This window comes from Mustelus asterias, chromosome 18 (assembly GCF_964213995.1).
Source record: "Mustelus asterias chromosome 18, sMusAst1.hap1.1, whole genome shotgun sequence".
NCBI classification, from domain to species: Eukaryota; Metazoa; Chordata; class Chondrichthyes; order Carcharhiniformes; family Triakidae; genus Mustelus; species Mustelus asterias.
The window spans coordinates 66,611,453-66,899,810 of record NC_135818.1 but is presented as its reverse complement, the minus strand read 5'-3'; the positions used below and the strand labels follow the sequence as shown (position 1 = coordinate 66,899,810).

The 288,358-nt window shown below is 45.4% G+C and overlaps 1 protein-coding gene and 1 pseudogene across 1 annotated transcript; one reads left to right on the top strand and one right to left on the bottom strand.

The window, feature by feature from the left end:
• Positions 1–63,493: 63,493 nt before the first annotated feature.
• Positions 63,494–275,804, bottom strand: prkcha (protein kinase C, eta, a). Its single transcript, XM_078234226.1, has 15 exons — positions 275,326–275,804; positions 274,728–275,142; positions 200,047–200,110; positions 156,356–156,530; positions 154,977–155,011; positions 152,878–152,960; positions 150,025–150,154; positions 148,498–148,637; positions 146,417–146,557; positions 143,190–143,363; positions 104,846–105,000; positions 91,707–91,845; positions 86,892–87,080; positions 68,168–68,314; positions 63,494–64,546 (listed from the first exon to the last, which is right to left on the bottom strand). The coding sequence occupies exons 2-15, from the start codon at positions 275,070–275,072 to the stop codon at positions 64,400–64,402; spliced, it is 2,064 nt and encodes a 687-aa protein (XP_078090352.1). The 5' UTR covers positions 275,073–275,142; positions 275,326–275,804; the 3' UTR covers positions 63,494–64,399.
• LOC144507406 (5S ribosomal RNA) lies at positions 137,493–137,611 on the top strand (annotated as a pseudogene).
• Positions 275,805–288,358: the final 12,554 nt, after the last annotated feature.

Here is a 288,358-nt window from a genome sequence, read left to right as displayed (position 1 = left end):
CATGTAGATTTTGTTTTGGACTGGGCAGCATCCTATTGCTCTATTTCAGAGCAAGGACATGGGCGGTGACATCCATTTGGAGAAATATATCTTTTCTACTGCAGCATCTTGACAAGACTTAAAACTGTGACATATTGAATAAAGAACTCAAAAGATTTATGGGTTGCAGCAAATTGCTCAGTCAGAGATGCCACCAGTTTGTTACGTGCCTGCTTTTGTCCCAGCAGCATTGAGGGTTCGTACATCTCGAATAAGTTCTTCGGGACAAGATGACAGTCGGAAACAACATGGCCTAAACATTCAACTGTGCCTGAACTCAGCAGCCAGGAGACTCTCACTGTTAATGACCATTCACATGGTTTCAGGGGTCACATAAAAGGACCACATCAGCTATGATCTTAGTAAATGATGGAGCATGGGAGAGCCAAGAGGCCTACGCCCGCTCCTTACTGGTATGTTCAGCCAGCATGGCTCAATGTTCACTGGCTGCCTGGCTGTTTGAGGATGTGGCAAATCTCACAATATTTACAGGGGGAGCTAAACCATTTGGCCTGTCCTATAATCTCTTTAACCAGAATAACCCCACACTCCCCCACTGCTGCTTCATATTGTTTCATCAATGATTCCAGGACTTTCCCTGCAACTCCTTGGCCCAGAATTTTATTCGAAGAGTTTCTTCTGATAAATTAGAAGAATTATTTCTCTAAACCTGTCTGCTTTTCCTTCTCTCTGTTCTTCTCTATTATCTTCTCCAAAACACATCTTTAATAAGATCTCAGTCACTCCTCCTACTAACTGATGAATTAGAATTTCTTCATGTTGAACAGTGCTCGGGAGAAGCACTGTATGTAGCAAGGGCACAGGTTGCACTTTGGCAGGGAGTCTTTAATGTCCATGACCTTCCTAGGACCACTACTGACTGGGCCAACCTGGGACTTATCTGCCTGACACGGCCTGCATGGGGTATGAGGTGAGGGAGCCATCACGAGGGAAAAACCTTATTGACCTTGCCCTCACTTATCTACCCATTACAGAGGCAAGTGTCCATGAGCATTGGTAGGAGTGACCACAGCACAGCACTTGTGGAATCAAAGGCCCTTTGTCACACAGAGGACACCCTCCATCGTGTTGAGTGGTACTATCACTCTGCTAAAAGGGATAAATTCAGGACAGATCCAACAGCCTAAAACAGGTCATCTGTGAGTTACTGTGGCCTGTCAGCAGCAGCATTACAAAATCTGTTAACTCACAGCCAGTATCATGCCCAATATGGACATGAACATTTTAAAGTATGTTTTAAAAGACTGAACACAAAAGTTGTTAAGATGGCTGCAGCATACCATATGATTATTGGTATTTTGACTGTAGATAGTAGTGTCTGCCTCCAATACCGGATTAAATATGGACCAAAGCATACAGACAATGGGATTTTCAGACAACCCATCTCAGGTTTTACCAGGGACATCAAACCCAATGAGTGTGAGACGAATGTGAAATGATCCCATCGATATTTCACTATATTGTGATGGCCCCTCATCCAAACTCACAGACCTTGGCTGTCTCAAACTCTCAAAGTGTGAAAAGCCACAATTGAGGGTCTTTATCGGTCTAATGCACCACATTATTTGGAAAGGGACTTTGGACTTGAAGCAGGTCACATGGGGGTGAGACAGCCATGTTTTTAACCAACAACAATCAGTTCTACAGTAACAGAGGGACCATTTAATCAGCTGAAGTCAACTAAGCAGCCAAGGTAATAAACAGCTATACCTTCAAAGAAGGTGAAGGGCATTCTCTTCAATCTGTTCTGACTTCACATTCACCTGTAAACCAGCTTCCTGGGAATTCAACTACAGGAAGCATCATAGCCGGGTGAAAATCCTCTGCTTACAAGAACTTCACTTCAACTAAAAGCATAAACTCATCTAAGAAACAACAGATCTGCCACAAAAAACAGACTGAGACAATTATACATTGTTTTTTTTTTCTTCATCTGCTTCTAATCTTTGTTTGAAGAATAGTTTGTGTGAGACACTGTTTTTAAAACTCTGGGGCAAGTGTGGGATAATAAACTTTATTTATTTATTTTATAAACAACCTTTCTTACATTAAAAATCACAAAAGCTTGCTGCTGGAATTATTTGAATTCAGATAACCACTCTGAGGGTGCGAAAACACACGCACCTCACGCATGACCACTTTGATCAGGTTAATAGTAAAACACATAAATTCTATCCACGATACCCAGCATATCCCTCACTTGACCATTATCATCGATTCAGGAGAGTATGCCAGGAGCAGCACCTGGCGCACCTAAAAATGAGGTGCCAACCTGGTGCAGCTATAACACAAGTCTACATGCATGCTAAGCGGTGGAAGCACCATGCAATAGACAGAGTTAAGCAGTTCCATGGCCAGCACATCAGTTCAAAGCTCTGCAATCCACATCCAGTTGTGAATGGTTGTGGACAAATAAACAAATAATTGGAGGAGGATGCCCACAAACATCCGGGCATTTCAGTGTAAAAGACAAGTCTAAAGCATTTGCAACCTGTTTCAGCCACAAATACCAAGTGGATGATTCACCTCAGACTTCTCCTGAAGTTCCCAACAGATACCATTCTTTATCCAAATCAATGCACACCATGTGATGGTCTTGGATACTGAAAAGGCTATGGACTCTGACAACACTCGTGCTCTAGTGTTGAAGACCCGTGCTTCAGAATGATCTGCCCCCTTAGCCAAGCTGCTCCAGTAAAGCTACAACACAGGCATCTACCTGACAAGTCAGGAATGTGATGAAACACTTTCCACTTGCTGGGTAACTGCAGTTCCAACTTCACTCACTATACTCAACATATTCCTGGACTAAACAACCCATCCAGCACCTCAAACATTCACTCCCTCCACCACTAGTGCAGAATGGCAGCAGAGTGTATCACCTACTACAGCAACTTACTAAAGTTCCTCTGACAACATATTCCAAAGCTGTGACCTCTACCATATCGAAGGACAAGGGCAGCAGATCAATGTGAACATCATCATCTGCAAGTTCCCTCTGAGCCACTCACCATCTTTAATTTGGGCGATATCACCGTTCTTTCAATGTTGCTGGGTCAAAATCTGGAATGCTCTTTCTAACAGCACTGTGGGTGTCCAAAAAGGCAGCTCATCACCACCTTGTCTAATATACTTGTCTGAAGCACTAATGGACATTTCTCTGTATTAAAGGGAATCTATCTCATGTTAAGAGGTCAGTTTCTACAAAGGTGGGTAAGAGGCAGGCTGATCTGGGAGATAATAAATATCTGCTTGTTTTTACAGCTAGAAACTGAACAGAAGAAAATTAGAGCAAATGTGAGCATTTAGCACTTAATCTGGGGTAGCATGGTGCGATTTTATTCTTTACAGTGTCATTTTAGAAGATGGTCAAAATAGCCCCACTTGTTCCTCCCGCTCTCTCGCAACTAGATAATGAACAGTGTGGCTGAGTTCCAAAATGGAAGGAACATGGAAGAATTCAGCATCATTAAACTCAAGAAGAGTAAGACTCGCAGGCCAGATGTGTGTAACAATAATGTAACAGTGACAGTAATTGAGCGTCTGTACATGTGCATGTACTCAGGATCACTGTGCCACTGAGTTAGCTGGTCACAGGACAAAAACTGAACTCATGATGCCAGCAAGTGATATCAAAGGACTTAGTACTGACAAAGAGAGATAAAGAGAATGAGGAAGAGAGAATAGGTATCAGAGGAAGAGGTGAACGAGGAAGTGAGTGACAGTGTGAGAGTGGGAGCAATAAGGCAAGTGGAACATCGAGGTGGCACTTCCTCAACTTTGTAATTTTTGGCGAGCTGGCAGTATGTTTTATATCTGCAACATAGGTGGGTTGGGAGGAATGGGGAATGGGTGGATGTGGGCACAAGCACATTCTGAAAGAAAGGCGTTCGGCTGTTTTGCTAATGTGTTTCCCACCTTTCCCATTGGCAGCTTGGGTCCAATGCTGGTAACCTGTAGGTCTGCAGTGGGATGCCAATTAACGTTGTTCAGTGATTGGCAACTTTCACCCCACACAGCAGTTTTGCCAAGTTATGAGGGTCCACAACTGTATCAGCCCAACAGCTAAGCAAAGGCAATCTCACAGTGGGAGGTCAGAGCTGTATGAACAATGAGTTTTCACAGTTACCGACAGAAAATGGCAAGGCTGTTATCTCCCCATGTCCCAGCCTCGCCTTTGAGTGAGGGTTTGTGGAGTCGTATTTCTCTGACTGTCACAAGGGCTAATGCAGTGGCAGCCACTGCCCTGATGTTGTTGGCACCTCAGTGACTTTCCTGCTGTTTGACCCTCAGCAATGGTCTCACTGGCGACACGATGATAACTGAGGGCCTCCTGTCCAGTGGGCTTTGTTGTATTTAACTCCTGCCTCCAAACGCCACCTCCCATCCCTAACTGGATGCCTCCTGTTAAGGCAGCTGGCACCCTGGGCCACTGAGAGGGATCGGGACCCTGAAACTTTCCTGCTTCCTGAATATTTTCAACATCAGGAAATTTATCAAAATTGGTAAGGAATGGCAAATTGCGAGCTATCCAGTTGCTAATTTTGAGCTTATTTAACGCTGAGTGAAACAATAGCTGCTTCTCATGGCCTCTCATTTGTTCCAGTTCATTGATGTGTATCCTATTGAATATTCTGAACTGTTTGTTGACTGAAGAAAGACATGTGCTTGACACAGTTTGCAAGCTGCAAATATAGAGCAAGATCTTTGTTGATAATCTTTGATAACAATTATTGTTATCTTGCCTTTGTTCTATTTGTTCATGGGATGTGGGCATCGCTTGCTGGGCCAGCATTTATCTCCCATCCCTGAGGGCATTTAAGAGTCAAGAACAAAGAACAAAGAGTAGTACAGTGCAGGAACTGGCCCTTTGGCGCACCAAGCCTGCACCGATCACATTGTCCTACCTAGACCAACCACTTGTATCCCTCTATACCCCACCTGTTCATGTGCCTATCCAGATAAGTCTTAAATGTCGCTAATGTATCTGCCTCCACCACCTCACTTGGCAGTGCATTCCAGGCCCCCATCACCCTTGTTTCCTCTTTCAATCATATTGCTGTGGATCTGGAGTCACATATAGGCCAGACCAAATAAAGACAGCAGAGTTCCTTCCCTAAAGGACATTAGTGAACCAGGTAGATTTTTATGACAATCAACAATGGTTTCTGAGTCATCATTAGACCATTAATTTCAGATTTTTGTTGAATTCAAATTTCACCATCTGCAATGGTGGGATTCGAACAGAGGTCTCCAGAGCATTACCCTGCGTCTCTGGACTACTAGTCCAGTGATAATACCCCTGCACCACTGCCTCCCCTTGATATCAATATTTCAATCGTTTAATGGGCAAATCCAGCACATTCGTAGCATCTGAGAAAGATGAACATTTGCCACTTTTAGAAACACAGTTGGTTTTAGCATCTCTGAGTTACACAGCCATACCTTAGGATGGAAGGTTACTACTGCAGGAAGCAATATTCACATCAGAGGAAAATGCTAGAGGGGCAACAATTTCTATTTAAGAAACAGAGCAACTCACAACATATTTTTTTTCAATCTCCCTGTGAAATCCAAGTGCAATGTTGGCACTCTCCATTCACTGGTATACAGTGAAGAAGTGAGAATTTTAACAACACCAGGTTAAAGTCCAACAGGTTTATTTGGTAGCAAATGCCATTAGCTTTCGGAGCGCTGCTCCTTTGTCAGATGGAGTGGATATCTGCTCTCAAACAGGGCATACAGAGACACAAAATCAAGTTACAGAATACTGATTAGAATGCAAATCTCTACTTGATTTTGTGTCTCTGTATGCCCTGTTTGAGAGCAGACATCCACTCCATCTGACGAAGGAGCAGTGCTCCGAAAGCTAATGGCATTTGCTACCAAATAAACCTGTTGGACTTTAACCTGGTGTTGTTAAAACTCTCACTGTATTTACCCCAGTCCAACACCGGCATCTCCACATCATACAGTGAAGAAGACATGGGGTGGGATATTCCAACTGTGCTTGCCCAAAACCGGAAAATCATGCTTGAGATCAGCGGGCCTTTGCATGGATTCCCCCCCCCCACCACCCCCCACCCCCCCAACCCCCCTCCCCCCCCCCCATCCCCCACCACCTCTCGGCCCCCCCCCCCCCTCCACACCGCCCATTATGATTCCCGTGGCAGGCAGGACGGGAAAGTTCCGGTCATGGCATCCAACTGTATGCCACTGGAGATCGACCAGTGCTTTTTTTTTTAAGAAACCCACTGCAATTGAGGAAAAAAACAAGAGAACATCATACCATTTATATAAGGAATTACCCAAACTTCCAAAGCCTCAGAATCATAGAATCTTTTAGTGCAGAAGGAGGCCATTCAACCTATCGAGTCTGCAGCAACCACAATCCCACCCAGGTCCTATCACCATAACCCCATGCATTTTCCCTAGCTAGTCCCCCTGACACTAAGGGGCAATTTAGCATGGCCAATCCACTTAACCCGCATATCTTTGGACTGTGGGAGGAAACCGGAGCACCCGGAGGAAACCCGCACAGGCACGGGGAGAATGTGCAAACTCCACACAGACAGTGACCCGAGGCCGGAATTGAACCTGAGTCCCCAACGCTGTGAGGCAGCAATGCTAACCACTGTGCCACCGTGCCACCCAACCAAGATGGAGAGCGAGATAACAGAAGTGGAAAAGTAAAAATAAGAATAAAAAGTGAAAGAAATGGATGAATGAGATGAAAAGATGAGATGAAATAAAATGAATGGAAATGGGGTGAAGGGTGGAGGGGAGAATTCGTGCACTGAATTTGTTGAACTCAGTGTTCAGTCTGGGAGGCTGTAAAGTGCCCAGGTGGAAGATGAGGTGTCATTCCTCCAGTTTGCGTTGGGGTTCACTGGAACATTGGAAAAGACAGTAACAGTTTTAACAACACCAGGTTAAAGTCCAACAGGTTTATTTGGTAGCAAATACCGTTAGCTTTCGGAGTGCTGCTCCTTCGTCAGATGGAGTGGAAATCTGCTCTCAAATAGTTTGAGAGCAGATTTCCACTCCATCTGACGAAGGAGTAGCGCTCCGAAGGCTAATGGCATTTGCTACCAAATAAACCTGTTGGACTTTAACCTGGTGTTGTTAAAACTCTTACTGTGTTTACCCCAGTCCAACGCCGGCATCTCCACACATTGGAAAAGGCCAGGGATGGTCATGTGGATAGGAGAGCAGGGCAGTGTGTTGAAATGGCAAATACAATCAAGATTCATCATGCCCCATACCATACAGCTTCTGTGATATCATACACAGTGAGATGGAGGTCAACCATTTACACATAGGAATGAAGGATTGTACGGCAATTATTGGCTTTTGTTGTGAAACCGGTCACTGACAGAGGTTTGGGAGAAAACTGCTTGATATTTTTGTGAGCAGGGGATATAATAATGTTTGCAAAGGACATGGCCTGGATAACAACAACCACTATAGACACTATGGGGGAAATCTTCCTGTCCCACCTGCCACGGGAATCGACCATGCAAAGGTCTGTTGACCTCGGGAGAGATTTTCCGATTTTGGGATGAGCACGGCCGGAAAATCCTGCCCTATATCTGCCAAAGCACAAAGAAGGATATGTGTCAGCTTTGGAATATTAAAAACTGGTGGCAATATCTAAAGAGGGATTTCATATTCCACATTAAAAGTTAAAGTAAAATTTATTTATTAGTCACAAGTAAGGCTTACATTAACACTGCAAAGAAGTTACTGTGAAATTTCCCTAGTCACCACACTCCAGCTCCTGTTCAGGTCAATGCACCAAACCAGCACATCTTTCACACTGTGGGAGGAAACCGGAGCACCCGGAGGAAACCCACGCAGACACGGGGAGAACGTGCAAACTCCACACAGACAGTGACCCGAGCCAGGAATGGGACTTGGGTCCCTGGCGCTGTGAAGCAGCAGTGCTAACCACTGTGCCACCGTGCCACCCATAACACATGGGGCACGATCTTACCACCCATGCCACGTTCCCACTGCAGCAAGGTCGGAGAATTTTGTGCCCAGCCAAATCTCCGTTCCCTGCAGCAGGAAGGGAAAATCCCGCTGGCGTGAATGGTGGGAAAGTTCCGGCACGCGTCTTTTGTATTCGAGTTGATGTCAGAAATCTCAGACATCCGCTGCTTTCATAAATACAAAATAGGTCACTTAATGTAACGTTCAGCCGAAAGAAATGTTATTGGTATTCTGTGCACATTCTTCACTCTTAATTGTGGAATCCCATGAAGAACTATTGTTCTACCAACAATTTACACCGACATCTGCCAGAAATGTTGTTTGATATTTGTTTGGATGGGCTTCCTATCAGGGAATGAGTTAATCTGGTGTTTGGCAACTATCAACATTTCCCAGACTATGGTCATTTCCTTCCACCACTTGGAAGATACACAAGCCTTACAGGCATCCCTATGTCGAAATGCCAAGTCCAGTCCCGTCAACAGCCAGGATGCTGCGGATGGCCGATGCAGACAATGCTGTGAATGTTTGAACAAAACAGCGCAGTGCTTGGGTGGGTTCCTGTAAAGTCAGAAGTTTCTTGGATGTTTGCCCTGGAAAAGATGGTTAATTTTCATGTCTGAGAGAATGAAATTTAGGATGGGAATCTGGCGCAGACCCTGAGAGGGGGAAATGAGGCGGCCTTGGGCAGTTATGTGAACAGGAGGCTAAATGTCAGCGTCCCGCAACAGGATGAAAGTTGGTTATGAAATGGTGGTGGATTGAGGGCAGATCGTGTTCCCCGGTGGCAAGTGGTGGGAACTTAGTTTTAATACATTAGCATGTCATGCATGCTCACTGGAAGAACAGATGCCAGATTAAATTGTACCTTTGCAATGAAATGTGCAGCAACGTTCAGATTCACGGCTAGCGAAAGGTGGCATGCAGTGGGTGAGGCAATCTTCTTGGTGGACTTGGTCTGAGTAGGAACTGCTTTCCTTTCAGTGAGCCAGGAAGTGGTGGCATCGGTGCATTGAGTTCGGGTGGTGGGCTGTTAAAGGGGAATGGGGCATGGCTGACTGAGGGAAGGGGCAAGTGATGGAGGGCTCATATGGGACAAAGGGAGGAAGCTGGATAACTGAGCATGGAGTTGGGCAGGAACTTCTAGGCGATATTAAGCTTATGCAGAGATACTGATTCAGCACCATCCACTTGAGAGGCTGAATAAAGTGGGCCTTTCCTCTCTGCAGTTCAGAAGAATGAGACGTGATCTCATTGAAACGTGCAAGATTCAAAAGGGGCTTGACACAGTAGGCAAGGTGAGGTTGCTTCCCCTAGCTGGGGAATCCTGAACACAGGGGCAGATTGGCAAAGAAATGCCCCGTGCTGAGACACAGGGCTCCTCACCAGCTAGTTTCTATAGGTACCACTCAGAGCCTGATAGCTCAACAAATACATGTGAGGTGGCAGGGTGGCACAGTGGCTAGCACTGCTGCCTCACAGCGTCAGGGATCGAGGTTCAATTCCAGCCTCGGGTCACTGTCTGTGTGGAGTTTGCATATTCTCTCCGTGTCTGTGTGGGTTTCCTCCGGGTGCTCTGGTTTCCTCCCACATTTCAAAGGTGTGTGGGTTAGGTTGAGGCCATGCTAAATTGACCTTTAGTGTCAGGGGGATTAGCAGGGTAAATATGTGGGGTTACGGGGATAGGCCCTGGGTGCGGTTGTTGTTGGTGCAGACTCGATGGGCCAATGGCCTCCCTCTGTACTGTAGGGATTCTATGATTCTCTGAGCCTATTAGCAGGCAAAGCAGAGCAACATCAGGCTCTGATTGTTCGAGTCCCCTTCGTTTGAGGATCTAGGAGGGAGAGAGGCATCTGAGGCAAAGATCCTGTACTTTACTAAACTTTTGTGAAAGATGCAGTCAGCTGGTTTCTCAATCTTGACCCAGGGCTGAGCAAGGCAGGGCAGCCAGTGAACCAAACGGCGGTGAGGCGAAGTGCGAGGCACCACCGAGACTGGGGAGAAAAAAAGGCCATGAGGTGGCGAGCCAGTCAGCCAGGACTCGGGGTAGCTGCTGGACAGTGAGCAGTGCAGGGGTAACTCGACCCCCAGGGCTGAGGAGGGCAAAGGCCTCCTCCTTCAGAAAATTCATCGAAAATGAAGACCAGTTAATGTGAAGCCACTCTGTCAATCTGGCAGTCAAAAACGCAGAAAGGTGAGGCAAGAGGACGAAGATAGGCAAAGAGGCAGTTTGTCATTTTACTTTAAAAAGTTTGAAGTATTGAATAGTGCACAAACTGCACATTCATCCTCATCCACCAAGAGTGTAGGTGGATTATCTGATGACTTCATGTGGCGGCTCTTTTCACATCAGCTCTCTTTTCTTACAGACGCTGCCAGACCTGCTGAGATTTTCCAGCATTTTCTCTTTTGGTTTCTGATGACTTTGTCTTGCCGGATTAGGTTGATTTGCCATGCTAAATTGACCCTATTGTCAGGGGGAATTATCAGGGTAAATGCATGGGGTTACGGGAATAGGGCCTGGATGGGATTGTCATCGATACAGACTCGATGGGCCGAATTGCGTCCTTCTGTACTGTCGGGATTCTATGATTCTATGATTTTATAATTTCCGTAAAAACCACATTGCCTGAAAAGATTGAACGAGGAGTGGAATCTAAAATGGCAATGAAACTGCAAGATATTTCTTCTGTTGAAGTGAGGAATGAAACCTGCCCTGAAGACAATTGCTTTGCGGCCGAAATCTGTTCCACTGGGTATGATGGAATAATTTGTACTAAATAAACCAGAAAACATAAGTAATATGGAAAAATTGAGAAAAGAGTTTGAGATTGGAGGCCGAAAGCAGGTTAGAAGTCTTCTCTTCATAAGTCCCATTTTCTGAGGGTGAAGAGAAATGGGAAAATAGAAATTAGAAATTGGTGGATATTTTCGGAAACCTCTCAGGCAGTCTACTGTGATGTTTGCAAATTATTCTCTGACCTTAATAAAGGGAAATAAGCATTCGTCGATGGGTACTCTAGCTGGAGAAGCTTTGGAAGAGATCTTGCGGATCATTTCCAAAGTCCATATTAAAGCCATGTGTGGGTTCGTTCAAAGACGTAAATTATCTCGAAGAATTGATTCTGTTATAGGACAAAGAGAACAAAGATAATTACAGCACAGGAATTACACCACAGGCCCTTCGGCCCTCCAAGCCTGCATCGACCATGCTGCCCGACTTAACTAAAACCTCAAAGAACAAAGATAATGACAGCACAGGAACAGGCCCAATACGTCGGCTCATTTTGAAAAGGAGCGTTCTTAATGAAGGACAGTGCTGAGACGTGTTGTTGCCGCAATCAAACTGCTGTCTTCTTTGGGGTTACCTCTAAGACGACATGATGAGTCATCATTATCGACTCAAAGAGGTTATTTTTTTAGCCTGCTTTGAATATCTCAGTGAATTTGATGGGCTTCTCAAAGAGGGTTTGTAAAATTATTCATGTTATGGCTCAGGGAAGACAAACATTTTAATGAGCAAAACCTCCGATGAATTCATCACTATAACAGCAGTGTGGCCCAGAAACCAATTCACTAATGAAGTAAAAGATGCCAAATACTATTCCATAATAATTGATTCAACACCAGCTAGGAGTCATGCAGCCCAATTAACATTCATTTTAAGATATGTGACCAGCAATGTTGTTGTTGTGGAGCGGTTTCTTTAGTTTGTCCAGCTACAATCCCACACTCCTGAATGTTTGAAGATAATTATTTTGGAAATCATTGCAAATTTGGACATCAAAGATTGCCGTGGGCAGAGAATCATAGAATCCCTACAGTGCAGAAGGAGGCCATTCAGCCTATCGAGTCTGCACCGACCACAATCCCACCCAGGTCCTATTCCCATAACCCCCCATATTTACCCTGCTAATCCCCCTGACACCAGGGTTAATTGAGCATGGCCAATCCACCTAACCTGCACATCTTTGGAGCTTTGCTAATATGGCAGGAAAATATTCAGGTCTATAAGAAAGACTGAACAATGCTAGCCCCTGTGCAATATTCATCTCATGTTCCAGTCACTCCCTGAATTTGCTCTGCAATGCTGCAGCTGAACCCTGTGATAACTGTACATTATTTTGACTTTGTTCAAAACGTGTATGCCTTTCTTTCGGTTTCCATGTTTCGGTGGAATATGTTGTAATCACGCTTGGAGTAGCAAATGGAAAACATTTGATGGTCAAAAGAATTTATGACACCAGGTGTTCCGCTTGTGTAGATTCCGTATTGGCTTTGAAAATGAACTTAGTTAATATCAAGGAAACTTATTAGACATAGTCACATCAATTTCAGAAAAACCATGTTGTGGAAGCTGAAGCAAAATTCTTAGCAGAGAAGTTTGAAAATTTCGATATTGCTGTTTTGTGGAACCTTTTGCTTCAAAGAATAAATACCCTCAGCCATTCACTCATTGAATGCTGCACAATTGTTAGCCTCAGTTAAAGGCTTTGTCTTGGAAGATTGAAATGATTATAGCTCGGTGAAAACATTAACAAAAATAAAACAAAAACAGAAAATGCTGGAAAAGCTCAGCTGGTCTGACAGCATCTGTGGGAAGAGAACAGAGCCAACGTTTCCAGTCTGGATGACACTTTGGCAGAGCCACTCGAAGGTGAGGGCGAGGCCCCACAAAGTGTAAATCCGCCTCTGCCTGGGGACCCAGTTTCAGGATAAGGGGCTGGTTATCATAGAATCCCTACAGTGCAAAAGGAGACCATTCAGCCAATCGAGTCTGCACCGACCACAATCCCACCCAGGCCCTATCCCCGTAACCCCCCATATTTACCCTGCTAATCCCTCTAACTTACGCATCCCGGGACATTAAGGGGCAATTTTAAAGTTTAAAGTATATTTATTAGTGTCACAAGTAGGCTTCCATTAACACTGCAACGAAGTTACTGTGAAAATCCCCTAGTCGCCACATTCCGGCACCTGTTCGGGTACACTGAGGGGGAATTTAGCATGGCCAATGCACCTAACCTACACATCTTTGTACTGTGGGTGGAAAGTGGAGCATGCAGACACGGGGAGAATGTGCAAACTCCACACAGACAGTGACCCAAGCCGGGAATCGAACCCAGGTCCCTGGAGCTGTGAGGCAGCAGTGCTAACCACTGTGCCACCATACTGGGATGAGGAGAATTGTTTTCAGTCAATCTTTGGAACTCGAGGGTTATGGATGCTCCATTGTTGAGTTTATTTAAGTTTGGGATAGACAGATTTTTGGTTTCTCAGGGAATCAAAGGATATGGGGTGGGGGAGGGAGGGGGCAGGGAGAAATTAAAGTTCAGGCTGTAGGTCAGCCATGATGGAATAGGTTCTTGTGGCTGTATGGTCTTCTACTCCTATTTCATGTGTGCAGTCGCTATGCACAATCTGGTTACCCTAACGATTTGGGGATGTTCAGGTTACAGAGAAAGCTCAGGGGAGGCAACTAAAATGTTGCAGGAGATTAGGCTCCTGAACTATTTGGAGAGAAGTTGGGAATGTTTTCATCGGCTAAGAGTTGACACAGGGAAGTTGACGTTTTCAAGATTCTAAGTTGTGTTGGCAAATTGGACAATTTGGCCTTTTTCCACATTGTTCCGTGCCTTGGATTCAGTGCAGAAAATAAGCAGCTTTATAAACAGATCTGTGCAAGAAAATAGTTGAAACTTCCAGCTTTATGTGCCGTGTATGAGGTGGCTGTTTGCCGAGTTACAGTTGGCCATTTTACCTGAGTGTTAAACACTGGAGTGTGCTCATCATCATGTGCTTCTGTCCCCTCAGGAAAGTGGCAGATATCACACTGACGGGTTTCCCCTCCTGCACTCTCTAACCTTGTGAATTTCCATCCATTCATTTCTCCCCTGATGTTATTGCACTATAAGGATGACTTTGCAAACCAGACTAACTTTATGCTTGGGTAATTACACTTGGAACAAAGCCACCTAACAGCCTGATGAGTTGATCATCATAGAATCATAGAATCATAGAAACCCTACAGTACAGAAAGAGGCTATTCGGCCCATCGAGTCTGCGCCGACCACAATCCCACCCAGGCCCTACCCCCATATCCCTACATATTTACCCATTAATCCCTCTAACCTACGCATCTCAGGACACTAAGGACAATTTTTAGCACAGCCAATCAACCTAACCCGCACATCATCTCCTGCCTTTGTTAGTAATCAGTGGCCTACAAAGCTATGGCTTTGTGCAAAATAAAGAGATAGGTGTATTTAATGAGCATCTTATGTTGGACGTTAAGGACTGGACTAAATGCTGAGGGTGGGCTCCCTGTACCCCAGTGTAAATGTTGGGGTGAGCTCAGCTCCACATAGCTGGTTTGCACCACTTTCATTTTTCAGCTGACAATAGTTACTTATCATAGAATCATAGAATCCCTATAGTGCAGAAGGAGGGCATTCGGCCCATTGAGTCTGCACCGACCACAATCCCACCCAGGCCCTATTGCCATAACCTCATGCATTTACCCTAACTAGTCCCCCTGACACTAAGGGGCAATTTAGCATGGCCAATCCACCTAACCCGCACATCTTTGGACTGTGAGAGGAAACTGGAGCACCCGGAGGAAACCCACGCAGACACGGGGAGAATGTGCAAAGTCCATACAGACAGCGACCCAAGCCGGGAATCGAACCCAGGTCCCTAGTGCTGTGAGGCAGCAGTGCTAACCACTGTGCCACCATGTGGCCCACTTTTTTATAGCTCCTTGATATTATGATGCAAAATGTTTCCACCTCTCTTCAGCAGGAAGTCCCACCTCATGCTGCCGCCCAATTGGAGGCCCCGCCTCTGCAGTACCAGGAAGAGTGGCCAGCGCTGGCACAATGCCCAGGAGGAAGAGCAAACACGGATGCCCCGGAACACTAGGTAAGCCTAGGATATTGCTGGTGACTGGCCAGCAGGCCCTGATGATTCCACCACATGGGCTGCATGGTGGCACAGTGATTAGCACTGCTACCTCACAGCGCCAGGGATCCCGGTTCAATTCCCGGCTTGGGTCATTGTCTGTGTGGAGTCTGCACGTTCTCCCAGTGCCTGCATGGGTTTCCTCCGGATGCTTCGGTTTCCTCCCACAGTCCAAAAGACGTGCTGGTTAGGTGGATTGACCATGCTAAATTGTCCCTCAGTGTACCCGAATGGGCACCTGAGTGTGGCGATTTGGGGATTTTTCACAGTAATCGCATTGCAGTGTTAATGTAAGCCGACTTGTGACACTAATAAATTAACTTAAACTTAAACTTTGAGCCGTGTCCTGCCTCTCCCGTCCATAGACACGCATTTGGAATGAGCTGAGATTTCTGGCTATTCACCAAGAGTCTCAGTAGTGATGAGCACTGTATGTTTTTTTATAAGCTCCTTGATATGCTGAATGATGGTGTTTATTTGTGACCCGGAATAGAAGCATTTTTTATCCCCTATGTTCATGTATTTATACCCCAATCTCTTGCCGTGTGGTCAATTTTCAACATAATCTTCAGCAAGCAGAACATTAATTGGCAGCTATGTAGCAGTCTTTAAGAACAGAGAGCAAAGAACAGTACAGCACAGAAACATGCCCTTCGGCCCATCAAGCTTGCGCCAACACATAACGCCTTTCTAAACTAAAGTCCTTTTACCTCTATGTGGTCCGTATCCTTCTATTCCCTGCCTATTCATGTATCTGTCGAGATGCCACTTAAACTTTGCTATTGTATCTGCTTCTATCATCTCCTCTGGCAGCGCATTCCAGGCACTTACCATCCTTTTTCTAAAAGACTTGCCTCTCACATCTCCTTTATCTTTCCCTTTTACCTTAAACCTATGTCCCCTAGTAATTGACATTTCAATCCTGGGAAAAAGACTCCGACTCTCCATTCTATCCATGCCTTTCATAACTGGGTAAACTTCTATCAGGTTGCCCCTCAGCCTCCGACACTCAAGCGAAAACAAACCAAGTTCGTCCAATCTCTCCTCATAGCTAAAACCCTCCCAACCAGGCAACATCCTGATAAACGTTTTCTGTACCCTCTCCAAAACCTCCACATCCTTCTGGCAGTGTGACAACCAGAACTGTACACAATATTCCAAACGTGGCCTAACCAAAGTTCCATACTGCTGCAGAATGACTTGCCGATTTTTATACTCTATGCCCCGACTGATGTTGCTCAGCATGTCCCAGCATGCTTTACTTTTTAACTGCAGCCACATTGTTGGCCAATTCAGCAAACAGTTCACACAGAGGGCAGCTGAAATGTGGAATTCACTTCCTCAGATGTCTGTGGGTGCTGGAACAATTGAATTTTTGAAGACAAGAGATTGACAGATTTTTATGAGAAGAGGGTATCAAAGAATACGGAAAACAAGGGTGGGGAAATGGGAGCTGAGGTATAGATGCAATGTCATCTATTTGAAGGGTAGAACAGGCTTGAGGAGGTAAATCATCTACTCTTGTTCCCTGGGGATTGTGGTGCTGTTGAACTATACCACGGTTGCGGTTAAGGAAAGAGGAGAAAATACTATGGGGAAAAAATGATGACTAGTCTGTGCATTGAGACAAGGGTGAAGGGCAGTTCCTGTAAAGGCCTTGTGGTTTATGGCAGTCTAAAGCAGCAAGACAAATAGACAAGAAGTCTCGTCTAAAGCAGTGCAAGAGACATCAATGAAGCTGTGTTCAGGAGGTGGGAGAAAAATCATTATTTAATTTGATTTGATTTGATTTATTATTGTCACATGTATTGGGATACAGTTAAAAGTATTGCTTCTTGCGTGCTATACAGACAAAACATACTGTCCATAAATTACATAGGGGAGAAGGAAAAGTTTAGGGTGCAGAATATAGTGTTGCAGTTACAGGTAGGGTAAAGAGAAAGAACAGCTTACTATAGGGTAGGTCCATTCAAGAGTCTGATGGCAGCAGGGAAGAAGCTGTTCTTGAGTCTGTTGGTACATGCTTTCTGACTTTTGTATCTTTTTCCCAACGGAAGAAGGTGGAAGAAAGTATGTCCGGTGCGTGGGGTCTTTGATTATGCTGGTTGCTTTTCCAAGGCAGCGGGAAATGTAGACAGAGTCAATGGATGGGAAGCTGGTTTGCGTGATGCACCGGGCTATGTTCACTTTTTCTTGCGGTCTTAGTCAGAGGAGGAGCCATACCAAGCTGTGATATAACCAGAAAGGATGCTTTCTATGGTGCATCTGTAAAAGTTGGTGAGAGTTGTAGTGGATGTGCCAAATTTCCTTAGCCTTCTGAGAAGGTAGAGACATTGGTGGGCTTTCTTAACTATAGCGTCGGTGTGGAGGGACCAGGACAGATTGTTGGTGGTCTGAACACCTAGAACCTTGAAGATCTCGACCATTTCCACTTCAGCACCATTAGCAAGGGTTCCTGCTCCCTATTTTCATCCAGTGGCTGCTTGGAGGAAGGTCAAAGTGGTTTGATTTCCTCAGTAGTTCACTGATACTCATACACATGAGGAATGGCCACTTGGACCCTCCCATCACCTGCAGAGAAACACACCAGCATACAGGGTGCAAGAGTCATAGGACAGAACACAAACAATTCTAAACAGTCTACCACTGAAAACAAAAACACAGGCCGGAGTTCACCAAGCTCACACGAGGCTGGGGTTCTCGGTCCCGCTGCTGTGAATGGAGTTTTGGCTGAGCGCCAAATTTTCTGTTCTTGCTGGCAGCGATAACGGGCAAACAAGATCGGAGAATCCGGGCCACAGTTCTCCAATTTATGGTTCTGTATGTGCACTTCAGACAGGACTGTGAATTGTCAGAATGAATAGACAGAATCAATGAGATATCATAGAATAGAATCTTTGAATCTGCACCGACTCTCTGACAGAGCATCTTACCCAGGTCCACCCCCATTACCCCATATATTTACTCCTCTAATCCCTCTAACCTACACATCTTGGGACACTAAGAGTCAATTTAGCGTGGCCAGTCCACCTAACCTGCACATCTTTGGACCGTGATACAAGACCGGAGCACCCAGAGGAAACCCACGCAGACACGGGGAGAATGTGCAGACTCCACACAGATAGTCCCCCAAGGCTGGAATCGAACCCGGGTCCCTGGTGCTGTGAGGCAGCAGTGCTAACCACTGTGCCACCGTGCCACCCAATTTTGGAGGATGCATGCACTCTAATAGCCATGGGTTGGTGGCAGTTTTATTCTTTATTATTACTTTCGAATGAATGGGCTGGATTTCCCAACCCCATGGTGGCAGGATTGGAAGTAGGGACCAGGGGTAGGGAGCCAGGTAACTAGTCGGGGGCCAGGGATCCTTCCTCGGGCAGGCTAAAGGAAGTGGTTTGGTTGCCCGCTCCAGAGAGCAGCAGAGCCTATTATGGTAACTAAGGCCACAGTTGGGCCTTAACATCACAGCATTGCCTGCATTTTGCTGCGAGTGGAGTAAATCCCCACCGTGTCCAGATGCAACCATTTCCTTTCCTCCCCATTCACCACATCAGGCCAGGGGTGGGGCAATCCATGTCCCAAAGAGGTGGCTACATTCACGATAGGCCTCAATCAGGGCACAGACTGATCCAGTGGAGGGGTTTCTCTTCCACCCCAGCAGGCATACTGGCTGCTCTGGTTAATTGTGCAGGCTGATGAGGGTGCCTCCATGTTGAGTTGCCCTCACAATCCTCAACCCTCGTCAGCTGTGCATCATGTCCTCCCTTAATTAGACGGTGTGCTCATTGGTGGTCAAGGAGGCCGCCTCCTGGAAGATTGCGCTCTTCCGGCTGGCAGCCATGAGCTCCGGACCCCCATTTTAACCCAGGCCTGGGGACCCTGAGGCCTGCAGCAAAACTCTGCCTACTGTAGTCTGAAAGTAGGCCTGTTTCAAACAACCTGATGTGGAGATGCCGGAGTTGGACTGGGGTAAACACAGTAAGAAGTCTAACAACACCAGGTTAAAGTCCAGCAGGTTTATTTGGTAGCAAATGCCATGAGCTTTCGGAACAGGCTGTTCCTTCGTCAGGTGGGTTGGAGTTCTGATTACAAACAAGGCACAAAGACACAAACTCAGTTTACATGAATAATGATTGGAATGTGAGCCTTTACAGCTAATCAAGTCTTAAAGGTCTTAAAATCCTGAGCAGAGACCGATAGCCAGGTTCCGCACACATGAAGACGGCCTCAACCGGGATATTGGGTTCATGTCACACTATCTGTAACCCCCACAACCTGCCTGGATGTGCAAAATCTCACTAGCTGTCCTGTCTGGAGACAATACACATCTCTTTAACCTGTGCTTAATGCTCCCTCCACTCACATTGTCTATACCTTTAAGACTTGATTAGCTGTAAAGGCTCACATTCCAATCATTATTCATGTAAATTGAGTTTGTGTCTTTGTGCCTTGTTTGTAATCAGAACTCCCACCCACCTGACGAAGGGACAGCCTGTTCCGAAAGCTCGTGGCTTTTGCTACCAAATAAACCTGTTGGACTTTAACCTGGTGTTGTTAGACTTCTTACTGTGTCAAACAGCCTGGAGCAGAGCAACCCAGAGCATACAGCTGCCTTGAGGATCTTCCAGCTGTCAGTGCATCTGCATGGTTAAAACAGCAGAACAAATAGGAGAAGCTGATTTTGCGGGCAATGTAACTGGAGCCAAGCCTGTACCACTGCTGCTTCCAAACAGACAATCATAGTTACAAGTTGCACATTATACCCTTACGGTATGTTCGCCCTTTTACAGTAAAATATTTTCCCCACTACACACAAGCATTTGTATTCTCAATCAATGCTGGCCAGCCAATTGCTTACTTAACTTAGTGAGTAGTCGGGTAAAGAGTTGGGCAGATGTATCTCCTTAGACTTCACAAAGTGACGAGGAATTTGACACGATGATTGATGTTGGGCTGTTTCAGCAAATTGGCCCTTAGAGCCAGTGGAAATTTAAAATGCTGCCAAACTTGATTCCATGTCTCCAGCTTTCTAACCACATAAGGTTCCATCTGAGTCATCTTGTCACTTCCAACATTACCATTTTACTGAATGCTTTATTTTCCTTTCGGTTTACAAATGTGACTTGTTTTTTCTTTCCCCAAATCTGTTGATTTTGGATATCCAACCCTGAGTGGAACTCAGTGTTATACGGTGATTTTTTAAAACTTCAATAGCTTGCTGATTTGTATTGTAGAGAGACCTTGTCCCCCACATTAACTGGCATGTGGGGAGAATCTGGCCACAGCAGTGGGCTAGTGGAGGACCTTACCTACTGGCCTGTTTGAATGTATTGGATCTTAGAGGCTTGGATAAGGGTGTTCTTAGAATCTCTACAGTGCAGAAGGAGGCCATTTGATCCAGTGAGTCTGCACCAACTCTCTGACAGAGCTTTTACCCACAACCTATCCCTGTCATCCCCTGCATTTACCCCACTAATCCCCCTAACCTACACATCTTGGGACACTAAGGGGTAATTTAGCATGGTCAATCTACCTAACCTGCACATCTTTGGACTGTGGGAGAAAACCGGAGCAGCCAGGGGAAATCCGTGCAAACTCCACACAGACAGTCACACAAGGCCGGAATTTAACCCGGGTCCCTGGCACTGTGAGGCAGCAGTGCTAACCACTGTCCCATTGTGCCACCCCTAAAATTAACCAATCACCAAAGGGGCACCCAGATCTTATCACTGTTGCCTCATTAGGCAACACGGTGGCACAGTGGTTACCACTGCTGCCTCACAGCGCCAGGGACCGGGGTTTGATTCCCGGCCTGGGTGACTGTCTGTGTGGAGTTCGCACATTCTCCCCGTGTCTGAGTGGGTTTCCTCCGAATGCTTTGGTTTCTTCCCACAGTCCAAAGATGTGCGTATTGAGTGGATTGGCCATGCTAACTTGTCCTTTGGTGTCAGAGAGACTAGCTAGGGTAAATGCATGGGGTTATGGGGATAGGGCCTGGGTGGGATCGTGGTCGGTGCAGACGCAACGGGCCGAATGGCCTCCTACTGTACTGTATGATTCTATGATTAGCATATCAATTGCACATCGGAACACCAATTTCTATTAGTAATAACAACACAGCCATATTTAACTGCTGTAACCTGCTGCAAATTCCCAGCCAACAAATCAGTCAGATTGAAAACGAGAGAACAAGCGAGGAGCAGGAGGAATGTTAATTAAAGCACTCGCCTGCCTTTGGGGGGAGACTCACAGATGGCCTAATTTCTGTTAGTGAAAACATAAATGACTAGAAATGGTGTCAGATTGCTCACACCTGGTATTTTACCTCTTGACTTTTTAAAAATGCTGACTTTGTTCTTAAAGCCAATGCGAAGAGCAGACAGGGCAAACCCTTAATCCATCTCCTTGCTTGCTCCAAAAACCAATTCAAATTTAAACCCAATTCATGGCCCCCACAAGACAGACATCTCAGATCCAAGCTGACAAGAAAAGGCATTGCACCCCTTCTAGGTTTGATTTTTTCCCCCAAAAATATTCATATAAAATTCTGAAAAACACATTACAAAAACATTTTCAATGATCACAACAGTAAAGTTTGATCATATTTACATTTTTCCCTGAGTTCAAAATTACTGCTGAATTCAGTTTAAGAACATTATATATATTTCAATATAAGTTCAAAGTTTTTTACAGAAACGATGTACATTGGTCATGTTGATCTCTGCGGTGCTTTAGTAGAATTACAGAAAGTGAGAATTATCATCCTGGATTTTATCTTAGCCAAAAGGCCAAGGATCTCCCGGTGGCAGGGGAGTGAAGGAGTTAATTCAGGACCTAGGCAAGAAACCTCTTTCAATGCATTTTGACTTTGCAGTAGGGCTGTCCAAACTGCAACCCGAGGATCAATGATGGGTCGCAGTTTTTGGGCCCTTCTGTAACGTTGGGCCCGATTCTCCCATCCTGAGTCGCACGTTTTTTGGTGCATTGGGATGGGAGATGCACGTGTCGGCCATTTTGCGGGATTCACGCATGCATTCCCGACGCATGCGCGTCTCCTACAGCTGGAGAGCAGGCGCAGTTGGGACTGCGCTGGAAACCGGCAGGAAGACAGGTAAGTCATTTCACTCTGTTTTTAATCTTATGTAAATGTTATCATCGGGCCCAGGACTGAATTTTCTGGGCCGATAGCATCTCCCACCCTGCCACTCCAGCGGGGCTTAGAGTAGCTCCCCACTCGCGGGGAACTAGCGGGAGATGCCACCGGAGTAAAGGGGGGCAATTGGGGCCCCCCCAAGGGGTCGGATGGTGGGGATGTGATGCCCTCTGGGCATGGGCATCCTGGCAGTGCCAGCCTGTGCGACCTGGCAATGCCAAAGGGCAAAGTGCCCAATGCCCAGGAGGTGCCTTGGCACTGCCCACCGGGCATCGGGCAGTGCCAAGGGGTGAGGCCTAAGGGCGGGACCAACGGCAGGGCCAATGGGCGGGGCCAATAGTGGACGGGGCTGGGGTGATCGGTGGGTGAGTGGGGTTCCACTGCCACTCTGCAGATAGGATTGGTCGGGGCTGGAGGGAGGCCAGTGATAGGGGCTGGCAGGGGAGGGCGTCTGCCTCCCGGGGGGGGGGGGTCAGCGGGGAGAGGATTCTGCAGGAGGGGCCAGAGGGGATCGCCACTGCTGCGGGGTGGGGGGGGGGGGGGGTGGGGGGGTGCGTTGGAGATTGCGGTACTCTGGGCCGGGGGTTCGGGACAGGCCCACGAATGGATGGGGGGGCCGTGATTGGGCCATGGGGGTGTTGCGAGGGACAGCAGAGACTCGGAACTGTCAGACTCTGGTGTGAATAGGCCCCACCCCCCCGAGCTTTTAATGATATTCAGGATTGTGACCTCTGCATTGCACAGTGTGGGAGATTGGAGTCTGAACTCCCACTGAAAAAACGATCGTGATTTACACCAGTTATCTCGCCAATTCAGCGCTTAGAACTTTTTTGGGAGAATCGGGCCCTTTATTTCTTACTTACCGGCCTGTTTGAAAGGAATGGGCCTAAGAGGCTTGGAGAAGGGTATTCTTATCACTGTTGCCTCATTAGCAACTCAATTAGAAATCAGAACACCAATTTCAATGAGTGAGAACCACTTGGGATAACTGCAGGCTAATTGGAATGTAAATTTAAGATTGGTACATGACTCCAGAAGCTGTGTTAACCATGCAGCCTTTGGAGATATGAACACTCCTTGTCTATAGTGTCATCCTGATCATTGGTAACCTCTGAAATTTCTTTACACTTTGCACAGGATTTTGGCTCCTTGGAAGGTTCTATTTTCATAGCAAATCAAAACCATTGTGTTACAATTTTCATCAAACTGCACTAAACTTTATTAGGTAAGCAATATGTTCTTTATTTATTTTGGAGATTAAACGAATGAGTAAGACAAGCATTTATTTCCTTCTTGCAATAGTGCCCTGGGATCTTGAACATTCACCTGAACAAACAGACCTCTGACACAAGGGATCGGCCTCGTGAGCTTACTCTGAATTGCTTCCAGAGTGTGAATGGCTCTCCTGTGTGTGAGTGATTGGAACTGCATAGTGCCGTGTAGTTGGACCAGACCACCTGTTTGAATATGACCTCTTCTAATTTTTGTTCAACATTTTTGACCATATCATTCAACGTCCTATTTGCTTTGTTCATAGAATCTTACAGTGCAAAAGAGGCCCTTAGGCCCATCGAGTCTGCACAGACACACAAGAAACACCTGACTTCCCACCGACTCCCATTTACCAGCACTTGGCCCATAGCCTTGAATGTTAAGTCATACCAAGTGCTCATCCAGATACTTTTTAAAGGATGTGAGGCAACCTGCCTCTACCGCCTTCCCAGGCAGCGCATTCGAGACCGTCATCACCTTCTGGGTAAAAAAGATTTTCCTCACATCCCCCCTAAACCTCCTGCCCCTCACCTTGAACCTATGTCCCCTCGTGACTAACCCTTCAACTAAGGGGAACAGCTGCTCCTTATCCACTCTGTCCTTGTCCCTCATAACCTTGTACACCTCGATCAACCCGCCCCTCAGTCTTCTCCGCTCCAATGAAAACAACCCAAGCCTACCCAACCTCTCTTCATAACTTAAATGTCCCATCCCAGAAAGCATCCTCGTGAATCTCCTCTGCACCACTTCCAATGCAATCACATCCTTCCTATAATGTGGCAACCAGAACTGCACACAGTACTCTAGCTGTGACCTCACCACAGTTCTATACAACTCCAACACGACTTCCCTGCTTTTGTAATCTATGCCTTGATCGATAAAGGCAAGTGTCCCATAGGCCTTTATCACCACCCTACTAACATGCCCTTCTGTCTTCAGAGATGGACAAACACGCCAGGTGCCCTTTGCTCCACAGAACTTCTGAGTGTCATGCTCTTTTATTGGTATAGATCAAAGATAGGATTATTGCTTCTTTCGGTTACAAGGGCTGACAGATCATTGATTCTATCCATGATCTTCACAACCTCTATTGAGTGCCAATGTTGGCACACTTCTAGGAATCGTACAAAAAAACGTTGATGCTCATCAATTGAATGACTCATTGTCCTTCAATCTTCTACCTTTTATTTAGGAGAAATGGAAATCCTGCCTTCAGAAGCTGGGAAGGTTTATGTGGGGATGGAATGCATCCTACAAACAGGCACCATGCAATGAATTTCTAGGCCTATTCCTCAGGAGAGGAAAGGGACAGGAAATTGAAAGGGAAATCATTTAAAACTGATTTGAAATACGCCTCAATAAAATCCATTCACATTTTCTTCTTTCAACATTCGGAAGTGTTGTAAACTTATAAACTTGACTTGTGAAGGATATTTAACATTGCGGGAAAGATTTCCTGCCATCCATGGACAGCAATGCTAGGCAACTGTTAAGACAAGTATTCTGACAGCACTGCTGCTGAATTTTAGTTAGAAAATCAAGCATTAAATTAAATTCATTTGATATGAGTTTCATTGTAAAATCCAGCTGTGATGAAAATTGAAACGTTCATGCTGTCAGGCGTGCATGTATTTCTGTTGTAAGCAGAGTTAAAATATTCTTTTCTCAGTTAACAAGGACTGAAACGCACCAAACATCTGTCTGCCAAGACAAATCGCTTCCAATTTGATGTTTGATTAAGAAGTGTGGAATTATACATGAGACAAGTGACAATGCTTTTGCATGTTAAGATAATGGCACTGCAATTGCAATTGAAAATCCCTCGTGGGTTCCTCATCATTTTTCTAGTGGGCCATATTATCTCGTGCTTAGAACACATTTCATTTCATATAAGGAGCAACTAAAGGTTAGAAAGAAGAAGGTACTGTTCTTTTTATTCTATATTGTACTGGTATGTTTTTGATTTATTGATCTGACATTTCAGTCAGAGGATTTTGCTTTCTGGTACTTGGGAGATCAGCTTTGAGAAATGATTACCTTATCCCACAGAAAGAGAATTTTTGCATAGTTAGGGGCATAAAGCAATGTGACTTTGGAACAGAGAGTTAGACATAAAACAGCAAGCCTTCAGGGACGGAACAGCGGCACGGTGGCACAGTGGTTAACACTGCTGTCTCACAGTACCAGGGACCCGGGTTTGATTCCCGGCTTGGGCCACTGTCTGGGTGGACTTTGCACATTCTCCCTGTGTCTGCGTGGGTTTCCTCCGGGTGCTCCGGTTTCTCCCCAGTCCGAAGATGTGCGGGTTAGGTGGATTGGCCATGCTAAATTAACCCTTAGTGTCAGGGGGACTAGCTAGGGTAAATGGGGATAGGGCCTGGGTGGGATTGTGATCGGTGCACGCTTGATGGGCCAAATGGCCTTCTTCTGCACTGTAGTATTCTATGGATTCTATGATTCAAAACAGAGAGTGCGGCATAAAACAGTCAGACTTCAACACAGAGAGTGGACAAGTACGTGAGAAAGTAGATTTGAAAGAACAGAATCCTACAGTGCAGAAGGAGGCCATTCGGCCCATCGAGTCTGCACCGACCACAATCCCACCCAGGTCCTTTCCCCATATTCCCATGCATTTACTCCAGCTGGTCCCCCTGACACTAAGGGGCAACTTAGCATGGCCAATCCACCGAAGTAAGCAGAATGTTGGCAAATGGACTACAATATGAAGTTTTTCATTTTGGAAGGGGGGAGGGGAACAAAAGACACGGGGCAGGATTTTCCAGCCTTGCTCATCCCTAAACCATAAAATCCTGCCCGAGGTCAACGGATCTTTTCCATGGTTCGCCCGCTCCGATTCCCGTGGCGGGCGGGACAATAACATTCCAGTCACAGTATTATTTAAATGGAGAAAAACTACAGAAAGCTGCAACACAAAGGGACTTGGGAGTATTTGTGCATGAAACACAAAGCCAGCACACAGGTGCAGCAGGTAATCAGGAACGCTAATGGAATGTTGGCTCTTATTTCAAAGGGGTTGGAGTATAAGAGTAGGGAAGTCTTGCTGCAACGGTACAAGGTACTGGTGAAACTGTAGAAGGTACCGGATTCTCCGAGTCCGCAAGCTCCAATCAAGAGTCGTGATGGCGCAGAGAATCGTGAGTCAGCAGGAAAGTGGGTTTTGGTCCAGTCGCCACCAGCCAGCCATCTGTGTTTCTTTTGAATTCTCTTTACGGTTGACTGCACCTCAAGTACCCCATTGATCCTGACCACAATGTCTGACCAGGATTAGACTTTGTAAACATTGCGGCCCAGGATCTTTTGGGTACTTGAGGTGCAACTGGATGCTGGTTGCTGGGAGAAATCTTTGGATCTGTCAGCAGGATCTGGAACTCCTGCAATGCCTCCCAATGCACATAATGTGAAAATAAAGCTTCCATGTTCACAGAGGATGAAATCCACCCAGATGGAGTTCTGTGAAAAATAAAATGATGTTTGAAAAATATAACAGCACTCGCAGAAGGAAATCAGTTCTCGAGTATTTTGAAAGGAATTCATTTGTGCAGCAAAAGCTTTGCAAGATGGCAAAACGTCACAAAAGGGACATTGGGTGATTTCTATATTGTTGGGGCGGCACGGGGCACAGTGGTTGGCACTGCTGCCCCATAGCGCCATGGACCCGGGTTCAATTCCAGGCTTGGGTCACTGTGCTTCCGGAGTCTGCACGTTCTCCCCGTGTCTGCGTGGGCTTCCTCCAGGTGCTCCGGTTTCCTCCCATAGTCTGAAAGTTGTGCTGGTTAGGTGCATTGGCCATGCTAAATTTTCCCTCAGTGCACCTGAATGGAGTGTGCTGACTAGGGGAATCTTCACAGTAACTTAATTGCAGTGTTACTGCTCGCCTACTTATGACACTAATAAAATGAAAATAAAATCTGTATTTCCACTTGTTTCACTGGACTCGGGCACAGAAGGCGGCAGAAGAATTAACATCCACTTTTCCTGCACATGCTAGTCACTTGTCTGAGGCTGCAAGGACGCTAATCCCAGGAAAAAGCAGGAAATGTTTAATGAGCACATTAAACACAGTGTAACATGGATGCTTGAATTATGCCAGTCCTGAGGGATAAAATTGTTTTTTATGAAGCATAAAACAGGCAACCTATTTAACATTCTGTCCAATATCCCACTGGCTTTATTTCCGACCAGAACTGAACATCAGCCTCTACCGATACGGAAAGGTTCACTTGTTTAAAAGCAAATAAAAATGTGGATTCCTGCTCGAACTGGACTCGGGGTTATTTTTGGACTCGTGGCACAGATCCAAGGCTGCAGGCGAATGAATCTAAATCTGCTGATGAATTCAGCTCTACTGAGGAAATTACCTCTGACATGGCAAATGGGACAGAGCAACATTTATTTCCTTACATGGCCAATATATAAATGAGAAGCATGCTGTAAAACTCAAATGAACAGCAATTCAAAGTGGTGATTATATTGTCTGAGGGGAAATTACAGCTTGATGCTTCAATAATATGATTCTTGCAAAGGGTCAGTCTGGAGATTGGCAATGTTTGGAGAATAGGACCATTGGAGTTTTTGTAGAAGGATGGGATAAGGTGGGTGCTTAACTGTTGTTCACCTACAACATCACTATAATCATTATCCTAGTGATATGGGGATTTAGGAAAAGAATGTGCAACCGTCATCTGGCCTTCACAACAACTTATATTTATAAGGCACTTTTAATGTAATGGAAGTCCCAAAGCATTTCACAGGAGCATTACAAAACAAACAAGTAAAGAAGACACTCAGAGAGCATACCTCCGCCATGTGGTCTCAGCATCATCACCGTACGCACTTCTTCTTTCAGGCTTTTCCCTGCTTGGCCGTTGCACTGTTACCACAAAGCTGGAAAAAGAAACCTTTTTATTCAGAGTTTCCACCTCACTGAGGCGGCTTCAGGTCAATCTGCATCCAAGAACCTGCTCTGAAAACTCTGCTCACATTGTGACAACTGTGACAATTTCCACCAAATCAGTTGGGGCTATCCACTATATTCTAAAACTGGCAACAACAACATAAATTAAACAGTAAGAAGTCTCACGACACCATGCTAAAGTCCAACAGGTTTACTTGGAATCACGAGCTTGCGGAGCGCTGCTCCTTCATCAGGTGAGTGGGGCTCCAATCACCTGGTGAAGGGGCAGTCTCCACTCACCTGATGAAGGAGCAGCGCTCCGAATGCTTGTGATTCCAAATAGACCTGTGGGACTTTAACCTGGTGTTGTGAACCTTCTTACTGTGCCCTCCCTAGTCCAACGCCGGCATCTACACAACATAAATAAAACAAACCACAACATTCTAAAAAAAAAGCTTAAAAGTCCCAATGTTAATGGATCCTTTAAAAAAATTTCCGGATCAAGATCAACATCTTTGCCCAATCTTTCCCTGGGCTATATCCAATTTGTGTACTAAGTTTGTTAGGAATCAGTCGATTAGTTTTTGACATAGGTTGGATCCAATCTTCTGCTTTCAGGAGCAGAAATACACTGAAGCGAGTTGCTAATCTGTGTCTGAACCCTGAGCAAGTCCTCATGTGAGCACAAGCACTGTAATCACCTGGGAAGTTTAAACCTGTGATGGGCTAATTGGCACTGCCCCGGACACGACAGCCGGAATTTTCCAGCCATTCCCACTGGCAGGGTCTTTCGGTCCTGCTGATGGCGAATGTCTACTGCAGATTCCCCAGCAGGGGTGCAATAACGGGAAACCTTGTTGACAGAGGCGGGACCAGAAGATTCCACCATCAGTCAATGGTGACCACCTCTGCTGCTGTGAAACACACCGTGGGGTATGGAAAATCCCGCCCTACGCATTTGTCACTTGCGCTAACCTTCAGTTGGAGACTTGGGCTGAATATGTTCTATTTGCCCTGATACCTACCCCAGAATTCTTACACTGCTTAGTCTCTGGTGTAACTAATTGATTAACATTATCACTCAACCCACCACCCCAAACCATCCGCCCACCCAATAGTACCCTCGGACACGACTACCCCCCACAACTTGACCCAAATAGGCCCCCAACCTGACCCGATATCCATCCGACCCAATTACTCTCCTGACCGGACTTGACTATCCCCAATTTGACCAACCCCCAAACTCAATTACCCCAACCCAACATGATCACCCCCCCCCGACCTGAATACGCTGCCAAGCCTGCTACCTGCTCCCATCCCATCATTAATCCATCCACTCACCAACCCACCCACTCACTCGCTCGCCCATTCTCCCTCCCACCCACCCACTCATTCACCAATCCACCCATTCACTGACCCACCCATCCATTCGCTCACCCATCTACCCATTCACCCACTCAATAACCCACCCATTCACCAACCTACCAACCCACTTGCTTACCCACCATGCACTCACTCACCCACCAACTCAATTTTAAGGAATGTCTTAAAGGAAGGATATGACACGGAGAGAGAGAGAAGTGTCAGGAGACATTCCAGAAACCTTTAAAAGTCTACCTGAATATCGCAGCTGTAAGTTGTAAAAACACTGGGGGGGTGCTGCGCTGTTCCTCTTCACCAGTTATCTCCTGGATCGTTGCATCAAGGCTTTTTGTTGCCCCCGGGATCAGAAGATTGGGTTGCAAGTGTGTAAAAAGGTAAATAGGGCTTTAAACTAAATAGTGGGGGGGGGGGGGGGGTCAGTTTATGGAGAATTAGAAAATCAACGTTAAAGGACAGGTTAGAAGTGCAGGTTAATGGAGCTGAGCGCTCAGGAGAGGTTAGTAAAGTTTCCAGACCCCAGAATAGAAAAAGAGTGCAGAAGGTGGCAGGAATTTAATCTCAGGCTGAGCAAAAAAGGTGACAAGTGTGAGAAGGGAGGAGGTCAATGCAGGACTGAGGGTGTTGGACCTAAATGCGCGCAGTATACGGAACAAGGTAAATGAGCTTGTTTCACACGTTGAAATTGGCCGGTACGATGTTGTGGGCATCACAGAGACGTGGCTGCAAGGGGGTCAGGGCTGGGATCCAAATATCCAAAGATATGTGTCCTATTGGAAGGACAGGCAGATGGGCAAAGGGGGCGGGGTTGCATTGTTAGTAAGGAATGAAGTTAAATCGATAGCAAGAAGTGATATAGGATCAGAAGGCATAGAATCTCTGTGGGTAGAGTTGAGGAATTGCAAAGGTTAAGAGACCCTGATGGGAGTTATGTACGGGCCCTCTAACAGTAGTCAGGATGTGGGGCAGAAAATAAGTCAGGAGATAGCAAAGGCATATAAAAAAGGCAATATTACAATAATCATGGGGGTCTTCAATATGCAAATGGACTGGGAAAATCAAATAGGTAGTGGATCCTGTGGTAATATAATCAGGGCCTAGTTTTAAGGCTGATTAAAATGGATATCCTAAATTAAAGAATTGGCCATATTAAAATCAAACACAATCATACCTCGGGCAGGCCAGACTTGACTAAGGTCAAATATACAAATACACAGAAACATGTCTAGGCCTGGCGCATCAATCACCCATCAAAGATCATTGCACTCTACTGAGAGCCAGCAGGAGATCATCGCACCCCATTGAAAGCACCGGCCTATTGTTAGAAGCCCAGATCAGGCCAGACTTTCTGTCACCGAGAGTTCCTGCAGTTAGCTTACATGGCAAGAGGTTACATGTAAGCAATACCATGGAGATGGACACCTGGGGGCGGGCCCCGGTGTTCTGTCAGGCAGACATCAAGAAACCCACTGTGTATTGGGACCCCCTCCCGAGACTTCATTGACTGGAAGCCAGAGAAGTTTCTGGAAAGGCAGGCAAGCAGGGGGATAAAGGTACACATCTCAGTCACACCAGCAGCGAAGACTCGACAAGGGAGGCGACCTTGACCATCTGGAAGACTGACCCGAGAAGAAAGGAAGGAAGAAGCTGCCATTGAGACTCACCTTCGTGACGACGGACCAGAGGAACTCAGAAAATCGGGCCTGCAATTTAACCAAACCATCTTTACGGGTAGTATACTTGAATCTGGGGTATCCTCTTGTTTTATGTGGGTAATTTAAGGGTTAATAGTATTATTATTAATAAACTGCCTTCTGATGCAGAGAATTCCAAAATCATACATTGGTCTGAAAGAAAAAACTTCTCATCTCTGTCCTGAAAAGGCAACCCCTAATTTTGAAACAGTGCCCCCATAGTTCTGGACCCACCCATAAGAGGAAACATCCTTTCTACGTCCACCTTGTCAAGACTGTTCAGGATCTTATGTATTTCAATCACGTCAGCCCTCACTTATCTAAACTCCAGTGAATACCAGCCCAGTCTGTCCAACCTCTCCACATAAGACAATCCGCTCATTCCAGTTATCAATCCAGTAAACAGGGCAGCACGGTGGCACAGTGGTTAGCACTGCTGCTTCACAGCGCCAGGGACCTGGGTTCGATTCCTGGCTTGGGTCACTGTGTGGAGTTTGTGCGTTCTCCCCGTGTCTGCGTGGGTTTCCTCCGGGTGCTCCGGTTTCCTCCCACACTCCAAAGATGTGCGGGTTAGGTGGGTTGGCCATGCTGAATTACTCCTTAGTGTCAGGGGGACTAGCTCGGGTAAATGCATGGGGATAGGGCCTGGGTGAGATTGTGGTTGGTGTAGACTCGATGGACCGAATAGCCTCCTTCTGCACTGTAGGGATTCTATGATAAACCTCCTCCAAACCCCCTCAAATGCATTTACATCCTTCTTTAAATAAGGAGACGTAATCTGTACACAGTGTTCAAGATGTGGGCTGAAGATTTCCCGCCTCGCCTGCCACAGGAACCTTAGCAGGTGAGACAGAAAATTTAGCAAACTATGTAAAGGTCTGTTGAGCTCGGGCAGGAATTTCTGGTCCTGGGGCGCGCGCGGCTGGAAAATCCCACCCGCCGTTTCACCACTGCCCTGTATAAATGAAGCATAACATCATAGAAACATAGAAACCCTACAGTACAGAAAGAGGCCATTCGGCCCATCGAGTCTGCACCGACCACAAACCCACCCAGGCCCTACCCCCATACCCCTACATATTTACCCACTAATCCCTCTAACCTACGCATCACAGGACACTAAGGGCAATTTTTAGCATGGCCAATCAACCTAACCCGCACATCTTTGGACTGTGGGAGGAAACCGGAGCACCCGGAGGAAACCCACACAGACACGAGGAGAATGTGCAAACTCCACACAGACAGTGACCCAAGCCGGGAATCGAACCCAGGTCCCTGGAGCTGTGAAGCAGCAGTGCTAACCACTGTGCTACCGTGCCGCCCATCTTGATATTCTGATATCATCCTGATATTCATGGAGAGAAAACAGCTGACATTTCAAATCCAGGTGACCCTTTGTAAAGGGCTGACAAAGGGTCATCTGGACTCGAAACGTCAGCTCTTTTCTCTCCTTACAGATGCTGCCAGACCTGCCGAGATTTTCCAGCAATTTCTCTTTTGGTTTCAGATTCCTGCATCCGCAGTAATTTGATTTTATCCAGTATTTAACTCACCGCCACTTCTCTTCCAGGAATGCCTACCCTGAAGAATTACTGCTCTTCTCTCTGACAGCTTAGACAAAGGGTCATTTGGACTCGAAACGTCAGCTCTTTTCTCTCCTTACTGATGCTGCCAGACCTGCTGAGATTTTCCAGCATTTTCTCTTTTGGTTTCAAATTCCAGCAGTAATTTGCTTTTATCCTTATATTTATATTCAATTCCTCTCGTGCATTCGCCCTCTTTGTAGTCGAGCCCAGAGGTGGCGTAGGCATGAAAGTAAAGTTTATTTATTCGTCACAAGTGAGGCTTACATTAACACTGCAATGAAGTTACTGTGACATTCCCCTAGTTGCCACAGTCCGGTCAGTGCCTGTCAGGTCAATGCACCTAACCAGCACATCTTTCAGAATGTGGGAGGAAACCAGAGCACCCGGAGGAAACCCACGCAGTCACGGGGAGAACGTGCAAACTGCACACAGACAGTGGCCCAAGCCAGGAATCAAACCCGGGTCCCTGGCACTGTGAGGCAGCAGTGCTAACCACTGTGCCACCGTGCCGCATGACCGAGGGTTTCAGCAGCAGAGGAGCCAAAGCAGGAGGGAAGTGGGGCGATCTTACAGAATTGGAAATAGTAATGGTGTGGGTGTGTGGTTGGTAAGCATGTACTTTGTCACAAAATGATTTTGGGAGGATAATTTCAAGGGATTCGAGGAGCTCTACATTCTCTCTTCCACCTTCTTCCTTCGGGAAAAAGATACAAAGGTCTGAGGTCACGTACCAACCGATTCAAGAACAGCTTCTTCCCTGCTGCCGTCAGACTTTTGAATGGACCTACCTTGCATTAAGTTGATCTTTCTCTACACCCTAGCTATGACTGTAACACTGCATTCTGCACTCTCTCTTTTCCTTCTCTATGAACGGTATGTTTTGTCTGTATAATGCGCAAGAGACAATACTTTTCACTGTATGATAATATATGTGACAATAATAAATCAAATCAAATCAAAATCAAATCAAACGCTAATAAATCAGGAACAGTCACCTTCTTTTAATCTTGTGCACCAAAACTAAAATTTGATGTTCAGTCAGCGGCCTCAGCTTCTGCATCCCGGTACAAATGGCTTTGAATCCGCTTTACAGTTTTACCTTCAGGTGTAAATTAATTCCAGTGTTGTAAGATGCTGAGAGTTAGGGGTTATTCTGCAATGGTGGCTCGATAGCACCCCTGTGGTAATTTAAGCAAGATTGTCAAGTTTATTATTTGATTGATCCTGTAGTATTAAAATAAATGAGAGGTCAGGAATCCTGTCATAAGGTTGCAGTTTAATCTTGAAAAATTATGTGACATGCACACATAACTTGCGGTTGGCTCTCATGTTTTATGTCACCATCAAATCCCCTCAAGTCTCATAATTCAGTGCCAACCATCCGACCTTCAATATTTAATTAAAATGCTGCCCCAGATTTTCATTCCTCCCTCATATTAATGCAAACTCCTGATCTGTCTAACCACAACACAACATGCCTCACAGCTATCAGAGCAGGAAAGCTGTCCCTTCCACTAATTTTCACAGTTGTTTTATTTTTACACAATGCTCGGAGCTGAACATCCGTGGCCCACCTCCCCCCAGCCGTCTCTGCTTCCCTGCAGCTTTTGTTCTGCCAATGGGAGAGGACATAAAGGGAGGACCGTTTGTTCAAAGATGTGATCTGAAATTTATAGCTAACCTCCCAGTGGGGGGCCTGCTGGGAAAAAGCAGGAGCTTGGCCACGTGGCACTCGTGTTTGACCACCTCTGTGTCACTTCCTATCACCGGCACTGAAATAGAGGAGAGCGCAGTGGCACAGTGATTAACACTGCTGCCCCACCGCGCCAGGGACCCAGGTTCGATTCCTGCCTTGGGTGACTGTCTGAGTAAAGTTTGTACATTCACCCCGTGCCTGTTTTATTTTATTAGTTATTTATTAGTCACACGTAAGGCTTATCTTAACACTGCAATGAAGTTACTGTACAATTCCCCTAGTCACCACAGTCCGGCACCTGTTCAAGTCAATGCACCTAACCAGCACTGTGGGAGGAAACCGGAGCACCCAGAGGAAAGGCACGCAGACACGGGGAGAATGTGCAGACTCCACACAGACAGTAACTTAATAACAAGTCTCACAACACCAGGTTAAAGTCCAACAGCTTTCGGAGCGCTGCCCCTTCATCAGATGAGTGGGAGTTCTGTTCACAAACAGGGCATATAAAGACACAAACTCAATTTACAAAATAATGGTTGGAATGCGAGTCTTTACAGGTAATCAAGTCTTAAAGGTACAGATAATGTGAGTGGAGAGAGGGTTAAGCACAAGTTAAAGAGATGTGTATTGTCTCCTTACACAGGACAGTTAGTGAGATTTTGCAAGCCCAGGCAAGTCATGGGGGTTACAGATTGTGTGACATGAACCCAAGATCCCGGTTGAGGCAGTCCTCATGTGTGCGGAACTTGGCTATCAGTTTCTGCTCAGCGACTCTGCGCTGTCGTGTGTCATGAAGGCCGCCTTGGAGAATGTTTACCCGAAGATCAGAGGCCGAATGCCTGTGACCGCTGAAGTGTTCCCCAACAGGAAGAGAACACTCTTGCCTGGTGATTGTCGAGCGGTGTTCATTCATCCGTTGTCGTTGCGTCTGCATGGTCTCCCCAATTTACCATGCCTCAGGACCATGTCGTAGCTTCATCTTCTTCGGAGTCTTCAACATGTCATCAATGAAGACGAACATCTCGCCAAGGCCATCCCCACACCCCCACTTCTTGCCTTCAAACAACCGCACAACCTCAAACAGACCATTGTCCGCAGCAAACTACCCAGCCTTCAGGAGAACAGTGACCACGACACCACACAACCCTGCCACAGCAACCTCTGCAAGACGTGCCGGATCATCAACACGAATGCCATCATCTCACGTGAGAACACCATCCACCAGGTACATGGTACACACACTTGCAACTTGGCCAACATTGTCTACCTGATACACTGCAGGAAAGGATGTCCCGAGGCATGGTACATTGGGAGACCATGCAGACGCTACAACAACGGATGAATGAACACCGCTCGACAATCACCAGGCAGGCGTGTTCTCTTCCTGTCGGGGAACACTTCAGCGGTCACGGGCATTCAGCCTCTGATCTTCGGGTAAGCGTTCTCCAAGGCAGCCTTCACAACACACGACAACGCAGGATCGCTGAGCAGAGACTGATAGCCAAGTTCCGCACACATGAGGACGGCCTCAACTGGGATCTTGGGTTCATGTCACACTATCTGTAACCCCCACGATTTGCCTGGGCTTGCAAAGTCTCACTAACTGTCCTGGCTGGAGACAATACACATCTCTTTAACCTGTGCTTAACCCTCTCTCCACTCACATTGTCTGTATCTTTAAGACTTGATTACCTGTAAAGACTCACATTCCAATCATCATTTTGTAAATTGAGTTTGTGTCTATATATGCCCTGTTTGTGAACAGAACTCCCACTCACCTGATGAAGGGGCAGCGCTCTGAAAGCTAGTGGCTTGTGCTACCAAATAAACCTGTTGGACTTTAACCTGGTGTTGTGAGACTTCTTACTGTGTTTAACCCAGTCCAACGCTGGCATCTCCACATCACGGTAACTCAAGCCAGGAATCAAACCCGGGTCCTTGGCACTGTGAGGCAGCAATGCTAACCACTGTGCCACTGTGCTGGGTTTCTTCCAGGTGCTCCAGTTTCCTCCCACAGTCCAAAGATGTGCGGGTTAGATTGATTGGCTATGGGAAATTGCCCCTCAGTGTCAGGGGGATTAGCAGGGTAAATATGTGGGGTTACGGGGATAGGGCCTTGATGGGATTGTTGTCGGTGCAGACTCGATGGGCCAACTGGCCTGCTTCTGCACTGTAGAAATTCTATGATTCTAATTGCTAGCTTGCCAGACACATTCATTGGGCTAGCCCTGTGTCTGGTGCCTGGAATTCTTACACTCACCCAGAGGAAAGGGAAAACCAAGATCACTGGTTCTCAAGAGATTAATTGAGGGCTGTAGGTGCTTAACTGTATAATCAAGTGAAGTTAAGAGATCCATTGCTCATTCAACTTTGCTTTATTCCCCAAAAGGGATGTGTCTGGCAAGCCATCAATTAGAATCATAGAATCACTATAGTGCAGAAGGAAGCCAGTCATCCCATCGAGTCTGCAATGACAATAATCCCATTCCAGATTCTCCAGGTCCACTAGCTCCCGGCGAGTTTCGCGTAACCCCACATATTTGACAACATGCAAATTCTGGATAATCTGCTCGATAATGTATCTATCTTCCTGTTTAAGTTGAATTGCAGGCCGTTGGAAATTGTATGTCATTTTATACTTGCTCCGTAAACTGTATAACCGTTTCCTGATCTTTTGGGGCTAGAACATGTTCTGCTCTCAGTACCTGGCATCCCACAGAGATAATTTCTAACTGGCTGAAGTTCTCACAGATGTCCATTTCTCAGAAGTGCTGAGATGTGTAGGTGAATAGTGGGAGCTATTTGAACTGGGCTTCAAGCCCACTGATTATATTTAAAGTAGTTAATTTGAATATGCATCGGGTTTCTGTCTCCTATGGGTGGGAACCCAATCGAGGCTGGCAGCCTGGCCTGGGAAGGTCGGAATGGGTTTGGCGACCAGCGCGGTACCTGTTTTTCCACCCACTATCAATTCTCTGGGCCTTCGCGATACTTGCCAGGAACCAGCGGACCCGGAGAATCTGGAATACAGAGAGGCAAATTCGAGCTGTGAGAGAGAGCGCACAAACCTCCAAACCACTCATCCACCGAACCCTTCACTCACCGCCTGCCTCACACGTGGCACAGTCTGCAGAGGGTGCAATGAACCTATCAGACTTTTCAGAACCCATCGAACTGGAGGAGAGGCAAGTCATCCTTGATCCTGAGGGGCTGCCTATGGACAAGTTTGCGTCAGTAACGTTTCTGTCCCTTGGGTCTCTCTATTCGCCCCCATCATTGACCTCCCCCTCGAGCCCCTAACTCCCACCCAGCACCAACATTTTTCCACCTCCTGCTGGCTCCCCGACTGCAGCCTGGTACTATAAACCTCCCTGTCCAACAGCCAACCAGCATCTCAAGCTAGCAGCTGTGACTGGGAAATGGATATTAAAATTTTTTCATGTCCGCTATGACTCTCATTAATCTTTACAGCTGCACTACAGAAAGCATCCTTTCCAGATGTATCACATCTTGGCATGGCTCCTGCTCTGACCAAGAATGCAAGAAACTACAAAGGGTTGTGAACGAAGCCCAGTCCATCACACGAACCAGCCTCCCATCCATTTACACTCTCTACACTTCCTGCTGCCTCAGAAAAGCAGCCAGCATAATCAAGAACCCCTCGCAGCTCGGACATTCTCTCTTCCACCTTCTTCCATTGAAAAAAAGATACAGAAGTCTGAAAACATGTACCAACCGACTCAAGAACATTTTCTTCCCTGCTGCCATCAGACTTTTGAATGGTCCGACTCGCATTAAGTTGATCTTTCTCTACACCTTAGCTACACCCTGTAACACTACATTCCACACTCTCTCCTTTTCCTCGTCCCTATGTACTCTATGAATGGTATGCTTTGAGTGCATAATGCGCAAGAAACAATACTTTTCACTGTATCCCAAGACATGTGGCAACAATAAATCAAATCTAATCAAAATCAAATCAAAAAATGGGAATCAAATGCTGTATTAAATTCCCTCAGATCTGACGACCTAATATCCCCCTCCACCTTAATGCCCCACACCCCCTGCACCTCCTCCCATTCCTCCTTATAAATGGTGACCACTGTGCTTGTACAGCTCTTTACCAGGGCCATACCTCCTCTAATACATCCGTGCTCTCATTTCCAACATCATTTGTAAAAAAACTGCTGTAAAATATTTATCTATTATCTCTGCTATACCCTTACTTGTGCGATCAGAATCCATTCTTAACCCATGAGTTATCCTTTTGCTTTACTTTTAAAAACCCTTCTATTTCCTTCTAGAATAGCAGCTACCTTTTCCTAATATTACTATTGAATGCAATCATGAAAATCATGAATTGCCATCATTATTCACTCAGAGGTGCGGCACGGTAGCACAGTGGTTAGCACTGCTGCTTCACAGCTCCAGGGACCTGGGTTCGATTCCCAGCTTGGGTCACTGTCTGTGTGGAGTTTGCACATTCTCCTTGTGTCTGCGTGGGTTTCCTCTGGGTGCTCCGGTTTCCTCCCACAGTCCAAAGATGTGCGGGTTAGGTTGATTGGCCATGCTAAAATTGCCCCTTAGAGTCCTGAGATGTGCAGGTTAGAGGGATTAGTGGGTAAAATATGTAGGGATATGGGGATAGGGCCTGGGTGGGATTGTGGTCGGTGCAGACTCAATGGGCCGAAGGGCCTCTTTCTGCACTGTAGGGTATCTATCTATCTATCTATCTACCAACAGTGGCATGGTGGTAATGATACAGAGGCTCAGGCTAATACTCTGGCGACATGGGGGTTCAAATCCCACCATGGAAACGAGCACAATTTAAATTCAGTTAATAAATCTGGAATATAAAAACCAGTGGCTGGAAAACCATTGTCGATTGTCACAAAAAACCCATCTGGTTCACTAATACCCTTTAGGGAAGGAAATCTACTGTTCATACCCGATCCACAGCAATGTTGACTCTTAACTGTTCTCTGAAATGGCCTGGTGGGCAATTAGGGGTGGGCAACAAATGCCGCTTTTGCCTCCGATGCCCACATCCCATGAAAGGATAAAAAGATTTCAGCTAATTGAGACCAGATGAGAAGCTGGAACCTCCAGCGAACATGTAAAGCTCACCAACTCACTGAGTCATTCGATGATTAGATCAATTGTTAGGTAGAATATAAGGGACAGATTAATGTTTGAATAACATTTGGAGGACAGTAAATGGAGATGAACTGTTTCCATAAATTGATCGGTGTCAGTATATTTAAAGTGAAGATTTAGACTTTCAAAATCTGTCAGGTAAAACTCCTGCTTTTTGTTTGTCAGCTCTCTAAATTACTTTAAATTAAAGCAGTCACTAAATTTTCAATAATACTAAAGCTAAACCAATGGCTCTCAAAGTGTGGCCCACAGTTCACTGGCAATCTGCCACCACCCTCGAGGTGGTCCATGGACTGTCCCAAAATGGAAGCCATTGATGTGCAATGTCAGGGCTGAATCCACGTGTGAGAGTAGGCCCGAAGCCACCTGATCCCCACTACATGTGACACATCACGCAAGCAGACCAGCTTCTGTGTGGGTGACATGGGCCATCAGAAACAATCAGCAGGATTCCTGTTACGGTTACAATGGCAAGATCAGATTTACAACAATTGCGGGGCTGAAAATAAGGAAGAGGAACCGGCCTAAACACAGAGCCTGGCATGAGACTGAGGTTCTCCAGCTTGGAACCAAATATTACCACATTAGCGTCTCATCGAAAGCAGCTCCATCTTCCCATGAATTCTGATAATATTTTTTGCGGTGACAAGAGAAAGTGCGTTGGGTAGTATCTGTAGGTGTAATAGATCAAGGGTGACTTAAAGTGGCTTGGATCAACCTATTATTGCCAAATAAAGAATAATATATACAACAAGTTCTGACTAAATTACTCTACTCATAGAATCCCTACAGTGCAGAAGGAGGCCATTCAGCCCATCGTGTCTGCAGCGACCACAGTCCTACTCCCGTAACCCCATATATTTACCCTGCTAATCCCCTGACACTAGGGTCAATTTAGCATGGCCAATCAGCCTAACCCACACATCTTTGGACTGTGGGAGGAAACCGGAGCACCCGGAGAAAACACACACAGACACGGGGAGAAAGTGCAAACTCCACACAGACAGCAACCCAAGCCGGGAATCAAACCCAGGTCCCTGGTGCTGTGAGGCAGCAGTGCTAACCACTGTGCCACTGTGCCGCCCTCGAAGACTCTTTGGCCCCTACAGTGAGTCCCCCCTTGAACCATGATATGTGCCCTCCTGCCGATTGGCTCAGCTTCCTGCTGACACGATCCATAGGTTCCCCGCTGATCATGTGGCCTTCACGAAATGCCCCACCTCCACTTAAAGGGTCACGATACTCCAGGAGGTAGCCAGCCTCTGTGATCCACAGACAAAAAGATCGGAGAGTCACTGAGGGGGAGAGTGGCCAACTACAACCAACTCTCATCATTCACTACTCATCACTTCAATTACTCCAGCAATTGGTTCTCCTCCAAAAATCCTTCTACATTTATTACTCCAACTTGATAAATAATGAGTGCCATATAAATAACATACCAACCTATGCAACGCAGTCTGAAAACAAATCTACAAATGAACCTTTTGGTATGAATTGTGCTTCTCAAGTCTGCATTAACTTGATTACAGCAGACCACAGCAGCCCTGGATTTAGGGTAAGCATAAATCAGCTGTGGTTCTCTGTGTGAAATCCTATCTGGAGATCCCTGTTAGAGGTACATATGTGTTGACAATACCTGTGATTAAACTGGGCTGCAAAGCCCCGTGATTAAAGAGCTTGTCGAGAATGATCATCCAGGCTCACACTTCATTCATCTGGGCCCAGGTACCCGAAGACAAGAACAAAACAAACACTAGCCACCCTAGGATTGAGCCAAGAGGAAAAGAAACAGAGTGATTCCCTGGAGTTTGTCTTTTCCAAGTTGCCCAGTAGGTCTGTGAATCTATTAAAGTCCGGCTTGTACTGAGATATTGCTGCTACAACTGCATTTGACATAGAATCATAGACTCCCTCCAGTGTAGAAGGAGGCCATTCAGTCCATCGGGTCTGCACCGACAACAATCCCACCCAGGCCCTATCCCCACAACCCCATGCATTTACCCTGCTAATCTCCCTGACACTAAGGGGCAATTGAGCATGATTTGTCACTGACACAACAATGCTTCATAAGTGGTTTTCAATGGTCCGATATCTTTTATGTTGCAATGGCCAAGATTCACACAGGACACAAGCAGCCATCTGGGACCTTGCTCTTCCACTGTTGTGTATGTGAGACAGATTGATGGTAAAATGGTGGCAATCACAACATCTGACCCTCTTCCTGTCCCCATCTAATGTCCACATCTCTCTATTTTCAAAGGGGTTACTGAATAACTCCCTAAGGTCACTAAAGCATTTTTAATTTGTATGGTTTGACACCAGACTTCCATTGTATTCACCTGCTTCGATGAGGTGGGGGCCTTCCTCACCGAATGTTGACCTGCAAACTGAATAATTATTTATTGTACCCATGGAGACAAGGGAGCTAAATCTTAATAAAGAGTTGACCCCATCAGTTGATGAGCTGGAGGAGAAAATTGGAGGATTCAAACATAGGGAGGCACGGTGGGACAATGGTTAGCACTGCTGCCTCATAGCGCCTGGGACCCGAGTTCGATTCCCAGCTTGGGTCACTGCCTGTATGGAGTCTGCACGTTCTCCCCAAATCTGCGTGGGTTTCCTCCGGGTGCTCTGCTTTCCTCTCACAGTCCAAAAGACGTGCTGGTTAGGTGCATTGGCCTGGCTAAATTCTCCCTCAGTGTAGCCGAACAGAGGCCAGAGTGTGGCGACTAAGGGATTTTCACAGTAACTTCACTGCAGTGTTAATGTAAGCCTTACTTGTGACATGAATAAATTAACTTTATGTGCACAGAGAATTAGACCTCTATTCAGAGATGTGATACTGTACACCTGGCAATTTCATACCGCACCAAATAATTGATCCAATGTGAATTTTACAAGTGGTGATTTTAAAAAAATATTTATCATGCTTACGAATGCATCATCCCAGGACATGTTCCCACAAGTTCAGCAGAGTTTAAGAATCTCTCTTGAGTTGTGAGTCGAGACAGTGAATATCAGCAGGGGTTGGAGACTCACAGCAGAATCTCGGAGTGTACAACTCTACACATTCTAGCATTGGATCACGGTCAGGAATGGCAGATTTTGTTGCTTTGTTATCCTAGGGTGTCTGAGGCTGAATGCAATGGCCTTACCACTACAATGGTGAGATCAGCTAACAGCATGGAAAACATTCAAATCTGGCACCGCCTTAGCCTGTGTGACTCAGCTGCTGTCTGTACGACACAATTGCTCAATCAGTCTTCAGCACAGCTTTTATGAGCATTATTTTTTAAATGATGGCATCTGTTGAGACACTATCAATGGCATAAATTGTATAGAACATAGAACATAGAAAAGCTACAGCACAAACAGGCCCTACGGCCCACAGGTTGCGCCGAACATGTCCCTACCTACTAGGCTTACCTATAATCCTCTACCTTCCATGAACTTATCCAAAAGTCTCTTAAAAGACCCTATCGAATCCGCCTCCACCACCACTACCGGCAGCCGATTCCACACACCCACCACCCTCTGAGTGAAAAACTTCCCCTAACGTCTCCTCTGTACCTACTCCCCAGCACCCTAAACCTGTGACCTCTTGTGGCAACCATTACAACCCTGGGTAAAAGCCTCTGAGAATCCACTCTATCAATACCCCTCAACATCTTATACACCTCTATTAGGTCACCTCTCATCCTTCGCCTCTCCAAGGATAAAAGACCTAGCTCCCTCAAACTATCCTCATAAGGCATGCCACCTAATCCAGGCAACATCCTTGTAAATCTCCTCTGCACCCTTTCTATGGCATCCACATCCTTTCTGTAATGAGGTGACCAGAACTGGGCACAGTACTCCAGGTGGGGTCTGACCAGGGTCCTATACAGCTAAACTCAATTCCTCTATTGATGAAGGCCAGTATTCCATATGCCTTCTTAACCACAGCTCTCTACCTGCGACGCTGCTTTGAGCGTCCTATGAACCCGGACCCCAAGATCCTTCTGATCTTCCACACTGCCAAGCATCTTACCCTTAATATTATATTCTTTCATCCTATTCGACCTGCCAAAATGAACCACCACACACTTATCTGGGTTGAAGTCCATCTGCCACTTCTCCGCCCAGTCTTGCATCTTATCTATGTCTCGTTGCAACTGCTGACATCCCTCTACACTATCCACAACCCCACCAACCTTTGTGTCATCAGCAAACTTGCCAACCCATCCTTCCACTTCCTCATCCAGGTCATTTATAAAAATCACAAATAGCAAGGTTCCCAGAACAGATCCCTGGGGCACTCCACTGGTGACCGACCTCCATGCTGAAAAAGACCCATCTACAACCACTCTTTGCCTTCTGTGGGCAAGCCGGTTCTGAATCCACAAAGCAATGTCCCCTTGTATCCCATGCCCCTTCACTTTCTCAATGAGCCTTGCATGGGGCACCTTATCAAACGCCTTGCTGAAATCCATATAAACTACATCTACCGCTCTTCCCTCGTCTATGTGTCTAGTTACATCTTCAAAAAATTCAATTAGGCTCGTAAGGCATGATCTGCCTTGGACAAAGCCGTGCTGGCTATTTCTGATCATACTGTTCCTCTCCAGATGTTCATAAATCCTGCCTCTCAGGATCTTCTCCATCAACTTACCAACCACTGAGGTTAGACTCACCGGTCTATAATTTCCTGGGCTATCCCTTCTCCCTTTCTTGAATAATGGAACCACATCTGCAATCCTCCAATCCTCAGAAACCTCTCCCGTCTCCATTGATGATGCAAAGATCATCGCCAGAGGCTCAGCAATCTCTTCCCTCGCCTCCCACAGTATCATTGAACAAGCTTTCCAAAGTAATTTCCAATGCTGGCAATGTCCCTTTAAGAACTCACTCAACTCAGAGCATTGTGTTTCGCCCTTTGTATGGGGCAGATAATTAACACCATAACTTACACTTGCAACCCAACTAAACCCATGTAATCAGTAAGCTCAGTATAATGCTAACATCAAACGAAGCTGTTTAGCTGGCAGGCTGAATGATCAGGATACGATGTCAAGCTCCCTTTATGGCACCCTCAGAATTCCCAGTAACCTTTGGCTGAGAAACACAATTGCTGTTTGTAAGTACTGTGGCAATTTAATCCTTCTCACGTCCTGACCCTGTGAAGTGGCAGAGTGGAATTGTCTAATTGGGGGGTGCACTGTACAGAAATGACCTGCTACCTGGGAACTGGATTAAGATGTCCCTTCTCGTTATCTGTTCTTGTGTCAGCATGGACGGATGATTATTCTACCTGTGTGGCTGGAGCTGAACTACTCTGAAAGAACTATCATTAAACAGACTGGTTTTGCAAGTCACTGTTGCATTTTGTTTCATCATTTTCAAAGCCGGGGGACTGTTCATATTTCCTGGTTTTGCTGTGATTAATTTGGTCCCTTACGCTGTAATTTAAATTCCAGATAAGTGCATCTCTGGTTACATGGATATTGCACACATCGCCCTCTGACCGTTCCGGCGACACTGAAATCCAGACTCACTGCGATATTTTACTCTCAACTGAATCTTTCTCAAGATCTCAACGCTCCGGGCTGCACAATATTTGGTTCCTTTTTGTTTCATTGAGAAGGACATCTGTGCAGGTGACTCCCACACGCTTCAGGGGCAATTGATGCAGGGTCATCCTGCGTTCATACAGCCCTCAGGGCTGCTGAGATGCCAAACTTCCTCATCTGAACCATGCAGGCCCATTGGTGTGTCACTCTACAAAGAGCAAGCATTGAGCTCCAGGATGGGGCCTGAAGCAATGTTGTGTAAAGTGCCAGACATCTGACATGCTGTTAATTTGGTTTTGAGAAAAGGTCGGCAAAGTTCTACCTGGAAACACACGAGGGTGTTTCCGGAGCGATTTTCCTGAGTTCCTGGTTTGGCAGGGGGAGGGGGGGTTGGCGGGGGAGCGGGGGGGGGGGGGGGGGGGGGCTCCTGCAGGGAGTATAGAGGGTTTGGATAAACGCAAAATACTGCGGATGCTGGAATCTGAAACAAAAACAGAAAAACGCTGGAAAATCTCAGCAGGTCTGACAGCATCCGTGGAGAGAGAATAGAGCTGACTCTCCTTCCTCTCAGCTCTGAGGAAGGGTCATCTCGACTCGAGGCTCTCTCTCCACAGATGCTGCCAGACCTGCTGAGATTTTCCAGCATTTTTCTGTAGAGGGTTTGGAGGCTGCCCACAGTAAGGCAACAATATAGATACAGGGGTCACAGTGGCAGTGTCTCCGGGGTGGCAGTAAAACAGAGAGCTGGAGCAGAGGCTATAGAGGGGGCAAGCTCCGTGTGATTCCCTCCATTAACTTGGATTTGGACTTGTCCATGCTCCTTGAGAGTGACTGTCAGGTCAGCCAATGCACACAACATTTGGGAGAGCAAATCCAACAGTGATTTCCACATGCCATCCCCATTAGGGTTCTCATCTGATTCTTCTGCAACAGAAATTGTCTGCAACCCCCACCCTCTGACAAAGCCAACCACTCATGGCCCAGTAACTCACCACACGCTGATCTCAACTCTAAACCAGCCTCCATGGTATTTGCAGTGCCGGTGTCTGAGCTAATGGCTGCCAGTGACAGAGTGAATGATGGGGCAATGCTGTGCTCCTTCTGGGCTGCTGGGGCAGGGCAGCTGGTTGTTCTTGGGTGTGAGAAATTGTAAATTCAGAAGGGGAAGGTTGGTACCGTGGGAAAGGCTTTTGGTTGGAAAGGAAGGTAACAACAGTGACGCCATCTGCTGCTTGCCCAGTATGCCATTCGGCAGGATAAGGGAGGATTAGGAGTTGAGAAGGGGCATAAGGCAGGAAGTGCCATCATCCTGATTGTACTCAGTGATGCCGGATTCTTGTGGCATTGCTACCAGGTCCTCATGTACCGTTTAACCACCTGTTCCCACAATTGCTTCCGAAGATAGCCCTCGACAGGCTCCCAATCTCCAGCAGAACTGCAACATCTCTCCTTTTGCCCACCTCCACCACTAACCCCTCCGGTGCTGCCTCTGTCACCCTGTCACCCTCTCTCTGCCCTGGTGGTGCATTTTCCATGTTTTAAATTGCAGCAATAAGATTCAATGCAGCTTTCCATTCCAGGAGGACAGACTGCCTTTAAGAGCAGCAAGCTGGCTGCACCATGCATTACTCAGCCCTCTCAGAGTGCAGAGACAGCCAGAAGTGCATAAGTGATGCATGGTCCCACACTATAATCATGGAATGAAATGGCAGCGGCAAATTCATGTTACCCAACTGAACCAACGGTGAATCATCTCTTCTGCACAAGATAATGTCATTTTTAGCCCCTGGAGTTTATTATTTCCCTCAGTTTAATAATTGTTTCCCCTGATTTACCAAATCTGCACTTTTGTGACTCGGAGCTATTTCCATATTGGCTTTGGCCCTTTGTCTGTGTTTCTCAATAGAAATTGGACCAACATTTGAACTATTCAACAATTAAACTCTCATAGAATCCCTGCAGTGCAGAAGGATGCCATTCAGCCTATCGAGTATGCATCAACTCTCTGACAGAGTATATTAACCCGGCCCACCGCTCTGCCCAATCCCTGTAACCCCACACAATTACCATGGCTAATCCACCTAACCTACACACCTTAGGACTGTGGGAGGAAACTGGAGCACCTGGAGGAAACCCATGCAGGCACAGGGAGAATGTGCAAACTCCACACAGACAGTCACCCAAGCCGGGAATTGAACCCAGGTCCCTGGCGCTGAGGCACTGTGCCATCGTGCAACCGTAATGTGAAATCTAGGTGAAGGATATAGTGTTCGACTACGGAATTGGATAAAGGCTGAAAATGGACCCAGGAATCATGCTGTGTGATAAACCACTACTTGTTGCTACCAATGCAGGCATCTTGCTTCCTGCTCACTTCAATGAGATCTGTATGCAGGCACCTGGTAAACATGCTGCTGTGAGGTTGCAGCCCTCTGCAGGAAGTACAAAACTGAAAGAATAGAATGGTTTAAGCTAACCTGCACCACCAAAAGCTAATCTGTACCATTCCCATCTTCCTGATGCCGTGTCACTCAATCAGACACTCGGTGCCATTGAGTGGGGGACCACTCCCAATCCCGGGAGCCCACAGGCAACCCTGGCAAGTTTTGTTTGTTGTGCTCCTCACATGGTAATGCCCATGCCCATCAGTGGATTAATGCCAGCAGCAGCAGAATGAAGTGCCAGGGCAGGAAGGTCTTCCTGCCACAAACTTGACCGGATGTAGATGTGAGAAATTGGCATGGTCCCCACCTGCCACCTTCCTGCCTGATCAAATGCCTCCCGTCACCAAACGCACCTCGGGGGAGGGCATCAAATTCTGCCCCGAGGTCTTTACCTGGTGTCACACTGCTCCCTAAAGATTCCACCAACTTTTCATGACAGTTCACTCCTTCAAACACTTCTATCAACAGCCAGCAGAAATCATGGAAACATAGAAACAAAGAATATAGGAGCAGGAAGAGGCCATTCGGCCCTTCATAGAAATCATAGAAACCCTACAGTGCAGAAGGAGGCCATTCGGCCCATCGAGTATGCACCGACCACAATCCCACCCAGGCCTTAGCCCCACATATTTACCCACTAATCCCTCTAACCTACGCATCTCAGGACTCTAAGGGGCAATTTTTAACCTGGCCAATCAACTTAACCCGCACATCTTTGGACTGTGGGAGGAAACCGGAGCACCCGGAGGAAACCCATGCAGACACGAGGAGAATGTGCAAACTCCACACAGACAGTGACCCGAGCCGGGAATCGAACCCGGGACCCTGGAGCTGTGAAGCAGCAGGGCTAACCACTGTGCTACCGTGCCGCCCTTCGAGCCTGCTCCACCATTCATCACAACCATGGCTGATTGTCCAACTCAATAATTCTGTTTTCCCCCCGTAACCTTTGATCCCATTCACCCCAAGTGCTGTATCCAGCCACTTCTAGAATACATTCAATGTTTTGGCATCAACTACTTCCTGTAGCAATGAATTCCACAGGCTCACCACTCTTTGGGTAAAGATGTGTCTCCTCATCTCTGTCCTTAATGGCCTACCCTGTACCGTCAAACTGTGACACCTGGTTCTGGGCTCCCCCACCATCGGGAATATCCTCCCTGCATTTACCATGTCTAGTCCTGTTAGAATTTTATAAGTTTCTATGAGATCCCCCTCATCAAACAGTAACGAACCTGAAAATGGTTGATGATCCTTTTACATAATCCTTCCTGCTGGTGAATGCATGCCAGCTGTATGAGTTGAAGAGAGAGCATTAGATTGAGTGTTGAGCTGAGAAGTGGCACAGCTCATCTTAAGTCAATGTTACAAGCTGACCACTCTGTTTATACCTGGTACACACTCCTAGTACCTGCGCTGGTGACCTACCCAAAACAGAACCGGCCACGGCTCATACCAGAAGTGTTCGGCATAGATGTCATTTTGGATCTGAAGCTGCACTTGCTGTGGTGGGAATTTGGGGAGATGCAACTGAATTTTGCTTCCTACAGCATTAGATGACCTAATTACATACAGATTGCAGATATTGCATTTAAGCAGGGGGTGGCACAGTGGCACAGTGGTTAGCACTGCTGTCTCACAACACCAGGGACCCGGGTTTAATTCCTGGCTTGGGCCACTGTCTCTGGGGAGTTGGCATGTTCTTCCCGTGTCTGCGTGTGTTTGCTCCGGTTTCCTCCCACATTTTAAAAGACTGGCTGGTTAGGTGCATTGACCTGAACAGATGCTGAAGTGTGGCGACTAGGGGAATTTCACAGTAACTTCACTGCAGTGTTAATGTAAGCCTTACTTGTGACTAATAAATAAACTCTACTTTAAGAATGTGAGCTGGCCGTCTAACTTAACACTGAAGTTCTGGGTTACTTTCAACCTCTATCATAAATGGTTTTATTGTGTGATAACTATTTCAAATTAATTCCATTTAGTATTGCTTTCAAGATTGCATAAGTAGTGATTCAATCTTGGCCATCCAATGGACACAATTCTGGGAAAGGTCTAATTTTTAATGCTGTAATTCCAAAGAGATTCTTCCTGCAGTAAGCTTTATTGTATGTTCATGAGATGTGAGTGTTCCTGGCATGGCCAGCATGTATTGCCCATTATAAATTCCTATCAGAAGGTGCCAGTGATCACCCGCGATCTTACTGGCTCGCCACGCTGATCGGCCGACATGACGAGCCAGTAAGATCGCCGCCTCAGTCTTTCCTGAATTAATTGCTGTCAGTTAATGCGGCAGTAAAGAAACATAGAAACATAGAAAACTACAGCACAAAACAGGCCCTTCGGCCCCACAAGTTGTGCCGAACATATCCCTACCTTCTAGGCCTACCTATAACCCTCCATCCTATTAAGTCCCATGTACTCATCCAGGAGTCTCTTAAAAGACCCTATTGAGTTTGCCTCCACCACCACTGACGGCAGCCGATTCCACTCGCCCACCACCCTCTGTGTGAAAAACTTCCCCCTAACATCTCCCCTGTACCTACCCCCCAGCACCTTAAACCTGTGTCCTCTCGTAGCAGCCATTTCCACCCTGGGAAAAAGCCTCTGAGAGTCCACCCGATCTATGCCTCTCAACATCTATTAGGTCTCCTCTCATCCTACGTCTCTCCAAGGAGAAAAGACTGAGCTCCCTCAGCCTATCCTCATAAGGCATGCCACTCAATCTAGGCAACATCCTTGTAAATCTCCTCTGCACCCTTTCAATCTTTTCCATATCCTTCCTGTAATGAGGCGACCAGAACTGAGCATAGTACTCCAAGTGGGGTCTGACGAGGGTCTTATATAGCTGCATCATTATCCCCGGACTCCTAAACTCAATCCCTTGATTGATAAAGGCCAGCACACCATACGCCTTCTTAACCACCTCCTCCACCTGCGGGGCCGATTTTAGAGTCCTATGGACCCGGACTCCAAGGTCCTTCTGATCCTCTACAGTACAAAGAGTCTTTCCCTTTATATTGTACTCCTTCATCCCATTTGACCTGCCAAAATGGACCACTACGCATTTATCTGGGTTGAAGTCCCAGTTCTGAAAGAAGTTTATTTACCATCAGTATTCTTGGCAAGGCCAGTGTTTGTTGCCCATATAAATTCCCTTGAGAAGGTGGCAGTGAGCTGACTTTTTGAACCGCTGCAGTCCATCTGACGTGGATACACCAGTGCTGTTAGGAAGGCAGTTCCAGGATTCTGGCAACCATCTGCTCTAACGTTTTGGAAGTAAAAATGACTCAAAGCCAAGCTGACCTGATTTCCAGAAAGCAGGTTCTGCTGGATGTTTGTATGAATGTCACCATGTGGAAACATTTCTGTGGCTTTGGGAAGGACATAATCCAACAGTATCCTTGCCACAAATGTAATTTAGTTGTCTGCATGTTTTGTGGCATTAACCAGCCAAACGTATTTCAAAGTAAATTATAGATCTCTTCAGAATATGCAAGTCCAATGCCCAGTCTAATCCATGGCGATAATATAGAGATATTATATGTCAAGGAATTATTTGAAGCCAGTTAACATTCTCGATTTAGATGGTCAGTTAGAATTTCAAATTTAGTCTTTCCTGAGTTAGTTGCTGCCAGTCAATGCAGTTGTAAAGAAGTTATATTTCCATTGGTAGCCTTGGCTAGGCTAGCATTTGTTGCCCATATAAATTCCCCGGAAAAGGTAGCCTTTCCGAATCGCTGCAGTCGATCTGATGTAGATATACCAGTGTTGTTAGGAAGGGAATTCCAGGAGTTTTGCAAGCATCTTCCCTTGGGTTTGAGAAAGGAAAATGGTTTCACACTCCATATGCTATCCCATGAGCCTAACAGCAAGTATTCGTATGCATGTTGAAGGAGGTCAGAATCAGGTCTATCGATATTGCCCTCCCAGTCAGATAACTTACCAGTTCCCACTAATAAGGCTCAATACGAGGTTGACTGTTCCTTGCACTCAGTGGCGGCCTGGTCACCCTGGGGATTGGAAGATTTTCCAATTGCTCACATGAATGGTTCCATAGCACAGTGTTGTCAGTGCTCCTTCGAAGAATTCTGTGTGTTTTGCGGAGTGAGCCAGTTTTCCCCATGCTTGCATGAGGTCTGGTGAGTTTTGGAAGGCTTCTGAAAATACACCTCATTTCAGAGTTTGTGAACCTTGGGGGAAATCTGCTGGTTGGATTAGGGTTACAAGTTAATTGTGTTTTTGCTGCAGTGACTGGTCATAGGGCTCTGTCCTGTAAAGGTAAGTTGACCATCACACTGACCAGCATTGTGTAAGTGTTGAAATGCATTAGAATTCATTTCCCATTGGGAAGAATGCTATTATACATTCAAAACAAAAGAAAATAAGTGCTTGGAAATTGATTCAAAGTGATTCAAATGTCCACAGTAATTAAAAATTCGAAAAAGCTGGCCTGCAACTTTTATTCAGAAAATGATACAGGCACTTGAACCTGGTATGCTTTGATTGACAGGCCATCTAGTGCAGCTTAGGAAAACCTAGCCATCTGTTATTTCAGTTTCCTTAAAAAGCTTCATTGTTTGCAGTTGCAAGGCTTTGCTTTAACAGCGGAGCTCATTATGAATGCTTGGCTAAGCTTCTTTTCTCAGCAGGGGATTGTACACTGTATGACTGACGGTTTTAAAAGGTTGTTAAAGGAAGATCTATTTATGAAGTAGCTACTGAGTAGATGCTTGTTTTAACAGACTGCTTCAGGAAATGTAAGTTTTTTTTATTGGGGCATGGGGATTATTTTCAATATGAATGGTTGTGTTTTTCAGTGATAGCTCTATTAGGTTGTTAAAGGTTTATAGAAACCCTACAGTGCAGAAGGAGGCCATTCGGCCCATCGAGTCTGCACCGATCACAATCCCACCCAGGCCCTACCCCCACATATTTTACCCGCTAATCCCTCTAACCTACGCATCTCAGGATTCTAAGGGGCAATTTTTTTTTTAACCTGGCCAATCAACCTAACCCGCACATCTTATGTTTTATCATATCCATTTCAAAGATGTCCAAATACTATTCCATAGCTCCAGAGGACTGTACATAGTGGATACTGGGTGAGTGGCCAAGGGGGATAGATGGGGCCATGAGTAGGGCCTGGGTGTGACTGATGGGTGAGAGCTATGGGGTGTAAGAATGATGAGGAGAGCTGGGCTTATGTCCCAGTGAACAGAAATAGTCTTCAAAATAAAACAAATTGCTGACCAGCCCTCCTCAGCACCCATACTCCAATGATGCTGCCTCAGGAGATAGGAATCTGAACCCTGACTGCCCTTGCCACTCGCAGTTGAAAATATGGTGGGTACATTGAATCCCTACAGTGCAGAAGGAGGCCATTCAGCCCATCAAGTCTGCACTGACTCTCTGACAGAGCATCTTACCCAGGCCCACCCCCTGCCCTATACCCCATTAATCCCCCCTAACCTACACCTATTTGGACACTAAGGGGCAATTTATCATTGCCAATCCACCTAACCTGCACATCTTTGGACTGTAGGAGGGAACCAAAGCACCCAGAGGAAACCCACACAGACAAGGGGAGAATTTGCAAACTCCACACAGTCACCCAAGGCTGGAATTGAACCCGGATCCCTGGCGCTGTGAAACAGCAGCGCTAACCATGTGCCACTGTGCCGCCCAGGGTACAGGCAGAGGTAATGGGCTCCAGTTTCCCAAATGGCAATGAATGGCCTGAATCACGTTTCTTAAATCCAACATTGAAATCCAGCTCATAGAAATCCAGTGTAACACTAGGGAACGCCTATAGACAACGGGCAAGATTCTCTGGCCTCCCAGTCGCGTGTTTCCCGCTGACAGGAGGTGGCACGTTGTTTGCGAGCGGCGGGATTCTCTGGTCCTGTCGCTGTCAACGGGAATTCCCATTGACGTCACCCCACGCCGACAGGAAGCCCACGGGCGGGGCTGCACTGCAAGCGGAACTGGAAAATCCTGCCGGTGTGAATGGCCAGAGCCGGCCTATCTGTTTAGCAGAAGAAGGAAGAAAAATTGCACTATGAAGAGACAGGGAAGGAGGTGAGAACAGGAAAGTAATTTTAATTCAAGGCGTCAATCGATTTAAAATGGAAATACCCCGGTGGTTTAGTGGCAGAATTGGTTAATATGCTTCATATTGCCTTCTTGACCAAACACCGCAAGAAAGTCATGGAAAATTTTACACATCCTGATAAGATCATTGCAAAAAACCCAGAGATTATCGACAAAATTAATTAAGGCAGTGACCACAGAATAAAGTTGAAGATGATCTATTGAGCTAGAAATACCAAAGGACAGAAACCATAATTTTAAAGAGGTGAGTACAACTAAATGAAGGAACAGCAAAGGCCAACAGAGATTGTCCAAAAATACTTCAGCAGAGGACAAGAGGAAAAGTATAATGCTGAAAATGAAGGATAGGTACATTCACCAAACTGGAAGTTCAACGAGGCACATGTGGCCTTAAATTGGTTAATAAATTAAAGGTGAGGGGAAGAGGTAAACAAGTCTTGTACAAATCTGTCTGGGAGAAAGACTGGGGGAATCCAAGAGACTGTTGAAAGACGTGCTGGTTAGTTGCGTTGGCCATGCCAAATTCTCCCAGGGTGCATCCAAACAGGCACCGGAGTGTGGCGACTAGGGGATTTTCACAGTAACGTCATTGCAGTGTTAATGTGAGCCTACTTGTGACATTAAATAAACTTGAAAAACGTTATTAAAACGGTGATCACATGAGAGTCACACCAAAGGATAGTTACTGAGGCGAAACATGGGTTAAAAATATTTAGTACACCGACAGATAGAGAACAGTCAAAAAAATAACCATGAAATCAGCCATAGGCTCAAAACTGTTGTTGAGCGTAAATAATAAACATTTTGAATAATTACTTCCTCCAAGGTAATCCCACATACACCATAGAAAGTCCAATCAATCCTTATCTACGGTAGCAATCAAAGTATTGTACACATCAAAGATTTGTATATTAAAAGGGGCTTTCTGTCTGAAACATGCAGGCATTTTTACTGTCTAATATTAACTCCCTTTAAGGATAATAGTAGGTTGACCGTTTGGTCACGTACCCCAATCTAGATCTTCATCAGCAAATGGGTGTTGGGCCGAAGGGCCTGTTTCCATGCTGTAAACCGCTAAACCTCTAAGGCTCTTCCCAAGCAAACATTGGCTCCAAGTAAATACATTTCCACATAAAATGGTGGAAGCAAACGTTTCGGAATCTTTGAAGAAATGGTTGAACGTTGCCAGTCGGGGGACAAGGAGGGTGGGGACAGAGAAGAGGCTTTTGGATCTCTCAGGACAAATAACATGAGTTTAGGTTTATTTGTTAGTGTCAGAAATTGGCTTACATTAACACTGCAATGTAGTTACTGTGAAAATCCCTTTGTTGCCACTCCCCGGCACCTGTTCAGGTACACTGATGGAGAATTTAGCATGGCCAGAGCACCGAACCAGCACGTCTTTCATACTGTGGGAGGAAATCCGTGCAGACACAGGGAGAATGTGCAAACTCCACACAGTGACCCAAACTGGGAATCGAATTCGGGTCCTTGGCGCTGTGAGGCAGCAGTGCTAACCACTCTGCCACCGTGCCGCCCCTTAGGTGACCAGGATGTCCATCCATCAATTCTTGAGTGATCTTTTGCAGACTGTGCTCCAATTCCCTCATTAGCCACTTGGGACTTGGCAAGTCCCTCAACATTAATTGGCCTCTCTCAGCAAATCATCCTAAAGGCACAAAATCAAACACTTGTTTGTCTATCAGCTTGTTCTTGCCTGTCCAGGATTCCAGCAAGAAACCCGAGTAAAGTAAATTGTGCAATTATTGTGCTTGCTGGATCACTCCCCTTGCGTGATATAAATGATGGCTTCTTTTGAAAAAAAATCTATAATTACTGACGTGCTGCTTTTTTTCTGACCTTTCAGAATCTAAAACAGAAGCTGAGTTGAGCTCAATCACTCTGTGACTTGTAACTAAACCTGAGAGTACGGGAACCATCAATGTCCAATTGTAAGAGGTTTGATTCCTTCGATGACAGTAAATCATGGAAAGTTTGAAATAGGTCTCTTTTGTTTTATTTCACCCAATTTTTCAAAATAGTTCTACTCAGTGTCACACAGTTTTCCTCAGCATCATTCTCACAGGGTTCTTGTGAGCCAATGTTCACTGTGCTGTCATCATCAGTTCATGTTTACTTCAATTTATTAACAACAACTTGCATTCATATAGCACTTTTACGTAGCAATGTATCCCATGATGCATCACAAGGGCATTTTCAAACAAGATTTGACACCAAAGTCACATGAGTGACATTGGGGCAGATGACCAATAGCTTGGCAGGTGGGTTTGAAGAAGCATCTCATTAGTTTATCTTGGCACAGTGGTTAGCACTGCTGCCTCACAGCGACAGGGACCCGGGTTCGATTCCTGGCTTGGGTCACTGTCTGTGTGGAGTTTGCACGTTCTCCCTGTGTCTGCATGGGTTTCCTCCGGGTGCTCCGGTTTCCTCCCACAGTCCAAAGATGCGTGGGTTGGGCTGATTGGCCATGCTAAATTGCTCCTTAGTGTCAGGATGGGAATGGGGCCTGGGTGGGATTGTTGTCAGTGCAGACTCGATGGGCTGAATGGCCTCCTTCTGCACTGCAGGGATTCTAAGTAGGCTTCCATTAACACTGCAATGACGTTACTGTGAAAATCTCCTAGTTGCCACACTCCTGCGCCTGTTCGGGTACACTGAGAAAGAATTTAGCATGGCACCTAAACAGTACGTCTTTCAGACTGTGGAAGGAAACCTGAGCACCCAGAGGAAATCCACACAGACATGGAGAGAATGTGCAGACTCCACACAGACAGTGACCCAAGCCAGGAATCGAACCCGCGTCCCTGGCACTGTGAGGCAGCAGTGCTAATCACCGTGCCGCCCCTAAAAGAAATGAGGTGAAGAGGTGGAGAGGTTTTGGCAGAGAATCCCAAATATTCGGTCCTCGACAGCTGCAGGCACAGAAACCAGCGATGGGTCACTGGAATGTGAGGGATGTATGACAGGAGGAGGTGATAGAGATAGGGAGCGGTGAGGCAGTGGAGGAATTTGAAAATTAAAATCAAGGCATTGTTCAGTTGGGAGTTGCTGCAGGAATTACATTTGTGCAGCTGTCATGCTGAATTGTGGTTCACCCAGTGCCCAATGTCAGGGTTCCTAGGTCAACCTGTGGGCAATTTAGGATATGTGCCAAAGGCCACCTCTTTATTCATTCATTTTCATTTGTTGGACATGGGATGTCGCTGGCTGGCCAGCATTTATTGCCCATCCCTAGTTGCCCGATGGCAGTTGAGAGTCAACCACATTGCTGTGACCCTGGCGCCAAACCAGGTAAGGACGGCAGATTTCCTTCCCTAAAGGATAAACATGGGTTCATAACCCAACAGGTTTAGCACAGTGTGGGGGGAAGAATTATGTCAAGGAAAAAATAAAATCATTGATTATTCATTGATTTATTAAGTAAAATTATATGGCAACTTGGACTTTATCAGCCTAGCATCTTTACATGAGTAATATTAGAAAGGATTTGCATGGTTATAATTAGGATGTGCAAATATAGGTTAAATACTTTGGTATTGCATTAGGATTAATTCAGGATTTAAAAGGTTTATTTTCAAACTCTACTGACACAGCAATCAGCTCTGGCATAGCAAAGCTATTGTATTGGAAACCTGGAAATGGAGACAACATTTTATTGATCAAATTATTTCCTTAATTGGTTCATTTGCACATTCTCCGTGTCTGCGTGGGTTTCCTTCAGGTACTCTGGTTTCCTCCCACAGTCCGAAAGACGTGTTGGCTAGGTACATTGGCCATGCTAAATTCTGCCTCCGTGTATCCGAACAGGTGCCAGAGTTTGGCGACTCGAGGATTTTCACAGTAACTTCATTGCAGTGTTAATGTAAGCCTACTTGTAACACTAATAAATAAACTTTAAACTTGAACCAATGAATACTTCACACGTTCAGGCCATATTTATCCATTTGCTATTTTAACGGTTAGCCCATGGTGTAAGCATATTTAAAATAACCAGGTTCATTCCTGCATTAAAATAGTTGACAAAGGGATGTAGTGATAGGAAATTATTAATTTGCTAACGTCATCAACAAATCATTTCCAGGCTTAAACCACCATTTGCACCTTCAGGGAACTTCTGTAGTTCAAAGAACCAAGTAGACAACTACAAATAGAGTTGTGAAATGTTTCAGACATTTCCTGTTAATTAGTATAGAATCATAGAATCCAACAGTACAGAGGGGGCTATTCGGCCCATTGGATCTGCACCGACAACAATCCCACCCAGGCCCTACATATAACCCCACATATTTACCCCGCTAATCCTTCTAACCTACGCATCCCGGGACACTAAGGGTCAATTTAGCATGGCCAATCAACCTAACCCGCACATCTTTGGACTGTGGGAGGAAACCGGAGCACCCGGAGGAAACCCACACATACACAGGGAGAATGTGAGAGCTCCACACAGACAGTGGCCCAAGCGGGAATCGAACCCGGGTACCTGGAGCTGTGAGGCAGCAGTGCTTTAAGGTAAGGGGCAGGAGGTTTTAGCTGCCCCTAAAAGAAATGAGGTCAAGAGACAGAATTTAGCATGGCCAATGTACCTAGCCAACACGTCTTTCGGACTGTGGGAGGAAACCGGAGCACCCGGAGGAAACCCACGCAGACACAGGGAGAATGTGCAAATTCCACACAGTGTCCCAAGCTAGGAATCAAACCTGGGTCCCTGGCGCTGTGAGGCAGCAGTGCTAACCACTGTGCCACCATGCCTGCATTTAAAAGAGGCAATGGGGGTCTCAATTGGGGAGCCAAGGCCCTATTCTACCTTATAGAGAAGACTCACTGAATCAATCAAGCACTTAACTAGACAGTGCTAACCACTGTGCCACCGCAGGAAACAGCAATTTCATGTCATATGGTCATGGAGGTATATAACATTGAAAAAGGCCCTTCAGCCCATCATGTCTGCACCAGTCAAAAACAAACCACCTAGCTATCCTAATCCTATTTTCCAGCACTTGGCCTATAGCCTTGTATGCCTTGCTATCACAAGTGGACATCAAAATACTTCTTAAATGTTATGAGGGTCTCTGCCTCCACCACCCTTTCAGACAGAGTTCCAGACTCCAACCACTATTTGGGTGAAATGTTTTCCCTCACGTCCCCACTAAACCTCCTGCCGCTTACCTTAAATCTATGCCCCCTAGTCATTGATCCCTCCATCAAGGGGAAAAGTTTCTTCCTGTCTACTCTATCTATGTCCCTCATAATTTTATATATCTCAATCATGTCCCCCGCAAGATTCTCTGCTCCAAAGAAAACAGCCGCAGTCTCTCTTCATAACTAAAACTCTCCAGCCCAGGCAACATCATGGTAAATCTCCTCTGCACCCTTTCCAATGCTATCACATCCCTCGTATAATGTGGATTCCAGAACTGCATACTATACTCCAGCTTGGCCGAACCAACATTTTATACAGTTCCAGCATAATCTCCCTGCTCTTGATCCCTGTCAGGATGTGTGCAAGAAGAGGGAAGGAATCTGATTGTATTTGAATTTTGTTGATAAAATATATTTCCTTGACATTTCAGGTATATTCTTCCAGGAATATTATTTTGGGATACAGTACAAGAAGAGTAATTTAAGACATGACATATGACAAGTGTCGCACATTTGGGGATGAGCGGGTAACTTTGGTTGCCAAAGTTTTCCACAAAAGGGAATTTTTCTAATCTTGTTCCTCGGTCTGTTGAAGACCAATTGATACAAACTAACTCCACAATTGGACAATAAATCCATTAGCGTTGACCTGATTTTGCTCTCTGCAATAGAAAGCAGCTCTTGCTATTCACCATGTGTGCAATTGCCCAAAGAAACTTTGTTGGCTTGCCAGCAGAAATTTCAACTAACGTCATGTCTGATCCAGCGTGGCACTCTCTACAGGGGATCTGTGGTGTTTGTGAGTAGCAAGGCAGCAGCAAGGCTCTTCAATAAAAGGGAATGAAGAATTTTCACTGAAACATGCAGACTGCTAACTCGGAAGTGAGAAAATAGAACTAGGGGGCATAGCCTCAAAATACGGGGGATCAGATTTAGGACTGAGTTGAGGAAGAACTTCTTCACCCAAAGGGTTGTGAATCTGTGGAATTCCCTGCCCAGTGAAGCAGTTGAGGCTACCTCATTGAATGCTTTTTAAGGCAAAGATAGATTTTTGAACAGTAAAGGAATTAAGGGTTATGGTGTGCGGGAGATCAGCCATAATCTTATTGAATGGCGGAGCAGGCTCAAGGGGCCAGATGGCCTACTCCTGCTCCTAGTTCTTATGTTCTGGACAGGAAATTTAAAAATTGGAACATACTACTGCGATTAACAGATAAAAGGGAACAAAAAATCTTCCAAAAAATATCTCTTTAAGAATCTGCAACATTAATTTTTTCTGATAGAATGAGACTCCCCCCCGTACCTTTTTAGGATCAGAGAGATTGATAAACAGCAATTAACATGTGGGCGGCACAATGGCACTGTGGTTAGCACTGCTGCCTTACAGCTTCAGGGACCCATGTTCAATTCCGGCCTTGGGTGACTGTGAGTTTGCGTGTTCTTCCTGTGTCTGCGTGGGTTTCCTCCGGGTGCTCCAGTTTCCTCCCACAGTCCAAAAGATGTGCAGGTTAGGTTGATTGACCCAAACCAAATCGCCCCTTAGTGTCAGGGGATTAGCAGGGTAAATACATGGGGTTACAGGGATAGGACGTGAGTGGGATTGTTGTCAGTACAGGCTCAATGGGCTGAATGGCCTCCTTCTGTACTGTAGGAACTCTATGAACATTTATTAGGCTGTTGAGAACTCAATCACTCCTGAATGCATTAACCCTAACTTTTCCAGCATTTTTTGTGCGCGGCTAGTGGGAAATTATCCTGAATTCACCGTATTACAATGATTTTGGTGTCAAATCAATTGACATGAACAACAGTTGCCTTTGTGGAGGAGGAGGGAGAGATCTCTGACAGCAAGTTCTAGATTTCCGCTCTTAGCCTCACTGTTATTATTACAGAAAAATCCAGCCCATTGTATCATTGACTACCGGGATGGTAGAAGACAAGATGAATGGGCTTTGCTTATCATTTGTCTAGCAATTTCTATTTCCTATTTAGAAGGGAGAAAGGTCTAAAGCAAGAGGAACTTGTATATTCTTAGGTTACTTTGTGAACACTCCTAATCTTTGACTGCTTTTGCCCCAGTTCTGTCATATTACTATACTCAAATTCTCAGACACAGCTCTCAAAAAAATGGCAGGACCTTCTTTGGAACCTCATGACAATTGATACAAATAAAACACATGAATCAAATGTGATGAGTCAATCCTATCCACTTTCTAATTCAACATTGGCAAAGGTTACTTATCCCTCCTCATCCTTCTCGACCTGCCTGCAGTCTTTGACAAGAATGACCACACCTTAATTCTTAACTAACAAGGGAGTCAAAGCTTGTCAGGGACAGGTGAAATGTGGAGTTGAGGCCACAATTAGACCAGAGCCGTTCCACCCGGCTTGACAGCTGTGAAGAGGCATTAGAAGATGGTGTATGAACATATGAATGGCGGAGCAGACTGGAAGGGCTGAATGGCCTATTCCCACTACTAATTCATATGTCAAGCTGGATGGAACCGCTCTTGCCTGGTTCCATTCCTATCTATCTAACCATAGCCACAGTATCAACTTGTAATGGTTTCTCTTCCTGTTCCTTCAATGTTCAAGTCTGGTTTCTCTGACGGATCTTTCTTTGCCCCACTCCTTTTTCTCATTGAGATGCTGCCCCTTGATTACATCACTGGAAGGCACCCCTCATGTATGCTGATGACACCCAGTTCCAGCTCTCTCAATTCCTCCATTGCCGCTAAATTATCAGACTACTTATCCAACATCCAGTCCTGGCAAAGTCAAAACTTCCCCCAGTCAAACCTTGGGGAAGATCGAAGCCATTGTTTTCCAAATCTGCTTCAAACTCTATTCTCTGGGTGCCAACTCCATCTGCCTGGCAATTGTCTATGAGACAAAACCAGACTATTTGCAACCTTGGTGTCATCTTTGAGATGAACTCCTGCCCACACATCCTCAGCATCACTACCACCTATTTGTACCTCTGTAACATCATGTGACATTGCCCTACCTCAGCTCAATTGCTGCTGAAACCCTCACCGTGCCAAAAACCTTTTTGAGATATCGGCACTCACTTAATTCTGACCTCTTCAGTATCCTCGATTTTAATCGCTCCACCATTGGTGGCTGCCCCTTCAGTTGCCTAGGCCCCAAACTCTGGAATTCCCACCATACCTCACCTGCCTCCTTTAAGAAGCTCCTTAAACCCTTCCTCTTTATGTGGCTCAGTATAATACCTTTTACATTTCTCCTGTGAAGCACCTTGGGGCAATTTATTACATCAGATGTGTCATATAAACATAGAAACATAGAAGATAGTGTTAGAATGTAACCAGTGACAACTTTGTATTGGATGTAATGGGAACAAGATGTAAGGGTCAGCTAACCCAGTAAAACATGTAACCCATCACAGAATGATGGAATAGTCAGCTGACCAGCTGATTCACTGGAACTATGTAGAATTGTGGGGAGCTTGGAGTGGCCCAGGGTGAGGCCCCAAGTTTGGAGTAATGATGTTTCTTTATTAAACCCTTTCTTTGATCTATAAGTTGGAGTAAGTTTTGTTGTAGTTTCATTAGCTGCATTTTGAAGAGTTCCTTCTGAAGAAACAGGAGCAGGAGGAGGCCATTTGGCCCTTTGAGCCTGCTCCGCCATTCATTACGATCTTGTCTGATTGCCCAACTCAATAGTCTAATCCTGCTTTCTCCCCATAACCTTTAATCCCATTCGCCCCAAGTGCTATATCTAAAAGTTGTTGCAGTTCACATTGACCTTCCGTCTAGCTTGTCACTGAAATTAAAATGTAAAAAGGAATACAGAAAAATATCATTTACTCTAACATTCTTGGATAACTGTACACAGTGGCAGCAACTTTGACATGAGGCAAGTACGGCCATAGCTAAAGTGTTGTTGACTCCCTCAGCTGAGCCTTAATGTACACAAGGAATAGTTTGCCTTGTTCATCAGCAAGTTATGCAAGATTTCTTCTTGGCTTTTTGGCTAAGATCAAGTGTACTATTTTGGCTAAGACCAAGTGCCAGAACAAGCCCAAGATCAGGTGCAGTGTCTTTTCTTGTCAGTTTGGATCTTGTATGTCTCCCTTATGGTGACCATGAATTGGATACAATTTGAATTGGTTTTTGGAAGTAAGTAGGGAGGTGGATTTGAGTCGGCCCGGTCCACTCTGCACATTGGCTTTGTAACTTTAAGAATAGAGTAAAATTTTAAAAAATAACCACTATGAGACCAACACATAGGGAAAGGGTGATCTGTTACAAGTGCGGGATGGACATCGAGGAGAAGCTTACACATTTGCTTCCACTTAACCCAGGTTTAATTGTAAGCACAAAGTCGCATTTAAAAAAAAACTGGTCAACTTTAATGAGACACAAGACTGTACAATTCAACAGGACAACAGCAATACGTTATTGACGGTACTGGATAATCAGCACAGGCAGAAAACTCCCCTTTGTACTTGCCCCCATGCACGAGTTTACAAAAATCCACTCAGAATCAGTTTATTGGTTCTCATGCCACAGCATCTCGCGTATCGTGCAGCTCCAAAAAAACTGGCCCGTTTTAATCTTTTGAGAGCTTTTTAAATACAAAATAAGCATGTTTTTAACGTTTATTCGCCAACTGCTATAACATATATACACAAGACAGCGCACTGTCTCCATTCCATATGCTTCTCCAATAGTGCATTGAAATTTAAGATGGCTACTTCAGGCAGTCAGTAAAGTACGAGGTAAAACAACATGCCGGCTATTCCATCCCACCAATAAACAAATAGGGTCCCTGAAGACAGATTTCTACTGCAAAGAGTCAGTTACAGCTTGTGGGAGTGCAGAATTGCTTCCGCACAGCAGATTTCTGTTTCTTGCTAATAGATATGCAGCTAATTAAATACCTAGACAGCCAAGTTCAAATGGGAGGTGCATAATTTAATAAGGGTTTGCCGTGACAATACTTACTTGTAAATGACTGCTCCATGATGACAATCAGCACTGGCATTCAGAAAGGCAGGTTGGTGGAGAGTTAATGGATAACAACACAAAGCCACTGGATTTCACTAAGTTACACAGCACAAAAACGCATTATAAATCGCATGCCAGTTCTCCCTCAGCAACTTGAAATAATGATTGTGTCTGAATAAACTCTCTGCATCATCAAGACGCAATAACAAGTCCACTTGATTGAGGTGGGTGCCAGGGATTGTCAGGGTTATGAGATTGTCTTCCCATTGATGAATCGGGATTCATATTTCACGCACACGTGGCTTCGGCGACAAATGAGAATCCCTTAAATTCATCCTGATTGATCATGCGGATCAGGGTTTCATCAATCGGTGTCAGCACAGGCTTCTCTGTGGTGAAGTCTCGATCAAAGTTATTTACATCCCGGCTTGTTTTCTGACGGAAAAGATAAACGAGATACCTTATGAATAGACTGATCCCATTTGTCATGAATATCCACCTTTAACCAAGCAAAACATTCAATTTTAAGCACCGCCATTTTTCTTTATTCCCTGATGGAGTGTGGGCTTTGCTAGTGAGGTGAGCATTCACTGCCCATCCCTAATTGCCCTTGAACTGAGTGACTTGCTAGGCCATTTCAGAGGGCAGTTGAGAGTCAACCACATTGCTGTAGCTCTGGAGTCCCATGTAGGCCAGACCAGGTACGGATGGCAGATTTCCTTCCCTAAAGGACATTAGTGAACCAGGTCAGTTTTAGGCCATGAGACCATAAGATATAGGAGCAGAATTAGGCCATTTGGCCCATCGAGTCTGCTCCACCAATCAATAATGGTTTTTTATGACAATTGACAACGGTTTCATAATGATCAGACTCTTGATTCCAGATATTTTAAAAATTGAATTCAAATTTCACTATTTGCCATGGTGGGATTTGAATCCAGTACAGGGTAACCGGAATCCCCAGAGCATTACCCTGGGTCTCTGGATTGGTAGTTCAGTGACAATGCCAACATGTCATCGCCTCCCCTTTTCTGGCTCTACGTGCAATCTCATGTTTCGTCCCAGATTGAGGACACAAAGGTCGCCTTGCGCTGGGGAAAGTACCCACTTCAGTAAGTAGTCACAGGAGAGCTTAGCCTGGGTATTTAGATAAAGGTTATTTTTGATAACTCATTTGTTTCAAACTGGTTAATGCCAGCATTCAGTAAAGCCAATTTGAAAACCAAAAGGTGACATCGATAAATTTGGTGAATTAAAGTAATCAGGGGCAATGCAGTAGGAAGTCACAGTTTGTCAGGTTCAGCAAGACTTATTGTTTTACATCTTTGAATGTCCAAAATATTCCACTATTGTCAGTTTATTCATGTTCAACATTTACAATGTATTTAACCTATGCGCAGTTTCAAAACATTAGACTCTTGAACATCTGCACCGTTATGGCAGACATTGTAATTACTCTCCTCAACTTTTTAACTCCCATCTGTCAAATGTCCATTCGAGTGTCACCTATTTGCAGAGTTATTTGCTAAGCATTATAACAAAGTGATACCAACCATTCCGTGTGAAAATTTAGCATGGCAAGAAAACAAGAAAAAGAACCACACGTTGACTAAATGAGATACAAAGACTCACCACAAAACATTACTGTACACCTCACTTCTTTGGGGCTTTTGGTTCACGTCACTCCTACACAAACTAGCCCAGAACTGATGCAGTTTATAACCATCAGAGATCATTTCGGTCATTTATTCTTCCTTAGAAAATGTACCTTGTCTGAATGGACAATAAATCTATGGGTTTCATGAAGTAAGATACATCCAAACTGAATGTTCTTGGGTGGATTGTGCAGGATCTGTAATAGATTTTATACACGGAAGCATGGGGCATCTTCCTGCCTGATTAAGCTGATGGTGGGAAGGCCAATAGACAGCCTGCCCGTCCTGGTGCCAACTGAGACCCTCAAGTGCCTCACCTTGCTGCCATTGCCGCTGGTGTTAACCCAGCAGTGGCGGGGCTGGGGGCTTGCCATGTGGGAGCACGGTGGGCAAACCTATGCAGCGTCCCTCACAGGCTCCCAAGGAAGTCACTCTTTCAAGGGCAATCGAAGCCCAATCAAAGAAACCAGCATCGGGAGGGGGGGTGTCGCTCAGAGCCACCTCCCCCCTCCTCAACTTTGCTGATGACCCTTTCCATCATCACTCACCCTTGGCCTGGAATCCAGCAACAAGCCTGGGCCTTGAGTGAGTGTTGTACCAGCAGCAACCACCACCTCCCTGGTGGCGCTTCCATTCAATAGAAGTGCTGGCCTCTGACTTGTTGGCGTCTCTTGGCAGGTGCGACTCAGGGTCCTTGATCCTGAAGAAGGCCTATCACTGTCTAGTTAAGTGCCCGGTTGATTCAGTGGATCGTCCCTATGAGGTAAAATGGGGCCTTGGCTCCCCAGTTGAAACCCCCATTGCCTCCTTTAAATGCAGACACGGTGGCTCAGTGGTTAGCACTGCTGCCTCACAGCGCCAGGGACCGAGATTTGATTCCTGGCTTGGGTCACTGTCTATGCGGAGTCTGCATGTTCTCCCCGTATCTGCATGGGTTTCCTCTGGGTGCTCCGGTTTCCTCTGATAGCTTGAAAGACATGCTGGTTAGGTGCATTGGCCATGCTAAATTCTCCCTCAGTGTACCCGAACAGACGTCGGAATGTGGCGACTAGGGGATTTTCACAGTAACTTCATTGTAGTGTTAATGTAAGCCTACTTGTGATTAATAAATAACTAATAAACCATGGTGTGAAAAATAGGCCACAACTGCTTATCTGTCAATTCCCTCTTGGCATTAGCTGGGCATTGACAATACTGCTTTTAACTTACAGTGTTACCCGATGGAAACCCTGACTTCAAGATGAATGCTGCGAAGTATACATAGAATCATAGAAACCATACAGCGCAAAGGGAGGCCATTCAGCCCATTGAGTCTGCACCAACAACATTCCCACCTAGGCCTTATCCCTGTAACCCCACATATTTACCCCATTAATTCCTCTAACCTACGCATCCTGGAACACTAATGGGTGCAATTTAGGATGGCCAATGCACCTAATCCGCACATCTTTGGACTGCGGGAGGAAACCGGAGCACCCGGAGGAAACCCACGCAGACATGGAGGGAACATGCAAACTCCACACAGACAGTGACTCAAGCCAGGAATCGAACCCAAGTCCCTGGAACTGTGAAGCAGCAATGCTAACCACTGTGCCACCCTGGGTTGAATCTGCTGAAGAAGGCAGCAAAGAGAATCACTCGCAGGGAGTATTTATTCCTCCACTGCTAGCAATGGCAGAGCTAAAGCAGCAGCATAAATAGCTTCTGCTGATGACACGCGTGACAGCTGGATGCACAGACTCAATCTTTCATAGCTGGCAGCTTGAGCAGATGTGGTTATTGGCCGCACAAACTTTCCCAGGTCTGCAACTTTGGAATAATTGCCCACCGCAATGTAAACCAGACAGATTCCACAGCTCCAACAGCCAAGTCAAACAGAACGGCTTCTATATGAAGTGTGCCGGTAAAATAGGACTGGAAAGTGAGGCAGAATGAGCAGAAATGGGTAGGTAGCCACGGCAATCAATATTGATCATCTGCCTCTACATTTTAGCCCTGCTGTCAATAGTTTAAAACTGATTATAGAAGCTTTGGAGTTTTAAGAAATCCCACAAATTATCTTTGGGCAGACAAAACTGCAGGTAACTGAGGTAAGAGAAGATCTATAGCTTTCAAAATGCACTCTGGAAAGGTTTTTAATGTTGTCTCCGCAGGGAAACTATGCACTGTCGATGCTTTTAAATCTTGTTGCCAAAAGGTAACAGACTTCCATTTTATGATCACTTAAGCGCAGAGTACACTTGTGTCAGAAGCATGAAGCAGTAGCACAGATGAATCATATAAAAGGTGTGTGTGAGAGAACAGCGTGTGCCCTTGCTGATGATCATCCACAAGCAACTGGGCAGTCTTTTATAGGAAGTTGTAAGGGACGCATCATAAAACGCTTTTTCATCTAACTTACAATCCTGGGTTTGAAAGGCGGCTTGACTCTTCGCTGTTCGAGCAGATCCCAATCGATTCCTTGGAAGAAGGGATGGTTGAGAATGGCCTGTTCCCCACCTTGTGCTGTGACACAGCCAAGGCGTTTGTTTGGATTTTTTATCATGAACTGGTACAAAAAAAAAGAAAGAACAAGACGATTACTCTTCAGTTATATAGATTAGCAGAATCAGAACTTGGGGAAATAGTTAAACACCTAAACATCCAGCACCGATGGGTGGCACGGTGGCACAGTGGTTAGCACTGCTGCCTCACAGTGCCAGGAACGCAGGTTCAGTTCCAGATTTGGGTGACTGTCTGTGTGGAGTTTGCATGTTCTCCCCGTGTGTGCGTGGGTTTCCTCCGGGTACTCCGGTTTCCTCCCACAGTCCAAAGATCACAGAATTCCTACAGTGTAGAAGGAGGCCAGTCGGCCCATCGAGTCTGCACCGACCACAATCCCAGCCAGGCCCTATTCCCATAACCCCACATTTTTACCCGATTAATCCCTCGACACTAGGGTCAATTTAGTATGGCCAATCAACCTAACGCTTTGGATTGTGGGAGGAAACCGGAGCACCCGGAGGAAACCCACGCAGACATGCAGGTTAGGTTGATTGGCCGTGCGAAATTGACCCTAGTGTCAGGGGGATTAGCAGGGTAAATGGTTACGGGAATAGGGCCTGGGTGGCGTTGTGGTCGGTACAGACTCGATGGGCCAAATGGCCTCCTTCTGTACTGTAGGGATACTATGATTCTGTGAATCCCCAACCAGCATTTTCTCCTCTGCTTTCTTGAACGCAATAACCAGGAACAGATCATTGATAGTCAGCCAACCTTCACCAGTTCACTTTCTTTTAATATTTTGGTCTCATTCTACTTTTGTTCAATCCATTCTTAAGATCTTTCCCAGATTTATCAAACAGAACCAGAAGCAGTTTGGTAGATAACTACAGCATATGGTGTGGGGCTCAGACACTAAGTATTAAGCTTGGGGGGAGGTGGTGGGTGGGGGGGGGGGGGGGGGGGTGCAGGCAGTCACTGTAACTGGCTTCAGCATCCCTGAGTTGAGGGTTAGGAGAGAGGAGAAATCAGACGTACTGAAACTGAGACACGGTGAGGCTTGGCATGTGGGCAGGATGTCTTGATGACGCTGATTGCCCACATAATGAGATACCCAGAATAGTCACATCCATAGAACTGTGTTTTAACATGAGTCAACACATCAAGGCATGGGCTTCTCTGAAAGTTGTAAAGCTGCTGACAGTAAATGCACACGCATCACCATTTTCTAAGGGTGTGGATGGACACGGACTCAAGACTCCAATACACTGCCACTTTCCCCGATAGTAAAACTGGCCTTTTGCCAGAAGCACCAAATTCTAATTCACTGCTGAAATCAACCGTACTTCATCTTTCGACAGCTCTTAATTTTGCTTTGTTGATGGAGACATTCCAAAGGTATGGCGGCCAACTATCATACAATCCCTACAGCGCAGAAGGAGGCTATTCGGCCCATTGAGTCAGCTCCAACTCTCTGACAGAGTATCTTAGTAAAAAGTCTCACAACACCAGGTTAAAGTCCGACAGGTTTATTTGGTAGCACAAGCTTTCGGAGTCTCGCTCCTTCAGGTGAGCAACTCTTCACTCACCTGAAGAAGGAGCGACACTCCGAAAACTTGTGCTACCAAATAAACCTGTTGGACTTTAACCTGGTGTTGTGAGACTTCTAACTGTGCTTACCCCAGTCCAACGCCTGCATCTCCAAATCAAGAGTATCTTACCCAGGCCTACTGCCCTGCTTTATTCCCATAACCCTACATATTGCCCATGGCTAATCCACCTAATCTTGTGACACTAAGGGGTAATTTAACATGGCCAATCCACCTAACCTGCACATCTTTGGAGTGTGGGAGGAAGCCAGAGCACCCGGGGGAAACCAGGGGAGAATGTGCAAACTCCACACAGACAGTGACCCGAGGCCGGAATTGAACCCGGGTCCCTGGCATTGTGAGGCAGAAGTGCTAACCACTGTGCCACTCCCATAAAACATGGTGTAAAAGGAATGCGTCAGAGGTGTGCTGTTCTAGAATGCTACCACAGGTTGTAGCCTATAAGCCAAACCTGGGGTATAAGACGATCCTATTTTGCAAGATCCAAAATTGTGTCTTTGCATATGCTGGGGTGTCTTATCAGCCACAACATGCTCTGTTCACATTAATAGTCTGCCTCAACATTTGACACAGTAAGAGTTTTAACAACACCAGGTTAAAGTCCAACAGGTTTATTTGGTAGAAAATACCATTAACTTTCGGAGCGCTGCTCCTTCGTCAGATGGAGTGGAAATGTGGAAATGGCACATTTCCACTCCATCTGACGAAGGAGCAGCACTCCGAAAGCTAATGGTATTTTCTACCAAATAAACCTGTTGGACTTTAACCTGGTGTTGTTAAAACTCTTACTGTGTTCACCCCAGTCCAACGCCAGCATCTCCACATCAATATTTGACTCCATCAAAGCCTGTTTTGCTTATCTTATAACTGGACACAACTGACTGCAAAAACTGGACTTGCAAAATCTCACTAGCTGTCCTGTCTGGAGACAATACGCATCCCTTTAACCTGTGCTTAATGCTCTCTCCACTCACATTGTCTGTACCTTCAAGACTTGATTAGCTGTATTAGCATTGATTAGCATTCCAATCATTATTCTGTAAATCGAGTTTGTGTCTCTGTATGCCCTGTTTGTGAGCACATCTCCCACTCCACCTGACGAAGGGGCAGCGCTCCGAAAGCTAGTGGTATTTGCTACCAAATAAACCTGTTGGACTTTAACCTGGTGTTGTTAAACTTTTTACTGTCACAACTGACTGAGCAGATGTTGCAAAGGAGTTTAAAACACACTTAAACAGAGCAGATGCCCCATGGCGAAAGGCAAGGAGAAATCAGTCTTACCCCAACAAAATGAATGAAATACGAAGCTGCTTTCAAGCAAAAAGTCGTAACATTTGCTAACGTGTCAAATAACTGCTGCAGCGAGGGGATTCAGTGCCAGCATAAGACTGGCCACACAACACCAGGTTAAAGTCCAACAGGTTTATTTGGTAGCACGAGCTTTTGGAGCGCTGCCCCTTCATCAGGTTCATCAGCGCTGCTCCTTCACCACTCATTTGATGAAGGAGCAGCGCTCCGAAAGCTCGGGCTACCAAATAAACCTGTTGGACTTTAACCTGGTGTTGTGAGACTACTTACTGTGCCTACCCCAGTCCAACGCTGGCATCTCCACACCATAGTGTAAGACTGGTGCAAAAAGAAAGAATCCACCCTGAAGAAGATGCCCAAGACTAAATGTGTCATCAGAACAGTGACCAGCCAGAACACTGGCCTTCCCTGAAGAATTATCGATCGGAATTGGTCCTCAAAAATCATCAGATTTCAGAGGACCAAAAAAGATTTCAGAGCAACAAGTGAGTTGATCGATCAACTATGTATCTGCTTCATAGATCAAAGGTGTCTCATGTTGCTGCAGAAGATCAAAATGGCTCAGAGATGAACCAAAAGACCCTGATATCAAGATGACCAGTTGCCAGTGGCAGAGTGCCAATCACGCCACGCCGACAGCATGGTTGAAATGCTCATGAACTTCAACGTGCCCACATTCGAACTGTGGAATAGAAGGATTTGAAAACAGTTTTAATGAAAATGACAGGACATGAGGAGACAAGGTTCACGGTAGCCCGCATAGCTGCTGGAATTAAATTGAAGTTTATGGTAATTTTCAAACATAAAACTGTGCTGAAAAATCAAATTCCCCACAGAAGTTTTTGTGCGTGTCCATGACAACGGTTGGATGGGTGAGGATAGAGTGAAGTTGTGGGATCGATAATGTTTGGAACAGGAGTCCCAGTGGCCAACATAATTGATGCAGCTTTATTAGTGTGGGAGATGTTCAGATCCTATATAACCAGTGGGATCAAGAGGTTCCTGTAAAGAAATAGCACCTACATTGCTGTTGTATCAGGGGGTCTAATGTCCTTAATTCAATCTTTGGTTGTGTGTCTCAAAAAGATAGGTGCTTGTGCTAAATGAGATTGCTGGATCATTGTCAGAGAAAGTAATCTTCATCCAGAGTGGAAATATGTGCGAAAGCCCAAAATTTGATGTTTTGTGCGATTTCATCACCCAATCATGGGATGGCTATTTGTGGACACAGATTGCTCCAGAAATAGGGAATTTCCAATTCAATGGACGGAGAGGAATATGATTTATTTTTGGAGGGATGATTACAAAACCGAAAGCACCAAATCTGATCCACTATGGGATCCTGACGATGATGCCATAGCCAAAGTGATTAATTTGATGAATTCTTTGCCTCGGATGAAGAAGGCAATGAATTTGACAGGTTTTGAAGTGCTTCCATTGGGGTTAAAGGTATCCGTGTACGATTAATTCATTTAACAAGCTGTGCCGCAGTAATTTATTGTGTATGATCGGAATTATAGTTTTTTTTCACATTTCAATGTGTGACAACCCACAGCCACATTGCTGGTTCATAACTTATACTTGCCGTTTAAGTTGATCCCTGTTTTTGGAGTAACTATTCCGAGATTTAAATGCCAACACGGAATCACAGAACGTTTACGGTGCAGTAAGAGGTTGTTTGGCCTCGTGTTGATGCTAGCTGGAAAATGAGCCAGCCAGCCTGATCCCACTTCCCAGCTTTTATTTCATTACCCTGATGGTTATGGCTCTTGGGGTGAATATCCAGATGCCTCTAACATGCGTTGGGGGCTTCTGCCTCCATCACCCTGTCAGGAGGTGAGTTTCAGGCTCCACAACCCTCTGGGTGAGAAAGTATTTCCTCATCTCCTTTCCGATCTTTCTACCAATCACTTCAAATCGATGCCCCCTTGTCACTGATCACTGATAGGCCATTCCCATTCACTCTGTCCAGGCCCCTCACAATTCTGTAAATCTCAATTAAATCTCCCCTCAGCCTCCTCTGTTCCAAGGAGAACAATCCCAGCTTATCCAATTTTACCTCATAGCTGCAACTGACCAGGAGAACAACCTCGTAAATCTAATCTGTATCCTCCCTGGTGCAATACATCCTTTCTGTCATGAGGTGCACACAGTATTCAAGTTGTGGCCTAACTAATGTTTTATATGGTTCCAGCGTACCCTCCCTGCTCTTATTCCTCGGCTAAGATAGGAGGAACCCGTCTGCCTTTTTAGCCACTATGTCAGCCTGTCTTGCTACCTTCACGGATGTTATTGTAATAATAATGTTGTTATTCTTGACTCATCCAAATCCAGACTGTATTCCACCCTTTCTGACCAAGAGTTGATGTCAATTATTTTCGCTAGGTTCTAAAGTGTATTGAAGTAAAGACAATGCAATCATTGTTAAAGTAATACAGTATAATTATGAAAGGAATGACCCAGAGGTGAGCTGGCAGCTACTGCACTGGAACGTAAATCAGAGGTTGACACTATTTGGTAACATCAGGAGGGGGAAAATTTCCCGTCCAGCCAGGGGAATCGCAGCGGGCGAGAGGCAGACCATGCATAGGTCCGTTGACCTTGAGTGGGTTTTCCGGTTTTGGGATCTCTGGGGCATTAAAGTTTATTTATTAGTGTTACAAGTAGGCTTACATGAAGGCAGCAATGAATTTGACCGGTTTTAAAGTGCTTCCATTGGGGTTAAAGGTATCCGTGTACGATTGATTCATTTAACAAACTGTGCCGCGGTAATTTATTGTGTATTACCAGAATTATGGATTTTTTTCACATTTCAATGTGTGACAACACACGTCCACATTGCTGGTTCACATTTTATACTCGCCGTTTAAGTTGACCCCTGTTTTTGGAATGACTTTTTGGAGGTTTAAACGTCAACACAGAATCATAGAAAGTTTACGGCACAGAAGGAGGTTGTTTGGCCTCGTGTTTGTGCCGGCTGGAAAATGAGCCACCCAGCCTGATCCCACTTCACAGCTTCTATTTCATAACCCTGATGGTTATGGCTCTTGAGGTGAATATCCAGATGCCTCTAACATGCGTTGGGGGCTTCTGCCTCCATCACCCTGTCAGGAGGCGAGTTCCAGACTCCACAACCCTCTGGGTGAGAAAATATTTCCTCATCTCTTTTCCGATCTTTCTACCAATCACTTTAAATCTGTGCCCCCTTGTCACTGATCACTGATAGGCCATTCCCATTCACTCTGTCCAGGCCCCTCACAATTCTGTAGATCTCAATTAAATCTCCCCTCAGCCTCCTCTGTTCCAAGGAGGACAATCCCAGCTTATCCAATTTTACCTCATAGCTGCAACTGACCAGGAGAACAACCTCGTAAATCTAATCTGTATCCTCCCTGGTGCAATACATCCTTTCTGTCATGAGGTGCACACAGTATTCAAGTTGTGGCCTAACTAATGTTTTATATGGTTCCAGCGTACCCTCCCTGCTCTTATTCCTCGGCTCAGATAGGAACCCGTCTACCTTCTTAGCCACTATGCCAGCCTGTCTTGCTACCTTCACGGATGTTATTGTAATAATAAGGCTGTTATTCTTGACTCATCCAAATCCAGACTGTATTCCACCCTTTCAGCCCAAGAGTTGATGTCAATTATTTTCGCTAGGTTCTCAAGTGTATTGAAGTAAAGACAATGCAATCATTGTTAAAGTAATACAGTATAATTATGAAAGGAATGACCCAGAGGTGAGCTGGCAGCTACTGCACTGGAACGTAAATCAGAGGTTGACATTATTTGGTAACATCAGGAGGGGGAAAATTTCCCGTCCAGCCAGGGGATTCGCAGCGGGCAAGAGGCAGACCATGCATAGGTCCGTTGACCTTGGATGGGATTTTCCAGTTTTGGAGTCTCTGGGGCATTAAAGTTTATTTACATTAATAGTAGGCTTACATTAACACTGCAATGAAGTTACCATGAAAATCCCCTAGTCGCTACACTCCAGCGCCTGTTTGGGTACACTGAGGGAGAATTTAGCATGGTCAATGCACCTAACCAGCACGTCTTTCGGACTGTGGGAGGAAACCGGAGCACCCGGAGGAAACCCACGCAGACACAGAAAGAATGTGCAGACTCTGCCCAGTCAGTGACCCAGGGCGGGAATCAAACCCGGGTCCCTGGGCACTGTGAGGCAGCAGTGCTGATCACTGTGCCACCATGTCGCCCATTAATTCATTCCTCCAATCTCTTTCCTTTTGTAGGACAAATGGATATTTGGTAAGAAAAAAAGAGAATTGCAAAAGGTAGCGCTGGGCGTTCCATATATTCTGCTACCTGTGGAAGCAGAGCTCTGCTTTGCGTACTTTCAATATTGTCTGAAGGATTTAGACCTGCATACTTGTCAAGCAACTAAATTGCTCTCCTGGCAACAATTATACCACCATGAAACAGACGCCTGCCCTAACCTGTTTGCCCTGACAGCTTGTTGATATTGGCTTGCAAAACCAGTTCCAGATTCTTTTGTTCTCTTACAAAGTTTTAGCAATCTAACGCACAAAGATTAATCAACAACTGATAACAGTCTCCCCTGAAAACCAAGCGTTGATAATCAGTTTACAATATTCTGAAAATTAAACCAAGTATTACAGTAAGGGAGATGGATAGTTCATACTGATTACTGACCCTCTATCGTAGGAGATGGCAATAAGACAGAATAGACCATTAAAAATCAAGAAAGAGGAAGAGGAGATCAAAGATCGTGGAACCTGTATCTCTCCAATAAATTCAGTCTCTGAAGGGTACCAGCTTTCTAGTTGTGAGGCTGTTGATGGTTAGATAAGTAAACATTTCCATGAATTGTACTCCTTTTATTATGAATACATGTCTTCGGGATGGCTGAGATTATGTACAGAGCAGAGGACTGTTTGTGTAGATGTTGAATATCAAATCTAAAAGAATGATTAAATAAATGAAACACACAAACAGTAGGATGTGGTATAGCAGACGGTTTTGCAATATTACATACAACTGTTACTTCCTCTATTGAAATTATTAACATTACTTTTTCTCCTCCAGTTTAGAGAAAGTCACACACAGACAGACACACACACACACATATATATACACACACAGGAACACATACATGCACAGGCACGCACGCCCACACAGACAGACACATTTATACAGGCAGATACCAGAGAGACACATGCACATAACATATAAAAACACGCACAGACACAAACTCACAACACACGCAAACTCACACTTAACTTTTTATGCATGCACACGCACACACACACACACCACTCCAGCTGGTTTGTGGTGTTCATCCTTTCTGCCCTGTGGAGGGGCCTGTGACTGAGGAGAAGACAGTAAGAAGTCTCACAACACCAGGTTAAAGTCCAACAGGTTTATTTGGTAGCAAATACCATAAGCTTTCGGAGCGCTGCTCCTTCGTCAGATGGAGTCATCATGCACAGCATCATGACTGAGGAGAAGGTCAGTGGTACAGCTCAAGGTAACACCAGCTCTCAATGGAAAGAACAAAGAAAAGTTCAGCACAGGGACAGGCCCTTCGGCACTCCAAGGCTGCGCCGATCAGGATGCCTGCCTAAACTAAAACCGTTAGTACTTACAGACTCCATATCCTTCCATTCCCATCCTATTCATGTATTCGTTTGGTTGCTCCTTAAATACCGCTATCGTACCTGCTCCCGCCACCTCCCCAGGCAGCGCGTTCCAGACATTCACCACCCTCTGTGTTAAAAACTTGCCTCGGACATCTCTAAACTTTTCCCCACACACCTTAGACCTAGGGGTGGCACGATGGCACAGTGATTAGCACTGCTGCCTCACAGCGCCAGAGACTCGGGTTTGATTCCTGGCTTGGGTCACTGTCTGTGTGGAGTTTGCAGATTCTTCCCGTGTCTGCGTGGGTTTCTTCCGGGTGCTCCGGTTTCCTCCCACAGTCCAAAGATGTGCAGGTTAGGTGGATTGGCCAGATGAAATTGCTCCATATTGTCCTAGGAAGTGTGGGTTAAGTGGATTGGCCATGCTATATTGACCCTAGTGTCAGGGATGAGTAGGGTAAATATGTGGGGTTATGGGAATAGGACCTGAGTGGGATTGTGGTCAGTGCCGATTCGATGAGCCAAAAGTCCTCCCTCTGCACTGAAGGGATTCTATGATTCAATGTCCCCTAGTATTTGACTTTTCTACCCTAAGAAAGAGCTTCTGACTCTCCACTCTGTCCATGCCACTCATAATCTTGTAAACCTCTATCAGGTCACCCCTCAACCTCCGTTGTTCCAGTGAGAACAAACCGAGTTTATCCAACCTCTCCTCATAGCTAATACCCTCCAGACCAGGCAACATGCTGGTAAACCTCTTCTGTACTCTCTCCAAAGCATCCACATCCTTCTGGGAGTGTGGCAACCAGAATTGTACACAATATTCTAAATGAGGCCTCACTAAGGTTCTGTACAGCTGCAGCATGACCTGCCAATTTTTATACTCAATGCCCCGACCGATGAAGGCACACACCTTAACATGGATTCCTTCAGCTCAGTCAACATATTTGCCCAGGTCATGGAGAGCTGCCAATGTTGTTGTGAGGCAACACACAACTTTCCTGGCACATAACTTTGAGATATCTGATTAAACTCAAATCATGCCATAAAAGCTGAAGGTGGTGGCATTCTTATCCAGATCTTTCTGGAAAGGAAGTTAATGTTATTATTAATCTCAATGTGATGATTTTGTTTTTACTCTTTCCGTGTTACAAATCTACAGGCCTTACGCAAGTGAACATCAGCAAGTTATTTCACCAGTGTTCCAGTTACTATTACTATCCAGCCACCTCACTGGGTGTGTTTACATGTGTGCGCTGGTTTGCATTGATAAATTCTTGGAAGGCACTTCACCGTCCCCCTTCTTGCTGCCAGCCTTGATGTGGAGATGCTGGCGTTGGATTGGGGTGGGCACAGCAGGAATTCTCACAACACCAGGTTAAAGTCCAACAGGTTTATTTGGTAGCACGGGCTTTTGGAGCGCTGCCCCTTCATCAGGTGAGTCCTTCATCCAGAAGGATGTAGATGTGGATGCTTTGGAGAGGGTACAGAAGAGGTTTACCAGCATGTTGCCTGGTCTAGAAGGTATTAGCTATGAGGAGAGGTTGGATAAACTCGGTTTGTTCTCACTGGAATGACGGAGGTTGAGGGGTGACCTGATAGAGGTTTACAAGATTATGAGTGGCATGGACAGAGTGGATAGTCAGAAGCTCTTTCTTAGGGTAGAAAAGTCAACTACTAGGGGACATAGAATCATAGAGTCATTGAATCCCTACAGTGCAGAAGAAAGAACAAAGAACAGTACAGCACAGGAAACAGGCCCTTCGGCCCTCCAAGCCTGTGCCGCTCCTTGGTCCAACTAGACCAATCGTTTGTATCCCTCCATTCCCAGGCTGCTCATGTGACCTGATGAAGGAGCGACACTCCAAAAGCTTGTGCTACCAAATAAACCTGTTGGACTTTAACCTGGTGTTGTGAGACTTCTTACTGTGCTTACCCCAGTCCAACACCGGCATCTCCACATCAAACCTTCACTAGGGCACGGGAGCAGCTTTGCAACTTAACCTTTCACCTCTGCTGAGACAGGAGAGCAAATACCACACCACCAGACATAGGAGCTACCTTCTCCTCAGTCACAGGCCCCTCCACGGGGCAGAAAGGATAAACACTATGACCCAGCTGGAAGGAGGTAAGACCCCCAACACAGGGTCTGCAGGCACAGTGGCTGAATGACCCCTGTTTGTGCCCCATCATTCTATGATTGTATCCAATTTGCTGACATGGGAGTGATCATTAGTGGCATATGGCGCGGCCCAGTTCTCACTAACTGCTGATTTTAAATTAAATTCTTTCGCAGTCTCTGTCGATCAAGTTCAATTTGTGCTGTTTTCCTCTTCTGCTTGCAACTGCATAAGGAACGGGAGCTCCCAAAGCAGTTCAGGAAAGGCAGACTTGGGAAGGATAAAGAGCAGGATGCCAACTCTAGTAGGGTTGGTAATGTTGGACTAAATAAGCACCTGTGCTTCCTGCACAGACCCTGAAAGTGAAAAAACACACAATATTCCTCATTTCTATACATGGAGACAGGACACCAGCACTCACATGATTCACTCTTTCTCTGTGCGTCAAATTAGCGATCCTGTGAACTTGCCCTCAAATAGCAACCGAATGTGAAAAACCACATTTGCAGAAATACTTGGCAAAATAGTAAAGCATGAACAGTGTGACTGCCACTGCAAAAACAGGCAATTCCTCTCCGATCTATCAGAGCTTCACTAGAGCTATCGAGTTTTGTTTTTAAAGGAAGGTAAAAGCTGTGAGGGTGGCTTATTGCATCGAAGGGGAAATTCTGCTGTGGAAAATACACAGGTGTGGCTGTCACTGTGCAGCATACACACCGCACAGCAAGTGGATAGGGTCGAGCTGTTAAGCTGATAGTCTTCATGTGCACCACATAAGTTACGGCTGGACCTTGGAGGGAACAGATCTCTGTTTAAAGTTTATTGATTAGTGTCACAAGTGGGCTTCCATTAACACTGCAATGTAGTTACTGTGAAAATCCCCCAGTCACCACAGTCTGGCACCTGTTCGGGTACACTGAGGATCAATTTAGCATGGCCAATGGACCTAACCTGCATGTATTTGGACTGTGGGAGGAAACCAGAGCACCCGGAGGAAACCCGCGTGGATACGGGGAGAATGTGCAGACTCCGCATAGATAGTGACCCAAGCCAGGAATCGAACCCGGATCCCTGGTGCTGTGAGGCAGCAGTGCTAACCACTGTGCCACCGTCCCGCCCTGTATCACTGCAAGGAATATTTGGAAACTGCACTGTGATGTGGCAATACAGTTCAAAACGAGTGGCTGTTATTAATTGCAAGACTAAGCTTCACCTTCAATGTCCAGAGTGATTCATGATTTTGATGAAGAAGGAAAATACTGAAGGATAGTTTTGTTTCACCTGTTCTTGTGCAACTCTGTTGACTAAAAATGAGCTGAGGAAAGATAAAGATGGAAAGTGGATGGTAACGCCTGGAGCAAAGCGATAAATAAACTGAATTCTTCACTCAGATACACTTGCTGTAAGATAGTAACAACCATATTCAGTCAGTGTGCAGAATTAACTTGAATTTCCCAAAGCCATTTAATAAAGTTTTGTTGTTGAGGCTTTTAAATCTGCTCAATAGCAGAGGCCAGGAGAAGGTGGTGCTGGAGTGAAATCCTCTCGGTAACTAATCTTAGCTATGGCAACCATTGGCGTACCACAAGTGACCTCAGGAGGGGATGAATTTGCCAGAATTCCCACTCCCATTTGTTCTCCTGGTGACTACAATTAAACTTGGACATTAGGCCCAGCAATGGTATTCTCCCAAGTCTGTACTGCCTCAATTCACCCTTGAAGAATGAGGACATGCTCACATGAAGCAAGACCTGGATAACATTCAGGCTTGGACAGCCAAGAGGCAAGTCATATTTAACCCCATCCGAGGGCTAGGTCAATAAGAGGGAATTTAACCATCTCCCTTTGACATTCAATGGCGTTACCACTGCTGAAGCCCCCACTATCAACATTCTGGGGGTTATCGTTGACCACAACAGTGAACTGGACCAACCAGAAAAATATTGCAGTTATCAGAGAAATTCGGAGGCTGGGAACTCTTGTGGTGAATAACACATTTTCTGACTCCCCAAATCCTGTCTTGGCCCCCAGCTATTCATGATATGTATCAGTGACTTGGATGAGGCAACCAAAAGTAATATTTCGACAAAGGTCAACTAAGCCTGTAATCACTAGAATTTAGAACAATGAGAGGGGATCTAATTGAAACGTATAAAATTCTGACAGGGCTGGGCAGACTGGATGCAGGGATGATGTTTTCTCTGGCTAGGGGGGCGGGGGGCGGGGTGGGGGAGGGTTGGTCTAGAACAAAGGGTTACAGTCTCAGGGAATGGGATAGGCCATTAGGACTGAGATGGAGAGAATTTTTTTCACTCAGAGGGTGGTGAACCTTGGAATTCTCTACCACAGAAGGCTGTAGAGGCCAAATCGCTGAATATATAAAAGGGAATGGATAGATTAATAAACTCTAAAGGTGTCAAGGGGTATAAGGAGAGCGTTATCAGCCATGATCATGTCAAGTGGTGCAAAAGGCTCAAAGGGCAGAATGGCCTACTTCTGCTCCTATTTTCTATGTTTCTACGCCTATCTACAAGACACAAGTCAGCAGTGTGATGGAATGCTCGCCACTAACCTGGGTGAGTGCAGCTCCCAACAACAATCAAGAAACTCAACACCAACTACCACACATCACCCAAAGTACCCAATCCATAAACATTTGCTCCATCCATTACCAATACACTGTGGTAGTAGTGTGTACCATCTACAGGAAGCACTGCAACAATTTACCAAGTTCCTTTGAAAGCACCTTCCAAAGCTACCTAGAAGGAAGCACACCCATGGAAACACCACGATCTTCAAGTTCCCACCCAAGCCACACACCATTCTTACTTGGAAATATATCGCCGTTTCTTCACCATCGCTGGATCAAATCCTTGCATTCTTTCCCTAACAGCACTGTGGATGTACCTACACCACAAGCATCACAACAGTTCAAGAAGGCAGCTCGCCACCACCTTCTGAAGGGCAATTAGAGATGGACAATAAATGTGTCAGCAATCCTCACATCGCAAGAAGGGATAAAAATAAATATTGGATATTTGAGCAGGGTTATGGTCCTGACAAGTGAAGGCAAGTTTCTCAGACTTTAGCTCCGATCTGTGAATGATATGGAACTCTGAAGAGAGGATGTTATAAGATAGCTACTCAGAAACAAGTCTGATCACCATCAGGGTGTCAATAGATGATACATGGAGGGGTGCCAAATTTTATAAACTCGATAGGCACAGTATTATCTCCTCAACCAAGCTGAAGGAAATGTGTGGTACAGCGGTAGAAATGTTTGCAATACACAACATCTGACACCAGTGATAATACTTTATCTGTGGTATAATCGTCACAGCCTGCAGTGGAACATTTTCAGTGCAGTTTTAGCCAGGGCAATGACAGGACCTTATGATCTCCCTTCCCTTGACTTATCAACAACTCAAAAATATATTTTGTTGAATCTGAATGAGCAAACAGTAATTGGAGATCAAGGCTGGAATTTACACATTAAAGAAACTGGCATCAAAATGAATACAATGAGCTTGATTTGAAAAGCCCTATAATTCAATGCACGAGGAGGTAGGGGCATTAATAGTGTAATGACTTCAACAAGGCCCATGAGGTTGGCCTATTGGAGTATGAGCTCCCTGATTGAGGCCACAATTACCTGCCCAATCACAGAGTCTCACCTGTATATAAGTATAGGAGTGTCAGGTCAACGGACACTCTGGATTCCGACTTTGTACCTGAAGCACTCTTAGGAGTGGAATTGAGTTTGTAAATAAAGGGAATCTGGTGAAGGGACACCGGCCTCTGAGGAGTTAGTTCAAATAGGTAATAGTTTTGTTTTGTCACAGCTGAGGTTTCTCGCTAACCCTTTGCATGCTCAAATGAAAACCAGATGGAAAAATTCTGCTATTTACAAAACTTATATTTTCCACTTCCTTCTCTCTCACGACACAGGGACATTTAAATGTTAAAGATTTCAGTGAATTGTCATTCATTGGTGGGAATAAAATAAACACAAAACTGGGGCCTAAATGGTGCTCCCTGTCCCACCAGCATTCCTATCCATAGCTTGGGACTAAAACAAAGATGGCTGCTTCAGCACCATATTATCTTTCTGTGGTACTTTGTCCCTTTTATCTATAAATTAATTCATGTCGTCAGGGTTCTCCTCCCTTTCCCACCTGACCACCCCAGTCTCATGAGCCTTACAGCATTGTTCCAAGACCAGTACTGAATGCACCCGATGGCCATGAGGGTTACTTTGTTCTGTTTCAATTTAACGTTTATTTATCAATGTCACAAGTAGGCTTACATTGACACCGCAACAAAGTCACTGTGAAAATCCTCTAGTCGCCACACTCCGGCATCTGTTCGGATACACTGAGGGAGAATTTAGCATGGCCAATGCACCTAACCAGCTTGTCTTTCAGACCATGGGAGAAAAGCGGAGCACCTGGAGGAAACCCACACAGACACAGGGAGAACGTGCAGACTCCGTACAGACAGTGACCCAAGCTGGGAATCGAATCCGGGTCCCTGGAGCTGTGAGGCAGTAGTGCCAACCACTGTGCCACCATGCTGCCCATTTTCCATTTTCTCCTTTTCCAAGGAGTCGGATCAAGAACTCTGCATAGGCCACCAAAGCTTCGGTAGATTAATGTGCTGCAACATTGAGAGACTTTCTTCAGCACTTAGAGGTAGAGGAATGTTGTGCTCTGCGTTGTAAGGCATGAGGAATGGAGGCTGGCGGTCTTACCCAGGCCAGTTTGAGAAACATTCCGATGGGAATTTTTGCCCTTTAGTTTGTTAAAAGATTCAGTGAAAAGAGATGCCCTGATGGTGCAGTGGGTGCAAGCAATGCTACAATACTAATCCAAATAAACTAGAAAAAGCCACAGACCCACTTCCTAGCCCACACTGAATGAAAAGACAATGAAACCTGCGCAGTTACGTAGCACTTTTCACAACCTGAGTAAACCCAAAACATTTTGCTGGCAATGACGTACTTCTGAAGTATAGTGGTAGTTATAGTGGGGGAAATGCAACATCCAACTTGTACACCGACAGCAGAAAGTGACACCTTTGACAGTGCAGCACTTTCTCAGTACTGACTGGAACCTCAGCCTAGATTGCTAAGTTCAAGTCTTTGGAGTGGAACTTGAGCCTACAGCTTCAGTGTCAAGGCTAGACTGGTACCAACTGAATTAAGCAATCTCAGTCAGGCCATCAAGCGTGCTAGAATTGTAGACAGTGGGCTGAATGTCTCAATTTTTCTTCCGAAAGTGTTGTCCGGTGGGAAAAGAGAGTACTTATATAGTTTCTAGTATCATCATTAATTTACTGTCAAATTATAAGACTATGAATACCTTAATAAGACCTAACGAAGTATGCCCAACATTTTACAGAACCTAGCTACCAATTCCATCCCTCTGCCTGGCAACTATCTGAGGCTAAACTAGGCTGCTGGCCATCTTGGTCTCATATCTGACCCTGAGATGAGATTCTAACTACATTTAAACACATTGGGCGGCACGGTGGCACAGTGGTTAGCACTGCTGCCTCACAGTACCTGGGACCTGGGTTCGATTCCCAGCTTGGGTCACTGTCTGTGTGGAGTCTGCACATTCTCCCTGTGTCTGCGTGGATTTCCCCCAGGTGCTCCGGTTTCCTCCCACACACTAAAGATGTACGGGTTAGGTGGATTGGCCACGCTAAATTGCCCTTAGTGTCAGGGGGACTAGCTAGGGTAAATGCATAGGGTTATGGGGATAGGGCCTGGGTGAATTGTGGTCAGTGCAGACCTGATGAGCCAAATGGCCTCCTTCTGTACTGTAGGATTCTACGATAATTTTTGTGCTAACACTAAGGCCACCAATTTCTGTCTTCATAACATTATCTGATTTCACCCCTGTTTCAGCTCACCAACTGCTGAAATCCTCATTCATACCGTTATTCCAATGGAGCTGATTATTCCAACGCACTCCCAGCTGGTCTCCCACAGTCTTCCCTCTGGAAATTTCGGAGGTCCATCTGAAACTTTGTTGAACGCGTCCTAACTTGCACCACGTCCTGTTCCCCTATGATCCCTGAGCTCACTGATCCACCCCACCCCCTCCCTATTTCGAGAAGCTCCTTCAATCCCAAACCTTTCGTAATACCTGCACTCCTCTAATTCTGGCCTCTTGAGCATCTCTCCACTATTGGTGGTCAGGCCTTCAGTTGCCTAGGCCCTGGCTCTGGAATTCCCTCCCGACACCTCTCTGCCTCTCCAATGCATTCTCCTCCTTTTGAACACTACTTAAAACTTAGCTCTTTGACCAAGCATTTGGCCACCTGATTTAATAGCTCAAGTGGCTTGGTGTCACAGTTTGTTTTATATTGCTCCGATGAAGTGCCTTATATTAAAGATACTATATAAATACAAGTGCATGTTGTCGATGTTGGAAATATGTGTCTAGATATCAGGCAAGAGCAGGAACAGAAAGGCTGCTGCTATCGAATTGACGTTAATGGCTTTAGGTAAGGAGGGCATAAAGTGAATCATAGAATATCTACAGTGCAGAAAATGGCATTTTGGCCCATCGAGCCTGCACAATCCCACCCAGGTCCTAGCCCCGTAACCCACATATTTGCCCTGCTAATCCCCCTGACACTAAGGGGCAATTTAGCATGGCCAATGAACTTAACCCGCACATCACTGGACTGTGGGAGGAAACCTGAGCACCCGGAGGAAACCCATGCAGACACGGGGAGAATGTGCAAACTCCACTCAAGGCCGGTGCTATGAGTAGCAGTGCTAACCACTGTGCCACCCTGCAACAATATTCAATAGCACATAGTGTGGGCGGCACTGTGGCATAGTGGTTAGCGCCGGTGATGAAGGTTCGGTTCCCAGCTTGAGTCATTGTCTGTGAAGAGTTTGCACCTTCTCCTTGTACCATCATTTATATCACACAAGGGGAGTGATTCAGCAAGCACAATAATTGCACAATTTACTTTACTCGGGTTTCTTGCTGGAATCTTGGACAGGCAAGAACAAGCTGATAGACAAACAAGTGTTTGATTTCGTGCCTTTGGGATGCTTTGCTGAGAGAGGCCAATTAATGTTGAGGGACTTGCCAAGTCCCAAGTGGCTAATGAGGGAATTGGAGCACAGTCTGCAAAAGATCACTCGATAATTGATGGATGGACATCCTGGTCACCTAAGGGGTGGCACGGTGGCAGAGTGGTTAGCACTGCTGCCTCACAGCGCCAAGGACCCGAGTTCAATTCCCAGTTTGGGTCACTGTCTGTGTGGAGTTTGCACATTCTCCCTGAGTCTGCATGGATTTCCTCTGGGTCCTCCGCTTTCCTCCCACAGTCTGAAAGACGTGCTGGTTCGGTGCTCTGGCCATGCTAAATTCTCCATCAGTGTACCTGAACAGGTGCCGGAGTGTGGCAACTAGGGGATTTTCACAGTAACTTCATTGCAGTGTTAATGTAAGCCTACTTGTGACAATAATAAATGAACAAAACCATTTATTAACTGAGCCATCAGGGTGATGGGAAATGCTTTGTACATACTTTTGGGTGGCATGGTGGCACAGTGGTTAGTACTGCTGCCTCACCGCGCCCGGGACCCGGGTTCAATTCCCGGCTTGGGTCACTGTCTGTACGGAATCTACACATTCTCCTCACGTCTGTGTGGGTTTCCTCCGGGTGCTCCAGTTTCCTCCCACAATCCGAAAGATGTGCTGGTTAAGTGTGTTGGCCATGCTAAATTCTGGTTCTGTGTACCCGAACAGGCGCCGGAGCATGGCGACTAGAGAATTTTCACAGTAACTTAATTGCAGTGTTAATGTGACATTTCTTGTGACACTAATAACTAAACTTTAGGAGTTATTTCAAGATCATTAATTCCATTCCTGCCTTGCCCACTTTGCTCTGGAGTTGCAAAAGCAATGACTCAGTCTCGCACGCCGCTGAGAGTTAGGGAGTGGGTGTCAACTTACCGCTTTGAGGATGGCTATTGCACGGTCACTCAGCCAGACTGGGTAAAGGACCTCGTCATTCAGGATAGATTCAAACAGGTCGTCTTCATTCTCAGCCTCAAATGGGGGCTGGCCACACAGCATCTCGTACAACAGGACACCCAGTGCCCACCAGTCCACAGAGGAACCATACTGCAACTCCTGCAGAATCTGTCCGGAGAAACAGAATTCCCGTCAATCCACCAAAATTAACCCAGAAACTTCAATACAGTATCAATGTTAAGATTCCCGTCTGAATGGGACTGCAAAGCATGAAAGCAACGCAGTCAGGAATGCTATATGTGTCACCATCAGTGGGGACCCAGAAAATCTGTCACGTGTCCCGGTCGCTTCCATCTGGCTTGCTCTGTCTCAGCTGTGCGATCAAATGTCCTAATGAGTTGAATAGACCTATAAGTGGACCATGTGCTACCTAGGAAATAGGTTATGGTTCAATTAGGCATGAAACACATAACAGATCCAGGATTCTACTTTTGTTTGACAGATGCTAGGTGCAGCAGTTACAATATTAATTATTTGATGGCATTCGGACCCATTGAGGCATTTCATGCCTTCAGAACCCTGAATTAGAACAGGGATACCTGCTTCAATTATGTCCAAGGTGCAAGGCAGATGGACACCATTAAGCAGACTGCCTGGAACATCTAAAATGAAAAAAAAATCTCAATAAATAAAACAAATGGCTAAAGAAAATTCAGGTAAAAACAGTTGTTCTCAGTAACACAATCTGTCCACCTCCATGGATAAATACTTAAAAGTTTTAAAGCATTCAGGGAGAAAGAGTAGGGGGGAGATTGGGATTATTTTGACAGCCCTTTCAATGGGCTGGCACAGGCGCAATGGGCCAACTGACCTCCTTCTGTGCTCCGTGATCACGCGTTGTGTCCAGTTCTCCAACACGCGTGCCTTGGTTGGTGCTTTTGTCAGCTTTTCACCCCCACCTCCGCACACACCGAAACCCGGAGGGGAGATGGTTTACATGGGGAGTGAGAGGGAGAGTGAAGTTCTGGCGTGCCATGACCAACTCAAATTAAATTACTTGGTGAACCGTTATTGAGCAGTGCTGAGTAGCCGGCGGGGGTTGGGGGGAGCGGGAGGAGAATAATGCAGCAACTTGCAACATCTTTCACAATGTAAAACAGCCTCGGGGCACAAGATACACAAGAGCAGTGTCAAAGAAAATCTGCCACAGCCACAGGAGAACATCTTAGGCAGGTGGAAGAAGTGGGTTTTAAGGAGTATCTTAAAGGTGGGAAGAGAGGTAAAGAGCAGCGAGGTTTAGGGAGGAAATTTCAAAGCCTAGGGAGGGCATGGCCACCAATGGTGGAGAAACTTAATCAGGGACTGTGCAAGAGTTCAGTATTGGAACAACACAGATGTCTCTGAGGATTGTAATGAATCATAGAATCCTACAGTGCAGAAGGAGGCCATTCGGCCCATCGAGTCTGCACCCACCACAATCCCACCCAGGCCCTATCCCCATAACCCCATGCATTACCCCAGCTAGTCCCCGTGACACTAAGGGACAATTTAGCTTGGCCAATCCACCTAACCCGCACATCTTTGGACTGAAGGAGGTAGTGAGGGCGAGATCGTGGAGGGATTTGAAAACAAGGAGAATTTTCAAATCAAGACATTGCTTAACTGGGTGTCAATGAAAGTACGAGATGATGGGTGAACAGGACTGAGTATGAATTAGGACATGGGCATCAGAGTTGTTGATGACCTTGGCTTCATGGAGAGTGGAAGATGGAAGGTTGGTCTGGAGTGTTTTGGAATAGTCAAATCTGGAAGCAGCAAAGTAAGGGGCTTCCAGGTAGCTGAGGCAGGTAGAGAGGCAGAGGGTGGTATGGAAGTGGAAAAAGTATCCATCATCATGGTGCAGATATGTGATCAGAACCTCACCTCAGACAGTGGCCAGGGATGTAGTGGGTGGCTAGACAACAGAACTTGTGATAATATGAGTCACACAAGGCTTTACAAGGAATTTAAGCTGTGCACTGGCCATGTTGAGTCAGACCACTGATTCATTTGCCACTTCAGAAAGAGGAACATTCAGTGAAGACGTCCACTGGTCTGAGGGGTCAAGGTTCAAATTCATTTCAAATCGATTTAATAACATTCTCTTCTATGAAACATTGTGGGCGGAATTTACCAGCCGTTCATGCCGGCGACGTTATCCGGTCTCACTGCAGTGAATGGAGATTTGGCAGAGCGCCAAGTTCTCCGTCCTCGTCTGCGGGGCCGGCAGGGCATGAACATCTGGAAAATTCCGACCCTAATGAGGGCCCTACTTGGAAAAAAACGTCTGAGTAACCTCAACCTACATCCTAAAGGAAAAGGCTCAGAGTGCAACACTGTACGTATCACAGAAATCACAGAATCTCGACAGTGTAGAAGGAGGCCATTCAGCACTGACACTCTGACAGAGCATCTTACCCAGGTCCACACCCTGTCCTATCCCCATAATAATCCGGCAAAAAATTGGCAGTATAATGATGACCTCTGTCAGAGACCAAAGTCCCACACTGTACTCTCGGGAATGCTTCTACAAAGGTAAAGGTGCATTTTTTGAACCAACATGGTTCTAAATCCTTGCATCTGATCATGTCACAAGTGGCCGAGAGGAGTGTTTGACGGAGACAAGGGATAAGAGAAGTTACAAAGCGTCCCATTGTCCAAAATTTGCATTTCCAATTTTATCAACACAACTTTCAGCAAAGTAAAGATTTTGAGCCCAGCCTGTCAACATGACAGTGAGAACATTGATCGTTATTGCTATCACTCAACTGATATGAAGCATTCTTATGTGGCTGTGTGAATTTGCTCTCATACTATATCTTTGAACATCTGAGCATTGGCAGTTGATCAGATAAGGGAAGGTTTTCAGTCATCCTATTTTCATTATGAAGCGCAGATCGTTTGGAGTGGATGCTGCACAGTACTCATATCTCTGAGAATGCATGGTCATCTCTTGAAGTGGTTTGGAAACACTGCCTTCGGGTAATTGTCACGTGGCACGGTTCACACCATACTTAAGCTACTTGTGTGGACTGGCACACTTGCAAAGGTGCAACTGTTTCTAATTCATAAAATATAATTTAGTCCCTGGTTTCTGTACTTTCCCCAGTTCTCAGGGACAATTCTTGTTCTGCCAAACCAAAGTGTCACCGCTCAAAAGATAAATGTGTAGCTGAATATAGCACGGATCGAAAGGAACCAGTTGGGCTTCTGGTAGTCACAGATAGCCGATGACAGCCAAGACAGTAATAAAATGCCAAACCCATCTATGATTACAGGCTCATAATGTATCCTCTGAGGCCCAGCAGTGTTGGAAACGCACATGATAGACTTTCCGGCACGTGAAACAAAGGGAAGTATTTAATGGAGGCAAGAGCCCCATGTCGTTTCTTTTAGGGAGGGTTGCTGAGTGAAGTTCAGGCACTTAACTGGGCAGCAATGGGTCTTCCTGGGATCAAAGACCCCAAGGGCAAAGGTCCTGTCCGCTGAGAGCTATGGACCAGTGGCTCTATTGTATCGCTGAGACGGTGGGTTCTGCCTGTATGACATCCGGCCATGGTCTGGAATTGCCACTGGATCCCAGGCAGCAGGTAAGTGATGGTGGGAGAAGGGTCATGGGTTAGGGGTCGCGGGAGGTCAGCAATGAGGGCGGGGGGTGCTCACAATAGGCATCCCCCTTTCCCAATGCTGTGTTCCCCAGGCGCTGAATGCATTTGAACTTGGGCCTGCTCCTGAGAGCCACGAAGCAAACTCGCACTGGTTTGTGTGCCGTGCTCCCTGCAGGGTTTAGAGAAATGGTGGCAGGATGAAACCCTTAAGGGTGTCAATTGGCAGTGGAGGTGGGTAGACTGTCCACAGGCTCTTCTGTCATGCACTTTACTGGATTAGAGGCGAGAAGGTGGCAGGATCCCCAACACCACCCTCCCACCTGTTTAAATGACCCTCTGCCACCAGACCTGTCGCGGTGAGGTCATTAAATAATCCCATAATGGATCAAACTGTGCTAAGATTTGATTTGATTTACTACTGTCACGTGTATTGGGATACAGTGAAAAGTATTGTTTCTTGCGCGCTATACAGACAAAGCATACTGTTTATAGGGTACGTGGGAGAGAAGGAAGGAGAGGGTGCAGAATGCAGTGTCACGGTGGCACAGTGGTTAGCATAGCTGCCTCACAGTGCCAGGGATCCAGGTTCGATTCTGTCCTTGGGTCACTGAATGTGTGGAGTTTGCACATTCTCCCCGTGTCTGCACGGGTTTCCTCCGGGCGCTCCAGTTTCCTCCCACATCCAAAGATGTGCGGGCTAAGTTGATTGGCCATGCTAAATTGCCTCTTAGTGTCAGGGCAATTAGCAAGGTAAATGTGTGGGGTTACGGGGATGGGGCCTGGGTGGGATTGTGGTCGGTGCAGACTCAATGGGCCGAATGGCCTCCTTCTGCACTGTAGGGTTTCTATGATCCATGATTCTAGAAAGATCAACTTAATATAAGGTAGATCCATTCAAAAGTCTGAAGGCAGCAGGGAAGAAGCTGTTGTAGAGTCGGTTGATATGAAGTCCAGTGCTTAGCACCATGTTGAGAGTAGCATAAGTTTGCAGGCAGAAAGCTTCAGAAATAGTGGCAAAAGCAAGGATTCAATGCGGTGAAGATACATCAGCTGATACCCAGCTTCAAGGGAATCCTCATCCTTATTCCCAACTGAATCTCTAACAAAACTGTGCGCCAGGAAGGATTTTCATTTGCCTTTGACCTACCTCTGGTGCAATGTAGTCGGGCGTACCACAAAAGGTCCCAGTCGTGTAATTATTATAGATACCCTCTTTGCACATTCCAAAGTCCGCCAGTTTGCAATGTCCCTCTGAATCTAACAGAACGTTATCCAGTTTCAAATCTCTGCGAGAGAGGAAAATACAAAATGACATATTTTTGCGACTTCGGAGTAACAGAGGATCTTATACATTGTGTGACTATATCTACTGAGTATCGGATCAATGATAAAATAGGACGGTATAAGCAGTTGTCAGATGAAAAGGCAATACATTTCATTACAAAGTGTTCACTGTTCTTCTGTGCAGCACCTGTTAAGTGTTTTACAATGACCTCAGAGAGCGAGAATTCGAGGAGTGATAAAGCGACAAGAGCCAGGTTTGTTCCTGATTGTTATTAGTGACCCTGCCGGAAACACAGTGTGTGAACACTGAACACATCCAGCAGTGAAGCACTCTCAGGTCGAATAGCATTCCAACAATTATTATCTTGGCTCACACATTTCTGGGGCAAAGCACCTATGCCTTCAGTGGAATATGCCAGTAAGAATTAGTATAAGGGGCAGAAAGAAAGAATGTTGACCGCGATTCTCCCATCCCGCTGTGTTAATCTTTTAGCGCAGTGGGCCAGGGGATTCTCGCATCGGCCGATTCGTGGGGTTCGCGCACTCGTTCCCGCCGTGGTAGCGTTGCCCAGCGCCAGATTTCCGGCAGCATGTGTTTTGTGCCAGATTGGTGGCGAGGCGGGAGAATCATTGGCATATCCATTTTTTAAATGGGGCGGCACGGTGGCACAGTGGTTAGCACTGCTGCATCACAGCGCCAGAGACCCGGATTCGATTCCTGGCTTGGGTCACTGTCTGCGTAGAGTTTGAACATTCTCCCCATGTCTGTGTGGGTTTCCTCCGGGTGCTCCAGTTTCCTCCCACAGTCCAAAGATGTGCAGGTTAGGTGCATTGGCCAAGATAAATTCTCCCTCACTGCACCTGAACAGGCGCCGGAGTGTGACGACTCGGGGATTTTCACAGCAACTTCATTAGTGTGAATGTAAGCCAACTTGTGACTAATAAATAAACTTTAACTTTTCATGTAATTTAAATGAGATTAGCAGGACGGGACTGAAGTCTCCGGGCCCACCAGCATCCCTCCCCCCACCCCCCTGCCAGAATGGTTCACTCCAGCGGCGATTACAATAGGTCCCCACTTTCAGGGAACTAGCAGCCGGACCCCGCTGGAGTGAAAAAGGGGGGGGTGGGGAGGACAATTGGGGACCACCTGAAGGTCGGGCAGTGGGGGGTTGGGGGGGCCTGGGAATTGGCACCCTGGCAGTGCCAGCCTGGGCCCCCTGACACTGCCCAAGGGGCAAAGTGCCAATGCCCACAGGGCACCCTGGCACTTCCCATCGGGCATGGGACAGGGCCAGGGGATGGGGCTGGATGGGGGCGGGGGGGGGGGGAAATCGGTGTGGTGGGGGGGGGTCCCTTTGCCACTTTGCAGTCGGGATCGGTGGGGAAGGAGGGAGGCCAGTGATTGGGGAGGTAGAGGGCCAGCTGTCAGGGGGGAAACTGGGAGTGGGTGGGGGGCTGGAGATCGCAGAGGGCTGGGGGGGGGGGGGGGGGGTGGGTTCAGGGCTGAGCCCGGGAATGATCAGGGCTAGCAATCCGGCTGTGGGGAGGTGGAGTGGGTGGGGGGCGGGGAGCAGGAGACATGGGCGTTGCACAGCCGGTGTTGTAGGGATTGCTGGTTCTTCAGCTTTGCTCTAGATCTGTTCAGAATTGGATTTATTCCTGTTGAGAGATTATCCAGAGTTTGGAAAAGCAGCGGGAGGAGTAATTGGGAGCCCGAACTAGCAGGGGACACAGAGCACACATTAGACGTGATTAATTTCACGCTCGGAATGGATGTTACATTCCTTGGCCTCCCTGTGTCGTACTGTGGAATTTTTATGAATACTTTGCATCCAGTCACCAATATGTTGGAAATTTGGCTACAGAACACATCCAGCAACAGTCAGTGCTGTAAGCTTCCAGAAAACCAACAAATAGGCCTCTCTCCCAAATTCAGCTGGAAGCAAAACAAAAAGAAACCTAAAATGACAGCAGTTTTTCCAGGAAGAACGACAAGACTGTCTTGAGTTCTGTGTCTATTCCATTTAAAGGCCGATTCATGAACCAGATAGCGAGTATTTATTTTTGAAAGAAAGAACAGTTGCATTTACATTCCACCCTCCGTATCCTCAACACATCCCAGAGAACCTTCCAGCCAAATTACTTCAGAAATGTGGTTACTGGAGGCAGCCAGTTTACTGTGAGGAAAATTGACTTCAAAAATACATGTGTCGTGTCAAACAGCTGACAGAAAAAGAAAAATACACAAATGCCGCAAATTGGAAATGAAAATAGAAAATATCACCAACACAACAGATCTGTCAGTACCTTTCTCTTACAGATACTAGTGGACTCTGTGCATTGGCTGTTTTTGCTCTATTTTAGATGTGTTACTAAATTCAATTGGATTGGGAAAGCATTTTTTAAAATCTGATTAAAAGGTTAAGGGGGGGTTAGCTGGTGATGGAGATCATTCTACTCCTTTTACAAACCCCACACTCAAAATCAAACATTGCCATGGCAACCGAGTAGAGCAAAGCTTGTGCGTTTCTTGGTTGTATTTCAAGATGCTTCTATAAATGACTGAAACGGAGAGAAGATTACACTGGCACAGGGTTTCAGGTCAGCGCTCAAGGGATGGACCATCAGCCTCAGGGGGGGTCACGAGGGTTCACGGGCTCAAGGTGAGAGGGGCGAAGTATAACTCAGATATTAGAGGGATGTTTTTTACACAGAGGGTGGTGGGGGCCTGGAATGCGCTGCCAAGTAGGGTGGTGGAGGCAGGCACGCTGACATCGTTTAAGACTTACCTGGATAGTCACATGAGCAGCCTGGGAATGGTGGGATACAAACGATTGGTCTAGTTGGACCAAGGAGCGGCACAGGCTTGGAGGGCCGAAGGGCCTGTTTCCTGTGCTGTACTGTTCTTTGTTCTCAGTTGACACTGACATCGCTAGGACTGGACAAGATCCAATCACTTTGTCCATCCATCTCCAGCTGGAGTTCAGATGCTAACGTTCCGGTCACTCATGCTTCCACCAGCATGAGGGTGCTCTTGGCTAATTTGTTGAAGAGATTGTAAATGGCAAATTGCGACACATGGGAAGAATGCTTTCTCCCTTCAATATTCTCTCCATCAATACCCCTATGTTCCTGAAGCGAGTGACTCGTACATTTGACATGTGCCAGCAGCCTCCAGTGACTTAATTAAAGTTTCAATCTTCACAAGCCAGGTCAGATAATAGTAATATCTGTGGAACAAGGCCAGCTAGTCATGGGAACACCTTCACCGCCTAGTTCCTCTCCTAGTTATGCATCATTCTAACTTGGACATGTATCACTGTTCTTTCAACATCACTTGGGTCAATATCCAGAAACTTCTGTCTGAACAACATTGTCGAGTATGTTCACCACATCAATGGCAGTGTTACAAGTAGAAGGCTTAACACCACCTTTTCAAGGGCACCACACTTCAGGAGGGATGTGGAGAATTTGTACAGAAGAGCTTTGCTGGAATGGTTCCAGGGGTGAGGGATTACAGTTGGGTGGACAGACTAAAGAAGCTGGGATTTCTCCTTAGTGCCAAGCAGACAAAAGAGGAGATTTGATAGGGGTGGTTAAAATCATGAAGGGTTTAGACAGAGGGAATAAAGAGAAACTGTCTCCAGCTGCTGAAGGGTTGATAGCCAGGGGCTACAGATTTAATGTGATTGGGGAAAGAACAAGAGGCAACCTGGGGGAATTTGGAATGCACTGTCAGATAGGTCGGCAGAAACAAATTCAACAGTGGCTTTCATAGGGGATTGGATAATTACATGAAGTAATTACAGTAATGGAAGGATATCGAGAAATAGTGAGGTTGTGTTTACTAACTGGATTGCTTTTCGAAAGAGTTGGCACAGACTCAATGGGCCCCTCTATGGTAATTATGAATGGGCAATAAATCCCAGCGATACCCACATCCCGAGAATTAATTTTTAATCAGTCGATAAATGTTCCTGAGCCATTTGATTGCAACAGCATTGCATTAAGGATCCTCGCACACACATGCCCTGGCGTGTTTGCTGTGGCTGAGTGGCGAGCACTCCTGTCTCTGCATCACTTGGTTCAAGGGTTCAAGTCCGACTCCAGGTCTGATGCTGCTCTTGGCATGTTCTCCTACCCTCTCCTTTGAACCATGGTTAATGGTAATGGCAGAGTGAGGGATATGCCAAGACATATATCAAGGCTGACACTCCCCTTTGTCATTCAGCAACATTATCATCGCTGAATTCCCCACCATTAACATTCTGGGGGCTTGACCAGAAACTTCATTGGACTAGCCATACAAATACTGTGAGAGCAGGTCAGAGGCTAAGTATTCAGCAGTGAGCTACCCAGCTCCTGACTCCCCAAAATCTGTCCACCATCTACAAGGCCAAGTCAGGAGTGTATTGGAATACTCTCCACTTACCCAGATGAATGCAGCTCCAAAAGCACTGAAGAAGCTTGACACAATTCAGGATGAAGCAGCCCACTTGTTCAGCATCCTATCCACCATCTTAAGCATTCACTCCCTCCAGCACTCATGTGTGGGGACAGCAGCGTGTACCATCTGCAGGATGTACTGCAGTAACTCACCAAGCTGTCTTGAACAGCACCTTCAAAACCCACAACATCCACCATGAGGAAGGACAAGGGCAACTGGCGCCTGAGAACACCACCACCTGCAAGTTCCCCTTCAAGGTCAACACCATCCAGATTCGGGAACCGTTCTTTCACTGTCGCTGGGTCAAAATCCTGGAAGTCCCTTCCTAAAGCACTGTGGGTGTCCCTATAATCACAGGGACTGCAGCAGTTCAAGGCAGCAACTCACCACCACCTTCTCAAGGGGCAATTAGGAATGGGCAACAAATGCTGACCTATCCAGTGACCCCCCCACATGTTATGAATGAATAAAAAGAAAAGGAGGAAAGAAAAATCCTGATTAAAAACAATTGCAGAGATAAGGAAATTTCTAGGCAAAACTGGGGTGGCATGGTGGCACAGTGGTTCGCACTGCTGCCTCACAGCGCCAGGCACCTAGGTTCCATTCTCGGCTTGGGTCACTGTCTGTGCGGAATCTGCACGTTCTCCCCATGTCTGCGTGGGTTTCTTCTGGGTGCTCCGGTTTCTTCCCACAGTCCAAAAGACATGCTGGTTAGATGCATTGGCCATGCTAGGGTGGCACAGTGGTGAGCACTAGTGCCTTACAGCTCCAGGGACCCGAGTTCAATTCCTGGCTTGGGTCACTGTTTGTATAGAGTCTGCGTCATATCCCTGTGTTTGCATGGGTTTCCTCCAGGTGCTCCGGTTTCCTCCCACAGTCCGAAAGACGTGTCGGTTAGGGTGCATTGGCCATGCTAAATTCTCCCTCAGTGTACCCGAACAGGCGACGGAGTGTGGCCACTGGGGGATTTTCACAGTGCCTTCACTGCAGTGTTAATGTAAGCCTACTTGTGACACTAATAAGTAAACTCTAAACTTTAACTTTGATGTTGATGTGGTTCCATATCTTTCCATCATTGCTCATCTGAAAATAGTATTACTCCTTTAATAAACAAAGCAGCATTCACTAACTTACACAGAAACAATTGTAAAAGTAACAGAGTATGCCTTCCAGAGGTTTTAAGATAGAAATTCAATACTGCTGCGACAAATCTATAAGCTCGACATTTAAAATGGCAGGTTAGACTTGACACAGGATTCGGGTGTAACACACTACCATTGAGGGTTAAGAGCAGGAAGGATGGGGACCGTGAGACAGGATCACACCACCACTGACAGAACGTGGCATGCTGCCAAGCTGAAGCATATTTCCAACCTTAATGCTACAGGAGTGTCTTAGATCAAGTGGTTACGGGTTTTGTTATTCCTGGCAGCACTCCCAGTGTCAGCAGAACTATAAAGTGCGAATGTTCTGTATACTGCAGTTGAGTTTAAAGAAGCAAGTTTAGAATTATCTTTAAAGAATTCTTTGGCGGAGTAAAACTTTAGCGAACATACAGGGAACGTTATTTTCTCAAAGGAATCCGAAAAGTTGGGTTCCAACCAACTTTCTTCAGGAAATTAGTTTATCTTTGACACAGTAGAATGCCAAATGTAGCTTATTCAAAATGCATTCTGCAGGCTAAGAAAACAATAAACAATTTAAATGTCCGAATTTATTCATCCAAGTTTTCAACCTGGACAGGTTAACAGCAGGAAAAGACAATTAAACTTGTCCCCCTGAATGTCTACTCTGAGGCAGGATGATTACCTTTGCTTTATCTGCTGTTGAAGTGTTTCATTCGCTTGCATCGTCAATATTTTCTCTGCCAAGAAAATAAGTAGAATCATAGAATCCCTACAGTACAAAAGGAGGCCATTCGGCCCATCGAGCCTGCACCGACAACAATCACACCCTATCCCCGTAACCCCATATTCCCATATTTACCTTGCTAATCCCCCCACCCCCCCACTCCCCCGAAACTAGGGTCAATTTAGCCTGACCAATCAACCTAACCTGCATATCATTGGAGTGTGGGAGGAAACCGGAGCACCCGGAGGAAACCCCCGCAGACAGAGGGAGAACGTGCAAACTCCAAATAAAGCTGCCATATCAGGAAAACTCTTTTTTTGGAAATGAATACAGATTAAATCTTCTTCAATCGAGTCTATTTACCAAGCATAGGCAGAACTTGAGGTAAGATTTGAAACTCACCTATTGAATTATTAAGAAGTTTGATATAGCTGAGGTTTCAAAGCATTCAAAGTGCCTCAAATCACTCATAATATAACTGTACTTGGAAACCCAGTGCCCTTTGAACTTCAGTTCCACGATCATTACAATAACTTAAAATGGTCACTTCAGAAACCGCCATGTTTGAAGGGCAGCCTCTATAAATTGCATCAAGTTCAAAATGTGGCCATAAAAAGGCAACTGGTGTGGAGTGAATAGAGAACAGGGTTAAACAAGCCAGCCTGTGGAGTAATGCTCGATTAACCTTTGAAGGGGAGCTTGTGGAGCGGGCAGTAGCGCACAGGGAAACATTCTACAGAACCACAAAATGAATAGGGTAAAGCCATATTTCTCCATGAACTTGGTGGGCCTTTTCTAGAATTCATTATAGTTTCTTATGGCCTTAACGTGAGCAAGAACATCAGATATGGGGGAGGCAATGGCCTAGTGGTATTATTGCGAGACTATTAATCCAGAAACTCAGCTAATGTTCTGGGGATGTGGATTCGAATCCTGCCACGGCAGGTGGTAGAATTTGAATTCAATGAAAAATATCTGGAATTATGAGTCTACTGATGACCATGAAACCATTGTCAATTGTTGGAAAAACCCATCTGGTTCAACAATGTCCATGAGGGAAGGGAAATCTGCCGTCCTTCGGCCTACATGTGACTCCAGAGCCACAGCAATGTGGTTCACTCTGAACTGCCCTCCAAGGGCAACTAGGGATGGGCAATAAATGCTGGCCAGCCAGCGATGCCCATGTCCCACAAATGAATAAAATATGAATGCTACATAGAAATAATGGGCAGGATTTTCCAGTAGCAAAGAGAATCAGCTATTGGCCAGTGTGGGATCTTACTGATGTCTCCGGGGTTTTGTTTGGCCCGCCCCCACCCCGGTTAAGGCTCACTATCAGCAGGACCGGAAGATCCTGCCGGCAGGAAAGGCCGGAAAATTCCGCCCAATGTAAATGTAGAGAAAGAAGAAAAGAACTCGCATTTATTTGGTGCATTTCATGAGCACATAATGTCCCAAAACACTTCGCAGCTGATGATATCATTTTGAAGTGTAGTCCCAGTTGTAATATAGTGAAATACAGCAGCCAATTTGTAAGCATTAGGGCCCCACAAACAGCACCACGATAATGACTAGGTAATCAGTTTCAGTGATGATTATTGAGGGTTAACTGTTGGATAGGACACCAAGAGGGCCTCCGTGCTCTCTGGATAGTGCAGTGGGATCTTTCTATCTGCACCTAAGGTGACGGACTGGCTTTGTTGTTACATCTGTCGCAGACTCAATGGGCCGAACGGCCTCTTCTGCACTGTATGGATTCTATGATTCGACGATCTCTTTCTGAAAGGTGTGGCCACTAACCAGGAGTGCTTCAGCATTGAACCACTCTGTTATTTTGTTTCATTTGCTCCCGTAATCATTATCAGCTGGTCCCACATTCAGGTTAAAGGGAAACATGTCACTTAGTTTGTTCAGATCGATGATCCTTAATAATGGATCCTATATTCAGATTGAAAGAGAGTGTGTAATTTAGCTGATTCAGATCAATCCTCCAATTGATTCTGATGCACACAGCTTTATTAATTAAATCCATTCATTGTTCTATTCTGGTGGTTTCGTGACCTTCCAGCTAACCGTCATGTTTATAAAGCTTCTGTTTTTTAAACTGGCAGCTCCCAGATCTGACGTATGGTAGGGCGACCCAATTCACCTTTCAGTTGACCTTGTAGAGACTCCAAGCTGCTTCCACTGCTCTGGTCTGATCAAGCTCGGATCACACAGGCTTAACCGTATACAGTGACTTACAAATCGCACTCACTCCCACAATGTTAACCTTCATGTTGAAAATAAGATTAATGCGACACGAGAACGGACCAACTCCACAAGGACAAACTCACAATTCAGACTCCGATGTACTTATACAAGAGTGTCAAATTGAAGGCTGCAGTATAAGACCTCTCATACTTAGAATCATAGAATGCCGACAGTGCAGAAGGCGGCCGTTCGGCCCATCGAGCCTGCACTGACCACAACCTCACCCAGGCCCTTTTCCTGTAACGCCACATATTTACCCTGCTAATCCCCCTGACACTAAGGGGCAACATACCATGGCCAATCAACCTAATCCGCATATCTTTGGATTGTGGGAGGAAACCGGAGCACCCGGAAGAAAACACACATAGACACGGGGAGAATGCGCGAACTCCACAGCAGTGACCCAAGCCGGGAATCGAACCCAGGTCCCTGGTGCCGTGAGGCAGCAGTGCTAACCACTGTGCCACCATATCATCCAACATCTTCCCTTTGAGAGAAAGTATAAGTATTATATGCTCAATAATTAAAACGCTGGGGTATCAATGATGATGTGGAGATGCCGGCTGGACTGGGGTAAACACAGTAAGAAGTTTAACAACACCAGGTTAAAGTCCAACAGGTTTATTTGGTAGCAAAAGCCACTACCAAATAAACCTGTTGGACTTTAACCTGGTGTTGTTAAACTTCTTACTGTATCAATGATGGCCAAGCACAGTGCCCATTTGAGGCAGTTGAGATGTTTGCCGCGTATTAGCATCACAATAATTGATGGCCCACTGGACTTTGTCAGGTGGTTCAATTTTTAGTCACATTTAGATATGAGCTTCATGAACTCCCGCGAAAGTCATCTCTGATATGTGGGATATCCCACAGAGAAACCTTTCACAGGAAAGGTGAGGGAGTCCGGGAATGTTTCCTCTGTTAAAGCGTTCTCTGTGCACATGGCCAGAAAGGCTGCTTCTCCAATTGTTTCAATAACGGGAGGGAATCTCCAATCCTGTCCGTGCCTGTCCCGCTGCAAGTGAGAGTGGAGAATTTGGTGTTCCAGCCAAAAATCCATTCACTTCCAGCAAATGAGGATGGATGTTCTCGGCGGATATCTTTTTCTTGCATTGCTCTGGCTGCTGTGGATGTGGCCTGACAAAAATCTGCATCACAGTGGTGTTGTTTGTGTATTTTGCACTTTCCTCCTGAGTTGGCCCATTGTCAATATAATGATTCTTCACGTGTGAGCTTCAAAAGCAAAGGTCAGCAGGGGTCAATGACTGAAGAGCAACCTGCCTGTTCTGTATTCACAAACGTCATCACACAGACTTTCCGGAGGTGTAACCACAGCAACCAGACACCGGCCATGTTTCGATCCTTCCAGCCCATCCGCACCAAGACTTCTACTCTTAAAAGTGGTTGCGTGGGTTTCCTCCGGGTGCTCCGGTTTCCTCCCACAGTCCAAAGATGTCCAGGTTAGGTTGATTGGCTATGCTCAATTGACCCTAGTGTCAGGGCAATTAGCAGGGTAAATATGTGGGGTTACGGGAATAGGTGGGATTGTGGTTGGTGTGACCTAATGGGCTGAATGGCCTCCTTCTGCACTGTAGGGATTCTATGATTCTAAATGGCAGAGAAACCAATTACACAACTGCAGGGGGAGATCCACTAACTCTGTAGAGACCAGGATCTCTCTGGTCTACATGGTTCAGTTGCCCATTGACCTCACCATTTAACTATCCTTAAATTTAACCATTGGAGCTGGTGTTGATATCGGCTGACCAAAAGCTGCACCAGATGTATGAAAATGGGGGCAGAAATATAAATTTCCCACTGCTATGAAGTCACCATGACCAGATTACATAATGAAGCACCTGATTGGATTGTGCTAATGTTTCATTCTTTCTGGTTCTAAGCACTGCTGCGAATCTTACTGAAAGTAGTACTCAGAGCCAGTAGCAGGGTGTGGGGAACGTCTCCATTTCCGAGATGCCCTTAAGCAACTCTGCCTTTATTGTTTCTGAGATATTGAGTCAGCACTCTGTGTCTGTATTCACAGGTGTTTTTTGGCATCCCAGTTTAAAGGATCTCCTCAGTACCCAGGATAATTACAAAGAGGGTATTCAGTGGTTTAGATCCCTCCTGTGATTTACAGGGAGTCTCTGGGTGCCCTCCTTTTAGAGAATGCACTTCTGTGTGTACACCGATGAAAGCCACTTTACTGTAGCAGAGAGCTATTGCTGGAAATAGCACAGTGCATATTAAATTTGCTTACAAACAAATCCCCCTGGGCATGAAACATAGAAAGTAGCAAAGGCTGGAGCAAACTGCTTACATCAAGTAGAAGTATAATATTTCTATAATGGCTAATCCTTCATGCTATCAAGTTACATTCACAAAGGCTCATTCACAGTGTACAGATGTCTCAACTACCATTGTAATAAATTGCAGTGAAGGCCTGATCTCAATTGAATGTGTTTAGATGTGTATTTGAGTTTTAACTTTATTTATTAGTGTTTCACAAGTAGGCTTACATTAACACTGCAATGAAGTTACTGTGAAAATCTCCTAGTCGCCACACTCCGGTGCCTGTTCGGGTACACTGAGGGAGAATTGAGCATGGCCAATACACCTAATCAGCATGTCTTTTGGACTGTAGGAAACCAGAGCACCCGGAGGAAACGCATGCAGACGCGGGGAGAAAGTGCAGACTCTGCACAGACAGTGACCCAAGCTGGGAATTGAACCCGGGTTCCCTGGCGATGTGAGGCAGCAGTGCTAACCACTGTGCCACCCAGTTATTTGTAACAGTGGATAAGGTACCAACACAAACATGCACTAAACTCACTTTTTTCCAATTTGTTTGGCAATGCCGAGTGCACTCACTGAACCCATCGATCAATTATGATGCGGATGTTTAAACATTGGCAGTTTATTGTGCACTTGTTATAACCGAACCAGCAACCAGGGGATAGCAGTGCAGGTGGCATTTACTAGAAATTGTAACTTTCAGATCAAACATTGCAAGGGCTTGCATTATGAACTCTTAACTGTCTCAAAGGATCTCCGCTTTCCATCATTTTTAAGGATGGGAAGTGATTCATCACAACACAAATATGTCAGAACAAATCATGTAATTTTTACCCAACACTCTGCTTACCCCTCAACGTCTCCCACAATCATTGGACTTTAAATTTAAATGTCTAATGCTGAACAAAATATCGATCTGATTCCTGTCACAACTCAGCTTACAGTCAACAAACGCTCAGCTCCCCGTTTACTCAACAGCATTGTTTATTTTTTTTTATTTTTTTATTCATTCGTGGGATGCAAGCATTGCTGGCTGGCCAGCATTTATTGCCCAGCCCTAGTTGCCCTTGTTCAGAGAGCAATTGCGAATCAACCACATTATTGTGGCTCTGGAGTCACATGTAGGCCAGACTGGGTGAGATGGCAGATTTCCTTCCCTAAAGAACGTTAGTGAACCAGATGGGTTTTTTTCTGACAACCGACAATGGTTTCATGGTCATCAGTAGATTCTTAATTCCAGATTTTTAAATTAAATTCAAATTCCACCATCTGCCGTGGCGGGATTCGAACCCGGTTCGCAGAACATTAGCTGAGTTTCTGGATTAATAGTCCAGTGATAATGCTGCTCGGCCATCGCCACCCCCTAAAACAAGCATCTGAATGAAAGAGCTAGCAAGCAGCGTGGAAGAAAATGCCTGCCTACTGTAAGAACAGCTCATTCCTGCCCAATATTAAAAATCCTTTCATTGGTGGATAGGTGGAAAGACACTACTGATTAAAATTAATGTTCAGTGAATAGACAAAGTGCATGCAATTTTAAACAGCAGCAGTTACAGCTACTCTCAGAGTTCACAAATAATTCAGTTCCACTCCACTCACCATTTCCAAATGGAATGAAAAGTGCGAGTGGTGGTGTAGTGGTATTGTCACTGGACTAGCAATCCAGACACCCAGGGGAACTGGGGGGACCTGGGCTTGAATCCCACCACAACAAGTGGTGAAATTTGAATTCGATAAAAATCTGGAATTAAAAAGTCTAATGATGACCATGAAACCATTGTCGATTTTTGTAAAATCCCACCTGGGTTCACTAATGTCCTTTAGGGAAGGAAATCTGTCGTCCTTACCTGGTCTGGCCTACATGTGATTCCAGACCCACAGCAATGTGGTTGACTCTTGAAATGCTCTCTGAAATGCCACTCAGTTGATGGGCAATAAATTCTGGCTCAACCAGCGATGCCCACATCCTATGAATGAATATAAAGAGAAAGGCAGGATATTAGGATTGGATCGGTGAAGGACCAACACAAAACTAATGAGCCATTATACCCACTGTAAATTTCTGTGATTCACCATTGAAATCATTAGATTAATCTTGTACATCTTACAATGGTGCTGCATGGTTATGTAAAGACACAGACGTTTATCCTTACCGATAGATAACTTTCTTACTGTGCAGAAAGATTAACGCTGATGTAATTTCTGCGGCATAGAACTGCGCACGTGCCTCTTCGAATTTCCGCACTTGTTGAATTTGGAACATTAAGTCTCCCCCATTGACATACTCCATCACAAAAAACATCCGATCCTGCAAGAAGTAACACACAAAGGTTAACACGTTATCACCAAACCTACAAACCAGTGAACAGAAGTTGAAGACTGAAGTGAGAGACTTGTCATGTGTGGGGAGATCATGAAGGGGATGGGGGGGGGGGGGGGTGGAATAAAGACAAGTCAACAAAGGACTGATTGCAATTTTACAAGACAGCTTCTCACCCACAAGTAAAAAATAGTATCAATCTTCACAGCCAATGACGCACCATCCAAGAACAAATACTCAGATTTCTCACCCATATTATTGGGTCTATCTCTCTTCCAGGATTGGTTAAGTTGCTCACTAAAGTGGAGGCTGCCACTTTGGCAGCAAGGCTGCTTTAGAAAATGGTTAAAACCCCAAGATCAGCTTGGACGAAGGGTTTCCTGACATTCTTTTCAATGGATCAGCGCTGAGAACTTTTGGTGCATGGGGTTATGGGGATAGGGCCTGGGTGGGATTGTGGTCAGTGCAGACTCGATGGGCTGAATGGTCTCCTTCTGCACTGTAGGGATTCTATGATCCTACGAACACTATTAATACTGAAATCCCAAATACAAAGAAGAAACTTGACGATAAAAACTGGCTATTATTCTGTGTGTTGTATTGATTCACTATCAGATACAGAAAAACTAATCGACCATTAATCTATAATAATAACGTAGATCTACACTTTTTTGCTCCGATGGATTAAACCATGACATATTTACAAAATGCTACTTTTATTAAAAACTACATTGCAAGTGCACTCCCAGGAATCTGTACTGGAACCTCAGCTTTTTACCAAATGTACATTAATGACCTCCATGAAGGACTGTGTATCCAAATGTTGTAGATGACACACATTAAATTATGAGGTATAATGCGTTGGGTGGATAAAAATTACAAAGGGACATAGACAAATTAAGTGAGTGCACAAACAATGACAAACGGAGCTCAAAGTGAGAAAGTCTGGGGTTGTCCATTGTCAAATCTGAATCTAACTTCTCATCAGTGAGAGACTAGGATTTGATCTGATTTGAGCAGTGAATGAACCGAAGAATGTAGCTGCCATGCACACAAATCACTCAAAGCTGCTTCACTGGTACAATTAATAATCAGAAAGGTGAAAAACTTCTCATATCAAGTGGGCTGGAATTCGAAAGTGAGGAAGTGATTGTTCAGTTGAACAGTGCCGAGGTCGGACCTGACATGAAGCACTGTATTGCTTTTGGCCATAAGATATGTTGTTGTTGAACGGGGAATATTTAATCTGTTTAAGCAACTGATTGCAAGAATTGAAGTGTTTTGTTCATCATCTATAAGTAAGACTGCCATTAAAGCTTGGCATTGTGGTTACTGATTGCCTTGATTAATTGCCTAAGATCAACCCTCCCCTCTTGTTCATATAGTTGCCATACCACCAGAATAAAAACTATTGTTTACTTAGAGTTTTACAATGTTTAAACAAGCCCGTGCTAAAGAAGCCAACATGTAAAACAGTACATGCAAACTAAATGCAGCATGTTGAGACATCAACCCCTCTTTCATCATAGCCTAAATATGAATAGTTTCTACCTACCATGTCTGATTTAATTTGCAATCTACCTGACCCAAATTTGGAGCTATTAAATTCTTCCTGTGCTCGTTCTTCTTGCCCAAGTTGCTCTCGCAGCACAGTTCCACATTTTACTTGTTGGATGCAAGGTCCCCGCCCCCCTAGTAATACTTTTCCTGGTGTCCCTCATGAGTGGTGGCACAGTGGTTAGCACTGCTGCCTCTGCCTCACACTGCCAAGGACCCGGCTTCAATTCCCGGCTTGGGTCACTCACTATCTGCGTGGAGTCTGCACGTTCTCCCTGTGTCTCCATGAGTTTCCTCCAGGTGCTCTGGTTTCCTCCCACAATCTGAAAGACATGCTGGTTAGGTGCATTGGCCATGCTAAATTCTCCCTCAGTGTATACGAACAGGTGCTGGAGTGTGGCGACTAGGGGATTTTCACAGTAACTTCATTGCAATGTTAATATAAGCCGACTTGTGACACTAATAAATAAACTTTGAAAACTTTGACGTTTGCCTGTTAGAGAGAAGGGAGGCATATTTGAAGCTTCCATTTCAAGTCTCACACCAGGTTCAGACCAAACGTTGCTGTGGGAAGGAGGTTTACTGTATTACCGCATAAACCAACATCACTTCCAAAGACTGGAACTCTCTTTAAATCAGTGCAACAATCAACACCGCCTCCCCAAACCCCCCCTTGAGCCGTTGCATATGGTTGAAGTCCTTGCACGTTCGATACCTACGAATCTTGCCTGTGGGCATGAGCAGGGAACTTGTCTCGGGGGGTCCATGGAAGAGCTGCACACCACAATAGTGTCCAACCCAATCCCATTTATTAAACTGCCTGCGGAGAGTCACCCAAATTTTTCTTACTGGACACTGGAACAAATGTATTTCCAGCAGGATTTAGGATTCTTAACCCTAGACCATGACCCCATCCTAATAAAATGGTGCTGAGTTCAAAAGGATCATGTGTGCTCAACACAGACTGGATGGAGATTGTGCCTGGGATTTTCCAAGTCAAGATAACTTCGAGATGCATTTATTAATTTGCTGAATAATCCCACAGTCTTATTTATATCTGGAATGTATGTGTACCTCCTATAAAATATGGTCTGCATTTTCCACTATGAATACAAAATCTCTGGTCAAAGTTTCTACACATATGGACTTCATAGAATCCCTACTGTGCAGAAGGAGGACATTCAGCCCATCGAGTCTGCACCGACTCTCTTGTTGACTGTAGGGAGCCTGCTTTCCCTGGCATTGTGCTCTTGACTCTCAGTTGTGACACCTGGGTGAGGAGTCTTCTGTTTCTCGCAGATGTATCGCACAATGCCTGAAAAAGCGGCAAGACACTCATCCTGACTCCAAGGAGGAAGGCTCATCCTATCCTTTGCCCATCAGGCAATTAAGGGCCTTCTTCCCAACGGAGGACCCTGGGATCTGCTGTCTGGCCCGGCTCGAGTTGCCGGCCAATTAGAGGCTGGCAGCTCTTACACTTGGTAGCGCCATGGAGGAGGCTGTGGCCATTGACAGGACAACACCTACCGAGTCCCGGGATTGCAGAGAAATGCAGGAAAACGGTAAGTGTCTTTGGGGAGGCGCAGGTCCCATAAGATGGAGGCCCTGGGGAGCGGCAGCAAGGGCAGAGGATGGTTGTCAGGGGCCAACCCCCTGCCTGATGTCCATGCCCTCGATCATGCATAGATTAGTGCAGATCAAGGGACCTTCCATTCCAACTGGCATGACGTCTATTCAGTTTAACCCAACGGTGGGCAACCTGCAGCTTGGGGGCCACATGCAGCTCATATGAATTCTGAAAGAGCCCACGAGACATTTTGTTGACTGTTGCCCATGCTCAGAGTTGCTGCATTCTGCTGATTTCCATCTGCAGAGTTTATTTCCTCCTGGTATGACTGAGGTAACACGCACGTAAAGCAGGGGCAAGTGATGTGCAAAACATGCTGGTTTCACACAACATTGACTGGGAGTGCCGAGTGCTCCCTCTGTGTCCGAAGCGTAAATAATTTTAATTTTACCATTTGAAGTTGATGACAGTTCTATCAATATATAAATGATTAAGCATTTTCTATAACTTGCTATAAAATATTCGGCGTGTATTAAATGTATCTAATCTAATTCATGGGGCCATGCTTAGTGGACAAGCCCGATTTCAATCTCGCGGCCACTGAGATGTAGGAGGAACATTCATGCAGCCCTACTCACTAGCCTAGGTTGCCCATCACTGGTTTAGCCAGGCATGCTGGTACCATGTCGGCAGGCCTGCCTGGAGCAGAGAGAATTGCAGCATAGGCCGGAACAGGCCCTAAGTGATCATTAATAAGGCTCCAATTTGAGGTGCGGAGGGAAGGTTAACCACGGATCTTTCTGCCTGGGACATACTTCCAGTAGGTGACATTGGGTTCTGATGCCAAACCACCTCATTTTCAGGCCTTCCTACTTCCTTCCTCGTCTCCTGCAGAGGCAGAATAGTCTGAGCCACTTTTATTATTGAACAACGTTTGCATTCAAATCTTTCTTGCCACTGCCCACGGTGTCCATACTTCCTCTTTCATAGAATCACTGAGGTTTACAGCATGGAAACAGGCCCTTCGGCCCAACTCATCCATGCCGCCCTTTTTTTTAAACTACTAAGCTAGTCCCAATTGCTTGCGTTTGGCCCATACCCCTCTATACCCTTCTTACCCATGTAACTGTCTAAATGCTTTTTAAAAGACAAAATTGTACCCGCCTCTACTACTACCTCTGGCAGCTTGTTCCAGACACTCAACATCCATTGTGTGAAAAAATTGCCCCTCTGGACCCTTTTGTATCTCTCCCCCCTCATCTTAAACCTGTGCCCTCTAGTTTTAGACTTTCAGTTGGGGCAGCAGGCCAGGATTACTGAACCAGCTGTACGATCCTGACCATGACCCAGCCTATCAGGTGAGTCACCATTAATGTCAGCTGTGGCAGGAGCACATTGATTCCTGCCGGGGCTGCAAGATGGAGCACTCCATCTGCTGGTCCCATTTAGAACTGGAACCACATGTCCATTGAAGTCTCAGCTATTAGAAACCATCCTTTAGTTTACAAGTTCAGCCTAATTGCATTTGAACTGAAAACCTGTCATTGTTTTAAGTAGTTTGTCTCGTGATGCGGGCGACATTGACACAGCCATATTTATTCCCCATCTTCAGTTGACCTGAGAAGATGCAGTAGACCTTCTTGTTCCACTGCTTCACTCTATATGGCGACAGTGCTCCCATGTTGGATCTAGATAGGCCAATTCTGAAATACTGAGCCCGCAGTGATGCATGAATGTTTAAATTATGCATTTTCATCTTCAAACACAAGCATCTCAATCAGGAGCATAAAGAATAAAAGTGGAAAACAAGCTCCATCTCCAGTGAAGCGGAGAGGAATTGCCCAGACTGGTATATTGTATAGAAATAACCCAAAAATGAATCTGGCAAAGCCTAATCAACAATAACATTCATTCTTCAATGAAGCAGTTGGAGTGGTTTAAACGATTGACTGCAATGACTGATAGGATTCTGTCACTATCACAGCACAACCAGTATCAGCTCATTGTGGGACTGTATTCATCTGGAACAGTTCCACAATCTGATCGGAAACTTCTGAGTGGATGAAGGATCAGCTAAGTTTATTTATTATTCATTCACGGAGCGTGGGTGTCGCTGGCTGGCCAGAATTTATTGACCATCCCCAATTGCCCTCGAAGAGGTGGTGATGAGCTACCTTCTTGAACCGCTGCGGATGCGGTAGGTACACCCATGGTGCTGTTAGGTCGCAACTTCCAGGATTTTGATCTATTGACTCTGTCGGAACATCAATGGGCGGCGGGATTTTATGGCCTCGCCCGTCCCAAAACCCGCCCGAGGTCAACGGAACTTCCCATGGTCCGCCCCTCGCCCGCTCCGATTCCCGTGGAGGGCGGGAGGGTAAAATTCCGGCCGATGTATTTTCCAAGTGAGTGGTGTGGAATTTGGAGGGAGACTTGGAGGTGGTGGTGTTTCCTTGTCTATCTAAGTGGTAGGGGTTACGGATTTAGTGTCCTTGCTGCAGTACATGCTGTGGATTGTACACAACGCAGTCACGGTGTATCAGTGGTGGAGGGAGTGAACCCTCACAGTAACGGATGGAGTGAGGCACAGTTAAATGTACTCAGGATTATGGAGCTGTTTTTGGATCCGGGAAATTTTGGACTGTCACAAACCGTTCCCTTTGGTATTACATTTACCGGCATTCTAAGTAATTCGACAAGGATAATTGTTCGGAAATCAGGACAAATTGGAAGGTCAAACACTGACATCAGAAAGGGGGTATAACCAGAGGATTACTGCAGTTGTACCAGGGGCACTGGATAACACTGATGGTTTCACATTCCCCACAGACAATGACTTGACCATCAGTTCCACTGATTGCACTAAATAATGCAAAGCGCACACACAGACACACACACACTGCTCCTGGATAACTGCCAGGCGAACCTGATCTGGGATCAACAAATAATGTCAGTGCCTTTCTACTGGCAAACGGCCCAACAGGCTGGGGCGGGAGGAAAACAAAAGGGCCCAGTTCTTGTGTATCGACACAGGGAGACGAGCTGATACAGGACGAGCGGGGCACTGAAAATATGAGGGCCAGCCAGCTCTAATAAGATGTGCAGCCGACAGGAAAGAATAAAGCCTGTCTAATCTGCTTACACTCTTAATTGCGTGTCCTTCCCCCTTTTGAAAAGATGCAGTTTCCCATAACCCTGCAATGGAAATGATATAAATGTAACTGTCACTGGATGGTTACTCATCATTCAGGACAATGCGAGGAGCTGAATCATTAACAGTAACCATTGTTCATTTAGCGCACTGCACCCAGTTCTTCTGCCATATAAGCACTAACTAGATTTAAAATGAAATGGAAATCATTTGATACGATTAAAATTGAACTTTAGTTTGAAAGACAAACCAAGGTGCTTCAATGTGACCAGTACTCTTGACTATAATTGAATCGGACATTAGTTTCAGATCAGTTTTAGTGCGCCTCACTGCACAAGCAATTCACTTGCCCTTTCTGTTCATGCAATCTTTCACCACGCTCTATATTTCCACAGCGATACATTAGTGAGTCATCCACAACAGCAGCCGAAGATGGTACAGTGCACAGAAAGATGCATCACAGGCATTGGCGCAGTTTGAGACACTGTTGACCAAGAATTACTGCTCGAGTTTCTGGCATCTCACCTTCTTCAAGCACTTATGGGTGCAATCATTCATTTTTCCTTCTCCTCTCCGAAAATAAGTCGACCAAATGGCAGCAAAGACAAATAGCGTTTTCACAGGATAGAAAGAGCTGACGTGATCGAGTGCCTTTTCACAGAATCACACGGTGCAGGAGAGGCCCTTCGGCCCATCGAGTCTTCACCAGCACGTGAGAAATGCCTGATCTCCCACCTAATCCCATTTACCAAAACTTGGCCCATAGCCTTGAATGTTATGATGTGCCAAGCGCTCATCCAGGTACTTATTGAAGGATGTGCGGCAATCTTCCCCCACCACCCTCCCAGCAGCACATTCCAGGCTGCCACCACCCTCCGGGTAAAAAGAATTTTCCTCATATCCCCCCTAACCTTCCCACCCCTCACCTTGAACTTGGGTCACCTCGTGACTGACCCTTCAATTAAAGGGAAAAACTGTTCCCAATCCGCCCTGTCCATGGCCCTAATCTTGTACACCTCGATCAGGTCGCTCCTCAGTCTTCTCTGGTCTAATGAAAACAACCCAAGTCTATCCAACCTCTCTTTGTAACTTAAATGTCACAGCGCCTGCAATCCCCTCCCCTTTGCATCCCACAGCAGCCTGGGACACAATTCACCCGGACCTGGAGATTTGTCCACTTTTAAGCATGCCAACACCTTCAATACCTTGTCACTCCCGATGTCAATTTGCTCAAACACCTCGCAGTCTCTTTCCCTGAATTCCATATCTTCTTTCTCATTCTCTTGGGTGAAGTTCCCAGGTTCGATTCCTGGCTCGGGTCACTGTCTGTGTGGAGTTTGCACATTCTCCTCGTGTCTGTGTGGGTTTCCTCCGGGTGCTCCGGTTTCCTCCCACAGTCCAAAGATGTGCGGGTTAGGTTGATTGGCCAGGTTAAAAAAAATTGCCCCTTAGAGTCCTGGGATGCGTAGGTTAGAGGGATTAGTGGGTAAAATATGTAGGGGTAGGGCCTGGGTGGGATTGTGGTCGGTGCAGACTTGATGGGCCGAATGGCCTCCTTCTGCACTGTACGGTTTCTATGATTCTAAGTATTCGTTCAGCATGCTAGTGATGTCCTCTGGCTCCACCCATAGATTGCCCCCTTTGGGCCCTGTTCTTTCCCTGGTTATCCTCTTCCCACTCATTTACTTATAGAATAACTTGGGATTTTCCCTACTTTTACCAGACGGAGCTTTCTCATATCCCCTCTTTGCATTCCTAATTGCTTTCTTAAGCTCACCCTGCACTTTCTGTACTCCACTAATGCCTCCGCTGATTTGCTCCCATTGTACCTGCTAAAAACCTCTCTTTTCCTTCTCACCGTATCCTGAATATCCCTGGTCATCAATAGTTCTCTAGGCTATTACTCCTTCCTGTCACCCTCGAGGGAATATGTTGAGCCTGCACCCTCCTCACTTCCTTTGTGAACCCACCCCCTTCTCCCCTCCTCCTTCGCACCCCCCGCCCCCTTTTTGCAACTTGTCTATTTTGTTGCCCATAACAAGCTTAAATTATACCATGTTGTGATCGCTATCACTAAAATGCTCCTCACCACCACCTCAACCATCCACCTGGCTTCATTCCCCAGAATTAGGTCTAGCACTGCATCATCCCTTGTTGGACCCTCTAGAATCATACAGTTCAGAAGGAGGCCATTTGGTCCATCAAGTCTGCACTGATCGCAATCCCACCCAGGCCCTAGCACCACAACCCTATGCATTTATCCTAGTTAGGCCCCCTGACACTAGGGGGCAATTTAGCATGGCCAATCCACCTAACCCGCACATGTTTGGACTGTGGGAGGAAACCGGAGCACCCAAAGGAAACCCAAGCAGACACGGGGAGAATGTACAAACTCCTCACAAGCCCAAGCCGGGAATCGAACCTGTGTGGCAGCAGTGCTAACCATCCTACATCTACCTATTGATCTAAAGTATTCTTCTGTACACATTTCAAGAAATCTCTTCCATCCATGCCATTAACACTATGTTTATCCCAATTAATATTGGGAAAGTTGAAATCACCTATAAATGTTTTTACACACCTCCACAAATTCTTTCATGGAGGTGTGTAAAAATAATAGCAATAGGTTAAATCAACATATTTGCTCCATATTTCCCACTATCTGGGGGTCTATAATTAACACCCAAAAATGTGCCTGCCCCTTTTTTATTCCTAAGCTCTACCCACAAAACTTCATTCAATGGCCCTTCCAAAATATATCAACTCTCCTATCTACAACAGGATATAGATCAGTTGGAGACTTGGGCGGAGAGATGGCAGATGGAGTTTAATCCGGACAAATGTGAGGTAATGCATTTTGGAAGGTCTAATACAGATAGGAAATATGCAGTAAATGGCAGAACCCTTAAGAGTATTGATCGGCCAAGGGATCTGGGTGTACAGGTACACAGGTCACTGAAAGTGGCACTGCAGGTGGAGAAGGTAGTCAAGAAGGCATTTGCTATGCTTACCTTCATTGGCCAGGGTATTGAGTTTAAAAATTGGCAAGTCATGTTGCACCTTCACAGAACCTTAGTTAGGCCGCACTTGGAATATAGTGTTCAATTTTGGTCACCACACTACCAGAAGGATGTGGAGGCTTTGGAGAGGGTACAGAAAAGATTTACCAGGATGTTGCCTGGTATGGAGGACATTAGCTATGAGGAGAGGTTGGAGAAACTTGGTTTGTTCTCACTGGAGCGACGGAGGTTGAGGGGTGACCTGATAGAAGTCTACAAGATTATGAGAGGCATGGACAGAGTGGATAGTCAGAAGCTTTTTCCCAGGGTGGAAGAGTCAATTACTAGGGGGCATAGGTTTAAGGTGCGAGGGGCAAAGTTTAAAGGTGATGTATGAGGCTGAATTTTTTACACAGAGAGTGGTAGGTGCCTGGAACTCGTTGCCGGGAGAGGTAGTAGAAGCGGATACGGTAGTGACTTTTAAGGGGCGTCTTGGCAAGTACATGAATAGGATGGGAATAGAGGGACATGGTCCCCGGAAGGGTAGGGGTTTTTAGTTAAGTTGGGCAGCATGGAAGGTGCAGGATTGGAGGGCCGAAGGGCCTGTTCCTGTGCAATGATTTTCTTTGTTCTTTGTCCTTTGTACTGCAGTAACTGACTCCTTAACTAATAATGCAATGCTGCCTCCTTTTTTACCCCCTCTGCTGTCTCACCTGAAGATTATATACCCTGGAACGTTGAGCTAGCAATTCTGTCTCTCCCTCAACCAGTCTCTGTGATGGATACTATATCACAATACCACATGTCAATCCTCGCCCTTAACTCATCCGTTTTACCTGTACTATTCCTGATGTGGAGATGCCGGCGTTGGACTGGGGTGGGCACAGTAAGAGGTCTCACAGCACCAGGTTAAAGTCCAACAGGTTTATTTGGAATCACAAGCTTTCAGAGCGCTGCCCCTTCATCAGGTGAATGGTTAGTTCACAAACGCGGCATATATAGACAAAGAAACAATTGCAAGATAATTACAGATTGGAATGTGAAGAATGATTGGAATGCGAGCCTTTAAAGGTACAAACAGTGTGAGTGGAGAGAGTGATAATCACAGGTTAAAGAGCTGTGAATTGTCTCAAGCCAGGACAGTCCGTAGGATTTTGCAAACCCAGGCAGTATGGTGGGGGTTACACTTAATGTGACATGAAACTGATAGCCAAGTTCCGCACGTATGAGGACAGCCTCAACCGGGATCTTGAGTTCATGTCACACTATCTGTAACCCCCATCTTGCAATTGTGTCTTTGCCTATATATGCTGTGTTTGTGAACTAACCACTCACCTGATGAAGGGGCAGCGCTCCGAAAGCTCGTGATTCCAAACAAACCTGTTAGACTTTAACCTGGGTTGTGCGACTTCTTACTGTAATACTCCTGGCATTGAAGTAGAGACCATCCAGCTTTGCCTTGCTTCCTTGAAACTTAATACAGCTGTACTCGCTCTGACTTGATTGTTTTTTACTGTATCGTGCTGTGTCCCTGTGCTGTGCTAACAGTCTGTGTCCCTCCCCCTGCCCAATTAGTTTAAACCCCTCCCTTTCATGACCTGAGCATGCCTGAAAGCACTTTACAGCTAATCAAACATACTTGAAGTGTAGCCATTGTTGCAAATGTGGATAAAGGCAGCAATCAATTTGCACTTGACAAGACTGCCTGTTAAACACCTGAAGAAACTCATCGCTGCAATCAGCACAATGGAATTTTATGAATCGGTTCTCCAAAACAGTTGTTAGGCCCCAATTGCACATGTTTGGTGCCTGTGTCAGGTACACATACAGAATGCCTACAGAGGGGCATTTCCAGCCTGGTGAGGACTGCATTTCTGCCATTGCATGAGTGCACTCTTGCCACCTGCCAGTTGCCATTTTAACCCTGTAAATCAACCCTTTCCAATTCCAAGGCCAACGCAGTTGGAAATATTAGGGTGGCACGGTGGCACAGTGGTTAGCGCTGATGCCTCACAGCGCCAGGGATCGGGTTCGATTCCCAGCTTAGGTCACTGTCTGTGTGGAGTTTGCACATTCTCCCCGTTTCCTCCCACACTCCAAAGATGTGCAGGTTAGGTGGATTGGCCATGGTAAATTGCCCCTTAGTGTCAGGAGGACTAGCTAGGGTAAATACATGGGGTTATGGGGATAGGGCTTGGGTGGGATTGTGGTCGGTGCAGACTTGATGGGCCGAATGGCCTCCTTCTGCACTGTAGGATTCTATTAGCAAGTTTTAAACTTTGAAGTGGGTGATAAATTATTTGTAAATATAGCGAGAGGAATTGGGATGATGCATATTTTGTCAGGGATTTGAGTTTACATGTTGACTGTAAAGTCTGTCAAAGTACATTGAGCCTGCATTTACAAAGCAACCTATTACAATTTCCAGCTGGTTCGGAGAAAGTGTATTTGCATCAATTAATCTGTTTGAATTAATTAGTGGCTGGAATACCAATGCCATTGTATATACTTGTCTCTCCTGCTTGATCCTTTCTCATTTTCTGTAAGCACTTGTTTAGTCAAAAATATTCATTTCCATTTGACCCTAATTTTAGGTGCTGCATTCACAAAATTGAAGGTTGGGGTGAGGAACTTTATCACTGGGCAGCTATTAGAGCTCAGGTATAAGTTTACTTGGAGTTTTTGGTATATTTCAATCAGTAACAAGATTAAGTTATGAGCTGTTATGATTTAATGACATATTGAAGCAATCGTTTGTATTTGAATAGAAGGCAAAACAACCCTCAACTAACCAACCACCTCAAGGACCTCCGAGAGCAAGATAAAGATGCTCAAATTATTCCCAGGTGGAACAATCAAAATATAACACCGTGATCTCTCGTTAATACTTCTCCAAAAAACAGCCCTGATTGTTACAAAATCGATCCTGTTGCCAAGGTAATTCATAGAGTCCCCACAGTGCAGAAGGAGGCTATTCGGCCCATTGAGTCAGTACCAACCACAATCCCACCCAGGCCCTATTCCCATAACCCCACACATTGACCCTGCTAATCCCCTTGACACTAGGGTCAATTTAGCATAGCCAATCAACCTAACTCGCACATCTTTGAAGTGTGGGAGGAAATCGGAGCAGCCGGAGGAAACCCACGCTGACATGGGGAGAATGTGCAAACTCTACACAGGCAGTGACCTGAGGCTGGAATTGAACCTGTGTCCCTGGCGCTGTGAGGCAGCAGTGCTAACCACTGTGCCACCGTGCCGCCCCATCATATAGAGAAGCCCCAGTGGAGAGGGTTGAAACCTATAGTCTTCTGACTCCTAGGTAAGAATGCTATCAACTCAGCCGCAGTTTTAGTTGAGTTAGCTTCAAGTAATGAAATGCGTTCTAAAATTAGTTATTGAAAATCATTTTTTATATTATAATTTTACAGGTGCAAGCAGTTTGCACATCTAAAACCTGTGATACCACTGAAAACTATTTATTTACACTTGTGAAATAACTCCTCAGAGGCCAATGTCCTTTCACCAGATTCCCTTTATTTACAAACTCAATTCCAGTCCTAACAGTGCCTCAGGTACACAGTCAGAATCCGGAGTGTCAGCAGCCCTGACAATCCTCAATATTGACACAGGCGAGACTCCCTAATTGGCCAGGCAAACATTACCTCAATCAGGGAGCTCATACTCCAAGAGGCCCACCTCATGGGCCTTGCTGAGGTCATTCTAACCTGTCATGGTGCAACTAAACCCTCCCACCGATGGCTCCATACCATTTCAATTTTGTGTCTCCCCAGTTCCTCCACTCAAAGCCTCAGAAATGCATCGGACTGCTTTGCAGCCAAGGATTTACTTCTGAAATGCATTCACTGTTGTGATGTTAGGCAGCAAAGCAGCACATTTCTGTAGAGCAAGAACCCACAAACAGCAATGAGGGTGTTGATAAGATCTGTGTTGTTGATGTGGGTTGAACTGCAAAAAAAATCCTCAGCTCCAATGACCTCAATTTCACCTCACAAACTACCTCACCCGTTGCTGCATAAATAATGTAAAAGTATAATTAAAAGTGGCAAAATACATGTTTAAAATGGGGGCATGTTTATTATATTTCTATCTATACTTCTTATTGAAAATGTTATGCCTATTCACCTGAAAATTATACTTGGTCTTTACTGCCCCATGTTGTGTCATACCAGAAACAATTAATAATTTAAAAGAACTTCCTTGTGCAACATGGTCAGATAGAGAAGTTACAGCACAGAAACAGTGCCATTCAGCCCTTTGTAACAGTGCCAGCCAAGCAAAAAAATTAACTCTCGTTCCTCAATGTGCAGCTTAAGAAGCACCTTTATGCAGTCTATTGTGTAGTGTAAGGGTCTGGCACATATTGGGTTAATGTGGGACTGAGTACACTGCCATCCACACAGGGAGCACATGACCCATGTTCAGGGTCAGTCAAGTGTTGGACAGAGCTATGTGTACCAGCTAGCACGGAGACAGCATTTAACATGTACCCTTTATTGTATATGTGTAAATAATCCTAAGAGTCATTGAAAACTTACAGTTAACCTACGTATGCTTCAGTGCAACAGGATCGGACACTATGGCAAACTGTGCAGGGCAAAAACTCTGAAACACACAGAAGGCCCAAAGATTACCCATGAGGTCAGGACTGCAAGCCCAGAAGAGACAAAAGGAGCGATCTTACCAAAAGAATTCTAAGCCCAGGACAGGCGGGAAAATGGGACCGTTTCTCATCTCTTTTCTGGTCGAGTTTAAATCCAGAATTATATGCACTTAGTGCATGCAAAAATGGGCTAAACCATTCCCTGCCTGTACGGGAAGGGGGTGGGGCTTAAATCACCAGCCAGTCGGCTGTAGCGGCTCAGGGAGCTATTGCGCATGTGCAGACCTTGGTGGCTGCATATCCACAATTGCAACAGCAGAGGCCTGACAGGTCTGAGAAAGAGACCTGTCAGGCCTCTGCTGCTGCGGGCAGCCTTGACCCAGTTCCACCCCCTTGCAATCATGATCCCACACCGTCTGGAAATATTGCCTCCGGCCCCTTCCCTACCACGCCCAGACTGATTGCACCTTCTTCCCCTCAACAATCTCCTGTAGAGTGGTAGCGGGGCCCCCCTCCCTACCCGATTGGACAGCCCTGGCCTGACCCTGCCCCTTTCAGGCCCAACCTCCATAGGCCCCTTACCTTCATGCTCCACCCCAGCACCGCCCGGTTGGCAGTGCCAAGGTGCCAGGCTGGCACTGCCCAAGGGGCACACCCACCCTTGCCTTCTACCTCCTCAGCCTCAATGGCCTCCATTTCTACTGGCGAGACCATCACAACTGTTCCCCGTTCGTGGGGACCAGGTGTTTTCCTCTGGTAAGAACCTTTCCCGACGAGGCCACAAAGGCAAGTCAACCGGGATGATCGCATCCCGGGCTCATTAAATCAATGTAAATGACGTCTATTTAAATAAATTATTCAGCTTCTCGCTGGAAATGGGCGAGAGACTGATTGTACCGGATATCCGGTGCCAGTAAGATTGCGAGAGGCAATCATGCTTCTTGGGTGAGGCCAAAGATCTTACTTTCATCTTTTGGAATTCGGACATTTCAGTCAATAGGCCATTTAACAAATTTGAAGTTAAACACAGGAGAGCTAGAGTAAAGTCCAGTTGGACAAATTACTGTGGCTAAAAGACCTCTGGCTTCAAACAAGAGAATACACATGTCTTTAACCTGTGCTTAATGCTCCCTCCACTCACATTGTCTGTATCTTTAAGACCTGGTTGGCTGTAGAGATTCGCATTCTAATCAGTATTCTGTAACTTGATTTTGTGTCTCTCTGCCCTGTTTGAGAGCACATTTCCACTCCATCTGACGAAGGAGCAGCACTCCGAAAGCTAATGGCATTTGCTACCAAATAAACCTGTTGGACTTTAACCTGGTGTTGTTAAAACTCTTACTGTGTTCAAACAAGAGACACATGGGCTCAGAGAAGTCTGACTTCCTGTTTTAGGCATGATTCTGGAACTACTAAGATATAACAGCAAAACAACCTTTGAGCCGAGGTACATCATCCGTAACCAGCCTTTCTCTCTCTTAAGCAGAGATGCCTGTGTAGCCCTGGATCACCACAATGCGGCAGAAGATGTCAAGATGTCAGAAGATGTCAAGATAACACGGATATCATCACGACTCTCACAATGACAGAGGAAGTGAAGAGGTAGCCGAGTACAATGTTTTTCCACCCTGAGTTAGGGTGGCAACTACCAACCAGCACAACGGTCAAACTGACCACGCACGGTTCAACACGAAGAAAAGGCTGCAAACATACCCAGATAACTAAACCTCCAGGAAGAACCAACAGCCACAGAGCCTATCATCCTCCCTCCGGCAGTAATGTGAACAAACTACTTTAAATTCAAGGACTCAAAGATGGGGTAGTGATAATGTAGTAATGATAATGCAAATGTGTGTGAGTAATTACAATGCAAGACATTTAAAATATAATCACTCAAAACATTTTTGATTCAGACTTGGGGGAGGTGAAGTGTAAGAGCTTGGCGCATTTAGGGTTAACGTGAAACTGAGTACAGTGCCACCTACACAGAGAGCACATGATCCACACTCAGGGTCAGTTGAGTGTTGGACAGAGCTGTGTGTAGAAGAAAGCATGGAGATAATTCCCCTTACTGAATATTAGTAAATAGTTCTAAGACTGACATAGAGCATGGAAACAGGCCCTTCAGCCCAACTTGTCCATGCCGCCCAGTTTTTACCACTAAGATAGTCCCAATTGCCCACATTTGGCCCAAATCCCTCTATATCCATCTTACCCATGTAACTGTCTAAATGCTTTTCAAAAGACAAAATTGTACTCACCTCTACTACTACCTCTGGCAGCTTGTTCCAGACACTCACCACCCTGTGTGTGAAAAGTTTCCCCCATTGGACCCTTTTCTATCTCTCCCCTCTCACCTTAAACCTATGTATGATGACGCAGACTTCTCCAGACCCACAAAGCTGTAACCGACACTCTACGACACATTCCGACCATCCCAATAGGTAGGAAGAATGAATTCTGGTCAATGTGTATTCTTCCCCTACTATCTGCTTTTAAGAGCGATGGGTGTCGGTGCACTGCAGGAAACACTTACACTAATACATGTGTTTAAAACAGTGGTTCCCAAACTTTTTTCACTGGGCTGCACTTTCGGATTAAATATTTGCTCGCCCCACACCAAATCTTTTATTGATAAGAAATACATTCAAAAACAACAAAAAAACAACTCCTAGCAGTGCTTGATTCATAACATAGAACACAACTACTTTATTAAATGATCATGGGACATCCAGAAAGTATAAAACAATGCTTGTTTAAACCATGTTTAAATGTTTTTTTGATTGTCCTTGAATCTTCCCGCCACACTTGCCATCCTCTCTCGCCGCACCAGTGTGGCGCGCCGCACCCTTTGGGAACCACTGGTTTAGAATAATAAAACCTCCCAAAGTACCAGAGGGGAAAGCAGACATGAAACACAAACTTGAAGGGCCAGAAAAGTTTAAGTTTATTTATTACTGTCACATTAACACTGCAATGAAGTTACTGTGAAAATCCCCTAGTCGCCACACTCCGGCGCCTGTTCGGGTACACCTGAGGGAGAATTTAGCGTGGCCAATGCACCTAACCAGCACGTCTTTCAGACAGTGGGAGGAAACCGGAGCACCCGCAGGAAACCCCACAGAGACACAGGGAGAATGTGCAAATTCCACACAGCCAGTGTCCCACGCTGGGAATCGAACCTGGGTCCCTGGCGCTGTGAGGCAGCAATGCTAACCTCTGTGCCACCCCAGAAAAATGACCAGAAGCATGTTGAAAGAGGGTGGTTTTGAGGGAGCAGAAAGATTTTGCAAAGGAGAGGAAATAGTACAAACACAGAATAAAAGCTAGTCGGAACATGGGACAGGCGTGAGTCAGTCGGTTAGACAATGCTGATGTGCTCTTCAACTCCATTCCCACGTCAATTCTCCATTTCACTCCATATATTTACCCAACAAAGATATCTCCAAGGCAGGTTCACTGGTTTCAGACATCTCTTTAACCTGTGCTTAATGCTCCCTCCACTCACATTGTATCTTTAAGACCTGGTTGGCTGTAGAGATTCGCATTCTAATCAGTATTCTGTAACTTGATTTTGTGTCTCTGTACCCTGTTTGAGAGCACATTTCCACTCCATCTGACAAAGGAGCAGCGCTCCGAAAGCTAATGGCATTTGCTACCAAATAAACCTGTTGGACTTTAACCTGGTGTTGTTAAAACTCTTACTGTGTTTACCCCAGTCCAACGCCGGCATCTCCGCATTCAGATATCTGAGGCAGGGACACTTGTTTATGGTGATTAAATAAATCAAATCCTGATTTTAAGAACATAAGAACATAAGAAATAGGAGCAGGAGTAGGCCATCTAGCCCCTCGAGCCTGCCCCGCCATTCAATAAGATCATGGCTGATCTGACGTGGATCAGTACCACTTACCCGCCTGATCCCCATAACCCTTAATTCCCTTACCGATCAGGAATCCATCCATCCGCGCTTTAAACATATTCAGCGAGGTAGCCTCCACCACCTCAGTGGGCAGAGAATTCCAGAGATTCACCACCCTCTGGGAGAAGAAGTTCCTCCTCAACTCTGTCTTAAACCGACCCCCCTTTATTTTGAGGCTGTGTCCTCTAGTTTTAACTTCCTTACTAAGTGGAAAGAATCTCTCCGCCTCCACCCTATCCAGCCCCCGCATTATCTTATAAGTCTCCATAAGATCCCCCCTCATCCTTCTAAACTCCAACGAGTACAAACCCAATCTCCTCAGCCTCTCCTCATAATCCAAACCCCTCATCTCCGGTATCAACCTGGTGAACCTTCTCTGCACTCCCTCCAATGCCAATATATCCTTCCTCATATAAGGGGACCAATACTGCACACAGTATTCCAGCTGCGGCCTCACCAATGCCCTGTACAGGTGCATCAAGACATCCCTGCTTTTATATTCTATCCCCTTCGCAATATAGGCCAACATCCCATTTGCCTTCTTGATCACCTGTTGTACCTGCAGACTGGGCTTTTGCGTCTCATGCACAAGGACCCCCAGGTCCCTTTGCACGGTAGCATGTTTTAATTTGTTTCCATTGAGATAGTAATCCCATTTGTTATTATTTCCTCCAAAGTGTATAACCTCGCATTTCTCAACGTTATACTCCATTTGCCATATCCTCGCCCACTCACTCAGCCTGTCCAAATCTCTCTGCAGATCTTCTCCGTCCTCCACACGATTCACTTTTCCACTTATCTTTGTGTCGTCTGCAAACTTCGTTACCCTACACTCCGTCCCCTCCTCCAGATCATCTATATAAATGGTAAATAGTTGCGGCCCGAGTACCGATCCCTGCGACACGCCACTAGTTACCTTCCTCCAACCGGAAAAACACCCATTTATTCCGACTCTTTGCTTCCTGTCGGATAGCCAGTCCCCAATCCACTTTAACACACTACCCCCAACTCCGTGTGCCCTAATCTTCTTCAGTAGCCTTTTATGGGGCACCTTATCAAACGCCTTTTGGAAATCCAAAAACACCGCATCCACCGGTTCTCCTCCATCAACCGCCCTAGTCACATCTTCATAAAAATCCAACATGTTCGTCAAGCACGACTTTCCCCTCATGAATCCATGCTGCGTCTGATTGATCGAACCATTTCTATCCAGATGCCCTGCTATCTCCTCTTTAATAATGGATTCCAGCATTTTCCCTACTACAGACGTTAAGCTGACCGGCCTATAGTTACCCGCCTTTTGTCTCCTTCCTTTTTTAAACAGCGGCGTAACATTAGCCGTTTTCCAATCAACCGGCACTACCCCAGAATGCAACGAGTTTTGATAAATAATCACTAACGCATCCACTATTACCTCTGACATTTCTTTCAATACCCTGGGATGCATTCCATCCGGACCCGGGGACTTATCCACCTTCAGTCCCATTAGTCTACCCAGCACTGCCTCTCTGGTAACATTAATTGTATTAAGTATTTCTCCTGCTGCCAACCCTCTATCGTTAATATTTGGCAAACTATTTGTGTCCTCCACCGTGAAGACCGACACAAAAAACTTATTTAAAGACTCAGCCATATCCTCATTTCCCACTATTAACTCCCCCCTCTCGTCCTCCAAGGGTCCAACATTCACTCTAGCCACTCTATTCCTTTTTATATATTTATAAAAACTTTTACTATCATTTTTGATATTAATTGCTAGCCTAGCTTCATAGTCTATCCTTCCTTTCTTTATCGCTTTCTTAGTCTCTCTTTGTTGTTTCTTAAATTTTTCCCAATCACTTGTTTCTCCACTATTTTTGGCCACTCTGTACGCAGCTGTTTTTATTTTAATACTCTCCTTTATTTCCTTCGTTATCCACGGCTGGTTCTCCCTTTTCTTACAATCCTTGTTTTTTGCTGGAATATATTTTTGCTGGGAACTGAAAAGGATCTCCTTAAAAACCCTCCACTGTTCCTCAGCTATCCTACCTGCCAGCCTGCTCTCCCAGTCTACCTTAGCCAATTCATCCCTCATCCTATCATATTTCCCTCTGTTCAAACAGAGGACACTGGTTTGGGACCAAACTTTCTCCTCTTCCATCTGAATCAGAAATTCGACCATATTGTGGTCACTAGACCCAAGAGGGTCCTTCACAATAAGATCCTTAATTCTACCTACCTCGTTACACAATACCAGATCCAAAATAGCTCGTTCCCTCGTCGGTTCCGTAACATGCTGTTCAAGGAAACTATCCCGACAGCATTCTAAGAACTCTTCCTCCATTCCACCCTTACCGACTTGAGTCTGCCAGTCAATGTGCATGTTGAAGTCCCCCATGATTATTGCCGTTCCGTTTTTATACGCATCCCTTATCTGCTTGTTTATAGCCCTCCCTACCTCAACATTATTATTTGGGGGCCTATATACCACACCTACTAGTGTCTTTCTCCCTCTACTATTCCTCATCTCTACCCATAATGATTCCACGTTTTGTTCCTCAGAGCCTATGTCATCCCTCAGTACTACCCTGATATTATCTCTTATTAATAGCGCGACCCCACCACCTTTTCCTTCCTGTCTATTCTTCCTAAACGCCTGATACCCCTGGATATTCATCTCCCAGTCCTGGTCACCTTTCAGCCACGTTTCTGTAATGGCCACTAGATCGTACCCACTCGTGCTGATTTGCACCATCAACTCATTTACCTTGTTCCGAATGCTTCGTGCATTCAGGCAAAGTGTCCTTATTCCAGCTTTTATCTGGACCCGCTTTGATGAGTCGCGAACACCCTCTCCCTCTACTCCCTTATCTAAATTACCGCCTTCATTCACTTGCACCCTCTCCTCTACCATTAATTTTGTAATTCCCCTTACCCCTGCATCCTCCACCCCATCAATTAGTTCCTTGATCCTAGTCAACTCTTCTAGCTCCCCTCCCGCCAACCTATCTAGTTTAAATTCTCCCCAGTAACCTTAGCCAACCTACCGGCCAGGATATTGGTCCCCGTGTGATTCAAGTTCCACCCGTTTTTTGTATACAGATCACCCCTGCCCCTAAAGAGGTCCCAATGGTCCAGGAACCTGAATCCCTGCCCCCTGCACCAGTCCCTCAGCCACACATTCATCTTCCACCTCACTCCATTCCTGCCCTCACCTTCCCGTGGCACAGGCAGTAATCCTGAGATTACTACCTTTGCTTTCCTCTTTCTCAGCTGTCTCCCTAATTCCCTGTACTCCCTTTTCATGACCCCTTCTCCCTTCCTACCCACATCAGCGGTACCAATATGTACCGCTACCTCAGGCTCCTCTCCCTCCCACCTCAGGATTTCCGGGACGCGACTAGCGACATCCTGGATCCCGGCCCCAGGGAGGCAGACCACCATGCGAGAATCCCGCCTACCTCCGCAGAAACGCCTGTCTGTCCCCTTCACCATCGAGTTCCCGATTAATACCGCCTTCCTCCTCTTTTCCTTAGCCCTCTGAGTTACAGGGCTGGACTCCACTGCGGAGACACGGCCACTGCTGCTTCCCCCAGGCGGGCTGTCCCCCCCAGCAGTACTCAAGCAGGAGTACTTGTTGTGCAGGGGCAAATCCACTGGGGTGCTCTCAACCACCCTAGCCTTACCCTTCCTGGCCATCACCCACTTGGCCTCCTCCCGTTGCCCTGGTGTGACCACCTGATGATAGCTCTTGTCTATCACCTCCTCATTCTCCCTCATCAGCCTAAGATCCTCGAGCTGCAGTTCCAGCTCCCTAACACGGTCCCTCAGGAACCGCAGCTCGACACACCCCTCACAGATGTGGATGTCCGGGAGGCCAGATGCCTCCAGGACCTCCCACATCCTACACTGGGAACAACACACTGGTTTCACACTCATACTGGACACTTTATGTCAAGTAAGACAGTGAAAAGTTAATAAGAGTGTAAGGAAACAAAAACTCACCCCTGCTCGTCCAAGCCCTGTGAGCCAAAGCCCTGACAGCTCACTCAACTTCCCACTCACTCTGCTGCCCGCTACGATGCTGCCCGCTGTATACTTTGGTGCGCTTTTAAACCCTCCAAAAACTTCCCCAGGCCTCTCCTGGCCCGACTTCCGGTTTTGAAAAAAAACCTCCGATTTTAAACCCAAAATTAACTGAAAAAATAAATAATTAATTGAAGTCAGAAAACCCACTCTCTTACCCTCAGCCTGCTCCTGGGAACAAATCCCTGATATTAACAACTGATATTAAACCCAAACAACTGAGATTAAACCCAAACAACTGAGATTAAACCCAAACAACTGATATTAAACCCAGAACAACTGATATTAAACCCAAACAACTGAGATTAAACCCAAAACAACTGAGATTAAACCTAAACAACTGATATTAAACCCAAACAACTGAGATTAAACCCAGAACAACTGATATTAAACCCAAACAACTGAGATTAAACCCAAACAACTGATATTAAACCCGAACAACTGAGATTAAACCCAGAACAACTGATATTAAACCCAAACAACTGATATTAAACCCAAACAACTGAGATTAAACCCAGAACAACTGATATTAAACCCAAACAACTGATATTAAACCCAAACAACTGAGATTAAACCCAAACAACTGATATTAAATCCAAACAACTGAGATTAGACCCAAACAACTGAGATTAAACCCAAACAACTGAGATTAAACCCAAACAACTGAGATTAAACCCAAACAACTGAGATTAAACCCAAACAACTGAGATTAAACCCAAACAACTGAGATTAAATCCACAACAACTGGGATTAAACCCGAACAACTGAGATTAAACCCAAACAACTGAGATTAAACCCAAACAACTGAGATTAAATCCAAACAACTGAGATTAAATCCAAACAACTGAGATTAAATCCAAACAACTGAGATTAAATCCACAACAACTGGGATTAAACCCGAACAACTGAGATTAAACCCAAACAACTGAGATTAAACCCAAACAACTGAGATTAGATCCAAACAACTGAGATTAAACCCACAACAACTGATATTAAACCCAAACAACTGATATTAAACCCAAACAACTGAGATTAAATCCAAACAACTGACATTAAACCCAAACAACTGAGATTAAAACCAAACAACTGAGATTAAACCCAAACAACTGAGATTAAACCCAAACAACTGAGATTAAACCCAAACAACTGAGATTAAACCCAAACAACTGAGATTAAACCCAAACAACTGAGATTAAACCCAAACAACTGAGATTAAACCCAAATAGAACATAGAACATAGAAAGCCACAGCACAAACAGGCCCTTCGGCCCACAAGTTGCGCCGATCACATCCCCACCTCTAGGCCTATCTATAGCCCTCAATCCCATTAAATCCCATGTACTCATCCAGAAGTCTCTTAAAAGACCCCAACGAGTTTGCCTCCACCACCACCGACGTCAGCCGATTCCACTCACCCACCACCCTCTGAGTGAAAAACTTACCCCTGACATCCCCCCTGTACCTACCCCCCAGCACCTTAAACCTGTGTCCTCTCGTAGCAACCATTTCAGCCCTTGGAAATAGCCTCTGAGAGTCCACCCTATCCAGACCCCTCAACATCTTGTAAACCTCTATCAGGTCACCTCTCATCCTTCGTCTCTCCAGGGAGAAGAGACCAAGCTCCCTCAACCTATCCTCATAAGGCATGCCCCCCAATCCAGGCAACATCCTTGTAAATCTCCTCTGCACCCTTTCAATGGCTTCAACATCTTTCCTGTAATGAGGTGACCAGAACTGCGCGCAGTACTCCAAGTGGGGTCTAACCAGGGTCCTATAAAGCTGCAGCATTATCTCCCGACTCCTAAACTCAATCCCTCGATTAATGAAGGCTAGTACGCCATACGCCTTCTTGACCGCATCCTCCACCTGCGAGGCCGATTTAAGAGTCCTATGGACCCGGACCCCAAGGTCCTTCTGATCCTCTACACTGCTAAGAATGGTACCCTTCATTTTATACTGCTGCTCCATCCCATTGGATCTGCCAAAATGGATCACTACACACTTATCCGGGTTGAAGTCCATCTGCCACTTCTCCGCCCAGTCTTGCATTCTATCTATGTCTCGCTGCAACTTCTGACATCCCTCCAAACTATCCACAACACCACCTACCTTGGTGTCGTCAGCAAACTTACCAACCCATCCCTCCACTTCCTCATCCAGGTCATTTATGAAAATGACAAACAGCAAGGGTCCCAGAACAGATCCCTGGGGCACTCCACTGGTCACTGACCTCCATGCAGAGAAAGACCCCTCCACAGCCACTCTCTGCCTTCTGCAGGCAAGCCAGTTCTGGATCCACAAGGCAACAGCCCCTTGGATCCCATGCCCTCTCACTTTCTCAAGAAGTCTTGCATGGGGGACCTTATCGAACGCTTTGCTGAAGTCCATATAGACCACATCCACCGCTCTTCCTTCGTCAATGTGCTTGGTCACATTTTCAAAGAACTCAACCAGGCTCGTAAGGCACGACCTGCCCCTGACAAAGCCGTGCTGACTACTTTTGATCATACTAAACTTCTCTAGATGATCATAAATCCTGTCTCTCAGGATCCTCTCCATCAACTTACCAACCACTGAGGTTAGACTCACCGGTCGGTAATTTCCCGGGCTGTCCCTGTTCCCTTTCTTGAATATAGGGACCACATCCGCAATCCTCCAATCCTCCGGAACCTCTCCCGTCTCCATCGACGATGCAAAGATCATCGCCAAAGGCTCCGCAATCTCCTCCCTCGCCTCCCACAGTAACCTGGGGTACATCCCATCCGGTCCCGGCGACTTACCAACCTTGATGCCATTCAATAGTTCCAACACATCCTCTTTCTTTATGTCCACATGCTCGATCCTTTCTGTCCTCCGCAATCCAGCAGTACAACCACCCAGATCCCTTTCCACCGTGAATACCGAGGTAAAGTATTCATTAAGCAGCTCCGCCATTTCTAACGGTTCCGCACAAACTTTTCCCCCTTCACCTTTTAAGGGTCCTATGCCTTCACATCTCATCCTTTTACTCTTGACATATTTGTAGAAAGCCTTGGGATTCTCCTTAATCTTACCCGCCAAGGTCTTCTCATGACCCCTTCTCGCTCTCCTAATTTCCTTCTTAAGCTCCTTCCTACATCGCGTATACTCCTCTAAATCCTTAACACCTCCTAGCTCTCTGAACCTTCTGTACGCCTCTCTTTTCTTATTCACCAGGTTCATCACAACCTTCGTGCACCACGGTTCCCGTACCCTACCAACACCCCCCTGTCTCATCGGAACGTTGTCATGCAGAGCTCCAGACAAACATTCCTTGAAAATCCTCCACTTTCCTTCGGTACTTTTCCCCAAGAATGCCTCCTTCCAATTTACCCGTCTAATTTCCTCCCTGATGACACTGTATTTCCCTTTACTCCAGAGAAACACTTTCCTAGCCTGCCTGACCCTATCTCTTTCCAATGCTATCGTGAAGGAGATAGAATTATGATCGCTATCCCCAAGATGCTCACCCACCGAGAGATCCTCCACCTGTCCAGGTTCATTAGCCAGCACCAGATCAAGAACAGCCTCTCCTCTAGTAGGCTTATCCACATACTGTGTCAGGAAACTCTCCTGGACACACCTAACAAACTCCTCTCCATCCAAACCCCTAGCCCTAGGGATATTCCAATCTATGTTTGGGAAATTAAAATCTCCCATCACGACAACTCTGTTATTCCTACATCTCTCCAGGATCTGTTTCCCCATCTGCTCCTCAACATCTCTGTTACTATTGGGCGGCCTATAGAAAACACCCAGCAAAGTTACCGACCCCTTCCTGTTCCTAACCTCCACCCACAGAGATTCCGTAGTCAGTCCCTCCACGGCGTCCACCTTCTCTACAGCCGTGACACTATCCCTGATCAACAGTGCCACTCCCCCCCCTCTCTTGCCTCCCTCCCTGTCCTTCCTGAAACATCTAAAACCCGGCACCTGAAGCACCCAGTCCTGTCCCTGAGACATCCAAGTCTCCGTAATGGCCACCACATCACAATTCGAAGCAGCAATCCACGCTCCAAGCTCATCCACTTTATTCACTACACTCCTGGCATTAAAATAGACACATCTCAGACCTTCAGCCTGAGCACTTCCCTTCTCCCTCACTCGTCTAACCTCCCTCTTACCCTGTCTACATTCCTTATCTATTTGCGAGCTAACCTCCTCGCTCTCAGTCCCCTCATTTCGATTCCCTCCCCCCAACCTTTCTAGTTTAAAGTCTCACCAGTAGCCTTAGCCAACCTTCCCGCCAGGATATTGGTCCCCCTGGGATTCAAGTGCCACCCGTCTTTTTTAAACAGGTCACACCTGCCCCTAAAGAGGTCCCAATGATCCAAGTACCCAAATCCTTGTCCCTTGCTCCAGTCCCTCAGCCACGCATTAATTCTCCACCGATTCCTGTTCTCACTCTCCCGCGGCACAGGCAGCAATCCCGAGATTACTACCTTTGCATTCCTCTTTCTCAGCTGTCTCCCCAACTCCCTATATTCTCTTTTCATGACCCCTTCCCTCTTCCTACCTATGTCAGCAGTACCTATATGCATCACGACCTTGGGCTCCTCTCCCTCCCCCTTCAGGATATCTGGGACTCGACCAGAGACATCCCGGACCCCTGCACCAGGGAGGCAAACCACCATCCGAGAGTCCCGTCTGTGTCCGCAAAAACGCCTATCTGACCCTCTCACCGTAGAGTCCCCAATTAGCACTACCCTCCTTTCCTTACCCCTTTGCACTACTGGGCCAGGCTCAGCTCCAGAGACACTGCCACCGCTGCTTCCCCCAGGTGGGCTGTCCACCCCAGTAGTACTCAGACAGGAGTACTTATTATTAAGGGGCACATCCACCGGGGTGCTCACCATCACCCGAGCTTTCTCCTTCCTCACTGTTACCCAGTTACCCTCCTCCCGTGGTCCCGGTGTGACCACCTGCCGATAGCTCCTGTCAATGACCTCCTCACTATCCCTAACCCGGCGAAGGTCCTCGAGCTGCAATTCCAGTTCCCTAACATGGTCCCTTAGGAACCGCAGCTCAACACACCCAGCACAGATATGGTCGTCTGGGAGGCTAGGAGCCTCCAGGACCTCCCACATCCTACATTGGGAACAACATACTGGCCTGACAGTCATAATTGCCCTTTTAAACACAGGGAAAAAAGTGAATGAAGATTATTCCTCTCCCTGCTCGCCCTTTCTGCCTAAGCCCGATGAGCCAAAGCCCCTCACTTCTCACTCAGCTCCGTCTCACTCCGCTGCCCGCTCCCAACGCTGCCCGCTAGATAGTGGGACCTGCCTTTTAAACCTCCTGTGCACTAAAAAAAAACTCAAGAGACCCTTCCCAGTAAACCCCGCGGCCACTGCCGGTTGCGCGCCAAAATTTAAAACTAAATTAAATAAATAAATAACACCCGCGGAAAAGTACTTAAAACTAATTCTTACCCCAAAAATCCTGTCACCAGTCACAGCTCTGCCTTTCTCCACAGCAACAAGAGGACTAACCTCCCAACTAACTGACTTATATAGAACTTTTGACCCTTCCCAGTAAACCCCGCGGCCACTGCCGGTTGCGCGCCAAAATTTAAAACTAAATTAAATAAATAAATAACACCCGCGGAAAAGTACTTAAAACTAATTCTTACCCCAAAAATCCTGTCACCAGTCACAGCTCTGCCTTTCTCCACAGCAACAAGAGATTAACTGAGATTAAACCCAAACAACTGAGATTAAACCCAAATAACTGAGATTAAACCCAAACAACTGAGATTAAACCCAAAACAACTGGGATTAAACCCAAACAACTGAGATTAAACCCAAACAACTGAGATTAAATCCAAACAACTGAGATTAAACCCAAACAACTGAGATTAAACCCAAACAACTGAGATTAAACCCAAACAACTGAGATTAAACCCAAAACAACTGGGATTAAACCCAAACAACTGAGATTAAACCCAAACAACTGAGATTAAACCCAAACAACTGAGATTAAACCCAAACAACTGAGATTAAACCCAAATAACTGAGATTAAACCCAAACAACTGAGATTAAACCCAAAACAACTGGGATTAAACCCAAACAACTGAGATTAAACCCAAACAACTGAGATTAAACCCAAACAACTGAAACTAAATCCAAACAACTGATATTAAACCCAAACAACTGAAACTAAATCCAAACAACTGATATTAAACCCAAACAACTGAGATTAAACCCAAACAACTGAGATTAAACCCAAACAACTGAGATTAAACCCAAATAACTGAGATTAAACCCAAAACAACTGAGATTAAACCCAAACAACTGAAACTAAATCCAAACAACTGATATTAAACCCAAACAACTGAGATTAAACCCAAACAACTGAGATTAAACCCAAACAACTGAGATTAAACCCAAACAACTGAGATTAAACCCAAAACAACTGAGATTAAACCCAAACAACTGAGATTAAACCCAAACAACTGAGATTAAACCCAAATAACTGAGATTAAACCCAAAACAACTGGGATTAAACCCAAACAACTGAAACTAAATCCAAACAACTGATATTAAACCCAAACAACTGAGATTAAACCCAAACAACTGAGATTAAACCCAAACAACTGAGATTAAACCCAAACAACTGAGATTAAACCCAAAACAACTGAGATTAAACCCAAACAACTGAGATTAAACCCAAACAACTGAGATTAAACCCAAACAACTGAAACTAAATCCAAACAACTGATATTAAACCCAAACAACTGAGATTAAACCCAAACAACTGAGATTAAACCCAAACAACTGAGATTAAACCCAAATAACTGAGATTAAACCCAAACAACTGAGATTAAACCCAAAACAACTGGGATTAAACCCAAACAACTGAAACTAAATCCAAACAACTGATATTAAACCCAAACAACTGAGATTAAACCCAAACAACTGAGATTAAACCCAAACAACTGAGATTAAAACCAAACAACTGAGATTAAACCCAAACAACTGAGATTAAAACCAAACAACTGAGATTAAACCCAAACAACTGAGATTAAAACCAAACAACTGAGATTAAACCCAAACAACTGAGATTAAACCCAAACAACTGAGATTAAACCCAAACAACTGGGATTAAACCCAAACAACTGAGATTAAACCCAAACAACCGATACTAAATCCAAACAACTGATATTAAACCCAGAACAACTGATATTAAACCCAAACAACTGAGATTAAACCCAAACAACTGAGATTAAACCCAAACAACCGATACTAAATCCAAACAACTGATATTAAATCCAAACAACTGAGATTAAACCCAAACAACTGACATTAAACCCAAACAACTGAGATTAAAACCAAACAACTGAGATTAAACCCAAACAACTGAGATTAAACACAAACAACTGAGATTAAACCCAAACAACTGAGATTAAACACAAACAACTGAGATTAAACCCAAACAACTGAGATTAAACCCAAACAACTGAGATTAAACCCAAACAACTGAAACTAAATCCAAACAACTGAGATTAAACCCAAACAACTGAGATTAAACCCAAACAACTGAGATTAAACCCAAACAACTGAGATTAAACCCAAACAACTGAGATTAAACCCAAACAACTGAGATTAAACCCAAACAATATCATTTTCTGAAATGATATTCCAGGATCTTACGTACGTCCCTGGGATAACATCTTAACCACACACCCTACCCACTCATTGCTGCTGTTTTCGAGAATCCTATTTCTAAATCCATTTCAAAGTAAATAGAAAAACAAGTCATTTTCCCTTGATCAGGGGCACTGGGTTATAGTAACGAGATAGATCAAATTCTATCCTTATTGCAATTTGAGGATGGCATACAGCAATCTGAATCAGGTTTCCATGGAAACCAGAATCTGATGGCACATTTGTTCACTCACTTTCTGTTAATCGCTCTTTCTCCATTCAGCCCTGTCTCTCTTTCTGTTCACCTCTCTATCTCTCACTCTGTTCACTTCCATCTTCTTCTTCTCTCTCTCTTTATCCTTCTTGCTCTTGCAGCATGTTTGGAAAAGGCAATACCAGTCAAGCCATTTTTCAAAAAATCACCACATTGAGATCTCTGTACTGTCTGCCCCCGAGCATCAACAGCTCTCTGTCATTCTGAAAATCCCCTTGGGAGTGATGCAAATCTAAAAATAAAATACACGGCAGCATTTCAGAGCCCAGATCGAGGTTTTATTTTTATACAGAGACACGGATCTACTGTACAAAACATATCCCAGGTGCCCCCCTCACCGCGCACGCACACACACACTATATACAGATATACAGTCAAACACTATATACAGACAAACACTATATACAGATACACAGACGGACACAGTATATAGCCATATACACAATGACACACACACACACAGTGGGTGGAATTTTCCCGTTCCGCCCGCCATGGGAATCGTAGCGGGTAAGGGTCAGACCATGGAAAGGTCCGTTGACCTCAGGCAGGATTTTCCGGTTTCAGAGTGAGCGTGGCCAGAAATTCCCACCCAATATATAGCCACATACACAGTGATACAGGCACACAGACAGACAACACACATTAGATTCTGAATTAACACACATGCAGGAAGCACATTCTATTTTCGCTGATAGTCAGATTCAAAACTGTGCTTTTATGTGCAAGAGTACAAGAAGTGCCAATCATATTTTATTGCTACACTTTATATGATGGCCCAGTGTACACAGAATGGAATACTGCAGTTTAGTGCAGTGGCATGTAGTGCATATGTTGTAGTGTGCACATACACGTGTGCTGCAGTCCATCATGCACATAATTACAGGATTTAAATTCCATTCTCATGCATTCTCCACATGAACACGTTGCCAATTGCAATCTAGTGCACCCGCATTATGTATTCCTCTTAACAGGTATAAAGGTGATTATTTGTGTGATGTGCAAGAAGTAATTACTTTAATCCTTAATGAGGTTTATCACTCCCTTATTACTTTTCAATTACATTTTCCACCCTTCTTTCCATTCTGATATGTTACAGATTTGCAAAAATGTGTGTGACAGCAGCACCTAAAACCACCTCAAGGCTCATTACAATAAACTAATTCACAATAAAATATTTGAATAACTAAACATACTAATCGCCTATTATTCCCAATTACAGATTAGATCTGCACTTTTCTCTAATTAGTACCAGTCTGTTTACAATGATAATTGTAGCCTCCCCATTTAGCAGCATTAACCAGCTGTGTGAAGAGGACTGATCCAGTAATTAAACTAACAAGCACCAGTGTATGTTTGCAAGAAGGCGGCAGAAGTACTGTCTCTCTCTCTCTCTGTGGAAGGAGAGGCTGCAGGGCCAAGCTTCCTGGTGGAGGTTTTCCAGAGTTGGCGCTGCAGAACAACCAGAGTCTTTACCTGATCTAGAACCTAACTGACTGAAAAATTACAGCTTTCCATTTTCATCTAATCATTGATCATGGGAAAATCATGGAACCAGGAACTAGTTAGACACCTTCAGTAGTCTACAAATCATAGAAAGACAGAAACTAGAAGGGGAAGGCCATTCAGCCTTCGAGCCTGCTCCACCTTCATGTTGATCATTGAATTCAATATCCTGAATCCCCCCTTTCCTCCCATATCCCTTGATCCCTTTAGCCCCAAGAGCTATATCTAATTTCTTCTTGAAATCAGACAATGTTTTGGCTTCAACTACATTCAGTGGTAGTGAATTCCACACATTCACCACTCTCTGGATGAAGAAATCTCTCCTCCCCTCAGTCCTCAAAGATTTACCCCCTATCCTCAAACTATGACCCTTAGTTCTAGACTACACCCCCCCCCCCCCCATTTGGAAACATTCTTTCTGAATCTACCCTGTCTAACCCTGTTAGAATTTTATAAGTTTCTGTGAGATCCCTTCTCACTCTTCTAAACTCCAGTGAATATAATCCTAACCGACTTAGTCTCTCCTCATATGACAGACCTGCCATCCCAGGAATCAGCCTGGCAAACCTTCGCTGTACTCCCTCTATAACAAGAACATCCTTCCTCAGATAAGGACACTAAAACTGCGCACAATACTCCAGGCGAGGCCTCACCAATGCCCCATACAATTGCAGCAAAAAGTTCACCAAAGAATCTTCGACTGCAGTGTTCATTCTTCAGACACATCAACATGGAGTGAAGAGAGCTTTGAGTAGATACTTTAGACTTAGGAACCTCAATGAAACAATCTGAATGAATTTCCAACACTGACTTGATCACATTCCCACTACAGCATTCCAAAGGCTGGGATATCATTTATGGCTTGTGAATGCGCTGTAAGCACTTAATTTGTTAAATTCTCATTTAAAATTATGTATAACGTGTTCAAATAAAGTTGTTTATTATTTAAAAATAACTACTCTGAACCCCATCTGTAATCGCCCAGAATTGAGATTGCAAACATAAACTAGAATTATTTTTCTTCCCCTCACAGCAAGTCATATTTCTCTGCTCATGTAGAGAGTCAGCGGGTCATAAACCACCCCCGCCATAAATTGTTAATAAATAAAATAATATATTATTAAAAATATACATATATAATAAATATATATATACACACAGCCATACTAGTCTGAAAATGCCCGATCTCGTCTGATCACAGAAGCTAAGCAGACTTAGGCCTGGTTAGTACTTGAATGGGAGACCGCCTGGGAATGCCAGGTGCATTAGGCTTTGGGGTGGCACAGTGGTTAGCACTGCTACCTCACAGCGGCAGGGACCTGGATTCGATTCCCGGCTTGGGTCACTGTCTGTGTCGGGTTTGCATGTTCTCCTCGTGTCTGTGTGGGTTTCCTCCCACAGTCCAAAGATGTGCGGGTTAGGTTGATTGGCCATGCTAAATTGCCACTTAAGTGTCAGGGGGACTAGCAGGGTAAATACATGGGGTAATGAGGATAGGGGCTGGGTGGGATTGTGGTCAGTGCAGACTTGATGGTCTGAATGGCCGCCTTCTGCACTGTAAGGATTCTATGATATATAAAATAAAATAATAATATATTATTATAGTGGATAGCACTGCTGCCTCACAGCGCCAGGGACCTGGGTTCGATTCCTGGCTTGGGTCACTGTCTGTGCGGAGTTTGCATGTTCTCCTGTCTCTGCGTGGGTTTCCTCCGGGTGCTCCGGTTTCCTCCCACAGTGCGAAAGATGTGCAGGTTAGGTGCATTGGCCATGCTAAATTGTCCCCTAGTGCCCTGAGATGTGTAGGTTCGGGGCATTAGTGCGGTAAATGCGTGGGCTTAAGGCATAGGGCGGGGGGTGCAAGCCTGGGCCAAGATGCTCTGTTGGAGAGTCGGTGTGAACTCAATGGGCCAAATGGCCTCCTACTGCACTGTAGGGATCCTATGAGTAACAATAAAATCCCTTAATATTAAAGTTAGGCCTGAGTGTTATCAAAAATAATTTCTTCTACAAGCTCACTGTCTGAAAGGGTGGTAGAGACAGGAACCCTCATAATATTTAGGAAGCATTCAGATGAGCACTTGAAACAAGTCTACGAACCAAGTGTTGGAAAATGGGATTAGAATCGAATCATAGTATCCCTAAAGTGCAGGAGGCCATCTGGCCCATCGAGTTAGCACCAACTACAATTCCACACAGCCGTACACTAAGGGGCAATTTATGATGGCCAATCAACCTAACCCACACATCTTTGGACTGTGGGAGGAAACCGGAGCACCCAAAGGAAACCCACGCAGACACAGGGAGAATGTGCAAACTCCACACAGACAGTGACCGAGGCTGGAATTGAACCCAGGTCCCTGGCACTGAGAGGCAGCAGTGCTAACCACTGTGCCACCGTGCTGGTGCTTTATTTTTAAAAAATTTTTTTGGTTTATATCCAATTCAATCCAATCAAAGTCCAATTCAAAGTCTCAACAAGTGAGACATTCCAGATCCAAGCTGACAAGACTGGTTCATCACTTCCTGTCTTGGGCTTGATCTACATGATTCAAGCTGATTGGAGCAGGCATTGCACCTCCTCCAAGGCTTGATCTCATTTGCATCTTAGCCAAACCGTGTCGGTGCTTCATGCTGATGGGCCGAAGGGCCTCTTTTTTGTGCAGTAAAACTCTACGACGACCACCACATGTTCTGTTGTTTTAAAAGCCCCTTATTATCATTCTGGCTGGGACTTTCCTCTGTTAGGGAATGATCAGTATGCACACTATCAGAATCAGTATGACACAATTATCACCCAGGGGATTTTAACATGTGAAGAAATGATTGTCTGAAGAGATTTTCAGAACCTTTCAATCTTTCAATGAGACTTCAATCTCATTTAGATACTGGAGACCAGAATGCATTGCCAATAAATCTGGCTCCCTTACCCTGTAAGCAGCCACACAGGTCTGTGATAAACTGAGGGTTACAAGTCAACCACTGGGACAAGGCAGCTGGATTTTGTAGGGAGACACTGGGCACCAGCTCATTGACACATTTCCAAATTAAAACAGGAACAGCATTAAAGTATCCAATTGTTACAGGGTTGCCCGAGAGTGCTGATGCTGGAGAGAACATCAGAAGGCAGGACATAACTAGTCTCATCATTATGTTTACCGTAAAGCACTCAGCGTTATGGATCAGTGAGTCAAAAAGCAACATTCAGACACTACCCTTTAGCAGCTGATTTGTGGAAATTAGGAAGTTGCTGCCCAAGTGACCCTGCTTCTCCAGAAACTTCTCTCTGATCAGTAACCCAGAGATGAAATATTGTGTGAAACACATGGGAAGTGTGAAGATCCGCTACTTACCCAGTAGTTACCCACTCAACTTTCCAAAAACAAGTTAAGGCTTGTCCATTCCAATATACGTTGATATTTACTGGCATAATAAATCTTAATTACTGGCCAACAACCTTTCCAGCACTGAAAATTAACTTTTATAAAGTGGTTAACACTGCTGCCTCACAGCACCAGGGACCCGGGTTCAATTCCAGCCTTGGGTGACTGTCTGTCTGAAGTCTGCACGTTCTCCCCGTGTCTGCATGGGTTTCCTCCGGGTGGTCCGGTTTCCTCCCACCGTCCAAAGATGTGCAGGTTAGGTGGCTTGGCCATGCTAAATTGCCCCTTAGTATCCCAAAATGTGTCGGTTAGATGGATTAGCCATGGTAAATATGTGAGGTTATGGGGATAGGACGGGGGAGTGGGCCTGAGTAAAATATCCTGCCAGAGTTGGTGCAGTCTCGATGGACCAAATGGCATCCTTCTGCACTGTAGGGATTCTATAAGTATAGTCTCATTCCTTCAGCTTTTGATTATTGTTGAAGATTTAAACTGTCAAAAAAAAATCAATTTTTGTGTTCCTTTGATAACTCTCTTAATCTAACCTACTTTTTTCCTCTTTGTGTGCTGTATCTAATTTAATATTGAATTCTGTATTTGAGCTGACATTTCCTGGTTTAAATTTTGCACTGCTGATTAAAAATTCCTCAAACTAATTGTCTAACAAGATACACAGTTTCTTGCCCTATTCAGACAGAACCCAAATACCGTGTAGAAGATGCAGCACTGAATACAATTCCAATCACTGCACATTTATATGGAAAAGCCCATGGAAAATCTGCAAGTCGCTGAACAGAGACATATGTTGCCAAAGTTTGTGGTTTTGCACTCATCAGGACAAATGCAAGAATGTCAAATTTCAAACAAACATAACAGGAGGCAAGAGTGTTGATTGGTTGGCAAGTTGACTCCAATTGGCTGAGGCATTGCCATGGAGAAAGCGACGGGGAGCTATAGGTTCCCCAAGCTTCCAGCTAACTCTAAAAACGTGCAAGGCTTTAATATAGTCAATTTGCCAACCAACAGCACTTTTTTCATCTGTAGTATAAATTGTGACTGTTTCAAATTTGGCATTTGTGCGTTTATCCTTGGGAGTGCATGATAAAAAACTTTGGCAGCACGTCACTTTTTTCACCAAACTGTGCTCCCAAGTGGTTGTAAGCGGAAGTAGCAAAGTTTTCTATTGACACAAAATGTTGCGAATTATAAACTTGGAGACACGCCAAGCTAGTCAAGGGTGTGATACTGCATAACCCAAGACAACAGTGTATCATCTGCATAATAATGAATTCACTTCGATAAACTCACTAAACTAATTGCACTTCATTCAAGTGTAGTTCTAAAAATGCCATTTTTTCAGACTCCTATTTGTTTAATATAGTAATCTAACTTTAGCCACCGTGTGAGCTCAGTAACGTTACCAGATGCCATCTGTTGTTGGACTCTAGACACTGCACAATAACATGGCCATCAGGTGAAGCAGGACAAATAGAAAAGGACCACAGGATTTCACAAACTAAATCCTGGTTTTCATGTCACCATTCCTCCAACACCACACCAGTCACAATTTACACCTTTCCTTCACAGACATCCACAATGCAACCCCACTTCCTGGTGGAGCTCTGGGAAGATGATCTCGAACACCGTGTGGAGAGATCGAGACCATTCTCTCAAATACCACTTGCAGTGACCTTCCAAGTGAATCCAACTAAAACTGCCAGCTTTTCACAGCACGGTGGCACAGCAGTTAGCACTGCTGCCTCACAGCGCCAGGGACCCGGGTTCGATTCCCGGCTTGGGTCACCCTCTGTGCGGAGTCTGCATGTTCTCCCCGTGTCCGCGTGGGTTTCCTCCGAGTGCTCTGGTTTCCTCCCACAATCCAAAGATGTGCAGGTTAGGTTGATTGGCCATGCTAAATTGACCCTAGTTTCAGGGGGGGATCATAGTTGAATGGGATTCCCATGGGAATCAGGGTAAATATGTGGGGTTACGGGGATAGGGTGGGATTGTTGTCGGTGCAGGCTCGATAGGCTGAATGGCCTCCTTCTGTACTGTAGGGATTCTACGATTCTTTACATGTTCCTCCTCAAAACCCAGTGAAAGCAGAGAGCGCCCGTAATCAACAGCTTCCATTTTCACTGCAGCTTTAATGTTGAAGAGGCCCAAAGGGAGATTTGCAGAGGAGATAAAGGGACACTGAACCTTCCAGCGGGAGTTGATAGGTGGTCAAAGAGATGGAGAGATGGAGTTGAGGTTTCAATCAGATCAGCCATGATCCTATTGACTAGCGGAACAGGCTCGAGGGACAGTGATCTACTCCTACCTTGTATGTTCGTCTGTATGTTTGTGCGGTAATATTTTCTCTATTATGCTTCTAAATATAGTGATCAAAGAAATGGGTAATGGCAGGGGTAATGGTGGCTGCTTATCTGTTTGTTTGCCTATTGCCACCTTTGACTTTATGTGGTAAAATACGTTTTAATGAATAATCTGACGTGTAACATCACCACTTTGCCAGGGCAGATCGGTTCCTGCCCTCTATCTCCATGCTGAGCTGGTCTGCATGGACAGCACTGTACTGCTGGACCCATGGACCCTCCTGTGTCACTGACTCAGATCAGTACTGTGCCTGGGGTTGGGGAGTACAGGGCGTCTCCTCGTCCCTGGTGCCACACACCAGCGTCCATCTGGGCAGCCCTGTACTGCGGGATTCATGCAGTCACCGCAACAAAAGTCCGAAGTTTGAGCAGGGGTGGAGGGTGAGATGAGGCTGGGGATGCGGGGTATGGGGTGTGGTGGTCTGACAATGGAAAGGGGGGCAATGTGGAAGGAGGGCTGTGCAAGGAGGGGGTGGGGGAAAGGCGAGGGGCTCACAAAGTCAGGCAACGAGGCAGAAGGGTGGATGAGGAAGATGAACAATGCAAGGCAGAGGGAAGATGGAGAGGAGAGAAGCTGGATCCTGACAAGGATGCATGAAAAGTTCCTAGACAAATGGGTTAAAGAGATACCACATCGCTTACTGATAGGAGATAGATGAAGACTCCAGATGCGGTGGGTAGAGGTCCAAATGGGGTATTGGCACCTTGTGGGTGATGGGCAGCCGAATAAACACAAGAGCCAGATGCGAGGGAGTAAAGGGAAGGATTTGTGGATGGTGTCAGGGTGGGAGGAGGTTTGGCATAAACACTGGTACGTATGGACCTGTTGGGCTGAGTGACCATTTTCTGTACTGCAAATACTATATAATGCCTCGATTCATTCCCATGCTTAATAAATTACTACACCAGACTTGCACAACCAAAACATGCACAGGCTTATCTTCCGCTTCTCATGGGAATCACATTCAATTATGATGAATAAGAAAGGTATATGCGGCAATATAATACAATGCTGTGGTGTGTGAGACAAGGTTGTCACTGGAGACACTTTTTGAAACACTTGATTTAACTGATCTCCACATTACTCACCGCGGTTTGGAAGCAACAGAAGATCTGTGTGAGGTACGGGTGGTTTTTGGCTAGTGACAGGATCCGTTTCTCAGTCATGGTACACTCCACGTCATCGTCTTGGAGAATCATGTCTTTCTTCAATATCTTCACTGCGTACACGTCCTCCGTGCCTTTTAACTCAGCCAGCATCACCTGGAGACAGACAGCAAGCTTATGCAGGTGGCATTTCTGGCTCGGTATAGAATTAACAAACAAATGGACATTTTCCTCTGAATGGCTTTATCAGTTAACATGTCTGTTCTGATTTGCCACTGCTCCAGTTTATAAAATAAATAATTAAGTGGGCCTGAGCTTCCTCAGAGTGGCAATCAGCATCAAATTGCCATTCCGTGTCCAATTACTTATCTCAATCTTCTTTCGACTCTCTCCTGCCTGACCTTCTGCCATAGGCCAAAGGGGATCCGGGCAGAGCAGCGCCCCCTGGAGCCCAGCGCTGAAGTTCAGGAGAGCTGAAGTGAAAGAGGTCGTCGTCCTTTGTTACAGTAGTAGTTGCCGCAAACCAGGTAAGTTTAAAGACCCCATGATGTTTAAAGGATCTTGACAGGCCAGGGAGAAGGTGGTGGATAGGATTTGGGGTTGAGGGGGGTCAGAGGTCATGGGGAGAATTGGAGGTCACGTGACATTGCAGGTCGGGGTGTTGATTGGACTTCAAGAAGGGGGGAAAATGGGTCCTCAGGGTGGTGGTGGGGGGGGGGGGGGGGAGTGTCAGGTCTGCAGGGGTGGGGGTGGAGGGGATGGTGTTGGACATCGGGTGGGGATTGGAGGAAGGTAAGACCTTGGCTGGGTGTGGAGTGTGGTGATATCAGTTCAGGTCAGGCCTGCAGGGATGGGGCAGAGGTTGTTGGGGGCCTTGGTTTGGGTCACAGCTGGCCTGGAGGGGGTTGGGTGTGGAAGTTAAAAGTTAATTTATTAGTCACAAATAAGGCTTACATTCACACTGCAATTAAGTTACTGTGAAATTCCCATCGTCGCCACGCTCCATGCCTGTTCAGGTCAATGCACCTAACCAGCATGTCTTTCAGACTGTGGGAGGAAACCAGCGCACCCGGAGGGAACCCACGCAGACACGGAGAGAACGTGCAAACTCCACACAGTCATCCAAGCCGGGAATCGAACCCGGATCCCTGGCGCTGTGAGGTAGCAATGGAACCACCGCCCATCTCTGTAGGGTTTTGTGTGCCCTGCACCCTTTGCACATTGGGGAATGTGCCGCGGGGGGTGGAATTCTGTGAGATTGGAAGATCCCGCCAGCGGGGAGGGCTGGAAAATTTTGGCAAAAGCGTCCAGAAGTGAGGTTCATTCAGAATATTGATATTACTCTGACAATGTTGTGGGGAATATAACTGAATTGCTTCATACATAATGGATCAATTTGAATAGAGGACCAGAGAAGGCCTTCTCTCATTCTGTTACCAGAGGCAGGGCAAAGCATACAGAAAGCAGCATGTTTGCTGGCTTTGACGTGTTTCAACATGAGATTACATTAGATATCAGCGTGTGAATGGCCATACTTTGTTCTTTCTGGAGGGAATCCGATTTTCCTCCATTTTCCCCTGGCCTACCTGCAGTTTGGGAATGCCCAGTGTGCAAACCAGCCTCTGCTGAAAAACCGGGACAAAGACCAGATTTCCTCCCACGCACCATTTTCAGCTGTGGTGTGGGCTATTGGACGGCAGTTGAAAGCACAACAAGGTTTGAGAGTTAGTGAAGAAAATGGGGAGCTAAGGAGTTGGAAGCACTCTGAAAGGCGTGCAAATATCACCACTATGCGCTGAATTATAATGTAGAAGTGGTTTCAATGCAGTGATTCATCCTTTGAGGGTAAGTTGACCCTAATATTGACCAGCTTTCTGGATTTGTTCACACGCATTTCAAAGTTTTTCCAATGGAGAAAAGGAAGAACGTTCATGGTTACGGAGAGAAGGCGGGGAAATGACACTCGGTGTGTGGCTCATTCAGAGAGCTGGCACAGACATGATGGGCCGAAAGGCCTCCTTCTGTGTCATAACAACTTTGTGATTTGGTGATTCTATATCCAGTCTGCCTGTACTGTCATCTTTTCTACTGTGATTTAAATGACTCTGGCTGATTTAAAAAAAAATGATTTTGACACTTGAAACCCTTATACTGGTTGACAGACAGTCTACTTGGAAATTGAAACTAGTGTGGTAGGTGTTCCATTTATCTGAGAATAAATGACAGTTTGGTGGAAACTGTCCCAAGATTGCCCCTTGGGTTTGGTTTCTGATTTGTTGACAAAGGCTAATAGAATTACAAGTAGTATTACAAGGTTCCTTAATGTGGCAGAATTACTTTTTTTCTCATTATCAATGATATGGAGACTTTTATTAAATGGTGAGAGGTTTATTTTTCTCCCGAGAAATAGGCAATATTTTCCACTGATATTGCATGCAATCTGAGGGCTGTACATAGCACATACTGGCTCAGTGGCTATAAAATCATAGAATAGAATCATAGACGCCCTATAGCGCAGAAGCAGGCCATTCGGCCCATCTAGTCTGCACCAACCACAATCCCACCCAGGCCCTATTCCTGTAACCCCACATACTTAGCCTGCTAGTCTCCCTAACACTAGGGTCAACTTAGCATGGCCAATCAACCTAACCCGCACATCTTTGGAGTGTGGGAGGAAACCGGGGCATCTAGAGGAAGCCCACACAGACACGGGGAGAACGTGCAAACTGACAGTGACCCGAGGCCAGAATTGAACCCAGGTCCCTGGAGCTGTGAGGCAGCAGTGCTAACCACTGTGCCACTGTGCCTTGCCTATGGAGAATATATGGGAGATATAGTGATGGCATAGGTGAGCTGAGTGGACATGGAAGAAGCATGGGGAACATAGAGATGGCATCAGTCATCTGAGGAGGCATGGCTGGTATGGGGGAGGTGGTATGAAGGAGGTAAGGGATGTGGTTTAGTGAGTTTTAAACATCATTAGGAACTGGGCTGCTATGTTGGGGAACCAAGGTGGGCCATCTATGTGACGTACAAACCGCACTGTGAACCTGACTCCGGTGTGAAAAGATAAAAACGGCGTGCAGGATCACACACGGGTTGGGTGTGCGGATTGCGAGTTGTGAAAGTGCGCAGATCGGGTTTACCCGGGCCCAGAAGAATATTCAGCTTCAGGTCATAACGTGTCTCTGGTTTCTCAAAGCACTTACCTTCCCGAAGCTGCCTTTCCCTAAAACGCTGATGAAAGTGAAATCGTCGATGCCCAGTTTGCGTTGTACTTGCTGGCTGTTACTGCTGTCTACGGTATCACCCAGGGCCTCACTTTCTTTGTGGTTCTTATGACTTTGTCTCTTTTTCATGAAAAGAAATATAAAAAGAGTTACTGTAGCACGCAGAGAACTGAATAATGTACTAAAGTTTGAAGTTTTAAAGTTTAAAGGTTAAGTTTACTTATTAGTCACAAGTAGGCTCCCATTAACACTGCAATGAAGTTACTGTAAAAATCCCCGAGTCATCACACTCTGGCACCTGTTCAGGTACATTGAGGGAGAATTTAGCACGGCCAATGCACCTAACCAGCACGTCTTGCGGACTGTGGAAGGAAACCAGCGCACCCAAAAGAAACCCACGCAGACACGGGGAGAACGTGCAGACTCCACACAGACAGTGACCCAAGCCGGGAATTGAACCTGGGTCCCTGGCGCTGTGAGGCAGCAGCAATAACCACTGTGCCACTGCGCTGCCCAATAAATGTTCTACTAAACATATAAATAAATGTCTGGGACTGCGTAACTGAAAGAGTGAAACAAAACATGTTCTTCGAAGGGAACAACAGAGATAGACTCACAGTATCAAATCTGACAGACACGACTACTTCATAGAATCCTACAGCAATGAGGGAGGCTATTCAGCCCCTCACTCTGTGATGGCCCTCAGAAAGAGCTAGTAAGTAGCCCCTCACCTGATCTTTGCCCATAAACTTGCCATTTTTTTCCTTTTAACTGCTTAATATTGTAAACCGCTTATTGCTATACTTTCTGTGACTGAGTTAGAGTCAGGACCCAATTCTTGCAACATGATACCTACACTAGCAATGCTTCTATTGTCAGAAATAATGTTTGAAAACAAACACCCAACAATGGAATTTAGTGTTCCATTGAAACACAGTACACAAACCTCTTTTAATGAGGAATATAGAGTTGGAAATCTGTATCATATAGAATCCTCACAGTACAGAAGGAGGCCATTCAGCCCAATTGAGTCTGTACTGACCACAATCCCACCCAGGCCCTATTCCCATAACCCCACACATTTATGCTGCTAACCCCCTGACACTAGGGTCAATTTAGCATGGCCAATCCACCTAACCAGCACATCTTTCGAACTGTGGGAGGAAACCGGAGCACCCGGAGGAAACCCACACAGACACGGGGAGAATGTGCAAACTCTGCACAGACAGTGACCCAAGCCATGAATCGAACCCGGGTCCCTGGCGCTGTGAGGCAGCAGTGCTAACCACTGTGCCACCTTGCCGACTCCGAGCTGGACATTCTCTGGTAGCAGCCTATGTGGTGCTTACTCATGTGTGCATCCGGAACATCACAGTTGAGCACAATCCTGTTCTCACCGGCCACCAGGACAGTGACCTGGAGCAGAAGCCAAGGTCAATGCCTCACTCTCTGGGGCAGGATATCTGATGCTGACTATAGAAGGCTGACTGCCCAAGTGGAGGTTAGTTGACTGGATAGAACGGGTTTGATTGATGCTCCAGTAGTGGTCACCCTCCTCAGCACAGAACAGGGATCAAACATGGGATATTCTTGGTGCGTCTAGCTGAATCACCCACTGGATAAACCCACTGAGCCTACAGAGTCCTAAAGACTCGGTGCGTAGGGGACAGTTTTGTTCCTGATCCATGTGGATTTAGATACAAGGGAAGCAATGCCTTGAAGAATCACATATTAGAAATTTGTGCGGTCCATCACTTGTTGGCCTTTATATTAGAATTGTTGGAAAATGATCTGCTGAATTTCCAATGCACATTATTGATTGGCAAGGCTACCAGTTGGGAATGTGGAGTCGGATGAAAAAAAGTCTTAGCATGTTTACACTTCCAGGATGTCCCAAAGCTATTTAGAACCAAAGAGGCACTTTGTAAGATGTGGTGACTATTGTAATTGGGGTAGACAAGGCAAGAGCCACATCACTGCCAGTGTTATTCATCATTTGTTACCACCACAAACAATCCAAAGTTGGAATTACCCCAGAAGCAAGTCAGCAGCATCCTTACCGTCTGCCTCCTCTTTAACGTGGATATTCCTCCCGCGCTGAGTCCCATCTCCGCCAGCTTCCTCGCCAGTTCCACAGAGTTCACTCCGCAGCTTGGGGCAACGTTGTTCTCACAGCGAATGTGAATGTTCATTTTGCAAACTGTCGGAAGGGAGAGGAAGTGTTTTTGCGTCAACGTTTCACAAGAGAACAAATCCCAGTCAGCATCTTAAACGTGCCAAAGGGGAAAACAAACTTCTCCGTGGAAGCCTACATGTCCCGCATACTTTCTAATACCTTCACCTAGACCAGCTCTTAATAGGTTTACAGGAAATAACACAAGTTCTCACAATCACAATGACTCCCTTCAAATTATCATCAGTGGGTCAGCGCCTCCCTTGATAATTCTGAGACTGACAGGGTATCCATTAAACTGTTCTGATTAAAAGCTGTGCTCATTGTTCGTATGAGTGGCCCCACCCTACAACCTTCTCATTTCATTACCACAATCCTACGATAATCATAGAACCCCTCCAGGGCAGAAAGAGGCCATTTGGCCCATCGAGCCTGCAATGATAACAATCCCCAGGTCCTATCTCTGCAACCCCATATATTTACCCTCCTAATCCCCCTGACACTAAGGGGCAATTGAGCATGGCCAATCATCCTAACCCACACATCTTTGAACTGTGGGAGGAGACCGAAGCACCCGGAGGAAACCCACGCAGACACGGGGAGAACACGCAAACTCTGCACTGTCACCTGAGGCCGGAATCGAACCTGGGTCCCTGATGCTGTGAGGCAGCAGTGCTAACCACTGTGCCACCATGCTGCCCACCCCCCTAATGGTCTGGATGAAATGTATACTGTGGCTGCATTTTCTTTAGGATGGCTCAAAGTTTGAGTTGGATAGAGATGGTGGAATGGATTCCTACACTCGGCATGCTCGATTTATTCCTGCTCGTAATCCCTTCTGATAATTTCTGTTACTGTTCCAATGACAGCAGGGTGACCAAGAGAATTGTGTGTCCGATCAGAAAGCAGCTTTTCTATTGGCTCTGTGGGATGTAACTCTACAGGAAAATCCAAAGGAAGTCAAAGAAAACATCATCACACAATGAGGAGGGGGCGACAATCGTTACTATGCCAGCAACATCCAACACACTGCATTGAGATACATATTGGATTTGGGAGGATTCTCTCTTCCTCTTTTTAAATAACTTTTCAAACAAATCATCTTCTGACTCCAAGGTTCTTGGACAAAGGGTCATCTGGACTCGAAACGTCAGTTCTTTTCTCTCCTTACAGATGCTGCCAGACCTGCCGAGATTTTCCAGCATTTTTTCTTTTAGTTTCAGATTCCAGCATCCGCTGGAAGTTGCTTTTATCGTTTTCTGACTCGCCTCGCTTCGCTCACCATGAAGTGAATTGAAAAGCATTGTGTGGGATCCTCTCGCCAGACAACCTTATTCTCTGTAAATGTGGACAAACTCTGCCTTTCTCTTTGACCTCAGGAAGTAAAGAGAGGGTGCCTGATGACATTAGTTACCTTTACACTGTTTTCCTTGCCTCATCAGCCCATAGAGAAGAGAGCCACAATGGTCACAGAAAGTTGGCACCTTGTAGTTGTGGATGTTGAATTGGTGACGTACGTTGATGCTGAATCTTTGCTCACATACCTATGAAATATAATTGTCAATAATTGAAGACAGATGGAGACACAGATAAACAAAAGGTTTTCTCCCATTGGAGCCATCATGTAAGGCCTGATTTTATTTCCAATGCTACTTTTATTTCTCTCTCCCATTAGGGATCTAAGCTTGTAGCTCTATGGGCAGAACTTTTCACTTCTCTTATTATAGAATCTCCACAATGCAGAAAGTTGTGCAGGACTGGAGCACACCTAATCCCTGCAACAGAGCTGGACAGGTCGGGAGCCCAGGGGGACCAGGTTCACAACCAGAACCAGCCCACAAACTTAAAACGTGCTCCCGAAAATTGGAATGCCCCCAAGAACAGGGTTGGGAATCCTGCAACCAAAAGAGAAAATGCTGGAAAATCTCAGCAAGTCTGGCAGCATCTGTAAGGAGAGGGAAAAAAACCTGAAGTTTCGAGTCCAGATGACTCTTTGTCAAAACAGATGCTGCCAGACCTGCTGAGAGTTTCTAGCATTTTCTCTTTTGGTTTCAGATTCCAGCGTCCGCAGTCATTTGCTTTTATTGGGAATCCTGCAAACTGGTCCTGGCCGTCATTTTCACCCCTTCGCGGAGTCTCCCCGACTCCATGGAATTCCAGCCTTATGTTGCTCATCTACATGAAGAACCATATGGTGTGTGAACAGGGGGGCGATGAAAGTATTCAGAGAGCCAAGAATTGTATCCAGGACGTCTGTCTTACTGAAAGATGTGAATGAGTCAGAATCTCCTTCATCTGATGCCTAGAAAGGTTTAACCCTGCCAAACCTGTCTCCTTGGTAAAACCTTCTGCCATTGCGCCAACTCTTACAAGGCTCAACATTATCTCCATTTCTTCCCTAAGAACTGCCCTGGCTTTATTTTACATTGAAGGCACTGTATGTGTGTGGATGTATAAATAATAGAGTTATTGTTAGGTCACAAGAGATTGGGATGAAGAATCTCATCCCAACTTTCCATTTTGAGTACATTCTGTTGAATATAGAAACCGGATTAAGTCCATTTAAGTCTCCAGAGATTGTACCGCCATGCAATTCGATCTATATCCTCGCTCCAGCTTTGTCCCATATCCCTCAGTATCTTCAATTATTGAAAATCTATCAATTAATCTAGCTTTTGATATTTCAAAATTGCCTTAGCCTCAGCAGCCTTTGGTGAAAGAGAGTGTTCCAAACTACCACCACTCTCTGTCTGAGAAAGTGCTTCCCAAACAGCAGCCCTGACTCTAAAATTAAACTTGTGCTTTCTTGCTCTGGAGACCTCTCTCGATCTACCCTGTCAGCACCTATGAATCTTAAACATCTGGTTAGATTGAATTGAGCAAGGAAAGCATGAATTCTGATCCCGAGGGACGGTCAAAAGTTATGGCCACAGTGTTCCAGGTGCTGGTAACATTTGAGACAAGCAGCGAACAAGCACAAGGAGTATTTCTCAATCACTCCAGTCAGTCAATGGAGAGCTTTGAAATATTACAGTTCACATTGTAAACCACCAGGGGGCGCTTGTGCTTCATTTATCGCATTGGCACCATGAAGCAGGTTGGCAAATGGAGAGAGACTTTAATCGAGGATCTCAAAAGTGTCCAGATTTCGATCATAATGCAACTCCTGGAAAGAGACTAATTTTGTCCATGGCGAATTCCCAATGGGGAGGAATTGAACCTCCCCTCCCCCCCACCTGACCCTCAAGTTAGTGTGGTGTGGACTCCATTCTGTTGCATGGCAACTGGAGCAGCTACATAGAGCAGTTTCAGAGATTTCATGGGTGGGCTGGATGTTTTAGACCTCACAGGCTGCGGTGCCAGTTTCATCATCCCCCCTCACCAGCCATTCTCCTGGAGGTGGGAGGGCTACCCGTCCACATGAGTTGGGGAGGCCATCACATTCATTAACAGCATGTTAAGGCCTGTTAATCGAGGCCAACTGGGATTTTCCACTCTGCCCCCAGGTTCCTCTGGATGGCTAGTGGTGAAAGGGGAGGGGGGGGGGGGGCGGATGCAGGGGTGAGTTTACCTGTCTGATAGCAGCCTCCCAGTGGTAGGCCAAGGGACAAGTGCTCTAGGCTCCAGTAGGGCCATCGAAATGAAAAGTTTCAATTCTGGCTGATTGCAACCCTGAGGGGACGGAATTCGTAGAACCTTTACAGTGCAGAAAGAGGCCATTTGGCCCATCGAGCCTGCACTGACTCTCTGACAGAGCATGCCACCCAAGCTCTATCACTGTAGCCCCACGTATTTACCCTGCTAATCCCCCTCACCTACACATCTTGGGACACTAAGGGCCAATCCACCGAGCCTGCACATCTTTGGAGTGTGGGAGGAAACTGGAGCACCTGGAGGAAACCCACGCAGACACGGTTGGGGGAGGGGGCGGGGGGGCGGGGGGGGATGTGAAAATTCCACATAAACAGTCACGGCCGGAATTGAACCCTGGTCCCCAGCGCTGTGAGGCAGTAGTGCTGACCACTGTGCCAGCGTGCCGCCCATAACTGTAACTGTAACAAGATAACAAACTCAGATTCAAGCATGGAGTGGCCATCCCCATGCAGTCCGAGCGATAGACCTTTACCTCTGTGACATACAGGGATGTGTAGTATGTGAAGCTCGCTCACAACTGGAAATCCCATGTGCCCGTGTTGACAGGACTACACCTACAGAGAGACACTGCTCCCGACTGCACCCAAACACAGAAATTCAGTCCTGTTCATACCTCCTCTTTCTTGTCCTTTTTTATTCGAGGACAGGCTGTGACAATTAACTGATGGCAGCGTTTGTGGACCACGCACGTACACACTGTGAAACAAACAGCAGCAAGGGTTAATGCTACAAACTGCCCATTAGGCCACTGACAGAGCAGCAAATCCAATTTGTTTTTAAATAACACCACATTTCCTTTCTTGCAGGTTCATTTCCAACAGTGGAATTGTTTATCTCAGTAAAATCCTCAGCGTCGGAAGTATTCTTAAAGTATGAATTCTCACATCAGCCACACTAGACCATAAGACATAGGAGCAGGATTAGGCTAATCGGCCCATCGAATCTGCTCCACCATTCAATCATGGCTGATATTTTTCTCATCCCCATTCTCCTGCCTTTTCCCCATAACCTCTGATCCCCTTATTAATCAAGAACCTATCTATCTCAGTCTTAAAGACACTCAATGACCTGGCCTCCACAGCCTTCTGCGGCAAAGAGTTCCACAGATTCACCACTCACTGGCTGAAGAAATTCTCCTCATCTCTGTTTTAAAGGATCGTCCCTTTAGCCTGAGGTTGTGCCCTCTGGCTCTAGTTTTTCCTACTAGTGGAAACATCCTCTCCACGCCCACTCCATCCAGGCCTAGCAGTATCCTGTCAATTTCAATAAGATCCCCCATGTGGGAGTGACGCTGAGTGAACGCGGGGAATGAGATTGATTCATTGGAAGGCAGTTTGATCTCTGTGATAACTGGGAGCTCTTCACTCACACAGCGGAGGGAGCACCAAAACAGATGAAGCTGCCAAACCTCCGATGAGAAGTCTAGCAGACTTTAGAAGCGAGAGGGGCTGAATTTTAATAACAGACTTTTCATAGGAATTAATTAATCATAGAATCCCTACAGTGCAGAAGGACGCCTTTTGGCCCAAGCCTGAACCGACAACAATCCCACCCAGGCCCTATCCCCATGCCACATATTTTACCCTGCTAACCCCCTGGCACTAAGCGTCAATTTAACATGGTCAATCAGCCTAACCCGCACATATTTGGAGAGTGGGAGGAAACCGGAGCACCCGGAGGAAACCACGCGGACACGGGGAGAATGTGCAGACTCCACACAGACAGTGACCCAAGCTGGGAACTTGTGGTAATGAATTCCACAGGGTCACCACTTTTTGGGTGAAGAAATGTCTCCTCACCTCCGCCCTAAATGGTCTACCCCAAATCCTCAGACTGTGACCCCTGGTTCTGGACTCCCCCACCGTCAGGAACGTCCTCCCTGCATCTACCACTGTTGGGTTGGACTTGATTGGGAATCTGTGCTTACCACAAGTTCCCCGAACTCGGGTCCCTGGAGCTGTGAAGCAGCAGCACTAACTACAGTGCTGCTCATCTCCAGATGCTATCCATATTCTCCAGAAGCCAATGAGTTGGCAACCTGGTGATTCATTGCCAAGGACAGAAATATTTCTCCTGGTCAGCTGCGTTCATCGACTGCCTCATCTATTCCATGAATGCCGTTCACTTCTGTTACAGGAACAAGCACAGATTCCCAATCAAGTCCAACCCAACAGTGGCAGATGCAGGGAGGACATTCCCGACGGTGGGGGAGTCCAGAACCAGGGGTCACAGTCTGAAGATTTGGGGTAGACCATTTAGGGCGGAGGTGAGGAGACATTTCTTCACCCTGTGGAATTCATTACCACAAGTAGCAGTTGATGCCGAAACATCGAATGTATTGAAGAGGCGGCTGGATATAGCACTTGGGGCGAATGGGATCAAAGGTTATGGAAAAAACGCAGGATAAGGCTATTGAGTTGGATGATCAGCCACGATCGTAATGAATCTCGGAGCAGGCTCAAAGGGCCAAATGGCCTCCTGCTCCTATCATCAATGTTTCTATGAACTCATTACTGGAGGTTTGATTTATGTGGTTTCTTCTATGTTTCTATGGTCAACCCAGACAAAATCGAGATATTTGTCCTTGGCTGGATCTCTTATTTAACGCTGGGAAATGGACTGGAAAATTATTCTTCTGCGTGGCTGCATTTTAATGTCCATTCCTCAATTTACAATTTACCTTACTGAGATGATTACATTAAAATCAATTACCTTGACACTGGTATCCCTGCTTTCCAAAGATTCCCCTGTGGATAAAAGAGCATGAGAATTAGCAGATAATTCTAGAATTAGTCCAAAATAATTCTTAACTCCTGAGGGTTTATTGCTTCTTTTGTTTTTCCAGTCTCAAAACTTTTAACTCCAGAGCTGTCTTTTATGGTGCAAGTTTTCCTGGAGACTTCTCCCACCAGCTAAAGCTAGGCAAATCTTCCAGCCTCATTTTAACTCCCCATGAATTTGGTCTTCCCAATTTGAGCATGAACAAAAGCCATACTCCTACGCAGTGAACCACAGAGACTTCTAACCTCAAGCTGCTCTCTCCCTCTCTCTCCCGGACTCTGAAAAATTAACCTGTCTGCGATAGTCAGAACAGGTCCCTTCTTTTTACCTCAAATTCAGTGCTTCAAGAAGGCAACTCACAGGGCAATTAGGGATGGGTGATAGATACTGGCCTAGCCAGCAACACTCAGATCCAGTGAAGGAATTTAAAAATAAGACAATGTCCCAAAACATATCAGCAACAAAATAAATAGTGATTGTCGCTGTACTGTTTTGTGTTTCTCGATGGAAAGTCAATTTTCAAGTGTTAAATGGGTCATACTGGAAAATAGTTTGGGTCGTGCGACCATAGCTGTTAGGATAAGTGAAAGGGGTGACTAAATCTTCCATTTAATTTAAAATAAACCTCGTCCTGAAGCAGTTGGTCTTTCAAAATGTTATGAAGTGGAGATGCCGGCGTCGGACTGGGGTGGGCACAGTAAGAAGTCTCACAACGCCAAGTTTTAAGTCCAACGGGTTTATTTGGTGTCACGAGCTTTACATCACAAGCTCCCACTTGATGAAGGAGCAGCGCTCCGAAAGCTCGTGATACAAAATAAACCTGTTGGACTTTAACCTGGTGCTGTGAGACTTCTTACTGTCTCAAAATGTTTGTCAGATGTTTAACAACACCAGGTTAAAGTCCAACGGGTTTATTTGGTAGCAAAAGTGGCTTTTGCTACCAAATACACCTGTTGGACTTTAACCTGGTGTTGTTAAACTTCTTACTGTGTTTACCCCAGTCCAACGCCGGCATCTCCACATCAAAATGTTTGCACAGAGAAACTGTGTGACATGGAAAAGTGTAGCAGCAAAAACATCTGAACATCAGGGGTCACTATCGATTATCTTTATTCACACAAGATCATGAAGTGCTGAGCGGACAAACATTCTAGAGTGGAAACGGAAAGAGAAACCTTCACTCCTTGTGTGTAAAAGGGTAAGGGACCTGGATTGCCCTCGACAGATGTTCCACATTTAAGGATTTTAACCTTTAAACAAAAAGCACAGTGTTCATTTAACATCGAAGACTGAACACGGGAGCTTCCTACCATATGAATTCCCTGCAATGGGAGCAGTACGTGGGCTGCCGCAGGTACGTGGCCATGAACTTATGATGGTTGACCTGGTGAATCTTGCGTCGCATCGCACCTTGCCGTTTCCTCGAAAATATCCGCTCCTTGAACGCTCTTTCATTGGAATCGATTTTCACTTGTTCTTCGGGATCTAAAAAGAAATTGTTAAAAAAAAACTCTATTAAAAAGGCACACCAAACTCAGGTCATCCACCCCGCCCGCCCGCCCACCGATTGGCCCCACCGCGCTCCTCTGCCAGGTAAAGGAGGTGTTTTAAATCAGAATATTCAAGCCTACGTTTTTTAATTTAGTCACGAGGTGTGGGCAGCTTGAACTGAGTGTCTCTCACTCAGCCATTTCAGAGGAGGCAGTTACCATGCGTCTGGAGTCTCAGGCCAGGTTCGGGATGGCAGATTTCCTTCGCTTGAGGGCATTAGTGGAGCAGATGGGTTTATTTTGCGTGGTCACCGTTAGACTTTTAATTCCAGGTTTTTATTGAATTCAGGTTTGCTGCGGTGGGATTCGAATCCAGGTTCTGAGAGCATTATCCTGGATCTCTGGAAGGGGAGTCCAGTGACAAGACCACTACACCACCATCTCCCCTCATATCAGCATCACCAAGAGGCTAAAGATCCTCCTGCAGCAGTTTTGCACTGACCTTCCAATGGCAGCTTTCCATGTTTTGGCGGTTTTCTTCAGATTTAGAGAATATATAGATATAGAATCCTTACAGTGCAGAAGGATACCATTTGGCCCATTGAGTCTGCACCAACAACAATCCCACCCCAGGCCCTATCCCCACAACCCCACACATTTACCGCGTTAATCCCTCTAACCTACACATCCCGGGACACTAAGGGGCAATTTAGCATGGCCAATCAACCTAACCTGCACATCTTTGGACTGTGGGAGGAAACCGGAGCACCCAGAGGAAACCCACGCAGACACGGGGAGAACGTGCAGACTCCACACAGACAGTGACCCAAACTGGGAATCGAACCTAGGTCCCTGACGCTCTGAGGCAGCAGTGCTAACCACTGTGCCACCGTACCGCCCCAAAGACCAAAGTGCACCTGATTTTCTTTCCTCCGACTGTAACATGACCAGAATGTCACTTTTTCTACTTCCTATTAGCACTAGCTATTCTGGAAATATCACATTAACCTTTTCAAAGCACGGCGCAGGTGATAGTATTCAATGGCTGTTAATTGAGACCTATTTTGTACGCAGCACAATAGACACCACAAGGGTCTTTTATGTGCTCTAAAGGAGTGCAGCTTTAAATGGAAAAGTGTTTGGAAAATAAAAACCGTTTAACAAACAAAACACTGTCTTCCTGACTCACGCCCTCCCCAATCAGAAAAAGGATTGCAATACAACTTTTCATTTTTAGTCAATGCCCGTGACCTCCTTTGCCAGTTGAAAGTAGATCTGCCATCCAATCAGGGAGTGGTCTGCCAGATTGCAGCCTTCCATCCTGCGAGATTAAGTAACGCCCGTTCCCGTCGCTGGTACATCCTGGTGCTTCTCTCATTGGAAAGCAAGAGGATGGAAGGTGATGCCAGGGAGGTGAAGTTTTCTCTGCTTTCAGAAGCAGCGGTTAAAATAATCTGTTAAAACCCATGGAAGCTGTAGCTTCAAGAATAGACCTTCACTGCCACTGTATGACACCGCCATGGTACGTGTTGACCCAAGCAACTCAACAAACCTGATGAGTGGCTTCAAAGAAAAATGGCTGCCCTATAAAAGCGGACACCTCAAAAGACAACTCATCAAACAATCCTCTGATCAAGGCTACTACTTCATGGCAGCCAAATAAATTAAACTCCCTTCCACTGCGTTGGAATTAAAGAATTTTAACGGGTGTTCTGGGATTTCCTGCGGTGATTTTGTTTATTTTTGTATCGAACCCAATGGTCTGACGTGTAATCCATGAAAAGAACATATTACAACAGCAATGAAGTGCCACAGACACAACTTAAGCTAAAGTCTTACATGAAGTGGCCATTAAACTGGCCATTAAATGACAGTGGACACCACTGCTATGAGGGAGTGTACTGAAGAGTGCCACCCAGAGAGTTGGTCAGCTCAGTTGGCTGGACGGCTGGTTTGTGAGGTCGAGCAACACCAACAGCGCGGGTTCCATTCCCATACCTGCTGAGGTTATTCGTGAAGGCCCCACCCTCTCAACCTTGCCCATCGCCTGAGGTGTGGTTATCCTCAGCTTAAATCACCGTCAGTCAGCTCTCCCCCTCAAAGGGGAAAACAGTCTATGATCATCTGGGACTATGGCGACTTTACCTTTATGTAAAGCTAACTGTGTTACAGTGGTCTATTCACAAATCTCTGAGTGGTGGATGCATTCTGTTGGTAGGCAAGTCTACTTTCTAGGGATATCTAGAAGCACATTCCTCCAGCAGGGTGTCCTCATGTTGTGCCCTGTTTCATAGACATATAGAAAATAGGAGCAGGAGGAGGCCATTCTGCCCTTCGAACCTGCTCTACCCGTCATTATGATCATGGCTGATCATCCAGATCAATAGCCTGATTCCGCTTTTCCTGCATGTCCTTTGATCTCCTTCGCCCCTGGAGCTATATCTAACTCCTTCTTGAAAACATACAATGTGCCTGATTTTACCAAAACTTTAAACGGGCGCGAAATCGTGGTAAAGTTGGACATCAGGCCTATACCGTGATCTGCACCCGATTCAGAGCAGATCGCGGCTTTACCGACACCCGATTCGGGCGCGGGTCCGGTCCGTGCCCGAATCGGACGGCCCGACAATTTAAATGCATTAGCATGCATTTAAGTCGACTTAATGAACCGCGCGCCCAACCCTACCGCCAAATCCCACTTTACCGTCTTCTGGCCCGTTCTGGATCCGCGCTTTTAGCGACCTGCAGAATAAAAGTCTGAAGCGGATTTCTATTCTGCAGGGTAACCTCCAAAGCCCATCCTTCGCGGACCCCCCTCCCCCCCGCTAAGCACCCCGGCAGACCCCCCCCCCCCCCCGGATCAGACCCCCCTGGGAGGCAGGCCCCCCGGCAGACCACCCCCCCTCACCCCCAGGATCACACCCCCCTGGGAGGCAGGCCCCCCTCGGCAGAGCACACCCCCAACCTACCTCGATCGCTGGTCTCCCTCCACCATCCTTCCGTTAAGAACATAAGAACATAAGAAATAGGAGCAGGAGTAGGCCATCTAGCCCCTCGAGCCTGCCCCGCCATTCAATAAGATCATGGCTGATCTGACGTGGATCAGTACCACTTACCCGCCTGATCCCCATAACCCTTAATTCCCTTACCGCTCAGGAATAAGATAAGCCGTATGTTCCTCAGCTAGATCCACTTTGGTCAACACAAAGATGGTCCTTCTGCCTTCTGGGTCCACCTGGCTCACCAAGTCAGTTACAATACTGCATTCAGCATCTACTGAACCATCTTGGATACAAAGGATAATGAATGGTACTGGTCGATCTTCCTGGTGCTATCAGTACTGTAACACCAGGAATGGCTGCCGACATCAAGGATATAATTTTTAGCATAAGCAAGGCTTACATGCAGAACCCTAATGCCATTATCCTTTATATCCAACATGGTTCAGTAGATGCTAACTCAGTATTGTAACTGACTTGGTGAGCCAGATGGACCCATCACACCCCCTCTCCTCCTCCCACCCGCCGCCCCCCCCCCCCCAGAGGGTGATCTGGGTCCCGCCTCCTCTCCTCCTTCCCCCCCCCCCCGCCCCCCCAGAGGGTGATCTGGGTCCCGCCCCCTCTCCTCCTCCCACCCCCCAAAGGCTGATCCGTCACACCCCCTCTCCCCCTCTCCCCTCCCCCCCTCCCCAGATGATCTGGGTTAGAGAGCCGCTCTCTCTGCTTTTTTCTCCCCGGACGCGCTGCTTCGGATTTTTTTTCGACCTGTGCACGCGCAGTTCAGAGCTCCGATCGGTCCGGCAGCGCTAAGCCCCGCCCACAGCGTGAATCGGGCCGGAGCCGGCAAAACGCGTATGGGCGCGCTGGAAAGAGGATTCCAGGCTCGGGATCTATTTGACGCCCAGATTCGGCACTTAGACTCAAAATGGTAAAATCAGGCCCAATGTTTTGGCCTCAACTACTTTCTGTGGTAGCAAATTCCACTGGGTTACCATTCTCTGGGTGAAGAAATTTCTCCTCATCTCAGTCCTAAAAGGCTTACCCCATATTGTCAAACAATGACCCCTGGTTCTGGACTCCCCCACCATTGCAAACATGTTTCCCGCATCTGCCCTGTCAGAATTTTATAGGTTTCTATGAGATCGCCCCGCATTCTTCTCAACTCCAGCGAATATAATTCTAACCGATGATCTCTCCTCATACTTCAGTCCCGCCATCTCATAGAACATAGAACAGTACAGCACAGAACAGGCCCTTCGGCCCACGATGTTGTGTCGAGCTTTATCTGAAACCAAGATCAAGCTATCTCAGAAATCAGTCTGGTAAACCTTCGCTGCACTCTCTTCATATCAAGAACATCCTTCCTCAGATAAGGAGAAAGAGGCAGAACCAGTCCCCTTGTCCACATTTTCTGCTCTGAACCAGCTTAGCTGGCAAATATAAAGATGAATTGACAGATTCCCCAACTGAGAACAAGAACTGAGAGGAAAACAGTGCAAATCTCACAGACGCCAAGACGGGTTTCCAACAAATAATGTTTATTTTTCTGTGAATTTTATTAATAAGGAAGGCGGTAGTACAAGCTAGGCTTCTTGTAAGTGTGAATCTTGTGATTTGCAAGCTCCAAGAAGCAGCAACAACTGCATGTTTTTAAGATGCTGATTTGATGCATGTGTTTACAGACGATGAGGATTGTTCACAAACCAGCCTCTCATCACTTAATATTGCCTTAGAAAGGCAATTGTCCGTAGATCAACGGGGCGGCTTGGTGGCACAATGGTTAACGCTGCTGCCAGGAACCCGAGTTCGATTCCCGGCTTGGGTCACTGTCTGTGTGGAGTCTGCATGTTCTCCCCGTGTCTGCGTGGGTTTCCTCCGAGTGCTCCGGTTTCCTCCCACGTCTGAAAGACGTGCTGGTTAGGTACATTGACCCAAACAGGCGTCAGAGTGTGGCGACTAGGGGAATTTCACAGTAACTTCATTGCAGTGTTAATGTAAGCCTTACTTGTGACTAATAAATTAACTTTAACTTTTCAACGAATCCTGCACAGAAGTTAAGCTGTCAGCGAGGTTATAACCCAAATTATAACAACTGTACAGTTCCCTTTCCACCAATCCAAAATTACAAGTAAAGTGTTTTTACTGAGATTTCCCATCACTTGGTGTTTCGGTTCTTTATTTCAGGGACATGACACTCCTCCCCCACTGACCATAAACCACTCCCAGTTTCTTTTCTGCAACTTGACAATTGGCCAGTTTATGAATTGTGTTACACTGACCTCTCGCTCACCCCATGCACAAATTTTACCAGAGTACTAATTCCGAAAGATCTGTCAAATATTTCGATAGTGGTCAGAGTTCTCCAACCTCATCCGCAGTTGGGAGTCTCCAGTCCTGCTGCAGCGAATGAAATTTTGGCTGAGTGCCCAAATTCTCCATTCTCGCTGGCAGGGTGAACAAGTTCGGAGAATCTCGGCCAATATCGTCAATGCATCACTTCGTACGAGGCATAAAAGTACAATGAGGGGAGCAAGAAGCCATCAGTGATCAGAGAGAGATGGGGGATAAAAAAGTGAAAACTACCGGCAGTAATTGTGACCATGAAACCATTGTTGGAAATCCTATCTGGCTCTTAATGTTCTGTAGGGAAGGAAATCTGGCATCCTTACCCGGTCTGGCTTACTTGTGATTCCAGAGCCACAGCAATGTGGTTGACCTCTGAAATGGCCAAGTGAGACACTCGGTTCATGCTGTGATGATACTGCACCTTTAAGAAATGTATTTATGTCATGTTTCTTGCCAGGGATATGTTAAAATTTAACTCTGTTTAAACGGTGCTGATCTGTCTGCTGCAGGCAGCTCACATGCAGAGAATGCAGAAGAATAATTGACCCTAGATATTGGGGTCTTTGTTTTAATCTGAAGTAATGCAGTTTTGGGTTTTTTTGGGTTGTTCCCTGGGGTTTCAGAGTAGGATTTAGGTTGATGGTCAGAAGCTGAGTCAAGTGTTTTCCTCATATTATTGGTATACAAACGTTTTAAAATCGATGGGCAGGAAATGACCAGCTAGCCTATCAAGCCTGCCCCATGCACATAACGGGTTCAGAACTGTGGCTAAACTCTTCCTTGGTCCATCCCAGTCAGAATCCTTTGGAGTGGCAAAAAAAACCCAGGAAAACCCAGGGCCATACCTGACAATTTCTCTCCAACCCGCTTAGGCCACCAGACCAGTCCAGGAGATCACATTATTGCAGAAACACTTTGCCTGTCTATTACTCCCACTCCCGTTACCAAGTAACCCACAAGAAGGCTGCCAGGCACAGCAGCAGCCTCTCCCGACTCCAACAAAATAAAAACAGGGGTGGAAGGTGGCCCTTTATAGGGCAGATACCTGCCTCCAGTGTCTGCCCAGGGGGCAGCCACTCTGTCATAGTTCTCAACAGTGGTAAAATGCCGCTGGCAGCAGGAAGGCATCAAACTCCCCCTCCCCACACCTTCCATTGCATTTTACCAGCCTATCCGCCTCCCGGCCCATCTCCACAGACCTGCTAAATTCCAGTCCCTGATCTATGGCACTTCAAGCTGATCGTGCCGCGAACACAATGGGCACAATCTTACCGACTCGCTGCGCCAGTCGATCGGTGTGGCTAACCAGGAGACTTGCGTACAAGCCTAAAAGCCCGATTCGCGCCAGGCACGAACCGATTTGGTATCTTCCCGACCCTGTTTTGCCACCAATTTATTGCCGCCTTCACTTAAATGGCATTAGCGCGTTTGGTACAGCTGCTTCCGGCCTCACGGATGATTCCCCCACGAGACGTCACGCCGACAAGAATGCCTACTGCTCTGCAATAGCAGAGTGCAGGCACCATGGCCACGCTGGGGGAATTGGAGGCCATTGAAGCCAAAGAAACTGGTGTGGAACACTCCAGTTTTCAGACTTTTATGACATTTCTTTGGGAAGATTCCGCCCAAAGTCTCTTCTGTGTCTGCATTGCAACATTGTACAGACACTGAATAGGACAAATATATTCTGGGACAGTTTAAAATGCAAAGAATCAGTAAGTTTTTCAACTGGGTTACAACTAAAAAAGAAACTGAAAAACATGTCCCATTCATGCTGTGTGTGAATGGTTGGTAATGAGGATAGCCATGCTCCCCAATGCCCCTTCTCTCTACAGAGGCTGTTCAAGACAGGGCGGCACGGTAGCACAGTGCTGCTTCACAGCGCCAGGGACCTGGGTTCGATTCCCGGCTTGGGTCACTGTCTGTGTGGAGTTTGCACCTTCTCCCCGTGTCTGCGTGGGTTTCCTCCAGGTGCTGCGATTTTCTCCCACATTTTGAAAGACGTGCTGGTTAGTTGCATTGACCTGAACAAGAGCCGGACTGTGGCGACTCGGGGAATTTCGCAGTAACTTCATTGCAGTGTTAAATTAAGCCTTACTTGTGACTAATAAATAAACTTTAACTTTAAGACCTCTGCGTTCTGACTCGCAATTAAATTTCATTTAACATTCGGAGTTTTGTAATTTGTGCGTTTAAAAGCTTCAAATGCTTGAAATCTTCAATCAGGAAAAGAAAATGCTGGAAATAGACAGCAGATCAGGACTGGCAAAAAATGAAAAGGCAAGACGGGATTTGGGGTGAGGCCTTTGCAAGGTTGTGCCATCTAAAGCTTTCCTCTGAAACATCAAATTGCCTTCTTGATTTGCAAATGCTGACTGACCGGGTGCTACATCTTTCTGAATCTATTTTTGATATTCATCAAATCCAAAACACAACTGGGAGGATCCTGACCCCATCACCTGTGGTAACGTGAAAATCATTACCCAACTCTCGAGTCTAATAGTAACCGCACTTTGTGGTTGTGAATGAAAGGAATATTTTGGCTGTCGAACTTCACTAGTTTGCATCAATTGTGCAAGAATTCACAGCAACTGCGTGAACAGGAAAGACATTTCAGCACATGTCCCGGGGAGGCTTATAAGGTTACATGTTTTTGTTTGCATGCATGGGTAAGATTGGTATCCATGATGTGGAGAGACTGGCGTTGGACTGGGGTAAACACAGTAAGAAGTCTCACAACACCAGGTTAAAGTCCAACAGTTTTAGTTGGTAGCACAAGCCACTAGCTTTCGGAGCGCTGCTCCTTCATCAGCAGCCACCAGGCGTTGGCTCAGCACCATCTCCTGGTGGCTGCTGATGAAGGAGCAGGGCTCCGAAAGCTTGTGCTACCAAATAAACCTGTTGGACTTTAACCTGGTGTTGTGAGACTTCTTACTAAGATTGGTATGGCAGTGTACTGGTAACATTGGCATGGCAGTGTACTGGTAACATTGGTATGGCAGTGTACCGGCGACATCACTGGGCTGGTAATTTACAGAATAAAGATTCAAATCCCACCTTGAGAATCTGTGGATTTGAATTCAGATGCCAGTTTTGCCAACGTCCACATCCTGAGAATGAATTTTTCAGAGAAATAAAACATCTGTCTGCCTGCGAATAAAGTGGTCACACAGTCTTTAAACCTCCCCCTAACACTCTGAGTGCTCTCTCTCCCTCCTATACACAGTCTATGTCTGCACATACGCAGAAATGATAACTCGCAAAGTGCTGTGAGGCTGTTTGCAAAGTCCCGGGAGCCACAAACATGGGCGTTTAGCACATGAGGAGCTCAAAATAGAGAGTTGAACCTATCACTCGTTGAAAAAACAAGTGGTTGACAACTTGTCAACTGGGCTGCACTGTGGCATAGTGGTTGGCACTGCTGCCTCACAGTACCAGGGACCCAGGTTCAATTCCCTGCGTGGGTTTCCTCCGGGTGCTCCGGTTTCCTCCCACACTCCAAAGATATGTGGGTTAGCTGGATTGGCCATGTTAAATTACCCCTTAGTGTCAGGGGTTAGGGGATAGGACCTGGGTGGGATTGTTGTTGGTGCAGCTTGATGGGCTGAATGGCCTCCTTCTGCACTGTGGGGATTCGATGATTCTAACTCTGCGCCATGTGTTATAGTGTTCGAGTCAAAATACAAAATGGTGGGGACTGTAGAGAAAAGATGCAGCTTATGTGCATAGCCTCAGTGGTTTCGGTGTTACATGACCACACCTAGCCCTCGACTGACCTTTGGTTATGAGTTGGGATGCCTTCCATTGCATTGGGTGTGTCAGTCACTGCAATCCTCAATGTTATAGTTGATCCACTACATTGCCCAATTTCACGTGCCACCTGGAGGCAGCAGGGCACGCTTCCAAAACAGTAAGAGGTTGGAAAAGGGAGGAAATCTCTTCTCAAAATAAATACCAGTCGAGGAAGGGCATTTTCTCATCTTTGGCTATCTATCCAGTATCTATGTAACTTTACAATTACTGATCCTTCTGCATTGTGATATTCGCCAGTCCGAATGGGCTTTCTACCACTTTCAGCCCATGCCCCCTTGTTCTATTGTTCCATTTTGCATCGAATGAATGAGTGCTGCATATCCGGCTTCTATCGTCTATTCTTCAGGTTTCATCTCTGCAATTTCTTCTGGCAGCTTGAAAATCCAGTATTTCCACTTCTTCCTCATTGTTCAATCCATGCAAACAAGTTTCGTGGTGCTTATCAGTTTGATTCAGCTATAGCTGTAGAATATTACAGGCTAAAGCCTCACCCCAGGACAAGAGCATATAATCAAAGCAAACTCCTTGGGGTGCCTTGCTCGAGTTGAAATTTCTTTAGCCCTGCTTTCAGCCCACTACAAGAGGAAGGCCAGAAGACCATAAAACCGTTAAAAAAAACAGGATTCAGCCTTTCACGCCTGCTCCGCCATTTAATAAGGTCATGGCTCACGTAACACTCAGTAAATCCACTTTCTACTTTATCTCTGTAACCCTGAGATCACTGAAGACCACCCCGAAATGAATATTAACTGTAGTTACTGTTATAAACTACAGGAAACACACCATTTGCAGGAGATTTACATCAGGTCTTCTGCCTCGCTGCCAACTTCCCAAAGGTAAATGTCATAAGAACATAAGAAATAGGAGCAGGAGTAGGCCATCTAGCCCCTCGAGCCTGCCCCGCCATTCAATAAGATCATGGCTGATCTGATAGTGGTTTAGTTCCACTTACCCGCCCGCTCACTATAACCCTTAATTCCCTTATTGATCAGAAATCTATTTACCTGTGACTCAAACATATTTAACGAGGTAGCCTCCACTGCTTCAATGGGCAGAGAATTCCAGAGATTCACTACCCTCTGAGAGAAGAAGTTCCTCCTCAACTTTGTCCTAAACTGACTCCCCCTTATTTTGAGGCTGTGTCCTCCAGTTCTTGTTTCCTTTCTAAGTGGAAAGAATCTCTCTGCCTCTACCCTGTCTATCCCCTTCATTATCTTATATGTCTCTATAAGATCTCCCCTCAGCCTTCTAAACTCCAACAATTACTGGCCCAATCTACTCAATCTCTCCTCATAAGCTAACTCCCTCATCTCCGGTATCAACCTGGTGAACCTTCTCTGTACTCCCTCCAAGGCCAATACATCCTTCTGCAAATAAGTGGAACAAAATTGCACACAGTACTCCAGTTGCGGCCTCACCAGTACCTTGTACAATTGCAGCAAGACCTCCCTGCTTTTATACTCCATCCCCTTCGCGATAAAGGCCAACATTCCATTTGCCTTCTTGATCACCTGCTGCACCTGCAAACTGAGTTTTTGCGATTCACGCACAAGGACCCCCAGGTCCCTCTGCACAGTAGCATGTTGTAATTTTTCACCATTTAAATAATAGTCCATTTTACTATTATTCCTTCCAAAGTGGATAACCTCACACTTGTCAACGTTATACTCCATCTGCCAGATCCTCGCCCACTCACTTAGCCTATCCAAATCTCTCTGCAGACTTTCCGCATCCTCCACGCAATTCGCTTTCCCACTCATCTTTGAATCATCCGCAAACTTTGTTATCCTACACTCCGTCCCCTCCTCCAGATCGTCTATGTATATGGTAAACAGTTGAGGCCCCAGCACCGATCCCTGCGGCACGCCACTAGTCACCAACTGCCAACCAGAAAAGCACCCATTTATTCCAACTCTCTGCTTCCTGTTAGATAGCCAATCCTCAATCCACGCTAACACTTCACCCCCAACTCCGTGTACCCTAATCTTCTGCAGCAACCTTTTGTGAGGCACCTTATGTCGAGCATCGGAAACCACTGCCCTGGGCTGTGCAATCCAAACAGGAATTTGTTGTAGGGCCTCATATATATATATAAAATACACACACACACACACGAGGGGGCAGAATTTTACAGCCACTCCCACCGGTTCTGGCCCTGCCGATGGACTATCGAATGCCTCACCTCATTTGACGGTCCCTCCCTGTAATGACTTCAATCTGGCCACTGAGGTTGGCCTATTGGAATATGAACTCCCTGATTAAGGAGTCAATGGATGGGCCAATCAGGGAGTCTTTTCCCTTGTCTTTAACCAAGAGTGTCAGTTCCTCTGGCACTCCCGAAGGTAGCACTCTGTGTACTGTTGTTGGAATTGTAAATAAAGGGATTTTGGTGAAGGGACTTCTGCCTCTGCAGACTTATTACACTCCCCCACCGTGCCAGGAATGTAAAATTCCTCTCAAGGTTTCTGTTTGTTTTAGGCAGTTGTCTGCAAAGCTGCCTCGGCAATTACCATGGAGTCTGTGATGAAGGTGTAGATTGGTCTTGGAATATTGCCCGGAATTTTCCAGCTCTTGATGCCAGCGGAATCTTGCGGTCCTGCTGATTGTGTGTCCCTGCCGCAGGTTTCCCAGCGGCAAGGGGTGCAGTCATTGGGAAATCCCATTGCCAGCAGTGGGACCAGAAGATCCCACGGCTGGTGAAGGGCACATCACCTCCCGCCACAAGGAACATTTCACAGGGAGGCCAGAGAATCTCCCCCATTGTGTCTGAAACTGATCTTTTTTTTGTCCCATTTTCTGTCCAGGGAATGCTGTACAATGGACAGATTTTTACCCCCCACAACCTTCTTTGAATACGTTCTTGAGGTCTGGGAAGCCCCAGGAAGGTTGCATTTATTCTCCATAGCCAGTTTGCCTCGAGAAGGCAAATGTGGGCTTTTTCCATGCACTGTCCCACTCCTTCCAGTTATCGGCCGGGATTGTAATGGGAGCGGTGAACGGCAAAATCACGCGAGAGTTGGGAAATCAGGATCACGCCCAATTCCTCAGCTCCCATGATCTTACGAGAGCCGGATTTCCGGCACGGTCAGGTCTCGCCAGAAATGCAAGAGGCTGAATAAATTATCCAAATATATTGTAATGTTCATTAGCATACTTTCGTGAGCCCAGCACGCAATCGTCCGAGCTCACTTATCTTTATGGCCTTGCCGGGAGACATTCTCCCTGGTGTTGGCCTCACCTGTAGAACCGGAGGCCATTGAGGCTCCCTGGGGAGGCCGAGGACAAGGAGGGTGCCCCTTGGGCAGTGCCAGCCTGGCACCTCAGTAATGCCCAATAGGCATGTTGGCACTGCCCACCAGTAGGGCCCGCTGCCATTCTGCAGGCGATCAGATTGGGGGGGGGGGGGGGGGGGGGGGGAGGGCATTGTCATTCTGTGGGTGAACGGATTGGGGGGGCGGTAGGGGATCCACTCTGCATTGCGATCATTTGAGGGGGGGCAGGTGCGATCAGTCTGAGTGGCGGGAGGGCGGGCAAGGGCTGCATTTCGGGTGGTGTGGGGCTCACAATCGGCTGCAGGCCCCCGCGATTGCAGGGAGAGAGGGGCAAGGGCGAGCGCCTGTGTGGGATTGTTGTCAGTGCAGGCTTGATGGGCCGAATGGTCTCCTTCTGCCCTGTAGGGATTCTATGATTATAATTATTAGGTGTTGTTTAAGTTCTGCTGTAAGTTGACATTGGCTGCTTTATTATTATAGAATCAGTGTAGTGCAGAAGGAGGGCATTTGGCCCATCAAGTCTACACTGACTCTCTGACAGGCCCTATCCCTGTAATCCCATGTTTTTACCCTGCTAATCCCCCTCTCCCACACATCTTGAGCCACAAAGGGACAATTTAGCATGGCCAATCCACCTGACCTGCACATCTTTGGAGTGTGGGATGAAACCAGAGCACCCGGAGGAAACCCACACAGACACGGGGAGAACGCGCAAACTCCACACAGACACAGTGACCCAAGGCCGGAATTGAACCCTGGTCCCTGGCGCTATGAGGCAGCAGTGCTAACCACTGTGCCACCACATTGCTCTATTATCACAGGAGCCGTGAAAGGGCAACGTGGAATAGTCAGTAAACAGCTCCATTTCTGAAGAAAGATTATTTATAAAGCAGCTGAAGCTGGTTGGACTGAGAACATTAACCCCAAGAGCTTAAGGCTGTGGTGATTGGTCCCCAGATAATCTTGATCATCTTACATTTGGTGCCTACTGACCACAAGTTTTTTTTTAAGAGCTTGTTTATACCATATTTAGTCAAATACTGCCATAAGGTCCAGGGCAGCTTTTCCTTACTCTCTCCTGGTGGCCAGTTCCTCTATTGTGACGAAGAGATATGGAGATGCATGGTTCCAGTGGAACGTGAACCATGTTTTGGTGAACCCTCTATGCTGAGTTGGCATTGTTTAACATTGACTCCTTCCCTCACTTTACTGTTGATGAAATGCAAGCTGGTTGAGGGTAATTGGGCACGCTAGATTTATCTTGTAACCTGTGGTTGTCCAAAAAACCCAGCTGCCCATGACTTTACTCACACTAAACCCATTCGCCTACATCCCTGTGCTTGCTGGCTTACACTGCGTCCTGGTCAAACAATGTCTCAATTTCAAAATTCTTATCCCAGTTTTCAAATCCCTCCATGGCTTTGGCCCTTCCCATCTCCAATAAGATATCTGAACTCATCTAATTCCAGCCTCTTGAGCATCCTTGATTTTAATCACTCCATCATGGTGGATGTATCTTCAGCTGCCTATGTCCTAAGCTCTGGAATTCCCTTCCCAAAAACTCTTTAGCGATGCCTAACATGCTTTTTAAAACCTCATTCGTTGACACAGTTTCTGACTATTTGCCCTAATATTACCTCATGTGGTTCAATGTTTAGTTTTGCTTTATAACAGCATGGTAGCACAATGGTTAGCACTGCTGTTTCACAGTGCCAGGGTCCCGGGTTCAATTCCGGCCTTGGGTCACTGTCTGTGCGGAGTTTGCACGCTCTCCCCGTGTCTGCGTGGGTTTTCTCTTTCCTCCCACAGTCCAAAGATGTGCGGGTTAGGTTGATTGGCCATGCTACCTTTGACAAAGTACTGCATTGTAGGTTGTTGCATAAAGTTAAATCTCACGGGATCCAGGGTGAGGTATCTAAATGGATACAAAATTGGCTTCTTGACAGAAGCCAGACGGTGGTTGTAGAGAGTTGTTTTTCAAACTGGAGGCCTGTGACCAGCGGTGTGCCTCAGGGATCAGTGCTGGGCCCACTGTTATTTGTCATGTATATTAATGATTCGGATGAGAATATAGGGGGCATGGTTAGTAAGTTTGCAGATGACACCAAGATTGGTGGCATAGTGGACAGTGAAGAAAGTTATCTCCAATTGCAACGGGATCTTGATCAATTGGGCCAGTGGGCTGATGAATGGCAGATGGAGTTTAATTTAGACAAATGCAAGGTGATGCATTTTGGTAGATTGAACCAGGGTAGGACTTACTCAGTTAATGGTAGGGCGTTGGGGAGAGTTACAGAACAAAGAGATCTCGGGGTACATGTTCATAGCTCCTTGAAAGTGGAGTCCCAGGTGGACAGAGTGGTGAAGAAGGCATTCGGCATGCTTGGTTTCATCGGTCAGAACATTGAATACAGGAGTTGGGACGTCTTGTTAAAGTTGTACAAGACATTGGTAAGGCCACACTTGGAATACTGTGTGCAATTCTGGTCACCCTATTATAGAAAGGATATTATTAAACTAGAAAGAGTGCAGAAAAGATTTACTAGGATGCTACCGGGACTTGATGGATTGAGTTATAAGGAGAGGCTGAATAGACTGGGACTTTTTTCTCTGGAGCGTAGGAGGCTGAGGGGTGATCTTATAGAGTTCTATAAAATAATGAGGGGTATAGACAAGGTAGATAGTCAATATCTTTTCCCAGGGCTTAGGTTTAAGGTGAGAGGGGAGAGATACAAAAGTGTCCAGAGAGGCAATTTTTTCACACAGAGGGTGGTGAGTGTCTGGAACAAGCTGCCAGAGGCACTAGTAGAGGCGGGTACAATTTTATCTTTTAAAAAGCATTTAGATAGTTATATGGATACAATGGGTATAGAGGGATTTGGGCCAAATGCAGACAATTGGGATTAGCTTAGGGGTTTTTAAAAAAAAGGGCGGCATGGACAAGTTGGGCCGACGGGCCTGTTTCCATGCTGTAAACCTCTATGACTCTAAATTGACCCTAGTTTCAGGGTGATTAGCAGGTTAAATATGTGGGGTTATGGGGATAGGGTGCAGCCTCGATGGGCTGAATGGCCTCCTTCTGTACTGTAGGGATTCTATGAACTATCTTGTGAGATGCCTTGGAATGTTTTTATTATGTTTAAGATCCTATCTAAATGTAAGTAATTGTTATTATAGCACCTGCCTGATCCCTCTTATACATTGTTGAATAGATGCCAGCATCAAAGTTGCGCTGATCAACCTAACTAGGGTGATAATGAGTTCTTTAGGGTAATACCCAGGCTGTTATCAGGACCGATATCTCCAGTGTAGTCGTCACCTTTTAATGTCACAAGGAGTGAACCAGATTGGCTGCACATTGGTTGCTTACGACACTGGTGAGCTTGGAAGAAGGCCAAATAGGATCATGCACTTTGCATTTTAGCTGATAAAACTGTGTGTGGAGTTTGCACATTCTCCCCACATCTCCGTCTTTCCTCCAGGTGCTCCGGTTTCCTCCCACAGTCCAAAGATGTGCGGGTTAGGTGGATTGGCCACGCTAAATTGCTCCTTGGTGTCCTAAGATGTGTTAGGGCGGATAGTGGAGTAGATGGGAATACAGGGATAGGGCAGAGAGCCAGCCTGGGTAAAATGCTCTGTCGGAGAGTCAATGCAGACTCAGTGGGCCAAATGGCCTCCTTCTGCACTGTAGTGATCAATGATTCTACGATAAACCTGCAAATATTTCAGTCTGTCCCGTGCACTCGTGAGTCCAGCAGTGATTGGGAATGGGGCGTCTTTCTGCACTGTAGGGATTCTATGGTTCTAACGCAGAGGAGCTAATCATTTATTGCATTTGTCCATTCTGGGATCTTGCTATGTAGAAATTGATTGAGATGCTTGCTCAAATAATCGTGATAATTCAAAGAAAAGGGCTTCGTTGCTGGGGGTATGAAAGGTACTTTATAAACACGAATTCATTGTTCCTTCCCTCCGCCCCCTTGGACCCAAATGTATTTTGATGACTGAACATTTTTGAAATGGCGAATTAAATTTCAATTTTCTATTTGAAAGAATGTGTGTAATGTCAAAATGATAGGGCAACTGATAATCCATTTAATATACCATGAGTGCAAAAAGATCAGTAATCCAGATCACTCACTCATGCTAATGAATGAAGCAACTCATCGAGACTGGTGTCCGCCCAGAACAAATAGGAATGTGCGATACTAATCACTCGGCACTGAATCTGAAATCAGAAACAATATTCCCTTTCTGACTCCATAGAGATCCATTCCATCAATAGACGGAGGAATCAAGCTTCACAAGAGCTACGTTACAGGTCAATTTGATTGCCACGTTGCTAGTAAATGCAATTCTGAGGAAGTCAGTGCTTGCACAATTGTGTCATGTCAAACTGAGAAGAAATCAGTCTCTTTGCTATCATGTTGTACTGCCAAAATACTGGAAATAGTAAACCAGTGTGATCACATACCTTTTCCACAACCATACTTACAAAGTATTATGCAAATACAGATATGACAGTTACAAAACAAATGCTCAGAGTGAATCGGGCAAACCCAAATCCGTTCCTTGCTTGCTCCAATAAACAAATTCAAAATCCAATTGAATCCAATTCATGGTCTCCACAAGAAAGACAAACAAGATTCAAGCTGACAAGAGATGTCCCACATTTACCCAGCAGCAGCTAATTCCTGAGACCCCACATTCACACAGCATCAGCCATTGACAGATACCCTACATTCACACAGCATCAGCCATTGACAGATACCCTACATTCACACAGCATCAGCCATTGACAGATACCCTACATTTACACAGTAGCAGCCATTGACAGATACCCTACATTCACACAGCATCAGCCATTGACAGATACCCTACATTCACACAGCATCAGCCATTGACAGATACCCTACATTCACACAGCATTAGCCATTGACAGATACCCTACATTTACACAGTAGCAGCCATTTACAGATACCCCACATTTACAAGGCAACGCCACAATGAATTTGCAAACACAGCTTCAGCATTTACATCTTAAACTCCCTCTCCAATCCCGATTGTATCAGATTGAAGAGGTTAATTTACGAGATTATTTTGTGCCTCCAGAAGAGATTTCTCGTGAAGATTTAGCTCTCCGAGTGAAACTTGGGACCCCAAATCTTAAAACAGCATTTTTTTCAGCCCAGGCTGAGTTGCGTCCCTTAAGGATTGGAGATCACTGTACTTGGTATAATTGTTTACTGGGTTAAGTATAGTCACATTCCATTCCAGCAGACACACTTTGAGGAATATTAAACACAGGCCAAAGCACCAGATACATTTCACTCTAATTAAGAAGGGAAAAAGAAAAAAGTCTCACTAATATATCACTTTTCACAATCACTGGTCATGAAATTAAATAATAAGAAGCACAAAAATTTCATAAACATTTAAAGTACAGTCTCTCTCAACACATAAATAATTAGAACATCCAGATTGTCAATTACAGTTTGTAGAAATGAATCTGAAGAAATGCGACAGTTCCTATATTCAAAGAATGACATGGCACAGAAAGAGATCCATCATGTCTTAGCCAATTCTTTGAAAGAATTATCCAATTGGTCCTACTCCCCTGTCCTTTCCCCATTGCCTGACTACTTTTCCTTCGTCAAGTATTCAACCAATTTCCTTTTCAAGGTTATTATTAAATCGGCTTCCACCAACCTTCCAGGCTTATTATTTTAACTTGCTAATAAAAAAATGTTTTCCTCAAGTTACCAGTTGCTCATTTATCAATTATCATAAACCCATGTCCTCTGGTTACAGACCCTTCTGTCACAGAAAATAGTTTTGTCTTATTTACCTTTTCCAAAACTATTCAAGATTTTTGGCCAATTCTATCAAATCTCCCCTTAATCTTCTTTGCTCTAAAGAAGGTAACCCAAGCCTCTCTGGTTGCTTCATGTATCTAAAATCTTCCATCTCAGATACATTTCCCAAAAATCTCCTCTTCATTTTCTGTAAGGCTTTGATATCCTTCCCGTAACGTAGCGACCAGAATTCAACACAAGATGCCAGCCACAAGAAGGCTTAACTAGTGTTTTGTAATTGTTTTCCATAACTTTCTTGCTTTTATATTCTCTATCTCCATGTATAAAGTCAAAGATCCCTGAATCAGAATCATAGAATTGTTACAGCACAGAAGGGGGCCATTCAGTCTATCACATATATACTGTCTCTCCAAATAAGCATTATAACTTAGTGCCATTCCTCCGCCTTCTCCCCATACCTCTGCACACTGTTTCTATTCAAACAATCATTTAATGACCTCTTGAATGTCTCGATTGAACCTGCCTCCACCACACTTCCAATCCAGCATATAATATCCTTCACAACTGCCACATTCAAAGACTAGTGTACATACTCCCGGGTGTCTCGCTGATCCTGCACCCCCTTTAACATTGTATCATTCTGTTTGCATTCTCTTCACATTCTTTCCACCAGAATGATTCACTTCATGCTTTTGTCTGTTAAACTTCATCTGCCACGTATCTGCCGGCCTTTGTCCTCTGGAATCTTGCTGTTCTCCTCACTGTTTAGCCCATTGTTGAGATTTGTGCTGTCTGCAACTTTTGAAATAATGCCCAGATCATTAGTATACAGAAGCAGAGTCTCAACAATGTCCCGTGCATCACTGTTGTCCACATGCTGAAAAATAACTGTTCCCCACTATTCTCTGTTTTTCGTCCCTCAGCCAATTTTGAATATATGCAGCCACTGCCCCTTTCGTGCCATGGGTTACAATCTTGTTAGCTAGTCTATTGTGTTGTGCAGTATTAAACTCCTATTGAAAGTCCATATACACAGCATCAACTGCATTCCTTCATTCACGTTTTCTATCAGTGCATCAAATAACTCAATCTATTCAATTTACCTTTTCCAAATCCCATGTTGACTTTCATTTATTAATCTGTATTTTCTGATATATCAATTAATTTTATTCCAGATTATATATATCTCTTTCAGTTTCCCCATTGTTGATGCTAGGCTAATTGCTGGATTTATCCCTCTCCCTTTTGGCAAACAGGAATGTAACATCTCCATTGCTCCAGGCCTCTGGCACCATTCCCATATCTATGGGCTTGGGATATTGTGGCCACGTCCTTCACAATTTCTTCTTTCCTCAACCACCGAAGATGTATTCCATTCGGATAGGCTCATCTGAATGAGTGTTGACTTACATCTTTCCTTTGGTAAAATAGCAACAATATCGATATGTTTCAGTACAAGCTTCCCTTGTATGTTCATCATTGCGATCGGAAATATCTCTTTTGCTATACTCGTTCTATTTTGTCATGGGTTTAGCATTCACTATCATCATCAGACCCTCCACATTACAAAACGGGAGCAGGTCTGACTAATAACAGAAAGAAGTTAACAACACCAGGTTAAAGTCCAACAGGTTTATTTGGTAGCAAAAGCCACAAGCTTTCGGAGCCTTAAGCTCCTTCTTCAGATGGAAGAAGGAGCTTAAGGCTCCGAAAGCTTGTGGCTTTTGCTACCAAATAAGCCTGTTGGACTTTAACCTGGTGTTGTTAAACTTCTTTCTGTGTTTACCCAAGTCCAACGCCGGCATCTCCACATCATAATAACAGAAGCTCAGTAATCTGATTAATCCTTTAGCAGCACAAGATTCTTAGGCTTTCAATTGTTAGCCTTAAGTGAACATGACATTACAGGCCCCAGAACACGGCTGTTAACGGGTCGTGAGATACATGATCATTAAACAATAGAAACTGGTGTCTGGTGCATTAGCTACAGCTTATTTTGTGCACACAGAGGTAGAGAACTGGAGCTAAGTCATGGAGAGGCAAATTTATTTAACAAATATTGATTAATCTCCTTGCCCCATACAATAGGAACAAAATTAGCTCGAATCAATTAACTCCAGCCCAACCATAGCGCCTTGGTATAATTGGAAATTCACTTAAAATGCGTTCAGCCATGTTGTCTGTGCGGAGTCTGCACGTTCTCCCCGTGTCTTTGTGGGTTTCCTGGCATTACTGCAGCACAGTTCACATGTAACAATGGCAACTTTAACAGCTTTTATCTTGCACCTATAACAGAAAATTCTATCAAAACTGTCAAAAAAAAACTGCCACAGTAATCTGTAGGTTATGGGAAAGTGAAACCATGGACAGAAATATTCTGGCTAGCGTTGGATAGGTAAGAACAGAGCTATGTGAGGGCAATCCCATTAACATGAACAATGGGGAAGGCTGTGGAGAAGTCTGGTTGACCACTTCAAAACCTAAGGGATTGGGGAAACATGCCACTCCTTATTTTTTCAAAGAAACCTAATTCAAAACACTTTCTGCTTAGGCATAAGAGGAAATCTGTGCAGTTTGCCTCTCTCTCCTGTCCATAACATTTCCAAAGGTCCCCCACTCGGGTTGTTCATGTATCATGTCCGTTCCTTCGGGTGTTCCAGTTTTCTCCCACAGTTCAAAAGACATGCTGGTTAGGTGCATTGGCCATGCTAAATTCTCCCTCAGTGTACCCGAACAGGAGCCGGAGTGTGGCGACTAGGGGATTTTCACAGTACCTTCATTGCAGTGTTAATGTAAGCCTACTTGTGACACTATTTAATAGATAAGCTTAAACTTAGATGGAGATCCATTCCTAATACTGGATAGATCCACCAAAGCATTCAACTCAATAATGGATTGAGTTTGGGAAGAACTCGGAATCATAGAATCCTACAGTGCAGAAGGAGACCATTCAGTCCATCGAGTCTGCACCGACCACAATCCCACCCAGGCCCTATCCCCACAACCCCATGCATTTACCCTAGCTAGCCCCCGTGACAGGAAGGGGCAATTTAGCTTGGCAAATCCACCTAATCAGCACATCTTTAGACTGTGGGAGGAAACCGGAGCACCCGGAGGAAACCCATGCAGACACGGGGAGAATGTGCAAACTCCACACAGACAGTGACCCAAGCCGATATTGGAACCCGGAACTGATGCGCAATGTGGAAAGTGGGATTATGGTTCATTACACTGTGACAATGCAGGATATTTTTCATTGGGAAAGAGACATTTATTGCAGCTCCTACTCCCTCAATAACATGATTTTTGTTTCAGTCTGTCTCTGCTTAGCGTTAACGAAAACATAAATAATTTATTTACAAAGACTAATTTTAAAAATGCAACATGTTGGACTCAGCACAGTTATGTGTGTGGTATAGTCTGAATGAATATTATGAAGTGAATATTGTAAATTGGTCGTCTATCTGGCAAATGTGTTGCCAAAGGAGAAACGATTACATTTTCTTTGATGCCAGAGTGCAGAAAAAAAGGCGAGTCTGCAGCTAATGCGGGGTCACAAGATGCAGCAAGTATATAGACCATTGTCATGACCATTTTTCTAGGTGGACATGAGCCAAGGACCTGTCACCTTTATCATTTACTTATAGGTTTACCTCCACTTAGACAAATAGATTGCAATACCTTGGTCTGTAGTATATGAATAATTTGAGACATGCCATGTGATAAACGTAGTATGTTTGGGAGGAAAACAGTGACTGATTTGATTCCAATGTCATGAAAAGAAATCCAACACTGTTTATTTAAAACTTTATCTTTAATGCTATTGTTTCCAAAAGCTGGACTTTTCTGTTCAATAAAGAACATTAAGATGGCTGCTACAAGTCACCTGATCACAGGTTTGGCCCTTTGTCTGGGAGCTACCCCCAGCAGTTTCAAGGACAAAAAAATGTTTTCTCAGCTTCGGGAATGCCACTCCTTGTTATGCCTTGAGAGCTATTAACAGATGCATATTCCACCTGGGACTGTTCAAACCAATGTCAAAGGGAACTACAGAGATGTTACTTGTATCCGATAAGCCCACCTTGCTGGTGAAGTCAGTGGATCTGCCTACACAATGGATCCCCCAAGATCAGGCCCTCAACATAAGTGGCATCTCTTTCAAAAATGAATGACTGAGGTATTATCAGTCCTGAAATCAAAGCCAATTCGAGACAGTGGATAAACATCCCTTTTGAAGATTGTGGAGAAGGAAGGGCACATGAACCAAACCTGCAGGCTTTTGGACAATTTAATATTAAACCTCTGAGCCTCATAGTCAGTCTATTGTTTGAACATTGAACTGGTGCACCAAGAAGAAGGCTCCCCAGAGCTCATCTAGCCTGGCTCTGCTAGATTTTGTACGAGTACTGACAGAAGTGATTCAATCTCTACACGCCTACTTCATCTTGCCAGATCAGCACCAACTGAAAAGTGACTATTACAACTCCTCAGCTGACTGCCTGTGCAAAAGGAACCTCACTGGACTTTGGACTCTGAAACTCACGTGAACCAATATTCATTTTTTTATGGTCTCTGTCGTGTGAAAATGCTTTTTTTTCTATTTCCCCACCGCACTTTCCATTTATTGTGTGCGTTTGTGCAGAGTGGGATATAGCTAACACTCCCTGTTCCAGATTTTAATATGCAAAAATAAACTAACCTTCTGAGTTAATCCTAACTCGAGTTTGCTGTAGATTATTAGTAAAATTGGATCATTAAAAAAAAAACCTAAGGGATTGGGAGAACATGCCACTCCTTATTCTTTCAAAGAAAACTAATTCAAAACACCTTCTGCTTAGGTATAGGCGATAAGAGGAAATCTGTGCAGTTTGCTTCTCTTTCCTGTCCGTAACATTTCCAAAGGTCTCCCACCGGGGTTGTTCATGTATCATGTCTGTTGTAGACTTACCAACTCTGAGTATGATTACAATGATTAGCCAACAACTCCATTATCATTATCATGTTTCTATGAAGATGGTAGAAGGCAAATTAGATGGACCTTAGGAACTGGAAAAATTAGAAAAACCTATATTCCTAAAACCCACAGTCAATGTAAAACTCAGGAATTTTTAAAAAATCTCTTTGAAGTGGTCAACCAGACTTCTCCAGAACCTTCTCCATTGTCATGTTAATGGGATTGCCCTTGCATAGCTCTGTTCTTACCTATCCAACGCTAGCCAGAACATTTCTGTCCATGGTTTCACTTTCCCATAACCTACAGATTACTGTGGCAGTTTTTTTTGTTGTTGACAGTTCTGATAGAATTTTCTGTTATGGGTGCAAGATAAAAGCTTTTAAAGTTGCTATTGTTACATGTGAACTGTGCTGCAGTAATGCCAGAAGATATTTAGATTAGATTAACGGAATGTGTGGAGGCGAGTGGTGTGATTGAAGTTCCACTTTGCAGCAAACCACTGGCTCTCTGTTTTTCATGACCTTTAGCCTTTAACCATTTTGTTTTTTTATTTAAATCCAATCTTGCACAATAGCACAAATCTTCTCATCCATAATCATACTGGTCCCATATGACTTATTTTACCTTACATTCTAGTTCTAAACCTTTTGGAAACTTCACTTTTATTCATTTAGCACGTGTGTATTATTGCCAAGTTTCCTGACCTACATAATGAAACCTTGCAAGCCCACTGCAACTCTGGTTAATCAAATGTGATGTTACAGGTTTGCTGATCATATGCGTAGCATGTTAGTGATCACTTTGAACAGGCCTCAGCGAGAACGTATTCATTTGAGAAGGTGCAAGAAACTTTTTTGGCAAGATATACCTGTAGGACATTATTTTCCAATATGAAGGCATAATTTGGCTAACGTCCTTTTGTTTTTAAGTAAATAAAACAGTTCTTGCTTATGGTATAAGGGGAAGGTTAGGCACACTGTACTGTTTCACTATTGTGCGATCAAATCCAAAATACTGATCCACTTTCAAAATGTGCTCAATTCCACCCAGCTAACACAGCCTGACCACTGATTCCTCCTCCAAATGGGAACAATGACTTTTCATCTGTCTCATCTTCCACCAGCCCAACTGAGCAAACGAGTTACCCCAGTCCAAAAATGTGCAAGCAGTGAGTTAACCCTTAGTTTGCCACTTTCAACCACATTTGGAGAGTGTTACAATCTCCGTTAAGACTGATCATGCTTAAAAAGAAATGTGAACTTCCAGTCAATTGATGAAAGAATCAGGATTTCAGATTTCCAAACTTTGATTGTAACAAGTGACTAGAAGTACTATTGACTAAACAGTATTTTATTTTTGTACGCAATTTATGCTTTAAGCTACAGAGAGAATATTTCCCATTTTATACTCATCACATATTGCACTCTCCATGGAATTACAGTTGTGTTAGTGAACAGCCCATGTTTGTTCCCACCTTCTAATGGGTCGTCATAGCCCTGCTTCACCGAGTAATAACTTCAAATGATTGTCTCTAGCCATTTTCCTCAGTTTTCTGAGCCTGTTTCAATAGTTCTTCTTCCCCTAGGATATGCCAGACAAAATCATCTAGATTCCATGCAAGGCAATAGGATGTATCTCTCCGACTAGAGACCACCTTGCTCCAGAATCTGGCTGAGATAGCTTGCAAAGTCAAGCAACCTTTTTTCTCCGCTGACCATACAGAAGTTCTGCTGTACGTCTGAGATATTCATTAATTTATAGAGAAGCCTGTAATTTGACCTCAAAAAGGTTTCCCCTTTCCCTCCTCCCCATGGCAGTATGAAAAGCATAAGCCCTGTATCTGGGTAGGAGTACTAATTAGCTATCTTTGATTCCAACTGCCTTTGCTTTAGAAGTAAATGGATAGTTCACAGCAATACTTGGGAGACTTGGGATCCAATAATTGTGAACTCAGAGATTGCTGCCATTGTCTCCAAGCGTAAATACCTTGCATCATCTTCTCAGTAAAACAATCTAAACCTTCCTTTGATCTCTAACAAGCAAACCACCCAGGCCTCCCATTAGGCAGTCTTCAGAACAGGGGTCACATTAGCTTCATCACATACCCTAAATTAAAATCTGCTGTCACAAAATATAATTACCTTCTAAACCTTATAATTATGACACATTCTCTCTAAGGAATGAAAAGTTAATATCACAGTGTTGAATTTTTATGAACATTACCTAAATATAACAACTTGTAGCATTCTAAATTATAATTAACTTACTACATCAAGTGCAAATAACATTACCACTTCCATGTAGTCACCATCTACTAAACAGTCCATCATGGCAGCATCGCAATGTATCAACCAGGCATATGTAGCAGTCAGGAGCTAAAGTCCTTTTCATGGAATCTTGAGATTATGGGTGGAATTTTCCCAAAAAGTAACTAAGGCCGGAATTTTATGGCCATTCACGCCCCACCATTGCTGTAAGCGAGGCCGGGGAACTTGGCGCTCAGCCAAATCTCCATTCACTGCAGCAGGACCAGGGAATCCCGCTGGTGTGGAAGGCCGGAGAATTTCAGCCTAACGGCGGGAAAACCGGAGCAATCGGCGCCAGTCCGTCAGGTGCACTCTGAACCGCAATTATACCACACTCATCACTTTTTGGGAGAGTACTTGGGGGGCGTCGGGGGGAGGGGGCGGTGGCTAAACACGCCAATGAGCCCGCTACAGACTGCTCTGGCGCCCCTTTGGAAGGAACCTCAATCTCACGGTGCACTGGAAATCCCCTCCCACGGACATCAGGACCCCCCTCACCCTCTCCCCACAGTGACACGTTTCCCCATCATCTCCCCGATGCAAATTGCTAGCATTGGCGCCCTGCAAATGAGTCCCCCTTCAGGATCCCTGACATACTCCCCATCATGCAGCACCCCTGCACAAACCCCTCTGTACAACTCACCCTGCACTGCCCCCCCTACTGCATGCCCCCACCCCCCCCACGCCCCCACCCCCCCCACCCCCCCCCCCCCCCCCCCCGCCACCTCCCCAATCATGGCACCTATGGTTGATCAGCGTGGCGAGCCAGGAAGATAGCGAGAGCGGCCAAACAATTTGCACCAGACTCTCGCTATCTTCTCGGCCCCGTTTTACCGGCAAGAATGGCTTTTACAGAGAATTGACTACATTTAAATGTGCTTCCTGAGTTCAGCACAGCTGCTTCCGCCCTTCCGGATGCTTCCCACCTCACCAGAAAGACGTCACATCGGCGAGAATCACTATTGCTCGACAGTAGCGGGGACCTCGCCCGATGGCCATGCCTGGGGGGAAAATCGGAGGCCACTGAAGTCCACAGGTTAGGGGCATGGCCAGGTGGTGCCCACTGGGCAGTGCTACCCTGGCAGTGCCCAACTGTACCCTGGAAATGCTCGGTTGGGCACCATACAAGTGCCGGGGCCATGCCGTGGGGGTGAGGCCTAAGTGTGGGTGAGGCTATGTCGGGGGTGCTATGCACAATGGCTTATGTGGGGGGGGTCATAGTCTCCAAGTATAAATACCTTGCATCTCCTCACAGTAGCTGGGGCCAAAATGTTGTCTGATTTCAAGAAGAAATTAGATTTACCTCTTGGGGCTAAAGGGATCAAGAGTTGGAGGGGAAGGGGGGGTGATCAGGATATTGAATTTGATGACCAGCCATGATCATAATGAAAGTGGAGCAGGCTCAAAGGGCCCCGAATGGCCTCTTCCTGCTTCCGGTTTCTATGTTTCTATCTTCCTCTTAGTAAACAATTCAAGCTTTCATTTAATTTCAAACAAACAAACCACCCGGTCACATGCCGCCCCACTTCATTTACCCTAAATTTAAAGTTACAATCCCAAAACATAATCACCTTATAAATTTCATAATTGCAACAAGAGACAAAATGAGACTGTTAAGAATTTGAAAGCTGTAAGAGATTTAAAGAGGGTTGGTGGCAGAGTTTCTTTCCCAGGAAAAGATGCAAGAGGAAGTGGGCTGCGAAAGGTGCACATGTGAGAGAGAGACAACAAAGTGATCTTGTATCTTATATCAAACAAATCTTATATTTCACGTGTGTAACTCCATCCTTCGCTGCAGCATTGCACTGATCTCGCCAGTTCCAGACACAAAAGGCTTTTTAAATTAATTTATGGATGTGAGCATTGCTGGCAAGGCCTGTATTTATCGCCAAACCCAAACTGCCCTCGAACGGAGTGGTGCCTGATCCATTTCAAAGGGCAGTTAGGACCCAGCCACATTGCTGTGGTTCTGAGTCACATGTAGGTCAGACCCGATGAGAAAGGCAGGCTTATGCCCCAAAAGGACATTAGCCAACCAGCTGAATTTTTTTTTTTGACAAGCCATGATTATCATTAATGTTACTGATGTTTTATTTCAGATTCATTGATCAACTGAGTTTAAAATTTCCCCAGCTGCTGTGGCAGGATTTGAACTCATCTCATAGAGTCAGAGTCATAGAGGTTTACAGCATGGAAACAGGCCCTTCGGCCCAACTTGTCCATGCTGCCCTTTGCTTTTAAACCCCTAAGCTAATCCCACTTGCCCGCATTTGGCCCATATCCCTCTATACCCATCTTACCCATGTAACTATCTAAATGCTTTTTAAAAGACCACATTGTACCCGCCTCTACTACTACCTCTGACAGCTAGTTCCAGACACTCACCACCCTCTGTGTGAAAAAAATTGCCCCTCTGGACACTTTTGTATCTCTCCCCTCTCACCTTAAACCTATGCCCTCTAGTTTTAGACTCCCCTACTTTTGGGAAAAGATATTGACTATCTAGCTGATCTGTGCCCCTCATTATTTTATAGACCTCTATAAGGTCACCCCTCAGCCTCCTACGCTCCAGAGAAAAAGGTCCCAGTCTAACCAGCCTCTCCTTATAACCCAAACCATCAAGTCCCGGTAGCATCCTAGTAAATCTTTTCTGCACTCTTTCTAGTTTAATAATATCCTTTCTATAATAGGGTGACCAGAACTGCACACAGTATTCCAAGTGTGGCCTTACCAATGTCTTGTACAACTTCAACAAGACATCCCTATTCCTGTATTCAATGTTCTGGCCGATGAAACCAAGCATGCCAAACGCCTTCTTCACCACTCTATCTATTTGTGACTCCACTTTCAAGGAGCTCTGAACATGTACCCCTCGATCTCTTTGTTCTGTAATTCTTCCCAACACCCTACCATTAACTGAGTAAGTCCTACCTTGTTCAATCTACTGGAACATTAGTCTGGTTCCCTAAATTACCAGCCCAGTGACATCACCCCTGTGGTGGGTGCCTGGAGCGCGCTGCCAGAGGAGGTGGTGGAAGCAGGCACATTAGCAACATTTAAGAGGCATCAGGATGAGTACATGAATAGAGAGGGAATAGAGGACTGAATAAGGGCAGAAGGTTTTTTTCTGTAATTTAGTTAGGGCATCATGATCGTCACGGGTTTGGAGGGCTGAAGGACCTGTTTCTGTGCTGTACTTTTCTTTGCATGCTGGGATTCTTTCGAAATCTCTCAAACCACTAGTTGGTGTTGCTACAAGATCACTCCCACGTCTCGCACACTTTAATAACCCATCTGACATTGTTAACATCTACCAGCCTATATTCACACCAATACCAGTAGTAACCCACTCCCACTGTTGATTTTATCTTAAGATTCAACTGATTAAACTCTTCATTATAGTCACTGACTGACCGAAATGCCAGTTATGGGAGGCAAAGGGCAGGTATCACATTTAATGTCTAACAGTCTTTATTCGGCAGGAAAATAAAATATTAACTGAAAGCGTGTGCAGAGTTTAAATTATATGGTGGATTATAATGATGATCAGAATAGATAATAAAGTCAAATAGGAAATGGGGAAGTGGCTTTCCACCCACCCACTGCTGGTATGCACTGAGAAATCTTTTAAATGTGAACATCTCAAATAGATTGGAGGTGGGGAAAGTTTTCACTGTTTGATTATTCCTTGTGTTTCTAAGGCTGTGATACCAAGTTGCTCCAAGTAGCAGGTTTAGTTCATCGCAAATACACAGAAGTGATCGCCTTCCCTGTAACACAGGTTTGGTCAGCTACATATTTGGTTTGGATGGTGGAGCCTGCTTAGTGCCCCAGCTGAAGCCAGACACTCATATACGTAGCAATATAAAAGTCAGGTGTTGTATTTTATAACTCAGCACTGATCTAATGGCGCGATTAAGCTTTGCTGGAAGAGTTTACACATGATTCACTTTTATTCCAATTCCAATCATGTGTGTGACACAGCAATGGAAACGTAAACAAAACTGATCAACTCTCTTTTCATCCTCCAGGATTAACTGTTCCCATTGTTCCGATCCAGTTCGCGACAGTTTGACCGAGAATTCTAAACATCTAATTTTAACCAATAGAACTACACTGCAAGATTTCTTTTTTTATATAAAAATAAACACTTTTAAAACAAATTAAACAAAACAAAGCGGAAGAGTCAATTACTAGGGGGCATAGGTTTGAGATGCGAGGGGCAAGGTTTAAAGGAGATGTACGAGGCAAGTTGTTTTTACACAGAGGGTGGTGGGGGCCTGGAACTCGCTGCCGGGGGAGGTAGTGGAAGCAGATACAATAGTGACTTTTAAGGGGCATCTTGACAAATGCATGAATAGGATAGGAATAGAGGGATGTGGTCCCCGGAAGGATAGGGGTTTTTAGTTCAGTCAGGCAGGCTTGGAGGGCCGGAGGGTCTGTTCCTGTGCTGTAATTTCCTTTGTTCTAAAACAATCAGTATTAACGGCACATCAATCTTAAAGTTATTTAATTCTGTAGGGATCAGGCGTATGTATATCACATTCCTGTGGAGAATTCTCAGCCCCCAGTTATTGTCAGAGCAGCTTGGATCTTGTCTGTCTTTCTTATGAGGACTTTGAACTGGATTCAATTGGATTTTGAATTTGGTTTTTGGAGCAAGCGAGGAATGGATTCGGATTTGCCTGGTCCACTCTAAGTATTGGCTTTGGAACTTTAAGGATGGAATAAAATAAATTCAGAAAATTTAAAAATAACTTTCATTTCTTATCTCTTGATTCTGGATGCCTTGTTTTAGTTACTTTCTCAATGCTTCCAGACTGATTGAGCTGGTTACCTCCTTTTGCAATAAGACACTTTGAAGTCCGTTGTAAATTCTCTCAGCAGCTTTAAACTAGGAAATCTTCCAGCTTCTGGTCCTTTACAAAATTCAAACTGAGATTGTGCATTCCACATGGTGAATGATGAGGTTGGGTTTATGGTTCTGGTTCAGGTCCATTAACTTGTCATTTCATTTGACTGTCTCTTAGTCTCTTTGCTGCAAACTGCAAAAGTCTAATCTGCAACTAACTTTTCCAGAAGACACACAGATGAATTGAAACCAGAGAACTCCCATCAGCTCTATTCATCTCCATTACCTAATAGCCTCCTCGGGGCTGTCCTCAAACGGGCCTCGAGGTTAATTATCCATCATTTTCTATTTCACCTCCAGGTTTCAGTAAATGCTTTTAAATACAGCTCCACCTCCCAAAGCAAAAACAACTCTCTGGACCGCAATTCTTGAAAATATTGCAGACATTATGTCCCTGGATTTTTAGCCCACTGGCTGCTTTCATAGAATCCCTACAGTGTAAAAGAAGGCCATTTGGCCCATCGAATCTGCACCAACTCTCCAACAGAGCATCTTACCCTTTCCCCGTAACCCCACCTATTTACCCTGCTAATCCCCCTAACCTACACATTTTTAGACACTAAGGGGCAAATTAGCATGGCCAATCCACCTAAACTGCACATCTTTGGACTGTGGGAGGAAACCTGAGCACCCGGAGGAAACCCATGCAGACACGAGGAGAACATACAAACTCCACACTGTCACCCAAGGCTGGAATTGAGCCCGGTTCCCTGGCACTGTGAGACAGTGGTGCTCACCGATTCTATATAGTTCTATATTTTCCATTCTGACTCTATTAAACAAATATTGATTGTCTTCTGAATTGCCATTTCTTTAGATAGGCCGACAAACACTAAACCCATCTTTTTTATTACCTTCCCTTTCTGAAGACAGTGAGGCCCCAAACTTTAAGTGTAGTCGGCACCAAACTTGCTTTAATTGCGTTAATTTCATCTTTGTACAGTTAAATTTTAATTCCTAAAGCTAAAAATTATATACTATTTTGGAGCAGATGGGAACCTGTCCGCAAACGCAGAGATTGGGACACTCTTTAAAAACAGCGGCTCGATCTCTGAAGGGCGGGTCTGGTCGGTGTGAATCGGGGGGGATGCGTGAACTTGCATCCATCAGGTGGGTGAATCCTACCTGACTGGCGCTCCCAGCGCCAGTGGGAAACACTCCGCTTTGCCTGCCAGCGGCAGCACTTGGGAGTGAAAATGGGAGAATTCCGCCGAACTTCCAATTCCAGGTTTTTTTCATTCAGTGAATTTAAATTGCACCAGCTGCTGTGGTGGGATTTGAACCCATGTCCCCAGGGCATTAGACAGGGCTTCTGGATTACTCGTTCAGTGACATTGCAAATATGTCAGATCTCCCCTTCTAAAGAGCAGTGTGTGACTGCTCCCGTATTCTGGAAAGTAAGATGGGTGGCCAATAGCCAGAGGGCACAGGTGTAAGGAGATTGGCACAACCGCCCGGGTGGCATGAGGAAAATCGTTTTTGTGCAGCAAGTAGTTACAATAGGAAGCATCAAACAATAAATTCTTGAAGGAGAAAAGAATAGCAGGGATGTGAGGAAAGAGTGGAGGAACGAGAGTGGAATAATTTTGAGAGGGCACCATAAATTCGATGGGCTGAATGGCCTCTGCCTCATCCCATTCCCCTACAACGCATTTAGGGTTGAGCCAGATTAGTACACGAGGGAGGAAAGAATAGAGGAAGTTTTGGGAGAATTAGTTGGAGAGAGGTTGGAGGAGGCCAGTGTGGAGCAAACACTGACATGAACCCGGTGGGCCGAATGGTCTGCTGTACATTCTACATCATTTATCCTGAGGTAAAATACACGTGCGGAAAGATGCTCAAAACACAGCCCAGCTGGTGCATTCCCAAATAATTGAGAAAACGGCTGTGAAAGGTATGCTTGCAAGAAGCTATAACTCGTGAGAAATTCCAAACTCCCACAAAAACAAGCCTTGGTGCGAGATGACAGCTTGAGTCAGGATATACACTAAAACTGGAGGGAGGGTTAGACGGGGCGAGTCAGGGCGTACACTAAAACCGGAGGGAGGGCGAGACAGGGTGAGTCAGGATGTACACTAAAACCGGAGGGAGGGCGAGACAGGGTGAGTCAGGATGTACACTAAAACCGGAGGGAGGGTTAGACGGGGCGAGTTAGGGCGTACACTAAAACCGGAGGGAGGGCTAGACAGGGTGAGTCAGGATGTACACTAAAACCGGAGGGAGGGTTAGACGGGGCGAGTTAGGGCGTACACTAAAACCGGAGGGAGGGCGAGACAGGGTGAGTCAGGGCGTACACTAAAACCGGAGGGAGGGTTAGACGAGGTGAGTCAGGGTATACACTAAAACCGGAGGGAGGGTTAGACAGGGTGAGTCAGGGTGTACACTAAAACCGGAGGGAGGGCTAGACAGGGTGAGTCAGGATGTACACTAAAACCGGAGGGAGGGCTAGACGGAGCGAGTCAGGATGTACACTAAAACCGGAGGGAGGGCTAGACGGGGCGAGTCAGGGCGTACACTAAAACCGGAGGGAGGGTTAGACAGGGTGAGTCAGGATGTACACTAAAACCGGAGGGAGGGCTAGACAGGGTGAGTCAGGATGTACACTAAAACCGGAGGGAGGGCTAGACAGGGTGAGTCAGGGTATACACTAAAACCAGAGGGAGGGCTAGACGGAGCGAGTCAGGATGTACACTAAAACCGGAGGGAGGGCTAGACGGTGCGAGTCAGGATGTACACTAAAACCGGAGGGACGGCTAGACGGGGCGAGTCAGGATGTACACTAAAACCGGAAGGAGGGCTAGACGAGGTGAGTCAGGGTGTACACTAAAACCGGAGGGAGGGCTAGACAGGGTGAGTCAGGATGTACACTAAAACCGGAGGGAGGGCTAGACAGGGTGAGTCAGGATGTACACTAAAACCGGAGGGAGGGCTAGACAGGGTGAGTCAGGGTGTACACTAAAACCGGAGGGAGGGTTAGACAGGGTGAGTCAGGATGTACACTAAAACCGGAGGGAGGGCGAGACGGAGCGAGTCAGGATGTACACTAAAACCGGAGGGAGGGCTAGACGGAGTGAGTCAGGATGTACACTAAAACCGGAGGGAGGGCGAGACGGAGCGAGTCAGGATGTACACTAAAACCGGAGGGAGGGCTAGACGGAGCGAGTCAGGATGTACACTAAAACCGGAGGGAGGGCTAGACGGAGTGAGTCAGGGCGTACACTAAAACCGGAGGGAGGGCTAGACGGAGTGAGTCAGGGCGTACACTAAAACCGGAGGGAGGGTTAGACAGGGTGAGTCAGGATGTACACTAAAACCGGAGGGAGGGCTAGACAGGGTGAGTCAGGATGTACACTAAAACCGGAGGGAGGGCTAGACAGGGTGAGTCAGGGTATACACTAAAACCAGAGGGAGGGCTAGACGGAGCGAGTCAGGATGTACACTAAAACCGGAGGGAGGGCTAGACGGTGCGAGTCAGGATGTACACTAAAACCGGAGGGACGGCTAGACGGGGCGAGTCAGGATGTACACTAAAACCGGAAGGAGGGCTAGACGAGGTGAGTCAGGGTGTACACTAAAACCGGAGGGAGGGCTAGACAGGGTGAGTCAGGATGTACACTAAAACCGGAGGGAGGGCTAGACAGGGTGAGTCAGGATGTACACTAAAACCGGAGGGAGGGCTAGACAGGGTGAGTCAGGGTGTACACTAAAACCGGAGGGAGGGTTAGACAGGGTGAGTCAGGATGTACACTAAAACCGGAGGGAGGGCGAGACGGAGCGAGTCAGGATGTACACTAAAACCGGAGGGAGGGCTAGACGGAGTGAGTCAGGATGTACACTAAAACCGGAGGGAGGGCGAGACGGAGCGAGTCAGGATGTACACTAAAACCGGAGGGAGGGCTAGACGGAGTGAGTCAGGGCGTACACTAAAACCGGAGGGAGGGCTAGACGGAGTGAGTCAGGATGTACACTAAAACTGGAGGGAGGGCTAGACGGAGTGAGTCAGGATGTACACTAAAACCGGAGGGAGGGCTAGACAGGGTGAGTCAGGATGTACACTAAAACCGGAGGGAGGGCTAGACGGAGGGAGTCAGGATGTACACTAAAACCGGAGGGAGGGCTAGACGGTGCGAGTCAGGATGTACACTAAAACCGGAGGGAGGGCTAGACAGGGTGAGTCAGGATGTACACTAAAACCGGAGGGAGGTCTAGACAGGGTGAGTCAGGGTATTCACTAAAACCGGAGGGAGGGCTAGACGGTGCGAGTCAGGTTGTACACTAAAACCGGAGGGAGGGCCAGACGGGGTGAGTCAGGATATACACTAAAACCGGAGGGAGGGCTAGACAGGGTGAGTCAGGATGTACACTAAAACCGGAGGGAGGGTTAGACAGGGTGAGTCAGGATGTACACTAAAACCGGAGGGAGGGCCAGACGGGGTGAGTCAGGATATACACTAAAACCGGAGGGAGGGCTAGACAGGGTGAGTCAGGATGTACACTAAAACCGGAGGGAGGGTTAGACAGGGTGAGTCAGGGCGTACACTAAAACCGGAGGGAGGTCTAGACAAGGCAAGTCACGGCGTACACTAAAACCTGGGGGAGGGCTAGACGAAGCTTCACAGTCTTACAACATTCACTGTCTTCAGTTTAGAGTTAGACAAGATATTGAAAGACAACCCACACCTGTGGAATCACTGGAAGTCAGTGCTCAATAGAGTGGCATGAAAATTATAAAGGAGGACATTATATTTAAATTCCCCTGCATTTAGACAGAGGCCCTGCCTGACAATGACAGAGAGTCTACCCCCAAACTAAAATGTCAGTTCAACAGCATCCAACATGCTAGCAGCACTGAGCAACCCACACCCCCCACCGGGGCTCAAAGGTGAGTGTAGCCCCCAGATGAGGAGGTAAAAAGCTGGACAGTGCACTGGCATTGTCGCCTGACACCCTGGCAGTGCCCCCTTGTCTCCTGGCAGTGCCGACCTGTGCCAAACCCCGTCGGGGGCTTCCCATTATGTGGGGGGTGGGGAAATGCCTGCATTGTGTGTAGCAGGGCGGGAGGATGGGGAGGAGGGGATGCCTGCATTGTGGGTTGGTGGGGGAGGGGGCTCTGACGCCCTAAAAATGGCACCCCGATCTCTGTGGAGCCAACCTTACCGGTGTCATTAGGCCCCATTCCCCAGGAATGATGCTTTTTTTTGGACAAAGTGTCAGAAGATCTGGAGAGAAAGCTTGCCTGGTGTCTCTGGGGAAAAACACATCGGCTTTCAGTCAGAACCTGACACTTTGCCATTTTCTTTGGAAGATTCCGCCCAGAACTTTATCCACCAAGTCAAGTCTGACATGGTGTGAATTTGGAATTCCTCCTTGCTCTAGCTGATATTCACAACAAACCGCAAGCGGAAGGAATCTTCCCCAGCTGGGGATTTTATAACAATTATCAACATGAAACTGACTCTGTGCAATAACATTATCTGAACATTGAAAAGATTCTCACGAGATTCCTTTCTGTGCTACAGGAGATTTAAAACAAATTTTAAATACTTGGTTTTTAGCATGAGGACGGCACAGTGACACAGTGGTTAGCACTGCTGCCACACAGCGCCAGGGACCCGGGTTCGATTCCCGGCTCGGGTCACTGAATGCATGGAGTTTACACATTCTCCCCGTGTCTGCGTGGGTTTCCTCCGGGCGCTCCGGTTTCCTTCCACAGTCCAAAGATGTGCGGGTTAGGTGGATTGGCCATGCTAAATTTCCCCTTCGTGTCAGGGAGACTAGCTAGGGTAAATGCATGGGGTTATGGGGATAGGGCCTGGGTGGGATTGTGGTCGGAGCAGACCTGAGGGGCCGAATGGCCTCCTTCTGCACTGTAGGTTTCTATGATTCATATCATGTGTTACTATCACACAACAGGACTTGCAGACCATAATACTTTACCAAACGCCACTCATTGGAAATGGAATCATGACAATTGGTATTTTGGGTGGGCCCCTGGTCAGATGTTGCAGCAGCAAGGTGTCAGTGCACTGAAGCAGGAGTGCCAGAGTCAGTGTGTGCAATGGTGAGTGGATGTTTACAGTGGTCACGTGCTTTGCAGCCAGTCCTTTCTGAGCAATGTGTGGTCAGTGGGTGCAGCAAATTTGCTATTTATTTTCTTAAAGTGGTTTTCGACAGGAAGTTAAAGCTTGAGCGTTTTTGCAGGGGCTTAGAACAAAATGTCAAGTGCAAAGCAAGTAACACATTTTAAATCGTGCTCTCCATACCCAGGACATATAGAATAAATTATCTTGTGAAAGAAAATTACCCATACTAGAAATTGAATTGCTGGTGTTTATGCAAACTTTAGCTAATCACACCTATCCTGGTTGGTTAATAAGGTCCAATTTGGGCCGGAAAGTTTTACATTCTAAATTTGCTGCCTGGGATGTCATTTTCATACTGCTTCCACTTCAGAAACATTTACAGGCTCTTTAATAGTTCAAATGTGATAGATATAAGGGGGATTTTCACAGTAACTTCACTGCAGTGTTAATGTAAGCCTACTTGTGACAGTAATACATAAACTTTAAACTTACAATGGTTATACGGATCAGAACATGGAATCATAGAATCCCTAGAGTGCAGAAGGAGGCCATTCGGCCCATCGAGTCTGCACCGACCACAAACCCACCCAGGCCCTATCCCCGTAACCCCACATATTTACTCTACTAATCGCCCTGACATTGCCCTAACACGAAGGGGCAACTTAACACGGCCAATCAACCTAACCTGCACATTTTTGGACTCTGGGAGGAAACCGGAGCACCCGGAGGAAACCCACGCAGACACGGGGAGAACGTGCAAGCTCCACACAGACAGTGACCCAAGTCGGGAATCGAACCCCGGCACTGTGAGGCAGCAGTGCTGACCACCGTGTGAGCTTCGATCCCTGGTCTCAGCGAGATTGGCTGACCTGTTCTGTGCCTGAGAACTACCCTCAGCACACTCTGACTAGGGAGTAGAATTAAAATCCCTTCTGGCCTTTAGGCTAAGATCAAGCATCAGATTAAGCCCGAGATGGGATGCAATGCCTAATTTTGTTTGTCTCCCTTGTGGGGACCAGGAATTGGATTCAATTGGAATGTGAATTTGTCTTTTGGAGCAAGCAAGGAATGGATTTGGGTTTGCCGGGTCCATTCTGAGCATTGGCTTGGTAATTTTAAGGATGGAGTTAAAAGAAAGTTAAATGTTATATCTGTATTTGCATATTACTTTGTAAGTATGGTTGATTGGTACCCATACATTGCAGAGTAAATGAGGTGCATCTGTATATATTAGTGTAATTTCAACAACAACTTATATTCATATAGCACCTTTTAAAGTAATAAAATATCCCAGAGTGGGTTTAATAAATGGCAATAGCTGAGAGGAGGGGAGGAGTTTGGATTTGGTTTTTGTAGTAAGGAGATGGATTTGGCTCAGCCTGGTCCACTCTTCACATTGGCTTTGTAACTTTAAGAATGGTGTACAATTTTGAAGAAGAACATTGCCCTCAACACGCTCGCAGAATGAAAATAAGTCAATCAGGATTCTCAGTCCTGACCATTACTCAACGAGGTTTGAGAAAAGGACCTGTGAAAGTTTGGTGAGGAATCGATTGAGCTAAATGGTGATGGGCCTTCCCCCTCAATTAAATAACTCACCAGTAGCTACTGTCCAGGTTCACAGCCACTTGGGAAAGTACCAGTGACGTACCCACTACTGATTGAATCAGGTCTGACTAGAAGTCATTAATTCCAGGAAAGGACAAGGGGATATAATTAGGGGAGAAAAATGGTTTATCGATTTACAGATCTGACTTAGAAGTGTTAGCCGGGGATATTGGGTGATCTGGGTCAGAAGACTGTAGGCCCAAAACCCATTCTAATACTCCAGCACATCATGCAGTGCAGCACTGTATGATGGGTAGACATTACATAGGAACAGGCTAAACAAGAGTAGGAATAGGCCACACAACTGTTCCATCATTCAATGAGATCATGGCTGATCCGGTTGTGGCCTTACCTCCAAATTTCCTGCCAACCTCTCCCCTTCCCCACCCCCCCTCCAATAACCCTTGACTTTCTCGTCCCCACCCAGCATCTTTCTGCCCAATTAAATGCCCCTCCTGCCTCCAAACTCACCTGGGGGGTGGGGGGCGGGTATCAAATTCTGCCCATTGTTACTTCAACCATGAACAGAAAAATTTGGGGCAAGATTTTCCTGTTGAAAGCAGGAATCGGATTCAATTGGGCGGCACAGTGGTTAACACTGCTGCCTCACAGCACCAAGGACCCGGGTTCTATTGCCAGCTTGGGTCACTGGCTATGCGGAGTCTGTACGTTCTCCCCATGTCTGCGTGGGTTTCCTTCGGGTACTCCGGTTTCCTCCCACAAAAGAAGTTCTGGTTAGGTGCATTGGCCGTGCTAAATTCTCCCTCAGTGTGCCCGTATAGGTGCCGGAGTGTGGCAACTAGGGGATTTTCACAGCAACTTCATTGCAGTGTTAATGTAAGCCTACTTATGACACTGATAAATAAACTTAATGGTTTTAGAAAAGCCATGAGTAGTTGAATTTAAGGATTTTCTATAAATCCAGTTTGGTAGTCCTAAAAATAAATTTTTAGCTGTATTTTAATTATACTAACCCTCAATACTCCAGCCATAACTACTTGTGACACTAATAAATAAACTTTTAAACTTTAAAAAATTCTGGGTTGTGAATGCCCCTCCGTCCCAGCATGCCGTGCGATTGCCATGGGGCTCTTACTGACCCTAGTTACATGTCTGCCATCCAAGTGGTGAGTGGCAGTGTCACAAATAGAGGCGGGACCTCAGGGATGTGGGCCAAGTTCTGAGCCAACAGGGCAGCCATTACTCAGGGTGCCATCTGCGAGTGTTCTTAAAGAAATGAAGGGAGGATCTTCAAGGTGATTTAGACAAGTTGAGTAAGTGGACAAATACATAACAGATGCAGTATAACATGGATAAGCATGAAATGCAGGTCGTTGTTATTCAAGCACTTTGAAATGCTTCTGAGAAACTTGGCTGATATTAAATAAACGCAAGGTTTGTGTGGCTGTTTAATTCACAGTGAACGTAATCTGACTCTCGTTTCCTGCTGAACTGTGGCACAGAATCGATACGAAACCATCTTTCTGATTGCGGCACATTCTAGAAGCTCAGATATCTCATTAGCAATGTGACACTTGCACATAAAGTGATTAGCCTGGACAACCCGATAAGCTGCAAACGAAGTGTTTACCCCAAGTCCGAGTAAATCATGTTCTGCTTGGAATGGAGATGAATAATTCAGCCCGTAAGCACTTCATGAGAAGGTACCTTACACCTGAAGATAATCAAAAACTGAATCCACCCGGGCCGCATTTTAATAGATTTTTAAATATTCATTGTAGCGGAACCAAAGTGGCCATTGGCATCCCTCCCCCTGGTGCAACATCCAAGCCAACATGCAAATCCCACGTCTAAATCTGTGTACAAACTGCAATAAGAAGTTTAACAACACCAGGTTAAAGTCCAACAGGTTTAGACCTGTTGGACTTTAACCTGGTGTTGTTAAACTTCTTATTGTGTTTACCCCAGTCCAACGCCGGCATCTCCACGTACAAACCGCAATGCAACACAGTACAGAGTAGGTGATGCTGCCTATTGAGGTGAGATAGCAGCAAATATGGACATAATTCAAAGGAAAGGCAGATCTTATGGGTCAGCCTGTTGTAATATATATCATAGAATCATAGAATCCCTACAGTGCAGAAGGATTCCATTCAGCTCATTGAGCCTGCACCGACAACAATCCCACTCAGGCCCTATCCCCGTAACCCCATGTATTTACCCTGCTAATCCCCCTGACACTAAAGGACAATTTAGCATGGCCAATCCATCTAACCCACACATCTTTGGAGTGTGGAAGGAAACCGGAGCACCTGGGGGAAACCCACACAGCCACGGGGAGAATGCGCAAACTCCACACAGAGAATGACCCCGAGGCCAGAATTGAACCCGGGTCCCTAGCGCTGTGAGGCAGCAGTGCGAATCACTGTACCGCCCTATCCCATTGCAGTTCAGAAAATATTCTGCTAAAATACCGTTACTGCAATCAAAACAACCGGGTTTGGCACGCCCACAGTGGCACGCCCACAGTTCTCACTGCTCTTCTGTGTCCCAACTTTGAAATGCTCCCTGGAGCATTTCTCAATCCAGTTTTAGGTGCACCCCGAGTTATGGCAACAGTCTTCATCAAACTGCATTGGCTAGTGCTCCCAGACATGTTTGACCGAGACATTCCCATCTGCTCTCTATGTAAGTTATCTCTAAATCCATTGCCGATACTATACTGCAGTCAGAGAGACACTTCAAATAACAGCAAATTAAAATTTCACACGCTGGAACTCTTGAAATAAAAGCAACTTGAAAATGTTAACTAGTCTCCTCTTCACAAATGTTGTCTATAATGGCTCTGTGCTTCCTGGATAAAATATTACTGTCCCCACCCCCTTCCCATTCTCAGCCTATTGCTCCCTCTCAAGTTTGTTCAGGAGACTGATTCACAGCACAGAAAAAGCAGAGCAAGTTTTAGACCCGCATCCCTTTGTCTACAAGAACGAGTTCAAGCAGCCCCGGATTCAGGCTAATCTAAAATCAGAAAGTGCTTGAAATACTCAGCAGGTCTGGCAGCATTTATAGAGAGAGACGGAGTCGAAGGGTGGAATTTTCCACCTTGGAGGCTAAGTGTGATGGCGGTCGGGTAAGGCGGAGCAGGAAGCGTGGAGGGTTTCCGCGCCAAATTGCCCACTTTTCACCTCATTCCACATGCATTAACAAGCAGCAAGTCATGCCTCGCGGTGGGGCAGTCTGATATTTGCCCCCGCCCCCATTACCTCATTGGCACATATTTCTGGGCACTATATTTGAACAGCACCTGTGCACACAGTCACTCTCTGCAGTTCACGCCTTGTCATGGCGAATGATGGCCTCGAGTAGAGTCAGCGCCCCAGTTCAGCAACGAGGGACTGGCGACATTCTTCCAGGCAATCGAAGACTAGCGGGTAGTCCTTTACCCCGCCCCCATGATGGGAGCCAGAGGTCAACTAATCTCACAACCGGGGCTTGCGAAGATGTCAGGGCAGTCAGCATTCCTCAGAAGATGACGACTGCCCAGTGTAGGAAGGAGCTGAATGTTCCAACCTGCTCCGCCAGGATAAGTCAGATTTCCCCTTACTCTCACAAAGCCATCAGACATTGACAGGGTTCGGGTGCACAGGGATCTCACACACCACCAGCACAAGGGACATCATCACGGATTCTCTTACACACACGTTTACAGCGTTGTCTCTTGCCACATCCTGCACAAAGCCTTTACATAGGTCCACTTGGCACATCTGCTGTGGCATTCGTCTTACTCACAGTCTGTCCATCTATCCGAATGCAATAAAAGGTCACCCACAACAACAGGGAAAGATCCTAGATAGGAAGGGGGATTCTGGAGCTCAGGCCAACACCCCCTCCCAGGAGCAGACAGCAGAGCTGGCTGGCAAGGACAGGGACCGTTCGTGTGCCAAAGGTAACTCTCCCAACCAGCCAGTGAGGCTCCATCCACACCCACTGAAAGGGTGAGTGCTGTTTAATATGGGTGACTATCCAGCCAATCACTAATAATCTCTTCCCTCTATTACAGCCACCAGCAAGATGGGCGCATACCGTCAGCCAACCCATCGGCCCCAGCCTGCGCACCACCTCAGGTGAGGATCCTGAGGACCCATTAGATCATAGAACCATAGAACCATAGAAAATTACAGCTCAGAAACAGGCCTTTTGGCCCTTCTTGTCTGTGCCGAACCATTTTTTGCCTAGTCCCACTGACCTGCACTTGGACCATATCCCTCCACGCCCCTCTCATCCATGAACCCGTCCAAGTTTTTCTTAAATGTTAAAAGTGACCCTTTACCACTTTATCCGGCAGCTCATTCCACACTCCCACCACTCACTGTACTCAACTGCACCCTTCGCCACAATGGAGACACACACCCTGATGGGATCTAGTTTCGGAGCAAACTTGGGCTCAGTATCCGGTGAGCAGATTCGGTTCCACAGCAGACGGAGGCAGTGACAGCCAAGGTCACCCACACTCGGAGGACTGGTGGAGACCAGGCCCCTGCTGAGTTCCTGTCCAATGATGGGCCTCTGGAATCGGCCCTCAGGGCAGTCCAAAGACAGGCAGGGTAGATCAGGCAGGGTGGTCAGGCCATCAGCAGATTAGAACAGAGTCATTCGACGTCCTCTCTGGCATCATTGCGCTGACGTAGCAGCACTTTAAGGTTACCATTGGAAAGATGGTGCCTGCCATGGAGACCCTAGTCCAGCGGTTTGTGCTAGATATGCACACAGACCTGCACACCATCGCTGTAGCCATGAGTGGGATGCATCAGTGGTTATGTGGTAAAATAACAAAGGCCAATGCCATCCACAATGAGCATTTCTACTTGCGAATTTTCCAGTCAGCATTGCGAGTAAATATCATTCTCAGGTCATGACCGAGTCTCTATTTCCTGCCTTTCAATAGAAGGACAAAGATGTGCGGGTTAGGTTGATTGGCCATTACTCAATTAACCCTAGTGTCAGGAGATTAGCAGGGTAAATATGAGGGGTTACGGGAATAGGGCCTGGGTGGGAATGTGTTCGGTGCAGACTCGATGGGCCAAATGGCCTCCTTCTGTAGGGATTCTATGATTCTATGACAATATTTAATGGTGCGCATCATCTTTAAATACCGATCTAGGCTCACTTCCTTCAATCCACTGTTTTATCATCGAAGCTTTACAGTCGTTAAAAAATAGGCGTGTGGCCCATCATGCCCACACCTGCTCTTTGTTCGAGCAATCTCACCACCTTGGTCTCTGTTCATACCTGTTTCCTCCTTTATTTCAAACGGTTACCCATTTTAAAATTTAAATTACACATTTGTCTCTTCCTAAATTTAAAAAAAAATTCATTCATGACTTAAAGTGGTATTGGATGCAAATATCAGCATTGTTTCAGCACAGGCTGGGTCTTACCTTCAGAAGTCACCTCCTTCATGTCTATCAGGATGTATAGCTTCCCCTCAGGCTCCAAATCAACCTAGCAAAGAAACACATGCAATCATGAGGACAGATTCAAAAGCAAAATAATGCAAATAATTGTAACAAATTAGAGGAGGCGATGGTCTATTATCAGTAGACTATTAACCCAGAAATTCAGCTAATGTTCTGGGGACCGGGTTCAATGGTGAAACTTGAATTCAATAAAAATATCTGGAACTAAGAATCCACTGATGACCATGAAACCATTGTCGATTGTTGGAAGAACCCATCTGGTTCACTAATGTCCTTTAGGGAAGGAAATCTGCTTTCCTTACCTGGTCTGGCCTACATGTGATCCAGAGCCACAGCAATATGGTTGATTCTCAACTGCCCTCGGGCAACTAGCAATGGGCAATAAATGCTGGCCAGCCAGAGGTACCCATGTCCCATGAATGAAATAAAAAAAATACACACTCATAATGGAGCCCACCCAAGATTAACTCCGATGACAAGCCCATGGACTGGTGGGACTGTAGAGGTTTACAGCACAGATAGAGGCCATTCCGAGCAATCCAGGACTAATCCCTCATTCTCTTCCCTATTGCAGCACCTCTCATTTATCCATTTTTCCCTATATTGTTACATTTGGGAGACTTGTAAAATAATTATGTTTTATGATTGTATTTTTGTTTATGAGGTAACCATATTTTGGGACTAAAACAGAAAATGCTGGAAAATCTCAGCTAGTCTGGCAGCATCTATGGAGAGAGAATAGAGCCAACGTTTCGAATCTGGATGACCCTTTCAACAGCTCCCTGTGGTAAGAATGTGGAACTCGCTACCACAGGGAGCTGTTGGACAGATAGCATAGTTTGTATTTAATGGGAAGCTGGAACAGGAGGCTAGGGAGAAGGGAATCGAGAGTTCCGATGATCAATTTAATGAGGAAAGGTGAGAGGAGGTGAGAGGGCAGCATAAATTCCAGCATGGACCAGTTGTGGTGAATGTTCTGTATATCCTATGTAATGATAGCCCACATATCTCACTCCATGCAAATCACAAGAGTGGTCTAACCAGGTGAGGGTATGCAAAGCAGGAAATGTTAAATGGACCGCCCTACCTTTGACTGCATTGACTGCAACGGAATGGAATAACGGCACTGTGTATAATGGACAGCCAATCTGATACTACCCATCTTGCTCAACCCCTGCCCCGCGATGAGTATTCAACCTTATATATGTGTAACTTTAAATTCCCAAAGAATCAAACTCCATTTACTTACTTCACTTAAGTAAGTAACTCCACAAAAAATGCCCACAAAACAACAAAATATGATTTGCCTCTCTGCAATTTGTTTTTAAAGGTTCTACACTTCCTTCTTAAAAGCTCAAAGCTCTGGACTGAGATGCCCTAGATTCTTGCAGGAGAATATTAAAGCAACAGCAAAATGATTTCAGTTTAAAAATCACGTTTGCCCTTTTGCCCCCTTCATTTTACTGTTCCAGAGAAGTGAGAGGCATTTGTTTAATAAAAATTACAGATCTGAAAAAGGAGCAATGGCCAGGACAGCTGCTCAGGAGAATCACATAATTAGTGGTTTGGATTAGATCAGAAAGTATAGTTATAAAGGCTGGAACAGGTTAAGTTACTGTTCGAAGTCTTGCACTTAGGGAAATTGTCAATGACTTGTCATTTTATTTTTTGCCAAACTTGTGAATCAATTGATTCATTCTCCAAAGGTGGTTGTTGTTCTTCATCAGAAGCAAATGAATTGGACTGCACTTACAATTGTTAGATGCAGGAAGGATGTTCCCGATGGTGGGGGTGTCCAGAACCAGGAGTCACAGTCTAAGGATACAGGGTAGACCATTTAGGACGGAGGTGAGGAAACATTTCTTCACTCAGAGTGGTGAGCCTGTGGAATTCATTACCACAGGAAGTAGTTGATGCCAAAACAGTGAATGTATTCAAGTGGCAGCTAGATATAGCACTTGGGGTGAATGGGATCAAAGGTTAAGGGGAGAAAGCAGGATTAGGCTATTGAGTTGGACGATCAGCCATGATTGTGATGAATGGCGGAGCAGGTTCGAAGGGCCGAATGGCCTCCTCCTGCTCCTATCTTCTATGTTTCTATGAAGTATAGATGCTACTCAGCTGAACAGTTATGGCAGGTAGAAGGTTATCCTATATTGAAGAATATATTTTATAATTAATATTAAAGAATCCGCCCCCCCCCCCAACCCCACCAGAAAGTAGTGGAGGCTAGGTCGTTGAATTTATTCAAGGCTGACCTAGACAGATCTTTGAAAGCCAAAGGAGTCAAAGGTTATGGGGGCAGATGGTAAAATGGACTCAAGCCACAACGAGGTCAGCCATTATCTGATTGAATGGCGGAGCAGGCTTGAAGGATTGAATAGCCTACTCCTATGTTCTAATGTTATCCACAATATAGATCATAGTAAGGAATGGGCTCATCACGGGTGTGGTGTGTGTGTTGGTTTCCGTAGAGAGAAATGAAAGAGAGAAGAGGGAGAGATTAATTGAACCAAATGTAAACATGCCAAAATGACGTACTGAAACTACAGGACTTATACACAGCACTGGGATATAGACGGCATCTGATACACAGTCAAGTTGACTCAGCAACCAGATGTACAATTACATCACTATATTGCTTATTTAGGATTAATGGCTCTCAGTTCAACTTCCCACAAAGTCAGCACACATTTCTGGGGAAAGAAACTGAGCTGCAATGAAGCTGTCACTGCCGGTTGTTTTTGCACATCCTATTTCTGAGAATTAGTATCATATAAACCAGCTCAATATAAACCAAATGCCCATTAACTGCAACTTGACATGATGGGTTCAATGAAGTCTCAATGAATTCAGGTCAGCTCAATGGAGTTCTGATGACATGTCTGCTTGTTTCAGGTAAACTGGTCACGGTTTAAGAATTAGAGGCAGACTTTTCCCAAAGTGAAATTAGGAAACATTTCACAGAAAGGCTGGAACTTTACACAGTGGCGGTGTCTCTGCCCACAGTTGAAAAGTCGGGGGGCGGGGGCAAGCCCATCTCTGCTTGGCACGGCCACTCTGCAGCCATTTTTAATGGCCTTCAGGCCATTAACTGCCTCAAGGGAGGGAGTCCATCTCAGACAGCTGCTAGCCAACCAGGCTAACAGCTATCTAGTCCCAACAGCGCCACTCAGCATAATGGCCACTGTTGGGACTACAGGCAGTCCCCACAAAAGAGCAGCCATGTTCCCAGACACGGAGGGAAGTCTGGGGTTTCATTGAGGTCAAACTGCAAGGCCCCAGTTAGCAGAGTGGGGAACCGATTGCAACAGGACAGGGCAGGAGGAACCACACATGAGAGGTGGGGAACTATCTTGGGGAGGGGCCTCTGTTGGGCACAGGGTGTCCGAATAAGTGAGAACCTCCCTTAATCCACAAAAGCTCATTACATGGCGTTGACACTCCTGCTGCTGGTAAAATAGCAATTCAGGACCTCAATCCCAGGCACAGTGCAGCTGCCATGGCACACAGATCTACCCACTCCCCCGCTATCCCCAACACCTGCCTGCCTACTTCTGAGTGGTGGGGTATAAAATCCCAAAAAGTGGTAGAGGTTTGGAACTCTTTCACAAATGGTAAGTGACATGACTGTTAATGTTAAATCTGAGTTTGGTTTTTTTTCTCAACCAAAGGTATGTAGGGTTATGGGACAGAGAGAAATGTCTTGAGTTAAGTCGCAGAGTGGCACGGTAGCACAGTGGTTAGCACTGCTGCTTCACAGCTCCAGGGACATGTGTTCGATTCCCGGCTTGGGTCACTGTCTGTGTGGAGTTTGTACATTCTCCTCGTGTCTGTGTGGGTTCCTCCGGGTGCTCTGGTTTCCTCCCATAGTCCAAAGATGTGCAGGTTAGGTTGATTGGCCATGCTAAAAATTGCCCTTAGTGTCCTGAGATGCGTAGGTTAGAGGGATTAGTGAGTAAATATGTAGGGATGTGGGGGTAGGTCCTGGGTGGGATTGTGGTCGGTGCAGACTCGATGGGCCAAATGGCCTCTTTCTGTACTGTAGGGTTTCTATGATTTCTATATTTAGGGATATGGGACAATAGTACATAGGGATATGGGACAAGGGTACATAGGGATATAGGATAAAGGTATGTCGGGATATGGGACAAGGGTGTGTCAGGATATAGGATAAAGGTATGTTGGGATATAGGACAAAGGTGTGTAGGGATATAGGATAAAGGTGTGTAGGGATATAGGATAAAGGTACATAGTGATATAGGATAAAGGTACATAGGGATATAGGACAAAGGTACATAGGGATATAGGACAAAGGTATGTCGGGATATAGGACAAAGGTGTGTAGGGATATAGGATAAAGGTATGTCAGGATATAGAACAAGGCTGTGTAGGCATATAGGTTAAAGGAAAGTAGGGATATGGGATAAGGGTGAGTGTGTGGAAATAGGTTGCAGATCAGCCATGATTACGTTGAATGGTTGAACAGGTTTGAGATCTAAATGGTCCACTCCCATTCCTATGTTTCTTCAGAACTGAAGAAATGGAAGCACAATTGCTAAATGGACCATGCCAAGTTGGAGCCAGATTACAATCAGAAACTGTTTTGTGGATCCCCTTTCATCCAGTAATTCTATTGAACAAGGAGACAATGATGAAAGGGCAGGAAAAGCACTCACTCCAGTATCATTAGTAAACTGACTAATAATACAGACATATCTTCACATGTACATTCTACCTGTAGTCTGTCTGATGTTGGCTCAAGTTCATTAATGATGCAGCCAGGTTATTCACTTATATTTTACAGTCTTGGATCATTGCCAGTTATTGAATTATTAATAAAGAATGAAGCAATTTTTCAATACTTCCCTCAGCAATTTACTGTTTTTACTGGAGAATACACTACAGCTTGTTCTTACGTTTGCTTGTACAATTCTGTTTGGCATGAATGATCCTGTATAAAATGGCACTGGAACTTAAGCCTATTTTAGTTTCAATCTTGAGGCAATGTCTATCTAGCTTTCTATGGACGAAGGAAAGCATAAATTTTGGTTCAGTAACTGAATATGAAGCATGTGATCCTCAACTGAAATAGGAGATAAAAATCCACTAGCTTTGGAGTACAATTTCTGGACAATTTGCAATTCCACCAAAATTGAGAAGAGATAATTTGCCATTTAGAAATAGATCTACAGCAAGTTTTTCTTTTGAATGAGGCACAGCAAAGTCCTTAAGCCTTTTAATTAAAGTTGTAACATTTACTTTCTTGCCCTTTTTGATTTTTTCATTTGATTTATTATTGTCACATATATTAGCATACAGTGAAAAGTATTGTTTCTTGCGGGCTATACAGACACAGCATACCGTTCATGGAGAAGGAAATGAGAAAGTGCAGAATGTAGTGTTACAGTCACTGCTAGGGTGTAGAGAAAGATCAACTTAATGCATGGTAGGTCCATTCAAAAGTCTGACGGCAGCAGGGGAGAAGCTGGCTTTCATTATGGCCAAAAACATGCCTGGGGGCAAAAGTCATCAGTTAAAAAAAGTCACTGAGGGTTTCTATCGAGTAAACTGTCGAGAGAAATCGCTGATAGTCAGATGAAATTGCAACACATTGCATACTTTAATAAGTGCTTGTCTCAGATGAGTTGCTGTCTGCTCATTGCATGCAGCCTTATCAAACTCACTGTTGTGGTTTCTTTCTTCATTTCTGTTGCACATCCTTTATTTACGGGGTTTTTTTCAGTGGTGCATGCATGCTTTATTTTTCAAATCAGCAATCGAAACAAGTAACGATGTACCTTTAAAACACTTTTACAACTGGAGTTTCGGCACACGAACAATGACGCTATTCAAAAGAGCAATATTGAAATTCACTGGACACACATGCCAGTGAAAGGAGTGCTTCAGTTCACCCAGTTTACAGGAGGGACGGACACAACCCAGTCTAAAAAGATAGGTCTGAAGGTCTGTAATGTACGTGCATTAAAATGGCGTGCTGATCTGAATTAGCAGGCTTCAGCAAAGGAGCTGTAGTCCATTAAAATAAAAATAAAGCAGCATTACCAGCCATGATTTTCCAAGTCAAGGATTCTCAACCATTTTGCTTCTGAAGCCCCCTTCCAATGTTCTAAAAATTCCAGGAACTCCTTATAACACAGCACAGGTATATTTTCTGCATTAAAATTAGTCCTACTATTTAACAAAGAGCCAGAACTGATACAATGAGCCAACTGTCCTGTGCTCTGTGATTCTACAAGAGGCAATTCATCACTTCCTCACAGTCTGAGTACAAATCATAGAATTCCTACCATGCAGAAGGAGGCCATTTGGCCCATCGAGTCTGCACCAACCACAATCCCACCCAGGTCCTATTCCCATACCCCCACATATTTACCCTGCTAATCCTCCTGACACTAGGGTCAAGTTAGCATGACCAATCTACCTAACCCGCACATCTTTGGACTGTGGGAGGAAACCGGAGCACCCCAAAAGAAAACCCACCCAGACACGGGAGAATGTGCAAACATTTACCATGGCTATTCCACCTAACCTACATATCTCGGGATACTAAGGGGCAATTTAGCATGGCCAATCCACCTAACCTACACATCTTTGGACCGTGGGAGGAAACCAGAGCACCCGGAGGAAACCCACGCAGGCACAGGGAGAACGTGGAAATTCCACACAGTCACCCTGAAAGGCAGTGGTGGTGACTACTGTGCCACCCCATTGGTATCACCTTTGAAACGGTTCACCTGGAAGAAAAACTCCTTCAATACTGCATAGAATAATATCATGTACCCGTTTCTAAAGAGCAGACATGTGCTGTTCACTCACTCTGTATAGGAGGAACCTGGAGCAGACCTTTCCTTAACATAGGTTTCTTCACAAAGCCCAGAGACCAAGTGGGCACAGAGTTCTTTTCCTTCCCCTCCACCAAGGTGCAAACCAGTTCTTATGTACACTTAAGAATAATGCCCCAACCTTTCCCCAGTTAGTAACGGTTACTCTCACCCAGAGCTACAGCATGCATTTCACTGTGCCAGGATTGTAACATTAACACCTAGTTACTGAGTTCCAGGTGATGGGAATTTATATCAGAAAATTGGGCACGGAGAGATCAGTCCTCCAAGTTTCTGGGCTGCATAAATTATCATTCATTATTCCCAAATTGCTCTTCTCTTTCATGAAGTTTACACACCAGCAGCACTCAGTTATATGATACAGATTTCCAACTCTATATTCCTCATTAAAAGAGGTTTGTGTACTGTGTTTCAATGGAACACTAAATTCCATTGTTGGGTGTTTGTTTTCAAATATTATTTCTGACAATAGAAGCATTGCTAGTGTAGGTATCATGTTGCAAGAATTGGGTCCTGACTCTAACTCAGTCACAGAAAGTATAGCAATAAGCGGTTTACAATATTAGGCAGTTAAAAGGAAAAAAATGGCAAGTTTATGGCAAAGAGCAGGTGAGGGATTAATTAATAGCTCTTTCTGAGAGCCATCACAGCAGTGATGAGCTGAATAGCCTCCCTCATTGCTGTAGGATTCTACGAAGTAGTCGTGTCTGTCAGATTTGATACTTGTGAGTCTATCTCTGTTGTTCCCTTTGAAGAACATGTTTTGTTTCACTCTTTCGGTTATGGAGTCCCAGACATTTATTTATATGTTTAGTAGAACCTTTGTTGGGCGGCACGGTGGCACAGTGGTTATCACTGCTGCCTCACAGCGCAAGGGACCTGGGTTCGATTCCGGGCTTGGGTCACTGTCTATGCGGAGGCTGCATGTTCTCCTCGTGTCTGCAATGGGTTTCCTCCGGGTGCTCCTGTCTCCTCCCACAGTCCGAAAGAAATGCTGGTTAGGTGCATTGGCCATGCTAAATTCTCTCTCAGTGTATCCGAACAGACTCCTATTTATGTCAGACTCCTATTTATTGACTACAGCTCAGTCTTCAGCACCATTATTCCGACGAAACTCATCTCCAAACTCCGTGACCTGGGGCTTGGCTCCTCCTTCTGCAACTGGATCCAGAACTTCCTAACCCACAGACCACAATCAGTGAGGATAGGCAACAACACCTCCAAGATCATCCTCAACACTGGGGCCCAACAAGGTTGTGTTCTCAGCCATCTACTATACTCCTTATACAATATGACTATGCAGCCAAATCCCCCTCCAACTCGATTTTCAAGTTTGTTGATGACACCACCGTAGTGGGCCGGATCTCAAACAAAGACGAGACAGGGTACAGGAATGAGATAGAGAATCTGGTGAACTGGTGCAGCGACAATAATCTCTCCCTCAATGTCAACAAAACAAAGGAGATTGTCATCGACTTCAGGAAGCGTAGAGGAGAACATGCCCCTGTCTACATCAATAAGGATAAAGTAAAAAGGGTCGAGAGCTTCAAAATTTTAGGTTTCCAGATCACCAACAACCTGTCCTGGTCCCCCCATGCCGACACTATAGTTAAGAAAGCCCACCAACGCCTCTACTTTCTCAGAAGACTAAGGAAATTTGGCATGCCAGCTACGACTCTCGCCAATTTTTACAGATGCACCATAGAAAGCATTCTTTCTGGTTGTATCACAGCTTGGTATGGCTCCTACTCTGCCCAAGACCGCAAGAAACTAGAAAAGGTCGTGAATGTAGCCCAATCCATCACGCAAACCAGCCTCCCATCCATTGACTCTGTCTACACTTCCCGCTGCCTCGGTAAAGCAGCCAGCATAATTATGGACTCCACGCACCCCGGACGTTCTCTCTTCCACCTTCTTCCTTCGGGAAAAAGATACAAATTTCTGAGATCACGTCCCAACCAACACAAGAACAGCTTCTTCCCTGCTGCCATCAGATTTTGAATGGTCCAACCCCGCATTAAGTTGATCTTTCTCTACACACTAGCTATAATGAACATTCTACACTCTCTCGTTTCCTTCTCTATGAACAGTATGCTTTGTCTGTATAGCACGCAAGAAACAATACTTTTTACTGCATGCCAATACATGTGATGATAATAAATCAAATCCAACAAGCGCCGGGATGTGGCGACCAGGGGATTTTTACAGTAACTTCATTGCAGTGTTAACGTAAGCCTACTTATGACACTAATAAATAAAGTTTTAAAATTTAAACTTTTGCAGCTCGCACACTGGCCCGATGTGTGATTTTAAATGCCACTTTTATCTTGTCTTCACCGGGGTCAGCTTCACAGTGCAGTTTGTGGGTCATTCTGATGGCCCATTTCTGTTCCCCAACATAGCAAAGCAGTTCTCATAGATACTCAAGAATAATGCCTTAACCTTTCCACAATTAGTAACAGTTGCTCTCACTTACAACTACAGAACGCATTTCATTGCGACAGCATTGCAACATTAACACCCAGCCCACCAGATATCTAAAAAAAACCCCAGAAACATTACCAGAACATTGGCAATATTTGATGATAGTTTTGAAAACAACCCCCTTGCCAGATACCAAAAACAAAATTCAGCAACATTGGATCCAAGCAAGAGATCTTTTTCAAGGGATTTATTTGCGAATAATATATAATCTGTGCAAAGATTTGATTAATTCTGACCTGTTCAGGTCAGCGTGACCTAAACTGGAGAGGATTAATTGATCCGCAACACAGTTATTTAGCCATGTTTATCATCTCGATGGTTCCAAATTGATTTTTAAAAATCTATAGGTTTTACTTATGATTTGATTTATTGTCACATGTATTAACATACAGTGAAAAGTATTGTTTATTGCGCCCTATACAGACAAAGCATACTGTTCATAGAGAAGGAAACAAGAGAGTGCAGAATGTAGTGTTACAGTCATAGCTAGGGTGTAGAGAAAGATCAACTTAATGCAAGGTAAGTCCATTCAAAAGTCTGATGACAGCAGGGAAGAAGCTGTTCTTGAGTCTGTTGGTACATGACCTCAGACTTTTGTATCTTTTTCCCCGATGGAAGAAGGTGGAAGGGAGAATGTCCGGGGTCCTTAATTATGCTGGCTGCTTTTCCCGAGACAGCGGGAAGTGTAGACAGAGTCAATGGATGGGAGTCTGGTTTGCGTGGTCAATATTGCAAACAAAACATTGTATTAACATGTTTGGTAGGATTCTTAATGGGTGTGTTGATTTACTGAAAATATGGCAAGCAAGCAACTAAAAGGGCAGCACGGTGGCACAGTGGTTAGCACTGCTGTCTCACAGTGCCAGGGACCCGGGTTCAATTTTGGCCTTGGGTGCCTGTGCAGAGTTTGCGCATTCTCCCCATGTCCACGTGGATTCTCTCCAGGGGCTCCGGTTTCCTCCCACGTTCCAAAGATGTGCGCATTAGGTTGATTGGCCATGCTAAATTACCCCTTAGTGTCAGGGTGATTAGCAGGGTAAATACGAGGTGTAATGGGAATAGGGCCTGGGTGGGATTGTTGTCAGTGCAGGCTCGATGGGCCAAATGGCCTCGTGCTGCACTGTCGGGATTCTAATTTCTTTAGTAATTTTGATCTCCTTTGCAAATTTAACTACTGCAGTGTTATGGTGATAAAATCGGACAGGCTGTTAATCTGCAAATTTAAAATGGTCACTAATGGCAGTCAAATCTTCTTTTTCAATTCGGTAAATGTCCACACTTATCTCACACTGATAAGTTAAAGTTCCTCTTCTCGCATCTGAAAACCTGGTGAAACATCAAACCAGTTGAACTGAACATCTCAAAGTTAAATGCTAATGTCTGAGAACTGAACAGCACAGTGCAAAAATCGGACTGACCATTCAAGGAGACAGGTTGCAGCTTTTCAGCAGAAGGTTACTGTATAATATTTTCATCAGGAATCCTAGTCCATGATATCAAGAATTGTGGTACAATTATTTCAGATGCAAATATATATATTTTTTTTTTTACAGAGGCTGTATCTCTAGAGGGATCAATGTGATCACACTACAACGTTGCTCAAGCTGCCTTGTGTAATCAATACCCTGACACTGTAATCCTAGTTAAAGAGAGGCAGCCTGCCACTACGTTACATGGTCTGACTAGCAGATACTCCATGGGTGGTGGGCAAGCGCGTACAATTAAAATGAAGTGTTTTGCAAAAACACAAAAACAATCATTGCTGCATGTGCCAGTGGAAAATGCTTGGTGATGCCATTGGCATCCCTCTGACACATTCAGGAGTTAATCATGTCGTTTAATAAACCAGTTACAAGAGAGAAATTCACTGTTTCCCCAACACCATGTGATGCTGAAAGGTAAAGGTGTGGCCGGGTGAGCCACACCACATTTGTCATCCACCAGGGCAGCAGGTTGTCTTGGCATTGACTCCTCTATCGCCACATTAAAATTGTCTGAGATCTCTGTACGTCATGGGGGGATGGGGCTGCAGGGTATGGGGAAGTTGTCAATGTTTTATATCCAGTGGGCTGATTATTACACTGAGGGCAGGCCCCCAGCAACAGTTTTGAGGGCAAACTTGGGTTTGCTTAGCTGACTTGGCCCGCTTCCATTTTTTGGGTGATGGCCCTTCAATTAGCACGAGGCGGGAGGGGAAGTTCTGGATGAAGTCCCACCTCATAGAGTTTCCGGCCAATCGGAGACTGGCAGCTCTGCACAGCACCAGCGCCAAGCAGGAGTAGTGGTCATTGCTGGTGGTGCAGGTAGGCCAAGGGAGGGAGTGTTGAGCGATGGAACCGGACATTCAACCAAGTCTGGGATCTTGCTGGGGAGAAGTCAACAGAGCGAGGGATGGGTTGGACAAGAAAAGGGAGGGGCTGGTGAGGGTGGATGTGGGGAAGCATAACTGTGGGCAGAGGGCCTCTGAATGACACCAGGTGCCCCGGAAAAGAGGCACACACCACCCCCTTACTCGTTAAACCGACACAATTGAAGCAACAAATCTATTGCTAGCAACTTAGTAGATTCTCTGAGAAGTTGACAAAATAATTGCATTGAGTCTCTAGCTTATGGAGTATATAGAACCATAGAATACATACAGTGCCAACTCTCTGAAAGACCATCTTACCCAGACCCACCCCTTATCCTATCCCCGTAACCCTGTGCATTTACCGTGGCTAATCCACCTAAACTACACAACTTGGGACACTAAGGGGCAATTTAGCATGGGCCAATCCACCTAACCTGCACACCTTTGGAGTGTGGGAGGAAACCGGAGAACCCGGAGGAAACCCACGCAGACACGGGGAGAATATGCTAACTCCATACAGTCACCCGAGACCGGATTTGAACCTGGCTCGCTGGCGCTGTGAGGCAGCAGTGCTGACCACTGTGCCACCATGTTGCCCACATTCAGTGGAGGGAATGTTCATCCATTATATTTGTAAAACTGACTGTAACAACTCTAGCTTTGTTTCGGGAAACCTTAGTCTGGTTCGGATTATAGTTTTCCCTGTGTGGCTGCCTCTGGATTCAGCATTGTGCTTGTTAAATTAGAACACAAATCTTGATTTAACGACATGGAGACATGAAAGCTGCGTTCTCCAGGTCGTATATTGTTAAAACTAAGTTTGAAGTAAGTAATGGCTCAGTAACTGTCCCGATCACTAAAAGGTAAACTCTCAAAGGACTAAATTGGATAGTCCCCAATAGCATGTGTGGAGGTAGGGGTTGGGGATCTGCGGTTACCTCACATTCAATGCAACGCAGCCGCACGCCAACTTTACACTGTCTGCTCAATTCAATCATTGCCGCATACAAGCAATGCAACGTGTTCTGTTCATCAGTTGCATGCATCAGCTGGGAGTTCAAAATTGTAACCTGATTGCACCAGTTGAAGTTAACCTGCACTATTAAAACGGAGGAACATTGTGGCAGCAACCACAATAATGACTGCAACAATATGTACATCTGCAACAATAAGTCCGAGAGCCATCAAGGGAGCATGCCGGATAAGAACAAAGTCATAGTCACAGAGGTAACACCACAGAAATAGGCTCTGTGGTCCATCGCCACTGCGCCAGTCAAAGACAAACCACCTAACTATTCTAATCCCATTTTCCAACACTGGGCCCGTAACCTTGTATGGCTTGGCATCGCAAGTGTACATTGCCAAGCACTGCAGATGCTCAAATTCTGAAAGAGGGGGACATGACCATAATAGATTCTGTAAGGAGCAATGAGCAAAATTTAGGTAACGGTCTAATGGTATCGAAAGATTTCTCTAAGTGATCACAATGTGATCGAGTTCAATGTCGTGGTCGAAAGGGTGGGGAAAAAAACAAAACAGCTACTAAAATTCCACATTTAGCTAAGGCTGACTTCAGTGGGATGAGACAGTGAGTGATATTGAAGTAAGCTAAGCAAATCTGTTTGTGTGTAAAACAACAGAAGATCAGTAGAAGATACAGAGCCAGTTTAGACCCCAAAGGTGCTGGAACATATGAATCAGGAGCAAGAGTAGGCCATATGACCCCTCGAGCTTGCTCCACCATTCAGTAAGGTCATGGCTGATCTGATTGTAGCCTCAATTCCACGTTCTGTCAGTTATCGATAATCTTTGCCACACCTGTTATTTACCTCTGCATTAAAAATATCCATCAACCCTGCTTCCTCCAGTCCCTGGGAAGGTAGTTCCAAAGATTCACGAATCTCAAAGAAAATAAAAGCCTCATCTCCGACTTAATGGGTGATCCCCTATTTTTAAACAGTGTCCCTTCACCAAAGGCTTGATGGGCCGAATGGCCTCTTTCTGCACGGTAAGGGAGTCTATGATTCTATTCTATGGGACAGATAGATAGAGAGAAACTATTTCCTCTGGCTGGGAAGTCCAGGAATACAGGGCAGAGTCTAAACATGAGAGCTAGATCTTTCAGGATTGAAAATAGGAAACATTTTTTTAAAAACATTATTTATTAGTGTCACAAGTAGGCTTACATTAACACTGCAATGAAGTCACTGTGAAAATCCCCTAGTCGCTACACTCCGGCACCTGTTCGGGTACACTGAGGGAGAATTTAGCATGGCCAATGCACCTAACCAGCACGTCTTTCAGACCGCAGACACAGGGAGAACGTTCAGACTCCACACAGACAGTGACCCAAGCAGGATTCAAACCCAGGTTCCCTGGCTCCCTGCTGACCACTGTGCCACCGTGCCACCCTGGCATTTCTACACAAAGTGGGGTTAAAGTTTGGAACTCTCACAAATTACAACCGATACTAGATCAAAATCTGAGATTAAACCAAAGGGATACAGGGCAAATGGAATTGGGTTACAGGTCAGCCAGTATCTCTCAGAATGGAGGGACAGGTTCGAGGGGCCAAATGGCCTATTCCTATGTTCCCAGGAGGTGAATCTGACCTGTGAAACTATGAAGAATGGCACAACATGGCAGAGAGTGCTCTCCAAACTTGGATGCAGCACTGGAGGTTTTGGTCGAGAAGGTGGAAAGCAGGAGACATGTCCCATATCCATTGGAGACGAGGAAGCTCTCCAGAGACACACCTAAAAGGCAACGGAAGCAGGTAGCGATGGATGTCAACACACAGAGGACGTGGATGCAATGCCACAAGAAGGTCAATGACCTCAGAGTCATAGAGGTTTACATGGAAACAGGACCTTTGGCCCAACTTGTCCATGCTGCCCAGTTTTTAACCACTAAGTTAGCCCCAATTGCCCGCATTTGGCCCATATCCCTCTATACCCAATGAGTGATCACAATTGGTAAACACATTTTTGAATGCCATATCCTTTATTTTTAAATGCATTCCTTCATGGGATGTGGGCACTGCTGGACAGGCCAGTATTTATTGACCTACCATATGTACCACTAACCTTTGCAACTGCTTCATTCACCACACCGCCCATCACAGCATGCACACACTGCCAGCCTCTGCTATTTGCAAACAGAATTTCAGGAAGAAATGTGTCAACTCGACATTCCTTTAGTTCACCCTTACTCCAAACTCCGATTAAATGTATTCCTGGAAGCTTCATCACATGACTTGTCCCCACAGTCCAGCTGTTAGTCAGTCAACACGTCCATCTCTGTGACATACTGCCTTCCTGCACCAATTCAGAATCACAGAATACTACAGTGCAGAAGAGGCCCTTCGGCCCATTGAGTCTGCACCAACGTATAAAAGGCCCTGACCTGCCCACCTAATCCCACTTGCCTGCACTTGGCCCATAGCCTTGAATGTTATGGCGTGCCAAGTACTCATCAAGGATGTGAGGCATCCCGCCTCCACCACCCTCCCAGGCAGTGCATTCCAGACCGTCACCACCGTCTGGGTAAAAACGTTTTTCCTCAAATCTCCCCTAAGCCTCCCACCCCTCACTTTTAACTTGTGTCCCCTTGTATCTGACCCTTCGACTAAAGGGAACAGCTGCTCCCTATCTACCCTGTCCATACCCCTCATAATCTTGAACACCTCAATCAGGTCGCCCCTCAGTCTTCTCTGCTCCAGAGAAAACAACCTAAGCCTATCCAACCTCTCTTCATAACTTAAATATTCCATCCCAGGCAGCATCCTGGTGACTCTCCTTTGGAAAGCAAAAAGACTCATTATCCAATTAGAGGATGCTAGGTTGTCAGACAGACAACATTTTTACACCATTTCCACGATTTTGATATCTGGTGTAGAGAAATGTTCAAAGAAAATGACCAAAAAAATGTTCTGATGATTTTTTTTCCAGGTCACAGCAGTGGAGAGTCCTTGCCAATCATAGAATCCCTACAGTGCAGAAGGAAGCCATTCGGCCCATTGAGCCTGCATCGAACTCAATCCCACACGGGCCCTACATATTTACCCTGCTAATCTCCCTGACACTAAGGGACAATGCTGGCTGTAGAGATTTGCATTCTAATTAGTATTCTGTAACTTGATTTCTGTGTCTGTGCACTGTTGGAGAACAGAGACCACTCCATCTGACGAAGGGGCATCGCTCCGAAAGCTTATGGTATTTGCTACCAAATAAACCTGTTGGACTTTAACCTGGTGTTGTGAGACTTCTTACTAAGGGACAATCCAGTCAACCTAACCTGCACATCTTTGGAGTGTGGGAGGAAGCCGGAGCACCTGGAGAAAACCCATGCAGACACGGGGAGAAAGTGCAAACCTCGTCATCCAAGCCAGGAATTGAACCTGGGTCCCTGGCGCTGTGAGGCAGCAGTGCTAACCACTGTGCCACTGTGCCACCCCAATCCTTGACGGTTGGCAACCCTACTTACTCCCTGATCGCACCAATAACCTGCTGTACCTTCAACTGAATTCCCTCCCTAAACCCCGCCATCTTTCAGTGATCCTTTAAAACTCTCCTCACAAGCTACCTCTCTGAGTAAGCCTTTTGGTAACTGCCCTAACATTTCCTTCGTTGCTACAGTGTCATTTTTTGTCGATGTTCCCAGATTAAACTGCAGTACAAATGGAAGTTCTTGCTGTATTTGTGTTGGTCTATTTCAAAATCCTTCTACAGTTCCTTTCACCAAAGACGTAATAACAATGTACCGACGATAACTAGATGCTAAATTGTTTGCATTTCTGTGATTTCCAGATGTTTGCTTTGTGGATATCAGTGTATCTCAAACCAGTAAAAAGTGCTCAGAGATTTTACTTGTGAGTGGAAAACCGATCATTTAAAGGACAGATTAGGAGGGGTCATGTCTCTCCTTCCCTCTTGCCTCTGAATCAAGCATTGTGGGAAATGTTGCCTAAGTCACCATGCGTGTACTAATTGCCCATGCACGGCAGAAATAATATTGATGGTAGGTTCGAGCCTCACTCCAGACACGAGAACAGAAAATTCAAAGCCGCCACTGCAGTGCGTTACTGAGGGAGCGCTGCAGCAACCAAGGTGGCATCTTGCGATTGAGACATTAATCCGAGGGCCCATCTGTTCCCTCAGGTGGAGGTAAAAGATTCCATGACACAATTTCAGAGAAGAGCAGGGGAGTTATTCCTGGTGCACTGGCCAAAGTTTTAAATAAACGTGACTGAAATAGATTACCTGGTTACTGCTCAAGTGTAAGGACTATGGAAGTTAGTATTGTCAGGCTATTAGACCGTGGAGTATATCGCAGTACGCATAACAGGGAGATAGAGTACTGATCAGGAGCAGAAACCCTAATCTGTAGGTACTTCAGGATCTATGGGTGCCCAAGCTGAGGTCAGTACTCTCAGCACAGTTTAGTGACTCACCCTGAGATACTGTATTTAATCACAGGCAGAGAACCAAGGTGAGAAATTGGGATCATCAAAGTCTCTTGCTTTTTCTGGGCACATAGCGAGCTCCAAAATGGTGTCTGCGCATGACAGCAGCACTGCCATTTTGGAGCTCAACACTTCAACCAACACAAGATTCTAACCCTCGCACGGTTAAAGATCCATTCAGCAACAGGAAGGGCCCCTCCTCAACTCCCAGCCCATGGTGCTATTTCTAGAGATGGTCAATTACTTACAGATGAGTTGATTTCTTCTGGCTGTTGCTGTGATTCTGTCGGTATCTGGTGCTATAGTAACAGTAACTATACTTCAAAAGTACTTCATTCACTGGAAAATGCTTTCGGAAGTCCCAACGTCATGAAAGGCGCTATATAAATAGAGTCTCTTTTCAATACCTCATGAGTTGTTGTTGAGAAAAACAGTTACTTAGCATTACAGTCCTAATATATCTTCAAGTCCAAAATGTAAATTCGAGGTAATCGGATTTCAGTCTGAAGTTTGCCTCCACCATTTTGAGACATTCTAATCCTGAGCGGGGGATTCAAATCCAGCGGGAGTTTTGCCTGCCATCTACCTGCCCACCTCTGTCCCCAATCACAACAGCAGGGAGGGGGGGATGGCATCAGGCATCTCGTATGCATTCCAGTGGACCAATTGAGGCCCTCCAAATTGCCCACTTAAGGGTCTCATCCTGCCACCTCCAGGATTTAACCAACAGTGGGAGAGGCCCACGCAGAGTGCCCCAGTGACAGACAGGGGGTGGGTACCTGCTTAATGTGACTGCTGGCCTATTGGAGGCCCATTGGAGAAAAGGGTGCTGACAACCAAAGGTTCCTCTCCCCTGGTGGTCTCTCAATCCCCTGCCCACCCACCACCCTCGCCAGGGCCTCCCAGCTTGTCATCTGGATAAACCTCATCACATCTCACAAGATGCTTTGCACCTCTGACTACTTTGTGGAGACACACAAATCTCAGGCAGAATGACGTATGGCTGCCCATTGCGGAAGGTGCAAATGAGCCCTTTAGGAAAATCCAGCCCCAGATCCCTCTGACATGTGCAATCTGTGCCTTGGGTAAATATTTGTCCTGTTGACATATTCGGCCAATGCAGCTTTGTCACCAGAAGTGTTTATAAACTGCTGAAAGTGCGATAACCAAGTTGGAAACTCGACATGAAGAGGTCACAAGTTCAATGTCCTGTGCCAATATGTATTCAAATGCATTTTAATGTCTTGGTTCCAACTAATGGGCAACTCAACTTGTTTATTCATCTTTTTTATGTACAATATTAAGTGTATCTCAAAATGTCTGAAACAGTTTGTGAATTACTTTCTCTTGTTCCCCTGAAATGCAGTTAAAACACATGGTTCATTTTGCATTGGACTGTTGAGAGTCACCCTATGTAGCCCAGTACAACACACAAACCAGCCTCTCATCCATTGACTCTGTCTACACTTCCCGCTGCCTCGGAAAAGCAGCCGCATAATCAAGGACCCCACGCAGTCCGGACATTCTCTCTTCCACCTTTTTCCGACGGGAAAAAGATACAAAAGTCTGAGGACACATATTAAACGACTCAAGAATAGCTTCTTTTGATTTGATTTGATTTATTATTGTCACATGTATTAACATAGTGAAAAGTATTGTTTCTTGTGTGCTATACAGACAAAACATACCGTTCATAGAGAAGGAAACGAGAGTGTGCAGAATGTAATGTTATATCTAGGGTGTAGAGAAAGATCAACTTAATACAAGGTAAGTCCATTCAAAAGTCTGACGGCAGCAGGGAAGAAACTGTTCTTGAGTGGGTTGGTACGCGACCTCAGACTTTTGCATCTTCTTCCCGACGGAAGAAGATGAAAGAGAGAATGTCCGGGGTGCGTGGGGTCCTTAATTATGCTGGCTGCTTTGCCGAGGCAGTGGGAAGTGTAGACAGAGTCAATGGATGGGAGGCTGGTTTGCGTGATGGATTGGGCTACATTCACAACCTTTTGTAGTTCCTTGCGGTCTTGGGCAGAGCAGGAGCCATACCAAGCTGTGATACAACCAGGAAGAATGCTTTCTATGGTGCATCTGTAAACGTTGGTGAGAGTCGTAGGTGACATGCCAAATTTCCTTAGTCTTCTGAGAAAGTAGAGGCGTTGGTGGACTTTCTTAACTATAGTGTCGGCATGGGGGGACTGGGACAGGTTGTTTCCGACTGCCATCAGACTTTAGAATGAACCTACCTCATGTTAAGTTGATCTTTCTCTACACCCTAGCTATGACTATAACACTACATTATGCACCCTCTCCTTTCCTTCTCTATGTACGGTATGTTTTCTCCGTATAGCGCGCAAGAAACAATACTTTTCACTGTATACTAATACATGTAACAATAATAAATTAAATCAAATTCAACTTTGACAGGATCGAAATACTACAGTTGCTGGAAATCCCTGACACACACACATCACTGGGCTTGTCCACATCCTGCCTGCTCACAGCTACTAAGCTCACTAACTCATGCACAGGGGAGCTGCTGTTATCTGGATGTACCTACAGACAACAGCAGAAGGTGCAGTCTGAAGCAGGTCATGTTCAATAATTTCTCTGCACCCCCGCGCCCACCCCACCCCCCAACACCCCTACCTCCCCCACATGTACTGCATTTCCAGTTTCCCTTCCGAAAGGAAGTTTTGAACTTCAGTGTCCAGGGATCTCTTCCTCACTGCTCTCTTAGGGTTCCTGTAAATACTGCTGAGCTCCAGCAAATACTAAAAACCAGAACGCGAGGCTCCAGCCCCGAGTGTGATCGAGGTCATGATTTCTAATAGGGTCGAATTACACTTATTTTCTTTCAGAAAAGTAAAGAAATCATGCAATAGAATGGTAATGCAACTGTGTAGATCTCATGCCTTATATTCTCGTTCAGAGTTCCAATGCGTCTTCATTGAAACCAGGAGTTCTTAAACTTGGGGTCTGTGGCCTTCTAAGGGTCCAGGGGAAATGGTCCCCAGGGGGAGGTTATTAAATTTCAGCCACTATCACTAAAATAAATGAAGTTCTGATAAGTACCCAGGCAATAATTCTTTTCCATTTTACCCGCTGCTCAACCTGCTTTGTATTTTAAACATGCTGTGACAGAAATGATGGCTGGTAATAATAGCAGATGAATGCTAATGCATTCCTCTGTCCACTATTTTAACCCAGTTAAAATAAATGGTGCAATACTGCCCATGAAAAGTACTGCATGGGAAAGGCATGTTAACTCCAAATACCGTTTCTGTCCTATAATTGCTTCAGGAGTCTGTCAAAAATGTTTTCTTTTCATATACCGTCGATAAAAGCCAACGCACCCGGTAAACATTACAAATCTAAAGCGCATGGTTTGGAGGAATGAGGAAGGTGTTCTCAAGTGGTTCTGACTAACTGCCTTCAGTCTGAGATTTGCATTTTCCATTATGCCCTTGTCATTGTTTCTCCCCCCCCCCCCACATGTTGCCTGTAGTGTAATATAACAACTGGCATTTAAAGTACCTTTAACAGGGTGAATCGTCCCAGTTGAAGCACTTACACAGGGGTGCCACCAGACAAAATAAGGAGATATCCAGGCAGGTGACCCCAAAAGTTGGGTCCAAGAGGCAGGTTTCAAAGGAGTAGAGTGAGGTGGAGAGATTTAGCGAGGGAGTTCTGAAGCTTGAGGCCGCAACGGACGATGGCATGGCGGGATAATGATGGAGCGATTAAGAATCATAGAATCCCTACAGTGCAGAAGGAGGCCATTTGGCCCATCAATCCCCCACCGATAACAATCCCACCTAGCGCCTATCCCAGTAACCTCGCATATTTACCCTGCTAATTCCCCTGACATTAAGGAGCAATTTACCACGGCCAATCAACCCAACCCACACATCTTTGGAGTGTGGGAGGAAACCTGAGCACCCGGAGGAAACCCACGCAGACACGGGGAGAACGTACAAACTCCGCACAGACAGTCACCCAAGGTTGGAATTGTACCCGGGTCCCTGGCGCTGAGGAAACAGTGAGATGTCTGGTTGGAAACTTATCTCAGAGTCAACTGAGGTTGTGAAGAGTTTGACTCGATTTAGCCTCAAACAGCCAGGCAGGAGGTTGTAAGAGCAAAGTTTGTGGCAGGGGCCGACTCATCACTAGAAATCATGGCGAGGATTTTCCAGCACTGCCCTGACGGGAGCCGTGTGAGAGTTTTGGCAGCCTAGTCAAGAATCCATCAACAGCGGAACTGGATGATCCCAGTGGCGGGCGGGTTTGGAAAATCATATCCCATGTCTTTTGTTCTTTCCCTCTATTTTGCACTGAGGTCTTATCTCCCTGTGGGTTACAATGTCCAATGCCCAGCAAGGCAGACTAACAACACACTCCCAGTGGGCCACTTGAAAGCAAGCAGCAACAACAACGATGACTCATTCTCCAATTTCGCCTCAGTTTCTGGGAAAGCACTAAACAGAGACTGGTAAGAAGTCTCACAACACCAGGTTAAAGTCCAACAGGTGTATTTGGAATCATGAAGCGCTGCCCCTCCATCAGGTGAACCTCAAGTGTGTCTCACTCACCTGATGAAGGAGCAGCACTCTGAAAGCTCGTGCTACCAAATAAACCTGTTGGACTTTAACCTGGTGTTGTGAGACTTCTTACAGTGCCCACCTCAGTCCAATGCCGGCATCTCCACATCATAGCTAAACAGAAACCATTCTTGATTACACAACCGAGACTGGGAACTCAAGAGGATTGGGGAGGGAGTTGAGTTGGGGGGGCATTGGAAAATATACCATTCAGCTACTTGACACTGTGTGTCGTCAATCCAGACTGCTGGTGATCTATTAGCTGAAGTTCTGCTCAGACGACTCATGGGACACTGTGGATACAGGTACCTGTGATACGTCCTTGAGCAGTGCTCTGTGTTCTCAGCTTACTGAGTTTCCCTTTAAAGGTAAGACACGCATCAATTGTGCCATTTCCTGCTTTCACATTTTGGTACTTTTGTTGGTATTTTTAAAGTCTGCCTCCCTTTATTCAGAATTACTCTCGAGATTATCATTTTTTTTTTGGTTTCCCTGAACACTGAGATATGTAAATGTTGCTCACAGGGGAATTATTCCGGGCAAGCGCAGTTCCTGACATGCATTATGCTGTAAAGTTACATGATGGTTCAAACAGGTGAAAATGTGATTGATCTACCTGATGCTGTGTTTCTATTTGAAGCAATCCCCAACACGCCTACGAGGTGAGACGTTGCATCATTGTGTGTGTCACACTTGGTTCAGGTGGGAGTTGTTCTGAAGGAGTGTAGAAGTATTTTAACAGAACAATGCCTTTGCCAGTCCGGCCCACACCTTGCTCCCTGGGCTAATTACAATCATACTTTTTCATTTCTCGGTATCAAAACAGCCCTTGGATCAAAATTAACTTTCGGGAAAATGAATGTACGATGGCACTGGATGAAAAAGACAAAAGAATTGTCCAGTAAATATATGACGCATTTATCTAAGAACCTTGTTGCTAATGGTGAGAGAGTTTGCATACATAGTATGTTGTCTGGACAGAGTTCAATGGAATGAGCATTGTGGAATGCACTCGCAGCCTTATTTTAATGTTCATGTTCTGGGAATGTGATTTAATAGCTAAACCCCTCCAGTTCCACTTTTCTATTCCTTCCATCCATTGGCTCACTGCTGCCTCACAGCGCTTGGGACCTGGGTTCGATTCCCGGTTTGGGTCACTGTGCGGAGTCTGCACGTTCTCCCCATGTCTGCGTGGGTTTCCTCCGTAAGGAGTCTAACAACACCAGGTTAAAGTCCAACAGGTGTTAGTGGCGTTTGCTACCAAATAAACCTGTTGGACTTTAACCTGGTGTTGTTAGACTCCTTACTGTGTTTACCCCAGTCCAACGCCAGCATCTCCACATCATGGGTTTCCTCCCACAGTCTGAAAGACGTGCTGGTTAGGTGCATTGGCCGTGTTAAATTCTCCGTCAGTGTACCCGAACAGGTGCAAGAGTGTGGCGACTAGGGGATTTTCACAGTAACTTCATTGCAGTGTTAGGGTAAGCCTACTTGTGGCACTAATAAATAAACTTTAAAACTTTAGCTGTTGTCAATTGATCAGTTAGCCAATGGCCTGCAGACGCCTCTATTCCTTCTTTACAGTTCCTGCCAGGAAAGCTGTTCTCCAGATCACCGAGTGAGTAACAGACAACACTCTCCAATGCCAAAGATGGAGCCCATTAGCAAACCACGCCCGACACCCCCAGAGAGGGCAGACGTCATGCATTCCACAACTGGAACAGAACAAAAACAAACCTCAGAAATGATGTGGCAAACCTCTGATTGCCATCATGTCTGAAAACTTTTGGCCCATAACCATCTCGGAAAGTCACAGCCACATTTACATAGAACATAGAACATAGAAAAAATACAGCACAAACAGGCCCTTCGGCCCACAAGTTGCGCCGGTCATGTCCCTACCTACCTAGGCTTATATATAGGCTTACCTATAACCCTCAATCCTATTAAGTCCCATGTACTCACCCAGAAGTCTCTTAAAAGACCATATCGAGTTTGCCTCCACCACCACTGACGGCAGCCGATCCCACTCACCCACCACCCTTGGATTTCATGTCTCCCTATTTATGTTTTGTAAGTTTGGGAAACTTCCATATTTAAATTGGAGTGCCCGATCAGGATACTCCAAATTATTGTGAGAAATACCCACACAGTCCCTCGCATTCGTGGCTATTAGATGAAGGTTCAGCTCTGATCTAGGGCTACCTCTGAAACTGTGCAAAAATTATCCGTGACCCAGTGGTCTAACAGCTTGAATTTGTAACATGCGAGTGAGCAGGAGGGAGAGGCACAAGTCAGGAGTGTGAAGGAATGCTTTCTATTTGGCCAGATGAGTGCAGCTCCAACCACACTAAAGAAGCTCAACATCATCTAGGACAAAGCTGCCCGTTTGGTTGGCACCCCATACACCCACCACCTTACACATTCACTCCCTCCACCAGTGACACATAGCTGGCAGCTGTGTGTACCATCTACGAGATGCACTGCAGCAATTCACCAAGCCTCCTTCGACAGCACCTTCCAAACCCACGACTGCTTACATATAGGAGAAGGGCAGCAGATACATCGGAACACCACCTCCTGCAAGTTCCCCTTCAAGCCACTCACCTTCCTGACTTACATAGGAACATAGACATCGAAAATAGCAGCAAGAGTCGGCCATTCGGCCCTTCAATCCTGCCCCCCCCCACATCTAATAGGACCACAGCTGATCCTCTAATTCAATGTCACTCTCCCACTCTCTCCCTATACGCCTTGGTGCCTTTAGAGTCTAGAAATCTATTTCCTTCTTAAATATATTCACTGACTTTGCCTCTGCAGCCTTCTTCGATGGAGATTTCCACTCTTTGAGTAAGAGGTTCTCGTCATCTCTGCCCTAAATGGCCAACCCCCTATCCTGAGACTGTGACCCCCCATCCCCCCACTTGTCTAGAACACACCCCCCACCCCAGCCAAAGGAAACAACATTCCTGCATCCAGTCTGCCCAGCCCTGTCAAAATTCAATTCAATCCCCACTTATTCTTCTAAATTCCAGTGAATACAGACCCAGTCAAACCCAACCTTTCGTCATACGACAATCCTGCCATTCCAGGAATCAGTCTGGTGAACTCTTGCTGCACTCTTTCTATGGCATGTACATCCTTTCTTAGATAAAGAGACCAAAACTGCACACAATATTCCAGATGTCATCTCACCAAGATCCTGTAGAGCTGCAGTAAGACATCCTTGCTCTTGTATTCAAATCCTCTTGCAATGAAGGTCATACCATTTGCCTACCTAACTGCTTGCTGTACTTGCATGTTTGCTTTCAATGATTGGCGTACAATGACACCCAGGTCCCTTTGTGTGTAAACATTTCCCAATCGATAATACTCTGCTATTCTGTTTCTCATAAATTTCACATTTATCCATGTCATACTACATCTACCATGTATTTGCCCATTGCAGCAAACAGAGTTTAGTTTATTTATTAGTGTCACAAGTAGGCTTACATTAACACTGCAATGAAGTTACTCTGAAAATCCCACAGTCGCCACACTCCGGCGCCTGTTCGGGTGCACTAATGGAGAATCCAGCACGGTCAATGCACCCTAACCAGCACGTCTTTCAGACTGTGGGAGGAAACCAGAGCACCCGGAGGAAACCCACGCAGACACAGAGAGAACGTGCAGACTCCATACAGACAGTGACCCAAGCCGGGAATCGAACCCAGATCCCTAACGCTGTGAGGCAGTAGAGCTAACCACTGTGCCACCCTAGAGATAGTTTAAGTAATCTACATTTGTATTTGAGGATATTAGAAACAAGGGCTGGAATTATCCAGCTGGTGGTGGGATCTTCCAGTCCCACTGACGGCCTACCCCGCTGTGGGTATCCCTCTGGCATGGGGTGGAATCAATGGGAAATCCCATTGACAGCAGCGGGACCAAAAAATCCCACCGCTGGCAAGTGACCAAGAACTGATCCTTGCGGGACCCCACTTGCCACTTTGAAAAAGATCCATTTATTCCTACTCTCTATTTCCTGTCTGCTTATCCCCTAATCCCATGTGCTTTAGTATTGCAATCTAACCTCTCACGTCAGACTTTATCAAAAGCTTTCTGGAAATCCAAATATACCACATCCACTTGGAACTATATCATCATTCCTTCACTGTAGAGAGTCAAAATCTTGGAACTCCCTTCCTAATGGTGTCTACACCACATGGTCTGCAGCGGTTCCACCTCCTTCTCAAGGGCAGTTAGGGATGGGCAATAAATGCTGACCTAGTCAGTGTCATCCATATCCCATTAAAGAATAAAAAAGGAGATATGAAAGGAGGGAGTTGCTTCATGACTGGTGTGTGAACAACATTCCAACAAAATAATGCTCAGGACTGTTGCCTTTGAGAAACATTAAGGAGTACAGTGGAACCCCGATTTTACGTGCCCCGATTTAGCGTGAATTCGGATATAACGTGATGAATCATTGGACCCTTTTTTTTCCCGCTCATGATTGGCAAATCTCGCTCGCCCCGCTGTTCCCACCATGCTCCACCAGTCAGCTCGTCATGTGTAGAGGAATGCTGGGAAAAGGGTCTGGGGCCAGCCTTTTCATCACGCCAATCCACCATGGAAGATGATGACGAGCCAGATTTGTACGGCTTCACAGAGGAGGATGTGCGTGAGGCAGAGAAGCTGTCTGAATGCAGCAAAGAAGAGCTACACCAGTGGCATTCTGCCGACGACGAATGCCCAACATATGAGCATCTGACGGATGCCGAGATTGTCCGTAACGTAACTATAGCACCGGCGGAGGCAAGTGTACCGGTTCTGGAGACCCAGGAGGTGGACCACATAAAAATCTTCCAACTCAGAAGCATTCTAGATTTCGCTCGCAGCCAGCGAAATGCTACGTTCAAGCAAGGAACACTCAATCACTTTTTAAAGAAATAAACTGTTGTTGTTTTGTTTTTTAAAAAGCTTTACTAAAAATTAATTTGTGTTTTAATTTCTACTGTAACAACGATTTATTCGCAGAATTCTTTCATTAAAAGGTAATTTACTTGCCAGATGGTAAACGTGCAAAAAACGGGTCAAATAGGGTGATAATAGGTGTTTTAGGATGTTAGGTCAACATTGGGTAAGTTTGAACGCTGATTTTCTTGAACCCCGATTTAGCGCGACCCCGCTTTTTTCGTGATAACATTTTATGGACCCCAACCATCGCGTTATAACGGGGCCGCACTGTATTTCCATATTGGCATGATTAGTGCGAGAGTAAAATGGCACCTAATGTCAATGTATTATTAATCACAGTGTATGGCAGACCTTGTTAAGGGAATTGCTAGTTAAATATGTGACATTAATTGCCCTAGTAAGAAGTCTCACAACACCAGGCTAAAGTCCAACAAGTTTATTTGGTAGCATGAGCTTTCGGAGTGCTGCCCCTTCATCAAGTAAGTGCTCCTCATCTGATGAAGGAGCAGCGCTCCGAAAGCTTGTGCTACCAAATAAACCTGTTGGACTTTAACCTGGTGTTTTGAGACTTCTTATTGTGCCCACCCCAGTCCAACGCCGGCATCTCCACATCATTAACTGTCCTATAAGTTGAGATAGCTGGAATACTTTGTGGGGAGAGCTTCTTGTAGGTTAGTAGGACTGAGGAAGTGTCTTATAATAAACTGAAAAGACCAGCGTGGATTGATTCTTCCACCACAGCCACTTGTTGTAAGATACACTCGAGACCCTCCTAGCTCTGAATAGGAAATTCCTTCAAGGAAACTTGAATGTTATATTAAATATCATATGGCTCTTTATACTTCTAACTGAATAACACATAAATATAGCGCAGCAAACACACACTTAAGAAGAAAGAAAGGAAGACATTTGTATTTATATAGAGTTTTTCACAACCTCAGGAGATCCCCAAGTGGGTTCAGTACAGTACACAATAGTTCTTTTGAAGTGAATCCACAAGAGTTTTTTTTCTTTATTCTTTCATGGGATGTGGGCGAGCTCGCAAGTCTAGCATTTGTTGCTTATCCTTAATTGCCCTTGAACTGGTAGGACATTTCAGAGGACATTTAAAGTCAACCACATTGGGTCTGGAATCACATGTGGGGCCAGACCGATAAGGAAATCAGATTCCCTTCCCTCAAAGACATTGGTGAAGCAGATTTTTTTTTTAACAATCTGCTGTGACTATGGGTGGGATTTTCCAGCCTTTCCTGCCAGCAGGATCTTCTGGTCGTGCCAAAGGTGACCTCCCGTGGCGAGTTCCCTGGCAGCTGGATGGGGCGGGGTGAGGGGGGTTGCGGTCGGAGTGGGGTCAGCCCTTCAACCCGGGCAGGTGCAGCACTGCAGTGGCCAGAAGTGGTACTGCGGTCTGTCTGGGATTAAGTCCTGGGATCTTCAAAAAGGTAAGCCCCGGGGTGGAGGACACCTTAATTCTGAGAGGGTCTTCAGAGTGAACCCCCCCCCCCTGCTCCCCAGTTTCCAGCCCAAGATGGGTAAAAGTGCAAATGTCACTTTTCCACCCTACTCACACCCACTCCCACCAGCCTAAAAACTGAGGCTGGGCATGACAAGGCTTTTAGGTGGCCACTTAGGGGCCTTAATATGTGAATGGTTGGGTTTCCTGCCTGAGACCCTGTCCGCACGAGCCTGTAATTATGTCTGAGTTTGGGCAGGCAGGTTCCCAGGGGGAATCCATCCATTCGTACAATCACCCCCCCCTCAGAAGCCACCTTGGGAGGGGGAGCATAAAATTCTGTCCATTAATATGAACCCGATCTATATAACAGGATGCAGATTCACAAGGAAATCTCAATCATACCATTAGCAAACGTGGTGTAAATGATTCCATCATTCAATTATCACCTCCCATTCATTGCGGACATTTTCAATGAAACTCCACTCATGTCTGCCAACGGGCAATGGTAATCTTGCCACATTTCAAAATATTGAGTGAGCAAGACCCTGTGTCTGGAGATCTTCATCGTGGTTTGAAAACCTTGGAAATGAGGAAATGAAGGCATTTTCCCTTCCCTGGTCTCGATCAGCCGCACTGTCTGATTCAAGCTGTACTTATTGCACCTATCAGGCAGGGCCTTCTCGGCATTTGCGTGCTTAGATAAAATGTGCAAAAGTCCACTCACAGTGATTAAAGTTTAAATATTTAGACAGTGTCAGTGGCAGCCTCAATGTTCATTGAATATTTTATGTGTTGGGTTTAAAAAGTGTTGCGTAGAGTAGGGAACTAAATACTTTTTAAAACCAGATTTACCATCTATTATAATAATATTTAATACATTAGCAGACCCATCACTGGTCTGGATGATAATACCGCTTTGCAACAATACTAAAGTTGCGGTCTTCACTTGCCTGTATATTTCACACTTGAAAGTGCAATCCTGCCAAGGAAATGTAGGCTGGGGTAGCTCCCTAATCCTTCTTCAACAGCTTTGAGCGTGCCTCACTAACTTCTTCTCCTGTAAGCAAATCTAAATGAATGTGACAGCAGCTCTCTGTGGCATTTTTAATTCCCCCATAAAAGAACTCAGCGCGAAATCAACTGACAGAATTACATGGATATTACACTTGACTTGGAAGGAAGCCACTCCGAACAATCGGTTCATATTGTACATATTCACAATGGTCGCTATTTCCAACCCGTATGTCTGCCCTGCTCTTGTAACCATTCCATTCACAAGCCTGTCCAGCCGATTATTAAACCTTTTGGCAATGCCTCAGTATTAACAACGCGATTATTGAAGGAACCATTTTACTCTCAAATTGTCAATTTCTGACACAACTGATACCCAACCTCTTTTGTTACAATGCAGTCGGATGAGTTGTCCCCACCCTCAGTATCCTGTGTGGCCTAACATAGCCAAGGGTGAGGTTACCCCTTAACATCACAAACACCATAAGATCATAAGACATAGGAGCAGAGTTAGGCCACTTGGCCCATTGAGTCTACTCCGCCATTCGATCATGGCTGATATTTTTCTCATCCCCATTCTCCCCTGCCTTCTCCCCATAACCCCTGATCCCCTTGTTAATCAAGAGCTATCTATCTCTGTCTTAAAGACACTCAATGACCTGGCCTCCACAGCCTTCTGTGGCAAAGAGTTCCACAGATTCACCAATCTCTGGCTGAAGAAATTCCTCCTCATCTCTGTTGTAAAGGATCGTCCCTGTAGCCTGAGGTTGTGCCCTCTGGTTCTAGTCTTTCCTACTCGTGGAAACATCCTCTCCACGCCCACTCTATCCAGGCCTCGCAGTATCCTGTAAGTTTCAATAAGATCCTCCCTCATCTTTCTAAACTCCAACGAGTACAGACCCAGAGTCCTCAACCGTTCCTCATACAACAAGCTCTTCATTCCAGGGATCATTCTTGTGAACATCCTCTGGACCCTTTCCAAGGCCAGTACATCCTTCCTTAGATATGGAGCCCAAAACTACTCACAATACTCCAAATGGGGTCTGACCAGAGCCTTAGACAACCTCAGAAGTACATCCCTGCACTTGTATTCTAGCCCTCTCAACATGAATGCTAACATTGCATTTGCCTTCCTAACTGCCGACTGAACCTGCACGTTAACCTTAAGAGAATCTTGAACAAGGACTCCCAAGTCCCTTTGTGTTTCTGATTTCCTAAGAATTTTCCCATTTAGAAAATAGTCCATGCCTCCATTCCTCCTTCCAAAGTGCATAACCTCACACTTTTCCACATTGTATTCCATCTGCCACTTCTTTGCCCATTCTCCTCTCCTGTCCAAGTTCTTCTGCAGCCCCGTGCTTCCTCAATACTACCTGTCCCTCTACGCAGAAAGAATGTAAATCTAAAAACGTTACTGTCCATTCCAGATAATAAAATAGCATGTAAAGAATTTGATTGAGAAAAATAATGTACGGTTTATAGGATCGAACTAGTAACTAAATGATGACCAGCTAGAAAGTTTTTTTTCCCCCATCGAAAGATATGGAATGAAAATCCAAGGCTGTTTTGTGGTGCTGAAGATATATGCACCAAAACGGGCTGCTGCACTAATCAAAGGTGTTCCAGTGCATCTATGAGACTGCCAGATAATGTGGAACGTTCACCAGGTCTATCCTGTCCACAAGAAAAACAGGGAAAATGCCAATATTTGAATGCTAAATGTAGTAAAATAAATCACAACTTTGATCTACACTACAATGACGTTAACCGAATGGCGGATGTTTCAAGGTAAAATTGCCTTGAAATGACTTTTGGCCAACCCAAATATCATATTTGCATTAATATTTAGAAAGCAATCATGTCTCCTGTTCCAGCTTCTACAGTGCAACAAACCTTCCTTCAGTTCCATAAGGCTGACAACTTTAAATGTCACTCTCTTCAAAACAAATTATGCGCAAGGAAAAAGACTTTCATATTCACAGACCTTTTCAAGCTAGGCTTTATTTTGAATGCAGTATAGCGAAATAGATGTACTTCAATTAACCCGAGACAATCCTGCAAACACAACAGATTTTTATTTCATTTTATTTATCCATTCAAGGATGTGGGCGCCGCTGGCTAGGCCAGCATTTATTGACCATTCCTAATTGTCCTTGGGGAAGGTGGTGGCGAGCTGCCTTCTTGAACTCTCACAGTCCATACGTGTTGTAGGAACACCCATATTGCTGTTAGGAAGGGAGTTCTGGGATTTTGATCCAGCAACAGTGAAGGAACGATGATATATTTCCAAGTCTGCATGATGAGTGGCTTGGAGGGGAACTTGCAGCTGATGGTGTTACCCTGCATCTGCTGCCCTTTGTCCTTCTAAGTGGAAGAGGCGTTGGTTTGGAAGGTGTTGTCAAAGGAACCTTGGTGAGTTGCTGCGGTGCATCTTGTAGATGGTACACACTCCGGCCACTGTGCACGGGTGGCGAAGGGAGTGAATGTTTAAGATGGTGGATGGGGTGTCAATCAAGCAAGCTGTTTCGTCCTGGATGGTGTTGAGCTTCTTGAGTGCTATTGGAGCTGCACCCATCCAGGAATGTGGAGAGTATTCCATCCCACTCCTGACTTGTGTCTTGCAGATGGTGGACAGGCTTTGAAAAGTAAGAAGATGAGTTACTCTCCATAGAATTCCCAGCCTCTGACCTGCTCTTGCAGCCTCAGTATTCCTGGGGCTTAGTTCAATTTCTGGTCAATGGTAACCCCAAAATGTTGCTGGTGGGGGATTCAGGCATGGCAATATCATTGAATGTCAAGGGGAGATGGTTGTATTCTCCGTTATTGGAGATGGTCATCGCCCGGCTCTTGTGTGTTGCAAATGTTACTTGGCATTTATCAGCCCGCGGACTGAATGTTGTCCATATCTTGCTGCATATGAACACAGAGTGTTTCAGGTTAACAGATAAGTCTCACTTGTATTCTGCCAACTATGTGAGGAGACATAGGGTGGAATTAAAGTGTCAGAACGGCGAGAACATCGGAGCAATCCGTGCCGATCTGTAAGGCACGCTCCTGACCGCAATTGTCCCATATTCAGTCACTTTTGGGGAAAGCGATGAGTGCAGTCATTTTTTGGGAGGGTGATGAATTGTGCACCAGTACTGGGGGGAGGGGGATTGGGGGGGGTGGGGGCACCGTTTTGCAGGGGCGCCCCGATCTCTCAGTGCATTGGGAGTCCCTGCGAAACGGTGCCCACCTGACCCGCCCCACCCCCGGATGCAGAGCCGTTAAACCTCTTCTTTTTGGGTTCTCTCTTGTTCTCTTCCCTCTGGCTGTGCACTTATTTAAAAAGCTGACAATTTCCATTATCTGCCAATCTGACAAAAAGTAGTTGATAAGACGCTAATTTAGTTTCTCTTGCCACAGATACTGCTTTGCCTGCTGAATGTTTCCATCACCCTTTCTGTTTAAACATTAGATTTCTGGCACTTGTAGCATTTTGCTATTGTTCTGCAGAGATAAGCTGAATCACACAATAAAATATACAGTAATGTTTTGGTTCATACGTGTCTGCCCACACTCCACTTTCTCAAAGTACTGTGAGCTGTGAGGCAATGTTTGTAGTGATATAAAGTTGGTGCAGATAGTAAACGACTGAGACACCATTCTCGTCCTTCAAATTTTGTTCTATTATTTTTCTGCCAGTTATATTGCAGTTTTTGGGTCGAATTCTCCGATCTCATTCGCCCCCGCCCCTAGCGAGAATGGAGAATTTGGCACTCAGCCAAAGCTCCATTCACTGCAGCAAGACTGGAGAATCCCAGCCGCGGGCGAGGTCGGAAGTTTCTGGCCTGTGTGTCAAGGCGGCAGTAATCTCAGCCTGACTCATTCAACAAAACCTTACATTTATTGAGTGCCTAGGATGGAGGAAAACATGTCAAGCCACTTCAAAAGAGAAAGATCAGACAAAATTCAACCCAAAGCCAAAGAGGTTTAGTTTGGATGAGTGCTAAAAGCTTGGTCTTAGAGGCAAGGTTTCAGAAGAGAGAATTAGAGGGAGAATTCCAGAGCCTATGGCCCAGACAGCCAAAAGTACGGCACCCAATGGTGAACCATATGAATTGGGGAACACACACAAGAGGCCAGAGAGTTCGAAGACTGCTGAATTGTTGGAAGTAGTGAGAGAGATAGGGAATGAAAAGGCCATAGAGGGATTTGAACATGAGAAGACAAATACTGTCACAGAGGAACAAGATCCTGTGTAGGTCAGTGAACACTGAGGAGGTGGGTGAATAGGCAGCGATGAAGGCGAGGTGTGCAACTATGAGCTTTATAATATTGTTGTGCTTTGGGACTGTGCTTGTTTTGCTGGGAAGATGGTGTAAGATGTTCACACCTGGAGGCAATGCTACAAATGTCTGTGCTTACAGTGGTTAGACTCCTATGAAGGTCTCTAGAATGTCAAGTTGTAAACTGCTATACTTTAAACTGTCCATTTGATTCCACTATAGGATAGAGTTGGGGTCTAAAGGGTTGCTAACAAACATTTCCACCTAGATACATAGCTCATATGATTCACATTGCCGTGGAGATGAGTTTTGAGAGTGGAATGGTGCAGTGGAAGTGATTGTCAGATCAGACTATCACAGACAAAGTTAGCCTGCCAGAATCTGGTAGAGTAAAAGGTCTATGGTTCATCATGCAGGAATGTCGATGGCAACCTGCACTTGGATTGAATAGGCCAAATTCATGAGGATTTGGACAATGCTGGAAGATCCACCTAGCTTTAGCCAGCAGGCGGATTTTCAGGAAAAACCCTCACCATGAGGGGTGCAGAAGAAGTGATTGTCAGATTAGACTATCATAGATAAAGTTAGTCTGCTAAAATCTGGCAGAGAAAAAGCAGCCAGAGGGAAAAAACTCAATGGTTCATCACACAGGAATGCCGATGGCAACCTGCACTCAGATTGAAAAGGGTAAATTCATGAAGATTTAAGATGAGGCTGGAAGATCCACCTAGCTTTAGCTAGTGGGAGGATTTTCAGGGAAAACCCTCACCATGACTAACAATTCTGTGGTTCAAAGTAACCAGACTGAGAAAGGAAAAGCCCAAAAGTAAAGCCTTGGGACCAAAGAATCACTTTAGATTGGAGAATTAAGTATCTACCTAAAGAACAATGCAACATATACCTGTGAAAGTGGGCTTTTTCTGTGTTTTAAAAGTAAAATGGGAAAGTCATGTTCTGTAGTTTTAAAGTAGAAGTTGCCTACAAAAGTAGTGTTTAGTCATTGGTGCTTTCAGTCTGTTTGTTACAGTAGCCGTCTTAAAATGTGAAATCTTGTTATGTCATCGTTTTTCAGCTATTAACTGGAAGTTCAAGTTTCTTTGTAAAAAGTTATCGATCTTCGCGGAAATGTAACATAAGGTACAAGTTGCAGAATTTTGGCTGAACTTAAGTTTGTGGAAGATGGGAGACCAGCCAGGACAGCATCGGAATAGTCAAGTCTGGGGGGTAAGAGAAGACGAACAATTCAGCAGCAGATGGGCTGAGGCAGGGAGGGAGAGAGGCGACTGAAACAGAAGCTGTGTGAAATCACCTCCAGGAAGTGAAAGTGGTGCAAAAGAAATAAACTAGAAATAAACTAGTAACAACAAGCCAATGAAACTCTCAACACTTGAGATATTGGGACATTGGTGCAAAGAGGCAACTAGATTATTTTGTGTTGATGGCTTTGACTGGAACCTGCAGCATAACTGGGTCATTTTGCTGAAGAAACATTCGCCCAAACAATTGTTCAGCCAGCTGGTGCACAGCCAGACAGGGGTGCGTAGAATATTAAAAATAAATCTATCACGAGAAGCCATCTGTTCAGGCACAAGTTCTGTCTCTGATGCTGAGTAAGCCCAACATTGTCACAAATGATGAAGCGGGGTTCCTATCTGTTTCCTCCACAGATGCTGAATGATCTGCTGATGCCATCTTCGTGCTATCATCCATGGTGGCACAGTGGTTAGCACCGCTGCCTCACAGAGCCAGGGACCCAGGTTCGATTCCCGGCTTGGGTCACTGTCTGTGCGGAGTCTGCACCTTCTCCCCCGTGTCTGCATGGGTTTCCTCCGTGTGCTCCAATTTCCTCCCACGGTCTGAAAGACATGCTGATTAGGTGCATCAGCCATGCTAAATTTTCCCTCAGTGTACACGAACAGGCGCCAGAGTGTGGCAACTAGGAGATTTTCACAGTGACTCCATTGCAGTGTAAATATAAGCCTACTTGGTCATAGTCATAGAGGTTTACAGCACGGAAACAGGCCCTTCAGCCCAACTTGTCCATGCCACCCCAAAACCCTCAGCTAGTCCCAATTGCCCACATTTGGCCCATATCCCTCTATACCCATCTTACCCATGTAATTGTGCCGCTGCCTCGGCAAAGCAGCCAGCATAATTAATGACCCCACGCACCCTGGGCATTCTCTCTTCCATCTTCTTCCCAGTAAGCCAGAATCTTGTGACACTAATAAATGAACTTTTAATACTCATTCAAATAAATTTATCAAAAATTATTATGGTAATTCTGTGTGCCAAACGGATTCCCATGGGAAAACTCTGTTCATAGGGTTAGTATCTACAGCGAGTGATTCAGAAACAATAGTATAAAAGTAAAGCTTTGGTTAAAAAAAGCTGTTCCAAGTGGGTTTCAAAGGGGTCAAGTGTACAAGGTGCTCAAAACACAATGCAAACCACAAGAGATTATGCTGCGAATGCAATGGAACAATCAAACTGGGAGTTTTAGATTTTCAGCACTTGTTTATACCGATCCAATTCAAACTGTAAGATGGAGTTCACACCCATCTCTCTAGTTTGCTGTTCTCCCTCCCTTAACAGGGACAAGTTCCCTTTATTCCCCCTCCCCCGCACCACCATCAGTGCTCCAGAGTGATGATTGTAGAGCAAGCTATCAATCAACTAGTAATCAGTGCATGTTTCAGCGCTGCACTGTATTAACCTGTCCTTAACTCAGTCTTGGAAGAGATTTCAACAATCAACATCTGTACTTATGTCTTGATTGTCTAAATGCTTTTCCTTTTTTTGTATAAAAGAAAGCTAAATTTTGTGTCTCTTGTCAAATGCAGTGAATTGTGGTAAATTTATCCGAGGATTAGGGTGTTGCTCCATGTCAGAACATGCTCAAAATATAAAGCTTACGCAACTTACATAGAAAACATTTACATCAATTAATCGGCGCAATCATTTTCAGAAGCAAGAATCTTTATAAGCATGTCTGGTGCAATCAGCCACATGTTGCCATCGGAGGTACAATTAAACAGAAAGATGGTTCTTTCAAACTACTAAAAGTAGACGATGGCCGGGATTTTCCACTCTTGTTGGCGGCAGGAGTGGAAAATATCACAAAAAAGGCCAAAGTCTCATTTAATGTCAGTGTGAAGAGTTGCCACGATAGGTCCCCTCCTTCCATCCACGCTGGGGTGATGTTAGAATGGCACTAACCACAATCAGCTTCTAAAGGTGATCATCCAGCAAGTACCTCCTCTGAGGGAAGCAATCGCCAGAGTGGTTCAGTGTATTAAAGGAGCTAACTGAGGGGCGGCCAGCTTCCAATTTGGGGGAGACTGGGTTAACAATGGCAGGGTACAGGGCCTAGTCAGTGTGTACTGGAGGCGAAGACTTTAGGCTAACGGGGATCTAGTTGGAGGTGTTGATGTGGGGAGTGACCGGGCTGACGGGGGTGGGGAGGCGGTGCTGAGGATCTGACTCAGGAGAGGCGGTCTGGTGGAAGGGGGGAGGGGGAGGGGAGTGGAATAACTCGGGGGACACTGCCCAGTGTGAAAAGCATTTCTAAGGTTGCCGTCTGCTGCTGGACCACAGGCTTCTTAGAAGGACCTGACAGAAGGGAGGGAAGATTGGGGCAGTGCAATGGCTGCGTGGGCAGTCATCACGGAGTAACAGTGCTACTCAATTCCGGAGGGGGTGAGGGGTCCTCTGGAGGCAAGATGTTGACAAGTGCAAGGAAAGACATGTCAATGATCATTATCAATCTGTAAAGTGTCATTTGCACAATACTGAAAAATGTACATTATATCGTGAAATATCTGCAGAGTGTGTTAAACGTGGAATTACAGAATGTCACAACACACAACATTTAATCTATAGTATCTATGCCTCAGAGGTCTCCAGTTAGTCCCATTCACCTGTTCTTTCTCTTCTATGTTTTTATTTTTTCAAATATACATCCACTTCGTTACATTCACACATGAGGGCAAACCTTTTCATGCAGGGAGTGGTTATGATCTGCAATGCGTTGCCTGAGCGTGTGGTGGAGGCAGGTTCAATCAGGGCACACACCAGGGAACTTGATCACTATCTGCAAAGGAAGCTAGTGCGGAGATATGGCTGGGGAAGGCAGGGGAGTGTCATGAGTGAATTGTTCTTTCAAAGAGTCAGCATAGACACGATGGGCCCAATGGTCTCCTTTTGTGATTCACTTCCTCTTTAAAAGCTATTTTAGATTCTGCTTCCACCACTATTTTTGGCATTCTACAGTTGACAACACCAAAATAGTTCTCCTAAACTGTCCTTTGGTGACCTTAGACTGATGCCTGATAGTTATCAACTCACTGTTCAATGGAAATCATTCTTCCTTAGTTATTTCAGCAAAATGCCTCACAATTTGGAATTGTGCCACAGTGAGTACTTGATTTTGCCTTCACTTTTCGAACAAAGAGAGCACTGGTTTCTCTACTTTTTCCTCTAAAGACTCTGAATGGGATTCCCTGGCCACACTCACCCTCTACATGGACTTTAGCAAGGCCTTTGACAAGGTACCGCATGGTAGGTTGTTGGATAAGGTTAAATCTCACTGGATTCAGGGTGAGGTAGCTAAATGGATACAAAATTGGCTTGATGACAGAAGCCAAAGGGTAATTGTAGAGGGTTGTTTTTCAAACTGGAGACCTATGACCAGTAGTGTGCCTCAGGGATCGATGCTGGGTCCACTGTTATTTGTCATTTGTATTAATGATTTGGATGAGAATATAGGAGGCATGGTTAGTAAGTTTGCAAATGACACCAAGATTGGTGGCATAGTGGACAGTAAAGAAGGTTTTCTCGGATTGCAACGGGATCTTGATCAATTGGGCCAGTGAGCTGACGAATGGTGGATGGAGTTCAATTTAGCTAAATGCGAGGTGATGCATTTTGATAGATTGAACCAGGGCAGAACTTACTCAGTGAATGGTAGGGTGTTGAGGAGAGTTACAGAATATAGAGATCTAGGGGTACAGGTTCATTGCTCCTTGAAAGTGAAGTCACAGGTGGACAGAATGGTGAAGAAGGCATTCAGCATGTTTGATTCATTGGTCAGAACATTGAATACAGGAGTTGGGAAGTCTTGTTGAAGTTGTACAAGACATTGGTAAGGCCACACTTGGAATACTGTGTGCAGTTCTGGTCACCCTATTATAGGAAGGATATTATTAAACTCGAAAGAGTGCAGAAAAGATTTACTAGGATGCTACCAGGACTTGATGGATTGAGTTATAAGGAGAGGCTGGATAGACTGGGACTTTTTTCTCTGGAGCGTAGGAGGCTGAGGGGTGATCTTATAGAGGTCTAAAAAATAATGAGGGGCATAGATCAGCTAAATAGTCAATACCTTTTCCCAAAGGTAGGGGAGTCTAAAACTAGAAGGCATAGGTTTAGGTGAGAGGGGAGAGATATAAAAGGGTGCAGAGGGACAATTTTTTCACACAGGGGGTGGTGAGTGTCTGGAACAAGCTGCCAGAGGTAGTAGTAGAGGTGAGTAAAATTTTGTCTTTTAAAAAGCATTTAGACAGTTACATGGGTAAGATGGGTATAGAGGCATATGGGCCAAATGCGGGCAATTGGGACTAGCTTAGGGGTTTAAATAAAAAAGGGCGGCATGGGCAAGTTGGGCCAAAGAGCCTGTTTCCATCCTGTAAACCTCTATGACCCTATGACCCCAAAACTGGAAAGTCCCGCCCAAGGTCAATGGACCTTTTTATGGTCCACCCTACCATCCGCTATGATTCCCATGGTGAGCGGGACAGGAAAATTCCCCCTTCTCTTTCCCAATTAATATCATCCCACTAATTCCATTCACTACCCCTTCCATGTCTTTGGCATTTTTTTTGGACCTTTTGGTACTTTATTCCAAATCAAAAATCCAATCTGGTCAAATCAGAGCCCCCACAAGAGAGACAAAACAGATCCAAGCTGACAGGATGAGGCATTACACCCCCTACCGGGCTCGATCTGAGCTCCATCTTAGCCAAAAGGCCCTGATGGCTTTAAAAAATTTCTTCAGGCGAAGCCTCAACATAATCTCATTGGCTTCGACCTGGGGCAGGGTCAAAAACTACATTTGATCTTGGCCAAAAGGCCAAGAAGTTGACATCTCCCTAAAGTCAGGAGCCCAAACCCTGACCGCAATATTTTAACAGTGGTTTAACTGATTATTTGTATAATTTAGCATTACAGCTTTCATTTGACTCCTATTTGTGAAACCCAGAATCTCATATGCATTTTTAAAAATAGCTTCCATCAAATTGCCCTCCCACAATATACACTGTCGTCTGAAAATTCACACCCACCAGTATGTGATGCATTATTCATATTCCAGAGAATGAACAGGGATGATAGAGTCCAAGATTTGATTATCTCAGGTCTGAAATGTGAATGCTTTACCAATAAACAATGTATTACTCTGTTGAGAAGCAGGAAGTGTTCATAAGCTTTGGCCCTGTATGACTAAGTATTCCCTCATTCAATGTCTCCTGGCTGTATCATGACAGTTGCTAAACCTTGCGGCATAGAAACGTTGTGTTGTTTCAATTCCACAGGGTTTAACTACTGTCTTGATACAGCCGGAGGTCAGCATGAGGTTAATTACCCTTCGGGACATACACGCCGGGAATCTCCGACCTCGCCCGCGGCTCGGATTCTCCAGTGCAATGAACGGCGTTGAGCACCAAATTCTCCATTCTCGCTGGTAACAGGGCAGCCACGGATGAGATCGGAGAATCCTGCCCAGAGAGGTCAATTCCAGGGCATTTTCCTTTGCTGAAAAAATTTCTCCGCAGATATTTTGAGAAACTTCCAATTGTTTTTAGTATCGGTAGGAAACGTCAGGGAACAATGGGCTTTTTGCTCTTCGTGAAGGGTGACACAGACATTTGCATTGTTGACGGATTCATGCTAAATTATATACCTATATTAAAAGTTATGCAAACAATGTGTGCTGTCGGTGAGTGCCACTCAGTCACACATTGCCTGCTGCACTTAAGAATTAGTCATGGGACTTGTAGTCCTCCCATTTGTCCCCAGTTAGGTGGTTCTGCCTGCCTGAAGCCTGTGAAAATTGGGCTTCTAGTCTCCTGCTTTCTCCTTCTCCCCATGCTCGCCTCCTACACCACCAGTGGCCAAATTCTCTTCCCTGTTCAAAGATACTGACAAAACACACTGCAAACACCCAGCATGTCAAGAAGCGTCTGAGGAGAGAGAAGATGGCCAAAGATGCGCAAGTTCGGTTGATTGGCCATGCTAAATTGCCCCTTAGCGTCAGGGGGATTAGCAGGGTAATTATATGGGGTTACGGCCTGGGTAGGATTGTTGTTGGTGCAGGGTCGATGGGCAGAATGGCCTACTTCTGCACTCTAGGGATTCTACCATTCTATCAAGTAGAGTTAACATTACAGTCAATGACCTTTCATCAGAGCTAGGAAAAATTAAGTGACGTAATGGGTTTTCTGCAAGAGGCGGGTGGGTCAAGTGCAAAGAGGACAGGCAGCATAATTAAGGACCCTACGCACCCCGGACATTCTCTCTTCCACTTTCTTATCGTCGGGAAAAAGATACAAAATCTGAGGTCACGTACCAACCGACTCGAGAACAGCTTCTTCCCTGCTGCCATCAGACTTTTGAATGGATCCACCTCGTATTAAGTTGATGTTTCTCTACACCCTAGCTATGACTGTAACACTACATTCTGCACTCTCTCCTTTCCTTCTCTATGAACGGTATGCTTTGTCTGTATAGCGCGCAAGAAACAATACTTTTCACTGTATGCTAAAACATGTGACAATAATAAATCAAAATCTGTGATAGGGTGGAAGACCGGAGAGATTGAATGACAAGACATATTAATCTTCCAGTGCCGAAGGGAACGGTGATGGGGCAAGAAAATAAAGAAAGTAGGTGCTGAGAACAGACGTGCTGCTGCCTCAAACTGAAACATGCAAAGAAAGAGAAATAAAATAATGGGGGGTGGAGGGGGGGGGGGGGGGTGGAGAGGGGGAACAGAGTTTAGAGTCTGAAATTAGTGAACACAAATGTTGAGTCTGGAAGGGTGCAAAGTGCCAAATTGAAAGATTCTTCAAGCTTACATTGAGTTTCACCACAACAGTGCATCAGGCCAGGGACAGAGATGTCAGCATGAGAGCAAGGTGGAGAATTAAAATGACAGACTGCTAGGAACTTGGAATCAGTGTTGCAAACCGAACAAAGATGTTCTATGAAGTGGTCGCCCAATGTAGAAGATTCCACATTGTGAGCAGTGAATACAATACCCTGACTGCCAGTCTGACACTCACACCAGCGCCTCCCCAATTGCTTTCCTCTGCTATCTTGCTCATGGTGACTTCCATCCATATTCACAGCCCTGAACAAGGAGCAGTTCAAGATGTTTTTTTCCTCAGACTGGGCAGGAAGAGAAATCTTAAATTCCTCCTTTCTATTCCAAACTGCCCCCACCTTATCAGCAGCACTTCAGATCAGCTTTCAAGGAGTCCCAGCTGAGTATTGTAGGCACAGGCCTCCCTACCACGTTCCCCACTTCCCCCTCAGGTGGTCCAGCTACAACTGCTGAACCCATCTCCACAGATGTCGACATCTAAGATGGCAGTCACATGTGGGATTCAAACTCTCTCAATGTTGGGAATCCAACAATTTACTTTAGTTGCTAGCAAGGCCTACCTTCAATTTTACTTTTCATAGAATAGAATAGGATCCCTACAATGCAGAAGGAGCCATTTGGCCCATTGGGTCTGCTTTGACTCTCTGGCAGAGCATCTTACTTAGGCTCACCCCCTGCCCTGTCACCACAACCCCACACATTGATTCCAATAATCCCTCTAACCTACATATCTTTGGACACCAAGGGACAACTTGGCATGGCCAATCCACCTAACCTACACATCTTTGGACACCAAGGGACAACTTGGAATGGCCAATCCATTTAACCTACACATCTTTGGACACTGAGGGACAATTTGCCATGGCCAATCTACCTAACCTACAGATCTTTGGACACTAAGGGACAATTTAACATTTGCAGATTAGAATGCCCAACACACATTTGGCAGAGGTGTAAAGATCCAAGTTATGCTGGCAACCCTTACCATGTTGCATCCACTCCTAATAAAAGATCTTCTTAGGAGAATAATGTGCTGTTGCAAACAATCCCTTTTGTATACATTGTATCAAAACTGAACAATTAAACTGTTGTTCCGTAACTTGAGCAGTTTTTTAAAAAATTACTATTAGTCTCCTGTGTCAAAATTCATAACTGTTCAGCCTGAAGCATTCTTCAGAGTGGAGTCAGCATCAAGAGAGTTCCAGGGGTTAGTGCGTGCGAGGTTGCAATTATGCAATCTGATCATTCTTAAAACGTCATTAGGTACAATGATTTGAGGGACTTTTCTGTTTATGGTAACAAGGGAGAAGGGGTGGCCATTGAAGTGTCAAATTGTCATTTGGTTTTGATGAATCACAGCAGCCTCAAACCAAATTGAATAAAATAATAAATTGACAGGTGGTGTGGGCCAAAACTTGAAGAAACCAAAATAAATGGGCCAGATTTTCACAGACCTTTAGAAATGGCAGACAGGACCAGGTTACTGAAGCGCTGTTCCCTTTTCCAATGTTCCATTTTTCATAGAATCATAGAATCCTGCAGTGCAGGAGGAGGCCATTTGGCCCATCAAGTCTACACCCACCACAATCCCACTCAAGCGCTATCCCCATAACCCCACGGATTTACCCTAGCTAGTCCCCCTGACACTAAGGGTCAATTTATCAGGGCCAATCCACCTAACCCGCATATCTTTGGACTGTGGGAGGAAACCGGAGCACCCGGAGGAAACCCACGCAGACACGGAGAGGACGTGCAAACTCCACACAGACAGTGACCCAAGCCGGGAATCGAACCCTGGTCCCTGGCACTGTGAGGCAGCAGTGCTAACCATTGTGCCACCGTGACGCCCAGCAGGGTTTACAACTGCTCCCCACTAACGGGGAACAGAGGCTATTGAGGCACCCCCCAGAAGATCGGGGGGGTAAGGGGGTGCCCCCTGGGCAGTGCCAGCCTGGCCCCCTGGCACTGCCCAAGGGCCAAACTGGCAATGCCCACGGGGCATTGGGCAGTGCTAAGAGGGCAGGGCCTATAGGAGGTGATGGGTGGGGGGGGGGGGGGGGGGGGGTCCGACTGCCACTCTGCATTTCGGATCAGTGGCAGAGGGAAGGGGAGCGGTGATTGGGGCTGGCCATCCGGGTGGAGGTGGTGGGGGGTGAGCGGGGGGGGAAGGGGAAAGAGTGTGATTCATACAGGAGGTTGGGTTGGGGGGGTGGGTGGGATTGAGGGTTAGAGGTCCTAAGTCTCTGAAACAACAGGAATGAAACCATGAAAGCCAAGGTAGGCAGTCACCCAACCCCTCCATGACCACCTGCATCCTGCTTCCAGTGTTTGGTGGGCCTGACTCCATCCCATACCCACTTCCCTGGAGTGAAATTGCTTCTACTGGGGTATTTTAACTGAGGCGAGTCAGGAATTTTCTTGACACAAAGTATCCGCCTTGGTAGCCAAGATCTGGTTCCATATCTACTTCGATAAATTAGGTGATAACAACAGGATTTTCAATCAAAGATCCCAGCAAACTATCTCCACTATGCTGCAAGACACATAGGCTGGGATCCTCCCAAAAAAAATCTAATTCCACATTGTGTGTGAAAACAGGAGTAAGTCACGTTGGTTTTTTTTAAGCGTGATTTTCAGATTGAATCTCCGACACTGAGCACTGCAGAGTGCCCTGGCGGGATTCCCTCTGGAAATCAGGGCCTATTCCTGTTGGGCCAGCCCTGATTTCTCCACCCCCCCCCGTCCCCCCTTCTCGCCAGCCACGACTGTCCCCACAGCCACCCCCAACCTCCCCCACCCCCTCCCCACCCACCCCCCCACCCCCCCCCCCACCCCGCCCCCCCCCCCCACTCCCCCCCCCCCCCCCACTCCCTCCCCACCCACCCCCCGGATGGCCAGCCCCAATCACCGCTCTCCTTCCCTCTGCCACTGATCCGGAATGCAGAGTGGCAGTCGGATCCCCCCCCCGCCCCAACCCATCACCTCCTATAGGCCCCGCCCTCTTAGCACTGCCCAAATGCCCCGTGGGCATTGCCAGTTTGGCCCTTGGGCAGTGCCAGGGGGCCAGGCTGGCACTGCCCAGGGGGCACCCCCTTACCCCCGATCTTCTGGGGGGTGCCTCAATAGCCTCTGTTCCCCGTTAGTGGGGAGCAGTTGTAAACCCTGCTGGAGTGAACCACTCCTGATTGGGGGGGGGGGGGGGGGGGGGGGGGCACTAGTGGGCCCAGAGACTTCAGTCCCTGGTCCGCGAATCAGATGAAAATGGGAATTTAAATATTGAAAATGAGAATCGGCATGGAGCTGATCACCTCTAAAAAAAACCTGGCGCCGGAGACACGTGAAGGCCGTGGCGTCCAGTGGAAGGCCCGCAAAACAGCCTCCGCTGATATCTCCTGGCTTGTTGCGTTGCTAAAGCAGCGAAGTCAGCTGCGAGAGTTACCTCCTCAGTCGACAAAACATTAAAAAATTAGAACTTGTCGGTGTGTTGTGAATTCAAAGTCCTTCTGCATGACAGACTCAACTAAAGAACATGGAGGACTGTGGGCTATACTCAGCAGCAGTGTACTACCATTCAAAGAGACAACCAGAGGTCATTTGGGAGATGACTTTTGAAGTCGGTCACCCAATTAAGTGCCCCCCCCTCCCTGCCCCCCCTCGCCCCATCAGGAGTGGTTCACTCCAGTGGGGTTTACAACTGCTCCCCACTAACGGGGAACAGGCAGCTGACCCCACTGGAGGGAACAGAAGCCATTGAGGCCCCCCCCCAGAAGATCAGGGGTAAGGAGGTGCCCCCTGGGCAGTGCCAGCCTGGCCCCCTGGCACTGCCCAAGAGGCAAACTGGCAATGCCCATGGGGCATTGGGCAGTGCTAAGGGAGTGGAGCCCAAGAGGGCAGGGCCTATAGGAGGTGATTGATGGGGGTGGGGGGGTCCCATTGCCACTCTGCATTTGGGATCAGTGGCAGTGGGAAGGAGGATGGTGATTGGGGCTGGTGCTTAGTACCAACCCAATATTTATTGGAGAACAATACACAAGCAAGTGCAAGTGTCCACAGAATTCTGATAATATTAATGTCCATCTTAGGAATGTACCGCTTCTAATATACGGTAGCTTATTTTATCCGTGTGTTAGATTGAAGGGGCTTTTAGGAGCAGACACTGAGATCTGACCCTGAGTGAAAGAAATGCCTGCCAGCGTTCTGATGGGGGAATAGTATTTGTAGAGTTAAGAATATGAAACAAAGACTTCCAACTAAAATAAATCATGCAGATCTCAAACACAAGGGGATCTGAACCACCAAGCCAGGGGCGGGGTCACATGCAGACCACGAGACATTTTGTTGACCATTGCCCACGCACAGTGTTGCCACATTCCACTGGTTCCCATCTGCCTAGTATTTTCCCCACCAGTATGATTGAAATAATACACATGGGACTTAATAGGATGGAGGGTTATAGGTAGGCCTAAAAGGTAGGGATATGTTCGGCACAACTTGTGGGGCCGAAGGGCCTGTTTTGTGCTGTAGTTTTTCTATGTTTCTGTAAAGCAGGAGCAAGTGAAGTGAGGGGTGTGCTGATTGCACATAAGATTGTCCGTGAGGGCCCTGTACTCTCTCTGTGTCCAAAGGATAAATATTTCTTTTGTTTTTACCATTTGAAGTTGATGACAATCATTAATATACTAAGAAGTCTCACAACACCAGGTTAAAGTCCAACAGGTTTATTTGGAATCACGAGCTTTCGGAGCGCTGCCCCGTCATCTGATGAAGGAGCAGTACTCCGAAAGCTCGTGATTCCAAATAAACCTGTTGGACTTCTTACTGTGCCCACCCCAGTCCAACACCGGCATCTTCACCTCATTATTAATATATAAATGATTAAGCATTTTCTGTAACTCATTATGAAATATTACACGTGTATTAAATGTATTTAATCTTATTCAGGCGACCATGGCAAATGAACAAGCTTGGTTTCAATCTGGGAGCCCACTGAGGTGAAGGAGAGCCACTCATGTGGCCCACTCACTAGCCTGGGTTATCCATCTCCGCAATAAACACTGAAAGATACTGAAGGTTTGGATTTGTCGTCACATTATGGAGATAGAACCTTTACAATCAGTTCTTTTGCTGGTGTAGCTTCTCCCAATGTGAGGCCAACATGCTCTAGATTTTGCTGGAAGTCGCAGCACCACCATATGTGCACAACGACTCTTCCAACATTCAGAGTAAGCTGGAGCACCACAGTGTACAGGAAGTGTGATCAGACCTTTCACCCGCGCAGAAATGAATTCTTGGCTCCTTGATTGTTATTTGGGGAAATAAGATGCTAAGATCATGGTGAGTTTAAACCGTGCACGTTGGGAACAACACTGGATGTTAGGTGGTTCTTCTTTCCCCAATCGGGATCCCTGGAATGTGATCCCAGCTGGTGCAGTGACTCTGCACCCCTTCATAAGGGAGCCCACTTGTGACGGGGGCGGAGATTCGTCATACAGAAGATGAGTGGATTAACGATCCAAGTAATCTCCCACAATGACCCGAGATGGTGGGAGAGGAATTTCCCGAGGGCACTTATTTTTGGTCCTGGGTTTTTCCCTCTTTCAGGAGCAGACACGGTTCCAGAGAAATTGGGAAGTGTCTGAACCGGAAGGCTTCAGCCGTCATGTGCCTCAGGTATGTTTGATGGACTGGCTGATCTCTTCCTGCTTGTCACTTTTTTATGTTTGCATTTGAGCAGTAACAGGCACAATTTAACATATTTAGAGCAAATTATTTCATTCTAATATGGCAACGATGGTCATAACAGTCAATCTGTGAGAAAGCCAAACAGAGTGACATCATATATCAGAAAGTTAAAGGCTTTTGCACAAATGTAGGTTCTATAATTAAAAATGGAAAAATGTCAATCGTGCATGCACCCACACAGCTATTCCACCCACATGTTTCTAGGACAGGTTGAGATGCAGACTGCCTTTGACGTTGCTAAAAAATGTTTTTTGTTACCAAATTCGTCAAGTAAATCTTTGTCTGCAAAACAATATACGCACGTTGAAGAACTATCAAGTCTCGATCAGCACGACGCTGTCGGACATGGTGAATGTGGGTTGGCGATTAGCCAAAACAAAGCCACGCTTTGATTGTTTAACATTTAATGCGTGGAAACACAAGACGGACCAAGGAGTGGAAAGAAACCGGTTAACAGATGCAAAAAAAGAAAGTGAGCATAATGTTTCCCTCCAGGATCCCACGAGCAAATGTTAACAAATACCACAAAAATGGTCACAGATACCACAGTCTGGTTTTACCATCGCTGATCAGACGGGTGGAAAAACGAACACTTTTTGGTTCATGAGAGGATATTAGATAATTAACACTCGCACAGGGTCCAGATTACAGTCATTTCCTGGCATTCGTTCACAAGTGAATAAAGGTACCATCCACCGGTTTAGCTCAGTTCACAAAGTAATCTGTATAGGAGCCATGGTTAACACACATGAACAGAGTGTACCGACTATAAATGTTACACTGGTCTCTTCATGCAGAGACAGCATTTACCACAGAGCTGTCCTGTTCTGCATCAAAGAGAGTGGGGCTGCACTTGATATTGTTTTTATTGAATTCCAAGTGCAGTCATTATTTAGCACCCACATCGCTGACAAACATTAAATCCTTTTCATCGGGGATTTTTCATTTTAGATCGAAGCTAAAACACCCAGGTATGGGCCAACAGTTCCCAAACAGCAATTTCAACCCATCACAGCCAAATTGTGGCACGGTGGCACAGTGGTTAGCACTGCTGCCTCACAGTGCCAGGGTCCCGGGTTTGATTCCCGGCTTGGGTCACTGCCTGCGTGGAATTTGCACGTTCTCCGTGCGTCTGCGTGGGATTCCTCCGGGTGCCCCAATTTCCTCCCACACTCCAAAGATGTGCGGGTCATTTGGTTTGGCCATGATAAATTGCCCCTTAGTGTCAGGGGGACTAGCTAGGTAAATGCATGGGGATTTGGGGATACGGCCTGGTTGGGATTGTGGTCGGTACAGACTCGATGGGCTGAATGGCCTCCTTCTGCACGGTAGGATTCTATGATTAAGAGATGATATAATGGAGGTGTTTCGCATGATTAAGAGCTGTGATTCTCCAGTCCCGCTACAGCGAGCGGAGATTTGGCTGAGCACAAATTCTCCATTCTCGCCGGGAGCAGTGGCGGGGCATGGACGCCAAGAGAATTCCGGCCTACACATTGTCAAGTTGAACACACTAGTGGTCTTGATTCTGCACACATGACCACACTGGCAAAGGATGCACGAGAGCTAACTTGCAACTTGATGACATCCTAAGGTAGCAGTGACTATACCACGATTAAACCTTACACGATCTGGGATCATTTACTGCAAACCAATACTTAGTACACAATCTTAGTAAGGGAAAACCTCAAAGCCATGAAGAGCTTAAATAACTTTAAGTGGTGTTAATAAAATTAAAGTGAGGATAAATGGGAATACTGTTAAAAAGATACACTCAGCATGAATACACAGCAGAAGTTCATAAGCATAGATTAAAGGACTCTGGATGAACTAGTAAAATGGGAGGAAGAGAGAAACAAAAAGTTGTACAATATTTATAAAGGAGAATGGTAAAATGAAATACCTGGGACAAATACAGGCAGCTCTAAAGATGTACATAAACAGAGGGGTAAAGAGAAAGAAACTAAAAATAAGCACACCCATTGTAGCCATAAGCACAGTAAGAAAATCTTTCAGAATTATTAAAAGGATTGAGATTTCTTACAGATACAAATGGCACTGAAAAAAAGACCAAATAAAAGCAATTAGTATATTAAATTATTCCTGGAAGAAATGTATCCACTCGAGAAGGCATTAAATGCACGTGACCCATTGCAGAAGTTTCCACATCTAAACAACTAATGACTTTGACATCACTTGAATGAATGCCCGCTGTTGTCAAGTTCTGGTGAAATGGCTATGTTACTCGACTGGTAATCAGAGGCCTGTATTCAAATCTCACCGGAGCATTTTGACAATTTGAACTCAAGTTTTAAATAACGGGAAACGATTAAGGAAATCTAATATCGGTCAAAGTGACCACAAAGCTGCAGATTGGAAAAATGAAATTAACTCTCTAATATCCGAAGGAAATCTGCCAAATTTCCCGGTCTGGCCTTTGACTGACCCCAGATCACACAAATGTGGTTTGCCCTTAAGTGTCTTCCGAATTGGCGAAGCACTATAAGCAGTTCAAGAATTTCTCAGGACAACTAGGGTAGACATTAAGTGCTGGTTTCGCCAAAGATAAACATATCTGAGAAAGAATAAAGATTTGGATGCATATCATTGTTCCTTCATCTGATATACGCAATATATTTGGGCGGCATGATGGCACAGTGTTCAGCACTGCTGCCTCACAGTGCCAGGGACCTGGGTTAGATTCCTGGCTTGGGTCACTATCTGTGTGGAGTTTGCACATTCTCCTGTTGTCTGTGTGGATTTCCTCCGGGTGCTCCAGTTTACTCCCACAGTCCAGTGCGGGTTAGGTAGATTAGTCATGCTAAATTGACCCTTAGAGTTAGGGGGGCTAGCTGAGATAAATGCATAGGGTTGTAGGGATGGGGCCTGGGTGGGATTGTGGTCGGTGCAGACTCGATGGGCCGAATGGCCTCCTTCTGCACTGTGGGATTCTATGATATTCTTGAATTCCCCAAAACCAATGTGAGATTGCCATCACCACAAGATGGATGCCTACCCCCACCTTCTCAGGGTAACATGAGATGGGCAGCAATTCTCATCAACCTTAGATCGATAAGAGTTTTTCCGCCAGCCTCGGATATAATAAGTTATGCAATAGATTGGTTGATTTATTGGTTGATCCAAAAGACCCTTTGACAAAACAATTTTCCCTCAGATGTGGAAGAAAGAGTCAGCCTCAAACTCTAAGAGTCTCCACTCACAGCCTTCTGACTCAGGAGGCAAGATTGCTACCACTGACCCAAGTTGATACTTGCAAGACACTAAGTGGAAGAAGAATAATGACTGAATTTAGTCATGATCATTTTAAATGAAATTGTGACTGTTGGTCAAAGGAATGTAAGTATCAACTGGTAAAGGGAAGGACAGATAAATACTTTCTCAGGAAACAACTCAGAAAGCCAGACAGTGAGGGATAGAACTGGAACCTAGTACTTATACACTGGAGTTTAGAAGATTGAGAGGTGATCTCACCGAAACGTACAAGATTCTGAAGGGGTTAAATCTAGAACATGGAGCACACCTCCGGATAAGGGGGATGGATTTTTTTTGGATGGAGATGAGGGGAAATTACTTTATTCAAAGAGGTGTGTGGGAGCAGGATTCTCCAGCTGCACTCACCTGAAAACCAGAGATTCCTGCCCGACTTCAATGGACCTTTACATCCCCCCCACGAGAATCCCTATGGCGGGCGGGCTGGGAGAATTCCGGCCATGAATCTTTGGAATTCTTGATCTCACAGAATTGAGGATGTTCCATCCTTAAAGATATATTAATATTGGAATAGATAGGTTTTTATATGTCTCAGGGAATCAAGTAGCATTAGGGTGGGTGGCAAAGTGGAGTGAAAGATTGGAGATCAGCCATGCTTGAACTGAATGGTGGGGCAGGCTCGAGGCTGTATATGGTTTAAACTTGCTCCTGTTTCTTATATACTCTTCCAGGCCTTTATTTACAAACGCAAACATCTATTAATCTCAGTTCCAGCCTGCTTCTATATTTATTATGAGCACAGGCGAATCCCCAGTTAATCTTCACCATTGTAATGTAATTAACCACCTAATTAATATACTATTAACATCAATGTGACTGAGCAGCACAGTGGTTAGCACTGCTGCCTCACAGTGCCAGAGACCTGGGTTTAATTCCAGCCTGGGGTGATTGGCAGTGCAAAGTTTGCACATTCTCCCTGTGTCTGCATGGGTTTCCTCTGGGTGCTCCTGTTTCCTCCCACAGTCCAAAGATGTGCAGGTTAGGTAGATTGGCCATGCTAAAGTACCCCCTAGTGTAGGGTTAGGGGGATAGGACAGGAGGTGAACCTGGATAAGATGCTCTGTTGGTGAGTCGATGCAGACTTGATAGGCCGAATGGCCTCCTTCTGCACTGTAGGGCATCTATGTTGCTAGACAGGTAGTGTAGATTTGAGGCGCCTAGGTAATTTAAATTCTGCAAATAAATAAATCTAGATGAAAGTTAGTTTCAGTAATGGCGGCTATGTAATTACCGGAACGTCATTAAAAAAACATGATTCATTAGTATCCTTAAGGAAGGAGATTTTCTGTCCTAACGCAGTCTAATTTCTATGTGACCTCCAGGCCCATATACAGCAATGTGGTTAACTCCTAACTGTCCTCTGAAATGACTTAGCAAGCCAGTCAGTTAAGGGAAATTTGGGATTGGCAATATATGCTGGCCTTGCCAGTGATGCCCACACTCCATGAATATATAATAAAATAAAAACACTTCCGATTCAGGAAGACCTGGAATGAAATAATAAATATGGTAAAATTCTGAAGATGTTTGAGAAGCAGATGTGAAGATGGAGGTCGAAGACAGCATTGGAGATTTCTATCAAAGATCAGTTAAGGACAAATATATCTTTCTGCTTTTATCTCAATTACAAATGTTGCCCTATGCAGACTGTCCCATGCTGCCCAAGACTAACAACTATAGCAGTTAATGGCTGTAGGAACTAATTATTGACACAGTAGTGAGGTAGAGTCTTTACTGCACTTTAATGGTCACTTTGAAACTCAGGGCCAATACATTTTGCATTATAACCAGAAATAGTCTGAAAAAAAAACTGCAAGTACACACAGACACATACAAGATCACACAAGACACAGATAAGGAAGGTCATTTTTGTCCATCTTAGCTCATCCACTTATCAAAAGTCATCACGTCGGGTAAGGATGCTTATTTTAGTGGGTTTCCTATTAACTGTGCATCAGCATGCTCTAGCATTGAAAAAAAAATCAGACCGCACATACCACTTGGCATGTCAAGTCTGTGTTGGCTCCATGAAACAGCTATGATACTTCCATACCCCTTCCTTTCACTACTGCTCCAAAAACTGTTGTTGCAGGGTGGCACGGTGGCGCAGTGGTTTGCACTTCTGCCTCACAGTGCCAGGGACCCAGGTTCAATTCCGGCCTCAGGTCACTGTCTGTATGGAGTCTGCACATTCTCCCCATGTCTGCGTGGGCTTCCTCCGGGTGCTCCGGTTTCCTCCCACAGTCCAAAGATGTGCGCATTAGGTGGACTGGCCAAGCTAAATTGCCCCTTAGCGTTCCAAGATGTGCAAATAGAGTGGAGTTACGTGGTTACAGGGATAGGACAGGGGGAGTGGGCCTGAGTAGAGTGCTCTTCCAAAGGTTTAGTGCAGACTTGATGGGTCGAATGGCCTCCTTCTGCACTGTAGGGCTTTTATGGATGTACACTGGAACATTCAACTAGAGTAGGGGTGGTACTGAATCACCAACACACCCTACCCAAATCGATGACTTTAATTGGGGAAGTAAAATCAGGCTGTGTGAGTAATGGCGGCCAATCCACTGCCACACATATCACACCCCTGCTGAGTTTGGAAGTCCCACCCATTGTCCTGTAGTAATTGCAGCAGGTAATAAAGGGCAAATCATGGTTTAAGGAAGCACAAAGATTGTGAAAACATGAAGCGATATTCAGTGATACGAATGAATCTTGGAAGCAAAGTCAACAGGTCAGATGGGACAACCTTTCCTTCTGGTTTTCCCATCTTCCTCACTGCGCAGAGAGGGACGGTGAGGGTGATTTCAAGTTGCCTTTTTAAAACTAATTTGGAAGTTGGAACAGGCTGGAGACATTTAACATGGATTCATAACCAGAAATGGACAACATCTAGATCCTATGGTGCTTCCCTTGAAATACTGTTGGGTGCAGTCCAAAGCAGGAAGGACACAATGTTCCCTAACAACAGGACAAAAGAAATCTGTTGCTGCTACCAAGAGGTGTGGTTGGAGGTGGCTGAAGAGATGAACTACAGGAGCGTTTTGCCCTGGTGTTGGATGCAGTGTGAGCAGTTTAATTATCTAACCAGGTCAGAAAAGGTGATCTGCTGATTCACCTACACCCTGTGGTGTAAACGCCAAACCCTGTGCACTCATCTTGCTAAGCAGTCTCGATCAAATCACCCCTCAGGTCCACTTAATACATGTTGTGCACTTCCTTACCTTCCTATATATCCACCCAACACTGCTACTAACGTCAATACCTATTCGAATGGGATGCACCTGTCCAATTGTCATCCTCACTGATGGCACAGTATCCACCGAGTGACTATCTGACCTTCCATCAGTCACAGGTCTGCTCTTTGGAGATAAATGTGTCCCTCCAATTGAAGATGAAGGGAGGGAACTTGCCTCGTGATTGAATTTAAAATATCTCTTGACATGCGTGCTGGCTTTATTTAAGTTAGTGTGAGAAGCCAAGTACAGCCATTTGTCAAGATTGCGAACATACAAATTAGGAGCAGGGGTAGGCCATTCGGCCCCTCGAGCCTGCTCTGCCATTCAGTAAGATCGTGGCTGATCTGTTACCTTACTGCAACTAATTAATTACCTTTTCTCTTACCTTCCAGTAACTTAGGAGAGCAAAAGTGTGTGGAAATGAATGATGATAATTGTCCTATTTCTACTGAGGGTGTACAGTCACAGGAGCACCAACCAGGTATCAGCTTAGATAAGCCCATCTCTGTGCGTCCAGTTTTTCTTTTAAACATATCCTCACGCACATTTTTTCCTTCAAGAAATAGTGGTGGAAGAATTCCTGAGCGGATTATCGGCATGTTGAACCATGCTTCTTCCGTGGACAACAGTTCCTGGTGTTGGACTTGAACCCTGAGCTTCTGGTCCAGGGGTAGGGACACTACCACTGCACCATAAGATCTCCTCAAAGGGAGTACAGCTAGAGAGTTAACTGGCTTTTCACCTGCCGATTCACAATTCGAGAGCGAGCAGGAGACAGCAATGCTTTCAAGGTTCGTAAATCTCTCTGAGATGGACACAAATGCTGAACCCCAGTCATTGAGAAGATGACTGAAAGAATACAGCAACAACTTTACAAGCCACTGACAGAGCCCACACACATATGAAAGGCATAGATAGGGTGAACGGTGGGAAGTTTTTTCCCAGGTCGGTGGTGACGTTCACGAGGGGTCATAGGTTCAAGGTGAGGGGGTGGGGCGGGGAGGTTTAACACGGATATCAGAAGGACGTATTTTACACAGAGGGTGGTGGGGGCCTGGAACGCGCTGCCGGGCAAGATGGTGGAGGCGGACACACTGGGAACGTTTAAGACTTATCTAGATAGTCACATGAACGGAGTGGGAATGGAGGGATACAAAAGAATGGTCTAGTTTGGACCAGGGAGCGGCGCGGGTTTGGAGGGCCGAAGGGCCTGTTCCTGTGCTGTATTGTTCTTTGTTCTATTCTCCACAACAGTGGAGAGGTTGAACATCAACAGTGAATTAGTGTCACAGGTAAATATGAGAATGTCTGCCCTGGAGAGAATGGCTACCTCCACAATGCTTCAAGCACTGCACTCAAATGACTGGAAGGATTTTACTTTCCTCATTTGAATTACTATTGAAACTTCAAACAATGAACTCACCCCTGGCACCCAGACAGCAATGCACCCACCTGGTGTGGCAATGGACCCCCCACCACCCCCCCTCCTCTCTCCTCCCCCCCACCCGGCCTTCTGGAGCCCTCATCCTCCTCCCCTCCAGTATTCTCATAATCAGAAGATGCTTGATGAACACCTTAGTCATCCTTTTAATCCTCTTTACTCTGCAATGTTGTACAGAACACAGCACACCACAACCATTCTGAACACCATGCTGGGATATATTGAAGGATGCCTCCAGACCTATCCAGATACCCGAACATAGCACACTGTCAACATGCTGAAGGCTTGCGCAATGACACACTTTGTTATACTCCAGAAAGCTGGGTGGCAAAGGCTAGAACTGGAGCCAACTGTTATTTACCTCGATACACATTACAAACATGCACTTCCTCACCCAACAATCACAGTTTCTGTTCCTTCTCATCGGGACAGAAGCGAATCCCAAGTTAATGCCCATTTGCCTGCAGACAATTAATATTCAATTAACATATCTGGTGACCGTGTGGCTCTCATTGCGATACTCTTATTTCACCTCACTTGCGAAGTCCCTCATGGATGTCATGAGCCAAGCTTGAAAGGAGTATTTCCTATCGCTTCTCGGCCTTTTGGCTAAGATCAAGTGTGGTCTGCTGATGCTGCACTTGGTTGAGGTCATTGGGTTGCATTTAAGCTTCATTTTCAGATGAAGCAATTTTTAAAAGCAGCATCTCGGCCTTTTGGCTAAGATGGAAATGAGATCAAGCCTTGGAGGAGGAAGTCCTGCGCCTACTCCAATCAGCTTGGCTCATGTAGATCAGGCCCAAGACAGGGGTTGCATACCCTGTCTTGTCAGCTTGGATCGGAAATGTCTCAACTTATTGAGACTTTGAATTGGACTTGATTTGATTGAATTGGAAAAGTATTTTTTAAAAAAATTTCTTGTCCCCCATGAGCCAGTGTTATATATTTAAGAGGGTTACAGGTTGCTTTAAGATCTCATCACTTGATTTGATGTGATAACATTCAAATGTTTCCGGGGTTTACTTTCAGTTTGTGTTCCTCAGAGCAGAGAAAAGCTGTTGTGTGTCAGTGTGAATCTGTGTGCGCGAACTATGTTATTTTCTTTTTGTTAAAACCCACAACCTCTAACATAGTTCAGACATTACAGACAGTCCTTAAGTTCTGTTTCCTGGTATGATGAGGTTTGCAATGTTGGATTACTGCACGAGAGAAGCATCAAGACTGCTCCCAAAGAATCTCCCGCGTGAGCTGCTTCTTGTGATTACACGCAACGATGGAATGAAATTCCTTGCAGTTGTTAAACCCTCCTGCTTAATCCGGCCTTCCTTGAAATGTCACGTATACGTAATCAATGACACCCTGTGCCTGAGGGAGAGAAGCTGGTCAAAGTCACAAATCCCACTGCCGGCTCATTCCCAGTCTTGTGTTACAGGGGTGGTTGATGCAATTTGATGCCCTGATCAACAACTGCGAGACCCTTGAGATGTCTCCAGTCACACACTGGAAGGAGCCAAAGAAATTGAGGGCAGTAGTGACTTATAGAGAGACAAGTAAGGCATGACCATCAGGTCCAGAAGGGAGTAGTCCTAACTTGTAGTTGTCTGCAAACACTGGCCATGTCAATCTGAGCCTGCAGAAGCACTACTTTTCAGATAGGTCAAGGAAGCTGACCTTCTACCTGTAGACCTTCTCATGTGGATAGTGACTCCTCAGGCTTCTCCATTTGTCTCTTCCCCGCTGTTTACTACTGGGACCATTAAGAAATAAGAAGCCTCACAGCTTTTGCTGCTGCTCAGGAAGATCACGACTGACCTCCTCCTGAACTCCACTTACCCCTTGGGTTCCTCAGTGCCCAAACCAAATCTATCAATCCCCATCCTGAACATACTCAGATGACTGAGCATCCATTTCCCTCTGGGGTAGAGGATGCCAAAGAGTGACAACTCTGAGTGAATTTCTCCTGATCTCACTCCTAAATGGCTGGCCCCTTAGCCTAAGACTGTGACCCCACCTACTCCAGGCTTTCTCATTAGTGGACAAGGTATCTAAGACTGAGCCGACACAGCTTTATGATCCACACTTACTGGGATTTCCTGTCCTGCTTTCTGCTCTGCCCTCGAGTTCAATGTAGAACTCCTGAAGTTCCTGCCACAGCACAATATTGCTGCCATGGATGCTAATTATCTTCCTCATCTGATGCCCTCTCAAATACCATTATACTGCGCTTCCCCACAATCCCAATGTTAGACCATAAGACACAGGAGCAGAATTAGGCCACTCGGCCCATTGAGTCTGCTCCGCCATTCAATCATGGCTGATATTTTTCTCAACCCCATTCTTCTACCTTTTCCCCATAACCCCTGATCCCCTTATCAATCAAGAACCTATCTATCTCTGTCTTAAAGACACTCAATGACCTGGCCTCCACAGCCTTATGTGGCAGAGAGTTCCACAGATTCACCACTCTCTGCCTGTTGGAAAGCCTCTGCAGTCACATAATGTTTGCCAGAGGGAACAGAGAAAGCAAATGTTAATATTGTTCACATTGGGCTGTCGAAAGTTCTGATTTCCCAATAAAGTACCACACACTTTCACCTCCAATTTACTGCTAGGTCCCCACCCTCAGGAAACCTGCGGCGGAGGCCTTAAATCGCGCTGAAATCTTTTGCAATGAGCCTCAATAGCCTGTAATAATGATTGACTCATCTCCAATGAGCAGGTTACGCAGCCAGATATTCTAACCTCAAACCCAGGAATAAGTATAAGGAAACACAAAAACAAAGAACAGTTCAGCATAGGAACAGGCCCTTTAGCCCACCAAGCCTGCACCAACACATGCTGCCTTTCTAAACTAAAGACCTTTTGCCTCTACGCGGTCCGTCGCCCTCTATTCCCTGCCTATTCATGTATCTGCCAAGTAGTCTCTTAAACGTTGCTATTGTATCTGCTTCTGCCACCTCCTCCGACAGTGCATTCCAGGCGTTTACCACCCTCTGTGTAAAAACTCTTGCCTCTCACGTCTCCTTTAAACTCTTCCCCTTTTCTACCCTGGGAAAAAGGCCCTGACTCTCCATTCTATCCATGCCTCATAATTTTGTAAACGCCCCTCCGACGTTCAATTGAAAACAAACCAAGTTTGCCCAATCTTTCCTCATAGTTAATACCCTCCAAACCAGGCAACATCCTGGTAAATCTTTTCTGCAACCTCTCCAAAGCTTCCACATCCTCTGATACTGAAGGTTTCGCTAACTGCTTTCAATCCATCAGCCCTTGGCGATTAAAACCACCCCAAAGAGTTACGTGGTGGAGGGATCTGCTTACGATTTGTAATGAATTTCCATCAGCAACAAAAGAATACCCTACAATCCACACAATAATCCCTCTGCCCTGTGTGTTTCAGGCAGTAAATTAATATTACTTCTAACCCTCAACAATTCTAGGGTCACTATGCTGCCACAATGAGATTTGTACCAAATATCTTGAAGCTGTTATCTGAGTGGAAACAGAATGCTCACCTCAATTCAACATATTGATAAATATAGAAAACAAGACATGCTTTCTCACATCCTCTTGATATTAATTGATTTCAATGTTTCCAACTTGACTGCAGATAAAAAAGTACACAATGGTAAAAAAAAACCCCATAAACCAACAATGACCAGAGGAAGTTCCAATGAATGGAAGCCCACTTGTAATGTTCAATACCTCAACATCTGAAACAAGTCAAAATAACAGTAACCTGGCAAACAGCATTATAAAAGATTGAGGGTTTAAAAGGAAGAGCAATATAAATACAATAATTATATTCTGTTCTATAATTACTATAAGGCAGCACGGTGGCACAGTGGTTTGCACCGCTTCCTCACAGCGCCAGGGACCCAGGTTCAATTCCCGGCTTGGGTCACTGTCTGTGCAGAATCTGCACGTTTTCCCCGTGTCTGCGTGGGTTTCCTCTGGGTGTTCCAGTTTCCTCCCACAGTCTGAAAGACGTGCTGGTTAGGTGCATTGGACATGCTAAATTCTCCCTCAGTGTACCCGAACAGAGTGTGGCGACTAGTGTTTTTTCACAGTAATTCCATTGCAGTGTTAATGTAAGCCTGCTTGTGACACTAATAAAAACACTTAAAAACAATTGGTCCTTGTTTGGGTAAGGGTTGCAGCAGGAGAGGTCAAAATCCAAGAGTGAGGATTGTGCTGCTGCTGGTGGTAGGGAAGGGTGAAGATTGGCTCATGGGATCAGGGGGTGATTGCAACAGGTCAGACACAGACTTGGGGCTGAGGTGGAGGGTCGGTGTCCGGGGTGGGAGGCAGATTAGCTTGGAGAGATGGGTTGAATCAAGTGGGCTTCCCCTGGCCCACAAGCCATGCTGGAAAGGCATTTAACCCTTCCACAAAGCAATCCTCAACTCCCTTTAGCTACTGAATTTCCGGGGAAGCCAGGTGTGCTCCAAAATACGATGATGCAGCAGCTTAATTTAAATATTTAAATGAGTGACACTCTTGCTATGGGTTGCCCATTCTCCCACCTATTAACTCTGGAAATGGGCAAGTTGGCGACTAGTGTTTTAACTTTTAAAATTTAACATCCCACCCAATCCCAACCCGCCCATTCTGTGAAGTTAAAATTCTCCTCAAACTATTCCAGCTGGGCATTGTTGCCTATGTCAAGAGCTAATCCAAATATAACTGCAGGTGCGCAAGCAAGGGAGTTCAGGAAAGGAGCATCATTTAGACATAGACTCGCTATAGCAACAAAGCTAAGGTTTGGATCAGGATAATTAAAAGCGGATTCAATATGGGGCCTTACTTGTTTACACATCTTGGCCACTTGCTGCCTTAGTCAGCTAGTCAAAAGCAAACAGTATTGTTAATAAGTGCATTGACATTACGAGTGTCTATTGCATTTGTTTGAGACATCCAATCTCTTACAACATTGTGATCATATCATGCTTCATCACAACACACACATCTGCAAAACTAAACAAAGACACGTGTTGACTGGTGTAAACAATACTCATATTTCATAGATACATTACAATCAAATATAAGGGTGTTTTTAAGTATCATGTGTAGAAGGTTGGGGTTTGCATATTCTTCTTTATGAGCAACCCGCTAAAAGATGTGTGGGTTAAATGCATTGGCCTTGCTAAGGTGCCCCTTAGCAGGGAATTGGCAGGCGTGGGGTTACAGGGATAGGGCCCGAGTGGGATTGCTGTCAGTACAGGCTCGGTGGGCCTAATGGTCTCCTTCTGCACTGTAGGGATTCTATGAAATGTTTTCAACTAAGTCAAGTTTTCTGTGACCACATCATCCTCCCTCAGCACACACCCACCTGCACGACTCATGCATATTAGTGCCATAAAACAATATGTGGATCCACGGATTTGCAGTCAGAGTTCTGGGCTCATGTTGCGATGTGAGTGAGGCCTATGAATATTAATACATGTGGAGCCCTTTCACACTGATGAAGTCAGCTGCGTACAAACATGCTTTGGAGCCAAACAAATAAAACAGAATGTTCCCAATCAAAATACTTTGGAGTTTAAACTAGGAGAGCAAATTTTAGAGGAAGTGAAGCACAAACCTTCAAGTAAATAATAAATGCTTACAATGGGTGTTCCAAGTATAACTCAAAAGGAGTTAATGTGTGGGATTTGCTGCATTCCGATTACTCCCTCCCTTATGGAATTTTAGTCGGCTCTTGACAAGTACATGATACAGGAAACCTCCTGGTTGGTGTAACCTGTTTTTTTAGGAGCAGGTAATGAAATGCTCCCACTAGTCAAACAAGGAAATACATCATACCGGAATTGCAATCTTCCATCATTGGCACTTCAAAGCAAAATACTGCAGATGCTGGAAATCGGCAGTAAAATAAAACCCCAGAAAGTTCTGGAAAAAGTTGTCAAGTCCGACAACATCTGAGGAGAGAGAAGATTAATGCTTCAAGTTGACTATGACTCCTTCTGAACTGAAGGTTGGTTGAGATATCATGTGTTTTTTTTATTCATTCGTGGGACATGGGCGTCGCTGGCTGGCCAGCATTTATTGCCCATCCCTAGTTGCCCTTGAGAAGGTGGTGGTGAGCTGCCTTCTTGAATCGCTGCAGTCCATGTGCTGTGGGTTGATCCACAATGCCGTTAGGGAGGGAATTCCTGGATTTTGACCCAGTGACTGCAAAGGAGCGGCGATATATTTCCAAGCCAGGATGGTGAGAGGCTGGGAGGGGAACTCGCAGGTGGTGGTGTTCCCATTTATCTGCTGCCCTTATTCTTCTAGATGGAAGTGGTCATGAGTTTGGAAGGTGCTGTCTAAGGATCTTTGGTGAATTGACTTGTTTTATGCCGTTGAAACGGGGGAAGGAGGGAAGAAGAACAGAAAGGAAGGTCTGGGATTAGGTAGAGGATAGGAGAGATTAAATGACAAAGGTGTAGTGGGTCAAATGGCAGAGGGAGTGGTAAAATGACAAAGCATTTGTCCAGGGTGACTTGTAAATGCCAGAATCATTAACAGCTCCATCCAAAAGCAAAAACACGAAGAACAAGATTCAAGCCGACACATACGGCAAAAACAACAGAAAGGAAATGGTCGACAGATTCCATGGTCTGAAACTGTTAAACTCAATGTTTGAGTCCAGAAGGACGTAAAGTGCCCAACTAGAAGATGAGATGCTGTTCCTCAAGCTTATGCTGAGCTTGACACGAACAGTGGAGCAGGCCAAGGATAGAGGTGTCAGGGTGTTGGAATCCTTGGTTGAGGAAAAAAAGGAAGACATATCAGAAGCATTGTCGTGGAAAGTTGCATCATCTGAACAAATGTGAGGGAGACGGAGAAACTGGGAGAAGGGAATGGAATCGTTACAGGAAGCAGGGTGTTCTGTGGATGAGTCAGCGGGCTTATAACACACATCAGTAGACAGCCTATCCACAGTAGGAGAGGCAGAGAAATCGAGGAAAGGAAGGGAAGTATCAGAAATCATAGAAATCATAGAATCCCTACAGTGCAGAAGGAGGCCATTCGGCCCATCGAGTCTGCACCGACCACAATCCCACCCAGGCCCTACCCCCACATATTTACCCGCTAATCCCTCTAACCTACGCATCCCAGTACTCTAAGGGGCAATTTTTAACCTGGCCAATCAACCTAACCCGCACATTTTTGGACTGTGGGAGGAAACCGGAGCACCCGGAGGAAACCCACGCAGACACGAGGAGAATGTGCAAACTCCACACAGACAGTGACCCGAGCCGGGAATCGAACCCGGGACCCTGGAGCTGTGAAGCAGCAGTGCTAACCACTGCGCCACCGTGCCGCCCATGTAATGGACTATGGGATGATGAGAGAGGAAATTAGAATCAAAGTTGATATTTTTTCCAGCTCTGGACAAGAACAGGAAACAGTACAGATAGTAGAGTCATCAAGCCATCAAGCATCATGGCGGGGCGGGGGTGGGGGAGGGGGGGGGGCACATGGAGGTACCCATATCTACACCTTTCATTTGGTGGAACCGTTCAATGAAAGAACAACTTCAGACAGGCAGAGGAGTGTGGGGGTGGATAATAGACTGGTTGGGCTTCTGTTTAGCAAATAAAGCAGAGAGCCTTTTCTTCAATTGTGTCCCCTAGCTTTCATAAGATATAGGAGCAGAATTAGGCCATTCGGCCCATCGAGTCCACTCCTACCAGAGGAAACATTTCCACCCTATCAAATCCCCTCGGAATCTTATGCTTCAGTATGATCACTTTTCAATCGTCTAAATTACAATGGGTACAGGCCCAGTCTTTCCAACTTTTCTTCCTCAGATCCCAGGAATTGGTCGAGTGAACCTTCTCTGAACTATTTGTAACATCAAATTGTGTTCTTTTTCAAAAAAGGGGACTAAAACTATACACTGTACTCCAGATGTGGTTTCACCAAGACCCTACACAGCTGCAGTAAAACTTCCCTATTTTATAAAAACAAAATACTGCAGGTGCTGGAATCTGAAACAAAAACAGGCCAATTCCATTTGCCTTCCTAATGACTGGCTGAACCTGCATACTAACTTCTTGTAATTCATGCAAGTATCAGGATACCCAGATTCCTCAGTACCACAGTTTTACATTCCTCTCAAATACTATACTGCTTTTCTACTCTCCCTGCCAAAGTGGACATGTTCCCATTTTCCCACATTTGTCAACTTTCTGACCCACTTACTTCACCTATTAGGAGCGGCACGTTGGCAAGCACCGCTGCCTCACAGCGCCAGGGACCCAGGTCCAATTCCGGCCTCGGGTCACTGTCTGCGCAAACTCCGCACATTCTCCCCATGTCTGCATGGGTTTCCTCCGGGTGCTCCGGTTTCCTCCCACAGTCCAAAGATGGGTTAGATTGATTGGCCATGCTAAATTGACCCTAGTGTCAGGGGGGATTAGCAGGGTAAATGTGTGGGGTTACGGGAATAGAGCCTGAGTGGGATTGTGATCGGTATCGATTCGATGGGCCGAATGGCCTTGTTCTGCACTGTAGGGATTCTATTCTATTAACCACCCCCAGCCACCCTCTACATCAAATGCTGCCCATCTCCAGCTCTACCCCACTGCATCTATTAAATCCCTATGCTTACCCAGTGTCACCTCTGTTCTCAATTTCCCCAGTGTCTCTTTGCTGGATTTTAGCTCTATCCCACATTATCAACTCATCCACAACTGGACAACTCACAACCTATTGCTGCTTTGCCACACCAGCCCAACCACTCCTGAGTATATCACTCATCTATTTCAGATACTCAGCATTGAAACATATCAGAGGCTTGCATTTGTGCTTTTTATCCACCAGAGACCTATTAAACATGTCAGAAAAAGTTAAGTCTTGTCCATTCTCGTGCGAGGGATTTTTAAAAAGATGCAATAAATTTTAATTACTACCAAACAACCTCTCCTGCACTGAAAATTTACTTTCTAAAGTGCAGAGTTTTATTCCTCAGATTTTACTTAACTGTTCAAGGTTATTTTTCAATAGCAATGAAATGCCTTTTTTCCTCTCTCTTATTTTTCTCCTTTGTATTGCACATTTCTTTCCCTCTCTTTATTTCGCTTTCAGTGCATGGTCTCACATTCACTTCCTGGTTTAGACTTTCAATGATTCTGATTGGTTGGAAAGACAGGCTGTTGCTTGCCCTGTTCACAAAGGTCCCTGTCGATGATGTGTGAAATATCAGACTCCCCCTGACTCTAACTTTCTGCATCAAAAGCCTGCAAAAGGTGAGCGTAACAAACATTCTGCATCATTCTTTTGCCGTAGCCTGCAAAATCTGAGCCAACGAGCGAGATTTTCCTGGAAGTCGTCAAAGACTGATCGCGGGCAGGAAAAATCGGTATTGAAGCTACCCACAGCAATGGCAACTTTCTTCGCAGTGCAGTCTGGGACTTTGACAAAGAAAAGCCTTGAAGGATCAGGTCCCACAATGTATCACTGACGATGTGGCCGTTTAGATGGATTGGCCATGCTAAATTGCCCCTTAGTGTCAGGGGGACTAGCTGGGTAACTGCATGGGGTTATGGGAATAGGGCCTGGGTAGGATTGTGGTCGATGCAGAGTCGGTGGGCTGAATGGCCTCCTCCTGCACTGTAGAATTCTATGATTTGCCCCCACCGCCAGCAACTTAGACAGCCAAAGATTGGGGCACCATTTTTTTAAGGCAAGCCCAGTGCAGAGAGAGCAAAGGGGTTCACCCAAGAAACCACTCCCACCCCTGCAAGCCACCGCTCCCACACTACCCCATGGCACTGTGCTTTGGGCAGTTCCCAGGCATCATGACCCTCTCCCCACTGCACTCACCTCAGCCCCCGCCCCCCCCACCCCCACCCCCCCGGGGAATTCTGCTTGCCTTGAGAGACCAGTGGTGATTCACGTCATTCTGCCATAATGCCAATGTGGATGGATTTTCTGACAGGGGTGGGGTGGCATGATTCAGCATAGGGGCCTGGTAATTACATGGTAACATATTCAAATGATGCTCCTGGCATTAAACGTCAGCTGTCTCATCACTGACGGGGGGCAGGGTGAGGGACAATAGCACCGCACACTTACGCTGATGTAAAAGGCGCCTTTACAGTTCACAATATTTTCCTTTCCCATCACCGAACCCACCCGATGTGAACAGGATTGGTCAAGGTGTTCAAATCTTGGAGTAGGGATAGGAGGGGAGGCAGTGGCACAGTGGTATTATCACTGGACAATAATCCAGAGACCCTGGGTAATGCTCTGGGGACCCAGGTTCGAATCCCACCACAGCAAATAGTGAAATTTGATATCAATAAAAATTTGGAATTAAAAACCTAATGATCATGAAACCATTGTTACGAAAACCAATCTGGTTCAGGGATGGAAATCTGCCATCCATAGCCAGTTTGGCCTCCATGTGACTCCAGACCCACAACAATCTGGTTGACTCTTAGTTGCTCTCTGAAATGGCTGAGCAATCCATTCAATTGAAGGGGCAATTAGGGATGGGCAACAAATGCTGGCCCAGCCAGCAATGCCCACATCCCATGAAAGAATAAAAAAAGAACTCCCAAAAGATTTTACCTCAGGTGGTGAGCAACATTATATTGCGGTTTTTTAAAAATTGGACAAACAAATCGGGGCGGCACGGTGGTTAGCACGGCTGCCTCACAGCTCCAGGAACCTGGGTTCCATTCCCAGCTTGGGTCACTGTGTGCACTGTCTGTGTGGGGTTCCTCCGGGTACTATGGTTTCCTCCCACAGTCCAAAGATGTGCGGGTTAGCTGGATTGATCATGCAGAATTGCCCCTTAGTGTCCCAGGATGTGCATGTTTGAGGGATTTGCGGGGTTGTGGGGCTAGGACCTGGGGTGGGATTGTTGTCAGTGCAGACTCGATGGACCGAATGGCCTGCTTCTGCACTGTAGGGTTTCTATGAAATAGCTGTAACTTAGTAAATGTATTAACTATGCAGATGGGGAATGAATTTCCATGTTAGATGGCATTGACTCATGCCATCTGCCGCATAACTTCAAGGAACAATCAAACGAAACCTCATGGTGTGAACTCAAATACAGCGAAACTCTTTACCGTGAAAGCAGTTCACTGTTTCTAACAATGGAAATCCACAAAAATATTCTTCAATCTTCAGCAATACATCTGCTTATTATCTGCCCAGAATACATTCTGCATCTAAAGGATTCAAATTTCTCGAAAACATCAAAATTGTTATTACTTGGCAAGGAAAGGGTTGGGTGTGAATTTTGCTTGTGTTATCTCGCTGGGGCATCAGCGCTGGGAGCAATTGTCTTCTAATCATCGCATTCTGTAGCAGCATCATGTGTTTGTTTATAGCAGAACACATTTCCTCATTCTTTCAAACTGAAGTGGAGTTCTACTACCGCAGAGAGTCATCCTAGCACCGTGCCAAGGCAATCATTCCTCACGTGTTTGTTTTAGATAATAAATGTTAGCAGCTCAGGGAGAACGAGACATTGCAGTCAAATACAGCCTTGTGCTCATTTAATTACTTACAAATCAAGCCATACTATTGTATCCTGTATTGGCTAAGGTCAGCTAACTGAGGTGAAAGTCAGTGTTCAAAGTTAAGGGCAAGATCTAACGTCCACCCCCATGTTGGGTTTGATGGTGGAGGGGGCAATTAATCAAGCAGGATAGGGGCAGGTACAGACACCACCACCTTCCCATTGCCACACCAATTAAATCTGTGCCCTGCTGCCAATTGAGGCCTTAAATGGGCAATTAGTGCCCCTTAAGGATCTCATCCTACTGCTGCTTATATTAACCCAGGGACAGGTGGGGAACTCCCACCCAGGGGCCACAACAGGCATATTCTTGCAGGCTGCTTGTAGACTCCCCAAGTGTGTGGGTGCCTTGTTCAAGGGCGCAGTGCCTGATCAAGGGACCCAGCTACGTGAGAGGGAGAGGAGTGGGTCTGACTGGAGCTACTTGCAGGTGACCCGCTCTTCCCACCCCACCCCACCATCGCTCACCTCCAGCAAAGATCCTAAGACTTGGGTGGGTGCTGGACCGGCGGCAACAACTGCTTCCCAACCTCTAATGGCCAGTAGCTCTTGATGGGTGGGATTTTCCCCTTCAGGTTGCCTATCCCAGGGGAAGGCCTGTCAAGTGTCTGAGTGGGACAGGGTATGGTAGGCCTTCTAGAAAAGAGATGATGCAGGGCACTTGCCATCTGTCAGGCAGCAGCCCAAGATTCCCACTGCTTCTCATAAGATTCCGCCCAAAGACCTTTTAGATTAAATGCGTCACCAAAACATGGTCCACTGTCGAGGTCTCAGTCTTGGTTCAGTGGTAGCACTAAGCTCTGAGCAAAGAAGGTCATGGGTTTAAGCCCATGGCATGTTACAGTAAATTATGAACTTTCAGACAATACTTTAGAATTTTGGAGCACAAACAGATTATTAAAATGGTTGCAGCAGATCATGCGACCTTTGACATGTTGAGCTCCAGGCAGTTCCGAGTTTCATATTAAATATGGACATTTACAACAATCCAGAGAATTCACACATCCCTTTAAGGATGGACCATCAACAAAAGAGCTATAGCATTCCAACTGACCCGTCATTCACCATGGACGAACCAAACATCGGAACTCAACGTATGTTAGGCAAATGTGGACGGGTCACATCGACTTTCCATTGTATTATTATGATCACTCATCCAAACTAGACAGGGTGAATTTCAAGGTGTCAAACGACAACACAGGATGTGCAATTAACACACCACCGCAAATATGAGGCAACAAATAACTTTTTTAGAAATAAAACTCACAAAAAGCTTGCCGCTGGGATTATTTAAATTGGGACAACCACTCGAGGGTAGGAAAACATGAACATTTCACATATTAATCACAGGTAGTAAAAAGAAACATGCAAATTCTGTCCACTGTGACACCCACTGCATTATCGTCAGCACATAATGTAAGGTGACGCCTCAGTGCTGCACTGTGGATGGTGCCATCTTTCAATGACATGTTTAAACTAATACCCTGTCTGTCTTTTCATGGGCCTAAAAGATTCAATGGCAGTTCTTGAAGAAGGGCAGGATAATTTTCCTAGTGTCCTGATCAACATTTATCCTTCAACCAACATCACTAAGAGACTACCTGTTCATTTATCTCATCGTTGTTACTGGTACTTTCTGTGTGCAATTGAGTTATGCATTCTCTGCATTACTGGAGTGATTACACTTAAAAAATAACTTAAATTGTCTGAGAAGTGTTTTGGGATGTCCCATAAATGCAAGTTTTATTTTTCTATTCATTCATTAGGCTCTCAGGGCAAATCAACTGTCAAAAGATGTCCAAAGATTTGCAGGTTGGGTGAATTGGCCATGCTAAATTGCTCCTTATTATCCAAAGATGTGAAGGTTAGATGGATTAGCCATGGTAAAGGCATGAGTTATGGGGGTAGGGCAGGAGAGGTGGGCCTGGGTAAGATGCGCTTTTGGAGAGTTAGTGCAGACTCAAATGGCCTCCTTCTGCACTGTGGGGATTCTATGGACTTAAGTGTAGGTCAAGGTTAGCACAAACAAACACTCCAATATGACCTATCCCCAGAAGAACACCTCAACCTCATCAGTGAGGCATTTCAATTTTTCACCCCACAATTTTACTTTGTAGGATCTCCAATGCAGTCTTAATACCTAGCCTAGTGAAGTACAACTACATTCAGATCTCTTACCCCAGATAAATAACATTGACTATTCCAGCTAGATTCAAGTACAAATTTTAAAACTGTATCCTATCTTACTGTGGCACCAAGTGTTCAAGCACATCCAAAGCTCAGAGACATAATGATCTTTTACAAAAACCAGATTTCACATTGTCACTTTTATAACAGTTATACTATAAACCTTTTACATCAAAAACAATGGCATTGCTGAATTCTGACCCAAGCCAATTTTTAACTCCTTTGAAATAACATGTCTCAGTTAGATGTAAATATTAAATACTTATAAACATCTGTTCCTTGAGAAAAAAGGAAAAGGGAAGAATGAGAACATACATCTTTCATGCTCTTAGATATTTCAAAGGGCTTCTCAGCCAATGAAGTGCATTCAAAGTGTGGCCAACGTTATAATGTAAGCTAAAATTAGTTAATTTGCAGCAGCAAGTTCCCACAAATAGCAGTGAGATAAGTTACTAGATATTCTGTTGTAACAGTGAAGAAAAACTAGAGTTTTCCTAATGTCTAAGCAAACCTTTTTTTTACCCTCAACCTGCAAACATAACCTGGAGACATCCACTTGAGGTGAGAGACAGAGTCTTGGTTTAATTTCTCATTGGGAAAATAGCACCTTGAGCAATGTACATTTCCCTCTGTACAGCATGGCGTGGCAGCCAAGAATATTTGCTCAAATATCTGGTGAGTGGTTAGAAGCTACTACAAGCTTCTGACTCATAGGCGAGAACATGAGCACTGAGCTTTGACCAAATAAAATGTTAACACAAGGTCAAGTGTGCAGCACAGAAATTTCAGACATACTTCGGCACAAGTAGATGCAATCTTAGCGTCTTAGGGAACAAAATCAGCAAATTGTCCCCGCTCTGCTAGAAGGGAAAGATCTTATCCTGCTATTAACCAACGGGCAGATTTCACTTCAGCCAGTAGCCTTTGTGGTTGTACTTCCTCCAGTAGGCTTTGTGGTTGTACTTCCTCACGGAGCAACTAATTCTCTGGGATTGTGCGAGACCCTTAGCCCCTCTCTCAGCCTGAAAGTTGTATGTTAATCTTTGCTTTACATACAGCACTCCTTTCCAAAGCAGCAAGCTCAATGAAAGCCAAAAAAAGCACCCTGGGAGAAAGAACCAGGTCAAATAATAGTGAGAATTTGGGAACAACATTTTTAACAATTACTCGGAATGAAACTATGCACTAAGCTTGCCAAAAGTCAGACACCAAATGTTGAGCCTGTGTATGGTTTGCTTTATTAATGCAAGGATTTCATTTTAAGATATCTCTGCTTATGCAATTACATTTAAATGCTATACTGTAGGGGTTAACTAACTTGGCTACATTTAAAGCTAACTTGACCACATTTTAAGACTCAAAGCATGCTGGGTTAGCTAGAACAATTGACTGCATTTTTGAAAGTATAATGCCAGCAGAAACAGGCTTTTTCATAAGCCAAACAAAGTTTTTCATAAACAACATTTACGAGGCCGCAAGATAGGGATGGACATAATGTAGAACTGTATGTTCAACTGGCAGTCTGTTTTTGAGACCTGTTCAGTCTGTTTTGAGTTCTGATATGATCAGTGCAGGACTGGCAGAAAAAGCCAGTATCTCTCTCTCTTTCTCTCCTATTTTTTCTCTTTCTGTAACGATCTAATTTTAACTTCCCTTCAATAAAAGAAATTCATTGTATAAGCGCTGTCTCCGTCTATTCAAAGGAATGAACGGACCCTACACTGAACATATCATCACATACAAATTTCATTACTCCTTGTTTAAGGAATGCAGTACAGAATGCAGCAACACTGGAACAACCCTACATATCTTCTGAACATATTTCAAACCCTGTCATTCTGGCCTCATTCGGGTATATGACAAAGATTTTGAACAGCATTAAAAATCCCTTCAGATTCACACACCTGGCCGTTACATGTGTCTCTAGTGGGTAAGGACTACACGAGATTTACAGGCGATCAAACCTCTGTTTCGAGCAAGATGGAGCCAGACACCCAGCACAACCTCATGGACCACTGAGTCAAGGAGTCAAACAAATGATTGATGAGACTGCTCCAGGAAGTACAAACCTTGCAGAAGGAGGGGGAGGACTGAGGATGCAGTTGGTAAAATAATCCAACTCAACTCACGATGGTTCAGTGGTTAGCACTGCTGCCTCACAGTGCCAGGGACCTGGGTACAATTCCCGGCTTGGGTCACTGCCTGTGTGGAGTTTGCACATTCTCGTGTCTGCGTGGGTTTCCTCCGGGTGCTCCGGTTTCCTCCCACAGTCCAAAGGTGTGTGGGTTAGGTTGATTGGCCATGCTAAATTGACTCTAGTGTCAGGGGCACTGGCAGAGTAAATACGGGGATAGGGGCTGGGTAGGGTTGTGTTCGGTGCAGACGTGATGGGCCAAATGGCCTCCTTCTGCACTGTAGGGATTCTATGGGAGCACAGCCCCAGAGAAATCAGGGTGTCAAAACGTGCCCCCAAACATAACGAATCATTTATTGGCTACATCTGTTTTTGAGACCTGTTCAGTCTGTTTTGAGTTCTGATATGATCAGTGCAGGACTGGCAGAAAAAGCCAGTATCTCTCTCTCTTTCTCTCCTATTTTTGGGGCAGCACGGTAGCACAGTGGTTAGCACTGCTGCTTCACAGCTCCAGGGTCCCGGGTTCGATTCCTGGCTCGGGTCACTGTCTGAGTGGAGTTTGCACATTCTCCTCGTGTCTGCGTGGGTTTCCTCCGGGTGCTCCGGTTTCCTCCCACAGTCCAAAGATGTGTGGGTTAGGTTGATTGGCCAGGTTAAAAATTGTCCCTTAGAGTCATGGGATGCGTAGGTTAGAGGGATTAGCGGGTAAAATATGTGGGGGTAGGGCCTGGGTGGGATTGTGGTCGGTGCAGACTCGATGGGCCGAATGGCCTCCTTCTGCACTGTAGGGTTTCTATTGTTATAAAAATGTTTGCTGAGATGAAGCAAAGCTTGAGCCAGCAACAGATTGGTGAATAAACAATTATAAGCTTCTCCCCTTCCTAAAACCCTATCTCAGAGACAGCATTTTATTCAAAATCAATGTTACTAACAGCTTGTTAAAATACATGCTTGGCAGATCATTCCACCCCCGCCCTTCCGAATGTAATTGAAGCTTCATTCAGGACCATGCGCAAAAGGCAAGAGCAAACTGTTATGCAGAAATGCTGTGTGCTAAAATAGAACCGACTGCAAAAGTGTGAATCCACATTAATGAAGAGTGGGTGGTAATTTATATAAAATATAACATTAAAGCTGCGTGAAGGAAGCAAGAGCTTGGAGATAAGCTTCCCAAACTGCGTCGCAGGTAAATGGATTCCACTGTGTGGGACTCAGCCATGCAGTTCCTGTACCCACACAATTAATCTGTGCTTAGTTAACTCATCTCAGCCTGGCAGCAGTTGAGGCATTACAATTGGCGTCAGCACCCCTGAGTCGGGGGGTGGTGGTAGCAGTAGAAGTCTGCACTTTTGATTGCTATCAAGTGATCTGTGCCTGTGTTAGTTTAGGGAGGGTGATGAGCACATTGAGTTTGACTCTATGGCTCGTGAAACAGTCCCACAACCTGGTTCCCACAAGGTTGGGTCTTCCTTCGGGCCCTCCTCTGTACACAGGACCAGAGAACGGCCAGTGCCAGGCTATTCAGACAATGGGGCGGCACGGTGGCACAGTGGTTAGCACTGCTGCCTCACAGCGCCAGGGACCCGGGTTCGATTCCGGTCTCGGGTCACCGTCTGTGTGGAGTTTGCACGTTCTCCCCATGTCTGCGTGGGTTTCCTCCGGGTGCTCCGATTTCCTCCCACAGTCAAAAGATGTGTGGGTTAGGTTGATTGGCCATCTAAACCCTAGTGCCAAGGGGATTAGTAGGATAAATATGGGGTTACAGGAATAGGACCTGGATGGGATTGTGGTCAGTGCAGACCCGATGGGCTGAACGACCTCCCTCAGCACTATAGGGATTCTATTCTCTTCTAAGACAGGGTGGAAAGCGGAGGAACCGCATCCTATCCAAGCCTTACCACAGTCTCTAGACCGCAATTGAGCATAAAATCTAGCCAATCTTTGATTCCCCTCATGGTCTCAGCGGATATGGAAACTACCTGGCCTGTATAACTCCATTCCCAACACGGAACAGCCCATGCTAGGTGCAGGCTCTGGATTTTACAACAAGTCCACCAGTGCCACTGAAGAAATAACACATCCCATTTCTGGTGATAGGATTAAGCATTATTCAGCAAATGCTTTCTGGAATTTGTAATAATACCCTCAACTTGGGCATTATAAGAGAGCTAGTCCACAGGATCAACATATTTTTCTTGCACCCCTCCTATGCTATAATAATTGCTTGCCTGGATTTTTAAAAACGTTTGAAGACAACATACATTTACAAAATAAATAAGTGTTTCCTTTTCTCTTAGCAGAGCAATGGTATTCAAATACATGGGTGACACCTGATTGAGGAGCTTTTGGACAGTGTGAGCTGCTATAATCTGGTCACTGTTCTGGCATTAGAAACACACAGTTCACTGTGCCAAGTTCCTCAACACTTCTTTCCTTGGTCTTTGTGTTTCATTATGGGAATTTTAATGTAGATAATTTATTTGCATTAATGCAAGATCATCATCTTGCACCTAAAAGGGAAAGATAGGAACATCTTTTGGCATTTATTAGAGCTGAAGTGGGGGTCAAACCAGACAATATAGATTGAAGATCATCGCAAGATAAACATAGAATAATGTGATCAGTTCTATTTACAAAAAAACTGCCTGCATGTGGACATTGTGTGAACATAATGGCTGGAATTTTACCACCCTGCCTGCCATTGGAATCGGAACGGGCGAGGGGCGGACCACGGGAAGGACCGGAATTTTATTGTGCCGCCCACCAGGGGAATTGGAGTGGGTGAGGGGCGGACCATGGGAAAGGTCTGGAGTTTTACCGTGCCACCCGCCGTGGGAATCAGAGTGGGCGAGGGGTGGACCATGGAAAGGTCCATTGACCTCAGGTGGGATTTTACAGTTCTGGGACAAGTGAGGTGGTAAAATCCGGCCCAAGGTTTTCAGAGTGAGTGTTCCCGATGGTGGGGGAGTCCAGAACTAGGGGGCCATAGTTTGAGGGTAAGGGGTAAACCTTTTAGAACTGAGGCGAGGAGAAACTCCTTCACCCAGAGGGTGATGAATGTGTGGAATACGCTACCACAGAAAGGAGCTGAGGCCAAAACGTTGTCTGATTTCAAGAAGAAATTAGATATAGCTCTTGGCTAAAGGGATCATGTGATATGGGGGGATGGAGGGGGCGGGGGGGGAAATCAGGATATTGGCTGGAATTTTATTGCCCCCCCCCCCACCACCACCACGGGAATCGGAATGGGCGAGGGGCGGAGCATGGGAAGGTGCGTTGACCTCGGGTTTATTTTACGGTTTCAGGACAAGCAAGGCCGTAAAATCCCGCCATCGAATTCGATGATCAGCCCTGATCATAATGAATGGAGTAGTAGGGGCTCGAAGGGCCGAATGGCCTACTTCTAGTTTCTATAAGATTCTAATGAATGATCAAAAGCAACGTGGGCTCTGAGAGGGACAGCTTACCCAGCCTTCAAAGGTTTTCGTGCCATTTTTCAACAACTCCTCGAACTGCAAAGTGCAATTGGCCACGAAGTCATCGTATCCGATAGGGGTGTCGTGGAAAACGGTGAGTTCGATCTCACTGCTCCTCCAGATCTGGGTGTTGAAGTCCTCGTTAAAAGTGGGCTGGCTGGTCTTCTGTTTAGTGACAGTCTGCCCGACCCTGCGGTTGTCAATCTTGACCATCACATAGGGGTCCAGGAGCTGGTAACTTTTGTTGGATATGGAATGCCTAAGGGCGCATCGCGTCGGTTTCAAGTCCACTGCCTCTCCGATCTTGACTTTCAAAGACCCGCTGTAAAGCACCATCCTCGGGGGAGTGGGGGTAGAGATTTTATAATACCAGCGGCAGGTAGCTGTCCCTGTGACTACACCAGGTCTAAAAGTCAGAGAGAAGAGATAGTTTAAAAGACAGCAAAAAAAACTAACAGGATTCAACAAAAATCACACACACCTCAGTCTGATTTAACCGCAGGGGGAAAGTTTTATACTGAAGGTTTGCAGCAAGAGGGAATCAGGATTTGATCAGGATTTACTCCTTCATTTGCCTCTCTCCCCCTACCTGACAGAGTGGCTCCGGCAGCAGGGAACATTGCAGGTATCTGGGATGCCCTCGCACTCTTGGCAGTCCCCACTTCCTACAGCAGGTTGGTGCCGATTCTTCACTCCCACCCGGGGTACTTTCGTCTCTAGCAGAGATCTTCAGAATGATGGTCACAATTCAGCTCCCCCTCTCTCTCTCCCTCCCACCGTCTTTGAGTTGTAACAGTTTCCCGGAACGGCTCAATCCGCAGCCACTTGATATTTCATTCTATCCGAGTAACGAGAAGCAGGAAGCAATCAAACGTCAAATTTCCGTGTGTCAATTGTGTGTTGGGTTCTTCGTTAAGTAACCGCACACCCAAAGAACCTTGTGCTCCAGTGAAAAGGGGTGCCTTTTCCAACAAGTCAATTGGCCTTTGGTAACAAAGCCCTTTTTTTCACAACGTTTCCCCTTTGTTCAAAAAAATCACATTTATTCTTATGTTGTTTCACTTGTACAATCTGCAAAGTATTCTGGGGGTTGTAGTCAGTCCCTACTTTCATAATTGACAAGTTTGAACACTCGGAACTACAGTTCCCAGAAAGTAGAGCGTGTATCAATATAGCCAAGCTTTGATTGGGATTGGTTTGGGAGGGTTCAGTATTTGCAGACTGTCATCTTGAGAAACAATTGTACTGACCTGTCGGTGACTGTCAATCATTGCCCTCTTGAGTACTGAGGGAGAGGCAGCACTTGCAAATTCACCTGTTAGGCGGAGTTCACATGTCAGGTGGCAATATTGAGTGAGACGGGAGCATTTTATACCTCTCTACTGTTAATGTTCACTAAGTCTGCTCATAGCAATGTGCCCAAACGGTGAGCGAGCAAGCAGCCAACTCCGAGAGACAAGGCTGGAGGAGGGGGATTAGTTGGAACGCGATGTAGCATTTTGTATCATTCCCCCTTCAGCAACTTGACATTAACACTGCATTAACGAAGTTACTGTGAAAATCCCCTAGTCGCCACACTCCTGTTCCAGTGCTCTGAGGGAGAATTTAGCATAGCCAATGCACCTAACCAGTATGTCTTTCCGAATGTGGGAGGAAACCCACGCAAACACGGAGAGAATGTGTAAACGGCACACAGACTGTGACCCAAGTCGGGAATCGAGCCCCATTCCCTGGCGCTGTGAGGCAGCAGTGCTAACCTCTGTGCTGCTTACATTGTTCTGTCATTAAAATCTAGTCAAGTCTACTAAATTAACTGCTGTATTAATTGAGGTTAACAATTCCGCAAACATCTAGTTCATGCTTCATGTATTTTAGTAAAAATAAAATCCGGCGCCTGTTCGGGTACACTGAGGAAGAACTTAGCATAGTCAATGCACCTAACTTTCAGACTGTGGGAGGAAACTGGAGCACCCGGAGGAAACCCACGCAGACACTGGGAGAATGTGCAGACTGCACAGACAGTGACCCAAGCCACGAATCGAACCTGGGTCCCTGGCAGTATAAAGTAAGGGTACCTTCCGATCAGCCATGACACCTTAAAAATATCACAAGAATTTGTCTATCTGATTGACAAACTATTGCTTCTGTCATGACAATGGCACCAACATATGTGAGAAATGATCTTTTTATTAACTAGGAACATTTGTGAAAGTGGAAGCTATTTTGTAATGTCACCTGATCAGGTGCTTCCTATAGAAAGTTTGGGTTTCTTATTTGTTGGGTTTTCTCACACTAATACTGCAAGTACAGCAAAAATTATCATTGAGACATCTGTATTAGATCATAGCCCATCCCATTCTTCAGGCTAAAGTGTACATGTTAGGGCATGCACACTGTGCGCAGTTCTTTTCCGGTACATGTTTATACTGTCTCTCTTGAAGATGGCAACTCAAGTTGGGCCAGGATTCCACAAGAGCCAGGATTAGATAAAATGCTGACCAGTATGATTTAAAATAATGGTTGAAGGAGGTTTAAAAAATATAAATCATCATAAAGGATTGTCATTAATATCCTTTTGTCCCACTCTGTTTAAACAGTTAGTGCTAATGGTCGAATCCAAGAAACCAGTTCAGACAAGTTCATAAGCCCGTCTGTAAAATAAGTCAATCAGCTTGTTACAGATTCAATGACACTCGAGGATTTGAAGATGATGTTACTCACCTATGCTATACTGCAGCCAGCGCTTAAAGATACACGTAGCAAGTTCACCTTTTCCCAGGTGATAGTAAAATCTGTCCAAGTTACCAATGTGTTTGGTGTCTTCACAGTACCGTTTTAGTAACAGTTCAATACTCAATACGGCAGGATACAGACACCAAACACAACACAAGAGATTATCTGGAATTAAATAATCCAAAAAGATATGAAAGTGAGTGAGAGCAATAATTTTGCCCAGCAGTGTTGGAATTAACACGCACAGTCTAAACTGAAGCCCCCTGCACTGATAGCATCTGTAACAAGGTGAAATGACTCCTCCCATAAACGGCCTTATTAACTGGTCCGCATTGGTTTCCTGAATTCAAACATTAGCACTAACCAGGGGCGTAGCCAGGTTCTAAAGTTAGGGGGAGCGAGCACATAAAAAATTCACCACGACGCATACCAAATAATTTTAAATTCATTATACATTTTTATTTTGTATTTTAAATCAAAACATAATAAAAACACGTGTGTTATTTAATTATTTTACATTTTAAATGTAAAATGAAAACAAAACGAAGCAATATGAAAAAGGTATGAAGCAACTACAACAGCCTCTTTCATCTAGGCTCCATTCTAGCAAAGTTATCTATTACTTTATTATCATCTACCTCAGTTGCCAACTGTCTTTCAATGGAGACCAAAGCTAACACAGACAATCTATCCTCGCCCATTGTAGAATGAAGGTAGGACTTTCTGTGTTGGAGCTGGCTAAAGGATCGTTCCGCAACTGCGCTAGTTATCGGTAAGGTCAGAAAAATGTGGTACAATGTGGACAGGTTAGGATAAATGGAACACATGTCATTGGCGATCATGAATTTTAGTACATTGTTGATGGTCAGTTTCTCGACACTTGAATTTGCCTTAGTGCTGGTGCTCATGATCTCTTTGTACATGTCTTTGAATGAAAGAAACTCTTGTACGATTTCAGTTTGACTGTCGATTACCTCTGAGTACGTGTCTGCTAAAAATTCTAATTTGTTCACATTATCTGTGTTGTCAAAATGCTTTGGATCTAAACCACTAAATTTGAAAGCCACATTTTTAAAATGCTCAAATCTTTTACTTGTGCTATTTATAGTCGTAAGACTGACCGTATCACATAGTTATTGACAGCCCTAAGTTTTTGATTGCTGGAAGAAGAATGTTGAAAACATCTTCAGCCCTTGCTCCAGGTAATTCGCTGAATTGGATAAATCGTTCCACTGCATCACCGTTTACTGTTACATGTCGCAAGGATAAAGAAAATTGACCAGTTCTGCCGACATCAATAGTAGAGTCAACAATTATTGCAACGTACTTAGCCACCTTGATTTCAGCTATTATCTTTGATAGAACCTGGGCTGATAAGGACTGTATCAGATCATTTTGTATGTCAGGGCTGAGATATGTTGCATTTCGATCACTCAGTAATAAATGTTGCTCCAGTAATGTATCATTTTTGGCAAACACCTTAATACGTTCCAAAAAATTGCCTTCATTTGTACTTGGGGAACCTAAACCTTGAGACTCGCGATGACCACGGGATGCCAATCCCTGTTCTCCCAAATAGAGAACCGCATCTATAATACAGGTTAGAATCATCCTATTTTTCTCTATCTCTTTCCTTTCCGCCGTTACAAGGCCAACCAAGACAGTTCTGTCGTTGAACAAACAAAATTTGGTAAGGAAAAGATTTTTCTCCACTTTTTTGTGACTTTCACTTTTTTCATGTTTTTCAATTTTGTGTGTACCTTTAACAAAAATCTTGCAACCAGTTTTTGGCTCACTCCAACCATCCGACCGATTTGCAAAAAGCCAACAAGCAAAACAAAGCATAGTGTTTGCTCTTGGTGAGTAAACCAGCCAGTGCCTATCCATTTCACAACCACTTTTAACTTGTTTCTTGTACCAAGTTGCACTGAAATGACGTCCAGCTTCATCTTTTGGAAAACTGTCAAAATTATCTTTAAGACCTGGCTGTCAAGGGCCTAACTCAAGAAGAGCACGTACTAGATCAGGTGTTACAGGTGTTTCACAAAACAGGTGTGGATTTGTTGGGTATTGCGTATATGTGTCAATGATCGCACATAGTCTTACTGTGTCATCTTCGTCCTCTGAACGATAGCCTGCTGAAGTGGTCACGTCTTCTAGGGGCTCCACTTCCACTACCTGTGCAGCCGCAGCAGCCAGGGTGCTGTCACCAGCCCCTAGGACGAAAGTAGGTACTAGCAAGTCTTTAGAGGGTTCCACCTCAGGTGCAACCACAACAGCCTGTGCACCGTCTCCATCTCCTGGGCTGAAGGTAGGTAGCAAGTCTTCAGAGGTTTCTACCTCTGGCGCAGCGGACGTCGTGTGCTTGCCGAATGAAAAGTAGGCGTCCAATCTCTGACATTTTGACGATTCTTTTTCTCGATTTGCAACTTCTTTCATCTTCTTTCTGTCCCACCCAGATAGTTTCTTCTTCTTAGTGTTTTTCTCCATGGCATTCCTTATCAGAAAAAAAATCTATGATAGTTGTTCTAGGCAATCTTAACAATAGACATATAACACCCTCATAATAAAATGAAAAAGCAACTTAAACTTGCCTTTGCAATATATATGCCGTATATTAAATTGAACAACCCCGTAATCCATATCGCCTTTCTCACTTTGCTCCCGCTGAGCACACGTGGCAGGGCGTGTGCACTTGTACCCTCCAGAAACTGGCAATCATGGCAATCATGCCCCTTCCGTAAACTCATTCATTCATTGGCTATGCTCGAGACACAGCTAGCTCAAAATAACCAGTGCTTAAAATGGACAAAGCAATCAAATGTTCATGCAAACGGAGCGATACAAGGTGCCAGATTCTAGTTCAGCTTTGGAGTAGTTAATTCTAATGATACACAGTATTGAATGAATGGTGACTAAAACTATAAATTACGCGCCAAATATTTTCACTATGTCATACTCTTGTTCTTGATCTTTGCTATGTGCTTAAATGAGCCGGTTTATTTAAGTTAAAGCTGCCAAAGTTGGACTCTGTAGTGGTTTCAATTCTTCAAGTGATAATCACCAAATCTATTTACTCACCCAATCTCGGCTGGCGGTGTCCGTCGGTGAGGGATGCTCGGTCTCGACTGCCCGTTCGTCGCGGTGGCTGCATATTTATGTCCTTCGCGGCCTCTGCAATTATCCTCGTGATTGCAATGCCCTCTCGGGAGATTGCATGCCTTCCTCGCTGCCTGAAGTCCCCACATCCGTATCGCATCCCGCGATTGCAGTACATGGATCGAGGACTTCAGATTTCAGGAAGAGATCTGAGGGGCCCGTGAGGAACACCCCGTTGAAAAGGTGCCACTTTTGAAGAATGTGCTCAGGGGGAGCAGTCGCTCCCCCTGCTCCCCCTCTAGCTATGCCACTGGCACTAACTGTTTAAATAGCATGGGACATAAGGATATTAATGACAGTCCTTTATGACGATTTATATTTTCAAAAGAATGTCAAATCGCATTTAATTTATGACAGACAAGATTGAAGGGGTATTCTAGTTTCATGGAGTTATCGAATCCCTACAGCGTAGAAGGAGGCCAGTCGGCCCATCGAGCCTGCGCTGACAGCAATCCCGCCCAGGCCCTAACGGGTAACCCCATGTATTTACCCTGCTAATCCCCCTGACACTAAGGGGCAGTTTTATCATAGCCAATCCACCTAACCCGCACATCTTTTGGATGGTGGGAGGAAACCGGGGCACCCCGAAGGAAACCCATGCAGACACGGGGAGAATGTTCAGACTCCGCACAGACAATTTTAACAACTGATACACAATAATTTCATTTGATTTGAATGTTGCCCATTATCCAGATATCAGCAATCTAGAAGGAGAAACGATGGGGATGGGAGAATTATTTTGGGGGTTTTGAAATTTCGAACAATTTTCAGGGCTTTTAGATTTAATTAATTGCTTGGTTGTGCTCCGTGTTCAGAGTGCAGTGAATGCCTCACAGCTTGTGGCAACCAATCATGACTGCACCATCTGCTGGACTTGGAAAGCACTGCACAGGATTGAACACTTTCTTTCATGCCATGTGGCTCATTTCCAGAGCTGAATACACTGCATATTCTGTAACTATGTTAAAATCATTTTTTTTTCACCTTTCTGGTTTTAAATCAAAATAATATAATTAGATCAATAACCTAAAACTACAAATTTTTTTTTATTTACAAGGAGATTGGGAAGAGTAACGGATAAGAATTTTCACAAGAAAGAACGCAATAAAATGCCAAGTAAAACAATGGCCTTTCATTTTTGCTCCCTTTGAGGAAACGGAGAGTATTCCTGCCCTTCTCCAGGGCAGTGAGGGATGGACAATAAATGCTGGCCTAGCCAGCGAAGCCCACATCCCTACATTGAATAAAACAAAATCGTAAATGATTAAAAATAGTGATGTTCTATGTTAACATAACAGTCTGAGATTAGGTACAGCACTGGTTAAGTGCAGGGTAAGTCTTGCTTCTATTCTATCTCTATCAATGTCTTTACTTCGGATTAATAAATTCAACCCTGCAGCACAGTGCACAGCCTCCATACTTTTCATCCTTTTAAATTCTTATCAGTAAGATTAGCAAATTAATGCCATTTAATGTCAAATGTTTGCCAAGCACTTAACATTTCAGTGAGGATTCCAGCAAATGTAAGAGTTGGCACAGTGGTTAGCACTGCCGCCTCACAACACCAGGGGCTCGGATTCAATTCCGGCCTTGGGTGACTGTCTGTGTGGAGTTTGCACGTTGTCCCCGTGTCTGCGTGGGTTTCCTCCAGGTGCTCCGGTTTCCTCCCACAGTCCAAAAATGTGCAGGTTAAGTGGATTGGCCATGCTAAATTGCCTCTTAGTGTTATTGGTGTCAGGCCTTTCAGCAAGCGTACACCGAAGAAGACTCCTTGGACTGTGTGTTTAATTCTAACCGCATGTAACTTTATTAAATTAATTAATAATAGTTTGAAAAGAAAATCTTGAAATGAATGGAACGTTCTCATTACTGAATCGAAGCATCTCAGAGTACACTGGCATCTCCAGAGAAAATGTGAACACCATTACACTTTTAACTGTTATAACAATTTGAAAGGTCTTTCAGAATTTTTATGAATAAAGCATATTTTTGCAAAATCAAATTGTTCCATTATTGTTAGATATCCCCAGTACCCTAACTGTCTTCACGTATATGTTGAGACATATGCATTAGTAGGTTGCACTTTCCTGAAATGCATCACCAGCATAAATCTCCACGTACAGGCCTGTATTTTTGAACAGTGAGCACTGAAAAATGATCAAGAGAAGAAACTTGTCTAGTTTTTGCCCTCCAGAGCAAAGGGTGAGGCGAGGGTCATGTCTCAATGCCTGTCCAACTGAATTCTTTAATCCAGTAAAGTTTAAAGTTTTATTTATTAGTCACAAGTAGGTTTACATTCACACTGCAATGATGTTACTGTGAAATTCCCCGAGTCGCCACACTCCGGTGTTCGGGTACACTGAGGGACAATTTTTGCATGGCCAATTCACCTAACCTGCACATCTTTGGACTGTGGGAGGAAACCGGAGAACCCGGAGGAAATACACGCAGACATGGGGAGAATGTGCACACTTCATACAGACAGTGACCCAAGCCAGGAATCGAACCCCGGTTCCTGGCGCTGTGAGGCAGCAGTGCTAACCAGTGCTCATCCAGGTCATTGAATGTCTTTGAGACAGAGGTAGATAGGTTCTTGATTAATAAGGAGATCAGGGGTTATGGGGAAAAGGCAGGAGAATGGGGATGAGAAAAATATCAGCCATGATTGAATGGCAGAGCAGACTCGATGGGCCGAGTGGCCTAATTCTGCTCCTATGTATTATGGTCTTATGGTAATGGACAGATTGAATCCAGGGTCCATTGAATTGTCTGGTTTATGCAATTCAGTAGGTTTTCAGTGGAGTATCAAACTTATTTGGGACATTGAAACTCCAATAATTGAACAGCACTTAAAGCTAATTATTAACATATTGCACTAAACATGGTTGTCGCTTCCATGAACTGTGGCGATATTGCCATATCTCATTCTTATTACTTGTGACTATTTTCTTTTGGAAGATTATTATTACAGAAACCCACTCAATAAAACAGTGGAGTAATTAATCGTGTCTCCAACTGCACTGCCACTGACCCACAGGAGATGTAGCACATCATTAAAGCCATCTCATCCATCTCTTCACTGAATAAATTTATCATATGATATAACCGAAAACATCGTGAAAACCTGTGGGATTTAATTTGTACAATTGGCTGTAACTCAGTCTCAACTTAATCATCTCTGATGGGATGCAAGCGTAATTATCCCATGATACTGCTTCCATTCAGGACTTATATATTTTAAACTTCTACTCCCATCACTATTTTTTTTAAAAACTTCTTGACCTTTTCAGTTTGTGTCAGTCCCGAGGGACTTCCTATCTGTCATGTATGAGTTCTGATGAAGCAGCAGATTCCAGGGCTTTCTGCTCTAATTAGTGCACAGTTAGAGAAGCATTATTTCTCAGCAATGCAGGACAGATTCAATTCTTGTAATCCTGCTGAAAAGGCATCAGAAGGTTAGGAAGCAATTGTACATTAATGAATGAGGCACCCAGCTGCACAATTGTCCCACACATGGTTATCTTCAATAATTGAAAATATATCGTAATTTAATCGCTTCGTTTCTGTTTTAAAGCAATACATTTAAATAATGTCATCCAATTTGCAATTGGCAATTAAATTTGCTGGTGCTCAGTAGAAAAGTGTGTGATGAATATTACCCCAGAGGCGTTAAGGAGATATCCCTGTACAACAACACTTGCGGTCATGAAAACATGTTGGGCGAGATTCTCTGGCCTCCCTGTGATGTGTTTCTCGGTAGAAGGAAGCGGCGTGCCGTTGACCAGCGATTTTCTGGTCCTGCCGCTGTCAATGGGATTTCTCATTGATTCTACCCCTCACTGCCGGGAAACCTGCGGTGGGGGTGCACCATCAGCAGGACCAGAAGACCCCTCCGATATGAAGATTTCGCCCGTTATGTCAATAAGACATAAAAATAAATCAAAAGTGTATGTATTAAAACTTCTATGTTTGTTATTTTAAAATGGACTTCTGCTGAACCACAAAATGGCTACTGCAGGTCACATGACTCACAAGATTGGCCACCTGCTTTTGAAGGTTCCGACAGAGTATAAGAACAAAAAGAGTTCCACTCCCACCCTCCGGAAATCTCACGCCCCATTGTAAGGCCACATTATAATCACAAGACTAGATGACTAACAGATGAACTGACTCGCCCAGCCAGGACAATAACAAAAATAGAGTCATCAAAATTCGTTATATCTGAAGGAGCGTTAAAAGCCACCATTTTGCTCCTAACAGAAACAATGGATTTTAGTCAGGAGCACAGAAACCGCCTGATAGGCCTAAATCGCTCATTAATGGGCCACATCACATGACCCCATGCTGTTAACCTTTTGGATTTGAACTCGAGTTAGAAGCAGGAGTGGTCCACTGGGCCCTTCTAGCCCACTCTGCCATTCAATCAAATCATGGCTGATCTGACTGTAACTTCCCTCCTACCTTTCACTGCCCTGTCCTCCAAGAATCTATCTACCTCTGCCTTGAAAACATTCGAAAGATCCGTTTCACCACCTTTGGAAGAAGAGAGTTCCAAAGACCCACTACTCTCTGAGAGAGAAAAAAAACTTCTTCTAATCTCTGTCTTAAATGGTTGACCCTTATTTTTAAACAGTGACCCCTCATTCTAGAGGAAACATCCTCTCCACATTCACCCTGTCAAGATCCCTTAAGATCTTATATGTTTCAGTCAAGTCACATCTTACTCTTCTAAACTCAAGTGGATATAAGCTTAGCCGGTCCAAACTTTCCTCATAAAACAACATTCCCATTCCTGGTATTAGTTTAGTAAACCTTCTCTGAACTGCTTTGAATGCATTCACATCTTTCCTTAAATAAGGAGACTAATGCTACACACAATACTTCAGGTGTGGTCTCACTAGCGTCCTATACAACTGAAGCATAACCTCCCTACTTTTGTATTCAATTCCTTTTGTGATAAACAATAACATTCCAGTAGCTTTCCTAATTATTTGCTGTAACTATATACTAGCTTTTTGTGATTCACGTACTAGGGCACCAAGCTCCCACTGCACCTCAGAGTTGTGCAACCTCTCGCCATTTAGATAATTAACTTCTTTTTTATTCTTCCTGCCAAAATGTTCGATTTCACTTTTTTCCAACATTATACTCCATTTGCCAGATCATTGCCCACTCACTTATTCTATCTGTGTCCCTTTGTAATCTCCTTATGCCCTCTTCACAATTTACTTTCCTACCTATCTGTGTCATCAGCAAATTTATCAACCATGCTTCCTGTCCCTTCATCCAAGTCATATATATAATTTGTAAACAGCTGAGTCCCTAACGCTGATCTCTGACACACCACTCATTACATTGTGCCAACCAGAAAATGGCCCATTTTGCCTACTCTCTGTTTCCTGTTAGCCAGCCAATCTTCCGTCCATGCCAAGAGCTTGAGTTTTCCACAATAACCTTTGATGCAGCACCTTATCAAATGTCATTCAAATCTAAGCACAGTACATCCACTGGTTCCCCTTTATCCACAGCACGTGACGCCTCCAAAGAACTCCAATAAATTGGTTAAATATGGTTTCCCTTTCACAAAAGCCTGATTGTCGTGATTTGTTTCTAAGTGCCCTGCCTTAATATCTTTCATATTAGAATAGAATCATACAGCACAGAAGAGACCCTTTGGCCCATCAAGTCTGCACCAACATATTAAAAACACCTGAACTCCCACCTAATCCCATCAGCCAGCACTTACATTACTGCTAACATTTTCCCTATGGCTCCACCCTGTTAGCCTTTTGGATTTGAACATACGAACATGAATTAGAAGCAGGAATTAAGCTAACTGGCCTGTAGATTCTTGATTTTTGTCTTCCTTTTTGAATAAAGAAATAAGATATAGAAATCATAGAAACCCTACAGTACAGAAAGAGGCCATTCAGCCCATCAAGTCTGCACCGACCACAATCCCACCCAGGCCCTACCCCCACATCCCTACATATTTACCCACTAATCCCACTAACCTACGCATCTCAGGACACTAAGGGCAATTTTTAGCCTGGCCAATCAACCTAACCCACACATCTTTGGACTGTGGGAGGAAACTGGAGCACCCGGAGGAAACCCATGCAGACACAAGGAGAATGTGCAAACTCCACACAGACAGTGACCCAAGCCGGGAATTGAACCCAGGTCCCTGGAGCTGTGAAACAGCAGTGCTAACCACTGTGCTACCATGCCGCCCGATATGCTATTTTTCACTCTGATGGCATAAATATCTCACTAGCACCTTCCTTTAAGACCCCAGGTTAAAGTCCATCAGTACCAAGACCTTTTTCAGCCCAAAGCACTAGTAATTTGCCAAGTACCACCTCCCAGCTGATTTTAATTTTCCTGAGTTCCCTCCTTCCTTGCAATTCCGGATTTATTACTATTAATGGGATGTTACTTAAATCCTCTGTAGTGAAGACTGATGTAAAATATCTACTCAATTCATCTGCCATCTCTTTATTTTCCAGTACAAATTCCCTAGACTCACCTTCTATAGAATGGGTGCTCAATTTGTTAACTTTTCTTATTTAAGTTTCTATAGAAACTCGTATTATCCATCGTTATGGTCTTTCTGGGGATAAGGTGGGAAATTGGAGTTGAGGGTCATCACATCATGATCTCATTGAAAGGCCGATCAGACCCAATGAGCCAAATGGCCTCCTTCTGCTGCTATGCCTTGGGGCGGCACGGTGGCACAGTGGTTAAAACTGCTACCTCATAGCGCCAGAGACCTGGGTTCAATTCCTGGCTTGGGTCATTGTCCGTGCAGAGTCTGCACGTTCTCCCCGTGTCTGCGTGGGTTTCCTCCGGGTGCTCCGGTTTCCTTCCACAGTTGGAAAGAAGTGCTGGTTAGGTGGATTGGCAATGCTAAATTTTCCCTCAGCGTATCCAAACAGGGGATTTTTCACAGTAACTTCATTGCAGTGTCAATGTAAGCCTACTTGTGAGATTAATACTTAAACTTATGGTCTTTATATTTCAGGCCATCATTCTCTTGTACTCTAATTTTTCCTTTCTTATTCAACTTTTTGTCATTCTTTGCTGTTCTTTATATTCTGTCCAATCTTCTGATCTGTCACTCATCTTTCCTCAATTACATGCTTTTTCTTTATGTTTGATACTATCTTTAACTTTTTTGGTTAACCACGGATGGTGGGTCCTTGGAATGTTTGTTTCTCATTGGAATTTGTCTCTTCTGTGTATTCTGAAAATATCCCTTTGAATGTTGACCAATTAACCATTATTGACTTACCCCTTAACTTTATTTTCTGCTCATTTTAGTATTTAGGTTCATTTTAATATTACTTTCCTAGCCTCACAGCTCTGACTGCTGCTTTAACGCCAGGAATTCCAGCAGTTCCCAGCTCACCCCATCGCCAGCCACCACCTCTCAACTCCTTGAAGCCTGTTTGATTTTAAAAGTCTAATTTCATCGCCTGCCCAGCAGTCTAAGCACAGAAAGCCCACTGTGGTGCAGCATCATCCATTTTAAGGATTTTTGTGTTGCTGTCTCCAACCAGAAACTCACCAGGACTGAACTCGGTCACGAAGCAAACACCCTCTGGATTTTGACTTTCCGGTCTCTGGTTTCCTCCCACAATCCGATGGATGTGCTGGTTAGGTGTATTGGCCATGCTAAATTCTCCCTCAGTGTACCCAAACAGGTGCCAGAGTGTGACGAATGGGGG

What these genes read in the sequence shown, in the direction of transcription:
- prkcha (XM_078234226.1), bottom strand. Translation starts at nt 275,072, where the DNA reads ATGGTGCTTTACAGCGGGTCTTTGAAAGTCAAGATCGGAGAGGCAGTG. An exon ending in CGAAAACCTTTGAAGGCTGG is followed by an intron (nt 200,111 to 274,727) that starts GTAAGCTGTCCC and finishes TTTCTTTGCTAG; the next exon opens with GTTGATTTGGAGCCTGAGGG. An exon ending in AAAAGGACAAGAAAGAGGAG is followed by an intron (nt 150,155 to 152,877) that starts GTATGAACAGGA and finishes TATATTTCATAG; the next exon opens with GTATGTGAGCAAAGATTCAG.